At 39.5% G+C, this 288358-nt stretch overlaps 8 protein-coding genes and 1 non-coding gene across 19 annotated transcripts; 5 read left to right on the forward strand and 4 right to left on the reverse strand.

Annotated features, from left to right (window-relative positions):
- Positions 1-8811: 8811 nt before the first annotated feature.
- trnat-cgu (transfer RNA threonine (anticodon CGU)) lies at positions 8812-8883 on the reverse strand. Its single transcript has one exon. It is a non-coding gene; the product is annotated as a tRNA-Thr (tRNA).
- A 4399-nt stretch (positions 8884-13282) lies between these two features.
- Positions 13283-29767, forward strand: suz12a (SUZ12 polycomb repressive complex 2 subunit a). 2 transcript variants are annotated; one of them, XM_058415196.1, is made up of 16 exons: positions 13283-13879; positions 16726-16772; positions 16877-16941; positions 18091-18159; positions 18261-18310; positions 18597-18679; positions 19493-19694; positions 20030-20132; positions 20248-20362; positions 20520-20700; positions 20914-21002; positions 21285-21428; positions 23232-23389; positions 23760-23958; positions 24985-25064; positions 25596-29767. In XM_058415196.1, exons 1-16 carry the CDS (start codon positions 13726-13728, stop codon positions 25822-25824), a joined length of 1968 nt encoding a protein of 655 aa, XP_058271179.1. In that variant the 5' UTR covers positions 13283-13725; the 3' UTR covers positions 25825-29767. The 2 variants fall into 2 exon arrangements, with proteins under 2 accessions (XP_058271179.1, XP_058271187.1); XM_058415204.1 differs by having other exon boundaries at positions 20257-20362.
- A 4155-nt stretch (positions 29768-33922) lies between these two features.
- Positions 33923-56156, reverse strand: crlf3 (cytokine receptor-like factor 3). Of its 2 annotated transcripts, none has more exons than XM_058416572.1 (9): positions 56039-56156; positions 49507-49624; positions 43004-43211; positions 39483-39570; positions 39137-39314; positions 38819-39041; positions 37720-37861; positions 37238-37350; positions 33923-35835 (listed from the first exon to the last, which is right to left on the reverse strand). In XM_058416572.1, the coding sequence occupies exons 2-9, from the start codon at positions 49621-49623 to the stop codon at positions 35570-35572; spliced, it is 1335 nt and encodes a 444-aa protein (XP_058272555.1). In that variant the 5' UTR covers position 49624; positions 56039-56156; the 3' UTR covers positions 33923-35569. The 2 variants fall into 2 exon arrangements, with proteins under 2 accessions (XP_058272555.1, XP_058272563.1); XM_058416580.1 differs by having other exon boundaries at positions 56047-56079.
- A 15673-nt stretch (positions 56157-71829) lies between these two features.
- On the forward strand, positions 71830-189484 carry caskin1 (CASK interacting protein 1). 7 transcript variants are annotated; one of them, XM_058411757.1, is made up of 22 exons: positions 71830-72430; positions 145429-145480; positions 157950-158047; positions 160094-160239; positions 162001-162096; positions 162321-162451; positions 162594-162702; positions 163020-163128; positions 164358-164452; positions 165321-165447; positions 170973-171149; positions 175529-175609; positions 178206-178306; positions 178495-178588; positions 179084-179166; positions 179970-180080; positions 182572-182673; positions 182850-182988; positions 183130-184166; positions 184393-185122; positions 188430-188850; positions 189240-189484. In XM_058411757.1, the coding sequence occupies exons 1-22, from the start codon at positions 72337-72339 to the stop codon at positions 189334-189336; spliced, it is 4230 nt and encodes a 1409-aa protein (XP_058267740.1). In that variant the 5' UTR covers positions 71830-72336; the 3' UTR covers positions 189337-189484. The 7 variants fall into 7 exon arrangements, with proteins under 7 accessions (XP_058267740.1, XP_058267768.1, XP_058267750.1 ...); XM_058411767.1 differs by having other exon boundaries at positions 71832-72430; positions 184393-185074; XM_058411776.1 differs by lacking the exon at positions 71830-72430 and adding an exon at positions 124958-125086.
- A 3873-nt stretch (positions 189485-193357) lies between these two features.
- On the reverse strand, positions 193358-206050 carry traf7 (TNF receptor-associated factor 7). 2 transcript variants are annotated; one of them, XM_058418403.1, is made up of 22 exons: positions 205944-206050; positions 204376-204512; positions 203213-203270; positions 202604-202695; positions 202023-202139; positions 200949-201041; positions 200687-200720; positions 199913-200096; positions 199632-199766; positions 199399-199510; positions 199206-199311; positions 199043-199116; positions 198758-198806; positions 198220-198347; positions 197922-198004; positions 197780-197819; positions 197550-197666; positions 196678-196800; positions 196398-196517; positions 196142-196273; positions 195923-196042; positions 193358-195161 (listed from the first exon to the last, which is right to left on the reverse strand). In XM_058418403.1, exons 3-22 carry the CDS (start codon positions 203262-203264, stop codon positions 195147-195149), a joined length of 1926 nt encoding a protein of 641 aa, XP_058274386.1. In that variant the 5' UTR covers positions 203265-203270; positions 204376-204512; positions 205944-206050; the 3' UTR covers positions 193358-195146. The 2 variants fall into 2 exon arrangements, with proteins under 2 accessions (XP_058274386.1, XP_058274394.1); XM_058418411.1 differs by lacking the exon at positions 205944-206050 and adding an exon at positions 205804-205937.
- Positions 206051-222588: 16538 nt separating this feature from the next.
- Positions 222589-234736, forward strand: gng13b (guanine nucleotide binding protein (G protein), gamma 13b). Its single transcript, XM_058405306.1, has 3 exons — positions 222589-222885; positions 228106-228234; positions 232749-234736. Exons 2-3 carry the CDS (start codon positions 228137-228139, stop codon positions 232852-232854), a joined length of 204 nt encoding a protein of 67 aa, XP_058261289.1. The 5' UTR covers positions 222589-222885; positions 228106-228136; the 3' UTR covers positions 232855-234736.
- Positions 234737-259089: 24353 nt separating this feature from the next.
- On the forward strand, positions 259090-263458 carry dctn5 (dynactin 5). The gene is made up of 6 exons (XM_058416935.1): positions 259090-259247; positions 260467-260535; positions 260631-260749; positions 261788-261899; positions 262666-262768; positions 263249-263458. Exons 1-6 carry the CDS (start codon positions 259200-259202, stop codon positions 263344-263346), a joined length of 549 nt encoding a protein of 182 aa, XP_058272918.1. The 5' UTR covers positions 259090-259199; the 3' UTR covers positions 263347-263458.
- Positions 263459-263985: 527 nt separating this feature from the next.
- Positions 263986-268134, reverse strand: rpusd1 (RNA pseudouridine synthase domain containing 1). Of its 2 annotated transcripts, none has more exons than XM_058416922.1 (6): positions 267934-268134; positions 267263-267458; positions 266164-266287; positions 265612-265714; positions 265141-265242; positions 263986-264971 (listed from the first exon to the last, which is right to left on the reverse strand). In XM_058416922.1, the coding sequence occupies exons 2-6, from the start codon at positions 267442-267444 to the stop codon at positions 264571-264573; spliced, it is 912 nt and encodes a 303-aa protein (XP_058272905.1). In that variant the 5' UTR covers positions 267445-267458; positions 267934-268134; the 3' UTR covers positions 263986-264570. The 2 variants fall into 2 exon arrangements, with proteins under 2 accessions (XP_058272905.1, XP_058272894.1); XM_058416911.1 differs by having other exon boundaries at positions 267929-268134.
- A 253-nt stretch (positions 268135-268387) lies between these two features.
- ndufab1b (NADH:ubiquinone oxidoreductase subunit AB1b) lies at positions 268388-273473 on the forward strand. Its single transcript, XM_058416948.1, has 5 exons — positions 268388-268563; positions 269654-269776; positions 271168-271255; positions 271624-271734; positions 273341-273473. The coding sequence occupies exons 1-4, from the start codon at positions 268426-268428 to the stop codon at positions 271710-271712; spliced, it is 438 nt and encodes a 145-aa protein (XP_058272931.1). The 5' UTR covers positions 268388-268425; the 3' UTR covers positions 271713-271734; positions 273341-273473.
- The last annotated feature ends 14885 nt before the right edge of the window (positions 273474-288358 follow it).

Raw genomic sequence — 288358 nt, forward strand, 5'->3', positions numbered from 1 at the left:
ACGCCCTTATCCAGAGTGACTTACATTTTATCTCATTTCATACAACTTTCCATTTCCATTTGAGGGTTAAGGGTCTTGCTTAAGGGCCCAGCAGTGGCAGCTTAGTGGACCTGGGATTTGACTACTAAGAAATAAAAGTTACATGATTTATAATCACACTATCTGGTAGGTAGGTAGGTAGGTAGGTAGGTAGGTAGGTAGGTAGATAGATAGATAGATAGATAGATAGATAGATAGATAGATAGATAGATAGATAGATAGATAGATAGATAGATATTACAAATTTAAAGGTAATAAAGATAATACAGTTTAAGGGTATGTGTGGTGTCACCCAGATGAAGATGGCTTCCCTTTTGAGTCTGGTTCCTCACAAGGTTTCTTCCTCACATCTTCTCAGGGAGTTTTACCTTATTGCCAACGTCACCTCTGGCTTGCACATTAGAGATAAATTTACCAATTCATATCCTGAATTGATATATTTGTGTAAATCTGTTTTTGAACTGAATTGAATAGAGACATTATGAACAGATATAACAAACTACAATCTCATTGTTTATCAAACCTTCTCCAAAACATATCACTGCATGTTTTAATAAATACAACTGTTTGTATCGATGTCATACGCTATTTTTAAACCAGTAAACAAAAATGCAGTGAACGAAACGAGTGCTTCACACTGCGTAAAAAACCGGCCGACCAGAGCCGACCAGTCACGATGTACCGAGTGCTGAAATTTAACTGCAGACTAAAAGAAAATAATAAGCGCTAAAAGAAAAAATGATGCCTGAGTATAATGTATGAACAGTGCTGTATATGTATTATCTCTTTTTTACACATCAAAATATTGCAAAAAGCGACAGTTTTTCTTCACCTAAATACTGGCACCTCGACTCGATAGTCACAGGGTTACCTCACCATTCACTTTCCAAAATAATGCAATTCAAATGCATTTCTGTTGTATTAATACAATTTTTTTATCTGATTTTTTTATGCATATTTCTTCTGCCAGCACTTCTCACCTCTTGCGTGTCTGGCTCCGACTCCCTAAAATTTTCTCACCCCTCTCCCTCTGTCCCTCTGGACTCCCTTAAATCAAATTAGAGCAACCTCTGAAAAACCCTTTGGCTGTTTCATCTGGCTGCTGTTGTAAACATATTCCATCGCTGCCTCTGCTAGCGTTCCTAGCCATGTTCGTCTCTTTATTATACACAACAGCTATCAAATGCCCAGAAGAACAAGGCAAGAATGAAACAGCTATCTATTTTTGGCTAAGCAGTTCTGCACACTGCTGTGCTAGTTAGATATTTTTTTTCTCTGTGTGCCACCTTTCCTTATAGCCACTCTCTCACTCTTGTTCTTTCTCACTCTCTTTCTTTTAGCTTTATAATGACAATGTGATAATTAATGAGAATATATATATATATATATATATATATATATATATATATATATATATATATATATATAAATAAAGGGAAGGAGAATAATTATAATAAGGCATCTGAACTTTTTTCTTTTGATTTTATTTATTTATTTATTTATTTTCATTTCTTTTGGAGGATGGTAAACACAAATAATTTTACTTAAATATTTTTCTCAGCATAAATATATATATTTTTTTATTCATTTTACTCACACTATCTACATTAAAAAAGAAAAAAAAAGAAAAATACAGTTTGTTGCAAATTGTTACCTCACTTTTATTGAGTAGATTCTAGGAGTTTGCTTGCACAGTATGAAAGGATTATTAATTTTTTATACATTCTTTTACTTTTTTTTTTAATTATTATATTTTTTATAAAAGAATATTATTTATATAAATTTAATATGCATTTTCCTTCTTCCATTTTTAACACAAGCTTAAGAAAACCTTAATATTTGTACACATGTTTATCATCCTGTAAAATTTCCAATATATCATAGCACCGCTAAGTGGAATTTTTGGATACCTGAACACAGTTACAGTTATTAGTAATCTGGCTTTTAAACAGATTACGTTCATATTGAGCAGGGACATTCGGTGTAGCTGCTCTGTTTCAGAAATCCACAGAAAACTGTATTATCATCCTAATAATTACATTACTTCACTGTAATATAACTATCTCCTCTGTATTAAACTCCATAATACTGAGCCAAGAGGACAGTTGAACTGTTTGGCTCCAGCTTTTGGCATGACAAAAAAAAACCCGTAATGAATCATGAGATCTTTCATGACACAATTGCAAAAAAAAACAAAAAAAAAAACAAGGCAGGACTGGCTAGAAGATCACGATCATGATCACGATGCCTTGTATCCCGTTCATTTTGCTCGTTCTGTGTACGTTAAACGTTCTTATTACAAAAAACACGAGTGGCCGAGAGACAAAGAAGAGGAAGAACAGTACTGTACTCACACACAGTAATTATAAAAACAGGCCATGTAGTACTTGGGTTGCGCACACGCCTCGAATAGCTGAGGCAGAATCGCTGACGCTGCCGTGCCTCTTCACTTCACACACCGGTGTTTAGTGTGTGTTAAATGCCTTTGAAAAACTTTTGGCACTCACAGCTGAGCCCTGTTCAGCATCATGGTTCTCTAAACCCTGCATTTTTTTTTTTTTTGGATCTTACATTTTTCTGCTCGTCCACACCAGGCTGCAAAACACTTAGTGACTTGGTACACTCTAGTACAGCACGCATGTGCCAAGAATCTGTCAGAGAGGATACAGTAATAATGTAAGCTATCACCCTTGTATTTATAGTCCTAAGTTGCACTTTACATTACTAAAAAAAAATATCTTTCTTGACTCGTCAAATTTATTTCTCAATTGCTCCAATTACTTAAAGCAGTTTATACTGTGTTTGTATTCATATTTGGACTCCTTCCCATAATGATTCAGATTCATATTCTTAGACGGTGAATAAGTTCTTGAATACTCCTCATCGATCAAGCGTTGATTAGTACCGAATGCACCACTCGCTTGAAATATAGTTTAATAGTTTAATTTATAGTTTGTGGTTTGTATATGTATCTACTGTGTGCTGTATCTCAGCATGATGTAGTGGTTTTTACTCATTAAAAAAAACATGGGAGTTTACCTTAGCGGCTGAAAATAAGCTTTTAATTATTTTGTTCAATATTCAAATTTTCAAACTATTTCCTAAGATTTTCCATAAACATTTTGTTTTCGTTCTTAAATGGATAAATCAGAATGATTTGTAGTGATTGAGTGGATTTTTTTAAATGCTAAAATATAAATCAAATTTGACTATAAATAACTTTGAAGCATCATACATTACTCAGAAAGTTATGTAAAAAAGGAGAAGGATAAGCACAGAAAAGTAGCAAATTTAAGCAACACAAATTTGTGAACACGCTTTAAAGCATAATAGCATAACAGACAGGGTTATTATGAAAGAGCTAATATTGGCAGAGAAACGCAACATGTGATATTCATAATGCTCAGGGTTTTCAACATGGATGCCTCAGAAATATTGTCACACTTTAATATTCCACCAAGATGAAGGCTGCATAGGTAGACATAGAGAAAGCGTCATTACGAGTCTTTCTTTCAAAAAAAACATGCAGCCCCATAACTCTGTTCCTTATTCCAAAACATGAACAATATCCGTCCGAAAATCCGTCTCTCTCTCTCTCTCTCTCTCTCTCTCCAATGTTTGATCCGCACAGGATTAAACAATGACTGTGATATGAAAATTCGACACAAACGACGTTTATGTGAATTATTTTCTTATTTAAGGACCTTAGGTAATCATTGTAAATCATTTTAGGAAGTAAAAGACTTGCATTGACATTTCATTGTGCTGTGTGTACAGAGAAACTGCTCGGTTGATGAGTTGTAATAGTTTATCATCAGCAAACACACAGAAGGTCACATGAGCCAGAAACTGGGACTTTGTAGGCCAGTTGAGGGAGCGTGGTAAAGCACTCACCTTGCCTACAAAGACCCAACCTCTAACACACCTCACCGTTGTTTCTCTCTCTCTCTCTCACACACACACACACACACACACACACACACACACACTTCAATATGACTCAATTGTTACTCATAAATGTATTAAATTCTACTATCATTCACTTTTAAAGATTCATACACTCATATTTTCATATATATATATATATATATATATATATATATATATATAAGGAGTGTATGAATCTTTCAAAGCAACCAAAAATTTCTTGTATTTTTTTTTAACAAAAGTCATAGATCCAGTACAATATTCACTTAAACCATTGTTTTCCCCAAGATATCTTCAAAAAACCTTGAAATGTCCAAACACTGGACTTCTACTAAACTGCTAAATAGGAATATAAAAGACAGTGTAGATAGGATAGAAACTGTTGGTATTGTAGTTATTTGTATCAGTCAGTGTATATATAATTTAATGACAGTTTGCACATACTTTGCTTGACTTTTCTGTTTCTTTGGGACTTGTTACTTGTTCGCTCTCATATATTTCTTTTAAAAAAATCTAAATACTGCGTAAAAGTTCTGCTGTTAAGCATTTTATGATTACACACACTCATGATTTGCATTATGACTTGTGCAGATTCATTTTTGTGACATTATATCAATATGACTTTTTTTTCCCCTCTATTCTTTATGGCTTGTCCAGTTAGATCACGAGAGAGAGGCAACAGTGTACTGCGCACTGCTCTCCCAGTGACTGACTTAAACAAGTCACTATATAATACTGAATGTTCATGCATATGAATGTTTAAGCTAGCTTAATAGTGATATTCCAGTAATTATGCATTATCTACAGAGTTAAGGTGTTGCTTAAGAAGAATGCTAAGTGATTTTTTTAAAAGTGCGTCGTATTGCATTTGAACCTCGCACAGAGACATTTTACTCACATATGCGAGTGTGCACACTGCGGATCTGGTCCTACCTGTGCTGGCTTTTTCCACACCTCTTATCCCACATTGTTCAGTTTGGTACCAAAGAAAAAAGTCTTATATATAAAAATAAAAAATGGTGTATATCTCCGGGTCCGGTGGTATTAGTGTGAAAGCGCGCGAGCGTCTCTCACTTCCGAAATCCGTTCAGTGATGTGTGCTTTAGGCTCTGACTCCGCTTTGTGTGTGTGTGTGTTTGTGTGTGTGTGTGTGTGTGTGTTTGTGTGTTTCCCGCTAATTGCTCGGTGACGCGCCTGGACCGTGCGCGCGCTGTCATATGTGCAACTTTAAAGGGAAACTGTACAACAGAGTAACGAGTCATTAAAGATTCGAATCTCCAGTAAGAATGAATCGGGTGAGTTCGGTTCTTTATGAACGACTCTTTTAGTGTAGAGCATTCGCATTTTGTAATACATCAGATTTTTTTTTCCAGCTGGTTGCATAGTGGTTAAGTGCGTTCGCCTCGCCCCTGCAGGATTTAGGGGGTGGTTTGATTCCCACCTCTGCCGTGTGTTTTGTGTCATGTCTCTTCTAGGTGCTCCAGTTTCCGAAGACATGTGTTGTAGGTGTAGTGATTGGGAGCTGTCTTTATTGCGTGGGTTTGTGCCAAGGAAATTGCTTACACTGCATTCGATTCAGTTTCTGTGTGCAGTGTGAATGCAAACTGGACATACTACAACCACCATGTTGGGATTGTCACGTGACCTACAGTATCATTATAACAACATATTAACTGTTTTTTCTGTCTTTCCCCAAGTTAACAGTTTACTCAGGTGATGCTAAACAAGTGCAATTTAACCACAGGGAACAACATATAGCACCCACTCTTAAAAAGAGCTGATGTGTTGTCTTCTGGTATTTTTGAAGCTCACATCTCGTCCATAGCAGTCCTGTTGCGTTGTTGGCTCCATACTGCAGAATCTCAGCAGAAGCAGTAAGTCATCCAGGTCATTTCTCACCTACTGTTTTATGAATACTGAGAATCAGGACATGCTACGCCTTTGGCATACTGCTTTTCACCTACTGTATAGCAGGGTAGTTGGGATATTTGGATACAGCTAGAGTGTGTGTGTGTGTGTGGCTCCAGACTCCCTGTGACCCTGTATAGGACAAGCGGTTCAGAAAATGGATGGATGGCTGTACAAATCGTATGTTGCAGGGCACCATACACTTGCACACACACACATGCACACACAGTCGATTTATTGTCCGGCATGGTTTTGGACAGTGGGAGGAAAAGAGAGAACCCAAAAGAAACCCACACAGACACAGGGAGAACATCCTGGAGCTGTGAGGTGGCAACACTAAATGCTCCATCACTGTGCTGCCTTAATTTAACATGAACATTTTAATTCTACTTCCTTTTAAAAGACTAGATTAAGCTATATGCATAGTAATGTAACATACACTGTATGACTAAAAGTATATGCATACCTGACCATTATGCCCATATTTGAGCCTTCCCCATGTAAATGATGTCTTCCCTTCACTGGATTGAAAAGGCCCAATCCTTTCCCAACATGATAATGCCTCTGGGCACAAAGCGAGCGCCATGAACACATGGTTTGCCAGTTAATGCATACAGCCCTGACCACAACCCCACCTTGAGATCTCTGTGTCTTGCATTGGAATGCTGACTGCACCCCAGACTTCTTCACCCGATCTTGTGGCTGAATTTTCACGTTTCCTCACTCCAAAATCTAGTGGAAACCCTTCCTGGAATAGTGTAGCATAATATAACTGGAAAAGATAGATTAAATCAGGAATGGAATGTTCAAAAAGCACATTTGAATGATATTGTCAGGTGTCCACAAGTATATGATGGTTCCTCTCACGGTTTCCTCCTTGTAGTGTCTCAGGGAGGTTTTCTTTGCCAATCACACTACACTAATTCACTACACAGTGAACTGATATGTTACATGTTAAACTGTCACTGCTATGAACATCCAATGAGCCATCCATTTTCTGAACCACTTTTCCTATGCAGGATTGCAGGGATCCTGAAGCCCATCCCAGGGCACAAGGTGGGGGATACCCTGGACAGGGGGTAAGCCAAGTGCAGGGCACAATCAGACACACTCACAGCCCCAATATGGATGGATGCATTTAGAGACAATACACATGCCTTTGGACTGGGAGAAAACTAGAGTACCCAGAGGAGAACATTTATGCCTGGCAGAGATGGAAATCAAACACATAATCCATAACTAATAAACCTCTGTGCCCCACTGGTATTGAGATTTAAATATAAAATAATCACTATGAAGAAGAAGGGTTGGCACTGTGGCTCAGATAACTCACTGCATCGGGTTCCCTGTTTTGACCCTGAGCTCAGTTTACTGTTTCTCTGGGTGTCCTCCGATTTCTTCCCACCTTCCAAGGAACATTCCAGTAGGTGGATAGTCTGCTCAAAATTGCTCTTAGGTGTGAAAGTGTAAATACATTTGCTGTAAGTGTCCCATTCAGGGTCTATTCCTGCTTCACACCTAAGGGATAAGATCCGGATCAGTCGTGACCCTGACCTAGTGCGTTGTGAGGTACTGATGGTCTCCTAAAGAAAATATATCAATCTGAGTGGTGAATCAAATACTACTGAATCAATGAGTGAACAGGCGTATGTATTAATACTGGCCTTCTCTGTATGCTGACATCACTGCTGCTGTAAATAACTTTAGCACATTCTTGATAAGAATGGGGTTATTAAAAGAAAAACAAAATATTTTGCACACCTCTGATGTTATTGTATGTGTGTGACATATTTTAATTTGGGATGGAGCTGTGAAAGACTTCAACTGTCACTGTTCTAATATTTCACAACCAGGTGTCATCTTTTGCTTTATTGCTGTTTACTGCAGATTACTTACTTTCTTTTAGGTTTAAAGCGCCACCTTGTGGTGGTCATAGTATTACTATTACTACTACTCCTTCGCTTACTACTACTACTACTACTTTTACTACCACTACTTATAATAATAATAATAATAATAATAATAATAATAATAATAATATCAGAATTATTTTATTAGTAGCCATTCACACTCTTAATCCATAAATAATCCAATAAATCTAAGAGATAAGAGTTGAGTTTGGATTGTAACAAACATGCCCATAAAAATATTGTGACAATATTAACTCACAGTATCTAGGTTGAATTATTAATAAGCAAAGCCGTGTTTCTCAGGAGTGAAAAAATTTATTACTCCTGAACATGTTAAACTGTAGATCAAACCTGCGACAACAGCATCTTTCTCTGGATATTATAAAGAACATGAACTTGCACTTCTTTTTGCTCTCGTAAGTGACTTTGCAACCCACTGTACTCTGCTAACTGGAAAGCAAGAAATTCTCCTGAACCTTAATCATCAGGCTTTTCAGAATGACTACTTACTATCTATTCTGCATTCAAATATAACTTGTAACTCATCTCCCTCAACTTTGAATTCTCAAAAAGAAGTAAAGTTGTCTTCAACCCTGAGTTCAACATTCAGAAAATGATATCATATCAGCATTATATCTCTGCTTTTAGATGAGATTTCAGTAGTATTTGCTGTAGATCAATCAAGACACAGCTTCTATGAATCCCAGATAATGGACCCATGACAAGTGATGGTTATGTGTCATGGCAATGTGTCAGTCCGCAATCAGATTCTAGGGAAAAAATAGCTGCATGGGTGTATGTATTTATTACAAATACACTGCATGACTGATACTATGTGACACACAAGAATGTATCTTGATGATTCATATGGAACCTTTCATCACTCAGGGTTCTGGATCAATTCCAAGTCACATGAAAAACTACGTGGCATTTTCCATCTCTTGTGATGTTAGCGAATGAATGATTTCAGACCATTCGATTTTTTAAAACCTGTAACTAAAATGGTAGTATACTTTTATTTTCCTAAAGGCACGGACGGGGTTCGAACCCGCGATCTTCGGTTTACGAGACCGACGCCTTACCACTTGGCCACCGCGCCACACGAGCAAAAAGGCAAAAATCACCCTATTTCAATCAACCCCCTTTTTAACATTCCGTGGAATACTTTCGGTCAAAATGTTGTACATTTGAAATAGGAGCTAAATCCGACAGCTTGTTATTTTAACTTGTTGATATTTAACAATTCACATATAATGGGGTAAAGTACACAGTAAAATGGATAGTTTCTTTCCATTTTTTTGCGCAAGACACATCGAAGCATGTCAAGTCTACACAAATCTGCGACCATTCGATTGACACTATATTTTTCTATCGTTTATTAAAAACGCGGAAGAGATCATTCAAATAAGGGGAAATATTTGCTTGAAATCATGTTGAACCACGTGACCTCTTCCAGCTCCCTCGAGCAATTTTAAAAAGACTGGATTTGTGGTTTAAGCTTGAATCAGAGTCATCAGATTATGATGTCCCAGTATTTATAGACCTGTTATATAATTAAGGTAACCAGATATTTTCTTTATTATAAGAAAAAACCCTTAGACACAAAAAGTATTAGTGAGACACACTCTTTCACACACCCATTAATGTTCATTTTACTCACATTCTTTCATTCTCCTTCTAAACACCTTCTTTCTTTTAAAATAAACGGCTCCAAGATGCACACAACATGGCAAAAAAAAGAGGCAGATTGCATTAAAAAAAAAGTTGCATAGAGATACATATGATACAATGCATATAATTGATATCGGGGCTTCTTTGCAAACTCGCATGCGCGGACTAAAAATACCCCGCGCCTCTTATATAGCTCCCAGCTGCTCGCTCATGAGCTCGCGCGAAGTGCGCGTGTAGAAATTGAGACAGGGCCAGAGCGGAGCGCGTGACACCGCGCATGCGCGCCGTAAAAATAGCACGTAGAGTAACAGCTGATGTGCGGTTTATTTGCGTTGTTTAGGTGAGTGGAGATAGTTTATTCTTTATTTATTTATGTTTTCAGCTCGTTTATAACTGGATAGATGTCAATAAAGATCGTTCACTAATGTGAGTGTGTGTGTGTGAATGCTAATTCATTAGCTTTGTGCTTAATTCGTGCCTATATCATTGGACATGGCTTTCTTGTTCATAGTACAATAAAAGCTATAATTCATTATTTGTTTGTTTTTCTTCCAACAGATGTCTTCAGCTTCATATGAGATGCCTGAACTCCTGAGATCCTCCTGTAACACTAGATAGGGTGGAGCTTCAGCAGTTCTCTGCAACACAGAGTGTGTGTGTGTGTGTGTGTGTGTAGGGAGAGAGTTAAAAAGACTGAACCATGAAGCTGATAGTGGATGTAGTGTGGATGGTGTGGGGCATTGGGGCATCTGTGTACGATTACTTCCACACCAGCGCCATGGAGGAGAGGATCCACACTCTGGAGAACGTCCTCACCATCCACCAGTTCCTCATCGTGTTCCTCACGGCAAGCCTCGCCCTGCTTATCGCATACATCATCTTTAAGAGAAAATGACGTGCCAGAAACAGGCTGTGAGCCTCGAAGAACCATGAGACAAACTCCACGTTCCTCTGTGTAGGAGGATGACTGTATAGATAGCTGTTTTTATCGAAATTTCATATAACATGTTTTTAAGGTTTACAATGTTGTACTTGAAGAAAAATGGAATTCTAACACGTTTCTACAGAGGTTGTTTTATCTACCTTGTTTTTCTTGTCATGTTCTGTGAAATTAGGGGATTGCCACATAACTGTGATCTCGAAATTGCACTAAACAGCTTGTTATCAGAGCTCTCAGAAACGGTTCGATTAGGGATGTATCACTACCTTATTTTCCTTTAAACTGAGTTCAAGTATGTGTGTGTTTTTTAGTACTCATCAATAAGTAACCTACTTAGAGCATTAATCATTACTATTAGAGGCAGGCCATCTTGAGGAAGCTGATGTTTCTTAGTGCTCAGTGCTCGCTGAAGTGAAGTGCTCTCATGTAGAAAAGTTTCATATTTTGTGCTAATTTTTAACGAAGACACCAGTTGATACTGATTTGTGAGCTCAGCTAGGCACTTTATGTAATAATAATAATTTGAAAAAATACAATTTAGTTGATTTTTTAGGATACTTGTCATGTAAGTATTTTTAGTTTTAATTGGTAGTATAAATTGTTAAATATATCCAGATTGCTGTCATTTTCTATTCGTGAATGCAGCAAAGGTTTATCATGTGATATCGGAAATAGGATGTCAAAGTTTTTCTTCTTTAATTTTAATGAGGAAATGATCATGGTACCTGAATACCATGTGTGAATTGTCCATCAAATATTATTATGTAACTCTTATTTGTTATTTTGTTTATTTAAACTGAATGAAACTGATTTGATTTGAATGGTAACTGGATTACACAAATATTAAACACATCCTTACACAGCTAAACAAAATCGGGTAGATTTTACTCAGTGGTTTTTGTTTTAGAATTATCCACTGTATGTTGCTCATATTTAATACGAATAATTAGAATATTTCAAAGTGTTCACTGATTTTGCATTACGGTAAGGAAGACCCTTAAGATTTTTTTTTTTTTTAATGTACAGGAAACCTTCAGGCCTTCTCTCAGACTTTATGCTGCCTGACAAGATTACCACAAGATAAAGACTAGCACAAAGTTAGAATACATATTTACAATTCACTACGGTAACACAATAACAATACAGCAGTGTTTATTTGAGAAGTCAGAGATAGTTGGCATTAGAATGTCACTGAGAAACTGGATAAAAGGAAGTGTGTTTGCAGGCAAGCTACGATACAGGAATCACAAGGGAAAAAAGATGCACTGAAACAAGTTGGATTGAAATGAATAAAATGGATACAGGGTGGTACGGTGCTGGAGAATGCTTCATGCTTTAAAGATGACTTGAGGTTTTATTTCCATATATTATATATAGAGTAAACTTTTACAAATGTTCATTTAAAATGAGCAAAATATTTCTCACATTTAGGTTTTTCTTTGAGAATATTGTCTCAGGTTTAACATTACATCCTTTTGTAACTTTTGCCATTTAGTGTTTTATTATTATTATTATTATTATTAGTTGGGGGCAGGGTGGCATTCAAATGTAATTTTTACTTTCTTGGATTTATTATTATTTATTTTTGTCTTGATATCTTGAACCGTACCACTAATTTCAAATATTTTTCATTCTCTCAGAAAGCAGTTAGACTTTGTTGTATAAGGCGGTGCACCTGGTACCAGTAAAACAAAGTCTCCTGTAGCAAGTACATTATGTTCTACGTACACTGATCAGGCATAACATTCTGACCACCTGCCTAATATTGTGTTGGTCCCCCTTTTGCTGCCTGACCCGTCATGCACTGTGCATTCTGACACCTTTCTGTCAGAACCAGCATTAACTTCTTCAGCAATTTGAGCAACAGTAGCTCGTCTCTGGATCACACGGGCCAGCCTTCTCTCCTCACGTGCATCAATGAGCCTTGATCATGAGATGTTGGTTCACCACTGTTCCTTCCTTGGACCACTTTTGATAGATACTGACCACTGCAGACCGGGAACACCCCACAAGAGCTGCAGGTTTGGAGATGCTCTGATCCAGTGGTCTAGCCATCACATTTTGGCCCTTGTCAAACTCGCTCAAATCCTTACACTTGCCCATTTTTCCTGCTTCTAACACATCAACTTTGAGGACAAAATGTTCACTTGCTGCCTAATATATCCCACCCACTAACAGGTGCCATGATGAGGAGATCATCAGTCTTATTCACTTCACCTCTCACTGCTCATAATGTTATGGCTGATCGGTGTATGTGCTCTGAATCTCTACACTGTAATTCTTTAAACACAGTTTGACATTTAACATTCTGTATGATTGTTATATTGTGATAATTACGTGTACCTCCATTTGTACATGAATTGAAGACTAATTACAACACATTTGTTCCATGTTGTATATATCAATTGTGTATAATAACATTTCAGATAGTAGATCAGAGATTATAGATTTATAGAAATGTATAGTATTTTGTCATTTTAAAATAAACAGAACATCATCCCTTTTTTACGGTCTACATTTTATATTTTTGTAGCTTTAGCTCCTTTGCCTGAATAAATCACAATAGACTACAACAGCAACGGAACCTCCCTTAAGATGGCGTCCAAGGGGACTTAACCAAGGGGTAGTTGACGACTTGTAGGCAGTATTAGAACGCGCTACGGGTTTCAACTAAAAACCGGAAGTGTGTGCGCCGAACCTCTCTACCAAACTTACACAAGTGCTTCGCGATTGGCTATGGTGACAGACTCGATACCAAACCCCTGCCTGCTCCCTGCACATGCTCACTTAATACACCGAGTATATAATAGTGACCTCTGGGTCCTACGTAGTGCACTGTGTGTATATTGGGACCAAACCATGTCTGGTTTGCTCGCGCTGAGCCGGGCTGGGCGGGATTCAGGACGCCTGTTTAAGCAGAGTTTTAGATTTGTATCTAAATGCTTGGAATGAGTAATTTATTATATTTATGTCCATTTTAAGAAAGAAAAAAAATATTTGAAATATCATGTTTCCGGATATTGTGGAATTGTTTTAAAATGTTCTCTCGGAACAAACCGAAACCAGACAATTTGTCATCTTAGAGCTGCATTTAATCCTGAATAAACACTAAACAAAGTAAACACGGTTTGTTTGTTCCGTTTCACTCAAATAACCATTTCCACTGCATCCTCCTCCTTTTTCATTCGAATCTCACGCGGCTGCCATGGAGACGAGCGCGCGCTGTTCCATCCGCTGGCGGAAACACTGTCGCCACTAGAGCGCTGCCTTTTGTTCAGCGGAGTTGTGTTGGATTCTGTCACAGTCTCGGTGGTTTTTTGAGCGGGGATCATGGCACCTCACAAGCCCGGCTCGGATCCGTACAGATCCGCAAAAACACACGCGCATCCAACACACGCCAGCAGCCTGGCCATGAGTGCTGCCAAGAGACCGAAAATGGAGCAGCTCCAAGCCGACCACGAGCTCTTCCTGCAGGCCTTCGAGAGTGAGTCTCGCGCGCTCTCTTCTTATCTACAGCTAAAGAGGCTAAACAATTCAACTCTGTTTTAGATCCTGAGAATCTGAGCTAATTAGCCGGTGGCTAACAATACTGTTCGTCTAGCCTCCACAAAATGTCTTTCTTTGCTCGTTGAACGCTTCTAATGATCGCCTTCCACCCACTTATACACCGCGTGCTTAACATTTCTCGGCTTTATTTGCTGGAAAATGTTTAAAATCGCTGGAGGTTTTTCTACTACAAAGTTGCTTTGCAAGCTAAGGCAAGGACTAGCTAGTAGAGAGTAAGCCAAAAATGCTGCAAGTCTGTTTAAATAAGATGCTTTTTAACTATTTGTTTGTGATAGGAACAGCTCTTTTACTTTTGCTTTAATAAACACATCAGGCAAATCAGGAGGGGGGCACGTGCATTAAAACAAGAAAAGAAGAAGAAAAGACATGGCACGTGCGTTCGGCGTGTTCTCCCTAATATTATCCTTTTATGTTAAAGTAAACTTCTTCAACTTAATCTTATTGATGGAAAAAGAACCAGGGAAATAAAGGACTAGGACGGTTGAGGCTAAAGTAGCACACTTTTTATTGCTCTTTTTACAATTTGTAACTTGCCTCAGGCGATGAACAGCAGAAACTTTCCCTAAACTCCAAGGGGTTCAGGAGTATTGACTTCTATTTAAGATTAAAAGAAATAGCATGTGACTTTCACCTGGAAACGTAGATATAGTGTCAAAGTACATACATGGACCGTGATTAGTTTTGAGTGAAGCTTTAATGGCACTTTTCCTGCTAAAAGACAGTCTAAATGTACAGAAAGTGAACCCTTTTTTCCCCCTGAAAGTTCTCATTGCAAGAAAGTCACATACATACACGTACAGGAAATGGCAGGACATCCCTTCATACTTTGCTGGTTGTGTTCTTAGTTAATTATATCAGATGTACACTCCTTTAGTGTTACACATAAACATCATCGATATAAACCGGTGACAGAATCAACTCTCATGTTTTGGGTTGTAAAATTGTCACCGTGTAATGAGTAGGAATAATATACTATACCGTCATAGCATTACGTTTATTATTAATTTCTCCAGTAAAAAACAAACTTACTTTTGAGTTTTATGGTTACAAAAGTACTAAAAGCGTACTTGCCGATAGTTAAATCAGAGTACTATTATAATTACCCCAGAGTACCACAGTCAAACCAAATGTAACCATACTATACCCATAGTAGTATTATGGTTATTGTGGCATACCACAAAGTACTGAAACCATACTTACCAATGTGGTACTAAACTAAACTGTAGTAGTACTGCAGAAAGCCCATAGTTACATACATAACATTATGACCACCCTTCTAATATTGTGTTGGTCCCCCTTTTGCTGCCAAAACAGCCCTGACTCATCATGCTCTGTGTATTCTGACACCTTTCTATCAGAATCAGCATTAACTACTTCAGCAGTCTGAGCAACAGTAGCTCGTCTGTTGGATCGGATCACACGGGCCAGCCTTCGCTCCCCACGTGCATCAATGAGCCTTGGCCGCCCATGACCATGGTTCACCACTGTTCCTTCCTTGTACCACTTTTGATGGATACTGACCACTGCAGACCGGGAACACCCCACAAGAGCTGCCATTTTGGATATACTCTGATCCATCACAATTTGGCCCCCCTGTCAAACTCGCTCAAATCCTTACGCTTGCCCATTTTTCCTGCTTCTAACACATCAACTTTGAGGACAAAATGTTCACTTGCTGCCTCTAATATATCCCACCCGCTAACAGGTGCCATGATGAGGAGACAATCAATGTTATTTACGTTAACTCTCAGCAGTCATAATGTTATTCCTGATCAGTGTATAGTATACAATCTTAACCATGGAGCTCTGTAGTGAAATGATAGCGGTATTAGGGTTAACGTTAAGTTCCACAGTAAAATTAATCTGGGACATATTGTACTAGAGAGAAATCATTTGTAGTAGTAGTAGTACCACGGTTAACAAGAGGTACGTATGTGTGTAGTAAAGCCATAGTTAAACCACGGTATTATGGTGTGCTGTAGTAAAGCACAAGTACGTATACCACATTTAAACCATTAGCAGTATTAGTTAACCAGGAAAAAAAGCCTCACCATACTATACCATAGGTAAATCATAGTAGTAGTATTGTTAACTGTTGTAAAGCAAAGGGTAACTGAAATAACGTTATGATAAACTATAGTAAGATTGCTCTACAACACCATGAGAATCAAGTAAACTTTTCAACCAGATAGTGTTAAAAAAAAATAGGCCTTCAGCATATGCACTACTGCTTGATTTTACAGCTAAAATTTTTAGTGATGGGACATTCCTCATAATGTCAGGAGATTGTATCCTGACAATACCACAACCATCCATGGTAAAGAGACCACGAGAACAATACTGGCCATGCCTTCTGGGTGGGAGGGATCCTATAACTTTATCCCATGTCCAACATGGCACTAGCCAATTACAGTCATCTCTGAGTTTATCTGTGCAGAAGAGGAAAGATGGAGACGTTATCTTGTATGAGTAAACATATTTTACTATAGTAAAGAATGTTGAGCAAGATCTGTCATGTCAATTCAGACTCCGATTCTCTGTATCAACTGATTCATCCCTGTGTCAAAAGTAGAGAAAGCAAGACTGTAGTCCAGAAATTTTCAGTGTAGTAGCAATTTATAGTAAAAGAACTGTTAGAGAAACAATAGACTGGTTAGGAGCTATGGATTTAAGGGGACCATTTTTGACTGAATGGTCACTTTAAGTGTCCATTACAATCTTATTGTTGCATGTTGGATGTTTAACTCTTCCCATCTCTTTCAGAACCAACTCAGATATACCGATTCCTTCGAACGCGGAACCTCATCGCTGTAAGTACATATGATCGTGCTTCGTCTGAAACTGTAAAAAGCTGAGCAGAGAAATCTAAGAGACATGACTGTATTTAATGTTTCTTTGTTTCCTTTCATTCCAGCCCATTTTTCTGCACAGGACCCTCACGTACATGTCCCACCGCAACTCACGAGCCAGTGGCAAAAGGTAACAGGACTTGATTAGTAGCTTGGAGCAGAGCTGGTAGATTGCAGCTGTAATGAGGAAACATGGTGGGAGATGGGGAGTATTATGACATGGAACAAGATACTGAAGTGAAAATGCATTTCTGGCATTTTTTATCTTGCTTTGGGTGGATAAATCTGGGAAGGGCGAGGTTGTTTGTGTGTGTGTGTTTAAGCTAATAGTTTCTTATTAGTAATTGCACAATGAACAAGATGTTTATCAACCAGAAAAGGAAAAAGAACAGTTCTTTTGCAAACTAAGGTTTTATTTGGAGCTTCACGGTGGTGCAGTGATGTAAGGGATTGCCACGCTCTCTGCCACCTGTAGTGTCAGCACTTCTGTTGCCATGTACAGGCAAAACCACTAACTGACAAACAAACCCCTCAGCAGTAGCAGACAAAAGAGTCGGAGTTTCTAGTAGCTCAAAATGATCAGACGGCTGCGAGATGAATTCAAGGCTGCGTTCATTCACGTTGCAGTGTGCAGTGACGTCATTGCGAGTTGATCGTAACTCTTCGTCCATGGTGATAACAGGAAATATCACCACCTGTTACCTCTTGGGAGAAAGATATCTTCTTAGGGTGTTTGGACAGCACAGATGTTTCTCAGCGCAAAAACAAGCCATTCAGAAATTAAAAAAAAAATTCCATTTGGTTTCCATTTCAGGTTATGACGAATTACATCATGTACCACAACGTTCAGTTCTGTTTAACATCCTGAAGACTTATAATGGCTACAAAAGCAGCCGGACATGCTAGTAAAGGAAAATTGTCGCTGACCGGGTGGCGTGATCTCATCACCTACCTCAGAGTTGAATATTTTTCCTCTAACAGCATGTCCCGAAGTGTTTTATTTCTCTTATAACCCCAGTAGTTATATGTAACTATATATAACCTGTCACTCCTTCACCAGCGGTTATGAACACTGTCATTTTGTTTGTCCCTTGTTTCATAACAGCACATTTTTATTTTGCTGTTTTAGTTTGTGTTTCTTTTTATCATACATAGATGATTGTGCAGCAATCAAACTCCTTGTGATTAAGTTGTTACTACAGAAAGGATAATGGATAAGAGCAAGCACGTGTAATGTTGAAGATAGGGCCTTTTGTGTATCTTCCTCTCTTTCTGTCAGGAAACATTTCACCGTGGACGATCTGCTCTTCAAGGTGGAGAGGATGAAAACCGAACAGGAGGCACACAAGTAAGCTGATCTCGGCTTACCCACAGTCGGTTTTATTTTTGTTTCTTAAAAATAATAAAGGTATGAAGTATATAATGCATGTTGGTTTACTTGTTCCTCAGTTTGGCTTCGCACCTGCAGCTCACGTTCACTGGCTTCTTCCATAAAGTTGGTAAGAGCAGCTCTCTACACTGATACTACATTCTCATATCATGATCGTCTCACATTTTCTCACCACTTAAGATAATTTTGTCGCATTCTGTAGACGGTGTGTTTGTTTACATGTCTGTCTGTTTGCATATGTGTCTAGTGAGCGACGCAACGAACATGTTTTAAGGATTCAGTGCAAAATGTTAACACATTCACAAGAGCTGTTGCCTCTCTTTCCGTCACTCTGACGATCTTTATCTTCCTTGTGCCGTTCACGTGTCTAATACTGGCGTAATTAATTGTTTCAGATAAGACCCAGAACTGTGAGAACGAGGAGAGTTCTGTGTCACTGGAGGTGTTGCTCATCAAAGTGTGTCATAAGAAGAGGAAGGTAAACGCTTCCACGCACTCACCCACACGTTACCACATTCCAGAGAAGACCACATTCAAATACCAGTGAAGTCAACATTAATGTTTGTGTGTGTGTGATATATATATATATATATATATATATATATATATATATATATATATATATATATATATATATATATATATATATATATATATACATATATATATATATATATACATACATACATACATACACACACACACTTTTGGGGAAACCTGCAGATGTTTTGAAGATTTATCCTTTAATATTCTCTCTACACACTCAGCCTGCTCTGCAGTTATAGCTCCACAGTTCTACAACAGCTCACTAACTCCTCAGTTTTAGTGTCCTGTTAACTAGCTAAGACATGCTGGCTGTTTATACCAGCCGTGTAGCAACAGTGGAGTCCAGACAGAGCAGATATTGAGGAATATCTGCATTTTCCCATGATTACAAATTACACTTAGACAAAACTGCCTTGGATTCAGCCATAACATCAATGTTGCTTCGTGAAGGTTGCGAGTACCACAGTGTAAAATCCAGTCATCACACAAAACTCAATTTGAACATAGCATTGCTTACGAGACGATGCTCACTTGCACAGTGTGAAATCCACCCATGTGTGCTACAGGCTGAGTCAGAGTGTGAATGTTCCAGTTTGAAAACCTACGTGATTCTGTAAAACCCTGGTGCATTCATGGTTCATCTTGCATCATCATGCTTTACTTCCTGAACAATTGATTTGTTCTGTGTTTGTCTCTGTCCTCATCAGGCCTGTCTGTTCTCTTTTTTTTTTTTTTCTTTCTGCAGGATGTGAGTTGCCCCATAAAACAGGTGCCTACTGGGAAGAAACAGGTGCCGCTGAACCCTCGAGTGAAGACGGGGACGTGGCCGACCATCACGGTGCCCAGTCAGGAGTTTGAGCCCAGTAACAGCCACATGGTCAAATCTTACTCACTGCTCTTCAGGGTCACGTGTCCTGCAGGGAGGGAGATCAGTACACGAGACAACAGTACGCCGTATACACACACACACGCACTACATGCAAACTTCACCTCTAAACAGACTAGAAGGCCAAATTTCATTCCCCCACAAATTTTCAGAGATCATCATTACAGTGCAGACCGTAAATGATTTCAGTTACAAACAGCAGTGTTTGTTAGAGTTAGTATTACACAGCTAACACAATGTCTGCGCCATGAGACAATGATTGTATTGATATTTATTCAAAATGTTCTTATAATGAAAGCCTAGGGTCCTGTTCCTTTAAATACACTGACTGTTAAAGACTGTTAGTTACATCAGAGTATGCTCATAGCAGGTGTGTGTGTGTGTGTGTTTGCACAGATGTTGCTGACGAGATACCCGGCAGAAAGAAGCGTTACTCTTCTCACAGAGATGACGGAGAGACAACGTTTGTAGCACAGATGACTGTGTTTGATAAGAACAGGTAGTGTGTGTGTGCATGTGAGTTTTGAGTGCGGGTTTGCATGAACGTGTGTATGCTGAATTTAATAAGTGCTGTTTCAGTGCTTGACCATTCGACATTAGTCTTCATTATTGAGTGTGTGCAGGCGTCTGCAGTTGCTGGACGGTGAATATGAAGTGTCCATGCAGGAGATGGAGGAGTGTCCCGTCGGCAAGAAACGAGCCACGTGGGAAACCATTGTGGACGGCAAGGTGTGATGATTATTATTCAAGGATCAGTATTCAAGTCAAAGAAAAGAAGTCAAAGAAAGAATGTGTCATGTTAGTTTAGTTCTAATTCTGACCAAATATGTTAACAATCATATAAAAACGTGGCGCTGTATATCAACCTGTGTGTTCTGTCTCTCAGTGGGTTCCTCCGTTCGACACGTTCTCTCATGGCCCGACTCTGCAGTTCACGCTCCGCTGGACAGGAGAGGAAAGTGACCTCACCACACCGCCGGTGACCCGACCACTCGCTACACGCAACACGCACACAAGTGGCAGCGAGAACCAGAGGACTAACACACCTAAACCGTCACAAACAGTAGGTATGGCGACGGTAAACTTTCCTATCATGATACTCACTAGAATCTTTGATTTTCATTTTATGACGTTTTGAGTAGGTATTAAATTTTAACACGTCAATACATAATGTGGCTACTAGCATTCACTCACAGTTAGTTTTAATAACAGTGGCCTCGTGGCATATGGATGCACTATGCTGATGTTTCCGCTGTGTTTTGTTTTCTTCTGTTATCCAGCTGTTAAAGATCCTGTAAGCTCAGATGCCCTCCTGCGGAAAGAGCAGCTTCATATTGAGCCTCGGCAGAAACTCCGCGTCTATTATCAGGTAAAGAATTTTTTTTTGCATACCTCTAGGATATCACAACTATCAGGAGAATTAATATACACACTCAGAAGCCCATCTTTCTCTCTTATCATTTGTTTTATATGCACATAATTTATCCCTGTGAGCAGAGTATAGCAATAACATGCTAACAGATGTTATGTTAGCGTCCCACAGAAAGAGTGAGGAGGAAAATAAGTAAAAGTGGTTTAGCAATAACTTTACTAACAGAGAAAGTGCTGCTGTTTGCTAAAAGTTGTTTTTTTCTCTCTCTTCTCCCTGTAGTTTTTGTATAACAATAACACGCGGCAGCAGACAGAGGCTCGAGACGACCTGCACTGTCCCTGGTGTACACTTAACTGCCGTAAACTTTACAGTCTCCTCAAACACCTCAAACTGTCTCACAGCCGCTTCATCTTCAACTATGTGGTGAGAAAAAGAAAACAAGCTCTTCTTTTATTCCTTTTATTTAGACAACATTATCAGAGTGAACAATATTTTGGATTTTTATCTTCCACTTAATTTAATTCAGTTTTATTTGTGTCATGCCTTTGACTCTGGGTGCTGAAACGAAGCAGCTTTACAGAAATATATACATTTATTCCCACTGAGTGCGCCAGAGATGACGGTGGAAAACCATCCTAATCTGTCTGGCTGACATGAGAGATTGCAATTATAAATAATTTCCCTTCTTTAACTGTGTACTATATCGGCCAAAAGTAATCAAGAAATTGTGGCAATTTATAGTCCTAAAGAGATCGTAAGCAATTGTAAACAACTGTAGCAAAACTGTTCATATCAGTTGCAGTCCAAAGACATCTACATATTTTAGTGGTACCATTTACAGTAGTCTGTATCTAGGCTGTTAATTTTGGGCCATCCTCCGCAGCAGCAGCGAGTGGTTTCCAAGTGATGAGATTCCATTCAGAAGTAGGGTATCGGGATGGATCAGGCAGGTCCAGAGAGCAGAATGAGTCAGGATCACTGGTATCTCAGGAACAGCATGTATAACTTGACAGAGAGAGAGAGAGGGAGAAATGCTTATGGTGGCGTAATGATTAATTACAAGTAAGTAGATTGGGTGTAGAAGGCAAGCAGTGACTCTAGCTACACTTGCTATAAATAAAGAGCGTAACTAAAGCGGAGTGGCAGAAAGTAACACATACATAAGAGACATAATGCAGGCAGCCAAACATCAGAGTTCACCAAAATGTACTGTCCCTCCAGATCTGCTCCTTTAACCCAAGAAAACTAGACTTAAACACTGAGACTGTTCTAGGTCCTGAACACTAATCGGAAGGCCGATTAACTGAAACTTGAAACCCTTGTTTCTGCATGCGCTCGCATGTTCTCTCGTAAGAAGTGCTTTTCTCAAGCATGTGTGTTTGTCAGTGGTGTTTCTGTAAGCTGTCTGTGTAACTGGATTTCAGCACTCTTTTGGGATGCTCTCTTGGTAGTTTAACCTCTTTGTCCTGTTTCTGCACATCAGCAAATCCTGCATTTGCATCTTTTACCAACAGTCATTGTGTGCATTGTCCATTGTGTAAAATCCATCCGGTTCTATGTAACTCATGGTTAACTTATTTAACTCCAAATGTAATCTACGGAAACGCCTACTCTGTTACTGGTTTCTACAATAAAAATGGTTTATAGTGTCAGAGAGGGAGTAGCTGAAAGAGTAACTTCTGTTGTAGTTGTAGCTCAGTGGTTAAGGCTTCTGTTTAGTGGTCAGGGTTTGGGGTTTGAGCTCCAAGCTTCCACTGTTGGGAACTTGAGCAAAGCCCTTAACCCTCTCTGATGCTGTGCTCTGACCCCAGCATCCTAACAAGCATGGATATGTGAAGAAAAGCTGTATATGGCGCAAAGAGTTCTTCTTAACTCAGGGTAATATGTCTGAGTATTTTTAATCGTTCACAATCTAAAATCCTCCAAATGTAACCAGGAAGTTATCAACTTCCCACATGCCCACCCCGAGAAGAAAGACCTTTGAACTCTCGAAAAATGTTTGCTCATCTGTAGCTAGGCCTGTCTGGTTGTATTACGTTACCTAGCTAATTTTAATTATGTGAATGATTTGTTTATTCATTCATTCACAAAACAATACATTTGAAAATTGTAATATATCAGCAAACTGATAGAAGCTCAGAGTGGCTATGTTTTTTGCAATGTGAAATGGCACATGATGGAGATTTTGTTTGTGTTTTAACCTTTAAACACCTGTGTGTTGAGCAGCCTCACCCTAAAGGAGCTCGGATAGACGTGTCGGTGAACGAGTGTTACGATGGATCCTATGTTGGAAATCCTCACGACCTGCACTGCCAGCCCGGCTTCGCCTTCAGTCGCAACGGCCCTGTTAAACGCACCTGCGTCACACACATCCTTGTCTGCAGGTCAGTTTTGTGTGTGTGTTTGTGAGAAAGATTAAGACTGTTCCTAGTCTTCTATTCTGTCTACAGATCTGTAATAAATGCTTGAGAATGTACCTTCTGGAAAGTAAAGGGCTATGTTCACTAACATGGGGAAGAGAAGGGCAGGATTGTGTGGGGTATTTTAACAAGGCCTATATAATAATCAGCAGGCTTTGTAATTGATTTTAATGAAATCGTATACATTTAAATATTCTGATATGTTCGAACATCATACTGCCACTTTAATTTCACTTTTATTTTTTCTTTGCTGTTAATCAGCTTCTTTCTCAAAGCGTTTCTGTAAAGCGTATACATGTATAGTGTCAGGCTGATCACGGTGGTGTGTTTACAGGCCGAGGCGCACTAAGCCGAGTCTCTCCGAGTTCCTGGAGTGTGACGAGGTTCCACTGGAGCAGAGGAGGCCGTTAGTGAGCGGCCATAACCGCCTATACTTCCACAGCGACAGCTGCATGCCGCTGCGTCCTCACGAGATGGAGGTGGACAGTGAGGACGAGAAAGACCCCGAGTGGCTGAGGGAGAAAACGGTCATGGTGAGAAAACCCTACCCTGCATTCACACAAGCAAAAGCAACAAGTGCATGACACAGATCTGTGATTTCAGCGACACACAGACATCAACATGAAGCATTTCTCTTCACTTTCTCAATTATATGGAAATTATGCAGTGTATGAAGAGCTAAAGCGACAAAACCAAACGATTCCTTGGATCAAGCTTTGTTTTGTTTTTTTTTTATTAGTCATAGTCATCATTTTAAAAAGCAGTCAACTATTCATCTTTTTCATAATTAAAACAAAACATTCAGGACATTATTTTATTATTTCAGTGCAGTTAAATTCTGCCAACATTAAAGAAGACATCATACATTTCCAGCTTCAGTGCTTTTCGCTGTTCGAATGAAAAATCATCCACTTCAAACTATAAAATAAATTTGTAATGTTAGACTATTTAAGGTCATACCATTTCTTGGACTTATTTGGACAAGACCTGCAGCTGATTGTGAAACGTGGAAGCTGATGTCCATCAACAGCGCTCGTCTTATACAAAGCTCAGTGAGCAGCATTCCATGGACAATGGATGCTATGTCTACGCCAGCGTCAGGGAGATGTTTTTCTAGGCTGATAATGATCAGTGGGACATGCAACTGATCTGATGATAAAGTAGCTGAGGCGTGTGTTTCCCAGCATACTCTTACATGATGTGCAGTTGGCTGTAGAATTGGCTTCATCTAGACGGGCTTAATCTTAATACTATCAAAATATTTTTAAGCTGCTTTCTGTTCCCGGCACCTCAAGTTAGGTTCACACATGCAGCAATTTTATGTATTTATTTAATAAGTACATGCCTATACTTGCATCTTATCAGAACTCATTCATGGTGTCACTTTATGGTGTGAAAGCAATTTAGACTCTCAATTGTGTTTTTTTTCAGTATGTGTTTTCCCCCCTGACTCTGTATGCAATAGCAGATGGAAGTAACATTAATGCTTAACTTTTACTTGCTAGTTAGCAATCTGAACTGACTCGGTTCTACACTGCACTTTTGTTGTCTCACTGTAGCAAATCGATGAGTTTACTGACGTCAACGAAGGAGAGAAGGAGGTGATGAAACTGTGGAACCTTCACGTTATGAAACATGGGTATGTCTTATTAAATTAGTATTTCCTGTTTTTGTTTTTCTTTTAAAAATCTAATTAACCGTCAAGTTTGGGTTCTAGCCCGTCAGGAAATGTTCAGCAAGCCAGCACTTGAAGTTAAAACCCTGATTTTAAACCTCATCCTGTCCTACATTCAGGAATGCCTTGTAATGTTCTGTAAGGCATCTCACTGATGATAATCTAATTACCATGAGCCCTTCAGAAAGGGATGAAGGCACTAAAGCCATTAAAACCTCTGAAAATCCAATTTTGAAAGCGGTTTTAAACATCATGGGCATTGGGAAATGTTATGAGCTGAATCCTAATACCTGACTGGCTGTGTTCCCAATCAAGTGGCTGTGTTTCAGATCTGGTCAAGTCCGCCTTTACTGAACACGCTGAGGCTTTTCTAAATGTCTGATTGGCTGTGTTTCCAAATCAAGTCGGGCATCGGCTTACTGAAGGTGACGCGGCCTCTCTGACTGACTGGTAATTGGAGCAGGAATCAAATTTTCTCCCTTTCTTCTTGATTAGATTTATAGCTGATAATCAGATGACTCAGGCCTGCATGCTGTTTGTGGAGAACTACGGCTCTGTGATCGTGGGGAAGAACCTGTGCCGGAACTTCCTGCTACATTTGGTCAGCATGCATGATTTCGGCCTGGTGAGCACACTGAACATCGACAGGGCCATGGCTCGTCTGCGCCAGTTTAAACCGGCCATGAATAATGACAACTCAGAACCGGCAAAGGAACACGCCTGAAACCCGTCTGGACAGAAACTTTCCTAGACGACAAGAGCTGCCAGACCTCTGGATGCCAGATCATTCATTTTAACCACACATCAGCTGTTTCGTTGGAGCTAATGAACGACATGGTGCGTTGAAATAATGGGTGCTATTTTTGTACCTTTTTTTTTTTTTTTTTTTGGCGCCAATTTTCGATGGAAATATTTTTAATATATTTTAAACAGCGTGACACATGGGGGCAAGACCTGGCCGACTTGGCGACTTTTATTATTATTTTTTTTTCGTTTTGCTTTTTTTGTATAATTATTTTGTCTGATGTTTTTGAAATGTGTACACATTGTGCGATATGACAAAAAAAATAGTCCTGGTAGTACATCAGGGGTCAACAAAGGATGGGCTTGGGTTAAATTCGCTCACCGGTCATCACACTGCCACTTTTTAGCTCAATGTCTTGATGAGCATCAAATCCTAAACTTTATTAATGGAGCATATTTGCTAAGCAAGCTGACTACCTAAACACAACACAACACTGCACAAACATTAGCAGCATGTTGAGTACCTAGCTAGAGACTTTGCACAGTAGCTAGCAATAGACAGAATGACTAGCATGCTCGCTAATGGGAAACTCTTTCTGCCTAGCTGGAGTTCGAGCCAAAGATGTAAACAGTGTTTGGTGAGGTCATATGATTGTGATTGGCTAATTTAATTCAAGCCTCATCCTTGATGTCCAGTCAATCATCACAATACAGAATTACATAATTTTTGGAAAATTGGAACACACCTTGTGTGTGGGGGGAGGGGTTATGTTTAACTGGTTAATAAATGAATAAATACAGTGTGAACAGGGGCATCATTTCCTCAAAGTCCATAGTTACATGTTTGCCAAGCATTGTGGCTTTTTTCATTTAAAAAGAATGTTGCTACTGGTCGTTAATATACTTTCTGATCGCTTTCTCCAAGTAGATGCTGATGAAATGAAGGAGAAGCTCGGCATGTTGCACCGTAGCGCAAAAACATGGTCGCCTCCCCCCTCCACCCCTGATGTATAACATAGATCGGTACGCCTAGCTCGGTTCTGCTATGTTTACAGCTCCGAACAAAGGCGAAGCTTAAGCAAAAAGATTTGACTCAATGTCACAATTCAAGTATGAATCTAAATGCATTACGCAATATAATTACACCGCTAATGTAACATCAGAACAACAAAACTACTTAGCTACTGTCAGTGCTGCCCTGTGGTAGCTGATGATCTGTTAAGGATGTGTTTAACAGTTTACTAACTTATGTCCTGTTTCACGTCAGGACTACTCATCTGCAGTAAATACTCATCTGCAGTAAAACATCTGCAGTAAACAGTAAGAGTTTTATGACAACATTGTGAAGGATATACTTTTCTCGCCGGTTGTATTTTAACCAGCATCCTGATCTGCAGCAGGCTGAAATAATGAGCTGTTAAACACGCCATGTGAGGTACTCGTTTTCCTGTAACTGTTATTCAGGGTGATTCAGATCTTAAAACCAGGCAGGTGTTGCACATCCGTAGTTCAAATCAAAGAAGTGGCATGGAAGGATTGGTTGTGTTTTTTTTATCATGTCGCCAGGAGTTGTTGAATCACTTACCCTTGACCTAGACATGTCTGTTATTCAGTCTGTGTTTAGGGGTAGAGGACAGTTTGCATTCGCGGTTTCGTGGTAAATAACTGACGGAACTCTTTAACTTGTTGATTAACACACACAACACACACACAACACACACACACACACGGAGTGAGAGAACGCTGTGGTTACAAGGTGCTGAAACTGAAGTGTGAATGTCTGTAACTGTTGCACTGAAACCAAGTGGTACACACTGGGCATGTGCCGGTAATCAATACACGATATATATATATATATATATATATATATATATATATATATATATATATATATATATATATATATATATATATCTATGATGATGCTGTGAAATATCTGCATTATCTCTTTCTCTTGCTTTCCGGTTTGGATCGGTTTTCCTCACAATATTACAATTGTCATTGGCCAGCTTCGTTCTAACGGACACACCTAGCTAGGATGTCAGCTTATGTGTTACAGGAGTTAGTTCTACTCAACTTTTCCTTTCTTCTCCACTCGTCAGTTCCTAGCCTGAATATCAAATTAGCGTTAGCGTTTGTTGCAAAACAAGACAAGGCTAGCTCGCTAACAAACACATGCTAGCATGAGTTAGCTCGCTGGGTCTCTGCTTCAAGTGATTAAATGTGAGCAATTTCTACACGTGCTGTTCTTAGCTTTAATGGTTTTGCCCTTTAAGCAGAGTTATCTGCTAGCGTAACGTTTAAACATGTTGGGCATGTCGTCTGACACAAACGTACATGGAAAGGTGAATTTTTTAAAGTTTCTCAGCTAATCTTGTCCCACTAGCACAAGGACAGCTTTCTGTTTAGATTTTAAGCTCGGTGTTTTGTCACGCTTCTGAAATAGTGAAAAATGAACAGAATGGCTAAAGCTAAATATTTCTTCGATACAGCGGTTAAATATCGGCACATGCCTAAAGCACACACACACACGTACACACACATACACACAGTACAGGGTAACACACACACACAAAGCCTTGTGAGCAGGGAGACACCTTGCAGAAATGTTTACACTTAGTTTATAAGTACTTCATGCAGGATACAGACTTTTAGTGTGGATATTTTAGTCATATGGGTGGGTTTTTTTGTTGAAATTAGGAATGCACTGATACATATTTTTCATTTTTCTGCACAATAAACATTGAGTTGCAATAGTGACGCGTAAAAACAGGACTTGCTTAAACTGTTATTTATGCTCTTATAGTTACATTCCAGTATGTGTGTGCAGAAGGAGGAGCACTGATTTGGTGGATCTTGGGGGAAGGGGGGGGAATAATCCAGGCCCAGGACAGCTAGAGGTAAAGCTCATGTCACCAAAAAAATGAAGAGTGGATCAGATCAGATCCTATCCAATGTCTTTGTTCCATGTCAGATCAGTGCATCTGTAGTGAGAAGTGCAGGCTTTCTTTTTCTTTCCCCCCATTTCCATTATTTTTAATAGCAATGTGTGTTTTTCTTTCCTGCTGATTATGTTTTGTTTTCTGTGTCTTTTTTGCTGTTTTACTTTGCTTTAACCAAAATGCAGTGACGGGCGATGTGCCGTTAATCAGGTCTATGATACAATCAGAATATTCTGTGATATAAACATGATCTAAATATTCTCTCCGTCTTGTAAAAATCTTTCATTTGGATCCATTTAAAGCCTCGTTTTTGGTAGAAAAGTAGGACTGTAATTTAGTTTATGTTGGAAAAACACAAATACACCTGATGGTATTTAATGTAGTATGTTCATTTCATAAACCATGGTATATTTGGAAATCTTGAACAAAGACAGAATTTTCCGAATATGTATACAAGCCAGGCAGCTTGGTGTTATGCAAGTGCATTTTCTTATCTTTACCCCTATCTGTGTTTTTAATTAGATTTTAAAATTGTCATGCCGTGTTCAGTAAAGGTGTAGACTGATTATCGGCACATAGCTGTACTGTACACATGGGGAATAGATGCAAAAAAAAAAAAAAAAGAGGGATTATATCTCATGAGAAGGATGAGTTTTTTTCCGATGGAGTCGACTTCACATACCAAAGGGAGCGAAGCTACTGCAGTTCGTTGAAACTCTTCGTATCCATTTTGGAGGTTCGGCTTTATTTTTTTTATTTTTTTTGCTGGATCTGTGCGAGAGTTCTTATTACATTCTGCAGACTTTACCAGCTTAAAAAAAAAAAAAACTTTTTCAGCACCTCTAACGGAGACCAGTGTCGTTTGCACAAGATACAGTTGGCTATGGAAGAGAAGAAAAATAAATCTATGAACTGAGAAGAGCCAGCTTGGTGCTTTCGCTCGATAAGAGTTGTTTTGTTTCCTATTTAAAAAAAAATAAAGGATTTTTTTCATTGCCATTAATCTATGTTGCTTGTTGTTTATTTTGATGGGAGGTATTCACAGAGTAAACTTCATAGCTTGGGACTACTCAAATCTGGTATTAAAGAATGACACACAACACAGAATAAACTATTGTAGCTGTTATATAGTTTTGGGAAAGTTTTGGGACACCCCTCCAACTCACTGAATTCAGATGATGTTTCTCAGGGGTTGGGGTTGGAAAGGAACTCTTAATGCTCCAGCATACCAAGACATTTTGGACAATTTCATACTCAGAATTTTGTGGGAACAGTTTTCAGGATGACCCCTTGTTCCAACAAGACTGCACACCAGTGCACAAAGCAAGGTCCATAAAGACATGGATGAGCGAGTTTGTGGATTATGGAGGAACTTGACTGGCCTGCACAGAGTCCTGACCTCAACCTGATAGAACACCTTTGGGATGAATTAGAGCGGAGACTGTGAGCCAGACCTTCTTGTCCAACATCAGTGCCTGACCTCACAAATGCGCTTCTAGAGGAATGGTCAAAAATTCCCATAAACACACTCCTAAACCTTGTGGAAAGCAGAAGAGTTGAAGCTGTTATAGCTGCAAAGGGCGGGACAACTCCATATTACATTCATGTACATGTACAAGCAGATGTTTCAGTTTTGGCCTGGCTCGTAGTCTCCGCTCTAATTCATCACTAAGGTGTTCTATCAGGTTGAGGTCAGGACTCTGTTCAGGCCAGTCAAGTTCCTCCATAATCCACAAACTCACTCATCCATGTCTTTATGGACCTTGTGCCCTGGTGTACAGTCATGTTGGAACAGGAAGGGGTCATCCCCAAACTGTTCCCACAAAGTTGGGAGCATGAAATTGTCCAAAATGTCTTGGTATGCTGAAGCATTAAGAGTTCCTTTCACTGGAACTAAGGGACCGAGTCCAACCCCTGAAACACAACACCTGAATTCAATGATTTGGAGGGATGTCCCAAAACTTTTGGCAATATAGTGTACCTTTGTTCAACTATGTTTGATCCAGAAGTTGTGTTTCCAGTTATCACAGTGTGCAAGACAGACAGAAGAGCATTATTCTGGGTTGCGACATTTCACTGAACACCTACATCTCAAAAATCAAACAAAAACCCCGATACAAAACCCACAAAATTTAGGCATTAGTAAAGTAAGACATTTTTCTTCTTCTCTTAGTACCTTTGTGGGATGCAAGGTCACTGTGGTGCAACAACTTTTCTGATGTAAAGATTAAAAATCTAATTTTAGTAGTGTAACAGGAAGCATTATACTGGCCACAGCCAATAGGAAATACTGTCACCATGAAGGGGTGTAATTAGACTGCAGTAATGTACAGGTATTATATTTCAGTGCAACATCCACATGAATGCTAGAGCATCACACTGCCTCCACTGGTATGACTTTTTCTCATGGTGCATCATGGTGCCATCTCTTCCCCAGGTAAGGCAACCCACACACAGCCATCCATATGATAGGCATGATAGCGTCATCAAACCAGGCCACTTTCTTCCACTGCTCATATTTGATACATGGAAATGGCTTGGTTTGACTGAAAGATGCTGGCTTAGGATTGTGAAATCTGTGCCCTACTATCCATAGCCTCCATGGGCCAAGTGAGAGGAAAGTTGCCACATATCATTTTCTGTGAAGTAGTGGCTCAAATGGTTAAGACACTGGGTTACTGTTTAGAAGGTCAGGGTTCAGGCTGCCACTCAGCCACTAACCCTGTCTTCTCAAGGGTGCTGTATCATGGGTGACCCTCCATTCTGACCCCAACTTCCTTCACTATGCATGTGACAAATAAAGTCTTCTTTCTTCTATATTAGCAATGGTCAACTCTAACCCTTCAGGCACACTACCATCCAGAGAAGATGAAGGTTATCAGGTGCATCCTCCAAGCTACATAAAGCCAGCCACATGCATGAGCTCACACACCCATGACTGGCTAGTTTTGCTATGATTGATAGGGAAGAGAGAATCTGCCACCTCTACCTTCCCAGATGGCTCGACTGACTGTTGCATCACTGTGAATGAAACCTGCAACCTTCGGATGATCACTGTTTTGTTGCGCCACTCTGGAGCACTGACACCAGATTTTAACATGGCAGTTTAACTGGACACATTTCCCAGATGCAACTGGATACCTAGCATCATTACATCACTAAAGAGGTCTCTGCTGAAAAGTACAAGCTTCTGTGTTACAGAAGTGTTTTAGCCTCTGAATATTTGATTTTGACTGATCCACATTCACCCTAAGCAGTTAATTGGTATTGAAACAGCAATTCCGAACCAACGACTCTGCCTCTGTCTGGAAAGGGCTTAGGGTGATCACCAACTACAAGCCTAGAGCCCCCCACTCTGTGAACGACTTGCACCTGGCCAACAACCTGAATGAGTATTACTGCCGCTTTGAAAGACAATGGGACAGACCTGACCTCCCCCATTCCTCCCCGCACCAGCCATTGATCAGCAGTAGCCCCCCCTCCTACACTTCCATACCTGGATCACCCACACATCTCCACACCTCACTGCCACCCTCCCTCACCCCTGACACCTCTCACTATCAAAGAGGAAGATGTGAATAGGCTGTTTAAACGTCTGAACACCCGCAAGGCTACAGGCCCAGACTCTGTCTCACCCTCCACCTTGAAGCACTGTGCCAATCAGCTGTCCCCAGTGTTCACAGACATTTTTAATACCTCACTGGAGACCTGCCATGTGCCAGCCTGCTTTAAGACCTCAGCCATCATCCCAGGCCCCAAAATGACAAGGATCATAGGACTTAATGATTACAGACCCATCGCCCTGACTTCTGTGGTCATGAAGTCTTTTGAGCGCCTTGTGCTGTCCTACCTCAAGGACATTACAGACCCTCTCCTGGATCCACTACAGTTTGCCTACAGAGCCAACAGATCTGTAGACGATGCTGTGAACATGGCCCTCCATTTCATCCTCCAACACCTAGATTCCCCAGGACCCTACACCAGGATACTGTTTGTGGACTTCAGCTCTGCGTTTAACACGATTGTCCCAGCTCTACTTAGAGACAGGCTCTCCCAGCTGAATGTGCCTGACTCCATGTGCAGTTGGATCATGGACTTCCTGACAGAGAGACGGCAGTTTGAGGAACTCAGGACCAGGACCTCACGTCACAAGAACAATTTCTGACCCAAACCCCCCCAAACAATCCGGACACTCACTTCCACATTCTAAATTGCACTACTGTTCATTCAAACTCTCACTTTTGTGCACAGTACTTATCTCATTCTAGATTGTGTACATACCTCACATCTGTATATATGTTTGGACAGTCACTTTCACTTTTTACATTCTATTGCACTACTTCTCATGCAAGTCACTTTATACAGTATTTATTTAACTTATTCTAGCTCTGTTCTAAAATTGTGTACATTTGTACAGACATTTCATACCTGTGTATATGTTTGCACCTGACACCAAGACAAATTCCTAGTACTGTAAAGTGCTCTTTGCTGACAATTTGCTGTACCTGGCTATAAAACGTTTTCTGATTCTGAAAGTAACTCTGCTTTCTGGGCTTGTTCTTATGCTAGTCAAGGCCAGACTATCCTTCTCACCAGGCTGTCAGTCAGGTTCTGCTGACTTTGGAGTGGCAGGAAGCTCATGCCTCGGGTTGCCATCATGTCTCGTGTTAGTTCGATGTCGCTAGACCTGCATGCACTCTAACCTTTATAAATTGCTTTTTTCCAAGCTGTGCACTTCCTGCTGCCGGGCACAATGCTTCTGCTGTGGCTCCTCTCACCATCCATGCATCCTGATACTCTACTTCTGCATGAAGCTTCCTGCTCACTGTGGACGGACATGCTAAAAGATTTCCACTTCCTGTAAACAATTTATTCCCAAGACTTGCCCTTGCTTCAGTGAATAGTCTCTGGATACTGACGATTTGTGCTATCTAAGAACTGCTGTGATCACTGCTTAGTGTGCTTAGTCCAGGCATCGTAGGTACAATGAACATCCTTTTAACTCAGTATTATCTTAACTCTTCAGTGGTTCCTCTTCAGGTCTCTTTCTCCTCAGGGAGCTTTTCTATGCAAGTTTCTAGAAAGCTGCTGTGTGGCAATGTACTATATGTACTTCAAAGCACTATACAGATCACATTGAATTGAATAGTTTTATTAATTATTTGCAAAATATTCTGCTTGCGCTGTAACGGGTGTTTTCAGAAGGCACACACACATGAGGTACAAAGAAGAAGATACAAATTCACTGAACCATCACAGTTTGATAAGTGGTGCTACTAGCCTGGTTACACGTTCAACAGCATTATAATATATATATAAGTACCTTCTAGAAGTTTTTAAATAACCAAATTCTGTCTTCTGACTCCTGGTTCTGTAAATGACAACTGCACAATCTTTTCTCAGCTAGCAGGTTAGCAAGCTTATCCTTTAGCGGTTCAGTTTCGGACAGTAGACAGTCAGGAATATTTTGTTATATTGTTTGTTTGTTTTTTTGTGCGCGTGTGAAATGTAAGAATTTACTGTAGCTATAGTCAGCAATATGTAAAAGTTTTTCAACTAAAATTTAAGGCAGGTAGCATCTCGTATTAAATTTTGACCTATGTTTGATGTCATAAGATATGGATTATGGCCCACAAGAACATCAGTCGAGGGAAACACAATAATTCACACTGGTTTTGCACCTGTTTCATTTCAGTCCATATCCCAAAGCATTAGCACGGGGAAAAATTCATTGTTACTGTGAAGAGAGAGAGGGGGGGGGTAAAAAAAAAAGGAAGCGACCTCAAATATGTGCAATTGAGCTTGTGCGGTAAACCAGCATGCTCTGCAACTCAAGTCTGCAGCATTTTGTGATCTATAAAAACCTCAAACACACCTGTTCTCGAGAGACGAGTGCAAATGTTTAAATGAATTACTTTTTTCAGGCACATCTTTAAAATATTAAGGTCCTTAAGATTCTTTGCATTAGTCGGACTGTTTCTTAACACGCATCTCTGATTATTTTCTTTCAGAGTTTTAAACAGATTTTTATTTTAAACAGTGTTCCTGTTCAAAATGAGCAAGCCGGGTACATCCTTGGATATGAATACGGCATCAGTGAAGCTGACTAGACTGCTAGATGTTTTTAGTTGTTTTTCTGATTCTGATCTCTGTTGATCAGGAAACACAAGTAGAAGAGCAGAGAACTAATGGACGTCAACCCTGGTCAGCTGCATGAATCCATGGGACCTTGGGAGTAAACAGTGTAGGTAACCATGAGAGTGATACAGTATTGTAACCAGCATGACAAGGGCAAGGTCATCACAGCACATTCTGGTCAGCTAGGATAGTTTGCGATCACATCTTTTTGCTCACTTGTGGTAGCGTTAGCTGTTGGCTCATTAAAAAGATGTTAGCATTTAAAGGTGAGTATGCAGCACATCTCTCGTTGTTATTGCGTTTGTTCTAACAAGTTAACCTGGGAAGAACTTTCTTAACATTCCTGGCATTGACAAATCATTCAATATTACAAGCTTCTCCTCTTCTTCCTCCTTCTATAGGTCACCCAGTAGCCCAAACAATAAATGGTTTAAAAAAAAAAAAAAATCATGTGCTTGGGGTTAAAATGAAATAACAGACAGTTCAACATTTAGCATGGTGGCTGGACAGCAAGATAAAAAAACAAAAAAACAACTCTACTGTGTGATTAATCGTATGTGTGCTGTGAGTAAACACTGTAAACAGCTTTGACATCAAGATACAAATCTAAGAAAAGCACATCAGCAAAACAAGGAATTGTGGCATCTAGAAAACCAGCACTTTCCAGCCGGGGTGTGTGAAGGAACAGCCGAAGAAGAGGCAGTCCACAACTTGGTCGAGCAGCCAATCGAAAACCACCTCCCTGTTCCCTGAACCGATCGTAACCCGCAGCTTGAAGCTGCTCGCATCACTTGGGTTGTTGTTGTTGCCGGGAAAAACGCTGACCACTTCCATGTCGAAGGTGATGGCTGAGCCGATGGTGACGGCGGGAAGCTGATTGGTCATTTCTTTCCCGTTAACGAATACAGCACCTGTGAAAGAAATGTAACAATCATTAGTATAGTGTTGGAATGTAGTATTTATATTTGTTATATTTAATAAAGCTGAGCACAGACTTTCACTTGCCAGGAAAACTTTTATAAATATTACAGCAATGAAAAGTCATATATGTTAACTCAGATATGTACCAGGCTTAATGAGAAGAAGAAGCTTTTATTTGATATACAGAAATGAATTTCTTCACACAACTTGCTGGGGTCGGAGTGCAGGGCAAGCCATGAGTACCATGGAGCAAAGAGCGTTAAGGATTAAGCTTGAGTCCTGGCCTTCTGATCAGTAACCCAAAAGTCTTGACCACCAAGTTGTTGTCAGAATTGAGAATAGAACCCATATCCTTAAGCGACCTTAGCAGCACCTTAGACTTCTTGACTGCAACACTCTGATGCATTATTTAGCTAAAGAAAGCTTCACACTGTCCTCCTGTCAGTCTGTTTCTAGACACTGCTTCACTTAAAGTGTTTGAATGTCTAATATTACTAACCGTCATCACCTGTATCACTCAGACAGCAATGTGGAGTACTGCTTTGGAAGAACCACCATTAGATTAAACTACATAAAGCTAGTGAACCATGACAGTCTCAGTACTTGATTCTGTGCCCACGATTTGAGCTCTTGGCTGACAGGAGTGGAACCCAGTGTGGTCTTCTGCTGTTGTAGCTCATCAGATGTTTTGAGATGCTTTTCCACTCACCACTGTTCACTGTTCACCAAGAATGATTATCCGAGTTATTATAGACTTCCTGGCAGCTTAAACTAGTCTCCTCACTTTCCACCCACCAACCTTTCATTCAGTGCACCATTCTGTGTAAACTCTAGAGACTGTGTGTGAAAATCCCAGGAGATCAACAGCTTCTGAAATACTCCAACCAGCCCAAATGACACCAACAAGAAGTCTGCTGCCACCTGGATGGCTGATTGGATAACTGCATAAATGAGCAGTGTTCCTATTAAATTGGACGGTGAGTATATATCATTTTTTCACTTAAACTCGCACTCATAACCTCGGTGTCATGGCTCACAGATTTGTTTCCATAACAAATCCAGCCACCAAGAAGCATGGCGACTATAAACATCTTTCAGTTGCTGGCAACAAGTTAGGTACGAGTTAGCCTCTTAGTGTCATGCTAAACACGTCAGTTTTAGCTTCAAACTATCATTTCAGATCCAAAAGACATGATATAGTGGAGCAGAATACTACACCAGCACATTGTAGTGAAAGTGCAGGAAAAATTAAATAGTGAGTTATGAGGTTCATGACGAAAATCATGACGATGTCCCTTATTTATAACTCATTTATACACCGGCAGCTTTGGTATAGGTTTGTAGATTAACTTGATGTTATTATCCATTACTGGTGGTGTGGATCAGACCTACCGTTAGTGGAGATACAGACAGCCTGGTCCCTCTGCAGAGATTCTGCATCACTGCGTTTATCCACACACACACCCACACTGTCACGCTTATCTATCTGTCCAGCTGCTGTAATCCTACAAACACAAAAACACAATATCAGTTTACAACAGTGCTGTATTTCAGGAGCAGGTATGGGCATGCTGAGGATTGTTTATAGTCAAGCAAACATAAAACAATGAGTAACCAGTTTAGCAGCACTGATTTGAACAGAAACATAACCGTTCTTGTTTTAGGCGTAATTTACTAGGAAGGTCATTAGAAACATTTAATACTAAACTCGGTTGTAAAAATCCTGCTGTGTGATCCAGAGCGTCGCACAGCCGTTAACTTCTCGCAGGATTAATGGAAATATTTTAGCAGTATCAGCTACTTGTGCTTGTGCAGTGGGTCAGTTTTTAAGAAGCGATGGAATAAAAGCGGCTCAGCAGTGCCGCAGGTCGTACTTGAAGGTGAGCGTTTGTCCGCAGAAGTAAGACGGCGAGTTGGAGTAAAGCACAGAAGTGCAGCTCGGTGAAGACGAGTCACTGCGCAGGGCCATGTTCCTCCTGCTGCTCAGAATGTAGCCGTCCACGCCTGCAGTCCACTCTAAACACACACACACAATAAATTACAATAATACAAAGTTACAATAAATTAGAAAAAAGGATTTTTATTATTTTCTCACTTTACACTTAAATTCTAAATCTAACACTGACCTATTTTAGTCGTCAACAAGTTAAAATTAAAAAAGTAAAATTATTTTCATGTCACGATAATTTATTAATTAATTAATGAAACATTTGGGTTTCTTTCTCATTGACCGGGATTTATTTAATGTGCTGCCTCTGCTAATTTATAATTAAATTAGGGATAAAATAGGGCTAAATTATTTGCGATAATAAAAAAGGATAAAATAGTAACTTAACTTTAAACTTTATAATTTTGAAAAAATATATTAAAAAGTATTTTAAAAAATATATACAAAAAAAAACCAAAATTATACTATTAAAAATATAAACTTAATTTTATATTAAGTTACAAAGTTGTTTTTCTCTGTTTCTGTACTTCTTTAAAGCTGCTTTGAGACAATGTGCATTGTTGAAAGTGCTATACAAGTAAATTTAACTGAATTGAAAAATTATAATTAGATTATAATTCATTCACTAATTAGAGCTGCTGTTCCAAACTGTTTTAAATCCACATCTGGATGAGTGAAAGATTCAGAATAAAGACGTCCAATAGAGCAAATAAATGTATAAGATGCTATACGGTGTATCGACTCTGTTTATGTTATAATTAAATGAGGTCATCGTATGAGGGTCCTTGGAAACTCTTTCACTCTGGACGGTGTCTGCAAAAAAAATTTGTAACCTCCGGTTTATACTAAACATATAAAAAGTTTACACAACCCTGATTAAAAAAACAAACAAACAAAAACTTGCACTTATGCAACCTAGTTCTAGGAAATTTCTTATTTATTTTATCAAGTTTCTATTTGTGGAATGATTTATCTTGGTTTCATTTTAACAGGAATGCGTACACTGTGTGTGTGTGTGTGTGTACCGTGCGCTGTGAGTGTTGTGTATCCGGTCTGTGGGACGCTCCATGGGCTCCACTCAGTGCGTCCCTCGCCCCGTGCACACACTCGGAACTGGTAATCCGTGTGAGGGTCCAGGTGCAGCAGCAGAAACTCACACTCACTCCCGATGTAGGCGTCTTCGTAGTGGGTGGAGCTACTGCGTCTGTACTGCAGTCTGTACTCCTGAGGGAAGAAGTCCTCATCCACCTAAACACACATTTTCATAAACTGTTTACACTCCAATCTCACTGGACTTACTAACACTGAATACTCACTCATATTATAGGTTGTGTGTGTGTTACCTTGCTCCAGCGCACCAGCACTCCACCCGCTCTCTCAACCAGCTCCTCTATCTGTACAGGTGGGTGTGATGACACACTCCCATGACGCACCACTCGCTCCTGCATCACACACAACAACGAGTCGTCCAACTGCGCCGACACACATGGCACGTCCACCAGCGCCGGCACCTCGGGGAGGCTGCACGCAAATTAAGCTAATTAGCTACTACTACAGTTAACAAGGTAAGTCCTTGTCTAATTAGGTGCACAGGCAAGTTAACCATCTCATTTTATTTCAACTGTTTATGTACAAACAGTGTAACTGAAAGCAAGCCGTGACTTTGAGGTGTATGTGTTTGGTTCCCACCTGTCCAGTTGGATGTTTAGAGCTTTTTTTGCAAAGCTGCACAGTTTGTCCTCTCGGTCACTGATCCCACAACGTATCGCAGCTTCACCTGCACAAACAGGATAATCCAGATTAATCAGACTAGCCTTTAGGAAATCGTCTCCTTTATGATATGACTTTATACTGTGATATGTAAATCCTACCATAACACATTAATATTACGCTACAGTATATTCATACACACACTATATTGCCAAAAATTTTGGGATGTCTGCCTTCACATGCACATGAATGTAATATGGAGTTGGCCCGCCATATAACAGCTATAACAGCTTTAACTCTTCTGGGAAGGCTTTCCACATTGTTTAGGAGTGTGTTTATGGGAATTTTTGACCATTCTTCTAGAATAACACTGATGTTGGACGAGAAAGTCTGGCTTGCAGTCTTCGCTCTAATTCATCCCAAAGGTGTTCTATAAGGTTCAGGTCAGGACTCTGTGCAGGCCAGTCAAGTTCCTCCACATGTCTTTATGGACCTTGCTTTGTGCACTGGTGTGCAGTCATGTTGGAACAGGAAGGGGTCATCCCCAAACTGTTCCCACAAAGTTGGGAAATTGTCCAAAATGTCTTGGTATGCTGAAGCATTAAGAGTTCCTTTCACTGGAACTAAGGGTCCGAGTCCAACCCCTGAAAACCAACACCTGAAGTCAATGATTTGAAAGGGTGTCCCAAAACTTTTGGCAATATAGTGCATCAACTCAATGTTTTTAGGAACGCCTGAACGCCTAAGCACCAGCTCATTTATGCCATCTCTGCTAAATTCTTGTATGTAAATGATATAATTGATCAAAATTTTCCATCAGGAAACCATTTATTGAGCAATTTTTGAAGGAGTCTCCAGTGTCAACACTGCTATAACAATCACAGTTAAGGATTCCTGTCTGTCATGTGACTTCAGACTAAAGCTTTTTGTACTTAGTTTTCTCGAACAATGACGAGTTTCATTTTTTCTCTTTCAAGAGATAGAAAAAAATAAGAGATTTATAAGAAGAAAGACTGTTGATAGCTGCTATAATGTAATTGGGAACAGGAACTAACCTATTTAAAGGATGTTTCTCAACATTAAATGTAATTATAAAGTAGAAGATGTAGTTTGTAAATAAACAGTGCTCGCAAATTGCTATAGTATATGAGAAATAAAAAACTTTATGTGGGGGATGTGCTGTTATTGGAAGATAATGAACTTTGGAGTGGTAATAATTTATGGTGCATCACAATACCACAATTTTTAACAAATTTTCTAGAACAGCTGTGTTTTATTGTTACTGCTGCTGTGCAGGAACACAACATGCTTATTAGCTATATAAACATTTATTAGTTTTCCCCTCTGAATAACTGCACCGTCACCCGGCTGCTGCACAGTTATGTGGTGTTTATAGTCTCTGAACATGAGACACTGGAAGTGGATCTGAAAGACAAGGCACCTGCTTCCATGTCTAAAGTATGTTAGTGTTATAAAACACAGCACTTTAACAGCTAAAGTTTTCTGTAAAGAGTTGCAGTTAGTTACTGAGATACAGACGTTGCAGAGATAAAGACGTGTACTAAATGTTCAGTATTCAGAATAGTCTGTCAGCCTACATGGAATAAAATAACACAAAGATGGTGAAGATGAAACAATAATATTCTGTAATTATTTCCACTATTTCACGACAGTCAAAGCAATTACTAATAACAAGATAGTTCCGAATTACTAATAACAAGATAGTTCCGAATTACTAATAACAAGATATTACAAGATACTAATAATATCAGGTAACATGTCAGGTAACAATATCAGCTCATATCAGGTAACATGGAAGGGATTGACATCTGCCCCACGCAGACTCTCTACTGGTGTCCCACAAGGCTCAGTACTTGGTCCTCTCCTTTTCTCCCTCTACACTCACACTCTTGGCAAAGTTATACCCTCACACGGCTTTTCATACCACTGCTATGCTGATGACACCCAAATTATCTTCTCCTTCCCTCCCTCAGATACCACAGCTTCTGCCCGAATCTCAGCGTGTCTGGCGGACATTTCATCTTGGATGACAGCTCATCAGCTGAAACTTAATCCCAGCAAAACTGAACTGCTGGTCATCCCAGGTGATTCATCCCCAGACAAGGATCTTGCATTTTCTCTGAACAACTCAATGATCTCCCCTTCAGCCACTGCTCGCAACCTTGGGGTAACCATGGACAATCAACTGTCCTTTTCCTCCCATGTTGCCAATGTGACACGCTCATATCAGTTTCTTCTGTACAACATCAGAAGGATCCGACCATTTCTATCCACACAGGCTACTCAAGTGCTTGTTCAGTCTCTGGTTATTTCGAGACTGGACTACTGCAACTCTTTACTGGCAGGTCTTCCTCTGAATGCAATTCATCCACTGCAAATGATCCAAAATGCAGCTGCACGGCTTGTTTTCAACCTGCCTAAGTTCTCCCACTCCACCCCCCTGCTGTGTTCCCTCCAATGGCTTCCAGTAGCTGCACGCATCAGATTCAAAACACTGATGCTTGCCTACAAAGTCAAGAATGGACCAGCACCATCTTACCTCAAAGACCTTATTACTCCTCGCACTGCACCTCGCTCCCTCCAATCCACTAGCACTGCCCGACTGGTCCCACCATCTCTCAGGGTAAAAGGTAGGTATTCATCTAGACTCTTCTCTGTTCTGGCACCGAGGTGGTGGAATGAACTTCCCCTAGATGTCCGTACAGCAGAGTCTCTGACTGTCTTCAAACCACATCTTAAGACCTACCTTTTCCTGAGGCACTTAAACTAGCTCTTATCTTTCCCTGTTTATGTATTGTTATATGGTTAGAAAAAAAAAAAATTCCAATTTTAGGCTAATGGTATCCTAAGTCTGTAATCTATTGAACCAGTGTTAATATTTTCAGTGATAGTGACTTAAAGCACTTTTGTATGTCGCTCTGGATAAGAGCGTCTGCCAAATGCCAGAAATGTAAATATAAACAAGATGGTTCCGAATTACTAATAAGAAGATCGTTATGAATTACTAATAATAAGATTGTTACGAATTACTAATAATAAGATAGTTACGAATTACTAATAACAAGATCGTTACAAATTACTAATAACTAGTTACTAATTATTAATAACAAGAAAAGCGTCACCATGCTTTTCTCCCAACACTATTCTCTCCATTCTGGCTCCTGTACCAGTGCAGAAGATACAAAAAAAACACGAAGAATAAAACTCTTGCTCTTCCATTCTTGAACCCCTAATCACTTTCTTTATTAAAGCGACGTTCACACGTACAGCGAGGTCTATGAAGCCTCGAGTAGATGCTCCTACCCATTTATCAATGGTAGTGCAATCGACTTTACACCAAATCAGTTTGCTTCCTACTGAAATGAAACATGCTGGAGGTTTGTGTATAAAATACAGTGGCGTATTTATCACGTGAGATGAAGGAGAAGCAGTGTGTGCTACTGTCCCTTTCGCATTTCCTCACAGACTTTCAGTCTCACCTTCACGCAAGAGCTCGTCCGCCATTTTGACGCCATGCTCGATGAGTTTCTGGCAGTCATCTAGTGGACTGATGCTGTCCTGCTCGATGGCATCCACTTCCTGTAGGAGCGCGTTCAGTCGTTCATTTAGCAAACGGCTCAGCGTGGTCTGGAGATCCTGAAAATGACGTTTCAAGACCTCGCGAGTGTGGGTGGAGCTTCCTCGCACCTTCATCACAAAAACAGAGCAGGGTTAGAAAGGAAATGATGATCCAGCATTAAGCTAATGTTGGTCACAGGTTTGGTTAAATCTACTTATCTACCTCACCGTAACTAATAAATAACTGTGTGTTGTAATATAGTATTGTTTGCTCTGGTATGATGGTTAACTTAGCAAGCCACATGTCCAACCATGACTATTAACCTCTTCTGGTTCTCTGGTTTCCTCCTCAGTCCAAATGCAGGCGTTGTAGGCTGACTGGCATGTCTAAAATTGTCCGTAATAGTGTGTGAACATGTGTGTGATTGTGCCCTGTGAAGAGTTGGCACCCTGTTCATGTGCCCTGAGACCCCTGGAATAGGATCCAGGTTCCCTGTGACCCTGTGTAGGATAAGTGGTACAGAAAATGGATGGATGTGTGTGCTTTAGTAGAATGATCAGCTATGTCTCTCAGTCACCTTCATCAGTGACTGCAGGCTGCACACTAAAAATATACAGTAGTTAAAATGTAGACGGTGTATATTTCTGGGCATAGAGAACTGAATCCCTTCAAGATGGTGTGTGGGTTTGAAAAAGAGGAAATGATCTAAGACAAGGCCCTCTCTTTACGTTTCAAATTCCGATTCACCAAGATGAAACCACCACACTTCCTGTCTCTCATGCTTTTAAACATGAAGAGAGAAACACACACACACACTTCCTCTTGTACCATATCAAAAAAGAACTACGACAAATGCCCACTGCTAATACCCAATACTGACCCTCTCGCTGTAATTCACTGGCCATGTTTATACACAGAATTTTTTGTTAAAAAATGCTTTTAATTATTTATATATTTGCATCCTGAATGAATCTGTTTAGATTCATAGTAGTAGATTCATATAGTAGCTCAGTGCGTTATCTGAGAGGTCAGATGCAGAGCTTTTGTTATTCCTGAGTATTACACAACATCAGTCCCAGGAGGTCTAAACGTCCTTCCTTACTGAGCACAAGGAAGCGATCCTGAGAGCAGTCACTGTAACAGCAATCTGGTTCAAAACTTAACAAGGCGATCTTTCAGCTATTTATGAATATTAATGTCATCTCAGTAACAGAAACAATCAGAACACACACTTTTCAGTCAGTATTTTATATCTGTGTATTAACTCCAGCTGTAACGGCTCACATGAGGACAGATCGCAAACTAGCATCAGCTACATTCCTGCCGTTAAACACAACTAGACTAATGACATAACTGTAATGCTAATTAGCTTAGCTAGCTAAGATGTTGTTGGTTGACTTTACTCCAGAACATACGAATACGAAAATAATTCGAAAAAATAAAAACATTACGTAGTTTTCAATGGTGCAATCATTTTCTTGTTGAAAAGCTGGCGAGTTGACGAATGAGTCAGCAGATCCTGCTAATTGGTTTATTTCACAATTACCAGTTCACTCAGAATCAGTAGGTCCAACACTCTGGTTCAGAATCAATTCATTCAATATGTTCCACCAATGACCTGCTCCTTCACAGATATAAAACTTACCACATTCTCTTCATAGCATGGCTCCGCCCCCTTCTCCTCTAGTTGAACCAGTAATACTCATGTCTGAACTGAATGAATGACGTGCCTTGTTTATTCAGTTCAAGACAAGACAAGTCTCAGATCAATCCTCCTTCACAAACTAGTTCCTTCAGTTTGTACTGAACCAGGCAAATTCCTTCATGAGGTCTAACCAATGACATGATTCTTCACAGCCTGCACTGTAATACAGTCAGGAAAAAAAAACGCCAAAGCAGTCACGTGTTTACACAGAGGACTTGGACAGAGTCGGTACATGGAAGTGAACACGTGTGATTCATTCACTTTGAGTACGATTCATTCACAGCGATTTGTTCAAACAGCACCTCATACAGTCCACACAAGCATGGCATAACTCCACCTCCTTCTCCTCTTGTTGAACCTGTATGTGGAAGTACATGAAAGTGATTCGTTCACTTAAAAGCTGATTCATTCACTTAAAAGCCAAATCGTTCACTTAAAAGCCGATTCATTCACTTAACAGCCGATTCGTTCAGTTAAAAGCCGATTTGTTCACTTAACAGCTAATTCGTTCACTTAAAAGGCGATTCGTTCACTTAAAAGCCGATTCACTCATTTAAAAGCTGATTCGTTCACCTAAAAGCTGATTCATTCACTTAAAATCTAATTTGTTCACTTAAAAGGCGATTCGTTCACTTAACAGCTGATTCGTTCACTTAAAAGCCGATTCGCTCACTTAACAGTTGATTCGTTCACTTAAAAGCCAATTTGTTCCCTTAAAAGTTGATTCGTTCACATAAATGCCAATTCGTTCACTTAACAGCTGATTCGTTCACATAAATGCCGATTCGTTCACTTAACAGCCGATTCGTTCACTTAACAGCCAATTCGTTCACTCAAACACTGATTCATTCACTTAAAAGTTGATTCATTCACTTAAAAGCTGATTTGTCCACTTAACAGCTGATTCATTCACTTAACAGCTGATTCGTTCACTTAAATGCCCATTCATTCACTTAAATGCCCATTCGTTCACTTAAATGCCCATTCGTTCACTTAACAGCCAATTTGTTCACTTAAACACTGATTCATTCACTTAAAAGCTGATTTGTTCACAAACTAAATTCCACTAATACACATAACGGACACACAATAATTGGGCCGCACCCTGTTTACTGAAACATTCATGTATCTGTAACAGAATTATAGGATTACTTTTACCAGAAGGGACATGAGGAATGCTGCCATTAACATTGTTTAAAAGTAAGAATAGCTACATTGTGAACGGGACAGCCCTCGGGTCAGTAGCACACTCTACAAGTCTCAGCAGTCGGTGCCTTCAGATGAATTCGAACATGCTTAGATACTCAATATCTTGACCTAAGTAACAAATATAAATCACCTTCAAGGCTAACACCGTGCAAATACAAGAACTGTGCGTAATTATGAATATTTCCAATAAATGTCTTACCAAGAAAGGTCTTCACGCTGTATTGAAACTAAGCACTGAATGCTAGCAGAACTTCCACAGGCTCTTGTTAATAAGAAATGTTACACAAACACGCAAACGTATTTTAACTCTGGATTTTGAAATGAAAATGCTAAAACAAGACTGTAGAGAAAATAAGCTCTGCTTCTTGTAGAGATTTGTTGGGTTTATGACACACATGATGGTGTTTTCTTGTGACATTTAGAATACAGGAAGGAAGTTGGCTAGCTGTCGGTCGAACATGTACTTAAAAGGTAACACAAAATTTGTGTACATTTTTTTAATCGGTGTAATATGTCTGGAATGAGGAATATCCAGCTCCTAAACACACACACACACACACACACACACACACACACTGAGACCCTGGAGCTCCATTGCAGATGCATTCTACTACAGGCTGTGTCTGTCTCTCTGTCTGTCTCTCTCTCTCTGTCTGTGTGTCTGAATGTGCATACGTGTATCTGAGCACAGAGGGACAGTGCTGTCTGTCTGTGTTGAGCAGGAAACGGAAACACAAAGCCTAAAATAACACTGATAACGTGGCAGGAGTTCAAACTGATTACACGCACATCCTCATTTGTGGGGTCAATATTTTTCACAGGCTTTTAAAAAAATAATAATTTTTTCTTATATTATGGTTGCTGATAATGTGGTGACCGCCTACACACACCCATTCGCATACACCTTACTAGCCATACTCAAGCCTGTTCTTTCTGCTGTGGTCATTATTATTACTGTTATTCACTGTATTTGTATTTATGTTATTGGCATCATTATTTATGAGTTTTGCTACTAGATACTATTATTAATGCTGTAATTAGTGTCATTATTTTTATTATTCCTGCTACTATTGCTAATATTACTGTCATTACTGGGATTTTACTGTTATTGTTAATGATTATTGACAGTAATTAATCTTATAGTCATCACTGTTACTCATGTCTTTTATTAGTTCTGTTTTCCAGTATTACTCTTTGTATGTGCAGAGAGCAGTACACCAGACCGCAGTCATTAAACATAAACACAAGGTAAAGTGAACTGTAGTACAGACCAGGAAGCTGGCATTCCTCTGTGCTCAGTGCCGCTACATTCTCACGAATACATTTAGGTCGTATCGTTCACTGCTCAGGTCAGCAGCCGAAATAGACTCTGCTCTAAACAGAGTAGAAACAGCGTGTGCTGTTATAAACTAGTAGCACAATCTGTTTGGATTGGCAGATTGCGGTCATTTCGTGTCGTCTATTCATCAGCATGATGATGTACACTAGACATACACCGATCAGCCATAACATTATGAGCAGTGAGAGGTGAAGTGAATAACACTGATTATCTCCTCATCATGATACCTGTTAGTGGGTGGAATATATTAGGCAGCAAGTGAACATTTTGTTCCTTTAACGTCCAAAGCAATGGAAAAATTCTTACTTTGCATTCTTTATTTAATTCGGTCAATAATAACAACAATATACAACTGTTTTTTTTAACAGACCCCATAATTATTTAAATATAGGTCTCTACCAAACGGTTGCCCAATCAGCTTGGATTAAGTTAAAAAAAAATTGTTAATGAAATATAGTGACTCTACCAAACGGTTGCACAGAACATTAAAGGGTTAAAGTTGATGTGTTAGAAGCAGGAAAGGATTTGAGCGAGTTTGACAAGAGCCAAATTGTGATGGCTAGACGACATGATCAGAATATCTCCAAAAATGCAGCTCTTGTGGGGTGTTCCCGGTCTGCAGTGGTCAGTATCTATCAAAAGTATCCTTTAAGTCCTGTAAATATCCTTTTGGTCCTGTAAGTTGCGAGGTGGGGCCTCCATGGGCCAACTTACAGGGCTTAAAAGATCTGCTGCTAACATCTTTGTGCCAGATACCACAGCACACCTTCAGGAATCTAGTGGAGTCCATGCCTCGAGGGGTCAGGGCTGTTTTGGCAGCAAAAGGGGAAGCAACACAATATTAGGCCGGTGGTCATAATGGTATGCCAGATCGGTGTACGTCACACAGTATGACAAGGTATTGTGTCTACTAGTTTTAGCAAATGAGCACGGTATCTCAGACATCCCTTCAGTCTTATTTGTATAGTGACTTTTACAATGTACACTGTCCTTTATAAATGCTGGACATACTTTTTTTAGTTAGCTATTTCTAATGAGCAAGCCAGAGGCGATGCTGGTGTGGAAAAGCTCCTTGAGACAATATGAGGAAGAAACGAAAAGACTCAAGGGAATCCATCCACATCTGGGCGACACCAGAGAGTGCCATTATAAAACATTTACCTACTATAACTGTCTACTGTATGGTCAAAAAAAGAGCAACTGCATAACCAGGAAATTCATTTAAGCTTTAACATGAACTCAGTTTTGTTGAGGCTGAAGTCAACTGGTCACTGATGGAGACTTGAGCACAAAACTGTTTGTGGCAATTGTAGTCCTAGGCCATCTTCATGGATTCTAAGTGGTTCCATCCACAGGAATCTCATGTATCTCTAGGCCATGTGTAGATATGGATGCATCCCTTATTATTATTATTTAACTGTATTTCAAGTCATAACCCTGTATTACATTTAATAGGTGATCTGTGAGAGATCTGAGAGAGAAGGTGAAAAAAAGAGAAAGCTAAGTGGTCCAGCCAGACAGATAGAAGGAGAAAGTGTATGTGTATGTATATAAAGTATGTGTATACGTGTGTGAGTGTGTGTGTATGGCAGTGTGTCTGTTGTCTCTACAGGAAATAACAGTGTTGTTTACGCTCAATAAGCACAGTGTTTCTGAGAGGAAGCTGCTGGTGACAACACACACACACACACCAAGCAGACATTGTGAGATTCTTCTGTGGCTCAGTCTGCCAAACCTTAACACACCATTTAGCCTCACATACACAGCTGACCGCTCTGGCTCATGCCTCTTTAAGCACACGTGGTGTGCATTAATCTGAACACTCTATACGCTGCATAGGGGCTGAAGAGGAGCTTTTTTTTTACTTAGCAGCCTGCTAAAATACCAGCCATGGAGGGTTTAGCACTGATGGAGGGTTGTACTTTTGGTTTTGAGAGCAAAATTTACCACCCAGTATCGAAAACACAGGACAGACACATGGCTAACGGTTGTATTTCAGCTGCATGCTTATCCTGTTTGTATTACCATTAGCAATATAGCTCCAATACAGCTTGCTGAAATTTTTTTCATTCCAAATGTCTCATTTTCATTCCTTAGGTTCTTAAAACATGTATGTAGGATCACACACAGAGGACTGTGAAACACTTGGTGTGTGTGTGTGTGTGTTTACCTGTTTGCGTGCCTGGCTCAGTCCCTGTATTCTCTGCTGCAGTTCAGTCCTGTAGTTCTGAGCTGCTTCAATACACTCCTTCACCTCCTGCAGCAATGACTCTGCCTCCACAGACATCCTACACACAAGAGACAAAAACACATTGAGGGTCCTCAGGTACTGCTCATACACAGAGATGCACATCTATTGCAATGTACACACTAGGGGCTGCACAGTGTAGTCGAGTAATACGTTCACAAGTCGCGGCTGTGGGGATGTCAACTAGTCCGGACAGTGGAAAAAACGATAAAGAAAGCAGCTGAATTCGTTTTCAAATGTTAGACTGATGAAGACTAGATGAAGTCAACTGCACAAGTTTATGCTGGGAAAACCGTTTTCCAGTTTTCGATGGAAAAAATGAACAAAAATAGGTACCACCACACCACCAGAGGGCAGCCTCCTGTGCGAGTTTTAAGCATTATTCCTTATTTGTAACATTCACTTACTGTCTCAAGAGTATATAACGCACATGCACACAAGGCCATTTGATGGTTACTTGTTCCTTGCATACTTTTTAAATCATTTGTTTCATTGTTAATACTCCTATATATGAACCTTGCTCTCTGTTCTGTTCCGTTTTTTTCTTCTGTATAAACTGAAATATTATCACTGCCCTAATTGGTTCTTGCTCGTCTTGAACCTCTCCTCTCCTCAAAATCCTGAGTGTTACAGAAGGTTTTTCCAGAAAAAAATGGCTCTAGCAGAGGTGCAAGATCTCTGGTCAGGCATAATGTCACAAGGCCAACTATTGGGTATTTCCATGCCCAGAACATGCACCAAATCTCCACCACTATGGAGAAGCTCATCCAAACATACAGAGGGGCGTCTTGTTTGCATAAACCCATTTACACCCATTCACTGGAACATCATGAACGATATCCAACAAGCCCAACAAGATGATCCATCTTACCCAAAGTGCCAATGGGTGCACACCTCCCTCAGCTCTGGTCATCAAAGGCATCCAACAAACCAAAATAGGTTCGGGTGGCCATCTTTACTCTCTGATTTTAAGACATTTGTAATAGACTGTACTCTTTGTGCTCATTCATGCACTCCATAAGTGTCCTTGAACCCCTACACATTCCTCAAACACCATGGTCTCACACAGCCCTAGATTTCACCTTTGACCTCCCCAACTCAGAAGATAATACCACACTTCTCACTATTATTGATTCTCACCATTATTTTTTCCCAGGTATGTCATTTAGCACCATTCCACAAATTGGTCATGGAAACCACCAATTTGTTCAAGGAGCTATTCAGTCACTATTGTCTTCCAGAAGACATTGTTTCAGCCTTTGGCAAGCCTTTTGTTGATTTAACATCAATGTTAGTCTCATTTCAGGTTGCACCCTCAAGCCAGGATGGTCAACTAAATCAAGACATCTGGAGATTCCTACCACTACCTCTGATGACCAGAACTCATTAACCCAACCCTCTACAAAGAAGGCTGACCAACTGACATTGTCATCCATATCCTTAACTACAACCGGGCCAGATGGAACAGATATCCACCCAGGTCGAGCTCTCACTTTTCCTGCATCACTACTCAATCCTGCAGGCTCTTCTGCCCAAATCCAGGTACCTGAAGCAGCTTCTTTCTTCATTGACTTATAATGTCCACATACCCCTTAATCTTAACCAATGGGGCAACACCTTATTCTACCTGGTAGATTATGTGGACAGAAGAAATCTTGTGATCGGTGATCTCAGACCCCAAGGCCTGGTCAAAGAGGTTGTGTGGCATTAACAGCTGCCCATCAGGAGGGAAACTATACAGAACATTTCACTACTATGCCACTAAAGGACCATCTTTCCATGTTTTAAGAATTCTTCCTGTCTTAACAGTATATAAAGCACTAAGCAGAGCACAGAGTCTTGTAAATAAACTGTAGTGAGCTGTTTGGTTGTGAATTTTTTAGTTGTAGTCCACAGCCTTAGCACTTACAGCAGCAGTCCAAGATGAAGCTATTCATATACATTCTCCATTAGAGGAAGGAATTCAGGAAGGTGAACTTTGTGGTATCTTTGCAACACAACAAGCTCCTTTTTTTTGTCCCATTAAATTTACAAGAAGAAGAAAAAAAAAGAGTGGCTGGCGAGGGAAGAACTATTTATAGGTGCAACAACTTAAGTTCTAACAGGAACTAACTTGTTTCATGATTCAACACTTCAGCATTTCACCACCTCAATTATTTTCCTATCACAGCACACTCTGTCATAGTTTATTCCCTACGTATTGTCTACTTGACATTCATTTTCCAAATTGCTCGATAGGGCCGGCTATACACATGCTCATTATTTCACCAAAAAAATTGGAACGCGGGCGTGTTTATGCTCTCATATCAGCAGAAAAAGGCAACAAAGAACCGTAGTGAAAGAGGACAGACTCACTCAGCAGTGACTTACAAACTATTCCATTCATCTATTCATTCATTTCTTCATTGTTATTGATGTGATCATGTGTATTTTCTTTACTTTCTTTATTTTATTGGATTTTTTCTCCATCTTGAATGATTAACTTCCTTTTTTTTTTTCTATAATCACAAATATTTTGGAATAATTCTTTAAAACCTACACACTCAGTAACTGAAGCTTTCCTGACATTCACACAGCTGTTTATCTTGCTAATAACACACACACACACACACACACACAGGAGAGGAATGAATTCTGTTGAATTGTTCACCAAGTTTGACAGACCGGTTCTAACACAGCACCTCTGATCTCTTTATCTCTGATTGTTTACGGAATTTGTTCTATTGTGTTTTAATGTGTGTTCAAAAGTTATATTAAAATAAAAATTTCCATGTATCTCATAAACGAGTATGTCTTTTATTTTCCGAATCGATAGACAGGAATCACAATTTATATTATTGCACAATAGCACAATTTGTACTTCATTTACATTTTATCAATATATATAATATTCTACATCGATCAGGCACAACATTATGACCATCTGGCTAATATTGTGTTAGTCCCCCTTTTTGCTGCCATAACAGCCCTGACCCGTCCTGCACTGTGTATTCGGACACCTTTCTATCAGAACCAGCATTAACTTCTTCAGCAATCTGAGCAACAGTAGCTCGTCTGTTGGATTGGATCACACCGGTTCACCACTGTTGCTTGCTTGGACCACTTTTGATAGATACTGACCACTACAGACCGGGAACACCCCACAAGAGCTGCAGTTTTGGAGATGCTCTGATCCAGTGGTCTAGCCATCACAATTTGGCCCTTGTCAAACTCGCTCAAATCCTTACACTTGTCCATTTTTCCTGCTTCTAACACATCAACTTTGAGGAAAAAAGGTTCACTTGCTGCCTAATATATCCCACCCACTAACAGGTGCCATGATGAGGAGATCATCAGTGTTACTCACTTCACCTGTCACGGCTCATAATGTTATGCCTGATCTGTGTATGTTCATATTCATCCGTATCACTGTACTATATTCAGATCACATCACTGTATTCAGATACTACCTTCTCAATTGTTTATACATTTATTTTTCGATCGCAATTGCATTTCCATTTTAGCGTGCACACTGTGATATGTCTTTGATATACCTTTGAGACATCTTGGAAAATATCATGCTGTAAAAATGTGGTTAGATCACCCAGTCGTTTATCTCTTCTTGTTCTTCTCTGTCAAATAAGGGACTGAAATTTATGCATCAAACTCTGACACATCTTTCAAAAGATGGACAGAAAAGTGTGTGTGTGTGTGTTTAGTCATAGCATAACTAAAAGAGGATAATGATGCAATAAGCTGCAGTTATGACTAAAGGAAGTGACCCAAGCCGCACTTGCATATGTTCTTACATTTACATTTACACACAGTTCTAAAACACAGACTAGATTCAGGCCCGGATCGTTCTAGAACAACTGACTGTGTTCTAAAACCGCTGCTCTGTGTGGTGCGCTACATTCTAAACGTTTTCTCCCTCGCTAGCCTCTATCTCTTTCTTTTTTTTTCCATCTCTCCCTTTCGAACTTAATAAGAAAAAGGAAAAATAAAGTAACTGGTCATGTAACCAGGAAACCATCTTTTGTCCTGATGACTTTCCCATGTCAGGAAACCTAAACCAACAGACAGATACAAAGCACTGACACTGAAGTCTCATTACACAGCACTTTACCACGTCAGCCATTATATGCTGCTGTCTAATAACTGACATCACATTTGTGGCATGGTCATCTTACAGGTTCCTGTGAGCTGACCAATCACAGAAACAATATGAATAAACACCTTCTGACCAATCAGCATCGAGAATTCAACTGCGTCGCGCTATTAATTCATAAAATCCAGAGAGGAACTACAGTGTGTAGTAAATGCCTTATACACATTGTGTACTACACTCTGTATTATGTAGATATGAACATATAGATAAAAAGTAAAGCTCTCTATGTACCATGGAAGTATTTGAATGTTAGAGGACCCATTGTCAATGGCGTGTTACACTGAGAACGCAGTTTTTGATTAGTATTTCAGGTCAATTAATACTTAATGTACCATTTCTTCCCCTTAGTTAGCAGAAGCTCAATTTCAGCTGTGCAATTTACTTTCCATTTTAACAGAAATCACCCATGACTAATTTCTTAACCTGCCACTTTGTGCCCCACCATATAAGGATACTTCAGGGTGTTTTTGAGGTTGAGATGTTTCATGCTGATCGTTGCAAGATAATGAATTTATTTTTCATTCTTAGAAACGTTCAGGAAAGTACCATTCATGGTCAGGAGTCTTTCCTTGTGTTTCTTTTCTTTTTTTAAAAAAAAAATCAGGTCTTCTCAAATGCGGTGCGTTTTAACCAGATGAGGTGGGACAATTTGTGAAAAATGAATGTGTGCGTGTGTCTTCTTCCATTCGGAGCATCTGTGATTTCAAATGCAGTGGAATTTTCTCTAGTCAGGGAAAAAAAAGGTGGATTCGTCCCCAGCGGTTTTGTATCTACAGGCTGTCATCTGTTTCATGAATTCCGCACACTTGTGGCCATCGAAAATCCAAATGCACCGCTCACACACACACACACACAATATCTTTTTTAGTAACACACTGTTGCATGCTTTTTCAAACGTGCATTTTATGCATTCATGTAGATTTACGATGACAATGTTTTGGCGAAAAAATTGTTGAATGGCTACTAAACTAGAAAAACCTCTGGGGCTTGTTAGTCAAAGTCCTGAGACTAAGACAACAAATATCTCATTCTGGACTCAATCAGACATGAGCTACACGAACCTGTGACACAAATCATCATGAAGGTGACAGCATCGAATAACATAACCAACGACCAAGCAGATCATTCATGTTATCTACAGAACATAAATAGAAGAAGAACTCTGTATTTAATGTCATGGTCCTGTTATCACAATTACCATTCCTGTACTATTACCACTGATTTGTATTTCCCCCAGATTTACCTACCTACACATTTATATTATATTTTTTATACATTTTATAAATGCAAGCTGCTACAAGTACCATGTTGGTCCATCATTTTTCAGTTATTGCATAAGTATTGATTGATTGATTGATTGATTGCATCTGCAACATCTGTAAACTACACTGATCAAATGTTTACTGGTTTTTTTCCCATGCTCATTATCTGAAACCTAATCAACTTTAAGGGTTGTAAGCTCCGCCCACTTCCCAATCACACCATGTCACAGAAACACTAATTTACACCTAAATAATTTATACCTAATCATCATAACAAAAAAAAACATTTCCTATAATGCTTACTGCAGGCTCTGTAGGCCTTTCTCTGGAGAATGTGAATAAAAATAATCAATATTTTTAATTCTCACATCAGCTCGAGCCTGGCGTTGTTTTAAAGGAGCGTGTCCACGTGCACATATATATATATATATATATTAAATTGGACGAAGCCTCATTTGAATAAAGAAATGCTAAAATAAAAGCTTATATCATGAAATAATATAATAAAAGTTCCGACACGAAAAATAAATTATCCATAAGATTATCAACAACCTAATTCCTCTAAGATTATGATATATATTATATATATTTTTTTAAGAAAAGGGCATGTTATGTCTTGCCTTGATCGAAGTTTTTCCAAAGAATTAATTAAATAAAAATATTTTCTAATAGCAGCCTGTGCTTATTTACTGTGCTGAGCTGTTTTGCCCAACCCTGAACATGTTCATACTCGCTTAAAACAGACAAAAAAATGAACTTCCCCAAAAAATATATATATAAAGAGAAGAGAGGAGCATGCTGCTTTAAGATGCTGCTTATCTCTTTAATCCGTTATATGATGTATATATGGTGATAAACGGCGCTCGTGCTTTAACATGGTTTACTGAAAGAAAACAAAAATTAATGCCTCACTCTGTCAGTTTCACCCCGCCTCATGCACTTATGATTTATCCTTTACATTAGGATCTTTGCTCAAGCAAAAGGTTAACACGTCACTACTATCAGAAAGAGAACGGTAAATGAGATGAGAAAGTGAGAAACTTACTCTCTTACTCTTAACTTCAGCCCTCCAAGTCCTCCATTGACGTTCACTACAAACAGCTTCAACAGCAACTCCGAGCAAAAGATATTTTCTCTTTAATGCAAAGATGAACAGCCAATCACCGGTCGGAATTCCTTCCTGTAAACCTCGCCCCGTTTTAATCCTGACCAATCAAATATCACCTGGTTGTTTTTTTCGTCCCGCCTCAATATAGCTATGACTGGAGGGGACCAGCTCTGTAGTGCGCGTGCGCAAAGTATTAAACAACACAAAAACAAACAAAAGAACTGATTAGTAAACATTCTGTCGAATAACGCGTTAAATACCTTAATTTTCTACTTAATGAAATCAGATTACGCCAACAAAAAATACTAGAGGCAGTCTAATCCTATGCTGTTATGCAGCAAAGATAACAGTTACCATATAGCCCTGCTAATGTAGCTAACTGTAGCAGCTAAAAAGAATGAGATAGATAGATAGATAGATAGATAGATAGATAGATAGATAGATAGATAGATAGATAGATAGATAGCCAATGATTCACTCTGAGACAGACAGACAGACAGACAGGTAGATAGATAGATAGATAGATAGATAGATAGATAGATAGATAGATAGATAGATAGATAGATAGATAGATAGATAGATATACTGAGTATATCAAATTTACTTTCATTTTTCTACAAATTTAATTTTTTAAACCCATGCGAATTAAATGCATTAAGTCTATCTGACCTTTAAGGATTTAATTTTAGGTTTCTATTTTCTGTCTTATGTTATTAAATGATAATTTTAGCACGTCGAGAGCAGAATCTCATGCTATATCATAAGGACAGTTGTATTTCTTTTCTAGCTTTCTCATGGCTTTCCAGTGTATTTTTTCTAAATCAGTATACTGTTAGTAGTCTGTTGAAATATACACTATATTTTTAAAAGTATTCATGTTGTTAAAAGAACTCATTTTAATAATGAGTAAAAACTCATTTTACTACAATTTTAATTGAGTTCAGATGCTTCAGCCACACCCATTGCTAACAGGTGCATCAAATCAAGCACATAAACCTGCACTCTCCATAGACAAACATTGGCAGTATAATGATTCATACTGGAGACCTCAGTGCTTATAAACCAGGAATTGTCATAGCTGGCCATCTTCACAAACTGACCACGTCATGCCACCACTGGACTTCTGAGCAGAGGACACGTGTTCTCTTGAGTGATGAATCACGCTTCACACTATCTACCAGTAAACATAATGGCATCAGTGTGGTGGGGTTTGATGGAAGAGGGATAATAGTTTTGTGGTCTTTTTCAAGGTTTGGGCTAGGCCCTTTTATTTCCAGTGAAGGATAATATAATGTAATGTAAATATATTTTGTGTAATTATCTGCTTTCAATTTTGTCACAACAATTCCAGTTCCAGCATGACAATGCCCCTGTACACAAAGCTAGGGTGTGATATGTGTAGTGGAGAGGAACTCTACTGGTCTGCACAGGGCCCTGACCTCAATCCTAATGAGTATGAAAGCCTTCCCAGAAGATTGGAGGCTTTTATAGCTGCACATAGAGGTCCAGCATACATAATAACCCATGGTTTTGGAATAGGATGGTCAGGTGTCCACATACTTTTGGCAATATAGTGTATATTGGGAAGTTCAATGATTCACTATAATTAACATGTCTCTTTTAAATAATTATGATCCCTTATCCAGTGTGACTTAAAGAAGTGCTTTGAAGTTTCCACCAATTAGTATATTTTCATGCTGGTTCACTACATCACAGATTTTGGGGTGTTAGGGTATGGGGGTGTTAGAATAGTATGAAAAAAACCCCACACAAGACATGGATTATTTTTAAGTAAATAAATGCTACTTTATGAAGAGGTCTTTATTCTTAATTGGAAGACCGTCAGTGACTCATTCTACCTCCTAGCCACCAGAACAGAGAAGACGCATACCTTCCTTGTACCCTGAGAGGTGGGGGGTCCAGTCAATCAGAGGACCTGTGGTGCACAGCAGGGGTAGGTGGTCTGTTTTTTGCTTTAAAATCTGATTCAGGCTGCTACAGGAAGCCAGAGGAGGGAACATAGCAGTGGAGTTGTGTGGGAAACGTTTTGAAAACAAGTCGGGTCGCTGCTTTGTGTATCAGTTGCAAAGAATAGGGCGCAGAGGCAGACCTGCCAAGATGTTAGTCTGGATATGATGAGGTAGTAAACAAGCATCTGAGTGGCCTCTGTGGATTGAAATGCAAATATCCCTCTGATGGTGTAAAGGAGAAACTGGCATGAGAATCTTAGTGCAGCAATGTAAAGCGAAAAGGACAGCGGATTGTCCACAGTTACCCCAAGGTTGTGTGCTGTGACAGAGGCTGAGATCTGAGAGTTCTCCAGGGAGATCACAAGATCCTGATGATGTGGGGAAGCATATCCAGCTCAGGGATTATGTATCGGCTGATCAGATGTCTGTTATACATGCTGCAGAAACCTGTCTGTAGGAGGAAAGGAGAGGATAAGTTGAATATCATCTGTATAGCAGTGGTACAAAGGCCTGTGTGTGGATATGAGCTTACTGAGAGCTTGACTATAGAGAGAGACATTATAGTAATCTTTCCTTCGACAGTTAATCCATAAAGAATGGTCTTGGATGGATAGAAAAGGAACCTTAGCAGTATAGCTAAGCTATTGATATTTCAGTTTAATGAGCACTAGTATGAACTGGTAAGTCTGTCTAGACTATATATTGGTGAGTCTTTGTTATAAAATAAGTGACACAAATAAAACATTTCTGCTGTTGAGAGAAGTTTGTCTTTCCCCTCCCCGGTTCCCCTCCTTGTTAGTAATTATGCCATGACTTAATCCTCTAATTTGACAACTATGTAGGAAACTAAATTATAGGTCTGTGTTCATCCAAGCTCTTGCCACAAGAATGATAAATATTTGAAGAAGCATTGTACATTGTATGCACGGGTAGACGCGGGGGTTTTTGTTTACACTGTTGATCTGATGATATAAATGGACCTACATCAACTATTTTAGGATCATTTTGCTTGAAACACAGTGAAATGTATAACTATTTTGTGACAACTAAATTATTTCAAATGTTTAGATAAAGCTCATGTTAAACCTACATTCGGAGTTAAATTTATATAAACTGAGCAGCTGTTTACATATAGTCCATAAGACACAATAATAATTCAATTTACACAAAGGAACCAGTTTAAATGTTTACAAACGCTTGATTCTTAATAATATGTCTTGTTACCTGGATGATTAACAACTGTTTTTATGTTCTGTAAGAGTTCTTCATGAGTCCCTCTGAGCATTTAAACCCAGAGTTCATCAGAAAAATCTTCCAGGTTCTGCACATTCTTTGCTTTTCTGGATATTTACATTGGCCGATCCTCAAGAAGGCGATACGCCGGGGGAGTGTAAACTTTTAAACAGGACGAAGGGCAGTACTAAATGAATACAATAAGATTAATAATACTGTGAATTAGGTTTAAAATGCTTATGATCTGATCTCACATCATTGCCAGATTCTGTGTAGCTTCACAAAGAGCAGCCTGCCAACATGACTGTAGAAGACTTCAGCGTCCAACCGTCAGCCTTCAGGGACCAGCAGCTATCAGGTTCATGTTCACCTTACTACTAATTACACACACCTGTACTCAGTTACACAATCGATGCCAACAGCACTTACAGACCCACTTCACCAGCACATTTTGGGAAAGTATACAAGCATTTCTGGTTACAGGTTCGAGTCGGTTAATAGGTTTATGTCTTTGTCTTTTGCACTGTTTTCTCTGACTTGTATTTTGACCTTGATATTGCCTCACATTTTGGATTCATTTCAACGTCTCCTCTCCCTGACATCTGGAGGGATTATTATAAACAAAAAACACACAATCAGGTCCATAAATAAATATTTGGACAGTGAGTTATTGTTTTTTTAGCTGTCTATTATGGTATATTTGAGTTAAAATTAAATCATAAATATCTCTAAATAATTGTCTTTCCACCTATTCAAGGAACCAAAAGGGATTGACCAATCTGACATAATCCTAAATTCATCAGTCATTACTAATAATTAGTAATTAGTTAATCTTTTTGACTGCCTGATGTCTGCAACCCATAAACATCACCAGTCAGGATGTTGTTCCTGAGCTGTTTTTGAGCCTACTTCAGAACTGCACTACACAATGCATCGACAAATACTGAAATAATCCCTGCATTGTTGTTGCTGTGCCCCGCTGTGTGAGCTGCATTAAGATTTAATTCCATTTAACCATGATAGCTCTTAGAACTCTTTTCCTCAGACACACAGAGGTTTCCAAGCAAGTAGATAAGTGGCTACCAAATATATATATATATATATATATGCCTAAATCTAAAAAGTACTGTATGAAAAAGAGAAAGACCAAAAAAAACCCACGAGTCAGCTCTCAAAGTTCACACAAAAGAGACGATTCAACATCCAAAGCTATTTCAAGCTCACACTGGAACACAGAAAATATTTTTGCTTTGAAATAATTGTGACATGCTCAGATCAAGTTTTACATTCCTTACATATATACACCGATCAGGCATAACATTATGAGCAGTGAGAGGTGAAGTGAATAACACTGATGATCTCCTCATCATGGCACCTGTTAGTGGGTGGGATATATTAGAGGCAGCAAGTGAACATTTTGTCCTCAAAGTTGATGTGTTAGAACCAAGAAAAATGGGCAAGTGTAAGGATTTGAGCGAGTTTGACGAAGGGCCAGATTGTGATGGCTAGACGACTGGATCAGAGCATCTCCAAAACTGCAGCTCTTGTGGGGTGTTCCCGGTCTGCAGTGGTCAGTATCTATCAAAAGTGGTCCATGAAAGGAACAGTGGTGAACCGGCAACAGGGCCATGGGCGGCCAAGGCTCATTGATGCACGTGGGGAGTGAAGGCTGGCCCGTGTGATTCAATCCAATAGACGAGCTACTGTTGCTCAAATTGGTGAAGAAGTTAATGCTGGTTCTGATAGAAAGGTGTCAGAATACACAGTCCATGACGGGTCAGGGTTGTTATGGCAGCAAAAATTTTATATATATATATATATATATATATATATATATATATATATATATATATATACACTATATTGCCAAAAGTATTCGCTCACCCATCCAAATAATCAGAATCAGGTGTTCCAATCACTTCCATGGCCACAGGTGTATAAAATCAAGCACCTAGGCATGCAGAGTGTTTTTACAAACATTTGTGAAAGAATGGGTCACTCTCAGGAGCTCAGTGAATTCCAGCGTGGAATTGTGATAGGATGCCACCTGTGCAACAAATCCAGTCGTGAAATTTCCTCGCTCCTAAATATTCCACAGTCAACTGTCAGCTGTATTATAAGAACGTGGAAGTGTTTGGGAACGACAGCAACTCAGCCACGAAGTGGTAGGCCACGTAAACTGACGGAGCGGGGTCAGCGGATGCTGAGGCGCATAGTGCGAAGAGGTCGCCAACTTTCTGCAGAGTCAATCGCTACAGACCTCCAAACTTCATGTGGCCTTCAGATTAGCTCAAGAACAGTGCGCAGAGAGCTTCATGGAATGGGTTTCCATGGCCGAGCAGCTGCATCCAAGCCAAACATCACCAAGTGCAATGCAAAGCGTCGGATGCAGTGGTGTAAAGCACGCTGCCACTGGACTCTAGAGCAGTGGAGACGCGTTCTCTGGAGTGACGAATCGCGCTTCTCCATCTGGCAATCTGATGGACGAATCTGGGTTTGGCGGTTGCCAGGAGAACGGTACTTGTCTGACTGCATTGTGCCAAGTGTAAAGTTTGGTGGAGGGGGGATTATGGTGTGGGGTTGTTTTTCAGGAGCTGGGCTGGGCCCCTTAGTTCCAGTGAAAGGAACTCTGAATGCTTCAGCATACCAAGACATTTTGGACAATTCCATGCTCCCAACTTGGTGGGAACAGTTTGGAGCTGGCCCCTTCCTCTTCCAACATGACTGTGCACCAGTGCACAAAGCAAGGTCCATAAAGACATGGATGACAGAGTCTGGTGTGGATGAACTTGACTGGCCTGCACAGAGTCCTGACCTCAACCCGATAGAACACCTTTGGGATGAATTAGAGCGGAGACTGAGAGCCAGGCCTTCTCGTCCAACATCAGTGTGTGACCTCACAAATGCGCTTCTGGAAGAATGGTCAAAAATTCCCATAAACACACTCCTAAACCTTGTGGACAGCCTTCCCAGAAGAGTTGAAGCTGTTATAGCTGCAAAGGATGGACCGATGTCATATTGAACCCTATGGATTAGGAAAGGGATGTCACTTAAGTTCATATGCGAGTCAAGGCAGGTGAGCGAATACTTTTGGCAATATAGTGTATATATATACACATATATACATATATATGTTTTATTTTAGTATGACCACTAGAGGTCGCTCTCTAGCTGTGTGACTGAAAATTGCAACATTTATTGTTTATCACAAGGGGGTCTCTGAACACCATCTCTCTCTCTCTCTCTCTCTCTCTCTCTCTCTCTCTCTTTCACCAGAACAAATCAGGGATTGATCCATTTCGTGTTTTTAGAGAACGGGGTAGTTGTTATCAGAAACTAACCCCAGGCTCTCAAAACATTTAAAACCTGTAGCCAAAGACTCGGATCAAGGGCAGAGGAACAGCAAACTTCAGACCAACAATTATAAGTCAGAATTATTGAATCAATACAATCTTGTCAAAACTAAATAAAGATATTCTGTCCTGGAGTTTTAATGTTCAAGTTCAACAGCAACTTTACAAGTTAAGCACCATCAATCCATGGATGGATGATTTCTCCTTTTTCTAGACCCTTCAACAGTAGTAAACTCTGTTCCCCGAAAGGACACCATGAATATTTCACACAATAACTGCATTGGCTTGGCATTGTGTTCCTCAATCCTTACATGCTACCCTGCTGCTGAAAAACTTTCCCATAATACAATACTGCCGTCACCATGCTTCACCAGGGCCTGTGCAAAATATTCCACTTGGCATTGCAATGTTCAATCTTGGTTTCAAAATATGCAAATATGTTTTCATATAGTAAGAATAAAAGTGCAGTGTGCAGACCATCACAATCTTGTGTCTTCTGGTCCTCAGAGTCAAGCAAATTTGTGAGTAGTGGCTTCCATCTCCCTGCTCTAATGTAAAGGTCAGAGATTGTTGTCCTTCTGGAAGATTCTGCCCAATTCTCCTCTAGTTCCTTGCAAATCCTTTTTCTGTTCATGTCTTAGATGGACAGAAAAAGGAATGTTAGCAGTCTAATCCAATATATAATGTGTACATACATCAAGACATGTCCTCAAAACTCTGCTTCAGTTCACTCTGGAGGAGAGGAAGAGGACTCCAGTGGCAACCAGTGAAGCTCTGGTGAACTCCATGCCCAAGAGGGTTAAGGCAGTGCTGGAAAATAATGGTGGCCACACAAAATATTGACACTTTGGGCACAATTTGGACTTTCCACTTTGGGGTATACTCACTTTTGTTGCCAACAATTTAGACATTAATGGCTGTGTGTTGAGTTATTTTGAGGGGACAGCAAATTTACACTGTTATACAGACTGTACACTCACTACTTTACATTGTAGCAGAGTGTCATTTCTTCAGTGTTGTCACATGAAAAGATATAATAAAATATTTACAAAAATGTGAGGGGTGTACTCACTTTTGTGAGATACTGTATATCCATTTTGTGTTTAGCTTTCCAAGCAGGCTGTCTCACAATGAATCAACTGCATTAAAGTGCTCTAATGCCCACTTGAAGCTGTTGAAGCTGCAACCTTGGAAAGAACATGTATAATGGCAGATGCATGGAAATTAAATCCTTCAGTGCAACAGTCTAAATAGTGGCACCAGGTGATGAAGCCCTGCATGTAATCCTACACAGCATGCAGCTGAATATAAAAGAAGCTGACTTGATGGTTTTCAAGCACTATGACGCAAAGCTTCTGTTATATGTACACAATGACTCCAAATCTCCAGCTCAGGCTGAAGGAACCTAAACTGGACTCACTGACCTCAGTGCAAGGCAGTAGTCAATACTGATCTATTCACTTTATAGACTTGCTCAAAAGGCAGATCTGTTGCCAAAAAACTAACAAACAAAAAACATATGCTGACATCATATTATTTCTGCAAGCTTCCAGAAACAACCAAATGGAGGAGTTAAGCGCTATACAGCTTAGGCCATATTGTTGCTGGTAATGAAACCCAAATCAATAAAAAACTATTTATATCGGATAAGAATATGATCATGCTTCTAAATAAATAGTGTACATTTTATATGAATGTAAATCATCACTACATAATGTTAAGAAACTACAGACTGCCTCAACCCAGATTCCACGCCACAGTACACATCTGAAAGAGCTCATTCCCAAAAAAGGCTTACATATCATATAGAAATGTTTAATTCAATTCACTTTATCTATTTGGTATTTTTACATTGGCTTAAAGCAGAAACATTTAGAACACTTAATCCAATCAATTATTAGTATGGGAGCGGCAGAAAGACATCAAGAACCATAACTGAACAAAGGGTATACGTGACTAGATCACCATTTAGTATTGCACGACCATTTGGGTGATAATACCTATAATAACACCTAGCCAAGGTGTACGTGACCATGATTACCATTTAAGGACATCCGGCTAGACGACAGTATCACCCGGCCACTTGGGGAATACTCTGTTCTTACAATAATTTACATTTAAAGTGAAACTCATTTAAATTACACACGGGATACACTGTATAAAATGTTTGAGCAGGATTTGTCCTGCGTTCTTTTTGACTCCGATGAACCCAAAGTACTTTATGTATTTTGTCCCTGCGATGCTGCAATAAACTTCATTAAGATCTTCGACGCCCTCATCGTTTTATTTTTCTTATATAATGTTATGTAAATTATAATGTACATAATTCATTATAGACAGCTTTTAGTTGACCTAATAGTTCCTTATGGGCCCTTTATTGCTGTTGTAGAAAGGACATTAGTTAGTTACAGTTACATTATTTACTGTCCAGTGTCACCCAAATGAGGATGGGTTCCCTTCTGAGCCTGGTTCCTCTCAAGGTTTCTTCCTCATATCATCACAGGGAGTTTTCCCTTGCCTCTGTCACTGCAGGCTTGCTAATTAGGGATAAAATAGGGATAAAATAGTTTAATCATTTAATTTAATACTTTTTTTCTTCTTTGTCTGTATCTGTACTTTTGTGAAGCTGCTTTGAGACAAGGTCAGTTGTAAAAAGCGCTATACAAATAAATTGAATTGAATTAATTTAAACTAATTACAGAAGTCAGAAGTCACTATTACATTTCTGATTAAAAAACAGTTTGCCCAATCACTTTTCCATTCTTTCCACTTTTCATGCTGGAGGTCGCAGTAGCTGAGAAGGTCAGTCCAGTCTTCTCTTTTTTTATCCCTTGCCATTAATTACAGCATCTCCTGGAGATCCTCAGACTTTCCCAAGCCAACTGTGAGATATCATCTCTCCAGTGTGGGTGTCGTCCATCTGAGACCGTCCATCTCAATCGTTCTCAGAGGAAAACGTCGTCTCTCAAATTAAATACCTCTCTTTAAGTTACAACATATAAAAGCACATTTATGTACTTTTCTTTATTTGATTAATTATACTATCATATCAAAAATGCAATAGTTGCCTGTCTTCAAATTTGCTTAGACATGGTGGATAAGAAAAGTAAGTAGCTAAACAAATATATTTGAATGGATTAAAATGAATGCTTAACTTGGCAGATCTGAGAACAGCATGAGAAAAGTTTCTACTGAAACTCAAAAAGAGAGAGACATTACAGGGTGTTTTGTCTTAGGAGAAGAAGTTATATTGAATTGGATTTATTAGAAATCACCTGATCTCTTTGTTTTCTAGGAGAGAAACTATAGAGATAATACGTAGATCTCTCTTTAGATATTTTTCCCTTATGGGTGCTGCCTTAATGTCATTGCATCTGACCCTCAACCTTCATCTTGCAGGTGGTGAACCTACAAGATGGCTCCATGTTGCCATGTCAGGCTAAATTATGTGGATGTGTGTTACGTGGATGACCGGTCACCAGATTCCGTTCCTGATTTAAGATACCTAAATGTCAATACAACTGAGGTTGAAGCCAATGTTATATGAATATGTGACACAGATCTTTTAATGGACATTGAAGTGACGAAGCATCTGTATAGAACACCGGACGTGGATTTAGATTCATAATGAGCAAATCAGTGGTGGGGAGGGAAAACATCCAGAGATGGCATGAGAAAGAAACCGTGAGCAGAACCAACTTCTGATTGGAATAGATTTCTCAACAGGAAATCTATTCTCTTCCTGTGTGACACCGGATAATGTCTCTGTAAGTCATCCATATAAAGATACACTATATTGCCAAAAGTATTCGCTCACCTGCCTTGACTCGCATATGAACTTAAGTGACATCCCTTTCCTAATCCATAGGGTTCAATATGACGTCGGTCCACCCTTTGCAGCTATAACAGCTTCAACTCTTCTGGGAAGGCTGTCCACAAGGTTTAAGAGTGTGTTTATGGGAATTTTTGACCATTCTTCCAGAAGCGCATTTGTGAGGTCACACACGGATGTTGGACGAGAAGGCCTGGCTCTCAGTCTCCACTCTAATTCATCCCAAAGGTGTTCTATCGGGTTGAGGTCAGGACTCTGTGCAGGCCAGTCAAGTTCATCCACACCAGACTCTGTCATCCATGTCTTTATGGACCTTGATTTGTGCACTGGTGCACAGTCATGTTGGAAGAGGAAGGGGCCAGCTCCAAACTGTTCCCACAAAGTTGGGAGCATGGAATTGTCCAAAATGTCTTGGTATGCTGAAGCATTCAGAGTTCCTTTCACTGGAACTAAGGGGCCAAGCCCAGCTCCTGAAAAACAACCCCACACCATAATCCCCCCTCCACCAAACTTTACACTTGGCACAATGCAGTCAGACAAGTACCGTTCTCCTGGCAACCGCCAAACCCAGACTCGTCCATCAGATTGCCAGATGGAGAAGCGCGATTCGTCACTCCAGAGAACGCGTCTCCACTGCTCTAGAGTCCAGTGGCGGCGTGCTTTACACCACTGCATCCGACGCTTTGCATTGCACTTGGTGATGTATGGCTTGGATGCAGCTGCTCGGCCATGGAAACCCATTCCATGAAGCTCTCTGCGCACTGTTCTTGAGCTAATCTGAAGGCCACATGAAGTTTGGAGGTCTGTAGCGATTGACTCTGCAGAAAGTTGGTGACCTCTTCGCACTATGCGCCTCAGCATCCGCTGATCCCGCTCCGTCAGTTTACGTGGCCTACCACTTCGTGGCTGAGTTGCTGTCGTTCCCAAACACTTCCACGTTCTTATAATACAGCTGACAGTTGACTGTGGAATATTTAGGAGCGAGGAAATTTCACGACTGGATTTGTTGCACAGGTGGCATCCTATCACAGTTCCACGCTGGAATTCACTGATCTCCTGAGAGCGACCCATTCTTTCACAAATGTTTGTAAAAACAGTCTGCATGCCTAGGTGCTTGATTTTATACACCTGTGGCCATGGAAGTGATTGGAACACCTGATTCTGATTATTTGGATGGGTGAGCGAATACTTTTGGCAATATAGTGTATATACATCTTCAAGATTTAGTTTCAGTGGAATACAAGCAATGCCTTTGCTTGAGCTGGGGTAGAGTGACATACTGGTCTGTTTGGGTTTTGCAAGTCACCTGCAACAGCTCCATAAAGGGGCTCCACTGTTTAAGTACAGGTAATCCTGTGGGATAAATGAAGTAATCCAAGGACAAGAGTTTGCCTTATAAGAGTTTACAAACTGATTGTCACTTCATTGTAAGTTGTATTGTCTGCAGTGGCTTTGAGCACTCTTGAGCCTCAATACATAAAACATAAATACAAAGTCACTATTTGAGTGCCGTTGGTTATAATCTGTTTAATAAACTTTAAATTGCATCCGTTTCATAATGACTTTGACAAACGGCTTTCACCAGTTCAGAAGGAAACTACTTCAGAATTCTGGGTCACTTGAGACTGACACTGACATTTTTACAGGCTACACCCATGACTTTGTGGTTTACAAGGTGACAGGTTTGCTATTATTTCTCAGTCAAAGCGATTGAGGGGAAAAAGGAAAAACTCCACTAGCTCTGTAGGAAATCACTCTGGCAGTCCTCCACATGTACATACCTCCAGGTTTGTTCTTGAAAGGATAATTACCATAATGTTTTGTGTTGATCTGTGAGTCTGTGTCAGCTTCCCACACTTGAATGGCATTCTAATGGCACTTCCTTTTTTGGCCTTTTTTACATTCTCTCTGTCCTGACATCTGTGATATTGTTCATGAGTACATTTTAGAAAAGTCTGAAGCAATGCCTTTCATACACTGCCTTTGGTATTGTTATAAGATGCTAACATGCTGAGCTAAAACAGCACAAGCCATTGGCAATATTTGAGGAGTCAAAAGCCTTGTTTATGATCTTCATCCTTACTAGTAGAGCCTAGAAAAAATCAAGACTGGTAGAACATACTTAGCTTTGTAGCAAGAAAGAATATCCTACTGCAGTGGATTAGTGATAAATGACCAACCGTGAAGCGATGACACAGAATTTGAAAAGAATTATTACCACTTGAATATTTAACTTGTGGTACTTAATGGAAGAACAGAGCAATTCTAAGAGGTATGGGAGGCTTCTATTAACTCACTAGAGTCAAGTCTATCTACTACTCTATTAATGGGTTTGCTCCAAAGGAGTACTGAGAAACTAATTAGAGTGTAGTACATCATGATGTTTCTGTCTGTATCAACGTTATGTATTAAATATTCACTCTATGACTTAACATAGAGAAATTGTACCCCATTCCAGGCTACATGCTTTTTTTTTTTTTACCGTGCTTTCTCTTTGTGCTTTGTTTACTGTCAAGTATGACCACACTGAAATTTATTTACTGCTAAAATTCAATAAACACTGTAAATAATAAAAAAATACTACTTGTGTGTGTGTGTGTTTTTAAATGCAAGTAGATGCTGTGTATGTTAAATCAAATATATGAGTGAAGACTGTGTTGTAGTATGAAAGAGATGCTGAGTTTTGGTATTAGACTGCTTTTGATGGCAAAAATGAAAGATGCCTTTCCTTTTCCTCATCAAATCTTTAAACATAAGTGTGGGAAGGATCCGCAAACCCAGTGTTAGCTTGGCCATAGGGTCAGAGCCTCATTCACAACCCCATGCATTTAAAATTCCATTGAAGTTGCCCTTAATTTGTGTGACTAACAGTTTAAGAATGTTGCCACTGTACAGATATATGCTGCTGTACTATGGATTTGGTTGCTTTTATAGATATACACAATTATATTGCAACAAGCACTAATAGTGGCTCATTGGGGCAGTATTCACAATGCCCCCTCATCTGGAGTGGACGCAATGTATAACGATTTTTCTTCGATCTTTTGTGTTCACCTCACACTCCGTAATAATGGCTACAGGAATCAGACCTGCTGTATCATAGTTTCAGGATATACTTCTGATTAGAAAAGATGTACCATGTTATCTAACAAGCTTTGTAAGTTTCAAGTTAGGTTGATTCAGCAACCAGAAATCATCAAATTGCACCCATTCTTTTTATGAATTTCTAATGCCAAAATTTTAATCTGTAATAATAAAATTGCTTATCTGAAAGATTGTAAGCTAAATTTTTTTTTACAAATCAGCCAAACAGTGAGGTAGAAGGTAGGGTCTTTCGCTATATCGCCAAATGTTTTGGGATACCCCCCCAAATCATTGAATACAGGTGTTGTTTTTCAGGGGTTGGGCTCGGCCTCTTAGTTCCACTGAAAGGAACTCTTAATGCTTCAGCATACCAAGACATTTTGGACAATTTAATGCTTCAAACTTTGTGGGAACAGTTTGGGGATGACCCCTTCCTGTTCCAACATGACTGGACACCAGGGCACAAAGCAAGGTCCAATAAGACATGGATGAGTGAGTTTGATGTGGAGGAACTTGACTGGCCTGCACAGAGTCCTGACCTCAACCTGTTAGAACACCTTTAGGATGAATTAGAGCAGATACTGCGAGCCAGGCCAAAACTGGGACGTCTGTCTTTACATACACATGAATTTAATATGGATTTGGCCCACTCTCTTTGCAGCTATAATATCTTAAACTATTCTGGGAAGGCTTTCCTAAAGATTTAAGGTGTGTGTTTATGGGAATTTAACACCTGAATTCAATCATTTGAAGTGGTGTCGCAAAACTTTTGTCAATATAAATGTTTTGTTGTTATCAACAAAATTAATTGCATTGTTTTGGCTTTTTATCATTTTGAAATTCCTTCTTTTCCCTCATCAGTAATCGGTTTACAAAGCTGGTTTGTTCATTTGTCCATTACAGGCTTACTCTAAAAACTCACTAGATAGTAGCATAAAGAAGAAGTTAACTGTGACAGTTGAGTTCAGGCTGTATTTTTATTCCCGATTGTTATACCCCAGCAAAATACGGTTATGGGCCTTTTCTATACAAACTTTAGTCAGCATGTGCCTGTAAAGGGTCTACACCGAGTGTTGGTAGCTCTGTTGTTAGCTTTGTGCTACAGGCTGGTGAGTTGTGAGCCAAATCCCAGTAATCTAATTTATAAGTCAGATAAACTAAGTAGTAAATAGTAATATAAATAGTCGGATTTATACGTTTGGCTAAACATGAGGCAAATGAGCAAATGTTAAGGTTACGACATGGTTTCTTCAACAAAAAAAAAAGGAAGCAAAACACGTTTAAAGCATTTTAAGAAGCTACGAACCCATGGTGTAATGTTCTAACTATACAGAGAACAAATGCTTTTTTGTGTATTACACTTGACATACCCTCACATGCAGTGCATTATGGGTAATGCATACTGCCCCTTAGCATGTGAGCCCAAGTGTTCTCAAGGGCTCTTCTCAGAACTGATTCAAGGTGTTGAAGTTTTTTAGACAGATCCCTAAAATGGCTGACATTCAAACTGGAACACTCACTAGATCTGAATGCTTGTGTTTAAGACAGAGCCATATATTTTCACCTTATCTCAATTCTGACCGGTCAGACACTGAATATAACTCTGTTTGATATTTATTGTTTAAAAGGTTATTAATCACTTCAGGATATTTTTAGCTACACAACTGTGTTGGCTCGACATATTTTTCGATAAAAAACAAAACAGTTCTTTATAAGTTGCTCAGTGGCCCAGGTCTTTCCTTTAATTCCCAGCCTCTGGTGAGAGTATCGCTGTTTACTACTGCAGTTTCCATTAGCGCGACGCCAGCCGACGTCCAGCTACGTCACTGACTCGATTTGTCGTTGTGAATCAACTGCACGCGGAGGAGGTTGATTCATTTGATTTGCCATTCACGTTGAGAGCTAAAAACCGCGATTAATCAACAATCTTCAATCCGTGTTACGGTTTTATATATATTATTTATGGTTACCTCCATGCCGGTCCCATTTAAATTCCAAGAGAGGACTCCCATTTGCGTGCTAACTGTGGAATCAATTTATCAATGAACACGGTACATTTTACAAATGGCACACGAGAGCATATGCCATAGAAAAGCGATTGGGTTTTACAGTCAGCAATTCAACAATTCAAAAATATCTGAAAAGATACACAATGCAAAATAAAAATAAAAAAAATCAACGATGCAAATATGTCAAGACACCGGATTCATTCTTGCAGGAGTGTCGATTCTTTTTGATAGAGTCGTTCGAAAGGATTCGATTCGTTCTCGAATAGCCCCGCTTTAATACAGCTGGGACATAACACACACAACACGGAGAGGAGCAGCGATGGCAGCACACACTGCTGCTACACACGGCGGGCATTGGGATTTCTGCTCAAATCTCGGAATGTAACTCCTCAGTGCAGCTGCTTTTTAAAATAATCGTATTCAATTTGTCGTCAAACGCCGGCGATGTGATTCATCCTCTGCGCGCAAACGGGTCGAGTGCACGAGAATATGCACGTCGTTTTCTCGACATTGTACTGATGTAGGCTGTCGATTGCACAGTGATTACCACTGAGGTTCTCGCGATTTCAGCTTAAAATCGTAATATCGCAACAGAAAAAGCACCGTGCACCAGCAGCAGCAGTAGTATTTTCTTCTTCGTTGCGCGATCTGAAGCATCCTTCCAGCACAGGGAGGATCCGCGCGGGGAAAACAGCACACGCACGCGCGCGCGCGCGCTCAGAGGATGCTCCGGGTGTAAAATCACAAATTAACCATGGGCAAAGATCAGGAACTGCTCCAGGCCGTGAAGACCGAGGATTTAATCACGGTACAGAAACTCCTGCAGAGGCCCAAACCCGGCAAAGCAAGTAGGTGCCCCATTTCTATATAAATCAGCTATGTGTGTTCGTGCTATATTGATGCGCTGCATCGATTGCCGATTAGAGCGCGTGCACTCGGTCTCTCGTGATTATTTTGGGAACAGATGTCACGGGATTCGACGTTGAAGTCTAACGATATTACTCAGGAAAGGGCTCATGTTATTGATGCATAATTGCAGGAAAATGCAATAAGTCTTCTTGACATTATAACATCTGGATACCAATGAATATTTTGCAGATGTTTACCTGAGCACATCTGCATCACCTGCTTCAGCCAATCTGTGTAATATCACCTGCTGTCAGCAGTGTCACTAACCGTGCATCGCAGCCTCATACATCTAACTAACAAATCACATCCTCTCATCCATTGTGACTAACACTACATCACAACTTCATACATCCAACACTGCATAACAGCCTGATACATCTAACTAACACATCAAATCCTCATCCGGATTACTAACTCTGTATCACAACCTCATCTAATTCATATAACATAACATTCTTATACCTATAATTAACAACTTGCTACAGCCTGACTATGTAGCTAACACTGCTAGAGTGTGACACTGCATCACATCACATCCGTCTACTACCACCTCTATATAACACCCTCATCAATGTAACTAACACTTCCTACAGCCGACTATGTAACTAACGCTGTTCTAGAACCTGATTTGCTACAGACCACTGTACCATAAACTCATACGTCTAATGTTACATAAGAGCTTCATACACATAATTAACAATATCTAAAGCCTAATATATATATAAAACTGACACTGTACTACATCCTGACACTGTTGCAAACTGTTCTAGAGCCTGATACTCCATCACTGCATCACAGCCTCATACATGTTACAACCTCGCTACAACCTGAAACTGTAACCAACACTGTGCTAGAGCCTGATATGCTAACTAACACTACATAACAACCTCATACACGTAACAGACACAGCATGAAACTGTACAGCCTGACATTGTAACTAATACAACATAGCTGGATCATACCAGTGCTACATCAGAGCCTCCTACTGTACCACTGCAGTTAAGCCTAATTTACTGATACTAGTAATTAACACTGTATTGCAGCTTCATTCCATAATTAAGACCGCATTATTGCCAGATTCTCTAACTCACACTGCATTACAGACTTGTATTTTACCCCAAACTGCATAACAGTGTTATGTTACACTGTAAGTAACACTGCGTTACAGCTTGATACTAGTATTAACACTACATAACAGCCGGATACTGTAACTGACAGTGTTACAGCTTTAATGATTAATAAGGGTAATACAATATGGCAGTTTGAATTAATTTAGCAATTTTAAAAGGCATCGATGAAAATGAATCAAAGCAATTATTATAAATGAATTATATTTGATTATGAATAAATTGGTTATCAATTGGGTATTATTGAAAAACGACAGCAAGGTGAGTTGTCCATAATGTGTTTAATTACGTCATTGTCATTCGTAAGTCTAACTAACATGACATCACAGCATTACACTGTAACTAACGACATCACAGTATTACACTGTAACTAACGACATCACAGTATTACACTGTAACTAACGACATCACAGTATTACACTGTAACTAACGACATCACAATATTACACTGTAACTAACGACATCACAGTATTACACTGTAAGTAACATGACATCACAGCATTACACTGTAACTAATGGCATCACAATATTACACTGTAAGTAACATGACATCACAGTATTACACTGTAACTAACGGCATCACAATATTACACTGTAAGTAACATGACATCACAGTATTACACTGTAACTAACATGACATCACAGCATTACACTGTAACTAACGACATCACAGTATTACACTGTAACTAACGACATCACAGTATTACACTGTAACTAACGACATCACAGTATTACACTGTAACTAACGACATCACAATATTACACTGTAACTAACGACATCACAGTATTACACTGTAAGTAACATGACATCACAGCATTACACTGTAACTAATGGCATCACAATATTACACTGTAAGTAACATGACATCACAGTATTACACTGTAACTAACGGCATCACAATATTACACTGTAAGTAACATGACATCACAGTATTACACTGTAACTAACATGACATCACAGCATTACACTGTAACTAACGGCATCACAATATTACACTGTAAGTAACATGACATCACAGTATTACACTGTAAGTAACATGACATCACAGTATTACACTGTAACTAACATGACATCACAGCATGGCACTGTAACTAACATGACATCATAGCATGGCAGTGTAAGTAACATGACATCACAGTATTACACTGTAAGTAACATGACATCACAGCATGGCACTGTAACTAACATGGCATCACAGTATTACACTGTAACTAACATGACATCATAGCATGGCAGTGTAAGTAACATGACATCACAGTATTACACTGTAAGTAACATGACATCACAGCATGGTACTGTAACTAACATGGCATCACAGTATTACACTGTAACTAACATGACATCATAGCATGGCAGTGTAAGTAACATGACATCACAGTATTGCACTGTAAGTAACATGACATTACAGCATTACACTGTAACTAACGGCATCACAATATTACACTGTAAGTAACATGACATCACAGTATTACACTGTAACTAACATGACATCACAGCATTACACTGTAACTAACGGCATCACAATATTACACTGTAAGTAACATGACATCACAGTATTACACTGTAACTAACATGACATCACAGCATTACACTGTAACTAACGGCATCACAATATTACACTGTAAGTAACAGGACATCACAGTATTACACTGTAACTAACATGACATCACAGCATTACACTGTAACTAATGGCATCACAATATTACACTGTAAGTAACATGACATCACAGTATTACACTGTAACTAACATGACATCACAGCATTACACTGTAACTAACGGCATCACAATATTACACTGTAAGTAACATGACATCACAGTATTACACTGTAACTAACATGACATCACAGCATGGCACTGTAACTAACATGACATCATAGCATGGCAGTGTAAGTAACATGACATCACAGTATTACACTGTAAGTAACATGACATCACAGCATGGCACTGTAACTAACATGGCATCACAGTATTACACTGTAACTAACATGACATCATAGCATGGCAGTGTAAGTAACATGACATCACAGTATTACACTGTAAGTAACATGACATCACAGCATGGCACTGTAACTAACATGGCATCACAGTATTACACTGTAACTAACATGACATCATAGCATGGCAGTGTAAGTAACATGACATCACAGTATTACACTGTAAGTAACATGACATCACAGCATTACAGTGTAACTAACATGACATCACAGCATGGCAGTGTAAGTAACATGACATCACAGCATGGCAGTGTAAGTAACATGACATCACAGCATTACAGTGTAACTAACATGACATCACAGTATTACACTGTAACTAACATGACATCACAGCATGGCAGTGTAAGTAACATGACATCACAGTATTACACTGTAAGTAACATGACATCACAGCATTACAGTGTAACTAACATGACATCACAGCATGGCAGTGTAAGTAACATGACATCACAGTATTACACTGTAAGTAACATGACATCACAGCATGGCACTGTAACTAACATGATATCACAGCATGGCAGTGTAACTAACATGACATTACAGCATGACACTGTAACTAACATGACATCACAGCATGGCACTGTAACTAACATGATATCACAGCATGGCAGTGTAACTAACATGACATTACAGCATGACACTGTAACTAACATGACATCACAGCATTACAGTGTAACTAACATGACATTACAGCATGACACTGTAACTAACATGACATCACAGCATGGCACTGTAACTAACATGATATCACAGCATGGCAGTGTAACTAACATGACATTACAGCATGGCACTGTAACTAACATGACATCACAGCATGGCACTGTAACTAACATGATATCACAGCATGGCAGTATAAGTAACATGACATCACAGCATGGCACTGTAACTAACATGACATCACAGCATGGCACTGTAACTAACATGACATCACAGCATGGCACTGTAACTAACATGACATCACAGCATTACAGTGTAACTAACATGGCATCACAGCATTACAGTGTAACTAACATGGCATCACAGCATTACAGTGTAACTAACATGACATCACAGCATTACAGTGTAACTAACATGGCATCACAGCATGGTACTGTAACTAACATGACATCACAGCATTACAGCGTAACTAACATGACATCACAGCATGGCACTGTAACTAACATGACATCACAGCATGGCACTGTAACTAACATGACATCACAGCATTACAGTGTAACTAACATGACATCACAGCATGGCACTGTAACTAACATGACATCACAGCATGGCACTGTAACTAACATGACATCACAGCATTACAGTGTAACTAACATGGCATCACAGCATGGTACTGTAACTAACATGACATCACAGCATGGCAGTGTAAGTAACATGACATCACAGCATGGCAGTATAAGTAACATGACATCACAGCATGGCACTGTAACTAACATGACATCACAGCATGGCACTGTAAGTAACATGACATCACAGCATGGCAGTATAAGTAACATGACATCACAGCATGGCACTGTGACTAACATGACATCACAGCATGGCAGTGTAACTAACATGACATAACAGCATTACAGTGTAACTAACATGATATCACAGCATTACAGTGTAACTAACATGACATCACAGCATTACAGTGTAAGTAACATTACATCACAGCATGGCAGTGTAACTAACATGACATAACAGCATTACAGTGTAACTAACATGACATCACAGCATTACAGTGTAAGTAACATGACATCACAGCATTACAGTGTAACTAACATAACATCACAGCATTACAGTGTAAGTAACATGACATCACAGCATGGCACTGTAACTAACATGACATCACAGCATTACAGTGTAACTAACATGACATCACAGCATGGCAGTGTAACTAACATGACATCACAGCATGGTACTGTAACTAACATGACATCACAGCATTACAGTGTAACTAACATGACATCACAGCATTACACTGTAACTAACATGACATCACAGCATGGTACTGTAACTAACATGACATCACAGCATTACAGTGTAACTAACATGACATCACAGCATGGCACTGTAACTAACATGACATCACAGCATGGCACTGTAACTAACATGACATCACAGCATTACAGTGTAACTAACATGGCATCACAGCATGGTACTGTAACTAACATGACATCACAGCATGGCAGTGTAAGTAACATGACATCACAGCATGGCAGTATAAGTAACATGACATCACAGCATGGCACTGTAACTAACATGACATCACAGCATGGCACTGTAAGTAACATGACATCACAGCATGGCAGTATAAGTAACATGACATCACAGCATGGCACTGTGACTAACATGACATCACAGCATGGCAGTGTAACTAACATGACATAACAGCATTACAGTGTAACTAACATGATATCACAGCATTACAGTGTAACTAACATGACATCACAGCATTACAGTGTAAGTAACATTACATCACAGCATGGCAGTGTAACTAACATGACATAACAGCATTACAGTGTAACTAACATGACATCACAGCATTACAGTGTAAGTAACATGACATCACAGCATTACAGTGTAACTAACATGACATCACAGCATTACAGTGTAAGTAACATGACATCACAGCATGGCACTGTAACTAACATGACATCACAGCATTACAGTGTAACTAACATGACATCACAGCATGGCAGTGTAACTAACATGACATCACAGCATGGTACTGTAACTAACATGACATCACAGCATTACAGTGTAACTAACATGACATCACAGCATTACAGTGTAACTAACTTGACATTACAGCATTACAGTGTAACTAACATGACATCACAGCATTACAGTGTAAGTAACTTGACATCACAGCATTACAGTGTAAGTAACTTGACATTACAGCATTACAGTGTAACTAACATGACATCACAGCATTACAGTGTAAGTAACTTGACATCACAGCATTACAGTGTAAGTAACATGTCATCACAGCATTACAGTGTAAGTAACATGACATCACAGCATGGCAGTGTCACTAACATGACATCACAGCATGGCAGTGTAACTAACATGACATTACAGCATTGCAGTGTAACTAACATGACATCACAGCATTACACTATAACTAACATGACATCACAGCGTGACAGTGCAAGTAACATGACATCACAGCATGGTACTGTAACTAGTATGACATCACAGCCTGACATGAAATAAGAGCTGGGCAGGGTAACTTACATGACATCACAGCATTACACTATAACTAACATGACATCACAGCATTACACTATAACTTACATGACATCACAGCATTACACTATAACTAACATGACATCACAGCATTACACTATAACTAACATGACATCACAGCATTACACTATAACTAACATGACATCACAGCATTACACTATAACTAACATGACATCACAGCATTGCAATATAACTAACATGGCATCACAGCATGGCATTGTAAATAACTTGACATCATAACATGGTACTGTAACTAGTATGGTATCACAGCATGCCTCTGTAACAAATGTGACATTACAGCATGCCACAAGACATAATAGCATCACACTATAACTAACACATCACAGCACTACACGTTAATTAAAATGACAGGACATGAACAGGAATGCCATCACAATGTAGCACTAGATCTACAATGACATCACAGCATGGCGCTGTAACTAACGTCATCACAATGTAATACTTTATCTAACATGTATTCACAGCATGGCAGTGTAAATAACACGGCATCATAGCATGGCTCTGTAACTAGTATGACATCACAACATGGTACTGTAACTAGTATGACATCACAGCATTGCACTTTAATTGAAATAACAGCACAGTATTACACTGTAACTAACATGCCATCTTAATATAGCACTGGAACTACAATGACATCACAGCATGGCGCTGTAACTAACATGACATCACAGTGTTACACTGTAACTATCATGTCATCACAGCATGGTTCTAGATCTACAATGACATCACAGCATGGCGCTGTAACTAACGTGTCATCACAATGTAATACTTTATCTAACATGTATTCACAGCATGGCAGTGTAAATAACACGGCATCATAGCATGGCTCTGTAACTAGCATGACATCACAACATGGTACTGTAACTAACATGACATAACAGCACTGCACTTTAATTGAAATAACAACACAGTATTACACTGTAACTAACATGTCATCTTAATATAGCACTGGAACTACAATGACATCACAGCATGGCGCTGTAACTAACATGACATCACAGTGTTACACTGTAACTATCATGTCATCACAGCATGGTTCTGGATCTACAGTGACATCACAGCATGGCGCTGTAACTAACATGACATCACAGTGTTACACTGTAACTATCATGTCATCACAGCATGGTTCTGGATCTACAATGACATCACAGCACTGCACTCTAAGCAATATGACATCACATTTTGCCATTGAGACTAATATCAAATCACAGCATGGCTCTGTAACTATGGTGACATTACAGCATGACACAAAACATAACAGCTTGACATTATAACTAACATGACATCACAGAATGGCACTGTGAGTAACACAGCAAAGCAGCATTACACTTTAATTATCATGACATCACAGAATTACACCGTTACTAATCTTACATCATATAATAACACTGTAAATATAATTGCATGACACCATGGTGCATGGTGCTATAACTAACACAGTGCCACTGCATGACTAACACAGCATCACAGCTTGATGGCCCCAGAGCCACCAAGGAGCCCATACGAATGTGAAGATATATATTTTTTTATTACCATGGTATATTCTGCTACAATTATTTTTACCGTGCTTCAGGCTTTCTCAGAGGCCCTGATTGTGTTCAGCAGCTGAAGGATATATGTGCATGGGGGTAGTGCAGGGTGACAAGATGTTACTCATGTTAGTTATGGCACATTTTTAGTAGTGATTTAATAGCAACCAAGTATGTTAGCTACTCTTGGCAAATAATTAGAGATGACGGTTCAAGTTAATATGGTGTTTGTGTTGTGGCCTCAGAAGTGTTGAACTTAACATACGTGCATATTGTAAGCTGTCACAACTTCACCTCAGCTTTAAGCTCTACTACCATTATTAATATTTGCATGACATTACAGATGATCAAGCCAGACAACACACTTAACTAACAAAGACTTGCTGCCGTTATTTTTTGTTGGTGTTGTTAGTGCAAACACAACAGGATTTATACATTTATTGTGAGATTCTGGCTGGATTATGGATTATTCAAAGCGCATTATTCAGCACGTCGGGTGATCCCTTTCCTCCTGAAAAGCCCAGCTTGGTCTGACTGACCAGCTGCCAAAATCTGGTAAAGTAGTTGGAAATAATTTATGAGTTACTGGTACTAATACAGCATGGCATCCAAGTTGTTTCTAGAAGATAGCAATAGCAAAGCAATTATGATATAAAAAAGTACATACGGTAAAATGGCAAGTTTTTGTTACGTCAAAAATAATGAAAGCAAGATAAATTATGTAATCAAATGTAATTATTATTAATATTTTTGAAGGTGTGGCTATGTTCAGAGTGAACATTCAATCTCATGTTCAAAAGCGGTTCTCATACAGCGGTTCTCATACAGCGATTCATCCGAATCATTAGTGAAATGATTCGGATTAACCCCAGCATAACATCGGCTGTCTCTGTATTATTTTCTCTGCATCATCGTACTTTCATCCAACTGCTGAAGCCACATAAAGCTTACAAAGCATCCATGCTGCCTCACTTGTTGAAAGGTATTGATCGGGAAAGGGGTATAAAAGAATTTCCAAAACATTAGATGTAACTTCATCAAAATGGAAAAAAATGGCCCATCACAGTGAGATCACTGAGAACAGAACCACCCTTCAAATTTTATGCAAGGACATCAGTAGGGCATCTAGATGGAAGCCCTTATTCATAAAAAACCCAAAATCACCCCAAATCCTGTAGCAAAATATAACAAGAACAATCCCAAAAGGTCTAATCATTCTATAATTTCATTCCAAAGACATGTTTGGTGTAAAAGAAAACAACACATGACCAAACCATGATGCAGCATGGTGGTGGTAGCATCATGTGTTAGAGCTGATATACGCTGACAGATATTCATAGTTCTCTTTTGAGTAGCTCAAAACTTACCAATTAAATCATTATGTTTAGTAAATGTATTTAACTATCACGTATTGCATGATGGCCTGCTACTAATTTCTATCACAGCCTAATGCTGTGTAACAGGCAATAAATGTCAGATATTAGTATCACTCTGTCTTACTGTAAGCAGGATGACAGCCTCAAACATTTACATATACAACATTTGGCAGACACCCTTATCTAGAGTGACACTCATCTCACATTTTTGTATACAACTGAGCAATTGAGGGTTAAAGGGCCTTGGTCAAGGGCCCAGCAGGTGGTCCTGGGATTCAAACTCACATCCTTCTGATCAGTAGTCCAACCACTGAGCTAGCAATCCCCTGCTAGCAAACTAGCGCCACATGTGATCAGTGCCATGTGTCCTTTGCATGCCTGTATTACTCAGTGTGACTTTTTCAATATTATCTGTGCATTTTTAAGGGAAAAACATGAGTGCAGCCGTTGGTCAGATGATTGAGGATGTCAGCTCAGGAAATAATCAGACTGTCAGCAAAGCCATGCTATTAGCAACTCCAAATAGAGAGCGATATTATAGTAGAATTGCAGTGCTTAAACCCCTCATTATAAAATAAGCGCACATTTGTGAGTTCAGTGGTGCAAACGCCACAGGCACTGGTCTTCAGAGATGTGGAAAAAAGTCAGATGGTCAGGTGAGTCATCCTTCACTGTATTCGCAACAACTGGGCAAGTGCATTGAGGCAAATACCAAGAAAATGGTGCAGGTCAGAATGCATAAACCTTACAGTGAAGGGGTTCAGTGATTGCTATACTGTGGGTGCATTGAGCATTTATATTTAGCCGATGCCAGAACAACAGAGGAAACTGCTTTGTAGTTTCAAATCAAAACATATCCTCAATATAGTTCACTAGGTCAGGGACTAAGAATACCATGGAACTGAAACCCTTTGGGGAGGTGATAAAGGAAGGCATGAAAAGAAAACACACAATTCAGGGTTTTTTTTAAGAGATTTAACTCTCAAGAGACTCAGATCACAATAAAGATTATTCATTTCACCACCATGCTGCCAGGACAGAGACGATCCTTAAAACAAACATTAATTCTACCATAATGTTACCATGTACCTTGCAAGCCTGATTGTGTTTGAGTTGGAGAAGTGAAATTCGGCTGATTTCATGAGTCTGGGAGGTTTAATTATACTACCTTTACACATAAGCTTACACAAAAATGGACCTCATGGACATTGAACTTTGGTTTGTATCCTAATAAATCCCCAAAAGACGATTGTAACCTTCTCGTTCTACTGAGTGTGTGTAAATGTACTCATAAGAAAGCTAGCATCATGTGTCTTGATTCTTCTCACCTGTTTTGAATTTGTGCATTTCTCCTGAGTGGAATTTTCTTTTTCTATTTATACCAAAAACGGTGTAGAATAGTGTGTAAGGATTCGATTTGGGACGCACCTCTAGTGCTTCACCGTTTCAGAGTCTCATTCGGTTAATGTCGATTTATGAGCTTTGTTTTTGTCTAACCAGGTTGCCTGCGGTAGTTTGTTTTTGGTTTCTTGGCTTTGAAGCATATTTCTCTTTCCGGTTCTGACTATAGATTATCCAGGTTTGTTTCTGCCCGCATGTGTTTTGACTCCTGCTATGGACTTTTCGGCTATAAATATTGTAACTTGGATATTGTAACTTTTGCAGTTGCTTCCTAAATCTTTACAGAGTTCATTTAAAGTGTGAGCTGATAGAAAATAATAAAGCTCACTTTTCTTGGGAAAAAAAGCTATCCATTAAGTAGCAGTTAACGCTATCGCTTTCTGTCTTAGTAATGCTATCTCGGTGCTGTCTGTACTCCTGACTGGCCAGTGAAAAATGTTCAGAAGTGAAAACAAGTGAAAAATGTTCAGTATGTTCAACTTTAAGTCACTGCAAGACATATTTCAAGGTAATATTGCCGTCAGTTTTCTTCAGGTATAAACATCTCTGCCAAATCCAGTCCGATCCTTCATTCGTCTTACTACTCTACAACAATGTACATTCTTTATCCTGTGTGACACTTCAGACTAGCACACACGTTTGTTCAGTACAAACATGACATAAAAACATGCACAAATATAATCTAGAAAGGCGTGTCATTGGTTTGGGTCAGTTTTCAGTGAAGCTTGCTTGTTCTGTGTATGGAGGCGTGGCATTTGCCAGGCAGTAAGAGGGAAGGAGGTGTGGCCTCTCTCCGTCAGTAACAGCGAAGGAAGTGTGGCCTCTCTCCCTTTCAGTAACAGTGTCAGTAACAGTGAAGGAGGTGTGGCCTCTGTCCCTGTCAGTAACAGTGAAGGAGGTGTGGCCTCTGTCCCTGTCAGTAACAGTGAAGGTGGTGTGGCCTCTGTCCCTGTCAGTAACAGTAAAGGAGGTGTGGCCTCTGTCCCTGTCAGTAACAGTAAAGGAGGTGTGGCCTCTGTCCCTGTCAGTAACAGTGAAGGAGGTGTGGCCTCTGTCCCTGTCAGTAACAGTAAAGGAGGTGTGGCCTCTGTCCCTGTCAGTAACAGTGAAGGAGGTGTGGCCTCTGTCCCTGTCAGTAACAGTGAAGGAGGTGTGGCCTCTGTCCCTGTCAGTAACAGTAAAGGAGGTGTGGCCTCTCTCCCTGTCAGTAACAGTGAAGGAGACATGGCCTGAGTCTCTTTCATTACACTTTCACACATAAAAAGCGACACGGCGACCAGAGCATTTATTTTCAATAAACTTCCACTGACACGAGTGACAAACTTTGAGGACTACAAGTGGGCGTGTCCAGTTACACAGCAACTTTTTTGCAAATATGGAGCGACTTGGTGCATCGACTATCAATCGGATTGAAGACATAACTGCAAGAAAATGGATTTATTGTCCAGTTGAATTCTAGTTGCGTCACCTGGTAATAAACATTTACATTACATTTACACCATTTGGCAGACGCCCTTATCCAGAGCGCCTTACAATTTATCTCATTTTATACAGCTGAGCAGTTGAGGGTTAAGGCCCAGGCTCAGGGGCCCAGCAGGGGAAGTTTGGTAGACCTTGGATTCACAACCTTCCGATGAGTAGTCGGTAGGCCAGTGCATTATAATAAACATTATTACTATAGCAACAAGTAGTAGGAACACCTGCTTGTAACTTTATAGTGTGGCCATAAAATCTGTGTAGCTTCAGTCCTCAGTGAAGTAGGCATGGCCGCTCTGCCTGATGAGAACAGTGATGGAGATGTGGTGTCTGTGTGTGTCAGTCCCAGAGACATAAGGCATTGTCTCATCTGTAGTTTTTAGAACACATAGCCAAGTGTGTGCACTTCCTTCCTGCATATGTTATTTGATGTGTGTGTGTGTGTGTGTGCTGACCATTATCTGTGAAACAACCTTGTCTCCTCTCTGTTCCTTTCTGTCTCCTCAGTTTTCCCTGATATGGCGTCTTTAGTGTTCAGTGTTGGTGCATTAGTGGAAGTGCTGAGATTTATCGATCCTATGTTGTTTGTAAAATTGCCATGATGTATTCGTATTTGACACACTTAACTGGATTGCTGGAGGTGTGTAAGCACATACTTTGTTTTTTCACCAAGCAGATGGAGCTCAGGCTTCGGAATTAGAAATCATCGATTCACCAAATAGGGAGAAAAGTGAGGAACATGTGGGAGTTACTACAGGGTGGACAGTGGGGTGGGGTGGGGTAGTGTGGGATGGATGGGTTAAAAGGAAGTATGGTGTATAATGAGTTTGGTGAAGGGTTAAGGAGATGAAGGGAGGCTAAAGTGGAGAGTCTGATTAATTGATTATCTTCTAGAAGGAGGGAATGGTGTATAATTAGAAAGATGAGTGAATGAAGAGAAGGATGAACGAGGGGAGGTTATAGGAAACTAATTCAGGAGAGTGTCATCAAACATGGCAAAGGGAGGGTATAAAGGAAGACAAGAGTGGAGTTAGTAGAAAGGAAGGGTATTGCGAGCAACAGAGCAGTCTGGGTAATAAAGGAAGCGAAGTGTGAAAAGGAATAAATTGTGGCTCAATAAAAGCAAAGTGAATCAGGTGTCCAGTGAATCTGGACTCTAGACTCAGCAATGGCAGCAGAGAACATTGAACCATCATATCATGATATTTATTTTCATGATTTTATCACCATTTGTTTTTTTAATGTTTGGTTTTAAGACTGATTTACAGAACTCAGCAACCAAATTACTTTCCATAAGGAAATAATAATAGTAAAAATATATGTAGATCTACAAGGAAACATAAACCGACGGAAAAACTCAATTTTTAAACAAATTTTTATTAAGTGTTCATAAACAATTATTTCTAAACTAAAAGCAATCCAGCATAGACAGCATATTTACAAAGTGTTAAGTACATCACCTCTACTACACTAAAAATGACTTACTCAAACATTAATACAGTTAGTTTTCATGCATTCATCAAGATTTGAAGGTGTATTTTCAGAGCTGAATTAAAATCCAACACCGAGCTTGAACCTGAGCTGAGAATCAAACCTCCCTTGAATTCAATCCCATAGTTATAATAGATTTCCCATGAGCACCAACATCCTCGTGAGATTTATTGATTTACGTCAGTACCACGTGAACTGATCACACTCGCTCTTCAATCATTCCATCCATCAATCAGAAACTGGTTTTAAATGAAGATTGCTATAAGCATTTCACCATTGAAAATTGTATTATTTGAATGTAAACTACACGTGAATGTTTTTAGATTTCAGAAGCTGATGTTTCACCTGGTGTGCATATGTTCTGACGTGTGGAAGTCTGCTTTTTATTGCAAACGCTGCTTCATACATCACATCCTGCCTGCTGACGGTTCAAGAAGGTCTCCAGGTGATCCTAGTCTCATCATCCGTCGTGGTTAGAAAGGGCAACAGACAAAAAACATGACAGTGTGACATCATAGTGTGACTGGATGAGGGTAAACGTTGTTAGATTGTTAGATGATCAGCTTGGCTGTGTTCTTTACTGTATACGTTCATCACATCAGAAGGGTTTCGTTCTGCCAAAAATATTAGATAACACACACACACACTCACACACACACACACACGGATGGCAAGCAGGTCAAACACACCAGATGATTCACTTTTGCCCGGTTTGAAATATAAAAATCCAGAGAAATATACAAACACCACCTGTTAGTCACAACTGGGTCATGATATAAATTCCACCACTCTTTATCTGTCTCCCTTATAGCATTTTATTTACACACACTGTGTGTTTATATACAAATTCTTGCATTTTGAAACATTTAAAATAATACATCTCTTATTTTCAATTCTGTCTAAACACACACACACACACACACACAGCTTCAAGAGGAGCTGTAGGCTTGACAGCATGTTAATGCTCCATTTCATCCGAATCAAATTTGTTTACATAAAGGAGATCAGCTGTGAGATAAAGAGAAGTCTGACTGAAGAAGCTGAAACATATATGTTTGCTAAAAAAGGATATGGCTAAATAACGAGCTCAGCAAGTCAGAGAGAAGGACGTTGAAGAATTGCTTTATAAAAAAGCACACAACACAACGTCTGGGACAAGTTAAAAAAGCTCCAGCTCTTACTCGCATTTTTTCCTAGGCAATATTCAGGAAATATTCAGACACTGGCATGGATCCCTGTACCCAATCCAGGCCTTGAGTTCTCCCAGTGCTGCATGTGATGATTGAGTTACAGCGCAGATGGCCTGGAGAGAGGGACACAGCAGAGAGACCCAGCGCAAAGACACATCCCTGAAAGACATGAGATCAATTTTTCTGCATCGGAGTCGGTAGCCGGATGTTTTTCCACCATTGGGAGATGTGATAACAGAAGAAGAAGCAGACAGGCATAGGTCTGGCTTATCTTGGCCCTGAAACAGCGCTCGCATTAAAAATACTTGTGAAAAAAAAAACGAGGGAAACATTAAATGACACACCTAGAAAAATAAAAGTGAAAGGAAGTGTTGTGAGAGTGTTATGTAACTCCTGCTTGGCTTGCGTTCCTTACTGCTTCCTTTCTCCTTGAACTTCCATTTATATCTTGGGATCTAAAAACAAAATGGCTTCTTGATTTGTACCTAAAGGCAGAAACGGAAAGGAATAGAGGGCTAGAGAGGGAGAAATTTCAAATGGAAGTGTGTAGAGGAAGTGGATGGGAAATGAGCAAATAATTGGGAGAGAATGAAACATGTACGATGAGTACAACATGCTGTAACGGTGTGTGTGTGTGTATGTAGGAGAAATTAGGAAGTGGGTTTAGAAAGAATGTAGGAAATAAACATAGGAGGGAGGATGTTCTAAGTAATGATGTTTCTAGGAAGTAAAAGAGGAAGTAGTAAGTTATGTAATGACCACAAGAGGGAAAACTACAGGAAGTTAAAGGATGTATGGAGTCCAGGAATGTAGATAGGAAGTAAAAATAGGTGTTTAGAGACTGCACAGGAAAGGCAGGGGGAAGAAATTATGGACAGGGAGTAGGGAATAACGGAAGGCGTTAGGAATAGGCGATGTATGAGATGTAAGGTGCTGGAAATGAAGAAAGGATATATCAAATAAATAGCGTAGTACAGGACAGAGTAAAAAAAATGGAGAGAGCGTAGCGAGGGTATATTGAGTAAAGGACAAGTGGGATTTACACCAGGCAAGAGCGGGCAAGCGCTCCTCTAGCACTCTATTAAAAATCGTGTAGCGGCAGCATGAGGTGTGTTGTTCTTTGCTTGATATATAACTTTGCTTGTATTTTCTCATTTGTAAGTGGATAAAAAGAAACCTACATGTTATAGGAGGGAAGATGGAGGTAGTAGATCATATAGGAAGCACCTGTCGCTCTCACTTTGGTGTCTTTTTTTTTTAAAAACAGCAGTAGCTGCATGAACATCTGGCTCTGCTATGCTCAATTTAGTGCAGCGTTGATTAGTAATCAGTCTTGTGATACCTAGAGGACGGCGCATTAGTCAGTGGATGAAGACACTTCCGCTCGAGGGCCCAGTGGGTGGACGGTGTGGGTGGTGTGGGTGGTGGTGATGGTGGGGAGACGGAGTCGAGGCAGGTTTTGAAAGAATTATTAGAAAAAAAGACCTCTAAAAGATAAGAGAGACGAGAACATCGTGCTAATTAACCTCCTCCTTTACACACCTTCGTCCCTGCAGGCAGAGTGCTGATGATTTAGAGGGAAATAAATTTGAGGGATGGATTTCACTTTACCGAAATGATGATGCTGCGGAAAGCGCGCAAGAAAGATGGAATGGTGTGTGTGTGTGCGTGTGTGCACTCACGTGTGTGTGTGCTGTATGCTGTATATGACCTTAATCAGGTTCCTGTCATATATAAACTAGACTTTACTATACAACCATACACTGCATAAGCACATTGTGTTTCATCCTGACACACACACACACACATACTGTATAAATACATACACACACATGATGTACAGCATTACCCAATTTTCTTATTTATATAATGTGAGCTATGGCATCATGCTGTTATTTGTGACATTTTGTTTACTCGCAATTGCTTACATGCGTCTCAGCTAATGGCATGTTAAAACTGTTGCTAGGCAACTGGGAAATATGCGGAGCGTAAACTAGCTATGACGGTGCAGGTATGTCATTATGTCTTTTAAAAGAGAAAAGTAGAGACGAAAGTATATGAAACCGGACAGACTTAGAAACAGATAGACTGGTAAATTTCTGAGAAACGACAATATGTCTAAAATGACTGCAAATAATTTTACTGGCTTCTTGCATATTGAGGATCGTCAACACTGAGTTACTGTCGCTAGCAAAGTTATGGGCTGATTATATGGAATCTTAGCTACAGTGAACACGTCATTCGACAGAGCGGCCGTCCTGCTTAAAGAGAAACTCTTGGTTTTCACATGATAAATAATTTCTCTTAGAATCGAAGAAACACAAAGGAAACAAGTGGCTGAAGGCCAGTTGTATGTTATGTAAGTTTTAGCACTAGAGCTGTGGAGGTGGTGGTGGGTGGATGCAGAGCCTAAGCCACTCGCTTTCTCCTTCTGGAGGACAATCTGTACATGACTACACACACACACACACACACACTGAGATAACACAGAACAAATCAAATCGTCTACTACAACTGGAGCAATATGATAAAATTCCCAATATTTTACACAGCCAGCTCAGTGTGGGTGAAGATTCAACACATCATACAGTTTCAAGACAACCATATCGACGTACAGTACACAAGATCCATGTGGTGGTGGATTTTGTATATATATATATATATATATATATATATATATATATATATATATATATATATATATATATATATATATACATATATATATATATTACTTTTTGTGTGATTTTTGCAGCCAAAAATCCTTTTGCTTTAAGGCTATTAAGGTGGATTTTTAAAATGATTTGGTGGACAATATTTATTTTCCAGTTATGTAGAATAAATAACTGGGGGTGGTGGTAGCTCAAGTAGTTAAAGTTCTGGGTCGTTGCCCAGAAGATCAGGGTTCAAGTGCCAGCAGCGCAGAAGGGCCCTTAAACAAGGCCCCCAACTCACCCTGCTCCAGAGGTGCTGTATCATGGCTGACCCTGCGCTCTGACCCCAACCTCCAAGGATGGGATATGTGAGGAAAGAATTTCACTGTGCAGTAATGTATATGTGACAAATAACTTAAATAGTGAGCAGCAGCTTCAGGGTTCTGTTTCTGACGAGGAGTAAAATCCTAAAATGTCCTGACAGATGTTTTGCCCCATTCACAAGTCAGATATATTCTCAGTTAACACTTACTAGATTGTCAAATCTCGCTCCTTCGGGAGGTGTGATTATCTGAAACCAAAATCACAGAGTGTTTTGTCTCGAATTGTATGTTTTGTCTCAGATTGCAGGATCCCAGAAAACCGTCCCAGTGCTGTCAGAGTTGTTCACTACCTTCGATTAATTGCTACGATTGGTAAAATGATGGATGTACTCGTATGCAGTTTGGGACACAGGCTTTAAATTGCTGGCTGTTGTATAGACAGACAAATGGACACTGCAGCATGTAATACAACAACAGGTCTCTATTTAAGCAGATATATAGAGGGTTATGTAATATAGGATATTCTGGCATACTGTGGGAGTGGGGGAGTGATGCAATGGCTAGTGTTGCTGTGTCACAGCTCCAGGATCCCTAGTGGGATGTTTTGCACAATTTGTATGTGCAGCATGTCCACAGTGATCTCCTCTGGGTTTCCTCCCACCTCCTTAAAAAAATACATGCCGATAGGTATGATCATCAAATGTGTGTGTGTGTGTGTTTGTGCTGCCTGAGACTGTCATCCCATCTGATATGTATTCTGCTTCACGCTCAGTCTCCATAGGATAAACTCTTAATGCATGGATTATGGAAGTAATTGCTTGGTGTTTGAGGTGATCTGATGATCACTTCTTTAAAATAACATTTTTACATTTTGGAAACCATTCAAAAAAAAAAACTTTGCCTGTAGTTTTTTTTTCGTAGGATTTCTACTATTAATCTGTTCAATCCATCAAAATCAAGTTAACTCTTCAGTATACCTGTGATAAACTGCAGTACAGCTATCGTGGAAATTCATTACACATGCGTCTTCACTGGTAGGAGTTTAAAAGAACAATCCTGCGCTTGCCAATTCAAGTAGTTTTCCAGACGCTGCCTTCCGAATTTTGTGTTCATTTTTGGTCACACAAAAAAACCCTCAAAACCCTAGAGGGACTGTATTATTATGTGTATCACAAAGTACTTAAAATATAACAGCTTGATTGGTCTGACTTGTGTCTCTACTAGACTCTGCTGTCTTTATTTACTACATAACATCATGACACTTCAAAGACAGGACACAGACACATCAAATGGACATCGGGGGGACTTTCCGTCCACCTGTCTTCATGCGAAAAAAGTCAGCGAGAGACAGGAACACACTGACTCTCCCTACTGACTTTTAAATAAGCTCTGTTTCTGCTGCTCAGAGAATGAGGCAGTGTGTCACGGCTCTGAATGGAAAATACGCAGAGGGATTTTTTTTTTCTTTTCCTTTTTTTCTTTCCATGAAGCACTTCTTCCCTTCTCTGACAGTCTTGAGTTACACTACTGAGACCTGTATTTATTTCCTCAGTTATCAAACACTAATCCTATAGTCTGCTTAACCCATCCACATTATTTGCAGTGCATTATTCCATCCCATCCATTAGTTTCAGCTATGAACATCCTGTTCACACACCGGTAAACGGATTACCAGTATGCACAATGTTGTTAGCGTGGACACTTTTAAAAATATATAGGCAGAAATATCAAGTCTGTTCCTTTTCAGAAAGCGGCACAAAGACTGCACATTCTAGGGGGGTCCTTACCGAGTGAATATTGCACTCCGCGAAAGTAGAATCTATACCATTTTCCAACCTACAAATATGGTGATAATACTGTATGATAAAAGTTTAGTCAGAGCACAGATCGAAAAGTAGGAGCATAACCCCCGAGATCTCGACTTATCTCTCCACTCCAAGTCTGTAAAGAGTGGAGATATTACGCTTTAGTCCTAGGCTGCGTTTCAGCTCTGATTTCCTGCCAACCACAATTGCTTGTGCCTGGCATAATTTGCAGTACATTAACCGTAAATTCACGGCTTATTATTCAGTTATTCATCAGAGCATATTATTCAGTAAATGCCGCGGAATTATGTAGGAACTGTAGTGAAATGAATAGGAAAGGTATGTAGTCATGAGAGTGACGGATCTCGGTCTGGATGGTGTTAATCAGTTAAACATTTTAGACATGGAAAGATGTTTTGTGATATCTACAGCAAATATTTTCTGTGTTAGTAATGTACTTTGCTCTATCAGTTGAAAGCTTGATCTTTAAGTATCAGGCTTCATACCGTAGAAATAGCCTGGTGATCGTCCTGACGAGTTTCTTTTTAAATTGTTTTGTACAGTCTTTTTTCTTCTTTCATTTTTGCTGCTGATTTGAGGAATGAAAGTACATGTGTGGAAGTGGAACAGTAAGATTACAGGGTGAAGAGGTGAAGAACGTACAGGAGTTTAAGTACTTGGGGTCAACAGTCCAGAGTAATGGACTGTAGCAGAACTGAAGATGTTGAGGTTCTCTTTGGGAGTGACGCGGTTGGACAGGATTAGGAACGAGTACATCAGAGGGACAGCTCATGTTGGACGTTTGGGGAACAAAGTTAGGGAGGACAGATTAATATGGTTTGGACATGTTCAGAGGAGGGAGAGTGAGAAAATTGGTAGGAGAATGTTGGACATGGAGCTGCCAGGCAGGAGGCAAAGAGGAAGGCCAAAGAGGAGGTATATTGGATGTAATAAATGAGGATATGTGGATATGGTTGATTTGCATCGAGAAAGAGATTTCACCCTGAATACAATCAACTGGAGGACTAGGATGCTTGTTGAACATCCAGTTCTAGAATTAGTGATGTTTGAATGGATTTGGTTCTTCCTTTTTTTGTTATAACAGCTTTTGCTCTTTTGGGAAGGCTTTAGATTACTAGATCTTGGAGCTTCGCTGTGCGGATTTGTACCCATTCAGACTCCATCCAACCAACATTACTGATCTTAGGTGAAAGGTTTTGGCTTCCAATTCATCCCAAAGGTGTTGAGTGGGGTTGAGGTCAGGGCTCTAAGCAGGCCACTTGTGTTTCACATTAACTTTGGCAACTCATGGAACAGGTTTAGGCTCCTTAATTCACATGAAGGAAAGGCATAAGACTTTGTAGACAGCTGTGCACTTCCAGCTTTGTGGCAAATGTTCGAGGAAGACCCAGAGATGGGTGGAATGGTCAGGTGTCCACATACTTTTGGTCACATTGTGTAGCTGAAGCATTGAACCAAAAAAAGAGTAATGTAACAAAACAAAAAGTAGTTATTTATTTAAGTATCTAATCATTTACTGAAGTTTGTATTCTTCATGCTTGAATGATTTTGGTGACTGTGAGTGAATGAACAAAGATTAAATACCTCTCTTTTTATTGATTGATTTTGGCCTCAGGAAACAGACTAATAAGTGTTCTTTCACAATTGTACAATTGTTAGTTTGTGCTGCTGTTACTGTTTATTGTGTATAATATCAGTAATCAAATTAGACTTACTAAACACAGCTTTTTATACTTGCATGTAAAATGCTGGTGTTGTTGAATTTGAGTCTGCATTAGGCCTCAGTGAAAAATGATGTTTCAGAAAATCGTTTAAGAATGTTTGTAATAACTGATGAAATATCCATGGCTCTTGGTAATGCCCTCAGCCTTCTGGACTCATCTGCTTGCAGCTTCTCCGTTTTTCACATATGGGCCACATGTGGCTTGGCAGGAGCGCTAAATGCTAGTCATAGAATTTTATGGCTATGCCAAACCGCCATGTTACACTGAGGGTAGACGTGTTGGCCATTTTTTTCCCTCCCTGATTTCTCCCCGCTCTCGGACTGGAAAGGAAATTCCCTTCCTGAGTTTAATACAGTGCCAGCACACAAGCAGAAAGCAGCTGGGTGCCTCAGGTGTTACTTCAGGGGGTTTCTGAATACATTTGGGTTCAGTAGGCTGAGTGTGCTTAGTACAGCCTGTTATTTTTGGCTAAATGCAGTAGGCATAATAAAATGTGTACTGAGCCAGTATCTGGCTTTGAGGGACGACAGTTAGTGCTTCCTTCAGGCAGGTTTCTGAAATCTTCAAAAGGTCAGAAAGACATTTCTGCAAGTTTGAAAAGTCCAAACTGGTCACCCACTTGGCCATTAGTGATGTGTGAAGGTGACAGGAAATGGCAGAAAAATTGGTCACTTGCGTCAGTTTAACTTTAGCATCATTATAATGCTACATTTGACATTTGGCAATGCACAGGCTATCATTTTCAACCTAGGTGGATTCAGCCATTTGAAAAAACAAAAACAAAACAAAACATGGACATCTATATGGTCATCTTTTGATAGTTTGATTTGGTAGCTGTGATGAGTGACAAACTGTATAGTCATGGATACAGATTTAACAAGCTCTGTAATGTATTTATGATGATTTAAGTATGAAGTGTTACTCTGCTACTGTGTGCAGCCATGTTGAATTAAAGTCGCTCTATAAACTGGGAAGGAACTCATAGGCTTTCCCAAGTTGATGAGTAGGAATTTCCAGTTGATGGTGTTTTCATTGGCTTGTCCTGGTTGGAGGTTGGGAGTTACAAGTTGAGAGTTGTGCCACTTATCCTATACAGGATCGCGAGGGCCCGGAGTCTATCCCAGGGCACTCTGGGCTACAAGGCTTGGAATACCTTGGGCATGGTGCCAACCCATTGCAGGGCACAAACACAAACTCACACACCCATTTATACACTATAGACAATTTAGAGAAGCCAATCAGCCTACAATGCACATCTTTGGACTGGGGGAGGAAACCCCTAAACCACGGGGGGAACAAGCATACAGAGCAGAGGCAGAAAATAGCATCAAGGTGAAGTTTCTTTTTCACAGCCACAACCAGCATTGAGGTCACACAGAGTCAAAAGCAAGTGAGACAAATTCTGCAGACCTTGTCAGATATCCTTGTTGGAATATCCAACTATCCATTTATTTCTGTATTGCTTATCCTACACAAGGTTGCAGGGATCCTGAAGCCTTTTCCAGGTGACTCTGGGCACAAGCCGGAGGAACACCCTGCCAACCCATTACAGGGCATGATCACACACACACTCACATACCCATTCACACACTATGGACAATTTAGAGATGCCATTCAGCCTACAACCCATATACACTTATATACCATATATACTTCAGGCATAACATTATAAACAGTGACAGGTGACGTGATTAACACTGACGATCTCCTCATCATGGCATCTGTTAGTGGGTGGGATATATTAGAGGCAGCAAGTGAACATTTTGTCCTCAAAGTTGATGTGTTAGAAGCGGGAAAAATAGACAAGCGTAAGGATTTGAGCGAGTTTGACGAAGGGCCAAATTGTGATGGGTAGACGACTGGATCAGAGCATCTCCAAAACTGCAGCTCTTGTGGTGTGTTCCTGGTCTGCAGTGGTCAGTATCTATCAAAAGTGGTCCAAGGAAGGAACAGTGGTGAACCGGCGGCATTGATGTATGTGAGGCGCGAAGGCTGGCCCGTGTGATCCGATCCAACAGACGAGCTGCTGTAGCACAAATTGTTGAAGAAGTTAATGCTGGTTCTGACAGAAAGGTGTCAGAATACAGTGCATGACGGGTCAGGGCTGTTTTCGCAGCAAAAGAGGAACCAACACAATATTAGGCAGGTGGTCATAATGTTATGCTTGATCAGTGTATTTGGGCTGGAGGAGGAAACTGGAGTACCCAGAGAAAACCATGGGGAGAATGGAATATCCAGCCAATTTGAAAGGCAAATAAAGGTTACACTATGTATTGGGTTGACTCAGTCTTTTTTACAGCTATTGAAACTTCATTTTAAAAGTATTTGGCTTCACAGATTTTTTTATATGTGCCTATATGACCTTTGCACAGTGCAAACAACAGAGCAGAACAAATAAACTGCTTTTTTCTAATATACTTTCTCATGCTCGCTCTCTCTCTCTCTCTCTCTCCAAGTAGTGCTCTCTCTTCTCCCAGAGATGGTTTCAGAACAGTATGTTAAGGATTGACCCTAGAATCTTGATCTTGATGAAGATCTCCAGTTTCTGATTGAAAGCATTGATGACCTTCCACACTAGGATCAGTCATCCTTTTGTAATTATTTCTACGAAATAGGATATTGGAGTCCTGAGCCACAATCAATCACAAATCTTGAAAAAAACATACTCTTTTACAGGTGATTGATGTATTCAACATTTGGTGTGCCATATTTGAAAAAACACAGGGGCATTATTTCATTAATGCTATCTAGCCTAGTTGTTTTGCCGCTCTGTTACAGTGATAGTTTAAACTCATTAGTAATACAAACAGGATCACGCTATTCCCTTCTAATCCGTTCAAATTCATTTTAACAATAGACATTGTCACAAAGCAGCTGTGCAGAATTCCGGATATAGACCCTAATGAGCAAGTCAGAGGTTGACAGTGGCAACTTCCTGAGATGACATAAGGAAGAAGCCTTGAGAGGAAACAGATGCGAAAGGGAAAAAGTGTTTTTCTCTGGTTAGTATAATGCAGCGTTTTTTGGTGTAACAGTAAAGTCAAACAGTACTGAGAGCAGTGTCCAGTATTAGCATTTTGTGAATAAGGGTCATGGAATAAGCATAGCTATAATCTTTATGATTACAGCAGCACCTCTTAGAATGTAAAGCTCAAATCATCCCATTTTACCAAACGTCTCCATGCCCATGAACCCAACCTTCTGCATCTTAGAGAAAAGCTATTTCACAAAATGCCTGAATAAACAAATACATTTCCAAGGTTGACATAAAGACTGATACTGTGTTTGAGTCATCAGCACTAATTGGACGGCTATTCCATAGCTGCAGGCTTTGTAGGAACAAAATCTGCCCCCTGTTGTTGTTATAATTATACTAGGTACTGATTGCTCAGGCTCTGTGGGGCAGGATCATTCAGTGCTTTGAAGGTCATTAGTTGTATTTTACAAACAGTGTGAAATTTCACTGGAAGCTGTTGTAGTGGGAATGAAATCTTTGTGTGGGACAACGGACAAACTTCCTGCTTCCAGTAAGAAGTCTAGCTGCTACAGTCTGGACTAACTGGAGGCTTGGGGTTCCCTGAAGTTCTGTCAAGGAATCATTATGATCTGGAGTATCAAAAGCTCAAGTAATACAAGCAAGAAGACAACCTGAAATGATTATTATTACTTTAACCAGTACCACTTCAGATCTGTAGTGAGACCTGATTGAATGTGTGTTATGTATGTCTTGCATCATGTGATTCCTTGCTTAACTACTGAACCATAACCTGAAGATGAAGCTGGCCTGTAGTTTGACAGCTCACAATGATCAATGTTTTTTTTTTTTTTAAACAACACTTGGTATCTATTCTTTAGCAGTGGCCATATTGCTAGGTAACTCAAGTGCCTTAATAACTAATAAATAAACTGCACTTAATAAGAATCTAGTATAAGTTTTTTTTGGTTTTCTTTTAGGGTTCAGATATCTACTGATCTAGCAGCAGTTGAACTTTTTGGAATTAATTGAAACTTTAATGGTGGTAGTTTAAGTGGTCAAGGCTCTGGGGTCGTTGACCAGAAGATCGGGGTTCAAGCCCCAGTAACTGCCCAGCTGCCACCGTTGGGCCCATGAGCCAAATGTGATGTAAATAAGGGTTATGGAAATATGGCATGGCATGCTTAAGAGATCATAGGTAACAGCAGACTATACCAAAAAGCATAGCAACTAACTTATATAGAGTCACTAATGAGAGGAAACACAAAACAGGTGAGAGTTATAAAAACAGCACGTGAAGGGTCATGTGATTAGTTGTAGCATGTTAGCACTGATGGGAAAGTTGAAGTTTCCCTCTCACACAGAGACAGAATCAAGTGAGACAAATTCTGCAGACCATGTCAGATATTCTTGTTGGAATATCCAACTATCCATTCATCTATTTCTGTATTGCTTATCCTACACAAGATTGCAGGGATCCTGGAGCCTTTCCCAGGGGATTCTGAGCACAAGCCGGAGGAAAACCCTGCCAACCGATTGCAGGGCACGATCACACACACTCACACACACACACACACACATACCCATTCACACACTATGGACAATTTAGAGATGCTATTCAGCCTACAACCCATATACACCAATCAGGCATAACATTATGAGCAGTGAGAGGTGAAGTGAATAACACTGATTATCTCCTCATCATGGCACCTGTCCTCAAAGTTGATGTGTTAAAAGCAGGAAAAATGGGCATAAGGATTTGAGCAAGTTTGCCAAATTGTGATGGGAAAACCCTCAAGGATGGGAAATGCAAAGAAAGAATTTCACAATGCAGTAATGTATATGTGACAAATAAAATCAACGTAACTTCAACAAGTTCTGTGGGGTTAAATGGTGAGCCAATCCAAGTTGAGAAACCTGGGAAAATTTGATTACAGCTGGGTTTTGCGGTGTTGTAAGGTACATTTACTCATTATATAGGATAGTGGACACTTGGCTATTGCACATAGACTAACAGACTCCGCTCTTCAGGAAAGGCTTTCCACTAGATGTTGAAACGTAGCTGTGGGGATTTGTGTTCATTCACCCACAAGAGCAATGGTAAAATCAGACAGTGATGTCGGATGAAGACGACTGGGGTGCAGTCGGTGTTCCATTTCACCCTGAAGGTGTTCTATGGGGTTAAGGTCAGATTTCTGTGCAGGACACTCCAGTGCTTCCATTTCAACCTTGGCAAACCATGTCTTCAACTTGAGCTTGATATGTGCACAGGAGCATTGTCATGCTGGTGACAACAGTGTTTGGACTTCTTGGTTCCAGTGAAAGAAAATTATAAACGCTACAGCGTACAGAGACATCCTATACAATTGTGTGCTTCTACCTAGCATAGGGGAGAAGCACATATAACTGTGATGGTCAGGTGTCCATAAACTTTTGGCCATATAGTGTAGATTATAACTAAAACACATTTTAAATGAAATGACTTTCTGATCTGAGATAATTTCATACTGGAGCTGTCTAATTGTGTTTTTGTGTTAATAAAATTCTGTAAAATATTAGTATTAAATCATCTGTGTCCTGTTAGAGGTCACTGAGGATAAATGGCTTCATCAATCTCTGCTATTTCTATTAAATCAGCTAGATTAAAGAGGAAGTCTCCAAATTCATATAGAAATTTCAAATCATTTTTGGACAAGATTAAGCAGCTTTTACGTAGCTTTTACGTAGCTCTGCCTATTACCTCGAATGAGTTAAATTCATATCCAGATTTCTGGAGCATTAGAAAGGACATTGGGATTTCGTTTCCATTGAGGTGGTTTGTACCGAACAAGAAGCCAGATTTCAAATGAATGTGAGACCTGCTAGGGCAACGGGCCAGAGTGGTGGAATAGTGCGTATAGCTGGGAGAGGTGGTGTATGTGTATGTGATGAGAAACAGAAGAAAAGATAAAAGGGAGCAAGATGAAAGACACACTGCTGTGAACTGTGTGTGACGTGGTGGCGCCGAGCCAGAGCTCAGAGACCAACTTGTCTATTTTGGGCTTTATGATATGAGGAGTACTCATACGGCTAAATGAAATGGATGTGTGTCAGTCTTAAATACATTGTTCTTGAATAACGTGGTCCAGCTAAGGAGAAAGTTTTTACCGATTTAATAAAAACACAACTTATAGGCAGCTAGCAGGGTTGTGTGTTTACTGTGCTACACGTCTTTGTTTAAACACTGATAAAGTTACAGATTTGAACAAAAGCTCCATTGTAATAGTGGGGATAAATGTAAGCGCCAGTGGCAACATCATACTCCCAATAATATGTGCGTGTGTGTGTGTGTGAGGTGGGATGGGGTGTGAGGAAAAGTAAAAATAGTGCATTATCATACTGTACAGTATTAGTCTATAGGTTTAATCATTTGCATACAAAAGTTATATATTATGTAATCCAAACTCTAATATAAAATTATCCTCATCTGATTATTATTCAGGTATCACACTGTGTACATGGCAAGCGTATTCTAAACTTCTTTTTCTTTTCTGTAAGAGGTGCTCTATATATTCTTTCCAAAATGGTCCAGATGATTCAGTTTCTTTATTGGAATTTATCGATGTATTTATAGATCTAGATTAAAGCTACACATTCACACGGGACACAACAGTTAGAATGAGAAGTATCCAGGTACTACTATTTTTGCTGGACTAGGCAGACTTTCTGTAAAAATTGCTTCTGTCTTCTTTTTTTTGCATCAGATGTGTGCTATTTGTGTCTTACTTGCACAGCAGTTCTAAAGGCTGCAGTGGTACTTTTTACTGTGGTTGGTCCAAAAGGTCATAACTAATATATATATATATATATATATATATATATATATATATATATATATATATATATATATATATATATATATGTATTTTTCTAATTAGGGTTTAAGTTGTGTAAAAAAATCTAATTCTCTCGCTGTAGGGGTACTATACATCTATTGGGTCATTTTCCATTTTCCTTTATTATTTAAATAAATGTAATTATGTGACGTAAAGCAGGCGGCCTAAATTTGGATGCTTGTCAAGTTTCATTTTGGGAAATCAAAGCAGAGGAGACTACAAACTGTGCTCTGTGAAAATACCAGCAGGAGGTTCTACAGAATCTTCCTACTAGTAGGCTGATAAACTGTCTAGAAGTTGAGCATGAGAAGTTTAGCAGCAGATGGCAGCCAGCGACACTGAAGTCAGACAGGCCTAGCTAACGAGGCGAGAAATAATGTCTAGGTGAGTGAAAAATAAACGTTCTTACCTAGGATATTGTTCTTGAATATCGTTCAGTATTGCTCTTTAACAACATGGTTTTTGGATGGATGAAGTGGAACAAAATGCGCTCTATTCGATCTAACGTAACTTGCTAATGCAGGTCATGTAAAAAATCATTTACTGTAGCTAACCTTATAAAAACACGCTTAGTATTGAATGATTTTGATAAGTATTGATTTGTATTGATAAATCCTGAGTGATACCAGTATCAGTGTCTGTATCAGTATCTATGGGAACTAAACATTTTCTAGAGATTGGGTTGTGAAAGCTATGCCTCAAGTACAGTTTAATCACGAACTAAGTGCTACAAAATGTGCTGCAAAAACAGGGTCAGGAGTCTACGGGCCTGTCAGATCATATAATGACTGCTAGTGGCTTTTCCCTGGGAACATAAACAACCAGGCAACAGTGGTGGAAAAAAAAACGTTCGGAAAGACAGCGTGTAACAGTTCTGCCTTGTTTTTGGGAGTTTGACTCAGGAACTTGGAAGAGGTGTGCTTTGTAGGAGCGCAGAACTTGAAGAAAATGATGGTTTGTGTGCGGTTCACTGTACTGCCACACCATTTTCTGCTAGCTGTATTGCTACATTGGTGTTTTAGCGTTAGCTAGCATTGCAAGAAGAAAACACTACTGAGTCAATGCTAAATCTACCTCAGAAGCTAAAAATGAAACAAAACAAAACAAGCTTACACGCTGATAGTCGCTGTAAGTGGACGCTTAGTAGCAAGTGTGAGGAGATACACTACAGCGTGTCAGGGTTGTGGAACCTCAGTTTTTCTGCTTTGTCAGCTCTGTGGCTGTCAGATGCCCCTGGGGGTCAATGTCCTGAAAATGGTATTTAATCAGGAGCTGCTGATGCAGCATTATAGTGGCTAATCACATGGTCGTTATGTCTTTCCGGCTCTCAAACCCTCATTACTGCAGGGCAGACATCCAGTGTCTCATTCTCTTTTTCTCTTGTTTTCTCTCTGTCTCCGTTTCTATTCATCTTTGTTCCAGTCCTCCCTAAGCTATGTCTCTCTTTTGTTGGAAAGTTTCAAAAACTTTTTTTTCCCTAACAAATGTTGAGTGTTTGTGGTTTTTGGTTGGTAATTGATGGAAAATGTTAGGGTTTTCTGACAGAGCTGTGTCTAATAAGTCATAGATATTGCTGTTTTTTGATAGGTATTGTTGATTATTTGTTTTTGATATATATATATATATATATATATATATATATATATATATATATATATATATATATATATATACACTATATTGCCAAAAGTATTCGCTCACCTGCCTTGACTCGCATATGAACTTAAGTGACATCCCATTCCTAATCCATAGGGTTCAATATGACGTCGGTCCACCCTTTGCAGCTATAACAGCTTCAACTCTTCTGGGAAGGCTGTCCACAAGGTTTAGGAGTGTGTTTATGGGAATTTTTGACCATTCTTCCAGAAGCGCATTTGTGAGGTCACACACTGATGTTGGACGAGAAGGCCTGGCTCTCAGTCTCCGCTCTAATTCATCCCAAAGGTGTTCTATCGGGTTGAGGTCAGGACTCTGTGCAGGCCAGTCAAGTTCATCCACACCAGACTCTGTCATCCATGTCTTTATGGACTTTGCTTTGTGCACTGGTGCACAGTCATGTTGGAAGAGGAAGGGGCCAGCTCCAAACTGTTCCCACAAAGTTGGGAGCATGGAATTGTCCAAAATGTCTTGGTATGCTGAAGCATTCAGAGTTCCTTTCACTGGAACTAAGGGGCCGAGCCCAGCTCCTGAAAAACAACCCCACACCATAATCCCCCCTCCACCAAACTTTACACTTGGCACAATGCAGTCAGACAAGTACCGTTCTCCTGGCAACTGCCAAACCCAGACTCGTCCATCAGATTGCCAGATGGAGAAGCGCGATTCGTCACTCCAGAGAACGTGTCTCCACTGCTCTAGAGTCCAGTGGCGGCGTGCTTTACACCACTGCATCTGACGCTTTGCATTGCACTTGGTGATGTATGGCTTGGATGCAGCTGCTCGGCCATGGAAACCCATTCCATGAAGCTCTCTGCGCACTATTCTTGAGCTAATCTGAAGGCCACATGAAGTTTGGAGGTCTGTAGCGATTGACTGCAGAAAGTTGGCGACCTCTTCGCACTATGTGCCTCAGCATCCGCTGACCCCGCTCCATCAGTTTACGTGGCCTACCACTTCGTGGCTGAGTTGCTGTCGTTCCCAAACACTTCCACGTTCTTATAATACAGCTCACAGTTGATTGCGGAATATTTAGGAGCGAGGAAATTTCACGACTGGATTTGTTGCACAGGTGGCATCCTATCACAGTTCCACGCTGGAATTCACTGAGCTCCTGAGAGCGACCCATTCTTTCACAAATGTTTATAAAAACAGTCTGCATGCCTAGGTGCTTGATTTTATACACCTGTGGCCATGGAAGTGATTGGAACACCTGATTCTGATTATTTGGATGGGTGAGCGAATACTTTTGGCAATATAGTGTATATATATATATATATATATATATATTAATATTTGTTGGGAAATGGGAAATTAATGTTTATTAATAAGTATCAGAATGCTGGAGAATGTACAGTAGGCTGTTGTTGTTTGATGCAAAATGTTGGTGTTTGGTGGAAAATGTTTGATGAAGAAGGTTTGTGTTTGGTGTTTTAGGGAGAGTGTTGGTGTTTGATGGAAAATTCTGATGTTTGATGCAAAATGTTGCTCTTTGATGGAGAATGTTATTTGATGGAGAATGTTGGTGTTTGGGGGAAATGTTGCTGTTGAGAGAATGTTTATGTTTGGAGAAAATGTTGGTGTTTAAAGAATGTTTATGTTTAGAGAAAATGTTGGTGGTTAGAGAATGTTTATGTTTGGAGACAATGTTGGTGTTTAAAGAATGTTTATGTTTGGAGAAAATGTTGGTGGTTAGAGAATGTTGGTGTTTGGAGAAAATGTTGGTGGTTAGAGAATGTTGGTGTTTGGAGAAAATGTTGGTGGTTAGAGAATGTTGGTGTTTGGAGAAAATGTTGGTGTTTGGAAAATGATTTGTGTTTGGAGAATGTTTAGGGAAAATGTTGGTGTTTCGGAGAATGTTTTGTGTTGAAGAAAGTTTGTGTTTTGGAGAATGTTATAAGTTTGGTGGAAATTGTTGGAGTTTTGTGTTTGGGGGGGACATACTGGTGTTTGGAGAATGGTGGTGTTTAAGGGCAAATATTGTAGTTTGATTGAGTATGTCAGTGTTTGATGGAAATGTTTGTGTTTGGGGGAAATGTTGGTGTTTGGAAGATTTTGGTATTTTTCGGGAAAATGTCTGATGGAGAATGTCGGATTTCGATGGAAAATATTGTCTGTTGGAGAATGTTTGTGTTTTGGGAAATGTTGGTGTTTGGAGAATATTGTAGAATGTTGTTTTTTGATGTTTAATGGAGAATGTTGGTGTTTGTGGAAAATATTTGGTGCTAGTTGGAGATGTTTGGGTTTTTATTGGAAAGTGCTTGATGGAAAATTTTGGGTGTTTGTTTGGAAAAGGTTGGTGAATGTTGGTGTTTAGGGAAATGTTATTGCTTAATGGAGAATGTTGGGGCCTGAAGGGAAAATGTTGGTGTTTGTTGAACATTGTAGGTTCATAAATGGAGAATGAAGCTGTTTGATGGAAAGTGTTTGTTGGAGAATGCTGGTGGTTAAAGGAAAATGTAGGTGTTTAATAGAGAAATGTTGGTGTTTAGGGAACTTTAGGATGTTACTGTTTGATTTGAAAATGTAGGTGTTTTTTAGAGAATGAGAGAAAATGTTGGTATTTGATAAAGAGCAGTGTTTAAGAAGAGTTGTTATATGGAGGATGGTAGTATTTGGGAAAAGCTGTTTGTTGAAAAATGTGTTGTGCTTTGGTGGTTTTTAAGGGGTAAGCAGCGGTGTTTGATGACCGATGTACACTAAACCTTAGTGTTATAATCAAATATATTATTGGAAGTCAGACATTTTGTAAAAGAATAGTGAGAGTGTGTCATAGATTGTACTGCAGTAGGTCAGTGTCCAATCAATATATAGTGGTGTCCGAATATGGAGCCTGGAGCACAGGGTAGGTGGTTTGATAAATGGCCACTGTGGACTGACGACGGAAAAGTGTTAGTGTGATGCAGTTTATATGACAGAATGACGAACAAATTTAAGTTAACTCAATCCGTTTACTGAACACTCCTTCTGTTTCCTAGAATAGAGTAGAGAGACATTTGGAACACAGCCGTGGAGCTGCTCTGCTTCCCTGCTGGAGATGATTAGCCTCTGGACGAGTGTCAAGAACAGACCACTTTCAGTGCCAGTAGTCAGATTTTATCCACCTGTTTCTATGTGAATGCTAAATTTGTGCACTCCTAAAGTCTGTTGGTGTGTGAGGTGTGAAAGTGAGGTTGTGATATGGAGAAAGAGAGGATGTGATAAAGGGGGTGGAAATAGAGTGTTTAGAATTTATTATAACACAGTGTGTGTGTTTCAGTCTCCCTGTCCCAAACCTCATATAAGCGCACTAAATAGTGCGTCAAATAAAATGCATTACATCACCTTTAGCAGTGGGGTTGACTGGTTAGTTAAATAAACGGCTACAAGACATCTTTTTGTGTTTGTGAGTGAAATGTGTGTGTGCATCTGTGTGTTCTCATGCAGTGAGAGACATATCAACATCACCCATCTTGTCTGATTTCTCATCTGCGCACACACACACACACACACACACACACACAAACACACACACACTTACTGGAACTTCCCAAAATAGCTCAGTAGCCCTGTTGAGGCCATGAGCTGGCTATGCTTCACACACAATACTGCCAGTGTGTGTGTTATTTTTTTCTGGTAAAAATGACCCATTTTACAGTTTTTCTAAAGGGTGGGACAATATTAAATGAGATTTTTTTAAACTTTATGTGCCACTCCATACAGCTCAGGTTAGACTCAGTAGCATGAAAGTGAGGAATTGTAAGTCTGGATCTGCTGACTGGACCCGGTTAGAAATAATCTCAGTTAAATCTCAATTTAATCTCCTTTAACACTCAGTTGAGCTCCATGCTGCACGGTTTCATTGCATTCTCTTCTCTAGAACTCTAGTATTATGTTCAGCTAGTCAAATCCATCCTCGCATCCTTCCATCTATTTGCATTCCTCTTTCATTTAAAACCTATAAACTCTACTCAGTTTTTTATACCATCATGATTGTAATCCACTGTATCATTAACATCCAAAGAAACAGTGTTCTATCACTGTTAACTCCTTCAGTAGAGTTATAAAATATGGTTTATTATTTATAGACTTGAACTACTAATTTTAAGCATAGATTCATTTTATAACCCCCCCCCACACCCACACACACACATATGGTTTTAATTAAGAGTTGTGATTAATAAGTGATTTATTTGTTCAGTCGCCATTATATAACTCACTGAATCGATATCAATTGCTCATAATTACCTATTATTTCTTAATAAATTCTTTATCTTTTATTCCATGCATTTTCTCTCCAATTTTCTCACATCACAGTTCCCACGCACCAGCCAGCTCTCTCCATCACACATCATCTTCCACCCAGAGTGCTAATGTGGGCTTCCTCCAAAACCACATAACACCAAATGACCACATCTTTTCACACTAATGCAGCAGTGTGAAGGCAGCATAACATACTTGAAGGAAAGCGCTATCTGCCCTCTTCAACATACATGACGTTGGTCCACCCTTTGCAGCTATAACAGCTTCAACTCTTCTGGGAAGGCTGTCCACAAGGTTTAGGAGTGTGTTTATGGGAATTTTTGACCATTCTTCCAGAAGCGCATTTGTGAGGTCACACACTGATGTTGGACGAGAAGGCCTGGCTCTCAGTCTCCGCTCTAATTCATCCCAAAGGTGTTCTATCGGGTTGAGGTCAGGACTCTGTGCAGGCCAGTCAAGTTCATCCACACCAGACTCTGTCATCCATGTCTTTATGGACCTTGCTTTGTGCACTGGTGCACAGTCATGTTGGAAGAGGAAGGGGCCAGCTCTAAACTGTTCCCACAAAGTTGGGAGCATGGAATTGTCCAAAATGTCTTGGTATGCTGAAGCATTCAGAGTTCCTTTCACTGGAACTAAGGGGCCCAGCCCAGCTCCTGAAAAACAACCCCACACCATAATCCCCCCTCCACCAAACTTTACACTTGGCACAATGCAGTCAGACAAGTACCGTTCTCCTGGCAACCGCCAAACCCAGACTCGTCCATCAGATTGCCAGATGGAGAAGCGCGATTCGTCACTCCAGAGAACGCGTCTCCACTGCTCTAGAGTCCAGTGGCGGCGTGCTTTACACCACTGCATCCGACGCTTTGCATTGCACTTGGTGATGTATGGCTTGGATGCAGCTGCTCGGCCATGGAAACCCATTCCATGAAGCTCTCTGCGCACTGTTCTTGAGCTAATCTGAAGGCCACATGAAGTTTGGAGGTCTGTAGCGATTGACTCTGCAGAAAGTTGGCGACCTCTTCGCACTATGTGCCTCAGCATCCGCTGACCCCGCTCCGTCAGTTTACGTGGCCTACCACTTCGTGGCTGAGTTGCTGTCGTTCCCAAACACTTCCACGTTCTTATAATACAGCTGACAGTTGACTGTGGAATATTTAGGAGCGAGGAAATTTCACGACTGGATTTGTTGCACAGGTGGCATCCTATCACAGTTCCACGCTGGAATTCACTGAGCTCCTGAGAGCGACCCATTCTTTCACAAATGTTGGTAAAAACAGTCTGCATGCCTAGGTGCTTGATTTTATACACCTGTGGCCATGGAAGTGATTGGAACACCTGATTCTGATTATTTGGATGGGTGAGCGAATACTTTTGGCAATATAGTGTGTGTTTTTAATGGTAGGAGCTTAAAAAAAGAATCCTGTGTTTGCAATTTCAACAATTCAAGTCGTTTTCTGCAGAAAGCATGAAAACCATGCAGCAAAGTCAAATTGGTGCAGCAAAGATTATTGGTGGCAATAATGAGAATCTATGAGAAAGATTCTAGGAGAAGTAGAAGGGAGCAGAGCTATAACATTTTTACAAAAATATCTCCTGCACTGTGACACAGAATTTACTGTAATATGATGCTATAGTAAGATGGTGTAGTAAGATGCTGTAGTATTATTATGTAGTTAGATGCTGTAGTATTATTATGTAGTTAGATGCTGTAGTATTATTATGTAGTTAGATGCTGTAGTATTATTATGTAGTGAGATGCTGTAGTATTATTATGTAGTGAGATGCTGTAGTATTATTATGTAGTTAGATGCTGTAGTATTATTATGTAGTGAGATGCTGTAGTATTATTATGTAGTGAGATGCTGTAGTATTATTATGTAGTGAGATGCTGTAGTATTATTATGTAGTGAGATGCTGTAGTATTATTATGTAGTTAGATGCTGTAGTATTATTATGTAGTGAGATGCTGTAGTATTATTATGTAGTTAGATGCTGTAGTATTATTATGTAGTGAGATGCTGTAGTATTATTATGTAGTGAGATGCTGTAGTATTATTATGTAGTGAGATGCTGTAGTATTATTATGTAGTGAGATGCTGTAGTATTATTATGTAGTTAGATGCTGTAGTATTATTATGTAGTGAGATGCTGTAGTATTATTATGTAGTTAGATGCTGTAGTGCAATGATGCATGATGATGTAGTATTATTATGTAATGAGATGGTATTTTATGATGCTGTAGTACAGTGATGTAGTATGATGATGTAGTATGATGGTGTAGTATAATGATGTAGTATGATGGTGTAGTATGATGATGTAGTATGATGGTGTAGTATGATGATGTAGTATGATGGTGTAGTATGATGGTGTAGTATGATGATGTAGTATGATGGTGTAGTATGATGATGTAGTATGATGGTGTAGTATGATGGTGTAGTATGATGATGTAGTATGATGATGTAGTATGATGGTGTAGTATGATGTAGTATGATGTAGTATGATGGTGTAGTATAATGGTGTAGTATGATGGTGTAGTATGATGATGTAGTATAATGATGTAGTATGATGTAGTATGATGATGTAGTATAATGATGTAGTATGATGGTGTAGTATGATGCTATAGTATGATGGTGTGGTATGATGCTATAGTATGATGGTGTAGTATGATGGTGTAGTATGATGGTGTAGTATGATGCTATAGTATGATGGTGTAGTATAATGATGTAGTATGATGGTGTAGTATGATGCTATAGTATGATGGTGTGGTATGATGCTATAGTATGATGGTGTAGTATGATGGTGTAGTATGATGGTGTAGTATGATGGTGTGGTATGATGCTATAGTATGATGGTGTAGTATGATGGTGTAGTATGATGTAGTATGATGTAGTATGATGATGTAGTATAATGATGTAGTATGATGGTGTAGTATGATGCTATAGTATGATGGTGTGGTATGATGCTATAGTATGATGGTGTGGTATGATGCTGTAGTATGATGGTGTAGTATGATGGTGTAGTATGATGTAGTATGATGTAGTATGATGTAGTATGATGGTGTAGTATAATGGTGTAGTATGATGGTGTAGTATGATGATGTAGTATAATGATGTAGTATGATGGTGTAGTATGATGCTATAGTATGATGGTGTGGTATGATGCTATAGTATGATGGTGTAGTATGATGTAGTATGATGTAGTATGATGTAGTATGATGATGTAGTATAATGGTGTAGTATGATGCTATAGTATGATGGTGTGGTATGATGCTGTAGTATGATGGTGTAGTATGATGTAGTATGATGTAGTATGATGGTGTAGTATAATGGTGTAGTATGATGGTGTAGTATGATGCTATAGTATGATGGTGTAGTATGATGCTATAGTATGATGGTGTGGTATGATGCTATAGTATGATGGTGTAGTATGATGCTATAGTATGATGGTGTGGTATGATGCTATATTATGATGATGTAGTATGATGCTGTAGTATGATGGTATGATGGTGCAGTATGATGCTATAGTATTATGGTGTAGTATGATGCTATGGTATGATGGTGTAGTATGATGCTATAGTATGATGGTGTGGTATGATGCTATAGTATGATGGTGTAGTATGATGCTATAGTATGATGGTGTAGTATGATGCTATAGTATGATGGTGTGGTATGATGCTATAGTATGATGGTGTAGTATGATGCTATAGTATGATGGTGTAGTATGATGCTATAGTATGATGGTGTGGTATGATGCTATAGTATGATGGTGTAGTATGATGCTATAGTATGATGGTGTAGTATGATGCTATAGTATGATGGTGTGGTATGATGCTATATTATGATGATGTAGTATGATGCTGTAGTATGATGGTGTAGTATGATGCTATAGTATGATGGTGTGGTATGATGCTATATTATGATGATGTAGTATGATGGTATGATGGTGCAGTATGATGCTATAGTATTATGGTGTAGTATGATGATGTAGTATGATGCTCTAGTATGATGATGTAGTATGATGATGTAGTATGATGCTCTAGTATGATGATGTAGTATGATGGTGTAGTATGATGATGTAGTACGATGGTGTAGTATGATGATGTAGTATGATGATGTAGTATGATGGAGTAGTATGGTGATGTAGTATGATGCTCTAGTATGATGCTCTAGTATGATGGTGTAGTATGATGATGTAGTATGATGTAGTATGATAATGTAGTAAGATGCTGTAGTATGATGGTGTAGTATTATTATGTAGTATGATGGTGTAGTATGATGCTGTTGTATTATTATGTAGTATGATGGTGTAGTATGATAGTGTAGTATGATGGGGTAGTATGATGCTGTTGTATTATCATGTAGTATGATGGTGTAGTATGATAGTGTAGTATGATGGTGTAGTATGATGCTGTTGTATTATCATGTAGTATGATGGTGTAGTATGATGCTATAGTATGATGGTGTAGTATGATGCTATAGTATGATGGTGTGGTATGATGCTATATTATGATGATGTAGTATGATGCTGTAGTATGATGGTGTAGTATGATGCTATAGTATGATGGTGTGGTATGATGCTATATTATGATGATGTAGTATGATGGTATGATGGTGCAGTATGATGCTATAGTATTATGGTGTAGTATGATGATGTAGTATGATGCTCTAGTATGATGATGTAGTATGATGATGTAGTATGATGCTCTAGTATGATGATGTAGTATGATGGTGTAGTATGATGGCGTAGTACGATGGTGTAGTATGATGATGTAGTATGATGATGTAGTATGATGATGTAGTATGATGGTGTAGTATGGTGATGTAGTATGATGCTCTAGTATGATGGTGTAGTATGATGATGTAGTATGATGTAGTATGATGGTGTAGTAAGATGCTGTAGTTTTATGTAGTATAATAATGTAGTATGATGGTGTAGTATTATTATGTAGTATGATGGTGTAGTATGATAGTGTAGTATGATGGTGTAGTATGATGCTGTTGTATTATTATGTAGTATGATGGTGTAGTATGATAGTGTAGTATGATGGTGTAGTATGATGCTGTTGTATTATTATGTAGTATGATGGTGTAGTATGATAGTGTAGCATGATGGGGTAGTATGATGCTGTTGTATTATCATGTAGTATGATGGTGTAGTATGATAGTGTAGTATGATGGGGTAGTATGATGCTGTTGTATTATCATGTAGTATGATGGTGTAGTATGATAGTGTAGTATGATGGGGTAGTATGATGCTGTTGTATTATCATGTAGTATGATGGTGTAGTACGATGCTGTAGTATGATGCTGTTGTATGATGCTGTAGTATGATGATGTAGTATGATGCTCTAGTATGATGATGTAGTATGATGATGTAGTATGATGCTCTAGTATGATGATGTAGTATAATGGTGTAGTATGATGGTGTAGTATGATGCTATAGTATGATGGTGTGGTATGATGCTATAGTATGATGGTGTAGTATGATGCTATAGTATGATGGTGTAGTATGATGCTATAGTATGATGGTGTAGTATGATGCTATAGTATGATGGTGTAGTATGATGCTATAGTATGATGGTGTAGTATGATGCTATAGTATGATGGTGTAGTATGATGCTATAGTATGATGGTGTGGTATGATGCTATAGTATGATGGTGTAGTATGATGCTATAGTATGATGGTGTAGTATGATGATGTAGTATGATGATGTAGTATGATGCTCTAGTATGATGATGTAGTATTATGGTGTAGTATGATGATGTAGTATGATGCTCTAGTATGATGATGTAGTATGATGATGTAGTATGATGCTCTAGTATGATGATGTAGTATGATGGTGTAGTATGATGATGTAGTATGATGGTGTAGTATGATGGTGTAGTACGATGATGTAGTACGATGGTGTAGTATGATGATGTAGTATGATGATGTAGTATGATGGTGTAGTATGATGATGTAGTATGATGATGTAGTATGATGGTGTAGTATGATGATGTAGTATGATGGTGTAGTATGATGATGTAGTATGATGGTGTAGTATGATGATGTAGTATGATGTAGTATGATGATGTAGTATGATGGTGTAGTATGATGATGTAGTATGATGATGTAGTATGATGGTGTAGTATGATGATGTAGTATGATGGTGTAGTATGATGGTGTAGTATGATGATGTAGTACGATGGTGTAGTACGATGATGTAGTATGATGATGTAGTATGATGGTGTAGTATGATGGCGTAGTACGATGGTGTAGTATGATGATGTAGTATGATGATGTAGTATGATGATGTAGTATGATGGTGTAGTATGGTGATGTAGTATGATGCTCTAGTATGATGGTGTAGTATGATGATGTAGTATGATGTAGTATGATGGTGTAGTAAGATGCTGTAGTTTTATGTAGTATAATAATGTAGTATGATGGTGTAGTATTATTATGTAGTATGATGGTGTAGTATGATAGTGTAGTATGATGGTGTAGTATGATGCTGTTGTATTATTATGTAGTATGATGGTGTAGTATGATAGTGTAGTATGATGGTGTAGTATGATGCTGTTGTATTATTATGTAGTATGATGGTGTAGTATGATAGTGTAGCATGATGGGGTAGTATGATGCTGTTGTATTATCATGTAGTATGATGGTGTAGTATGATAGTGTAGTATGATGGGGTAGTATGATGCTGTTGTATTATCATGTAGTATGATGGTGTAGTATGATAGTGTAGTATGATGGGGTAGTATGATGCTGTTGTATTATCATGTAGTATGATGGTGTAATATGATGCTGTAGTATGATGCTGTTGTATGATGCTGTAATATGATGGTGTAGTATGATGCTGAAGTATGATAATGTCCATTGTTAAAAGCGCTATACAAATAAATTGAACTGAATTTAATTGAATAGTATGATGCTGTAGTATGATGGTGTAGTATGATGCTGTAGTATGATGTAGTATGATGGTATAGTATGATGCTGTAGTATGATGTAGTATGATGCTGTAGTATGATGCTGTAGAATGACGTAGTATGATGCTGTAGAATGATGTAGTATGATGCTGTAGTATGATGCTGTAGAATGATGTAGTATGATGCTGTAGTATGATGCTGTAGAATGACGTAGTATGATGCTGTAGAATGATGTAGTATGATGCTGTAGTATGATGCTGTAGAATGACGTAGTATGATGCTGTAGTATGATGTAGTATGATGCTGTAGTATGATGTAGTATGATGCTGTAGTATGATGCTGTAGAATGATGTAGTATGATGCTGTAGAATGATGTAGTATGATGCTGTAGTATGATGCTGTAGTATGATGTAGTATGATGCTGTAGTATGATGCTGTAGAATGATGTAGTATGATGCTGTAGAATGATGTAGTATGATGCTGTAGTATGATGCTGTAGTATGATGTAGTATGATGCTGTAGTATGATGCTGTAGAATGACGTAGTATGATGCAGTAGAATGATGTAGTATGATGCTGTAGTATGATGGTATAGTATGATGCTGTAGTATGATGTAGTATGATGCTGTAGTATGATGCTGTAGAATGACGTAGTATGATGCTGTAGAATGATGTAGTATGATGCTGTAGAATGATGCTGTAGAATGATGTAGTATGATGATGTAGTATGATGCTGTAGTATGATGGTATGATGCTGTAGTATGATGCTGTAGAATGATGTAGTATGATGCTGTACTATGATGGTATGATCATATAGTATGATGCTGTCGTATGATGGTATGATGATGTAGTATGATGCTGTAGTATGATGCTGTAGAATGATGTAGTATGATGCTGTAGAATGATGCTGTAGAATGATGTAGTATGATGGTGTAGTATGATGATGTAGTATGATGATGTAGTATGATGGTGTAGTATGATGATGTAGTATGATGGTGTAGTATGATGGTGTAGTATGATGATGTAGTACGATGGTGTAGTATGATGATGTAGTATGATGATGTAGTATGATGGTGTAGTATGATGGTGTAGTACGATGGTGTAGTATGATGATGTAGTATGATGATGTAGTATGATGATGTAGTATGATGGTGTAGTATGGTGATGTAGTATGATGCTCTAGTATGATGGTGTAGTATGATGATGTAGTATGATGTAGTATGATAATGTAGTAAGATGCTGTAGTATTATGTAGTATAATAATGTAGTAAGATGCTGTAGTATGATGGTGTAGTATTATTATGTAGTATGATGGTGTAGTATGATAGTGTAGTATGATGGTGTAGTATGATGCTGTTGTATTATTATGTAGTATGATGGTGTAGTATGATAGTGTAGCATGATGGGGTAGTATGATGCTGTTGTATTATCATGTAGTATGATGGTGTAGTACGATGCTGTAGTATGATGCTGTTGTATGATGCTGTAATATGATGGTGTAGTATGATGCTGAAGTATGATAATGTCCATTGTTAAAAGCGCTATACAAATAAATTGAACTGAATTTAATTGAATAGTATGATGCTGTAGTATGATGGTGTAGTATGATGCTGTAGTATGATGTAGTATGATGGTATAGTATGATGCTGTAGTATGATGTAGTATGATGCTGTAGTATGATGCTGTAGAATGACGTAGTATGATGCTGTAGAATGATGTAGTATGATGCTGTAGTATGATGCTGTAGAATGATGTAGTATGATGCTGTAGTATGATGCTGTAGAATGACGTAGTATGATGCTGTAGAATGATGTAGTATGATGCTGTAGTATGATGCTGTAGAATGACGTAGTATGATGCTGTAGTATGATGTAGTATGATGCTGTAGTATGATGTAGTATGATGCTGTAGTATGATGCTGTAGAATGATGTAGTATGATGCTGTAGAATGATGTAGTATGATGCTGTAGTATGATGCTGTAGTATGATGTAGTATGATGCTGTAGTATGATGCTGTAGAATGATGTAGTATGATGCTGTAGAATGATGTAGTATGATGCTGTAGTATGATGCTGTAGAATGATGTAGTATGATGCTGTAGTATGATGCTGTAGAATGACGTAGTATGATGCTGTAGAATGATGTAGTATGATGCTGTAGTATGATGGTATGATGATGTAGTATGATGCTGTAGTATGCTGTAGTATGATGCTGTAGAATGACGTAGTATGATGCTGTAGAATGATGTAGTATGATGCTGTAGTATGATGGTATGATGATGTAGTATGATGCTGTAGTATGCTGTAGTATGATGCTGTAGAATGATGTAGTATGATGCTGTAGTATGGTGGTATGATGATGTAGTATGATGGTATGATGCTGTAGTATGGTGCTGTAGAATGATGTAGTATGATGCTGTAGTATGGTGGTATGATGATGTAGTATGATGCTGTAGTATGCTGTAGTATGATGCTGTAGAATGATGTAGTATGATGCTGTAGTATGGTGGTATGATGATGTAGTATGATGGTATGATGCTGTAGTATGGTGCTGTAGAATGATGTAGTATGATGCTGTAGTATGGTGCTGTAGAATGATGTAGTATGATGCTGTAGTATGATGCTGTAGAATGATGTAGTATGATGCTGTAGTATGATGCTGTAGAATGACGTAGTATGATGCTGTAGAATGATGTAGTATGATGCTGTAGTATGATGGTATGATGATGTAGTATGATGCTGTAGTATGCTGTAGTATGATGCTGTAGAATGATGTAGTATGATGCTGTAGTATGGTGGTATGATGATGTAGTATGATGGTATGATGCTGTAGTATGGTGCTGTAGAATGATGTAGTATGATGCTGTAGTATGGTGGTATGATGATGTAGTATGATGCTGTAGTATGCTGTAGTATGATGCTGTAGAATGATGTATGATGCTGTAGTATGGTGGTATGATGATGTAGTATGATGGTATGATGCTGTAGTATGGTGCTGTAGAATGATGTAGTATGATGATGTAGTATGATGGTATGATGCTGTAGTATGGTGCTGTAGAATGATGTAGTATGATGCTGTAGTATGATGGTATGATGATGTAGTATGATGCTGTAGTATGCTGTAGTATGATGCTGTAGAATGATGTAGTATGATGCTGTAGTATGGTGGTATGATGATGTAGTATGATGGTATGATGCTGTAGTATGGTGCTGTAGAATGATGTAGTATGATGATGTAGTATGATGGTATGATGCTGTAGTATGGTGCTGTAGAATGATGTAGTATGATGCTGTAGTATGGTGGTATGATGATGTAGTATGATGCTGTAGTATGATGTAGTATGATGCTGTAGAATGATGTAGTATGATGCTGTAGTATGGTGGTATGATGATGTAGTATGATGGTATGATGATGTAGTATGATGCTGTAGTATGGTGCTGTAGAATGATGTAGTATGATGCTGTAGAATGATGGTATGATGATGTAGTATGATGGTATGATGCTGTAGTATAATGCTATAGTATGATGTAGTATGATGATGTAGTATGATGCTGTAGTATGATGCTGTAGAATGATGTAGTATGATGCTGTAGAATGATGGTATGATGATGTAGTATGATGCTGTAGAATGATGTAGTATGATGCTGTAGTATGATGCTGTAGAATGATGTAGTATGATGCTGTCGTATGATGGTATGATGCTGTAGTATGGTGCTGTAGAATGATGTAGTATGATGCTGTCGTATGATGGTATGATGCTGTAGTATGGTGCTGTAGAATGATGTAGTATGATGCTGTAGTATGGTGGTATGATGATGTAGTATGATGCTATAGTATGATGGTATGATGCTGTAGTATGGTGCTGTAGAATGATGTAGTATGATGCTGTAGAATGATGGTATGATGTAGTATGATGGTATGATGCTGTAGTATAATGCTATAGTATGATGTAGTATGATGATGTAGTATGATGCTGTAGTATGATGCTGTAGAATGATGTAGTATGATGCTGTAGAATGATGTAGTATGATGCTGTAGAATGATGGTATGATGTAGTATGATGGTATGATGCTGTAGTATAATGCTATAGTATGATGTAGTATGATGATGTAGTATGATGCTGTAGTATGATGCTGTAGAATGATGTAGTATGATGCTGTAGAATGATGGTATGATGATGTAGTATGATGCTGTAGTATGATGGTATGATGCTGTAGTATAATGCTATAGTATGATGTAGTATGATGCTGTATTATGGAGATACTGGATTTTTGGGCCATTACAGCAGGACACAAAAGATGAGGAGATCCATTGGAGTAAGAAATTTACCCTGAAATGCACCTTGACACTATAACCCCCGCATCAACTAAACACAGTGTGGTATTTATAACCTGGACCATGAGTACCGTGTAGCTTCTTCTGTTTGCATGTGCAGCTGCTGAACACAGTATGTGTGTAGATCCGGTATGACAGGAAGTTTTCTGTCTGCCTCTGTCTGCTGTGTATCACAGAGGAGCCAGGATGTAATTACATCCTTGTTTTATTGAAGCTAGGCTGAGAATGGAGCTGGCTATCTTAACGTCACATAGCACTACATCTGTACATGTGGGTTTGCCTTGTGTTAACGCATCACAGCTGTGAAATGTTGAATGCAGCATGAATAACCAGACGTAGGAGTCATTCCCATGTAGTCATGTGACCTCGTGTGAAGCCAGCAGGATGTGCAGTATATCTAACCTAACATGATGCACTTATTAATCTTTGGCCAGATATCCTGTCAACATATAAGAAAAGTCTTTTTGAGCCTTAAGGGCAAGACAAATGATGAAGGAAAACACAAAGTACCGTGTTTTTTTCCCCTTTTTCCTACCACTTCCTGAAAACATGCAGGTGGCTAGGTCTCTAAAACAAAATCGTCTCAGAATGCGAATGAAAAATGGCGGACGAACTCGCAGCCAACATTAACAAGCTTTTTATCATTGTTGAAGATCTCAAATTGTTACTTACATTAGCGATGTTTAACTTTATCCGATGATCTGTATGCGGTTTGTTTAGTCTCATGACTGTTTTAAATTCCACTAGCTAGCCTACAGTCTTGAAGCTTGAAGCACAGTGAGAAATTTTTTTCCTCAGTATCAGTCCTGTCTGTCGATGATAAATGGCAGTGGTGATGTTTCAAAATGTAGATAATAAACAGTTTGTTTTAAGTTAGGATAAGAGTGATCAGGATCTGTCGAGGTTTTGGGTGCGTCTCAGTCAGCTTTCTAGCTCCCTAGCTGGTCAGTCAGTTTTCGTGAGTTGGGGTCCGGGTTAAAGACCCCAAGACATTGGGACAATTTTCAGCGATGTGAGTACATACAGCTTGTCAACAGGCAGGATATTTGTTTATGTTGTTTTAAAAAATTTCAGTCATGGTGCTTCACGCAGGATCGTAGGCTAGCTGGTGGGCTTGACTGAGAGTTCAGGTCCGCCCGAGACACTACAAAAATATGACATCATTTCCAGTAAAGGAAAATAGTGAGCACTGAGGCTCGGCATTAAAATGGCTGACTCTCTGATCAGCACTCTGAGTACTGAACTCGGGAGCTGATTAATTAGGGAGACACATGCTGTTAGTGAGCTCTGTAGGCTAATAAGGATCAGTGTGGGATTAAAACGATCAGCAGAGGTTAATAACGACAGGCTGATGACGTTCTTTTGGGTTCGCTAATACGTTGCTCACAAAGCACAGATACATAGCTAAGGCATTGCTAGGTACAAGAATTGTTGATGTATTCATTGGAAATATGGTGTAAGTCCAGTGTGAGCTCACAGCAAGAGGCTTACAAGCAGCTACTGTACACGGAAACACGCGGTTCGAGGCACAAAGAGCCGGAGTGTGTTCGTTCCAGCCGAGCTGGAGCCACACCTCATTCAACTGGTAGAATGAATTAGTCCTGGTCTTCAAGCAGCTAGTAGATGTGTCTCCTGTTCGGCTGGAATTAATCCTGCCTTCATATGATTTCAGAATTCTCAGACTTCCGACTTCTGAAGCGGTAATTACGAGTTTGCCATGTTCACCTGCTCTAGTCTTTTTATTTTTATTTATTTATTTATTTTTCTCACAAATTAGTCAGTCAGACTTCGGTCAAATACAAGAGAACAGTAATTAGCTGCAGTTAGAGAAATTAGCAAAACAGAACCAAAATTCTATTCCTCTGCCATGTTGTACAGATTTTAAGACTCTTTCCCGTACTCCGAGTCGTAATTACGACTTGAGGTGTCATTCATGTGCAACTTCCTAGTGGGAAACTCGTATTTATGATAATTCAGAGAGCATGTGAAGGCAGCATTAAACCTGAAGCTACACTGTATGTAAAAGTAAGTGTGTGTGTGTGTGTGCGTGTGTGTGTGTGTGTGTGTGTGACGTGAGACAGAAGGCGTTTGTCATTTTTTGATGAAACCCAGTTTATTTACTTATTTATTTATTCTGTGAAATGCATGAAAACACAGATTCATGAGCATCTGGCCACAATTACAGTGTGTATGTATTTGTGTGTGTGTGTGTGTGTGTATACTGTACACTAGCCTGTCATTATCAGTTCCATCTGAGCACACATGAAGTTTGTAGGTTGTTTACAAACTTGGATTCTTTGTGGTTTTTCTTTTCTTTGTGCCATTTTCCTTTCATGAGTTTATTTCTCCAACTTCACCCCTTTTCTCTTCCTCTTTCCTTCTTCTTCTTCTTCTTCTTCTTCTTCTTCTTCTTCTTCTCTCTCTCTCTCTCTCTGTCTCTCTCTCTCTCTCTCTCTGTGGAGTGCTTTGTTTGTCTTCCCTGTTTGTGTCCTCCATTCCTCTCTCAGTAATCATGCTGGTGTTAGTTGAGTGTGATTGCGAGTTGTTTGTTTAGATGCGTGTGTGTGTGTGTGTGTGTGTTTAGGCATTTATTTAAGTTCTTAAAGCTGCAGAGGAATTCCTCACCTCACCATTTCAAAACACTTTACCCTATAAATAAATCCTCATGGAGTCAACCCGAGCTGTTAATTTATTTATTTTTTCTCACTGCAATAGTGTGAACACAGGCTTAATCTACACCAGTACTCGTCGTCATGGTAACATTCTACACCTAGTGCCGTGGTATCAAATACACTGAGTAAAAGCTGCATCCCAAATGATGTACTACACGCTACGCACTTACACTGTGCACTATGCACTCTAGCGTCTATTGTACGATGTTAGCAGGTTAGCATAGTCTCAAATGGAACACAAGCGTTTTTTTTACTAACAGGAAGTAGAAGCTGTTTTCCATTCGATGGCAAATGACGTGAAATGTAAACGTCGCTAGCTTTAGCAGAATACAGTGAAATTTGTAAATGATAATTTATTTGTAAGATGCCTTGTGAGTTTCGTCGGCCATTTTGAAATATTTTTCACATCCAGCGTGAGTGCCTGGTAGCCCCGCCCCCTTCTGCTATTATGTAAGTGTTGAGTGCATAAAAATGTTCAGCATTCCACACTTCATTTTTTTTTTCCCAGTGAAATAACTTCATCATCCAGGTATTTGGAGTGCACTTTATCTTCTTATTGGAATTCAGCATGAACACACAACACTATTTATACTACACAGTGGCATAGAACAGAGCCTGAGTATGCGATCTGCTTTAGAATTTTGGACCGTATGCTAATGCTAGAAAATTTATCACTGGTTCAATCAGTCACTTCCTATCCGACAGCTAAATGACTTGCTATGATCGTCTTTTTACTTTAATTGTATCCGAGAGTTTGTTTCGATGATGATAAAGTGTGGAATGTTGGACACTTCATGTACTCAACACTTCCACATTTGTAATTGAAATTGATTATGTATGGGGAAAGGGGCGGGGCTAGCAGGAACTGGATGAGAAAAATTTTCAAGATGGCAGACGACACTTCAGTGGACAAGATGTCTTGCAAATGTTTTGTAAATCAGCTGTAATATGCAGACAGGGACTGGAGAGAATCATAATAAGTGTGAAGTCATTGCCCATTGTAAACTAATTATTCTTTCAATTATTGTTAATTCTTTCAATTATTGTTAATGTTGGAGGTATTGTGTTTTCACATATAAAGTACAGTATAGTAGATTATGATGAATCATCTAGTGTATATCACTTTGGTTGAAGTGTGTATGGGTGTAGGCCCAGTGTCATTTTTACACTTTGAGGTGTTTTTATACTGAAGCAGCAGCAGCACGTTAGAACTACTGAACATCCTGAACATCTGAAACTGTGCAACTTGACAACAGCATAATTGAAGATACTCAACATCATTCAGTGCTTTTCAGAGAGGTTCAGCTTCTCATAATGCTCTTCTCTCTTTAAAAAAAACACTTACAGCAAGCAGTGCTTATTTTGAACCGATTCTTATGACCTTGTGAATGCTTCCCATTGAGTTTCAGGCAAAATATGTAGGACTAAAGAAAAAAAAAGGCTTGTGTCAAGTGTGTAAATGTTTGTAAATGTGTAAATTGGTACTTTCTGAATTTAAAGCTGGAGCAAATACAGGAAATGAAATTCATCATTATCAAAGCTGAGTGTAATTAACTTACAGGGTTTAAACTGCAGGTGGGTTTTTTTTGTGTGTGTGAGTGTAATGCAGAAGAGAAAGACTTGGATGGATGGGTGAATGGATGGATGGATGGATGGATGGATGGACAGAGAAAGGGCAAAGAGATTAGATAGTTAAAAGGGTTAGTAATAGATGACTGGATGGTGATAGATGACTAGATTACTGGATGGCTGCACATACAGATAGATCACTAGATGGCTGGAGGGACATTGTGACGGAACGGGTGGGTTGAGTGGGATGAATGGGATGAACAGAGAATGATTAGATGTATAAATGGGTTGAACAGTGAATATATAAATGGCTGCGAGGATAAATGGATTGAAAGACTGGAGAAATGGTGCATAGGTGATTTGGTGAATGGATAGATAATTAGATGGACAGATAGATTGTTGGTTAATTCATGGGTAAATGGATGGATGGATGGACAAAGAAAGGGCAAAGAGATTAGATAGTTGAAAGGGTTAGTGATAGTTTTAGAATTACTGGATGGCTGCATATGCAGGTCACTAGATGGCTGGAGGGACATGGTGATGGACAGATGGGTTGAGTGGAATGAATAGGGAATGATTGGATGTATAAATGGGTTGAACAGTGAATATGTGAATGGCTGCATGGATAAATGGATTGAAAGTTTAATGGACAGATGGTGCATAGATAACTCAGTGAATGGATAGATAATTAGATGGATAGATAGATTGTTGGTTAATTCATGAATGAATGGATGGATGGATGGATAGATGGATGGGTGAATGGATGAATGGATGGATAGATGGATGGATGTTGGACAGAAAAAGGGCGAAGAGATTAGATAGTTGAAAGGGTTAGTAATAGTTTTAGAATTACTGGATGGCTGGAGGGACATGGTAGTGGACAGATGGGTTGAGTGGGATGAATAGGGAATGATTGGATGGAAAAATGGGTTGAACGGTATATATATGAATGGCTGCATGGATAAATGGATTCAAAGACAGTTTAATGGACAGATGGTGCATAGATGACTTGGTGAATGAACAGGTAATTAGATGGATAGATGGATTGTTGGTTAATTTGTGGATGGATGGATGGATGGACAGAGAAAGGGCAAAGAGATCAGATAGCTGATAGTGTTGGTGATAGATGAATTACTGGATGGTTGCAAATGCAGATAGGTCACTAGATAGATGGAGGGACATGGTTATGGACAGATGGGTTGACTGGGATAAGTGGGATGGATATGTAATGAGTGGATGGATAAATGGGTTAAAACTATGAGTATATGAATGGCTGCATGGATAAATGGATTGAGCCAGTTTACTAAACAGAAGGTCCATAGATGACTTGGTGAATGGATAGATAATTGGATAGATGGATTGATAGTTAATTCATGGATGAATGGATGGACAGTGATGATAGATGGATTACTGGGTGGCTGCATATGCATATAGGTCACTAGATGGCTGGAGGGACATGATAATGGACAGATGGGTTGAGTGGGATGGATAGGTAATTAGATGGATAGATAGATTGTTGGTTAATTCATGGATGGATGGATGAATGGATGGTCAGTGAAAGGACAAAGAGATTAGATAGCTAAAAGGGTTGATGATAGATGGATTGCTGGATGGCTACATATGCAGATAGGTCACTAGATGGACCAGCAGTTGGATTTGCTGGAGGGAAATGGAGACAGACAGATGGGTTGAGTGGTTTGATGTGTGGATGGATAGAGAATGATTGCCTGGATGAATGATAAATGGATGAATAGAGGGATAGATTTGATAGTTTGATGAATGGATGAAAAGATGTATGCTCAAATGGATAGATTGATTGCTTATTGATTGATGGATGGAATGGTTGATGAAAAATTTGAAATAGATGGATGAATAAATGAAGGGATGAATAGCATGAATAGCCGAATGGTGCACAGTGGGTGAATAAATGAAATGTGAAAGGATTGATGAATATTTGGACAGACAGATGAATGGATGGATGGACCAATAAATGAATGGGTGGTAAATTTAGATGATGGTGTGATAAGTAAAAGTACATTGATGGATGAATGAAAGACTTGACTGATGGATAGATAGATTGATGGATGAATGAATGGATAGATGCTCAGATGGATAGATGGATTGTTGGTTGATGGATGGAATGGATGATGAAACATTGATGAATGGGTGAATAGCTGAATGGTGGACACTGGGTGAATAAATAAAATGTGAAAGAATTGATGGATCTTCCGACTGACTGATGAGTGGATGGATGGACCAATAAATAGACATGGAAATAAAAACTAGAATCCTGCACATCTTGACTTTTACACATTTGCCAATTAATACTCCTACTAATCTTTAATCAGTGCTTTAGGTCACATGATCATATATTTGGGATCCCAAATGGCTGGTAAGGGTTGAATGGACAGGGTGTGATAATAATAATAGTAATAATGTGATTCCCTATGTAGTGCACTTGCATAGAAAGTAGGGAAGTAAAGAAGAAGCTAATCTACTGTTTACTCTTTACTCTTACAGGCAGTAGACTGAGAGCTTTGGCACTGGGATGTTACCTTGTGTGTGTGTGTGTGTGTGTGTGTCAGTCTGTCTGTCTGTATTTCTTTAAAACTGTTTAACAAATATAGCACTTCAGGACAGTGACATTAAACACACACACATGATGTCAAAGTGATGCCCAGCCTGCCAGCAGATCCATCTAAGCCGTCTGCAGCTCAAGTTACATAACAGAGAGAGAGAGAGAGAGAGAGAGAGAGAGAGAGAGAAAGACACCCTTTGTGTCTTGTCAGGCGTTTAGAGTAGTACTCATTACACCATTTGATGAAGTGCAGCCTTATGATTGACTGTATCTCTCAAACACGGACTAGTAATCTATGAATAAACCTCGAGAAGAGTAGCAAGGAAATCCCTCACCGCGTCTTTTTTCTTCACAAACATCTTCCTATAATTCTACTATGATTATTCCCAACTCATGTGCCAGGACTGGTAAGTAGTTCTTACTGAAAATTATCATCTCATGACATTTTGTGTTGCTTTTGATGCATCGTGTCCTTAAAGCAGGCATCAAATCCATCTCTATTATCTAGTAAGGGACCGTTGACAAAGTGCACACCATTAGTGGCAGAGAATATTTTCTTACTTGTATTGTGTACATGCCGTTTTGTAGGCTCTTACAGTTTTGTATGTAAGTACAAACATAATTCATGCATTAATTAAGGGTTAGTTTTAAAGTTGGCTCTTTGAACGTATCATACATTGAGTACTGACAATCCATAATTTGAGGATGGTCCCTAAATTCATTTATGTAAAGGGGTGCTTTTGGACATCGCTCTGAGACACTCTGGGAAACAAATGATAAATGTACTAAACTTTCTCATTATTATGAGACAGAATGTAATGATTTGGAGATACTGAGTCTTAATTTCTTCAATATAACCGAGTAAATTAACCTCTTTTCTTCTTTAAATAGTGGATATGGACTTTTGGATAATTGAGAAGACAGATTGGCAATTTTGGGTTGTAAAATCCCCCAATGGTCGTTGTTCTGGCTGTTCAATGACGTGAGATGCCGTGATTGTTCATTTAGTGAGAAGCATTAAGTCCATAGTGTGTAGTGCATGTTATTGGATTTGAGACAGAGTCTAAATTTATCTTCTAGTAAATGTGAGGAGAAGTAGGGGTTTTTTTTAGAATCAGCAAGTGTGTGTGTGTGTGTGTGTTGGCACACTCTAAGTGCCTTAATGAATCCCTTACAGTGAAATGAGCAACTGCTCAGCAGAACACAGATATTAAATATTCATCTAGCTATGTGTGTGTGTGTGTGTGTGATTTATGTAATGAATAATGGGTGTGGTTTGGGACACATCTATAGTAGTTTGATGACTGAAGTAGGTATGATGTTACACTTGAGGAAGCGATTTTCATTTATTTATTCATTCATCTTAAGTAGCCACTTTATCCTGGTCAGAGGTACAGTAGATCTGGAAGTTATCTTGGTGACATCGGGTGCAAGGCGGAGGAAATTCACTCCTGACAGCACAGCAGGGAACTCGGCATTGACACATGCGCTGGCGCTGAGATTTTTAATTTTATTACAGGCTGCTGATAAGCTAATCACACCCACACGTCCAGATTTTGCTGAATAACAGACATACTATGTCACTATGGTAATATATTGTACTTTAGCCAGTTAGTCCTTAATACAAAATAGCTACTGAAGTAGAGCTTGTATTGTTAGCTAAGAAAACTAGTTAATGTTAGTGCACTGTTGTGCTCATGAGCTGGTTAAAAAGGAGATAAAAATGATATTGTGTAGTTAAAACTGTTCTGTGGAAAGCAGCAGCAGAACCTGAAGTTTATACACGTGTATTAATGAGCTACTAATCGGGTTGCCAAATCTTGTACCAAACCAAGTTTTTTTGTACACCATGGAAACCATGGATTGTATTTTGCAATGGTTTTGAAAGCAGATTATAATCCAACACTATATGGAAATTTACATTTCTACTGATCATCATTTATACCAAATACCTGGCAACCCTGAAGAGCCAGTCACGCAATATAAATGCAAGCAAAATAAATACTAAACTGGTCAAGTAGTTGTTATTGTACATTTGACATAGAAAAACATCTTTAACACTGTTCATTGTTTCATTTGCATGTTTAGCAGATTTGTGTTTGTGGCTGATTCCTGCACCCACTTTGCAGTCCATAATAGTAGCCAAAGGATGGATGGATGGATGGATGGATGGATGGATGGATGGATGGATGGATGGATGGATGGATGGGTGGATGGATGGATGGATGGATGGATAGATTGATTTACAACTTCCAGCAGTATCCATAAGCATAGGTAGTAAGGTAAAAAATAAAATAGGAATATAATGAAAAATACTAAATAAATTTAAGGGTACAAAATATAACAAATATAATAAAATAAAATATAACAAAAAATACTAAAAACTAGAAATTTAAAGGAATAGGAAAAGGATCGGATTGCTTGCCTTAGTTATGTAAAATTATATATTTTTTAAAAACAATAACACGAATGTCTTCTTTATTCTAGTTAGAAACAACCCTATGATTGAATATTATAAATGATATATAATTAATTTTTCAATTCATTTTCAATCATTTTTGTTGTTGTTGCTGTATGTCTGAAAATTATTTCTGGTGTAATTACATGAATATCATGTGTAGTGTAGGAACAGTAGCACCCTATTCAATAATAAACTGGAGTGCACTACAGCTCGTGCAATAATAACACGTGTTACGAATGATTAAAAGAAAAAAAAGTGCATTGATTTATAGATGTGGTTGTTTAGGGCATGACAGGGGTCAAACTGCCACTGATAAATACTGATTCAGCTTCTAATTTCTCTAGCAAGGATAATTTAACTCACAAACTGGCCTAATATCCTTGATACTAGGTACACAGTTGCTAGGAGACAAAATATGTGCTGGTTTTGGCAGGGTTGCTGGAATCAGCCTAGACTAAAGGGAAAAATAGTTCAGGAAGTTTCAGTGTAGTCATACAGATGGTGTTCACTTTCTGACCTCCTGTGTAGAGGAGCACTAATGAACTCTTTGCTGATTGGACAGAAATAAATGGGGGTGGAGGTAGGGGAGGGTTCCTTCATGCTGAAAATGATTAAGTTTACCACCAAGTTTAAAAGCATGAGATGAGGGGTCTGGGTTGCCAGGTACCGCTAACAGACTCTAAACTAGCAATGGAAGGCATTCTAAAGAAGCTAAGTAGGGTTGGATGGAGCAATGCAACACGCAAGACCTAATACACAAAGGCATTATTTATTGACAGCCTTCAAGAAGCATGTAAATAACATTGATTATCCCATTACAATGGCAGCAACTGAACAGTCAAACTCAAATAAGTCATCTTTGACAAGAGGTTAGATGACTCGAACAGACCATCTCCAAAATGGCAGGTCTTGTGTGGTGTTCCCAGTATGTGATGGTTAATTCCTTCCAAAAGTGGGCCAAGGAGGGACAACCAGTGAACCGGCGACAGCGGAATATGCATCCAAGGCTCGTTGATTGGAAGAAACCAAATCGGCACAGGGAGTGTGATGCTCTGGGAAATGTTCTACCGGGAAACTCTGGGTCCTGGCATTCATGTAGAGGTTACTTTGACTTGTACAACCTGTTGCAGACCAAGTACACCGGTATTCCCTAATGTCCTCTTTTAACAGGATAATGCTTCTGGTCACACTGCAAAAATAATGCAGCACAGCACCCCTTCAGAGGTCTTGACGGGTCAGAGCTGTTTTGGTGGCACATGGGGAACCAACACAATTTCAGACAGGTGGTTTTAATGTTATGACTGATCAGTGTGTGTTTGAATATGTTTATTATGTAATGTTAATTCAATTTTCCACTAGTTATTCAGTCAGATGTAGAAAATGGAACGCGATCTGATTAGCCGTAAACATGAGTAACCTGATTACTGGGCAAAAATCCAGACGGCTTTATTGGATTTCCTGAAATGGAAACAGTTTTAATCAGATGTCAGATCTAAGAGTATGCTAGTTACATGATCACTTGAATTACCGGATAAAAATCAGCATCAGAAATTATTTTGATTATAAGAATGATTACGGCGCATGTAAACACACTTGGTTGTAACACACTTATGGACCAAATAAGGACCAATGTCTCCTTTCGGTTCTTCGGGACTGCAAGGCTTTTTATATAACGGCAGATATTTACAAACATTCCACTAGTGATAGATACTTCATTAAGCAACCGTCTCAGGAATTGATTAGATTTAGCTAACTGACAGAAGCACACATATTACATTTGCTAATATTAAATTACTGATTCATCTCAAACTTTGGCAAAAGCTTATCTAATTATGAAACAGAATTCATGCCTACTTCAGCAGCAGTTAATTTAACAGTGAGCCAGGAGAGAGTTAAGTCCCTCTTCTTTGTCATTATTTAAGAGAAGAAACAGTATACTCCCTACGCTGCTATCGACAAGGCCGCTTCAGTACAGAAAGGTCAATGAGACGCCAATCTCTCCAGACTGACAGAGACAGGAGTGTAGCTTGGCTCTGACCTTATCTGTGGTCACATCTCTGCATTTAAAACCTGTTTAAAATGTAAAACGATTACAATCAGCCATCAAAGACCTTGGTTTGATTTCGCATTTACAGATTGGATCAAAAAAAAGAAAAGAAAAGAAAAAAAAGACTTAGAGCTTTATAGTCCAACACATATGTACTATATTGTACAGTATTGTATTTCCAGCGCATTATTTTTTACTTTAAAACCAGCAAAAGAATTTAAAAAAAGATTACGTTTAGAATTCTGCCTTTCTTTGAAATGATATACACAAATCAGGCATAACATTATGACCACCTGCTTAATATTGTGTCTGTCCCCATTTTGCTGCTAAAACAGCCCTGACCTGTCGAGGCATGAACTCTGAAGGTGTGCTGTGGTATCTGGCACCAAGATCTTAGCAGTAGATCCTTTAAGTCCTCTAAGTTGCGAGGTGGGGCCTCCATGAATTGGACTTGTTTGTCCAGCACATCCCACAGATTCTCAACTGGATTGAGATCTGGGGAATTTGGAGGTCAAGTCAACACCTCAAACTCGTTGTTGTGTTCATCAAACCATTCCTGAACCATTTTTGCTTCGTGGCACAGTGCATTATCCTGCTGTTAGAGGCCACAGCCATCAGGGAATACCGTTTCCATGAAAGGGTGTACATGGTCTGCAACAATGCTCAGGTAGGTGGTACGTATCAAAGTAACATCCACATGGATGGCTGGACCCAAGGTTTCCCAGCAGAACATTGCCCAAAGCATGACACTGCCTCCGCCGGCTCGCCTTCTTCCCATAGTGCATCCATGTGTTCCCCTGGTAAGCAACGCACACACACCTGCCAATCCACGTGATGTAAAAGAAAACGTGATTTATCAGACCAGTTCACCTTCTTCCACTGCTCCTGGTCCAGTTCTGATGCTCATGTGCCCATTGTTGGCACTTTCGGTGGTGCACAGGGGTCAGCATGGTCACCCTGACTGGTCTGCGGCTATGCAGCCCCATATGCAGCAAACTGCGATGCACTAACGATATAGACAACTCCTTCCTATCATAGATAATGTTATGAGAGCCCAAAGGACACACAACAGGTACTCAACTAGGGTACAGATAGTTCTTTATTCAATGTAGTAACCAAATCATGCCATACTGCACTGTCTAGTGGAAATAAAAGTGTTGCAGTGCGGTAGCTGCCTGCGGTTACATCCCAAACCTCATCGCACAATATGTACCTAGTGCAATTTGGGACATAGCCATGGATGGCAGCTAGTGCAAAGACTGTAGACTCATTACCTCAGTGATCTGGGACGATTTGTCATCACATACTAATTGTTTATTCCAAGACAATTCCCTCACCATTTGCATTATCGCAGAGGAGAACAGATATTAGTGTGTGTGTGTGTTTCTGAGTTTCTGCTTTCCATTCAGGTTTTTGGATCCACAGTTTGAACCGTGCACACACTCCCTTAGCCAAGACATTCGTGAAGACATTCGCAAAAAGTTCCCCTCTTCATCTGAGTCAAGTTTTCCTTTCGCATATTCTCCGTACCTCTTCCTGTTTTCACAGACTGACATCTTATCCAAAGTCTTATCTCCAAGTAATCTTTCCACGTTGGGATCATCGGAAACATTTTCTTTTTTAGTATTTTAACCGTTCTGTATTGTTCACTACTTATTAATGTTGTGTCTCGTCACTATGGTAACACAACTTTGATTTAAAACTTTCAATCAAACTTCTCTTCATCTCAGTAACTGAATCCTACATCACAGGCCTCTTTTAATGGACCGATTGGCCAGGTTTTAATTCTTTTTCCACCCACATTTTGAATATGGTGTGTATTTGGTGTCTCCAGTTTAGCATCATGCAGCTACATTCCTAAGCCATCACGCATATTTTGGTTACCCATTGAGTATCTTAGTCATTTTTATGTGGTTTCTGACACCATGTGACATTTTGTTCTCTATAAAAAATGAACAGAAGTTGATAAGAAGACTGGTTTGTGCTGTCTGCCGCTGGCAGTGGTTGATATATCAGGGAAAGGTTGTGCCAAAAGAAGTCGGGGTTCGAGTAGCAATGCCTTTCAGAGTTTATTGAGACAGACAGGGAGTATTTAGTATTTAATGTATGTGCATTATCCATGGGTAACAAAAGGCATCAAAGGTGTCAATAGAGGTCACTACAGGTGGGCTAACGACAAAAGGCGTTGTCCATGGATAACAAAAGGCATTAACGATGGACATCAAAGGTGTCAGCAGAGGTGGTGGTAGATATCTCTACAGGTGGGCTGATGACCGAGTGCCTCTGCTTGACACATTGTTTATTCAATCGAAACAAAGAATTCCTTAGTCGTAAACAAGATAAGGTCACATCACAAAGTCAGCACAGAGCCTGCCATATCACAGAGCTACAAATGTCATTTAAGACCAAATCGTGTAGTTTGGTATCACTCAGACAGGAAATGTAGCTTTCAAATTTTCAACCTTTCAAAAAAGTGGTAATAGATGATACGAGAGTTCCAGTTTGAATTTCTTTGTTTTTGGAAACATTTCAAGAAAGTACGTTCTGCTTAGTTTACAATTAGTAGACATTAGTGAGTTAAAGGTGCAACAGGCATTTGCTTTTTTTCTCTCTTTTTTTTAAGAAACAAAACCCCAAATAATCAGGAAAATGTGTAGTACATGATAAGAAAGCATTAGTTTTAGTACATTGCCTCATGGTATTATATGGTTGAATTTAAAACCCCTCCCAACACCCCTTTACTCCGCCTCTTTTCAGTCAGCAAAACAAAGAAACCAACAGAAAACATGCCATGCTCCCAAAAATAAAACAAACTGAAATATACTTAATTAGTATAACCATTGGCAGTGTTGTATGGTAGTAGAGAAATGTATTACTGGTAAATGTGATCAAGCTGTATATGGAATTAGTGACTACACTGTATATTGTTTAAACCAGCTTCATAGAAATGTATGTAATTCTAATTGACTGTGTTAAACTCACATGCAGCTAACAGCGTGCACTAGTTAACACTGGTACTACAGCAAATTTATATTCGTTTATAATGTTATAACTCGCTGTCAGGTAGTTGAAGGGCCCAGTGCGTTAAAATGCTGATCTTTCTCTGGATGTTGTTGTACTTTATCTACTTCATCACTAGAGCTGCAGTCTTGAATAATCTTGACTAATGCATCTTTAAAAGAAGGTAAGCGTGCATTACTTGTTGCTTACGTTAACCTAATTATACATGCAAGACAAGATATAAGTGCACGTTTACATCGATCAGGCATAACATTATGACCACCTGCCTAATTTTGTGTTGGTCCCCCTTTTGCAGCCAAAACAGCCCTGACCCGTCATGCACTGTGTATCCTGACACCTTTCTGTCAGAACCAGGATTAACTTCTTCAGCAATTTGAGCAACAGTAGCTCGTCTGTTGGATCGGATCACACGGACCAGCCTTCAATCCATCAATGAGCCTTGGCTACCCATGACCCTGTCTCCAGTTCAGCACTGTTCCTTCCTTGGACTACTTTTGATAGATACTGACCACTGCAGACTGGGAACACCCCACAAGAGCTGTTGTTTTGGAGATGCTCTGAGCCAGTCATCTATCCTTCACAATTTGGCCCTTCATCAAACTCAAATCCTTATGCTTGTCCATTTTTCCTGCTTCTAACACATCAACTTTGAAGACAAAATGTTCACTTGCTGCCTAATATATCCCACCCACTAACAGGTGCCATGATGAGGAGATCATCAGTGTTATTCACGTCAACTCTCAGTTGTCATGTTATCATGTTATGCCTGATCGGTGTAAGTGTACACTAAAATTCTTTGACCAAACTGTTGTTTAAGCACAGACTTTTATTTTAAGCTTCGACTCTTTGAGCTCAAAATAGCCTGAAATTCATCATCGTAATCAAAACCATCCGAGTGCCTTTTTCCGAATACCTTTTCCGAGTATCCTGTGTCATGTGTCCAAAAAAGATGGCAATAAATGCAGTAAGGAGACACTAGTGTGGCATATTATAACTATTCTGAGTGTAATTATCATGGTATATTCACCATACTCATATACTGTATCATCACACCAATAATCCACTCCGTGATCAATAAATATCATGTTTTACCACACACACACACACACACACATACTGACAGCTATATTAAAGAAGGCTAAACACACATGCCCGTGACTGTTATCTGTACTTTAGCTGTTAAAGCTGACACACACTGCTAACAATCATATTGAATGTGCTACATCGCTATAAAGCAGCTGCCAATCATTCAGACAGCTTGTTTCCTTCAGCAACAACACACACACACACACACACACACACAGAGAGGGAGAGAGAGCGACAGGGAGAAGAGTGAGAGACAGAGACGGAGAGAGAGACAGAAAGAGAGAGAGAGACAGAGGAGAGAGAGAGACAGAGAGTGAGATAGAGACAGAAAGAGAGAAAGAGAGAGAGAGAGAGACATTTTGAGCAAACTGTGAACATGCTGCTATAATTCAGCAGTTACAACGCTTACCGGCTTGCTAGTCAGTTTGCTAAATAGCAGGCAGTTAATTAGCTTTCTAGTACCTGCTGAATTACAGTAGCTTGTTTCCTTAAGCAACACACACACACACACACACATACACACACACACAGATAGAGAGAGAGTTTACCTGTGAACAAGCTGCAGTAATTCAGAAGCAATGTGGTTAGCAAGCAGGAAAGATCACTGAGCATTTAATATTTCCTTCATTAACATTTGTATTATTTTCAAAAGACGTCATCTCCATTCATTTTAGCTCCCTGAATGACTTCTGTTTATTACCTTGCCTATAACACAGGTCATATTTAGTTCAGTTAATATTTACATGTGTTAGCATGTGAAGGTAATATTTACATGCTTTAGCTAGCACACATCAATATTTTCAGTGTCTAGCATGTGCATGTCTTGCCTTAGTAAGGCTCTGTTAAGAAATCATAAGCTAGCATAAGCTAATTTAGCTGAGTAGTTTATTTCTGGCAACATTAGTTAAATATTTGCAACTTCTTACGTGAAAAAGATCAGATTTGTGAAGTCATTCAGTAATGGATTAACTTGTGAAGCATTTTAATGAGCCGCATAGTGTTGAAAAAAAAACCCCAAATAATAAGACTTTCGAGTCTGTTTCTTTTTAGCAAACATTGTATTATATTAAGTATCCATATTAGAATACGTCTAGCTGCAAGTGCCGGAGATACATACAAGCATGTGTGTGTTATTTTTAATATTTCCACTGGATTAACCTACACACTGATCTGCCTTTGCCTCCGCGGCTATCCCACACACTGTCATTCTGCATGTGTGTGTGTGTGTGCTGGGTTGGGTTTGGCGTGCAGCAATGTGTGTGTGTGTGTGTGTTTGCGTACACTAATGTGTAGGAAGAGGTGAAAGCTTGTTGCCTAGCAACTTCAGTAAAGTTTCACACTTGTTCACACACTTTGCTCTCCGAACGATGTGTGTGTGTCTGTGTGTGTGTGTGTATACCTAACAAGCAGCTTCACCTGGACAGAGTGCAGTTGCGTTGGTTTTATGTGCATACACGGCTAACATCAACCTGTACAGAAAGTTTGTTAAAACGTTTTAAATCAATATAGAACGTGTACTCTATTAGCTTGTATTATGAAAAGGGATGATCATTTTTTAAAAATTTATGGTCTTATTTTTTTTTAAGTATTTTTTCTCTTCAGTACACTGGTTTCGAAGGTGTCAGCACCCACACGGTTACAATTTAGTGAAGCCTCGGACGGTGAGAAAAACAGCCCTGAACATCTTCCAGTAACTAACAAGGCAGGAGACACTAGTAAAGGAATCTTGGAACATTCCTCTATGCAGAACATTTCAAACGCATAAACAGCTGTGCCACGTGTGGACTGTCATTTCATTCATACCAGAGGTTTTCAGCATGCTTCACATCTAGAGACAGAGACAATTCATTCATTTTGGGTCAGCCATTTCTGAGGTTGTGATCTTGTTTGTTAAGAGTCAGGTATTAACGTCCTGGTAAAGACAGAACAAAACTGGGATTAAATATCAGAATACTTCAGAATAAGTAATGTTTGTGTAGAAGTCAGTTGTCAAATTATATGCATACATTGCCCATGCTGACCCCTGTGCACCACTGAAAGTGCCAACAATGGGCACGTGAGCATCTGAACTGGACCATGGAACAATAGAAGAAGGTGGCCTGGTGAGATGAATCATGTTTATTTTATATCACGCGGATGAACGGCTACGTGTGTCGCTTACCAGGGGGAGCACATTGCACCAGGATGCACTATGCTTTGGGCAATGTTCTGCTGGGAAATCTTTGGTTCTGCCATCCATGTGGATGTTACTTTGACATGTACCACCTACCTAAGCATTGTCACAGACCATGTACATTATTTCATGAAAACGTTATTCCCGGATGGCTGTAGCATCTTTCAGCAGGATAATGCGCCGTGCCACAAAGCAAAAATGGTTCAGGAATGGTGTGATGAGTACATCAACATGTTTGAGGTGTTGACTTGGCCTCCAAATTCCCCAGATCTCAATCTAATCGAGCATCTGTGGGATGTGCTGGACAAACAAGTCCGATCCATGGAGGCCCCACCTCGCAACTTACAGGATTTAAAGGATCTGCTGCTAACATCTCGGTGCCAGATCCCACAGCACACCTTCAGGGATCTAGTGGAGTTCATGCCTCGATGGTTCAGGGCTGTTTTGGCAGCAAAAGGGGGACTAACACAATATTAGGCAGGTGGTCATAATGTTATGTCAGATCGGTGTAAGTGGAAATGTTATGCAGTATTTTTTTTGTCCAGTTGGGGTGCCAATAATTCTGGAGTTGGTTATCCATAGATTTTTTTCAGTGTTCCTGTTTACCATGAAGCTGGCAAAAACAAAAGAAGCAAATATAATCAGAATGATTTGATTTACATAACAGATATTCTATATGTCCAAAAATATGTGTACACCTGAGCATGACACGCAGGATCCTGTTTCAAAAGCATTGCATTAATATAAGGTTCATCCCACACTTCCTGCTATAACAGTCTCCGGTCTTCTGGGAAGTCTTTCCACTAGATTATTGAATGTTGCTGGAGGGATTTGTGTCTGTTCAGCTACAAAAATCATTAGTGGGGTCTGTGCAGTGAGCAGGCCATTCATGTTCTTCCACTTCTACTATGGCAAATTGTGTTCTTTATAGACTTTGCTTTGTGCACAGGGGTATTGCCATGCTGGTATACGCTGGGGTCTTTTAGTTCCAGTCAAAAGAAGTACAGCATAGAAAGACTTTGGGGAAGAGTGATATACAGGGTCAGTGGTCAAGCCAAAGCTATGTTTTACAGTGTGTATCAGTGTAGATGCTTTTTCTCTATATACATTCCCCATTTCATTTTATTTTGCCAAACACACATATTTTCTGCTAAATGTACCTCCTGCATGGCCACAAAGCTAATATTTTAGTCTCTGACCAAAACAAATGATTCCATTTAAGCCTCAGAAGATTTGTTTATCTCTGGAAGAGCTTTTGTGCAACACTTTGAAGCTGGTGTATGATAGTTAACCTCCCACACCATACACGATTTTGTGCATAAATATTTTCAACTTCATGATTATACCCTGTGGAAGCAGGACATGGTCAAAGGCAACAGTACAGGCAGAATGAGAGCAATTAAAAATATCGCTGCAGTCGATGAGAGAAGAAAGATAACAGTTAAGGCTAATTATACTCCGCTTATCATGCCTCTAATCAACAATAAGAAAATGAATTACATGCAATTATGTAGAAAACTGTGATTTCTGAGCGGCAGGGAGTGGTATGGCGTAGACTGCAGGCCTGTGGATGTGAAGCTTAGGAGTGAGAGGACTGTGTTCATCCTGCAGAAAGTCAATGTTCCCAGCAGCCCGAGTTCTGATGGTTTGAAGATAGGAAACAGAAAGAGAAATGAAGAAGAGGCTGAGATTGACAGTTAGAAAAGGCATGATAGGAGACAGGAGATGAAAAGAAGGAGAAGAAAAGAGAAAGATGAGAGAGAGAGAGCAATGGAGAGGAAGTAGAGGTGAACGTAGAGAAAAGGGTGAAGAAATGTGAAGAAGAGATGGAGAGAAGGAAGAGAAGAATTAGACGATTGGATTAGATGTTATGGAAAGAGCAGTGGAGAGAAAATGACTAGAGGAGAAGAAGAAGGTGTGGAGAAAATGGTGAAGAAATGTGAAGAAGAATAGAGGAGAAGGTCACTGTTGTCAATCACAGCGACACTGTAGCCAATCCTAAGCATTTGTGAAGCCATGTGCACCGATCAGGCATAACATTATGACCACCTGCCTAATATTGTGTTGGTTCCCCTTTTCCTGCCAAAACAGCCCTGACCCGTCCTGCACAGTGTATTCCGACACCTTTATATCAGAACCAGCATTAACTTCTTCAGCAGTTTGAACAACAGTAGCTTGTCTATTGGATCGGATCACACGGGCCAGCCTTCGGTCCCCATGTGCATCGATGAGCCTTGGCCACCCATGACCCTTTCACCGGTTCACCACAGTTCCTTCCTTGGTTCACGTTTGATAGATACTGACCACTGCAGACTGGGAACACCCCACAAGAGCTGCAGTTTTGGAGATGCTCTGATCCAGTCGTCTAGCCATCACAATTTGGCCCTTCATCAAACTCACTCAAATCCTTACGCTTGTCCATTTTTCCTGCTTCTAACACATCAAAAACATGCATCTTCACATGTTCTGGAGGAAGTCTTCCCTGTTGGTGGTCATATGTTAGGGATGAGATAAGAGGCTGGTGATGGTAACAGGGAGTTGACCAATTAGGAGAGAGATTTGAGAACCCATTCCCCCAAACCACCAAAGGCAAAAGCCTCCATTTTCCAGTTCCAAAAAGCAGCAGAATGGACGCATGAATGTGGATTGACCAGGTCTCCAACATTAACTGACCCGCTACTAATATGTGCCAAAAGCAGCCTTATTTCTCACTCTCCTTCACTCGAATTTCCTGCCCTCGCTTTCTGTCATCGTGAACACAGAAGGGCTCATTAATGTGGAATAAAATCGAACAGTGTATGCTTGACCTAGCAAGTTCTGTGCATACACAGACTTATCTATATTTATTATAAGCATTTTGACAGAAAAAAGAGATTATTATTAAAGGACAGCGATTTATAAAGCCACGTGAAAGCTTTTCATGTTTACGATGAGACATTTGTAAAAGGATTATAAGGGTAATGTTACGTTTATTGCTGTTCACTGTGTTGTTATTACTGCATCATCCAGCATTAATCACCGCCCACATGCCGAGACTCCCCCCCTCTTTGGGGGTGACTGGTCTGGAGATATATTTGGAGATGTTGTTCCAGCTGTTCGGTGTTCCACTCCTTTTATGAAGATATAAGGACAGAGGATAACAGAGAGAGAGAGAGAGAGAGACAGAGGGAGATGAACTCATCGCTTTAGTTTGATCTAATCGCTAACAAGCTCTATGTGGAGAACATCACAGTTGTGTGTGCGTTGTGGTGCATTCTGGGAAATCAGTCTGGACTCTCCTCACAGCCAAGTGTTAATAGTTTTTGGTGCAGTGATCCAGACACACTGTTCATTAACCACCTGAGGGTCACAAACACACACACACACACACACAGATGAGGACATATTTGGGGTATTTATCACTCAACGTAAAAGTGTAAACATTTTAGATGCAGCTTTTGATGGCATTTCACTTGTCTGTGTGCGTCCAGGCTGATTTATACTTCTCGTCTCTGTGCTGACCAGTCCCTCCAGGATTCCACAAGTTTGCAGTCACAGAAATGAGTCACAGAAAGTATTTTCATATGTCTTCACTGGTAGGAGTTTAAAAGAAGAATCCTATGCTTGCAATTTCACTGACTGACTCTTACACAGAGGGAAGTATTCATACTTTCACGCAAGGTGAGCAACATGATGAACAGCATGTCCTCTAGGAGGCGCTGTCACATGAACCAACCCTGGAATTTACTGATCTCGAGCAGCGAGTGTTTCACTGTAGGAATAATAAATAAAAGAGAGCAGAGGCACAACACTGCTTTCTGAAGTACTGGGGAAACGAAAGCACGCATGATTAAATTCTCAACCGAGCGAATCCTAGCTGCAAGCATTTCTGAAGTGTTTTTACTCGTCTTTATTCGGCAGTATGAGCAGCTTTTGTGGGGAAGAACTTCAATTTATATCTTCAGTTCTAGTCTGTCAGTCACTGAAAGATGCATTAGTTTTTTTTATGTTTACCTCATACCTTCAGGGTTGGGGGTTTGATTGCCACCTGTGCTTCGGGGATTTCCTCGGGGTACACTGGTTTCCTCCAGCAGTTCATAGTCATTGTAGGCTGATTGGCATCTATAAATTGTCTGTAGTGTGTAAATGTGTGTGTGACTGTGACCTGTGATGGGTTGGTACCTTGTCAAGGGTGTCCCCTATCTTCCACTGGGACAGAATTCAGGTTCACTGTGACCCTGTGTAGGAAAAGCAGTAGAGAAAATGGATGGATATGTGGATGGATGGATGGGTTGATGAATGGATGCTGTGGTTTAAAACACGTTCATGGTATGTTTATATCCTGCTGGATTAATCCAAGGTAAAGATGTTTTAACTGTGAGTATTTTGTCAGTTGTGCTCTAAAGAAGACAGAAACTCCTGGGTGCGACGAGGGACGTTTTTTATTGTTTAACACTTTAGTTGGTTTGGTTACATTTGAGTTGTGCTTTAAACAGCTCTCGGGATCGCTCTGGTGTAAACAGCATTAATCTCAATTCGATTAGACCCGTGGAAGAAAAAGCGTGTCATAGCGTCATTAAACCATTTCACAATCAGACAGCCAACCAATCAGCGTTTGACCACTCTTCGTTAGTTCGTATGAGGACTGCGAGCTAGCACATCACTGCGTCTGTAATAATCCACATTAATGCAGAAGTAGAAATCGGGTGATCTGGTTCTGATTTAATGTGTGGCTGTTTAGGGTGGGATGCGATCTCCCTTTCTGATATTGAGTGGGTGGGGCTAGTATAAGGAAAAGCCTGCATTAGAAAGCACACATCCACCATCTATATCACATAGATAAACATTCCACACATTTTCCTGATGTCAGATCTGCCCTTTAGTAACAGTTACGCTACGTTCACATGTACAGCGACTCGCTCATTTACAACAGGGATCCTCAAATCTGGCCCATGAGATCCATTTTCCTGCAGAGTTTAGCACTAACCTTAATCAAACACGGCTGAGCATGCTAATCACTGTCTTTAAGATCACTTGGAAACCACAGGTAGAGGAGTTTGATCAGGGTTAGAGCTAAACTCTGCAGTGCATTGGCCTTCCAGGGCAATATTTGAGAAAACCTGGTTTACAATAAGAGCTTGTGACTTCCAGCGAGTTGGAAAAGTGGGCGTGGCCAGCAAAGCGACAAGTTGAACCATATGCAAATATGAAGCGACTACCAATAGGAGTAAAGACAGTAGAGTGCACATAATCCTTGCTAAAGTGTACACGCTGCTTCTCCTTCATCTCGTATGATATAATGCAGATAAACACTGCTGGATTTTATACACAAACCAAATCTTTCCTCCAGAATGATTTATTTTAGAGACAAGGAAACTGATTCGGAATGCAGCAACCAGCTGATAAACATTATTTCAATAGCGACCAGTTGTAGGAACGCCTACTGACGACTTCGTAGTACAGCGACGGATGACTTGCAGCGATAAAATCAGTGTATGTGTGAACGCAGCTTTTTTTTTTTCCCTGTGTGGATTCCCTGCTGAATCAATATCCCTTCATCACAACAAGATTAGGTTATTACACACAGAAAAGTCTCATTTTATGTAATCATGTTAATTAAAACCATGTTACACAAGCACAGTGTGTGTGCCAATTTAGGCCCTGCATGCTAGTGTATTAAGGCTGAGAGCAGAGTAATTATTTCAACAGTCATCTAAAATTAAAGAGTAATGTTATTGATAAGAGGTTCCTGTCGCTGTGTAGGTTCTCCTCGTGATTGATACAAATTCTCAGATTTCCTCCTACGTCTCAGAAACTCAGGTGTGGGAATGATGCTTGACAATTAGCTAGCGTCATATACAGTGCGTATTCTCTGCCTCATAGCTCAGGGATTCTGGGATTTGCTCCAAATCCACCCTGATCGTGATGAAGGATGAATGAATATTGACAGAAAGACAAAAACATATTCAGGGTGGATATTTATACAGTATTTATTTTGCTAAACTGCTACTCCAGCAAGACCCTTAGCCTACATTTATAAATGTCTGCCTAAGGATAATGTTTTGGATGCTGCTTCTCATGTCCACACCATTTTATCGAACCTATTGTATCCACTGTCTCTTTAGTAGTCTCTTAGAGTCTGAGTGATTAGCTAACAAGCAAGCAAGATGGCGCGAGTCAAAGACAGGGTGAGAGTTTATTTAGTTTATTTAGGAGTATTTACCAAAAAACAGCAAAAGAACAAACATGGTCACGAAAAAATATGATAGCCAAACAGGCAAACAGGAAAAAGGTCAATCAGGAACAAAACAGCAGTATCCAACACCACGTAGGGTCAAAAACATAAATAATAAGTGAAGTCCAAAAACTGTAAACACCAATAGAATAAACCCAACTTTCTAATGCCACCAACTTGGAATACAACACAGTACTGATCAGCCATAACATTATGACCAGTGAGAGGTGAAGTGAATAACACTGATGATCTCCTCATCATGGCACCTGTTAGTGGGTGGGATATATTAGAGGCAGCAAGTGAACATTTTGTCCTCAAAGTTGATGTGTTAGAAGCAGGAAAAATGGACAAGCGTAAGGATTTGTGCGAGTTTGATGAAGGGCCAAATTGTGATGGCGAGAAGCATCTCCAAAACTGCAGCTCTTGTGGGGTGTTCCCGGTCTGCAGTGGTCAGTATCTATCAAAAGTGGTCCAAGGAAGGAACAGTGGTGAACCGGCGACAGGGTCATGGGCAGCAAAAGCTCGTTGATGCACGTGGGGAGCAAAGGCTGGTCCGTGTGATCCGATCCAACAGACGAGCTACTGTTGCTCAAATTGCTGAAGAAGTTAATGCTGGTTCTGATAGAAACGTGTCAGAATACACAGTGCATGAAGGGTCAGGGCTGTTTTGGCAGCAAAAGGGGGACCAACACAATATTAGGCAGGTGGTCAAAATGTTATGCCTGGTCAGTGTATAAGAGAACTAGAACTCTACGACTGGTTGAATGTTGGTTTAAAGCAAAAGGGGGACCAACACAATATTAGGCAGGTGGTCAAAATGTTATGCCTGGTCAGTGTATAAGAGAACTAGAACTCTACGACTGGTTGAATGTTGGTTTAAAGAATTGTCACTCTGTGCAGCAGAACTTTGCAATTGATCCAAACAGGGTCCAAGTCACAGCAAGGACAAATATCTAAAATAATTTTTCTTCAGTAGCTTCCTACATGTCAGATGGTGGAAGAACTAGACTTCTTGCTTGAGGAGGCATCCACGTCAACATCACTGGCGACTTGTTTAGTAATATCTTTCACTTTTCATTTTATTCAGTTTTGTTGTTTATGGATTTTCAAAGACCGTAGCTATAGATGACAGCACTGATACGCATATGCATTTTCCGTCTCTCATCAGCTTTAAAGACTGAGCCAAATGTGCTGTCTAGTGCTGTGTTCCTCCCATAGAGGAGTCCTTGTGCATTGTACCAGCTCTTGATACATGTCATAACCAATGATTGCAAATCACTTGTTTAATGTCCCTTTTAGAAAGCGTAAAATCCTGCTATCACGCTGCTGATGTTAAATATTGTATTATTACAACCCCTCCATGCCCCCATGAAAACTACACTCCTGTATCATTATGTTTTGTGTAGATTATTGTTATTACCAACAGACAACACTCGTCTGCTTCCTAAATAAACACCCCCCCCCAGAAAAGTAGGTTAAAATCGATTCATCGCAGGAGAAAAGTTTTGCATGAAGAGATCCTGAGCTGAGGATACTTATCCCAAGGCAAGAATGTAGAGATTAAACCTCATTAAGCTCATACGTTGCTATCCGACAAACCGCTGACAGGTTTAGATCACATGCCTGTCTGGAGGCAGCAGATAAAAAACAAACAAAAAAAACCCTTAATGGTGTAATGACATCTTGCTAATTAGCGAAAGAGACGATTGTGTGCTATCTGGGTGTATATGGGGTTGAACAATATTTATTCTCACCTTGTGTTTGGTGACATGGCAGGCTGGGTGATCAATCAGAGAGCTGTCAATCAGCCATCAAGGAGGTTCAGGAAGTTTATTTGTTACCATTCAAACTTTTGTAAGGGAAATACATGCTGTGGCCCGACGTGAAGCTGAGCTCCTCCTGCATGATATGTTAGAATATTTTTCAGTTAATTAGAGAACATTCTGTAGCGCTTATCCTACGCAGGGGGCCTGGAGCCTGTCTCAGGGAAGTCTGTGCGCAAGGCAGGGATGCCAACTCATTACAGGTCACACACACACACACACACACAATTCAGACAGTTTAGAGATTCCAATCAGTCTACAACACATGTCGTGGGACTTGGGGAAGAAACCAGAGTACTTCAAGGAAACCCCTGAAGCACAAGGAGACCATGCAAGCTATGAATCAAACCCTCATCCCTGAAGGTGCGAGGCAAAAGGGCTAACCTCTAAGCCATTACCTCTAAATTAGAGACTAACACCATATTTTTTTTTAATCAAGTTAAAGTTGCATTTAACATCTGCAAAACATTTCATGTTTACATTTGTTTTATTGCAGCTATAAACAAATATACACCGATCAGCCATAACATTATGACCATTGACAGGTGAAGTGAATAACACTGATGATCTCCTCATCATGGCACCTGTTAGTGGGTGGGATATATTAGGCAGCAAGTGAACATTTTGTCCTCAAAGTTGATGTGTTAGAAGCAGGAAAAATCGGCAAGCATAGATCAAAAGTGGTCCAAGGAAGGAACAGTGATGAACCGGTGACAAGGTCATGGGAGGCCAAGGCTTGTTGAGGCATGTGGGGAATGAAGGCTGGTCCGTGTGATCCGATCCAACAGACCAGCTACTGTTGTTCAAATTGCTGAGGAAGTTAATGCTGGTTCTGATAGAAAGGTGTCAGAATACACAGCGCAGGACAGGTCAGGGCTGTTTTAGCAGCAAAAGGGAGGTGTTCATAATGTTATGCCTGATCAGTGTAAAAGAACAATAATAAAACTCTTTGTTAAGCACTAACACTGGAGACTCCTTCCATAAACCTTTACCAGATCAGTTTATTTGCCTATATGTTAAAAATAACAAACCTTTTTCTTATTCATTAACAATCGCCCGAACAAGTCCCTGTGAAAAAGCGGTTACTATAGAAACCGTAAAGAATTTGACACCTCCTGACCAATCAGACTTGAGAATTCACAAACACTGTGACAAAACATGAGACAAAGCAAACACTGTGATATTCATTGGTTTTAGTATTTATTATTATATCATGAAAATGATTAGCTTGTTCTAACCCTAGTGACAATAGAGGCCAGCGGTGTTTCCTCTCGCACATCCTCTCGCTGCGAGGAGCAGATAGGCGGCCTTCTGTTCTACTCTGGTGACTGTGTGTTTTTAGTCCTGAGGGACAGGGAGGCACTTCATCCTGTTCCTTCCTGTCTTTGGCTTCAGTGTTTCGTGTGCAGAATACTCCACACTGCTCACGTACTGCCGAACGTTTAAGAGTTCTGACAATACAAAATGCTCTTGTATTCATGCACGTTATTATATCTAGATTATCAGCTTACTATCACAGAATGGGAGTGGAAGATGCAGATGCCGGTGCAGTTAAAGGTGTTTTATTTTACAAGGCAGGCTGACAAATGTAATTCAGAATCAGAAAAAGGAAACACACCGAGGTCACAGTAACGGATATAATCTGAAACACAGAGAACCAGAAACCAGAGCGGGATCAAAGCCAGGGTGAAGTACCACAGAACAAAAATACTCAGCAAAGTCATGCAGCAGAACAATGAACACCCTGAACATCACGTAGAACCATGAAGAAGATGTATTTATTTTTATAGATTTAAAGCATTCCTATATCTGAATGTCTGAACATCTCTGGCTGCTTCAAGATCCAGTGCTGCCAGATTAAAGGTGGGAGTGTTACAGTTTCTGATGATGTCTGATCACTTTCCTCTCTCTTTTTTTTCACCAGAGTTGCTGGGTTCTGCCAAAAAGGTGAACGTGAACTTCCAGGACACAGATGGGTAAGTGTGTGACACGTAAGGCCTTTTAGGGATCTGAGAGGCTGTTTTGTAAACATCACTGAGGGTTTGTGTGAGGCTGCCAAATATTTCGGGGCTTGTTAGTGTGTGTGTGTGTGTGTGTGTTGATTTATTGATGTCTGAGAAGCATCTCTCTCTCTCTCTCTCTCTCTCCTTCTGTTTCTTCTGTTTCTGCGCTCTACTTTTGCAGCGTTCTATCTGATTGTCTGTAACCTTTCTGTCTAAAGCCCCCAATCTGTCGTCTCTTCATTTTTCACCAATTTCAGAGGGAGGCCCGAGAATGGCACAGAATTCATCAGAATTCAACAATCGATGAATACTAAAATATGGCATTTGCGCAAGGTATTCTTGAATCTGATTTCTAAAACCGGCAGATTCAAGCGTTTACATTGCTCATTTATTTTCTATTTACTGGATTATTTCAGAGCCACACCATCCATTTTAATCCAATCGAAATGTCATTGAGCTCAGTTGGATAGATTGAGGTGCTTACATGAAGGATTTTCAATCCAGTGGAGCCATCAATCCTGTTACTAACTGATTAGTCGGTTACATGTAAATGTACCTAGTGATGTGATTCAAGCTTTTAAGTTTCAATACACCACTTGGAAGCTGACTACTCATTATTTTGAATTATGCTGAATAATTATTTCTGTTTGCATGAGGTGAAGCCTTTCTGGCATCTGGACTCAACTTAGAGCAACTAATTCTTAAGTAATCAAGTTTGTCTACAAATCTGTTTTGTAAAGAAAAAAGTGGACACTTAAAGATGTCACATATACACTGACCAGGCATAACATTATGACCACCTGCCTCATATTGTGTTGGTTCCCCTTTTGGTGTCAAAACAGCCCTGACCCATCATGTACTGTGTATTCTGACACCTTTCTATCAGAACCAGCATTAATTTCTTTAGCAGTTTGAGCAACAGTAGCTCGTCTGTTGGATCGGATCACACGTTCCAGCCTTCGCTCCCCCACATGCATCAACGAGCTTTTGCTGCCCATGACCCTGTCGCCGGTTCACCACTGTTCCTTCCTTGGACCACTTTTGATAGATACTGACCACTGCAGACCGGGAACACCCCACAAGAGCTGCAGTTTTGGAGATGCTCTGATCCAGTCGTCTAGCCATCACAATTTGGCCCTTCGTCAAACTCGCTCAAATCCTTACGCTTGCCCATTTTTCCTGCTTCTCACACATCAACTTTGAAAATGTTCACTTGCTGCCTCTAATATATCCCACCCACTAACAGGTGCCATGATGAGGAGATCATCAGTCTTATTCACTTCTATGTGCTTATAATGTTATGCCTGATCGGTGTATATTACAGCACAGTGAAATTCAATTCTTCGCTGAGGTCAGAGAACAGGGTCAGCTAAGATAAAAGGTTAAGGACCTTGCTCAAGGACCCAACAGTGGCAGCTTGACCATGCTGGGGCTTGAACCTTCAACCTTCTAAACCTTCTGCAACCTAAAGGCCTTCACTGGCCTACTGCCTGATTTCTGGCTTTGGTTTAAAACTTCAGGTCTGATTATGAAAAAAAGTTTTTCCTGAAGTGTGTCAGCCTACACCATATATACACTTGCAAGTTTGCACTGCCACTTCCTGTTTATCAAGGAGCACTGTGCTGGATCGATATAGCGAAGTCCATCCTCATGCATATGAGCGTGATAGCCATTTTATGTTTATCTCTCTGATTTACAAAGGGAAAGACTTTGTGACAAGCAACACTATATAACCTGTCGCATAAACGCACACTAGCGACAGCAACAAAATGCACAAGTGGAAGCGTTGCGTCAGTACTATTACTGACAGGCTAATAGGATTTTCACTGCCAGATTCATTCCAGAGGAGTCTGTAGTGGCTAATAAAATTTTAGTGAGTTCCAGTGGCACCTGAGGCCTCCCATTTAGCATTTCTGTGATGATCAATATAAAGAATGCTGATGGAAATGGAGTTGCTCTTGCTGTGTACTTGAAAGGACCTGATTCCCAATTCCCATAAGCATTGTATAGTAAAATATCCTTTTATATGAGAGAGAGAGAGAGAGAGAGAGAGAGAGAGAATGATTATTATTATTATTTAATAATAATCATTGTGCTCCAATGTTTTTCAGAAACATGGCCCTGAATGTCACCTCTGTAACATGACTCTAATAAATTATTATTAAAGTAGTTAAGCCTGGGTCATAGAGGGAGCTCATTTTAGCTAGATTTATGCCGAGTTCACACTGCACGATTTTCAGAGTGGTCGGATCACAGTTGTTTTCACACTACACTACCATCTTGGGGAGCATTCAGTTGCTGCTGTGTTCACACTGCACGATGGATCGGCGACAGGAGCTTTCACGCTGCACAACTTCACAATAGGAAGAAACGCCGACAACTCTGTCTGGTCCGCAGACTGTGTTTCACAACCAAACGTACGCGAGAAATAATAAGGAAATAACACAAGATCACACGTGAGTTCTCTCCTGGAAAAGGGACCCTGCAAAAAGTTTGCGAGCCAAATGGTCAGTGTGTGGAACAAGGATAGCGCATTCTGTAGAATTGACCAAATGAATAATTTTGCAATATGCTGCCTGCTGGTCAAGCAAATATTTCTGCTTTATTTGTTTAATGTAATTGTAAAGCTTATTTATTCTGATATAACTATATTTAATACATTTTTTCCTGATAAAAAACTATAAACTCTATTAAACTATTATATTCTGCTCCAATTGAAGCCATGCTTGCTGATATTGTGGTCTATAACTCCTCCCCAAACTGGCCGCTGCCCTGTATCTCTCTCTCTCATTGGCTGTAGGTCATCGCTGAGGTATTTTTCAGTCAGAACTCCTTTCACACTGCAGGATTTTGAGTGGGTGACAGGTCCAGATATTAAGCATGCCAAATATTTCACGGGCATCGGCGACTCTTCTGCGATTCTCTCAGATGGTAATTCACACTGCGTGATTGTCACTCGCGTGCACGAGCTCCGATTTGCCTCTGATTTCAGGCATTTGTCAGCGATCTCGCAAAACTACTTGGCGAGTGAAAAACAGGGTTAAAATCGTGCAGTGTGAACTCGGCATTACCGATGTCTGGAAAAACCCGTGGCTTCTTCACATGCGGGGGTGAGGTGCAGACGGAAGTGGCAATTTCTTTTAATAAAATACATATAATTTTAAGTTATGTAAATAAAATTATAAGTTTATTATTTCTTTGCGGCCCGGTACCAAATGGTCCATGGCCCGGTACCGGTCTGTGGCCTAGTGGTTGGGGAACTCCAGCATTAGAGGGTATGAGTGGGATTAGTCAAACTGACTTTACTCTGTTTATGAGAGGCAGTGAGGCAGTGGCGACTCAACAGTTAAGGTCCTAGGTTACTGATTAGGAGCTCAGGCCCCAGCACTGCCAAGCTGCCACTGTTGGGCCTTTAAGCAAGGCTCTTAATCCTCTCTGCTCCAGGGGTGTTGTATGTTGTATGATGAACCCAGCTTCCTATCAAGGGCTGGAATGTAGCTCTGTAATGTACATGTGACAAAAAAGGAATCATCTTCAAAAGTACTTAAGTGTACTATGAAGCTGGTTTGAGTCCATATCTCACATTGAGCTGAGTGTATGTTTGGGATTGTCTGTTTTGCTTGTTCCACTGCTGAGTCAAAGTTAAAAGTGAGCCCACTGTACACACCTGAACTGGAGGTTAGTTTATATTTTTACACTAATTGGTGTATCACTGTGGCATTGCAGATGTTCTTGCTTCACACAGCTCAGGACTTGACAGCGTTCATAGTCATGTTGTTTCTGCTGTTATTAAAAGAGCTACACAAACTCCACATACCTTAACTACACACTATCTATCTACGTTAACCATCTAAGTTTTTTTTTTCCCAAAATAAGTGATTGTGAATGAATTATTAATACAGCGCATTGATGTGATTCAGAATAATTGAAAAAGCTAGTTAAGTTTCCAACCGACAAGAGGCTGGTTACACTAACCGATAAAGGCCCGCCCAGCTGATTAAATATTCATGAGGCTGTGTGCTAAATAAAGTTGACTCAAGGTTATGATGTCATTCAGACATTCAGGAAGGACGTGGATCAGAAAGTGGCATTAATGAGGGACAAAGGCTTCTATGTCTGAGCCTCACTTCCTCTCCCTCTCCTCTCCTCTTTATTCATCTTCTCCCCCTCTCTCTGTCCTTTTGTTAATTCCATTATGTTTTCTTCATTCGGGGGAATGCAGTAAAATGCAATTCAAGGCCTCTCTTTCTCCCTGTTTTCCCATCGTATTCTCTGTAGTGTTAGAGCATGGGCCAAAACGACAAAAATTGTTTCTATTTACAGACTACACACACACACGCACACACACACACACACCAGCCTTGTGGTGATTAGAGCCCCACAGATCAAAGTCTCTTTCTTTGGCCTTTGAGAAGCAGGAACAATAAAACCCTGGTGATCTGTGATAAAACCCCTGTTCATGCTGACACCTCAGACGGATTCGAACACTGTGACTGTACATGAGGTGGTTTGGTTTCGAATTGTTTACAGTGCACTACATCTTACACTACCTTCACTATACACTGACTAGCCAGTACCTGAGCAGTAAGTTCACACTAATGGTCAGCACACACAACAAACAGCAACGGTAAAGTCTCCACAGAAACATTTACACACCGTATCCTGGTTTTTCTGCAGCACAAAAACTACAGGATATACAGCATTTATTTTTGGCCATTACTTAATTCATCATTTTGTAGCACAACTACAATTACGAAAGAAAAAAATCGAAACATGTAAGGAAGTTTGAGTTAGGAAACAGCTAGCTTAAGCTAACTTCAATAAGCGTTAGCTAACCGCTAACAAGGAAACTGCCTCTTTTAATTTGGCTCATAAATACAACGTTGTAAATCAAATCATTTTTTTATTATAGGTAGAGTGATTATAGGTAGAGCGAAAGCAAAGTACAGTGCTGCATAAGGAAGTGATTCAGCTTCAAAATAGCCGCCATTTTGACAGTTTTTACCTCAGAGATGCCTTCTTTTCAGTTGGTATGGATAACTGAAGAACATAGACTGTTTAAAACAACAACCACTGGCTGATTCACGGTGTTTGTGGTACGAAGTAAATTGTGTGAACTGTCATTTTTGGCTGAAAAAGGCTTTGGTGTGGCTGTAGATTTATCACCACTTCCACTGAGTGCAAATACAGTAACGATTTCTTTGACTTTTAATTATGACTTTTCATCAATGCTGCAGTCAGCAATTCTGTTATTTCTTTTTTTTATGGAGTATAATTTGTCTCTGTCAAGTAGAACACGTAGATAATAAAACACGCACGATGAAATTCCTAACTGCTCAGCAGCATGACAGTCAGAGGTCTGGAATGTAATGAGAGATGTGGTGTTTGTAATTAATAACACTATCATCCAGCATTATTTCAGTGCTGGACCTGATTCTGAGTGACAAGATCACAGCTACAGTAACAGCATATGGACAACAGACCATCCCGGCCATATATGTCCCATGGATTTTTCCTTAAACTATAGCCAAAAATTTAGAAGGATGCGTATATATGCTGTAACATTACAGTTCAATGCTCAAACACTATTCCAGCATGGCAGTTCCCCTGTGCACAAAGCAAACTCCCTGAAGACAAGGTTGGAGTGGATCTCAAGAGTCCTGCACAGATCCCTGACTCTGACTCAACCCCACTGAACACATCTGGGATGAACTGGAATATCAACTGCACCCCAGACCTCCTCAACCAACATCAGTGCCTGATCTCACTCAATGCTCTTGTAGCTGAATAAACACAAGCCTCCACAGCCATGCTCCAACATCTAGTGGAAGTCTTCTCAGAAGAGTGAAGCTTATTATAAAAGCAACGGGGAATGCTATGTTCAACAGGCACATATGGGTGTGATGGTCAGGTGTCCAGACTTTTTTTTTTTTTTTCCGCTCAAGAATGTATGACTGGTGTTATATTTCCCCCGGCAAGGACAGCAGAAACATCTGGATAACATATGTCATCAACATCAGGAAATATATATGTAACCAGAATAAGGGAGGAGTGATGTTAAGAACCTTGTAGAATAAGAATTCTACTAGATTTTGACTTTGTCTTGATCATATTTGTCTTGTTTTCATTTTTAAATAGTTTCTTGCTTTTGTATTATACTGTATTACATTTGGCATGCAGGTAAAGTCTGCGTTTTCTATCAGGGATTTAAATGTTTGTTTTTAAAGACAAAAAAAATCTGTTTCTAATGGTTCTATTCAAGAAAAATCTGGCAACCCCAGAAGCATACATTGGTAACACACTGGCAATTATTATAATCTCAGTGAGGCACCAAAAAATAAATAAATTTAAACTGCCTGAATATGAAAAGTTTCTTGTGTAAATATTGAGGTAACCTTTTAAAGCATGTTGTAACTCAATGTTCTACATTAATTCATCCCAAAGGTGTTCTATCAGTTTGAGGTCAGGACTCTGTGTAGGCCAGTCAAGTTCCTCCACACCAAACTCGCTCATCCATGCCTTTATGGACCTTGCTTTGTGCAGTCATGTTGGAACAGGAAGGGGTCATCCCACAAAGTTGGGAGCATGAAATTGTCCAAAATGTCTTGGTATGCTGAAGCATTAAGAATTCCTTTCACTGGAGCTAAGAGGCCGAGCCCAAGCCCTGAAAAACAACACCTGAATTCAATGATTTGGAGGGGTGTCCTAATGCTAGCTAGCATATTTCATATTGACATCGTAGCTAGATGAATGTAGCAATGGATCACTTGTATTCCTTAGTCACAGATTTAAAACAAATTGCCTTCTTCTAGAACTAGTCTTTTTAATATGCAAGACAATTGTTGTCTACTTAGGCATCCTCCTTCCAAATGAAACATGGGGCAGATGCGACATTAACTGTCATGACCTGTTTTATACGTATCTACATGGCTTATTAAAAAGCGTGTAGGCCGGGTCACTAGGCCCAGTGAGTAAGGTAATAAAGCTGATTAATGATCGGACATGACTGATTTAGATGATCGTAGCACATCCGTCATGATAAACGGATGTTTATTTAAAGCTATTGCTGGGACATTAAGAGATGAAGCTGTCTCTATATCTCAGCGTTTTAGCACTATTTCATTGTAAGTCCTTGCCGACAGGGTGAGCTATGATTCTGCATAATTAACGCTCCCCAGACAGATGAGAACAATCTGGGAACATGTTCATGAATTATTAACATTTGCTCAGAGGAGACACCTGTTCTCTCCTTGCAGGATTCTGGTGCTAAGCGGCCTTATCACATATCACTTTGGGATGTAGAATCAGAAAGATTTAAGACTCTAACTCCAATAAATAGGCGATATTTTCTCATTTTCACCACCGGTTTGATTTTATCTCTTGTTCCCTTTTAAATGATCTCTTTTTGAAAAGCAATATTTTTTTAATTGCCATTTTGTTAGTGTGCTGTCTTTTTCAATTTTCTATGTAATATCTTGATTTATTGCATTGCTAGTTCTCTTCTAATTCATTCCTGCTCTGTAAAACATACAAGCCGACTGTGTAGTAACTTGTGTTCACTCAGAGTAGGAGAGCTTCAACACCAGACACAAACACACTGAAGTTTTTAATGATGAGTCCAGTTTTGTCCAATCGATTGCAAATGAATGAAATAGGCTGATGTTGATGATGATCATGGAGATGATGTAATGAAGGAGATGATGGTTGTGAGGATGTGAGGAAGATGCTGGCGGTCATTATGATAATAGTGATTATGCTACTACTGCTGCTGCTGATAATGATGATGATTATAAATATAATTGTATTATGTTTATGGTGTATGATGGTAGTCGTGGTGATGATGGTGGTGGTGATGGTGGTACTTCCAATGGTGATGATGGTATGGATGATGATGATGATGATGATGGTGATGATGATGATGATTGTGGTGTTAGCAGTGGTGCTGGTGGTCAAAGTTCTAATGGTGATAATGGTGCTATTATGCTTATGATAATGGCATTGGTGGTATTGGAATAACCATTATGATGATGGTAGTGTTGGTAATTCCAGTAGGGATGATGGCAAGGATGATGATGATGGTGGTGTTGGTCGTGGTGGTCAGAGCTCTACTGGTGATAATGGTGGTATTATGATTATGATGGTCATTCTAATGGCAGTGGTGGTATTATGATAATTGTTATGATAGTCGAATAGGTTAAAATTTTAATGACGATATTATAATGAGAATTCTGATGATGAGGAGGAGGACACCTATTTTCATATTTTTATTTTTTATTTATATTATATTTTTATTTACACCTATATTTTCATATTTTTATTTCATTTTTATTTATCTATATTATATTTTATTTTACTTTATTTTTTATTTTCTATTTTTATACTTTTAAGATACTCTAGTTTTATTTTTATCTTTATTTTTTATGGATCTCTTTCTCACATACTTTTTATAAATGTTTACATGCCGGACAGTCGTGAAAAAACATTTCACTGCATGTCGTACTGTGTATGTATATGTATGTGACAAATAAAATTTGAATTAGTAGTGGTGGTTGTGATAATTTTAGTGTTGATGGTATTATGATGATGATGGTAGCAGTGGTCAGAATTCTAATGGTGATTATGGTGATGAGTGTGATGATGATAATGATGATGTTGTTGATGAAGATGATGATGATTGTAATTCTAATTGTGATGGTTTTGTAATGGTGAGGCTGATGAAAGGGTGGTAATTGTGATGGTTATAGTGATGAAGATGATGGAGGTGGTGGTAATTCTGATGGTTATAATGAGGTGGTGGTAATTCTTATGTTTATATGATGGTTCTAATGATGAAGATGATGGATATGGTGGTAATTGTGATATTTATAATGATGAAGATGATGGATATGGTGGTAATTGTGATATTTATAATGATGAAGATGATGGAGGTGGTAGTAATTCTGATGGATATAATGAGGTGGTGGTAATTCTGATGGATATAATAATGAAGATGATGGAGGTGGTGGTAATTCTGATGGTTATAATGATGAAGATGATGGAGGTGGTGGTAATTCTGACGGTTATAATGATGAAGATGATGGAGGTGGTGGTAATTCTGACGGTTATAATGATGAAGATGATGGAGGTGGTGGTAATTCTGACGGTTATAATGATGAAGATGATGGAGGTGGTGGTAATTCTGACGGTTATAATGATGAAGATGATGGAGGTGGTGGTAATTCTGATGGTTATAATGATGAAGATGATGGAGGTGGTGGTAATTCTGACGGTTATAATGATGAAGATGATGGAGGTGGTGGTAATTCTGACGGTTATAATGATGAAGATGATGGAGGTGGTGGTAATTCTGATGGTTATAATAATGAAGATGATGGAGGTGGTGGTAATTCTGATGGTTATAATGATGAAGATGATGGAGGTGGTGGTAATTCTGACGGTTATAATGATGAAGATGATGGAGGTGGTGGTAATTCTGACGGTTATAATGATGAAGATGATGGAGGTGGTAGTAATTCTGATGGATATAATGAGGTGGTGGTAATTCTGATGGTGGTAATGATGAAGATGATGGAGGTGGTGGTAATTCTGATGGTTGTAATGATGAAGATGATGGAGGTGGTAGTAATTCTGATGGATATAATGAGGTGGTGGTAATTCTGATGGTTGTAATGATGAAGATGATGGAGGTGGTGGTAATTCTGACGGTTATAATGATGAAGATGATGGAGGTGGTGGTAATTCTGACGGTTATAATGATGAAGATGATGGAGGTGGTGGTAATTCTGACGGTTATAATGATGAAGATGATGGAGGTGGTGGTAATTCTGACGGTTATAATGATGAAGATGATGGAGGTGGTGGTAATTCTGACGGTTATAATGATGAAGATGATGGAGGTGGTGGTAATTCTGACGGTTATAATGATGAAGATGATGGAGGTGGTGGTAATTCTGACGGTTATAATGATGAAGATGATGGAGGTGGTGGTAATTCTGACGGTTATAATGATGAAGATGATGGAGGTGGTGGTAATTCTGATGGCTACAATGATGAGGCTGATGGAGGTGTAGGTGTTGATGGCCATGATCATGATCGAGTATGGTGTTGATGAGGGTAATGGTGATGATCATTATAGCCTAAGGGTTTCGTGTGTGTGTGTGTGTGTATTGGATATTTCACCTCTAGTTTTGTATTAACACATATTGGGATTTGTGGATAAAAGCAGGCATTGTTGAGCTCTTGAAAATTGCATGCTGTGTGCTTTTTACTACTGAGAAGAAGGAAAGGGGAGTTCCTTACCAGGTAGAGAAAGTGAAAGAGATCAAGCGAGAGCAAGAAGGCTGACTCACTTGTGTGTGTGTGTGTGTTTAGTATTCTGCTCTGAGCGTGCTCACTTCACTCTCTCGTACTCACCTCAGCCCTCATGGCCGTCTCTATGGTTACAGCACATTCCACACACCGATTCTGAAGCAGGGAAACTTGTCCAATCAGATCTCTTCATTTGTTGTGTTTAAGCAAAACAACCCCCAAGATGCAAGAGAGCACTGTATAAATAATCATTAGTAATAATACTCACATTGACACTTCTTTCCAGAGTATAACTCTTTTTTTCTTGGAAAATGAAGAATTGATTTGCAGTAGCAGTGAGTCGCCACTGTGTGTGTGTGTGTGTGTGTTGTTTCAGCTGCGTAAGCAATGCACTTGCAGTGCATTTCTAAACATTTTATATTATGCATAGGGCTATACACTGATCAGGCATAACATTATGACCACCTGCCTAATATTTTGTTGATCCCCCTTTTGCTGACCCATCATGCACTGTGTATTTGACACCTTTCTATCAAAACCAGCATTAACTTCTTCAGCAATCTGAGCAACAGTAGCTCGTGTGTTGGATCAGATCACACGGACCAGCTTTCGCTCTCCACGTGCATCAGTGAGCCTTGGCCTTGACCCATGACTCTGTCACCGGTTCACCACTGTTCCTTCCTTGGACCACTTTTGATAGATACTGACCACTGCAGACCGGGAACACCCCACAGGAGCTGCAGTTTTGGAGATGCTCTGATCCAGTCATCTAGCCATCACAATTTGGCCCTTGTCAAACTCGCTCAAATCCTTACACTTGTCCATTTTTCCTGCTTCTAACACATCAACTTTGAGGACAAAATGTTCACTTGCTGCCTGATATATCCCACCCACTAACAGGTGCCATGATGAGGAGATCATCAGTGTTATTCACTTCACCTCTCACTGGTCATAATGTTATGCCAGATCAGTGCTAATGTGTAATTAGATTATACCTATGCTTTAGCATGTGGCAACTAAATGCTTCTTGAGTAAAATTGTAACAAAACGTTATCTAATGTGTAAATAGCTAAAGCCATTTGGCTAAAAGGTCTTAGGTAACTTGTGTACCAGCTTTTTTGTAGCTAATAGTAGCTAATTTCTGCTACCTGGGGTGCACATGCTAATATTTAACAGCTAATTTGTACTACCTGATGTGTACCAGCTGTTTATCTGAGGTGTTTTATGCACTATTAGAGTTTCTTAGATATTGTGTATTAAATAAATTTAAACATTTGTTTATCTAATGTGTAACTAGCTAAAGCCTCTCAGCTAAACGGTTGCATGTCCATCAGCTGTGTAACCTACATAACTTGTGTTCAGGCTAATATGTAGCATTTACTATGTCCTAAGGTGTTCAGGCTAATTTGTAGCATTTACTGTGTACTGAGGTGTTTAAGCTAATATTTAGCATTAACTACTATCCGAGGTGTTCAGGCTAATATGTAGCATCTACTGTGTACTATCTGAGGTGCTTAGGCTAATATGTAGCATAAACACTGTCCTATCTGCGGTGCTTATGCTAATATGTAGCATAAACACTGTCCTATCTGAGGTGCTTATGCTAATATGTAGCATTTACTGTGTAATATCTGAGGTGTTATTGCAGCAGTTGTTAGGTTACACTCACTTAGGTCACTTATCTATTCAGCATTGAGGCTGTGTGTGTGTGTGTGTGTGTGTGTTAAAAGACAATTAAGATGCAGTACACACAATACAGACACAATAAGGTTTGTGTGTGAACACTTTGTGTCCTAGCTATAGTGTACTACCTTTCAAACACTAGCTAATCTGTGCTAACATGGTTTGACAGCCTCGCTGACCCTTATTGACCTGCATATGGATTTTTTTTTAACTAGCCTTAGCCAGGAAATTAATAGTCAGTGTGTGTGTGTGTGTGTGTGTGTGTTATTCTACCAGGATGATTTCAGTACCAATTGCTTTTTTTAATCATCTTCTTTCTCTCCCTTTCATCCTCACTTTCCATTGCACAAATCAAAGCTCTTTAAAAACACCTCTCATATAAACGCTGCACTCCACATGTTCGGTTGTAATCTCATCTTCTTTAATATATTTGTGTGTGTGTGTGTTGCAGATTCTCTGCGCTCCACCATGCTGCCCTCAACGGGAACCTGGAGCTCATCTCTCTGCTGCTGGACTCTCAGGCAATGGTGGACATCAGGGACCAGAAAGGTTGGTGCTATATTGAGAACTGGGTTAGCTGAGGTTGTGTGGAGCAAACAGCTACTGAAGCAAAAAAATAAAAAAAATAAATTAAAATATGAAGCTAATTAGTGCTGCATGAGCGTAGAGGACTGTACTGAAATGATAAATAAGGTCAAAAGTATTAGAATGCAAATGAAATAATGCATTTATTCAGTAAATTCCAATTACAAATCTGAATTGTTTTAAAATATTTAAAATATTTTATAATAAATTAGGTTATAATTGTAAAGGTTAACAGGAGTTAATAGAGTTTAAAATGTTATTTAAAGAGTTTGTATATTTATTTATTTGATTGCGTTCTAAAAAGCAATAAATGAAAATCATGATAAAATAAATAAAAAGAAAAATACAAAAAGAAAAAAAAAGAAACTAAATTATCTTGATCAACAATAATAATTGATTCAGTATATTTTAGACATTTTTTAAAAATTAAAAATTATTATTTTGTTAAACTTTATTTCCATTTTTACTTATATATTAATTGTTTTTCTTTTCTCTTTTGCTTTAACTGTCACTTTTCTTTTACCTTAGGAAAGTGATATTCGTTAGATTCTCTGGTCAGCTAAGTGGCTAAGCTAGTTCACAGTGACAGTGAAACATTTCCACATAAGTGTCCGGAGATCATGAGTTTAAATCCCAACAACGACACAGCCATCCATCTCTGGCTAGGGGAGCAAATTGGTAGTGGCAGGAAAATCATTCTCTCTCTCTCTCTCTCTCTCCTCTGTCAGTCACAGAAACATTATTTAATGTGGGCTCATGTATGCAGAAGAGTGCAGTAGATGGCGTTACACTGCCATGTGATGCAGCATGAACAGCAGTTTGAAGGGAAGCCTTTCAAAGTTTCAGAGGAAGCATGTACTCGTCTTCCCCTTTCCCAGTCTGTAGGTGTCGTACGATTGGGGAGAGCTGGATGATGAGATGATGGATGGGAATTGGCAGGTAACCAGTTTGGGGAGAATTGCCATCCTGCCTGTTGTCAGGTTGCTCTGGTATGAGCGGTCTCTCTTTCTGATTGCACCGGGAGTCATCACTGACAAGTACAAAGACAATGAGTGCGTTAAATAAGGTAAAATAAATAAAGTGCAGTGTTATGGAAATCTGTAGCAGTTAAGCTGTGCACATTATGCTGTGCATTATAAGTGTGGATGCGGATGTGTGAGGAATGTCTTGGAGGTGGGTGAGTTAGCACATTAGCTCAGAGCTCAGAAGTGTGACAGCTGTAGGAGGGAAGCGAGTCCTAAGCCGGGTGTTGTGACAGCACAGGCTCCTGTAACACTTTTCTGAACAGAGGAGGGTGAACAGTTCATGACTGAGATGAGGAATGTCCTTGGTGATGCTTTGCACTCTCCAGTGGAGGTGTTTATTGTAGATTTCTGTAATTGTTGGGAGCTGGATGCTGATGATGTATTGAGCAATAGAACTAGATTTGTGACGATGGTAGCATCATGGTTTTTCTTTCTTTCTTTTACTTCAAGGCCATTATAGCCTGCAGACTGACAGGCTTCTTGGAGTAGGCAGTGGTTTAGTCTATGGGTTGTTGGTTGGAAAATTGGGGTTCAAGTCCCAGCACTGGCAACCTGCCACTGTTGGGCCTTGATCAAGGCCCTGAACCCTCTGTGCTCCTGGGGTGGTGTATCACAACTGACCCAGTGCTCCTCAACCTCCTAAAAAGCTGGGATTCAAAAAAGAATTTTACTGTGCTGTAATATATATGTGATAAATAAAGCCTTCTTCACTTAAAGGCTTTAAAAAAACAATAGGATAGCTTACAATAATGGGTTGTTTTATGCCTCAGAGCTCGTCCCATGCCTCGTTTTCACTTCAAGTCTCTTCTGGATCCAGACGTGATACTGACTCTGTTACTACACTGTGTTTCTTTTCACAACCAACCACAATTAAATGTACTTGATTCGTATTATGAAAGGATGACGGAGTCCTGTTGGAGATTTGGAGTACAGTTTAGACGTGTTACAGCTCTCTGTGTGTGTGCTTTCTTCGTGTGTGTTTCAGGCATGCGTCCTCTACACTACGCCGCATGGCAGGGGAAATCTGAGCCAATGAAGATGTTATTAAAATCAGGCTCTTCGGTTAACGCACAGTCAGATGAGGGACAGATTCCTCTTCATCTGGCTGCACAGCACGGACATTACGATGTGGTAAGTCTCCAATCAACCAAGCAAACATCCAACCGATAAGCCAGTTATGCTTAATTGTTGGTTATGAATCATTTATCCATCACACAGGCTGCACCACAGTGAAATAAATCAACAAATTCATTCATTCATTCATTCATTCATTCATTCATTCATTCATCAATCCACTGGACATTCAGTTGTCAATGAACTGAGCAGTAAATCACTCAGCAGGACATCAGGCAGCAAATCAATGAATCTGTTGATTTACTTAAAGTCGTTCAGCCAATCAGTGACTAATGACAAAGACTGATCAAGTCATTATTTCATCAATCGATCAGTGTTCTGAATAAACGACTTTTCTAAAAAATATGCCTGTTAAAAATGTGTGTGCCTCATGCATTTGGAGTCTATATCATTTGTGGAATAAATATTTTGTCTAATATGCCAAAAGTGCTACACTAATACAGTGAAGTGTCACGCAGACTTGTATGTTCAACAATCCATGTCATCTAAGACTAATAATAAACCCATTTGCTGATATTTATATTAGAAAAACATCATTGATGTGGTGATGTTTTCTGCAAGAAGGTGTTACTACAGTCAACATTTATCGATGTCAAAACTATCAAATATTCATATCTCTCTCTCTCTTTCACAGACACACACACACACACACACATTAGCCTCTTCAATGACTTATCCTGGCATGGGCTCTGCAAACAGCAAGTCATCTGCTCTATGCCATCTGCACCCTCTGTAAAAGCCATTACCAAAAAAAAACCCCTCATAATAATAAAATATAAGCACTCTGTATTAGTCTAAACCCTCAAACAGTTATGTTACAACTGACACGGTTTATATAAGATACATATTTCTAAGACATATTGCTACTCTTTTTGTGCTGGGGGAACTTAAATCTTGACAAAAATTGTCAACATGTTTTATGCAATATTGTAAAAATGCATGTTTTGGTGCACCAGATCACTTCATCATCTCATCATCTCCAACTGCAAACTGCACAAAAATGCTTACATTCACTGACTGAGGGAAACGCTGCTGCTGTCATTTCTGTGTTGCACAATATTTATGTGTGTGTGTGTGTGTTTTATTACAGAGGTTGATTCTGCAAATTGTATTACCATATTATGTATAACTGTTAGTTTATGTTATAACTTAGTTATAGAGTTGAAGCAATTGTTGTGTTGGAAGTATTTATGTCCGGCTTCTTGTTATTAGGAGTAGTAATATTTGACAGTACCTTTCATAGTGGAGTTGATGTGAGAGTGGATTTAAAAAAAAAAGACTGTAGAGAACAGTGCAATCTCATATAAATATATTTTATTCACATGAATATTCTCATCCTGAAGAAAATCCATTACTGAAGCAAAACCTCAAGACGCTGAGCGGAAAGTTGCGACTCGGACCGTGATCACTTCAGCATGTAACAAACTAGTTTAAAGTATTAGAGTTGGCCATCACAATGCCTCGACCTGAATACTACAAAAAAAAATTATAGACTAAACTGAAAAAGACCTGTCTGAGTTTCACCAGTTCAGTTCTGTCAGGAGGAAAATGGGCAAAAACTCCAGCACTGTTCAGTAAAGAGCAGTCCAAGAATCGGATTCAAGTTCCTGCAGTAAAAAAACAAAGAGGTCAGAGCTGCACTAAATCATCCACCAGTGAGCATCTAAGCCCATGCAGTGAAGCAGTGAAAGACGGCTTGTGCGGTGTGTGTTATTTGTGTCCATGGTGTGTAAGCAACTTTTTTTCATCTGTTTCCAGTCCGAAATGTTGCTGCAGCACCAGTCAAACCCGTGCATAGTGGACAACGCGGGAAAGACGCCGCTGGACCTGGCATGCGAATTTGGACGAGTTGGAGTGAGTTACAGTTAACGTACAAAACAATAGACTTAATGTTAACATAACACTCGCAATAAAGAGTGTGTCAGGATGATGGACGTCATCTTAAGCTATGTGTCAAATCAATTGTTTTTAAATTTGGTTAATTACATTAAAGCTTTTAATGTCTAGATTTATCGCTGCATGTCGAGCCTCAATATACACAGTACTCTCTTTCTGTGTGTGTGTGTGTGTGTGTGTAGGTGGTTCAACTCCTACTGAGCAGTAATATGTGTGCCGCTCTTCTGGAGCCAAAACCAGGAGACTCGACTGATCCGAACGGCACCAGTCCACTCCACCTCGCCGCTAAAAACGGACACATCGACATCATTAGGTCAGAGACAGACAGACAGACAGACAGACAGACAGAGACAGACAGACATACTGATATGTACTTTATTGATCTCACATGGAAATTGCATTGTAATCAGCTTCCTTTTTTCTTTCTTTTACTCTCTCTCTCTCTCTCACTGTAGGTTATTGATCCAGGCTGGCATAGACATTAACAGGCAGACTAAAGCGGGCACGGCCCTACACGAAGCGGCTCTGTGTGGGAAGACCGACGTGGTGCGCCTCCTGCTGGATGTGAGTGTCGCCACAGCATGCTGAGTGCACTGCAAAGACAACTGACTAGCTAGCTACTCTAGTGACTGACACAGATAAAAAACCTAGCGACAGGCTAATGCTGGCGACCTTTGTTACTTTTACAGCGATGACAAAACCTTTCCACAGTTAAAGGTATTAATTATAGGTAGTGGTTTTTACAGTGGAGCTGTGGTGTACCTAAACCTAAATAGATAGCTACCTAGACAATTTATTCCGTAGTTAATTGTTAGACAGCTAGCTTAGCACTAGCTAGTATTGCTTGTTTTTGTTTTTAATCTATTTTGTTGCTGTTGCAGAGTGGCATTAATGCGACGGTGAGGAACACATACAGCCAGACAGCGCTGGACATCGTCTACCAGTTTACCGCCACTCAAGCTAGCCGAGAGATCAAACAGATGCTGCGAGGTACGGATGAAGTACTCGAGTCATAAAACCTTTTCCTCTACTAATCCTTTTAATTCAAGAATTCACTCTTTAAGACCAAGGCACATCCAGTGTTATGTGATATATGCTTCTAAAACACATCGACAGAAGTATTGGCACCCTTGGTTAAGATGGTTATGAAAGATTTTTTTGAGTAATTTAGAATCTCCTGGGATTATCATGTGAAAACATTCTCTAGAGTTTACACTGAATACTGCAACAAACAGGATGACGTTAATAAGAAAGGTCAGGGAGAATAACCAGACTGCTTCGAGCGGGCAGGAAGTCTACTGTATCTTCATAAAAACTACCCTTCCTGCAAACATGGTGAACAGAAAAGAGACTCGGAACACAAAACATCTTGAACCTTGCGGCTGAAACTGAAGAAATGTAGATCGTGAATATGACCTGCCGACTTTTTTCTCCTCATATCTACACTCATTTTGTTTTTTTATAGAAAAGACAGGTGGCAATTATTGGCAGCCATTATCAATGGACTCCCCTGTCTTTCAAAGCAAAAGTCAGTGTACGGTTTTATTTTTAGCATCCACATTAGAATATTTGCTGTAAGCAAATGTTTAAAGTGGATTATTTTGGACATTTGTGGAACTGAGCTTATTACAGACCCAGTCATGGATGTAATCACCATAAAGGAGGTCGATTACTTCATCTGGTTGCTCTATCATCCGTTTTTTCCCCTAAAATACACTTAGAGGAGAAAGTAAATGCTTATAGACAGAGCACACATTGGCCAAGGTAGAAATGACACAAAAGAACAGATGACAGAATCATATATTTACTGGTTTTCTTTTCTTTTTGCTTTTTTGGTCAGGATATTTTGTACAAGCAGGAAACTCAGCATGAACCCAGGAGAGCGTTAAGGATCTGAAACAGTGCTAAAATTTGAAATGACGAAAGCAGCTAAATATGAGGTGACAATGAGGGACAGATGCATGGGGGCGAGTAGAGAACACATCAACAGAAATGAGTGTTGACCTTGAGAGAACGAGAGAATCTGGAGGGATTTTGTAGTGAGAAGTAATTAAAATGAAAAATACTCAAATTATTGTTATATTGTTTGCTTTAAGCTACTTTCATGGTTTTGACTCAGTTTTAGTCTGTTGAAAGGAACACTTTTTTTCCCCCTTTACCGCAAGGAGGCAGATTATAAGTATTTGTGTGTGTGTGTGTGTGTGTGTGTGTGTGTGTAGATGCATCTGCGGCTCTGCAGGTCAGGGCTCTTAAAGATTACTGCAACAACTATGACCTGACGAGCCTCAACATTAAAGCTGGAGACGTCATCACGGTAAGACTGATTACTGTCTGTCTATCTATCTATCTATCTATCTATCTATCTATCTATCTATCTATCTATCTATCTATCTATCTATCTATCTATCTATCTGTCTGTCTGTCTGTCTGTCTGTCTGTCTGTCTGTCTGTCTGTCTGTCTGTTTTTCTCTGTCTGTCTGTCTATCTATCTATCTATCTATCTATCTATCTATCTATCTGTCTGTCTGTCTGTCTGTCTGTCTGTCTGTCTCTATATCTGTCTGTTTCTCTCTGTCTGTCTGTCTATCTATCTATCTATCTATCTATCTATCTATCTATCTATCTATCTATCTATCTATCTATCTATCTATCTATCTATCTGTCTGTCTGTCTGTCTGTCTCTATATCTGTCTATTTATCTCTGTCTGTCTGTCTATCTATCTATCTATCTATCTATCTATCTATCTATCTATCTATCTATCTATCTATCTATCTGTCTGTCTGTCTGTCTGTCTGTCTGTCTATCTATCTATCTATCTATCTATCTATCTATGCAGTTACACTGCATGTTTTTTTCTTCAGTGAGACAGGGTTGAGTTGGATTAAATGTATTTGTGTAGAGTCTTTTTAAGGTCAGTCTACAGAGGGCGCTGTTGCTCTGCTACTGATGTGTTCATTCATAATAATCCTGAACACACCCCTGCTGTGTAGAGGTCATTTGTTGTAACAATAATCATCATATTTACATGCATATCTTACACTGGAAAGAACTGTTCCATTCAGAACAAACCTATACTATAACTTCTTACGTAACTCAAGTCTTCTTTGAAAAGCAGGTTGAATAACATCTGTATGTTAAACAATTAGAGGTAAATTAATTATTGAAAACTTTTGTCTTCCAGGTGTTGGAGCAGCACTCTGATGGACGGTGGAAAGGATGCATCCATGACAACCGAACAGGAAATGACAGAGTCGGCTACTTCCCTTCTAGCATAGTGGAGGTGATTAGCAAGAGGCCGGGTGCTACAGGTAGGAGAGCGAAGAGAATTTTTTAGATCTGCTCAGTGCTACACACATGCACACACACACACACACACACACACACACATGCACACACACACACACACACACACACATGCACACACACACACACACAATCTTTACACACGGCCCATGACCCTGTAGAAATAAGTACTATTTTTTTATTGCTATATTATATTTTATTGCTGTACTTTGAAACACTTTATATTAATTTTATACACTTAGAAAATCGAGTGTAACTTGCTATTATTAATATCATTTCTTAGCACAGGAGTTCAGTTTTGAAGTCAGTGTTTGCAACACTTGACTTATTGAGCAGTAGTTTTATCTCTAAACTCTTGATGCTCTCATGTGCGTTTACTGAAGCTGTTTGCACAGTGTAAGATATTCAAGAGTGAATAAAGTGATAGGAGAGCTTGGCAAAACAAAGTGGTGTTAGATAAGTGGTTTGGATAAAAATAGGGAAGCTATGTAAGACGAGGTCTGGTAACAAAACAACCACAGAAGAACAATATCAGCCAGAAAAGTGCAACCTCAGAAGCATAAGTGCAGAACAAATTAAGATGAAGAGCCACAGAAAAACAGCTGCAGATGAAGAGCCACAGAAGAACAGCTGCAGATAAACAGCCACAGAAATACAGCTGTAGATAAACCACCACAAAAGTACAGCTGTAGATGAAGCGCCACAGAAGAACAGCTACAGATAAAGTGCCATAGAAGAACAGCTGCAGATAAACAGCCACAGAAATACAGCTGTAGATAAACCACCACAAAAGTACAGCTGTAGATGATAAGCCACAGAAGAACAGCTACAGATAAAGTGCCATAGAAGAACAGCTGCAGATAAACAGCCACAGAAATACAGCTGTAGATAAACCGCTACAAAAGTACAGCTGTAGATGAAGCGCCACAGAACGGTACAGCTGCAGATAAACAGCCACTAAAGAACAGCTGTAAATGAAGAGCCACAGAAGAACAGCTACAGAAAAAGTGCCACTGATGAACAGCTGCAGATAAACTGCCACAAAAGAACAGCTGCAGAAAAAGTCCCCAAAGATGAGCAACTGCAGATGAACAATCACAGAAGAACAGCTACAGATAAAGTGCCATAGAAGAACAACTGCAGGTAAACAGCCACAGAAAAACAGCTGTAGATAAACCGCCACAAAGCAACAGCTGCAGATGAAGAGCCACAGAAGAACAGCTGCAGATAAAGTGCCATAGAAGAACAGCTACAGATAAAGTGCCATAGAAGAACGAGTTCAGCTAAACAGCCACAGAAATATAGCTGTAGATAAACCGCCACAAAGCAACAGCTGCAGATGAAGAGCCCCAGAAGAACAGCTGCAGATCAAAAGCCATAGAACAACAGCTTTAGATAAACAGCCACAGAAGAACAGCTGTAGATGAAGAGCCACAGAAGTACAGCTACAGAAAAAGTGCCAAAGAAGAACAGCTGTAGATAAACAGCCACAAAAGAACAGCTACAGAAAAAAGTGCCCTAGAAGAGAACAGCTGCAGATAAACAGCCACAAAAGAACAGCTACAGAAAAAAGTGCCCTAGAAGAGAACAGCTGCAGATAAACAGCCACAAAAGAACAGCTACAGAAAAAAAGTGCCCTAGAAGAGAACAGCTGCAGATAAACAGCCACAAAAGAACAGCTGCAGAAAAAGTCCCCAAAGATGAACAACTGCAGGTGAACAATCACAGAAGAAGAGCTGCAGATGAACAGTCACAGAAGAAGAGCTGCAGATGAACAGTGATCTTCTCACTAGGAGGAGATGCATCATTGTGTTTGGTTGTCTAAAGCTGTTTGCCCCATCGAATGTGGCCAGTAAATAGATAAGAGCATGTAAGATGAGGTCTGTAACACACAACAAACAAAAACAGCTGCAAAAGAACTGAACCGTTGCTGAAGAACTGCAGCAAAGGAACAACCATAGAGTAACAGACACATAAAAATGACATGGGAAAGCTAACTGCAAACACAGAACAGCTGCAGAGGGCATACAGAAGAACAGCTGAAGAAGAACAAACACAGATGAACAAATGCAGAAGAACAGCTGAGGAACAACAAACACAGAAGAACAACTGACAAAGAACAAACACAGAGAAACAGCAGAAGAACCAACACAGACGAACAGCAGCAGATGTTAACCTGCAGTAAGCAGATGTGCTGCGTCGCAAATTTCACTGTGCAGCCGCTGTTCTTCAACAACATGCTGTTTGAATCCCAGACAGAATTTAGCGGTTTCATTTATTTGTGTTTTGTTCATGTGCTGCTTGTGGAATCTGTTCAACCTCTTTTCACTGCGTTTCCTACAAGGAATCTGTGTCACCACCAGAGCATTTTTGGTTCGGCTTCAGGTTCTGATTCTTGGTTGTTTTATTACTGTGATTCAGGTTCTTGCTTTAGATTTGGTTCTGGCTTTGGTCCATGCTCTGGATCCTGTATTAGTTCTGGTTCTTGTTCTCTTCTTATTTTTATTTCGTGTTTTGTTTCTGTATTTAGTTTTGATTCTGTCTGTTGACCCGGCTCTGTTATCACTTTCTTGTGTGCTGGTTTGAGTTCTTATTCTGGTTCTGGCTCTGATTCCAGTTATATTGTTTCTATTTGGCTTCTGATTCCCTCTAGTTCTGTTTTCAGTTCTGGTTCTGTATGGATTGCACTGACATATGGAATCTATTTTGGTTGCGGTTCCAATTTGTATCCTGGTATTAGTTCTGGTTTTAGTTTCTGGATCCGTTGTTTTATCTGGAATAGTCTCATTGTGGTTCTGATTTCATAGACAGGTTGTGGGTTCTAGTTTGGATTCGACTGATTCTTATTGCAGTTGTGTTTCTAATGTAATAAATCTGCAGTAATAGTGTCATACAGTTCTACGGTCTCAGCTGTGTGTCATCTGTTCTTTTCATGTTCAGTGTGATTCACGCTTCACTGCCATACCACCGGATCTGACGGTCTGTGTGCACCACGAAAAGCCGTGCTTATTTCATCTGCCATCAAACACTAACACAGAATTTGTAATAACATTTGTCTCAGTTAATACTTATTGTTTAAACAGCGCCGGCGCAACCATGTAGGGGAACCCGAGAGAATTTTCTCCAGCGGCTTTTACGAAGCGAAACAGGGCCATGTCTACTTTACAGCCATCGTGGTTTCCCTGTACACACTGTCCATTTTTTTTCTGGTGTGACAGAATGGTGTGCACCGGCCCTGTGTCTGAGAATCCATCACCAAATTCATATACATTTACTTCTTCAATATTTCATCAATAACAGCTGTCTGTACATATATCACTGTCTTATATGAATAATATTTTGCATTCTCATTTCCAGTAAATCTACACATCCATGTGTGTATGTGATGCACTATATGTGTAGTGGTTGTGCTTATTTAATCTGTCCTAAGGTTCACAAACATTGACTAGTTTAAAATTATTCTTTATGGTTTTGCTGTTTTTAACCCTTCTGTTCTGTATTTAGGCTTAAATTCTATAGCAGTACTGCAGTAAGATATATTAGTTATACACAGGTTAGAGTGAGGTGGGAGTTACAGGGTTCAGGGGTGGGAGTAGGGTTTACGAGCAGGAAGATTTCAGGGTTTAAAGCAGGAGATCGTTGGTGACTAGAGAAATGTGGGCGTGTCCAGCAACGTGACAAAGTCGAGAGAAGTAGAACTTTAGCAAATGTGTTGCGACTCCCAATGGGAGTAGAGACAGCAGAGCGCACGTGATCCCTAGCAAAGAGCAAATGCTGTTTCTCCTTCACCTCCTATGATATGATGATGGTGACTTTGTAGTACAGCAACTAGTGATGTGGAAATTCATTTAAGCTTTAAGGGTACGGTTTTGAGTTGTGGTTGCGGAAACGTGGTTTTAGTGATAACCCTACCTTCACACTAGCAAGTGACAAGTCGCTCACGAGTTTGTGAGCGTGCACATTTTTTGCGTTTAGCTCTTATGAGGAAAGATAACAGCTTCACATACTAGGCTTCATCCTAGCTTCATAGGTAGATTAGTAAAGCTAACCAATCGTTAATAGGTATGTTAACTAATGTACGGTATTAACTAAAGCATTAACCAATGTAAAATATATTCACAGGAGCAAGCCACATTAAAAACTTACACTAGCTAACTATTACCAGTAATAATAAGATGAAATGAAAATGAATTTGAACCACCAGATCTGTTTGTCTTTAGTTATCATAAATTCACTCATCATTATCTTCGTCACTTACCGCTGTCCTGTTACCTCTTTTCTTCCTCTTCTTCGCTGCCTGATAGGAGGTTCTGCTTTCAGCAATTAAAGCTTCCCACATGGTGCACACGCTACACTCGCACAGCGCAAATCGACGCAGCTTCATAAAAGAGTCTTCAAACGAGACACTGCCCCTCAGATCGGAGTGTTAACATGACGCTGGGCATTATTTTCAGACGGGAAATTTGTTAATCAGCCTTCAGGGGCTTTTCTCAGACTCAGAAAGCCCCATCACTTGCTTTGTCTGCCTTGTAGCTTCGCATCTGTTCTCCGGTCACTTTGTCACTTGCTGTAGTGTGAATAGAAGGGCAGAAGTTGCAACTTGTCTCTACAAATCCCACAGAAAATACCCTCAGCATGAAATTTCAAATCATTAACATGTAGTTGTCTTCTCAACAACTGTTTCCTTCCCTGTTTACAAGAATGATTTTAACAGTCTCTACTTTTCAATTAGTTCTATCAGTTAAAATATAGATGTAGAACTAGGTTAAATCTGTAACAGTGATCAGGAAGGTAATCATTAACGATATCGCTAAATAAAAATGTTGCTAACCGCGGCTTGTTAAGCGACGTGCTGTTGTTACTGTAGTGCAGTTTCAGTCCAAAATGTTGCATGGGCGTTTGAAGTAAAACAGAACTAATAATCATTCGGGTAAATGTGCAAGTGTAAGAGTGAGGTTAATGTAGATTATTATAAGCTTTCCTTGTGCTTGGCACGTGGTGAGAAGTGATGTTATGACAATTTGGTAAATGACCTTTTACGAAGCACCACAAAGGCAGCATTCTGTTAATGTTTTCTTCCTTCATTCAGAGAAGCAGTCCCTGCTTTGTATCTGTCTCTCTACTTTTCCTGTGGGTGCACCAGAGGGTTAACCCTGAAAATGTATGGAAGAAGGTCTCTTAGCTAATAGTGTCACACATCCAGCATAACCAGGGTTTGAATAATATACTCCAGAGCAGAGCAGGTGTGTGTGTGTGTGTGTGTGTGTTTGTTAAGCCGGGAAGAAGAAAAGGGACACTTTTATAGTTTTTCCTCTCAGCTTTAGCTAATTGAAACGTTCACATGAAATTAGATTTCTTATTATAATGAAACATTTTTGCACAGAGCAGAAGGGTTCAGTGTTGCTGATATTTTGGTTGTATTGTGTTTTTGTTTATTTTTTCTTTTGCATTTTTGATTTTCTTAATTTGTATACATATTTTATTATTATTATTATTATTATTATTATTATCATTTTTTTTGCTGGTTTAGTCATTTGTACTGAACAGTATCACACCATCGCGCCGGCGAGTGTGTGTGTGTCTCCCGCCGTCGCCATGGTGAACGGAGAATCGTGTCATTTCCTGCCACTATCCCATCAGCCACTTTTCACTTCCTTTGGCTATAAAAGTTCACAAAACAACTCGGCCGAGCCGATCAGCCAAACAGGTACAGGACACTGACTCTCCACTTTTACTATTATTATTATTACTATAACTATTATTATTATTATTATTATTATTATTATTATTATTATTATTATTACTACTACTACAGTCAGGTCCAAAAGTCTGGAATCATCATCTTTGTCTGCTATTCATCCAAAACTGTATGAACTGGAAACTGACACTGAAGGAAAATTTGCAGGAAGGATTTTAATGATAAATTTAAAATTTAAATCTAAGTAAAGCTTTAAGATCATTATGTATAAGTATATTACGATTATGGAGTCTTCCAGGCCTGACTGAAAATAATGGAACAGAACTGGAACAATTCAGTGCTAGTCTGCTGTAACACTAATGGGACAAACACTAAACTAAACTCTACGACTCTGCCGTAAGGGGCTGCTAAAGTTCTGGTTTAGAAGAAATATAAACATGATGGTAATTAAAGGCATTTCGTCAGATAGTGATTTTTTTTTTTTCTGTAAGCGAACAAGAAGACATTTTACATGAAAAATTCTGTAGTGTTAATAACCAAAGGAAGATTAGTTTCTTTTAGTGCGCTCAGATTTTTGTACCTGACTGTATTATTATTATTATTATTATTATTATTATTATTTTTATTATTAATAATAATCCATTACTGCGTTCTTAAAACATTAAGGAATGTTTAAAAATGTATTTTACTTACTTATTTTCCTCAAACCTCAATTTCCTTGATGTTTTCTGAAACGTGTTTTATTTTTATTTATTTATTTTTTTTCAATTTGATCTTTTAGCTGCTTGAAGCAGGACATTTGTTCCATTCGTTTGTCTGTGCCGTGACCTCACAGCCTTTCATAGTCTCCTCTGTCATGCTTGTGTATGTCCCTTTCTTACTCCTTCTCCTCTGTGTATATGTGTGTGTGTGTGTGTTTTCATCTGTCTCAGTCATGTCTTCTGCATCTGATCCTTATAGATAAAAATAATAAGGACAAATTCAACTGTTTTATATCGCATCCTTGTCCACTTCCCCTTGGTTGAGTCCCCTATTCAAAAGCTGTTCATTAGCCAAAAAAAAAAAAAAGTTTAATGTGTGTACACTATGGGGTGTACTGGTTTGTGTTCAGGTTGGGTTTTATTCCTCTGACTCTTCCATTTGTACAGTAAAGCTGTTGAGCTACACTTGCAGTCATTCCCACAATACACTCATTGTTTTTAATGAGACAAAAACTGCAGCTTGTCATGTTACTAATAACGTCCTCAGTCCTGCAGACATAAAGGTGAAGAAAACTAGACATTTCTAATCAGATATTAAATTTTTTTTTTAACCATTTTATTCCTTCATTACTGGGTGGTTCATCCAACCATCCATGTATGTGTCTTAAATTAGTGTTAGCACCTGAATGTCTGAAGAACGTGTCTTTGGATGGTTGTGGGATTTATCACTGTAACCAGCAGATGCAAGTTAGATTATGGAAATGATTGAAACAGGGTTGGTGGAGGCACAGGCTTAGTGGTTAGAACCTTCACTCCTCCAGCATTGGGGAGTTTGCATGTTCTTCCCATGCTTGGGGGTTTCCTCCAGGTGTTCTAGTTTCCTCCCCCAGTCCAATGACATGCATTTAGGCTGATTGGCATCTCTAAATTGTTTGTAACGTGTGAGTGTGACTGTCTCTCTGTCCAGTGTCCTCTGCATTGTGCGCTGAGTCCCCTCCAGGTTCCTCCTGGAGGCCCTGTGTAGGATCAGTGCTAAAGAAAATGGATAAATGGAAATATCTGAAACAGGCTTAAGCTTCCTTTCTGTTTGAAGTACATTTGAGGGGTAATAAGAAGGACTACACGTGTTGGCTGTAGAGGCATCCTGTGGAGTTCTGCATGTTAGACACTGACTTCCTGCTTTTTCAGTGTTAATCCTGTCCGCTGTGCATTTAAGTCTGAACGCCAGTTACGCCAGTTACCTCTATTTATTAGTCTCTTCCAGGATGATCCCACCCCCATCTGTGAGGGCTCACTGAAGGATGATGAGGATGAAAATGATGTAAATCTTGTGCTATAGTCTTGACACGCATTTAAATAAAATCTGTTCATGAGTTCATTACAGTCCCAGCGACTTGAAGCTGTTCTAGAGGATTTTGGTAGCCCAGCACCTTACTAAGACACTTTATCTTTGTTATTTCCTTTAATATGTCTGATGTAAGGTGTTATTTATGCAGTAATAAAAGACAAATTTCTAATATCTTAATGTTGAACTTGTTGCTTTGCTTATTTGGGGTCCGTTGCTGTTTCTAATGGATGGTAGAAAACTGATCAACACTTAGACTCATCACACTTCTGACATCATGAGAGTCTTTCCTTTTAATCTGAAAGTGATTTGCATCACCTTCAACTGTTCGGACTTGGTAGCAGCGCCCGGCTCATGATCTTAAGCCGAGATGGAACACCACACTCGCCTCATGCTTTCTTAAGTCTTGAACGCATCTTCAGTCCCCGCTTGTGATCACATTTTGCCACTTAAAAATGCTGCCAAATCTAGTAAAAGCAACCCAGTATCATGTCCAAATCAACCCCGAAACACAACATCAGCATAAGAGTTCAATGAAATCCTGAATCTTGTTTATGTTCTGTTGTATTTGCTTTGAATGAATCTTTCAGAAAATTACATGATATTTCATAAATTGTTGTATAGCTAGTCTGGTCTGTTTTAATCTGGTTCAAGTATATAGATATCAGTGTTCCTGTATTGCAGTTGTCCAGTTTGTGTTTTCTAGAACTTTCCTGACAGACCAGGAGTTTAATGTAGCAGCACTGGTGACTGTGTATACCGGTTTTTGATGTTGTTAGAGACACACTTTTATACCACAAATGTAATACAGCTGCAGTTTCTGAGTTGAGAGCTGCATTTTCTCATGGCATCCATCTTGATCAGACCATGTGAGACGGATGTTTATAATACGTCTGAATGTCACAGGCAGGTCGGGTCAAGCCAAGTGGACTGTCTTTATTCTACTCGTAGATAACAGAGTGAGATGTTTTTACAGGTCCATGGTGCAGTAAGTAACAGTTCATTAGCATGGGCTGTATAAAATATAAATACGCAACAGTACAATCTGTAGTATTTTAACCCCCCCCCCATCTGTTCAGGAATGGTATGTGCCAGGTTAGATAGATATGCAAGGTTCTTCTCAGTAGATGACTTCTTGACATCTTAACCCATAGCAAGGACATTTTATCTGGCTTTTCCTTTTATACCTTCCATGCATTCTAAGAAGTGAGGGACCAAGGCACAAGAAAGGGAAGGAAATGAGAAGGTGCAGTTAAAGAATTAAGAAAAAAGCATGGAGTACTAGACCCTTGTCTAGGAGTGGTTTGTTCCATCTTAAAATAGATGCATAGATACAGTATATAGATAAACTTGGATTTCTTCCCTTCTGTTCAGGAATGATTTTAAGATAGATACATCTACATAGAGGAATGGTTTGTTCAGATTTCAGATTATTAAGATAAATTATTTCATAAACACAGGTTTACATGGAATGTCCTGCCATTCAACTGTTGAAGAGCTTCAGATGAGCAGAAAAACATCTTCAGCATTCCAAAATACCTAAAGTTACCTGGACACACTAATACACTAATACACACATTAACTTTTCTGCTATTCCCTAATCACTACTAACAAGCTAATAACAAGCTAATGAAAGCTATTAAGTCTTATGTTCCAGGTAATTACAGTGGGGTCTGACAGTCTGAGATACTCTCCTCAGAGATGCTTACATAGGTGCTCTTCATTATTCACATGGGATTACTAGCATCAGCACAATGCCTGAACACATAAAAAAGTGTGTCACACTCAGAGCCCATTTGCTCCACAGTTACGTCATGTTTGTTTGCGGAAGCGTCGTCTCTGCACTGCGTATTCCTTTAATGGGAACACACAGTGCTGGATGGTGTTTCGCTCTCAGACTTTTGGACCCTGCTGTGTTTTGGTCTACAATGCTGTCATTATTCTAATAATTCCCTAAGGACCTTGTGATGCACTGCAGTTGTTCATGTTTCTAACCTTTCCACATATATAATTATATCGTTGTATATATTATATATGTATTGACTTTTGTGTGTATGTGTTTGTACCTTGTGACATTTATATATGTATATACACAGATATATATGTTATTGATATATTTATGTACTAATGTATGTATATAAATGTGCACTTTGAGTATGTAAGTGTAGATGTGTGAAAGAGAGAGAGAGAAAGAGAGAGAGAGAGAGAAGCCAGCTCATCAAAAAATAATGCATAAAAAGGTTTAAAACCAGGAGTTGACATAAATTCAGCGTTATTCCGCGGCACCACCAACGGGAGTGTATCATGGTGGCGCGTTTGTAACGCTGCTCTCTGTGTTGAAGGTTCCCGGGGTTCAGATTCCTCCGGAGGGCCACAGGGGGGCAGCACTGAGGAAATCTGGGTCCTGCGCAAACCTGCAGCAGGTAACAGCAGGGCCTTCACACTCGCTCCTCTTCCTCCTTTCCTACTAGTCCTCCGCTTGCTCATCCCTCGCTCCCACGTCCTGCTTGACCTCAGATGCTCCTCGGTGTTCCTGGAGCCTCCACATCCATCACGCGCTAGGCATGTGCCGATAAACGGTTTTCTGCGATGTACGCTGATGTGGATATTGTTAGCAAGGATGCTGTGTCACTATAGCGTTAATAGCCAGTGTGTTTTATTCATGAGGTTGCCGAGCTCTGTCTCTTTAGTCCTAGTTCGAACATGCTTTTATTATATGATACACAACGTTACATCTGGGAATGTAATATCGGTACATGCCTACTGCACACACAGATGTGTAGAAGTCAGAACGGGGTTTTTTTGTAGCTATGAGAGACTATGGACTTGCTGCGTCTCTAAAGGTTTTCACTCATCCAGGGCATGTTCATCTGTAGCCGTATGCCAACTCATTCACATTTAAGGTTTGAATTCAACAGCTGGTATCTAATTACAAACTGAAATGATTAGGTTTTGGCTACTGGATGTGACTATCCAACAACTTGATCAAAGACTGACATGAAGTGCCAGAAGACACGTAAATAAAGCGACACATTGACTGAAATATCTTTAAGTCGAGGTGTCAAAGTATGTTATATTCAGACAAAAAAAAATACTTCAGCCAGTATCACATATTTTCATCTTTCTTGTTTGACAGAATTTAACCCCAGCGACAGATGGTTTGTTCTTCTAGGTCACCAGACATTTACAGTGGCAAAGATATTAAGTCTGACAGCTCCAGCTGCTCTGGATACACATCTGTAATGCAAGTGCAGTTTGAGACAGTCACTTTTATAGCGCTTTAGACAGCAGGTTTGGAATATGCTGCGTAACAGTCGGATGTTGTTCAACAAGGGGTAGTGCTATGTTACGGTAAAGTTCATCCTAGAGTATATGGTGATAGTAAAAGTAGCATCATATACATCAACTTTCAAACACACTACAGACAAATAGCATTTGCACAAGAGTAATACGGTGGATTTGGAAAGTTTTCAGATCCCTAAACATTTGTGCATCAATTAAAATAAGTTCAATTCACTTTTTGGCCATTAATCTACCTAATAATTCATCATGACGAAGCAAATAGTGTTTTCACTTTTCAATTTAGATAAGCATTCAAAGCCTTGACTCAAGTGTGTCGTGTTTGCTGAATGAATTCAAAAGGAACTCTCTGTAGACATCTGCAATCAAACTGTGTTAAAACACAGATCTGGTAAAGTGTATAAAATAATTTCTACAACTTTGGATGTTACCAGGAGCAAGTGGCCTCCAAAATTGTGACATGGAACCCATCTTAAATCCACTGACCAGCCAAACAATAACTTAACTAAAGAGAGGACAGGCAGGTGACCAAGAACCAGGTGGTCTGTCTAAAGTTTCAGAAGTCTTCCACAGAACCTTCTGGAAAGACAACCATCTGAGAAATACTCCATCAATCAGGCCTTCACGGCTACTACCATCTCCATACTGAAGCACAGTATTGGGAGCACTGTGCTGTAGGGGTGCTTCTCAGTGCAGGGACTGGGAAACTGGTCAGAATTGAGGGAAGAAATACAGCCAAATCCTTGGACAAAACATCAGGCTGTAGCACATCTATGACATGAAGCATGCAGCCAAGACATCACTGGAGTGGCTTTGGGACATGTTTTTGAATGTCCTTGAGTGGCCCAGGTCCAGCACATAACAAATCCCATTGAGCGTCTGTGGAGAGAGCTGAAGATGGCAGGTCACAGGTCCTCCCTATTCAAACGGATTCAGAGTGTACTGAGAGGATCTGCCAGGAAGAATGGAGACACGGTTCTGCTGTCTATTTACCCAAGAAGCCTTGGCTTTGTCATTATGGGTTACTGAGTGTAGATTAATGGCCAAAAAATAAAATGTAACCCAACAAAGTGTAGATACAAAAAAACTGAAGGGGTTTGAATACCAAAGCCTCTTTATTCATTTCACCATCCATCGCTAACCATCCACCATTGACATGAACAGAAAACACTACACTGGCTTGGAGCAACGATTTTCTACATTTCTGCTGAGCCAGAATGAAAGTCACAGCATCGTACTAACTATATTTCCTTTTCTGGCAAGACTCAGACTCAGACTAAGCCGGAGGGTTACCCTAATACACAGATGTTTATGGTAGACTTTTAGAACGGAGTTGGCTGTGATGTTTCAGTGGTTCAAGTTTCAGGTGGTTGCTGTTTTCTGTATTGGAGAAAAAAAATCCCTGGACAGTTCTTTTTGGTTGTTTTGTTTTAAAATTTCACATACAGGTATGTATATAAGGTTCATTCAGATAGCTGGCTCTCAGTGCGTGTGAGTGTGTGTGTTTACGTGTGTGTGTGTGTGTAAGATAAATCTCATGAAAAATTTTCATTTCAACAGTTTATCACCTTGCATCTGCCTTATCATGCATGTGTGTGTCTGAGTGTCTGTACTCACATTGTACCAGCAGTGCATCAACCGTCTGTTCGTTCCGCTACAGTCTGTATTGAGTGTGTGTGTGTGCGTGTGTGTGTGTGTGTGTATCTGTGCTTGTGCTAGGTGGGGACCGCAGCAGTGTAAGCAGTGCGAGCAGTACTCGCTCGTCAGGCAGCGGACAAAGCAACACACACATCCTCCATGCACAGGCAGAGGGAGTAAAGGTGAGACAGACAGACAGACAGACAGGTGGATGGAGAATTGTAATGTATATGTGCAGTGGTTTGCAGAATTCCTACCAGCTGCCAAAATGTCCAGTTAATGTTGATGACTAAATCACTTTAATGCTGTGATATTGATGAGTAACATTGCTCTGTGTGTGTGTGTGTGTGTGTGTCTTGTCTTGTTGCAGCTTCTCGCCACAGTTCTCTCTCAGTCAGCGAAAGCTAAAGAGCATCTCTTGGAACAGTCCAGATCTGTGGATTCACCCGTAACTACTAATAAAGGTGAATTACAGCTAGAGTTCAGTAGATTGATAGGTAGATAGATCGGATCAATAGATAGACATGCAGATGTATAGACATAGAGATATACGGACATACAGAGAGACAGACAGCGAGACAGGTATGTTTTGAATAGGCAGGCAGACAGACAGGGAAACAGACAGTATGTAGAGAGAGACAGACAGATGTAGAGAGAGACAGATCTACAGATAGGAGTAGAGACAATTGTAAAGATAAACAGATGTACTAATAGACAGAGACAGATGTGCCGATAGATACATCAGACAGTCTGTGGTAGTGATATATAGATGGATGAGGCAGACAGACAGGGTTGGAGCCTCTGTTTCTACCTGCTGCTTAATGCATCAGTTGGGTTACATAAATCATAGCTGAAAAAATCACACTGTTCCAGCAGTTCTGGTTTTGTTTTGGTGTTTATTGTAAGCGGATAATTCGTGTCTCCTGATCCTGAACCTGACACAGCCCTTATATCTCCAGCTCCCACCTCCCGCAGTCAGAGCGTGTCGAGCTGTCCTGTCCACGAGCCCCAGTACACAGAGAGGAAAGGAGATGAGGGGAAGGTGAGAACACACACACACACACACCTCTCTCTGCTTTTTTCCTATTTCTCTTAGATTTCTTTCTCCTCTTTTCTGTCTTCTTTTCTCTTGTCTATATGTTATGTCTCACTCTGTTCTTATCACATTTCTTCCTTCTTTCATATCTTTTATATTTTGTCCTCCCTCACCAGTGTGCTCAAATGCTCCTCCGTCATTCCTCCCATCCTTATTTTTATTTGCTGCTTTAGGAAACCCATTCCAGAGGTTTTTTTTTTTAATTACACAGATTTCAGGAGGTACCCTGGTATAAAGAGTTTGTTTGTGGCTTCTATAAACCAGATGTCGGGGAGAAACGGACTAATATTTCTGTCCACTTCTATTAATAGACAGACTGCTTAGCATAAAATACTGGTTTTAATAGTGTAATAAAAGAGTCTAATGTAAGCTAGTGAGTAAGCAAGCACATTTAACATGCTATTTAGTGGAAACATTAATTGGTGTTAATACCAGTTAAAGATTTTATGTTGATTTGCAATACACTATTGTTTATTTAAAGGCAGTATTTTATGTTAAGGAGTCTGTTAAGCCTACGATGTGGAAAGAAAAGCCAGCGGTAATGTCCATGATCAGGTTTGTGATTAAACATAAATAAAAACAGCACAAGGCTGATCAAGTGAAAAGCGTAAACGGGTCCATTTATCAGAACGCTGGCTCCTCAGCAGCGCACTCAGAGCCGATACAGCCAGCACGTAGCCGTACCCCATAATTCCCAGGGGCGGGTGGGACTGAGACAGTGACCCACTGCCTCATATCTTCTCTCCTAGACCTCAGAGGCTGTTATTGAATGGCTGAGCGAATTTCAGCTGCAACTCTACGCACCATACTTCATCAGCGCTGGCTATGACATTTACACCATTAGCAGAATGACCCCGGAGGTAAGAGGAAAAAGAAATAAATTAAAAATTAAATTAAAAAGAAGAGACTAATTTATATTCATCTCTTTGCACAATTAAGCTAGAGACAAATAATAATCTAATAATTTTTTATTAGAGTCTAAAAGTCTAAATAGTGTCATACTACTACTACTGCTACTATTACTACTACTACTAATAATAATAATAATCGTTTAACACGATGATCCGAGGTAAGAGTAAAAAGAAATAAAAAAGAAATTCAGTAAATCATAAAGGATTGACCATTAAATATATATATATATATATATATTAGCAGAATCACCACAAGATAAATAAAATTTACATTTTAAAAATCATCCATTCTTTTTGAATACAGAAAGCAAATAATTCGATTTTGTAGGAATAAAGTTACTGCTAGCGCACTGATGGATACAGTAACCAGAGGACTAAATAACAAGATTTAATCAATGAGAATATTTAAAGGGTACGTCTCTCATTTACGCTCGCTCATTTATCTTACATACTGCTGAAATTCTTTTGCTTTTCTCATTACATTAACTTCAGTCATTTAAAAAAACAGCACAGTGTGCAGTGCCTTGCATAAATATTCACACCCCTTGGAGTTTTCCATTATTTTTTGTCTTGTATACTCTCTCGCTTTCTGTAACCACTTTATCCTGATATGGGTTTACTGTGGATCCGGATACTATCCCAGGATCAGTGGGCATGAGGTGGGAATACACACTGGATGGAACAGCAGTCCATTGCAGGGCACACACACACACACACACACACACTCCTCACAGACAGTCACCTGAGCTCAGCATCAAGCCTGGTACCTGTGCTGTGAGGGAGCAGCACTTCCCACTTAAGGTCCACATTTATGTAGTTAGTATAAAGCAGAAATATCTTGATTGCGTAGGTATTCACCTCTTCAGCCTGTACTTAACTCATCTTTGGCAATAATTACAGCTGTGTGAAAAGATTTTCCTCTTTATTTGCCATTCATCCAATCCAGACCAGTTTTTTTTTTCAGTTCCCGCTAACGAAAAACATTTCTACAACATAATGCTCCCACCACCATGCTTCTCAGTGCTTCTCATCAGACCAGAGAACCTTTTCCACATGCTTGCTGTGTTGCCTTTTTAGCAAACTCCAAACAGGATCATACGTTTGTTTGTTTTTTTCCAAGTAATGGTTTTCTATACAGCTCATCGTTATGAAGCTTTAAGGTTATTTTTGGCCTACTAACGCCTTGTAATTTTCTCTGAGCTGTGGATCTCTCCATCTAATTAAAAGACTCTTGGTTGCTTCTCTATGATCTTCTTACACAGGTGGACAGCTTCATAGTGGTTTTAATGGCGTTCCAGGATATGTTGAGAGTTTTGTTATTCACGTTTTTTAATAACCCGCTCAGATTCTTACTTCTGCAGAACTTTAAGCAGTACTTAATAATGTTACTGGTTAGATGTTCTCTACCAAACTCCAGAAACAGGAGTATTTATTTTTGAAATCAGACAACACTTTAATTGCACCGAGCTAGATTTCATTTAAATTGTGTTTATTTTGTATTTTTGGGAAGGAGTCTCCAGTGTCAGCACTCTGTAACAGTCAGCAGTAAAGCTGTTACTGTTTTCTGTGGTGGGAAAGTGTTCAGAACTGCAGAATTTGTGATTTCTTTGGTAAAATGATATGCGTCAAGTGGGGAAAAAAGAGAGGCAAGTTATTAGTCATTTTGGACTTTCCACAAGATTAAAAGTAGATATAAGTCAGGATGTGCTTTTATAGAAAACACATCACCCAGTCAATGAATATATTCTTATAACAGTATGCTTCAATGTGTTATTCCTTGTGTTATTGTAACAGCTACTACTTGTATTTTAATTAATTTATTTATTTATTTATTGTATATTCATTTATTTATTAATTACATATCAGTGACATAAAAACAAAATTAAATCCACATTTATTTTCTAAAATGTGGAAAGATTTAATGGAGGTGAATACTTATGTAAGGCACTGTATATTTCATATATTTCTGACACAAGTATCTTTCTAATAAACAATACAATACGCAATAATGTAGAACATTAAAACCCAAATACTTGCACTTCCTCTGGGCTCTCTTGAGTCTTTCTCATTTTAAAGACAGAGTAAGAGCAAATATCTTTAAGAGGGTATAGCATATGTGTCTACTGTCACTCTCAGTTACAGTAGCAACACCTTTGTGTACCTTTTGAATCTGGTTTCTTATTCTGCCTCATAGAACATTCTTAGGTCTCATAGCTGCTGTTTGCTTTTGGCTCACTCTTTAGGGATCCAAATTTAGACCCGAAGTATTAAAATTGCTGTACAAAGAATCGAATTGTACATGAAAACGTCATATTGGCATGCTTTAGAATTGCCGTCTGCATCGACTTGGCAGTGCTCTCAGACTGTTGGACCTGACTGTAATAAAGTCTTTGTGTTTGTTTGATGGGTGTGTGTGGATGATTTATGATTTGGTTCTTAGGATTTGACAGCGATCGGTGTGACTAAACCGGGTCACCGCAAGAAAATGCTCTCAGAGATCAATAAGCTCAGTGTCACAGAGTGGACGCTCGACCAGAAACCTGTAAGTGCCACTTCTGATCATAAGACCAGATATCGTTTATGCCTTTGGACATTTTAACATGGCCTTGATGACAGGAAGAACATTTTCAAAATACAGTATATAGTATTTACTGCATAAAACAGCAAGGAACAGGGAAGGGCTAATGAGATGCATGTGTGTGTTTGATTAATTCTCAGGCTAATCTCTGCGAGTGGTTAAACATGATCGGACTGAGTCAGTATCACCAGATTTTGGTTCAAAACGGCTACGAAAACATCGACTTTATCACAGACATCACATGGGAGGATCTGCAGGAAATCGGCATTACCAAACTCGGTAACATATGTTACAGTATACGTACTTTTATGTAATATTTGTACTTTGCTACCGGTTTTTATTACCGGTGCACCATTCACCATCGAAGTAAATAATAAAAACTAAACAATTTGGGGAATTTTCATTGCTTCATTTGTCTAGGCCATCAGAAGAAGCTCATGCTTGCTGTAAAGAAGCTAGCTGAAATCCAGAAAGGCTCAGAAAAGCGAAACATGAGTCGTAAAAAAACTCAGGAGCAGACATCAATTGAGTGCCCTCCCCCTGAGTGCACTTCTCCCAAACTGAGCTCCTTCCAGGAGAATGAGCCGAACACTGAGATACCAGACGGATCTGAAAAGGAGACGCGTACAGTTCGGCAGAACAGTGGGGGTGGACAGAGAGGAAACGTTACATCTGTGCACCCGAAACCTCGCCAGGCTTACCCTCAAGGTCCACCATATACACCGCCACAGACTCCAACCAAAACAAAACCCCCTTCATCACCCAAAAACGGAACTCAGATGATGGACAAACCCACTTCCTCTCCCACACACAGAGCGTATCAGGAAGCAGGAAGGAAGGAGGAAGTTCAAAAGGATGCGGCATCACATTCTGCACAACCCATATCCGTGCCTCAGATTCTCCTACCACCAGAAGGCAACGAGTCTGGTAAACAGGAACAGGAATTAAAAAAGCGTGCTCACAGCCTAAATCGTTACGATGGAGAGCAGGAGCGTAATGAGGCTGACATGGCAAACGCAAACACTACTGTGCAGCCCCGCCGCGTCAGCCGGAGCAACTCTGTCCGCAACCAGAGTGACAAAAATAATGACAAAAATGTCAAAAATGAGAAAAACGTGAACCGGGGCAGCCAATCCATTGCTCTGAGGCAGAAGAAGAAAGGCCCTCCTCCTCCACCGCCAAAACGTTCTAGCTCAGCTATCTCAAGTTCCAGCACCAACCTAAATGACATACCCAAAGACACAGGTACTGGAAACCTTCTGGACATCAACTATAACCCACAGAGACGAGCCAGCGCTGTGGAAACAGGGGTCAGTGTGGAGACTGGGAGCGGAGGTGCTGTGGAGATGGGCAGTGTGGGGAGCGTCAGGAGTATCGCTGCCATGTTGGAGATGTCATCTATTGGCGGAGGAGCAAAAGGACTTGCCATGCAGAGATCTACAGCACATTATCTACAGGTAGGAAGTTACTTGCTCATCCCATTTTCCCCTTTCCCTCCCTTTTTCTGCTTTCTTGCACTTTTCCAGTGTGTTTTTTTTTATATTGAAATCGCAGCATGCTTTTCAAGATTCATATTTTGTCTAATTTAAATGTGATATAGTTTGTTGGTAAGCAAGTTACTTTGACTTTAATTCTAATTTGGATGGCCCAACTGCAATCTGAACTAGTCTCTTGTCTCCTCAGGTGTCTCAATCAGGAGGTAGGCAATATGATGCAATAGGCTTAGATGGAGAAGTGGTGAATCGCCGCAGGACCATCAGCGGCCCGGTGACAGACCTTGTAGCAGCTGCTAAGAAAAAATCTCAACAATCCGAGCCAGTACCAATCCAAACTACAGCACAGAATGAAATTCAGGCCAAACCACAGGCTGAGAACTTGCCTGCTGCGGACAGAAACGTGACTGTTAAAACAAAGCCGAATCAAAGTGAGGACAACACCGGTGCCATCCACCTCCCACCACAGGAGGATTCTTCAAACATCGATGGCTCTAAAAAGAGGACCTGGAGCTCCAAGCCGCCTCAGGATGAAGCTAGATTTTACCTCACAGAGTCGAACACTGTTAAACGGAGGCCCAAGATCAGAGAGAAGGAGCATGAGGATGAGACAGTTTATCAGAATGGAACCGGCACCATTAAGAGACGTCCGGTTTCTGAGGTTACTGTCTCGGAACAGCCTAGATCGGTCGAGAAGCCAATGGAGAATGCACCTCGGAGAGAGAAATCAGACTTGGATGGCCAAACTGCACCTGGTAAAACTGCTAAACCTCCAGTGTCTCCTAAACCCATCATCCATAACGTGAAGAGACAGGACACTCCAGCTGCAGTGACCAAAAAAGGCACCTTTCCTGGAGCTCCTGGCAGCCCAGGTACTACACAGTGTGGCCCTTTCTCTTGCCCTGTCTTTACCCAATTATGTGAGTATTCCTCTTAAAAAAACAGCTCCAAGCCTTTTTTATTTTGTGTCGGATCAGAAGTTTTGGTTTGCTTTCTTCCCATCTTTGTTCTTATTGCGTGAAGCATGCTAATTATTCCACCCTGGCTTTTTTTCCAAATTTAGTTTAAACATATTTACACTTATTGGATACTTCCCAGATAATACACAGCCATCTAGCCAGCAATTTACATCTCAATAATACAACATGCCACTCATTTGCTATAATTTATGCGACATGGCATAATGGTGGTAGGCTTTAAGGCTTGTGCTAAGTCCTCATTGCAATAAACAATGTAACACACATTTGTGACGTTAAAAGGCATTAGAGTATTCTATCCCTATTGGGTGGAACGCATGTTTGTAGATAAACATTTATGTGAGACAGATTTCCATTATATTAACCTTGTAGCACTAGTGTAGTACAAAAGAACCAAGACTGTCTTGGCTTGATCTGTGACTACACAACATACCTGGCCAGCACCAGAGTACATTCTTTAACCAATTCCTCTGACCACACAAGACGAACAGCAAAGACCGAGGGAGTTTTTAATCTACCATTCAAAGTAAGGACAGCAGTCCTGTCATTCAAACCACCTGTATTTAAGATAGGGACATAGATTGACCAGAAAACAGAAAGTTTTGTCCAAAAACTAGTCTCCTGCTTCACCAGCACAGACTTCAGTGACGTTAAGACTGCAGCCGCTGACTCAATCCTTTTGTCAATCTTATGCTCTCTTTTTTTGTCACTTGTGAATAAGATGCCATAGTAGTTATACTCCTCCATCAAGGTCTCTCAGCATGTATTCCAACATGCCCTCCACTTTTCACTCAGCAGTAAAGTGCTCGAGTGTTTGTCCGTGTTCCAATATCATACCAAGATATTATCAACCGCAAATAAAGGATGTTACTCCTAGCCTTTTATATTGGACACCAAAACTTATCTGCAACATGATATCCTGTCCATGAAAACCACAAACAGTAGTGGAGGCAAAACACACCTTTGATGGGGTCCTTAAACTGTTTCAAATCTCCAGACACAGGTCCACCATTTCATTTTGCAAGACCATGGTCAGAGCCCCAGATTTCCTTGCAACATAAAAACAGGCACACAACACCAACCTGTCCAGTGCCTGCAGCATCTCCGGCTGAATCTCATCAAACACTGAAGCCTTGTCTCTATGAAGGTTTCTCACTGCCATAATTATATTCACCATTTAGAGACTCAAAAAAATTGATTTCTGGAACTAGCTCCTGAAGGGATTGCATGTCCATCATTGCCCCACATGGGCATTGTCCCAAAGAGGCATTAGGGTGTTGTAGGAGGTACCCACTGAAATACCTTCTCCAAGACATCTAAATAAACCAGACTGTTTGTTAGGTGCAAATGTACATAGTTTCCCATTGAAGTACCCTCTTGTCCACTGGAAACATGCAAGCCCCCAGACTAGAACTGGTGAGTATCCCCACGCCCATCTGATCTCTTGTTAGATCTCCAGAGTAGGAGAAATATCCTTCTCAATCATGATGTTTAGTTCCTGGAGTGTGTGGATGTAACGTCGACTATAGTCCATACCTTACCATCCAGCCGCACGAACAGCATCTTTGACAGCAGTGGATGGCCAGGCCTTCTGTAGTGCCCTGACCTGCCCGATGCAATCCACAGTACATTGCTGCACTGCCATCCTGGCTGTTGGATCTTTTCATTTGTTTCATTTGCCCATTGCGGCAGTTCAGATTTTGCACGATGGATGAATATGCCTACAGGTAGTACTGGCTTAACAGCTTACCAGTGGCAGGAGTGACCTGACCTAACCTACAACCGTCTTACACACTAAACCAGCCTTTTTCCCTGCTAGTGATTTGATATTCTATGCTTGCAACACCTCAGAATTTCCATTATATGCATGCTGCCCTGCTGGTATTGCACCTGACCCTTATCTTCAACTTAGCTTAGATAGCTCCATGTTACTATTAAGCCTATAGACACCATGCCCAGGCCTGGCTTCAGAGGCCTATCACAGTAACCTTAATCCATGTAACCTTTTTGTATTATTCTTGGGGGTCTTCAGGATTACTCTTTGACCCCGAGATCCTTTATGAAGGGTGGCCTTACTGGGAGCATTAAGCACCTGGTGACATACAATGTTTCAGCAGCAGTTTGTGGATACCTGACCATCATACCTCTTAGCTCCAATGAAGAGAACTTCATTTCCCCAACACTTTGGGGAAGGCCAAACACCACATATGGGTGTGAAGCTCAGGTGATACATACTGTTGGCCATATAGAGCTGAGGTTCACTGCAGTACACAAGGTCTTTCATGACAAACTCTGAATTTAATAACAGGATTATTTGTTAGTTTTAATATAATCACTGAGATGTTTAATAGTCTGATATGTTGCTGTTGCTGTCCCAGTTTCTGAACTGTTGCGATAATAGTTAACCAATAATACTGGCCAGTATATTTGTATAGAACAGTTGTTCTGTGAGGTTTTAGTAGGCCTGTAAATAGAGAAACTGAGTAATTCTTCATTTTGTCATTCTCCACTGAATGTGAGCCATCAGTTGGTGGTAGAAAAACAGAACTTGACTCTGGCAGTGAGATTAAATGTGGTGAAGTTCAGCTGTAGAAGTGTCTTTCAAAGTTGCCTGTGGTCACCTTATCTCCCCCACTGGTCGGTTAAAAGATGCATAATACATTATAATTTCTGCTACCGTACTGACGTGAATATTACTTTCCAAATATTAACTTCTATTCCAAAATGTGTTCATATGTTTGGAGCGCCAGTGGCCAAATACTCGCAGTCAGATTCCATTGTTTGTTCTTTTTCTAAGCCATTCTGCCTTCTCCACATTGTTTCCACATTTTCACAGTCTTACACGGCTTATGTAGTCAATGTCTTAGATCAGATCCAATAGGCCATTTGTTCTATTCTCCGAACCTCATTTTGCTAATTGATCCTCATTGTTTTTGATGTTCTTATTCAAAACATCCATGTTTCCATCCATTCGACTCTCCTACAATAAATCTAGTAGCTAAACGTATTTTTATAGGAACAGCTTAACTAAAAAATAAATGCACACAATGTTCCTCTTACCCCAAATCTAGCTGATCAGCCAATACATGACTGGTGTTTGCCACTTTAGTTAATTACAAAGCTAACGAATGAAGTCTTCAAAATTAGTCTTGATTTGGCTGATTGACTTAATCTGAGGTACGTGAAACTTTGTGTTTTCCTCATTTTGGTTAAACTATTGCTTTAATCTCTTTCTGTCTGTTTGCTGCAGTTGAAGGGAAGAAAGTTCCTCCACCGGTTTCGCCGAAACCCACTCCCCCACCCACAGCTCCCAAACCTAATAAAAATATCATTCAGAAAGTTGCTGTGACTTCGCTGGTGTCACCCAATCAGACCGTCACCATAACAACCGCCACACCCCCTATCACGCCCCCTAATGCAGCAAAAACACCAACATCACCAGCTCAAAGTCCACAAACTCCACAAACTCCCATCACTCCACCCATTAAACCACCTCGCTCCTCCATCGGAGGAGTGTCTATGGACGCCGGGGGTGGAGCTCCACCGACGTCAGAGGTCAGTAGCGTGACGAGTGTGGAGGCGGTGCATCAGAAGATTGAGGAGACCAGTGCATCGCTCGCTGCAGCACTTCAGGCTGTGGAGGAGAAAATCAAAGAGGACAGGAATAAAGAGTAAGATGCATTTGCACAACTAATCATCGTCCAAACTCTGTAGTGTCTGCGTCATTTATATACACCTCCACTAAACACTGCTGAGACCCCCGAAAGTTTAATGTTTATGTATAGTGCCTCTAGGGTTTGTGCTTTCTAATAGCCAGAGGTAAAGGAGTAACTGCAAGATTTCTGCCACAGGAAATCTGTATTGAGATATGATTAGATAATAATAAGATTTATTCTTAGTTTAGTTTTATGCCACAGTGGCTGTAACTTGTTAGGTGTGAGACGCAGTGTGAGAAGATGCACTTAACGTTTCACGTCTTTACTGTAGTTGGAGTATGCGGTAGCAATACTTTCTGATATTTTCAAACGTGTGTGTGTGTGTGTGTGCGTGTGTGTTTTAGCTTGATGGCTGAGAACAAGAGCACAGTGAGCATCCTGGACGACATCGGCAGCATGTTCGACGACTTGGCCGATCAGCTGGACGCCATGCTGGAGTGAAGAGCACAATAGTCGAAGAGTAACAAGGGCACAAATGAACAAACAACCTCCTCCTTACTTATTCACCCTACACTTCCTTCTATCCATTCCTCATTCCAATAATCCTGTCTTTCTGTCCGTCTGCCTCTGGTGCACAGCCTTTAAGCGGAGGCCCAATCTTTTAGTCTTTCGAACGACCGGCGAGGGGACGATGACTTGTCGTGCGTCTCTCGCCTGGCGACCCGCTAGTGTATATGAAAAAAATTATTATGGTATGTGTACATTGTGTAAGCATGAGAAAAGTTTTTAATCTCTAAAGAACAAAAATCTCACAGTGAGAGACCTGCATCAATCAGTACAGTAATATATATATAAATATAATTATATATATAAAGAAATCTATATATAAATATTTTATTTTGTTTTTATTCCATGGTAAATGCAGTGTTATGTTCAGAACCTCTATAATGACAGTTTGTGTTGGATGTGTGCTGGTTTTCAGTGATCCCAGTTAACATTTTGCTTCGTGTGCCGTTTCATTTCGCCTTGTTCGGCTCTCACCTGCAGCAGAATGGATGCCCCGAATCTGGCTGTGTCCCGAACGCTAGTATTTTGATCGAACCATTCCTACTAGAATTTGTTAGACTAGACATCGTTGCACTGTCATGGCCTTATTTCAGGGCTACACTGCAGTTAGCATACATGATTAGTGCTCTTCATGCATCCTGATAGAGGACACAGGGACTCGCTGAACAAATGACCTCCAGAGCTATGCTACACAGAAGGTAGCTAACGCCGATTCATCACACCCTCATTCTCAGTGTTAAACTTGACACACGTAGTGCATTACCACCACCGCCGCAAAGAATCGCCTAACTAAGGAGGTCTAGTACTCCGACGATTGGCCCACATCGGCCCCTTTAACACCCCCTCATCCTACAGTGTCTCGTTGATTCGTGTGCCTTAACACGACCGGTGACCTCACATACGCACACACACACACACACACACACACACCAAATCACATATAATAACCAGTCCTCCAGCTCAAGATACTAAACATTTCATTACAAGTTAAATATTCGATTATTACGTAGTTCACATTGTTATATTATTATAGATGTTTTCCAGAAAAACTTTATTATAATGATGTGTGTGCACCATAACGAGGGCTTTTAGGTATATATATATATATATATATATATATAAACAAATTTAAATGAATTGTATTGTAGTTGAATGAATTACGTTGTACAGGCATGTGCCAGTAATCAGTTAGAGTATCATGAATATTTAACACTACAGAAACTGAGGCTTGTCCTGAAAGGACACAACTTCCTACATTTCGGATAAACACCCCAAGCAGCCATAGGAGCGTCCCGCAATGCCGTTATTCCCGTACTAGTAATAGAAATGTCAGGATCGATATTGCGCTGTGATTCCACTAATCATCGTGATACTGAAACCGAGTACCGGCACGTGCCTAACGTGTGTAACGTTCCTTTTTTTAATGTATGTGCCTTGTCCAGATTTTGTTCTTTTTTTAGTGTAATTGTGTAGAAACAGTGTACAGAGACATGAGGAATTTTTTTTTCCCCAGCTTTGTGAATAGCAAAACCGCATCGCTTAATTCTTTATTAACATTTTAAAATGCCTGTGCTTTTATTTTTATTGCATTTTATTCATCTTTCAGATTCTAAAAAACAAATAACGTGCAAAATATTATATATATTGGTTCGAAAATGTTTTATTTTCACTGTTTGCCAGAGATGTTTATTTAAAAAGAAGACAACGTGAGATTCCCTGCACGGCTCACTTTCGTGTGTGTGTGTGTGTGTGTGTGTAAGAGAGAGAGCGAAAGAGAGAGAGAGAGAGTGCAGGCTGTATATTTGTGTTCATGTTCCTGCTGTTGGTTCGTATTGAGCTGTGTTCATATCGCCATTGGGAAACGTGGTGTGCTTGCAGTGATGCACCAAAAAACCACCTGCTCTAAATAAATGTTCAACACAAAGCAAAATTCTACTCTTGTTTTTTTTTTCTTTTTCTTTGTTACTGACCTCTGCAGCGTCCAGACGTCGTGCTCGACAGGATGTGCGTATGAATAAATAAAGAGATAACAAGATAGGAGAAAGATCTGCGCCTCACACACTCACTTACTGTTATTCATTGCTTATCCTATCCTGGGAACCTTTCCTTTGCGGGGAATCGTCTACACACACACACAAACACACACACACACACAAACACACACAGCTAGGAGCAATTTAATATAGCCAATCCACCGACTGACATGTTTTTTTTAGAAGAAACCAGAGAACCTAAAAGAAACCAGTGCAGTGATACCAGTGTAGGGTGATGTGTCCTCTTTTTCCCGGATACGGATTTCACCTGCACTTTGAAATTGGATGAAATTTCTACCATTTGTCTTTATTTCCATCCAACTATATCCTTTGGCACCCGTCTGCGACATGGCACCATCTTGCCACACTATCCTCTTTTGTCATCCTACGTGAGAAGATCATGCACAGGACACTTACCTGAGCTCAGGATCAAACCCAGGACTCCAGAGCAGAGGTGTTTGAAACCCAGCCCCCTGCAGAGTGGATGATATGCGACCCGCTGGCTAAGACGGTGCAGTTTTTCTTCCACTTGAGGGAGACAGTGGACTGGGTTACCACAAATGTGAGACCCTTTTTTTTTTCCTGTGACTAGACCTGCAAATGAATTCACTGGATGAAATATTCAGTCATGGATACAGACAAAAAATAACCAAAGGGATGATTCCAAAAGAGCTGGAAACCATTAAGCACTGGACAATTTTATTGAACGCTTGAAAGAGAATGGAGAATGTATTTAAAATGTTAAGCTTTATAATTATCTGAGCTCGTCTGATTACTTTTGGTCCCTGTAATTGGATGGAACCCCTAGGTGTTTTAATGAGAGGTCTAATCTAAGCAGTTTTACTCGCTGTGCTGCTGTTCCCTCTTACACCACACAGTACATATGAATTTAGATAAACTATATTACCAAAAGTTTTGGGACAAATCATTACATTCAGGTGTTGTTTTTCAGGGGTTGGGCTCGGCCCCCAAGACATTTTGGAAAATTTCATGCTCCCAACTTTGTGGGAACAGATTGGGGATGACCCCTTCCTGTTCCAACATGACTGTACACCAGTGCACAAAGCAAGGTCCATAAAGACATGAGTGAGTGAGTTTGGTGAGGAGCTTCACAGAGTCCTGACCTCGACCTGATAGAACACCTATGGGATGAATTAGAGCGCAGACTGTGAGCCAGGCCAAAACTGGGTTTACATGCACATGAATGTAATATGGAGTTGCCCCGCCCTTTGCAGCTATAACAGCTTCAACTCTTCTGAGAAGGCTTTCCCCGAGGTTTAGGAGTGTGTTTATGGGAATTTTTGACCATTCCCCTAGAAGCGCACTTGTGAGGTCAGGCACTGATGTTGGACGAGATGTTGGTCTCTGCTACACCTGACATGAAGGTCACTGATAGGCTGCGTAAATCTACAGTCTTGGCTAGAAAGAAATCAGCCCCAGCCTCATCTCCTTTTACTATAATGTGTTTTTACTTATGACCAACAGAGCTGTGCTGGGTTCCACCTTCAGAAGAATCAGAAAGTGTTCTCTCTTCATGGACATGTCAGTAATTACTTATATAACTTATCTCAAGTGGTTAAGCCTGTGGGTCGTTGATCGGGGTTCAAGCCCCAGCATCGCCAATGTGCCACCCTGCTCCAGGGGTGCTGCATCATGGCTGACCCTGTGCTCTGACCCCAAACCCCAAAGAATGGGAAATGTGAAGAAAGAATTTCACTGTACAGTAATGTATGTGACAAATAAGGACCTTAACAAGACAACGTAACCATATTAACATCTACACTTCTAAATAACATCAAAAGAGCTTGTGTAATTTTAGACTTGAAGAACTGCTGCTCTGTTCATCCCTCTATTCACACACATTCATTTATAGATCTTTAAAAGAAAAGAAAACAGTTCAATGTTAATAACAGACAAAAAAAGACATTCATCAGAACAATTTATTCAATATCGTGATAATATCATGATCCATAATAAAAATGTAGGCAATTATCAGTAACAATGGAAATGAATTAACGGCACTTGTCTACTGTTAACTCCAGTACAGTGCCTTCTGATTGGCCGAGAGCGGTAGCTACAATAACACAAAGGAGTGGAATAACGGAATCGACAATGATTAACACTATATGTTAGGAGTGCATGTGAGACTGAATAAAACACCAGCGCAGTTCTTTGAGACGCCCAGACAGTTGTGGTGTGTGTTCTGTATTACACACACACACACACACACACAACCCGAGGCTGCTCAGAGCACTATCAGCTGTAATACAGTCATCATTTGTGTTACAATACTGTTTCACACACAGTCACTGACTTCCCCTGACAAAATTTTACATCATGAGTGTGCGCTAGCAACACAAGCAGACCACGTGTTAATCGCTCACTCGCTTCTCTGCTAGCGACACAGAAGTATTTTTAGCCAGCTATACAAGTGTAACCGCAGTGAATGCAGGACTGGAGTGATGGAGATAAATCGTGTTTGGAGTGCGTTATTGCCACGTGTATAAACAGCATCGTTAGCCATTTCAGTAAGAAACAGCCGTTTAAGAGTGATATTCATTCAATCCTTCTTTTACTTCATTCGGTGGTCAAGTGGACCCGGTTAGTAGGAATGGGACAATGACGCACTGAAAGCCATAAATATTTCCATCAACATGGCGTGCTGTTGATTAGTAAGATGATTAAGTATATACAGTAGAAAAACAAGCAAAGAAAAAAAATCTCACTTGGCAATATCAAATGTTAGTCATAAAGCTGCTCAAATGGACCAAAAAAAAAAACCCTGTGCATCACATAAACGTGTTTTTTTTCCCGCTACCACTTGATAAACCGTTTGGCTCTCAGGACTAGACCTGAAAACTGCTCTGTGAATACTGATCAGCTGTTTCTAACTTGATCATGTGACTTTGCCAAAATAGCATAGCTCTGTTTCCTGTTCTATGCAGGCCTCAGTGTCCTTCACGATCATCGCTGTCCTCTTGCTCGCCTGTCTCGCACGTGCCGAGATTTATTACCAACTGTTTCCGACATGCTGGAAAATGTCATGGCATCTCTGGCCGTCTTCATCCACCGAACCCCACCCCCACCCCCCTCTTCCTTGTGCCTTGCGCCTGCTTTGTTGCGTCACGTGGCTGGCCGTGTAAACACATGGTTAATGATGATGAGCACAAAAATCAAAGCTAATCTCATGTAGTGAGCACTTTGCGTAACATAATTCAATCAAGGAGAAACTGAATTATCATTGAAGCTCGGTTCCCAGACCTGTGCAGGATGCTTCGTAAACAGTTTAAAAATGTGACTGAAGGAAAAGTTAAGGTGGTCAGTTCAGATGATCTAATTGCTGAGTCCCAGTAGAGAAGGCATCTCAGACATGATTCATCACATCGTGGCTTGTTGCTCAGAGCAGCCACCGAGTCAAACAGCTATATACACAACCGTATATATATACTCAGTCCGGTCGCTGCGGACTCTTACGCGCTGGTCATTTGGAGTGGTTTAAGGCGATGCCGCAGTCAGGGTCCAAGGCTGTGTGAGCCGAGAGATAAACCGTGTCCACATCACAAGAAACAGATCAAAAACAGCGGGGAAAAGGTCACTCCTGCTCAGGCTGGTATCTTTAGAAGTGATGCAACATCACCATGTAATCAGTTTCTACACACTGCTGGAAAGGAACTAAAGGCCCACTGTGTGATTTTAGGAGTTGTTCATCATTTAGCAGGTCCACACCTGAGGAGGGAGAAAAGAAAACAAAGTTAAAAATGACACTACTTAAAAAAAAAAAAGGGGGAATGTTGAAAAATAGTTTTACACTACCACTCATTTTTCTAAGCAATATAAACTTTTTCTTTCCAATTTGATCATCATCAGCCTCTCACTATCCAGCTCTCCCCTTTTAAATAATAGCTACCAACCAGAGTGAAGGAGCAACCGCCTGTTACGTTTACATTACATACATACGCCCTTATCCAGAGTGACTTACAATATTATCTCATTTCTTACAGCTGAGCAATTGAGTGTTAGGGGCTTGCTCTGTGGCAGCTTGGTGGACCTGAGATTCACAATCTTCCAGTCAGTAGTCCAACACCTTAACCACTGAGCTACCAGACCCCCTGTTGTCAAACAGCTGTTTAAGCTTCTAACACACTTACAGGAACGTGCTATCTGCCCTACATCAGCTCACACAGTCCTACAACTAGCTAGCGTCACTGAGACTGACAGGTGAGAAAGCATACGCTAATCCCTCCCACCCTCAAAGCATGACCAAATTTCTGATGTTTAGCAAACACAAGAAATCTACACCCTTAGATTATCCCTAATCCCTCCCACCCTCAAAGCATGACCAAATTTCTGATGTTTAGCAAACACAAGAAATCTACACCAATCTACACTTAGATTAAAAAATAAAGAATAAACCAAGAGAAGTGCTAAAAACAGAAATGAAGTTCAGGAACAAAAAGTGATGATAAAAAGAACAGAGTGAATCTAACCTTTACAGTGCTGTCCACGGCTCCAGAAAACAGACGCCCTCGAGAGACGGCCAGTGCAGTGACACTGCCTTGATGACGCAGCAGAGTCTGCGTGCAGATCATGTTGTCCATGCTCCACACCTGGATAGTCATACAACCGAGACACGTCAAAATAAATCAGTTTTACTCTTGACACTTGACTAACATTCAAGTGAGCACACTAGTGGAACTATGATTTACCCTAAGTGAGCGATCGTAGGAGGCACTGAACACTTTGGTCTGGTCCGGCGTGGAAATGACCGCCAGAGCGTACACCGTCCCTACATGTCCAGTTAGTGTGCGCACCTGCTCTTTAGACTCAATATCCCACACCTGTGGAGGACAGAGAAGAGAATCAAACATCGAGAAGAAAACATGTATACACATAAAAAAGGATGGCTGTTTACACTTTGTAGACATGAGCTATAGCATTAAGAGCAAAAGAAAAATGACTCACATGGATGAGGTTCTCATACGTGCCACAAACTATGTGGTGGTTGGTGACCGCAATGGAGTAAACACTGCCCCCAGAGGTCTGGAGGACATGTACGCACTCAAGAGAACGAATGTCCCAAATCTAGGGGAGAGATAGACAGGGAGAAAACAATAGCAAAGTGTGTGTGTAAGTTTTAAGTGGATGTAATGCGCTGGAAGTATTTTTCTATTCATACACTTTGCAGGACTGAATAAAGTATAGGGGTTTAGTTAGACTGTGATAACCGGTTATATTTCTTTACCTTAATGGTTTGGTACGATCCGCTGTACAGGTGATTCTGAGATGCGACCAGAGCTCGAACCCAGTGATTTAGACCAGTGAGCTCTTTCTTCAGCTTCAGTTCTGTGCCCACAATGTCCCACACCTAGACACAAACACAAACAAATGATCCACGATGTAGGGAAGACTGTACTGAGTCTCAATGAAGTTTTTTTTGTCCACCTAAATACACCGATCAGCCATAACATTATGACCAGTGACAGGTGAAGTGAATAACACTGACGATCTCCTCATCATGGCACCTGTTAGTGGGTGAGATATATTAGAGGCAGCAAGTGAACATTTTGTCCTCAAAGTTGATGTGTTAGAAGCAGGAAAAATGGACAAGCGTAAGGATTTGAGCGAGTTTGACAAGGGCCAAATTGCGATGGCTAGATGACTGGATCAGAGCATCTCCAAAACTGCAGCTCTTGTGGGGTGTTCCTGGTCTGCAGTGGTCAGTATCTATCAAAAGTGTTCCAAGAAAGGAACAGTGGTGAACTGGTGACAGGGTCATGGGTGGCCAAGGCATGTGGGGGGTGAAGGCTGGCCCGTGTGATCCGATCCAACAGACCAGCTACTGTTGCTCAAATTGCTGAAGAAGTTAATGCTGGTTCTGATAGAAAGAGGTGAAAATAATCAGTGCATGACGGGTCAGGGCTGTTTTGACAGCAAAACGGGGACCAACACAAAACTAGGCCAGTGGTCATAATGTTATGTCTGATCAGTATTATAGAGAAGCTTCCTGTAAGGAGACATTTATTTAAAATAATATATATTCATGAAAATGACATGTAACAGTCACGGTAGTAATACAAAATGATGTATTCTATAGTGTGTTGCAGTGTGAGTCACCTTAATTGCTTTGAGCGATCCGCTGAAAAGCATGTTGTGTGAGGAGACGAGTGTGCACACTGGATTATCATGTGCACGGATTGTGTTCACTTTCTGCAAGTTCTGGATGTCCCAAACCTGCGTGAGCACACACACACACACACACACACACACACAGGCAACGTGAGCTGGTGCTATTAGTATGAGAATAAATATATCCCAAAAGATGTACTCGCTTTAGGCTCACTTACAATGATGGTGCAATCTGCAGAGCCACTGTACAGCTTATTACTGCATGAGAGAGAGAAAGAGAGAGAACATTCACTGTGAAATCCCCTGCAAATAGTTACTATAAAGATAAAGACAGAGTACTTGTGGGTCACACACACTCACCCCTGAATACACAGCGCTAATACAATGCCATCATGGCCCTCCAGAGTTTTCTGGCACTTGTATGTGGTGCAGGTGTCCCAGACCTTAAAGGTAAAACACATTAACATAGCTGGAACTGTTATCATCATCAGTCTTGATATCAGTGCTGATCCTTAGAAACGACTATAAAAGAAAACAAAAGCTATAGAAAATGGAAGTGTGCTCACATGACCTCTGACATGAACACCATATCTGTCACAAATCAGATTATCAGCAGTGTTGCTATCAATGTAAAGTGGGCGTGTTAAGCGTGACATACCTTGATGGTTTTGTCTGATGAGCCGCTGAAGAGCAGGTCACCGGTGGAATAAACACATAAACACCACACCGGACCCTGATGACCCACAAATGTCCCCTTACACTTGAAGATCTGCTGAGGGTCATAGGCTAGAAAAAATACAGAAATTAAGTTATTACATGTTAATATTTGAATTACTAATCATACTGCTTTTTAATATGTGATCACTGAACAATAACAGGACACGGGGATGAACGAGAGAAACGAGGCTCCTATTTGTGATAGTGCGTGTGCAAAACGATGACAGGTTTCCTACATTTACACAAAGCGAGTTTAGTTTAATCAGAGTTCTGATGCAAGTTGTGTACAATGTGTTAACATGCTGTTTCCACTCAGGTATGTGTGATGATGTACAACTAATGAGATCATCTCCTGAAAACCTGTCACAACAAAACTGCAACTCTTCAATCTAATCTGATTCCTGACTCTAATCAAAACAAAGCACCTGTCATCCGGTCCAAAACCAAAAATAAACCAAACAAACAGAGACAATACTCACAGCCGAGGATGCCCATGTTAAGCCTGGCATTAATATGTGAAAGCTCATCCTATAAAGAGAGATGTATGATTAACTTTCATAGTTCATTAAAGGAAGCAAACTCAGGAGTCAACTACATCCAGAAAAACAAGAGTGCACTAAAAAAAGAGTGACAGAATAAAAGGGATGTTTTGTCTAAAAATGAATGCTTGCTCTAGTGCTAGCATGATCAAATCTCTCTATCCTAAATGAGCAACAGAAAATTAACTAAGGAACTAGAGGATCAAGAATAATGTTTCTCCTTACGTTAAGCATCGAGGCGTCTCTACGAAACTCCATCAGATCTTCGCTTAGTTTACTTTGGTTCTCATCCAGCACATCTGCAATCAGAAACAAATCAGAACAAAGACCAGAAATATATCTCTATTAAAAATAATAATAATAATAATAAAGGTGTTATTATTATTACCAAATTTAAGCTCCAGGTTTTTCTCAAGCTGGTCGAGTTTTTCGGACAATTTTCCCAGCATAGAGCGTAGGAAGGAAATGTCCTGATCTTTCTGAGCTAAAGTCACCTACAGTCAAGTGGACACAGAGTGAGTGGATTAGATGGAGAAACAGGAAGACGACACAGGAATGAGCTCTGTCACTCATCAGTTTACCTGCATCTCATGGAAGCGATCATCTGTCTGCTGCAGGAACTCCTTCAGACCCTCGAACTTACATGCTTCCAGGTGCGTCTCATACGTGTCCTGATTCCCAATGAACGTGCATCTGATAGAAAGGCAAGACCCCAACACGCCCGAGATATGCCAAGATTAGTTAAAAAAAAAAAAAAGACAAACTAAGACATGCAACCATATTTAACCACGTGCAAGCACACACTCCTACACACCCGTATTTTGAATGTGGGCACTTGATGTGTTCACATTCCTTCAGATGAGCCTCCAGGTTCATAGTGAGCAGTGGAGGACAGCTGGGATTATTCGGGCAGCGCACCGGCCGGTAATCACAGCTCACCTCGTGATCTCTGAACACACACAAACACACCAAAGTTAATTCTATGCTGTTAGGTTGCATCACTAATACCCAGATATTATTTGCTGTTTAACATCAGCAGCTAGAACAAAATGGTTAACTCAATTTCCTCAGAGAGACGTAGTAATTTCTTCTCACTTCCTGGTGCTGAGTTTGATGGTGAAAGGGCAGCCGAGTGGATCCACTTCAAAGGCAGCTGGTTTTCCTGAAGCGGTGGGACGTACACCATATTTACAGTGGATGAAGAGTTCACCGATCTGCTCGGCCACAGCAATGTTATTCACCACCACGGTGAGCTTCAAATTATCCACTGGGCATTTCTCTAAAAACACATACACACACAATGAGTTACCTAAAACTGCAATGTCTCACAAGCTCTGGTCTGCTGTCCAAATCCCGCAGTTTCCAAGCTTATCAAAGTTGTTGTTTTAAATGAGGGCAAAGTGAATAAGAATAGGAAAACACGGCCATTTTTTCAGACCCTACGGTCTCATGTGTTAGATTTTATTTCAAAATCACCACCAGGGAGCACCAAAGCTCCATCCACAGACCTTGACTTCAGGCAGAAACAAATTCTGTCATTCTTCTATATGTGAACCAAAACAAGCTATGGTTGCTGTTACATTCTTACTCTACACATTGCTTTTAACTATTTATTAATAGTTTCAACAAAGCAGGAAAAAGGGGAAGATGGAGAAATTATTAAGCAGATTTAAAAACCAGTTTGTTTAACGTTCAGTCAAATTAGTGTTTTAATCAGTTCTCTATCTGCTCTTGACAATATACCCTCTGACTTTTCTAGTACATCTTGCTAATGATGATGCATGATAGACCAAGCATGTCCAGACAGGATCATTTTTAGAGAAATTTTAACCATCTGAAATGTGTGAAAAAATAAAAGTGTTCTCCTACCAGAGGTTAAGGCACATCGCCTGCAGAAGGTATGCTGTACAGGAAACAAGATATTTAAAACATTAGTTTCATACTGCTGCAAATATGCAAATACAATACAGAAAATATAAAAGACCCTTTCTAGACTCCATCATTACTATAACTGTGATTCATTTTGTGTGCATCATAATATAAATACAGTTCCAAAGTAAATACGGTTTAGTAAAGCTCTACTGGGCCATAATTAAATATCTGAAGCTTGGGTTCATACAGTGAGACTCACCCCACATGTGGTGATGACAGGGTCTTTAAACACGTTACAGCACAGCTGACAGCACAGTTTCACCGAAGGCTGTTCAGCAAAAACCTGTGGATCCTGAAAGAGAGGGATATAGAGAGAGAGAGAGAGAGAGAGTTATCATTTATTTATATATTGAACATACAGGTCTTTAAAAGCCTAAACAGCTGCTGCATCTAATACTCTCATGTCATCGCCATCCCTTTACACTGTAGCATGTGCGGGTGTTGGTGTGCAGAGCAACAGAGGCTTCAGTGAGTAATTACAAACCTATAAAACGAAAATAGACAGTGCTTGAACTATCAACTCAGTGCTTTACTTAAGGAATAAAACCTAAAGAGGATGATGTTCCTAATTAGTGTCCTAAAATGAAATATTTTTCTGTAATAGCATTTTATTAATCTTATACCATATCAATTACAGTTTCAAATGCATTAATGAATGTCGCATCATACGCCAATTTTATCTCTAAATTAAGCTTAATAGAAAAACAAACACAGCTTGTCATCTTGCAGAGAAACTGGAAATTGTCCTGAAGACTTTCCTGTTGTGGAAAACATTAGTTACAGCTTAAATGCTAAACATCTACTTACAGAATGCCTAATCATACTGATGACTACACATTATTCTCTGATTAATAAAATTTTTTTTTAGTTTATTATGAGTCAGTGACTGCCCTAAGGATGCTTGTTTATAATCTGTTGCTATAGAAATGATAACATATTAAAAAGTGTGTAGAAATATAAACATGTGATTTGAAGTACAGGCCAGAATTACAATGAAGGCTGTGCCATCAAACAAAATTAATAGATTCAAAGAATTCAGCAGCGCTGTGGTAGACGTTTCTGTTGTCATCTCGGGAGCGCGTGAAGCTGGCAACACTCTGTGTGGAAGACGGTACTGACAATAAAGCATGTTACTGTTGCATTTGACAGGGAGCAAGAGAGCAAGACGGCAGTGTATACCTCCTGCCAAACTCAGCTGGACTGTCAAAGGCAGGTGAGCTAACAGGAACGTAAAACAGCAGAAGACTGTGTGAACATGGAGCTGTGTGCTTACCGTATCCTCCTCTTCTTCATGCAGGGAGAAAGTTGAGCGCAGGGACATGTTGGACTCCGAGTGAAGAGAACGAACGGAGATGGCCGAGTCCGAACCACGTGATGTACCGATGGGTGGCTACACACACAGATACACACACATACGTATCCAGTCATTTGAGAATCACTGAGCTGAAATGAGTAATGTGTTTTCAACTGGTAATACACGACTGATCAGGCGTTTCAGCTGATGAGAATGTGATTCATCAAACCTAGGTCAATCCATATTACACTGTCTCATAGAAAATAGCTTTTTGCTTAAAATGTACTGCGAATATAAAACATTTTATTGCTCTTGAGTATGCTGAAAAATTTATATTTTTTCTTACACAATTCAAACACGAAGCATTGAGTACTGATTTCTAAAGTTATCGTTAAGCACTCGAGCTGGTTAAGTAATGGAACGGATTTTAAGACGGATGAATCATCTCAACCAAGAAAATTGATGGATCAATAGAATAGCTGTTGAAAATATTTATTTCTGCTGCCCATTTTTTGTGATATGCAAATACATCATCGAGTTTTTATCGCTTTTTTAATTACCATGCCGTCGTCGTCATCTCGAGCGGAGAAAGCCAGTGTGCTGGAGGTAGAAGGTGTTCGACGGTGCTGTTTATAATTACTGGATGTCTCAGCTAAAAATAATCACACCGTGTAAATCGTTAGTGAAAAATTCTCATGACAGCAAATCTATTTCAGACACAGGAACATCGGAGCAATCGGTGCTACAAATCAATTCAATTTTTCCACGATATTATCATTATTTTTCTATTTCTGAAAAGAAAAAGTAATACACATGCATGCGTGTTTACACCACAACACTGCAGAATTCTGAAACTGTGATTTTAAAAAGCATTAACGTGTTGTTGTTGTTGTTGTTGTTGTTGTTGTGTACTCCTCTGAATGTATAAATTCAAAATCATGGTACGGTTTAGTTTAATTTCATCAGCTCATATATTGCAACTACACTACACTGTAAATGAAGAACAATATATGAAAATGCCAAAAAATAAAACACAGCACATCGACTACATGACCATCCTCACTCTTATGGACGCATAGTGATGCAAAATTGTTAATTCAAAACCATTGAATTCCTAGTTATTATATAAAGTACTTTCCCCTGAAGGTATATAACTGTGTTGAACTCACCTTTGCTAACTGGGGCAACTCCTGAAAAGGACGGCCCAAACTGGTTCTCCATTCTGGCCTGCAGAGACAGACATAAAACTAAGATGTTAAACATAAACAGATGGTTGAAATGTGTACTTGATAATGTATAAATAGCTATAATGTTCATTAAAATTTGGTAAGGAGTAACGTGACGGTCCATTAAGTTATATGAAAATGATGCCAACCCCCTTCACTGCATTACATTTATATTATAGAGGATCTGGAGTGTGTAACTCCACTTATACTACAGCGAACAGAGAATGATTACAGTGTTTAATTTATTAATGAATAACACAACACACATTATAAAGGTTTATAGTCAGATTTAATGTGTAGAGACATGCTAGTTGCAATAGACACAATAAACAGATATTAGTCTCTCACAAGCCTCTCTCTTTCCCCCTCTTATAAAAAATGCAGTCAGTCATTTTAGTGAGAACTGCATAAACTGCTCTGTCCTGAAGTAAACCACAGTCCCTGTGTGGTTTTTGTGTTGGTTTTTCTTTCACTGCAGCAAGGGAAAAAAATAACAGACCCTAGTAAAGGAACAAAGCTGTTTATAGCAGCTATGAGGTAACACACATGTTTCCTGGACACTCCATGACATTAAACTGACTATAAATGCCTAAAGAGCAGAATACGCCATTCATCACAGCACCTCAATTGTTGATTAGTTTCATGCTGCAGCTCATCCTGATATGTTTTATTCCTTGGGTAATAAACAGGAAGCAGGAACTATGCTATGAGTGGTCACAGTGACATAGGACTTTGGATATGTTATCTGATTTATTACAGAGCATTTGCAAGGCAAGAACTGAGCCATGTGAGTGAGTATGGAGGTATAAAGAAGCAATTTCTGGGTGAAAACAATAAACATTTCTACCCATTTCTACCCCATTATCCATTGCACTTGCTGTACATACAGCAGAGTCCATGTCTGTAGCATATACCTGCTCAGCAGGAGTTGGTCAGCTTTTTTGCTAGCGAGTCTGTCTGACTAGGTAAAAGTTTCAGGTTACTCAGGAAGTCCTGGCATTATTTTATTGTGGAGAGAGGTTATTGTGTAACAGGTAGGAGTGGCTCTCTTTGTAAAGCTGGAAATACCGTCACTCGCTGCCAATAAAGAAATTAAAAACAATTACCTTGTGTTTGAGATCCGACGACAGGTGTTGATGCTCGCAGTGGATAGAACACCTCCTGAGAAAGGGTTGTAGTGCGACTACGATTTATGGGAGCTTACAATCCATCAAGCACAACGAGGAAGGAAAGCTTTCAGAGCCTGCAAGGAACAGAGTAAAATATAAAGCCACAGTATGTAGGGCAGTCCTTTTTCTACAAGCCGTACACCAGCTGTGTCTTCCTGTCTGACAGCAGTATGGCCAAAGAGTCTGCCTCAGAATCCGGTATGGCTTAACGCTGAGCCACATGCGTCATCCGAGTTACATTATTCGGTTGACAGTTTTATTAGCGTTTTTTTAACACACTCAGTTTGCAAAAACAAATAAAACAGGATAGTCCATCTAAAACCAATGGAAACATGCGGACGAACCCCTAGCATTATTAAACTGTGGCTTTTTCATTATTGTGAAACTGTTTGTCCATGTTCCTCAATTCCTTACTCTCTCACTCTCTCTGTCTCTCTCTGGCACAAATAACACTAAATACAATTAACGAAATGATAAGTGGTTGCGGTATTTATATATCAGACAACACACAGTAAATCACACCGCAGATCTGATTGGTCAGTAGGTGTTCATTCATTTTCTATACCATCAGCAGTGACTGTAGTTCCAGCTGTAAGGTTTATACTAGTACAAGTATGTTGAGGGGGAGTTGTCTCCAGTGTCTGCACTTTGTTAACTGTCCAAGTGACAAACTGCTGTGGTGTAAGAAAAATAAAACTCTTTGGGCCTTTAATCAGCAACTCTCGGCTCCTTCGCTTTAGGCCGGTCGTTGATTATTTTCCTTTAACATCCTGCCCTTGAGTCTTTATTTACCCTGTCAGATGTACTGTAGTTGCTATCAACAAAATCAAACTGATGGCTGATTCTCTTCATCAGTGTCTCTGAATATCTTTACAAAATAAAAGACACACAATTAGGCCAAAATGTGTATTTAGTGTAATTAAATAGAAATACTGGGCATTTCATTAGGTTCCTGTTACTACTGATTTTATTATCAACTTTAGGCTGTATTAAAACGTACTTACTTATTTTTTTATTTACTTGTGAAATAAATTCCCGACTGACTCGAAACACAACTTTAGTTTTTTTTTTTTTTTTTAAAAAAAGGAAATTAAAAATACGATATATCGTTAGCAGGCATGGCTAACAAGCCGAATCAAAACAGGCCAAACAGAGGATGTAACTCGCGCACAGCAAACGCGTGGTAGGAAACAGTGGCGTTATAACGCGGTTATGAGCAGGTAATAAAGGCGTAAGCATTTTAAACGCCATTCCTGCTTCCAAAAACAAACAGATTAGCTTCTTGACTGACAGCCTGCGCGAGCCAGTTAGCTTAGCACAGCTGTCAATGTTATTTCCCAACCATCGTCAGCTAAGCTAACTTACCAACTTGGTTTCGGAAACATTTAGCCCCAAAATCCTTCGCCGTTCAAACACGACAACGGAAATGATTTATACAACTCCAATCTACTCCTTTTGTCCACCATTTAAGCTCGGACCGTGAACATTTTTCTAAGGATTCTTACCATTGCGTGAAAAGTCTGCTGCGAAAATTTTTCATCGTCTCCCATAACGCTCACGGCACGCCCTCGTATAACACGCAGAGGCTTCTGGGAAATGGTGTACTCTAACGGCTGGGGCGGAATAACACGTGACTGCTACGAGGCCCATAAATGACTACAAATCTCAGAGTTCATATGGGGTGTGTATCGTGAATATTCAAACACCTAGATGGCGTGATCATGAATATTAATATGACAGGCGACGTGTTCATGAATATTAATATGATAGGCGACGTGTTCATGAATATTAATATGATAGGCGACGTGTTCATGAATATTCATAAAATAGATGACGTGTCAAGAATAGTCATCAATGGAAATTCCATGGTTGTGATGTAATACAGCAGCATTAGCGCATGTCTCAGTTCCCTTTTTTGTTCATGGGGTTTTTTTTGTAACCTCAATAAATAGTATTTATAATAAGGTTTGTCAGATTTTATAAATGTCACAATAATTACTTACACCAAGCCTATGAAGTGGTGCAAACAGATGAGGGTGCTGTTTGATCATATCACTGGTGTAACATTACAATCTTTTTATTTCGAATAAAACTTCATGGTTTTTCTCAAATCCCAATGTGATCTATCATGGAATACTTTATTCTGATCCAGGCTACCCGATGAAATGTTCTGTCTTGCTGTCTAGATTGTTTTCTTTGTTCAGGTTTTACATTCACCAAAGACCTTCACACTCAAATTTTCACAACTCTAAACATTTCATTTTGCTTTTCGGTGTGTGTGAAAAGTTTCCATACACTTTGTTAGTAAACTTCGTTGGTGGTATTACCTTCTAATTGCTTAAACATTAATCTGAACTCTGACAGAACTGTGTCACTCAGTTTGTTTGTTAGCCTCCTCGCTTAGACTCGCTTTTTCAGCTTTTCATTTTGTAGACTTTTAGCCACTTTGTTAAAGCTTTGAAAGACCTAATCTTGAGTTAAGTTTTAACTTGGAGCTGTATTAAATTGAATTTTCTGAATTGAACCAGTCCCTTTTCCAACAAAAGACCCCACAACATGATGCTCCCGCCACCACGCTTCACAGTTTCAATGACGTTCCTTGGATTAAACACCACAGTACGTTGTGTTGATAATTGCAGCCATACAGTGAATTTTTCGCTGTGTCCAACCAGAGAACACACCTTCAAAAGTCTTGTGATCACCTAGAAACCTTAGTCCAGCTTTTTTACGCTGGTCATGGAGTAGAGGCTTCTTCTCTGCTTGGCAGCCTTTCATGGTATGCTATGTAGGTCTTTCTTAATGATGGATACCTATCGGATACCTATCCATTGATATATGATGCCTCCAACTCCTTCATCACTTCCTTTTTTGTTGTCTTGGGGATTAGTTGATTAGTCCATGAATGACAGTGTTTTAGTGTGGTTCCAAGATTTTTTGTATACAATTGCTTGTACAAATGCTCATGGCATAATTTTGGTTATCTGAGTTCTTGGCTGAGTTGCTCGGATTTTCCCATGGTAATAAGGGCAAAATGCTATGGTCTCAAAATTAGCTGCTCTCTAGGTGTGCTTCAATTATCTTCTAATTAAAACAAATGACCAATCAGACGTTTTTTGAAGTCAATACATCAATTTCTGGACTGTTTATAGAGGCAGTCAGCTTGGTGTATGTTAACTTCAGATATAGATAGTGAATTAAAGCTGAAATAAACCTGTCATGACATCTAATGTGAACAAAGCCGAAGCCCTAATTGTGCCTTTGTTGTTTTTTTGTGTCTTGAATAACTGGCTGAAAAAATAAGTAAATAAATCTCAAGCCAAAATATTGGACACCAACCTCACTATATCCAAATGTAGCCAATCAACCAATACTAAGTATCTGGGTTAGACCTGAGGCGTGCATCTGGACTGGCATCCTGATGGAAGCAACAAAGGAGTCCAGTGAGAACAAAAGGTTTCTACAAAGACCATGTTTATTATAACAAGCATACAGTTATTCATTTATTTATCCTTAGCAACTGTGTACTCAGGGTTGAGGTGCTTTAAATAAGGCTATGAAGGGAACCAAAAAAATTTGGGTCATTAGGCAAGTACAGAAAAATGTAAATGCATCAGAGGGCTTTAAAAAAGTCTCTAGTTGAGGCCAATTATGAACTCGTGTGATGTAGCTGAGGTTGAGGAACCCTCAGAGCCAGAATTCACACACCATGCTGACAGTACTGGCATTTCTATTTGTGTTTTCTACAGTGTTTCCTGATTTATAGTGGTAAGAAAAAGAAAAAAAAAGGAAGTTGAATCTGATAGAGATATGGAAATCTGGAGCACGATACAGATATAGATACAGATACTGATACTGTTAGTGTTACTGCATTACATCTTTACTACATATACATATACACTACCGGTCAAAAGTTTTAGAACACCCCAATTTTTCCAGTTATTTATTGCAATTCAAGTCGTTCAACTCCAATGAATAGCTTGAAATGGTACAAAGGTAAGTGGTGAACTGCCAGAGGTTAAAAAAAAGGTAAGGTTACCCAAAACTGAAAAATAATGTACATTTCAGAATTATACAAAAAGGTCTTTTTCAGGGAACACAAAATGGGTTAACAATTTAAAGCTGTTCTGCAGCAATGGAGGTTGATCAAGCCTTGAAAGCTGGTGCTGCTAATTCCTACAGGTGTTCCAACTTTTCTGGATTACTTACAACCCCCTCTGTCTGCATAAAAGCAGTGTTGGAACACACTGTGGTACCATACCCTCGTGAGCATCAGTTGAACAGTATTGTACTGCAGAAAGTAGTGTGTTGCTACAAAAATGGCGAGAAAAAGGCAATAAACAATGGAAGAGAGACAGACCATCATAACACTTAAAAATGTAGGTCTTTCCTACAGTGAAATTGCAAAGAAAGTCAAGGTGTCAGTGAGTACAGTTTCCTTCACCATCAAAAGACACTCAGAAACTGGGGCAAACTCTGACAGGAAGAGGTCTGGCAGACACAAAGCCACAACTGAATCAGAGGACTGAGAGTTAACAGCTTGCGTGATAGGCAGCTCACAGGACAACAGCTTCAAGTACAGTTTAATAGTGGTCGTAGTAAGCAAGTCTCAGTTTCAACTGTGAAGAGAAGACTTTGAGCTGCAGGTTTGACAGGACGAGTTGCAGCAAGAAAGCCATTGCTAAGACGTCAGAATAAGACAGAGAGGCTTGCCTGGGCCATGAAACACCGCCATTGGACTACTGAAGACTGGAAGAAGGTATTATGGACTGATGAATCAAAATTTGAAATCTTCCGTTCATCACGCAGGATCTTTGTACGCCGTCGAGTAGGCGAAAGGATGGTTCCACAGTGTGTGGCATCAACTGTCAAACATGGAGGAGGAAGTGTGATGGTCTGGGGCTGTTTTGCTAGATCCATGGTCGGTGACTTGTACAGAGTGAGAGGCACCCTGAACCAAAATGGCTACCACATCATTCTGCAGCGCCATGCAATACCCTCTGGTATGCGCCTAGTTGGCCAGGGGTTCATCCTACAGCAAGATAATGACCCAAAACATAAGTCCAAGCTATGCCAGAACTACCTCAGGAAAAAAAGAACAAGATGGTAAGCTTGAAAACATGGAGTAGCCAGCACAGTCTCCAGACTTAAACCCCATCGAGCTGGTTTGGGATGAACTGGACAGAAGAGTGGAAGCAAAGCAACCTACAAGTGCCAAACATTTATGGGAACTTCTGCAGCAGATTTGGGAAGAACTTTCTGAAGAATATTTGATTTCTATTGTAGAAAGAATGCCACAAGTGTGTTCAGCTGTTATATCTGCCAAAGGTGGCTACTTTGATGATTCAAAAGTTTAGAATAAATCTTTTTTAACTCCAATTGCTTATTTGTACTATGCTTTCATTTCAGAGTGCAATGAGACATTAAACTGAATAATTTTCAATAAAAAACTGGAGAAATTGGCATGTTCTAAAGCTTTTGACTGGTAGTGTATCTTATACTCCATTTTATTTGTATCCTTAATAATTCTGTTTCTGAACTTTTCCACTACTTTGTTTTGATTTAGTCATTATTCCTTGTAAGTGATATCTTAAAAAATCTGATTCCTCAAGATAGTAGTTTGATTTCACACCACACTAGTCTCAGACTCAGAAGCTGGAATTTCCTTTTCAAGAAATTTAGTTGATAATGTAATTGTCATTTTTTTATTAATATATTTCATTTGAGCAGACTCAATATAGTATGTACAGTATGTATAAATTTGTACTACAGATGTATAACAAAACAATTCATACAAGACCCCAAATTTTGACTGTATTTTCGTCAAAGGACATGAAACATTGTGCATTTTTTCTGAGCTGCTCCTTTAATGCTCTGTGTCGAGGTTGTGATCCGGTCACATGGCATGTTTCTTTTCACTCTGCAGAATTGCTTTCACCCCTTCACATAGGAGTACCCCTACGAGCACTAAAGGGCACTTAATGCCACGGATGAAAAAATATTTCAGACTTCCATACAGTTCGAGGTTCCATTAGCGTAGCGCCAGGCCCTCTCTGCCTTTGTGTTAAGTAGGTGAAGCGTTAATCCTGGCTTCCATAACTTCCTGACACAATGAAAAACATTTTTTTTTCTTCGGGGTAAAATGTATTTATAGGCATTAGAGAGTCACTGAAATGTCTTGGAGAGGCATTAAAGGCCCAAACCCTAGAGCAATCAGTTCTCTAGTATCTCTCCATTAAAGACATTCAGACAGTATAGTAAAGCCATTATACTGTATGTACATATATAACAAATATATATATATATATATATATATATATATATATATATATATATATATATATATATGTGTGTGTGTGTGTGTATAACAAAATGTCTCCAACATTCTATAAACCACAAAGCATAACTGAATTAAATTTTTATTTTTATTTTTTGGGCCAGTGGTGATGCAGGTCATAAAGGTTGATCATTTTAGAGCAAAAGTATTTGGATGTGCCAAGTGCATCACCAGGACTGAACTGCCTGATCTACAGAATATTTACATCAGGCGGTGTAGGTCCAGGGGTGAGCGCATTATTAAAGACACTCATCACAAACTGTTTCAGTGCCTGCCATCTGGCAAGAAACTCCGATCACTCAGGGCATGAACTGAAAGACTGAACAGTAGCTTTTTTTTATCAGGCTATACAGACATTAAATACACAACCTTAGTAATTACTGATAAAAATTAGCACACAGTCACTTACTATAGATTGTTAAGTTAATACTTGCTGTTGTTTGCATATTTGTACATTCTTATTTTTACAGTCCACATATTTGCACAGCATAACTTATATTCTCCAGACCAGTCTTATTGCACATTTGTACATATTTTTTAAATTTAATTAATTAATTAATTTATTTATTTTCTTCTATCTTATTAGAGTGTTTATCTATTTATCCTTTTAAATCTTTTATGTTTTTATTCTGAACAGTCTGGAGTTGTTGCAACTGCATTTCACTACTGGTGTACTTCGTACAACCACGAATGTGACAAATAAAATCTTGAATCTTGATTTTTTTTTTTTTTTAGTAAAGGGGGATTTTTCACAAGATGAACAATCTTGTCACCTAAAACAACACAAAAAAGAAAGAGGAATCAATGTTTTAAAATGACTTAGGCAGGTGGTTTATTCAGAGCTAATAGCAGAAATAGGAACTGTTCATAAAATTAGGAAACTCAAAAAATACGGAATAGAAATAGTGATCTATATAGAAATAGTGAATCCAATATGCATTAGGTAAAAAGCAGGGTCATAAACTGGCACAATTCAATCAGGTTGTAAACTGGTCCCAAACACGCTAGACAGAAAATATATTAATTCCACAAAACTGGGTACACAGGAGCATAACGTCAGGCTTGGTAAACATCATGGATGTGAGAGAGCTGAATTTATACTTCACAAATAATAAACTGAAAGAAAGGAGCCTTTAAAACGGGAGTAACAGAATTTCCTAACTAAACACAGAAGGACATGGTCAGAAGGATGCTGATTTGGGAGTGTAGGTGGTTGCTGGGAATGTGAGTCCATGTCCATGTTTTTAGTCCACAGTGAATTGAATCTCATCTAAAAAAGGACATTCACATGAACAAACTGTACAAAAGAAAAGAACGAGAAATGCTTTAAATTAAGGAGTCTCCAACTTTACAGGAAGTGACATCACTGCTAATTAAAAAAAGTTTCCACAGAAAGCTATTGGGATAGTCAATGTCTATTCAAGGCATACAGTCAAATTCTATAATAGAAGCTAACACACACACACAAAGAAAAATGTCTAATCCATGCAGGATTACAGGATTAAAAGCCTCATAACCCAGAATCTGGAGTGCCATTAATCTGAATACTAAGTATTTTCAGACAACACACAGGGCTGAAATAAACGTAGCACTTGATCATTTCTCAGTATCATTACTGTCCATCCAGAAATCCTGGCTCTCTGTATATCTGTTTTGGTTTCGATCCAGATATCAACCCGAAGCCTTTAATTAGCGACGACTGTGTAAAGTGACAATTTATGCGCAGCTAAATGTAGCGAGTTTTCCACAGATGTCAATTGTTGAGGCTCTTTCAAAACAAAACAAAACAAAAAAAAAAACATATCCATAAGAATCGTTTTTTATTATACAAAAAATGCGACAAAATATACTGCATGAATAGCCGACAATAAATGAAATAAACGCAAGGATCTTGCAAAAATATTAGCACTCTTTAAGAAAAGAATAGCAATATAATCCTTCTTCTTCTTCTTCGTATTATTATTGTTATTGTTATTATACATAAGCAATACTAATGGTTTCAGAAATCAGGCTTAACCAGACACATCAGTGATGCCTCCAATAAGAATTAAGTACAAGCCATCATACATTAAATCTACTGTTCCACATACAGTATTTATTGTACTGCCATGTGTGTTTATGCCGCCCAGCATCCCATACTCATCCCGCAATAACTTGTCCCTCTATATTCCCCTGTATATGGACTGGATTATCATCATAAAACCTTGATTTGTCTTGATTCTCAATATATTCTCACATCTTATAATAAAAGGTCGATGTAAAAATGTTTAATCTGTGCAGGATTACAGGCATCATAACCTAGAATGTGGAGCCTGCTAAGCCTTTTTAGAGAGCATCACGTCATGTATATATATACGATTGCCTGCCATTTTGTGGATCACACAAAGTAAAAGTTAAATGTGTCTCTGATGAGCAAGCCAGAGGTGATGGTGGTGTGGATGATATGAGAAAGAAACCTTGAGAGAAACCAGACTCAAAAGGGAACCCCGTCCTCATCTGACACCGGATAGTGCGATTATAAATCATTTCCCTTCTAAAACGGCGTACAGTAAGGTCGCAAAGTTCATTTGTGTATCCAGGAAAATTATTCTAGTTTTAACATGAAGTCTGTTTTGTTGAAGTTATCAACTGGTCACTGATGGAAACTTGAGCGCAAAACTGTTGCTATTGATTGCCATCATTATGGTTTCTAAGTGGGATATCCACAGCAATCCCATATATCTCTAGGCTGTCTGTGTAACACAGGATGTCACAGTAATATAGAGGTTTGTGTGGAATCTGATAATAAGGTGTGAAATCGTTGAGTGTAGTTAAATCAGTCTAAAATAAAAAGAGTCATGACACTTTCAAGCATTAAACAACCAAACAATAACCCAAAGATTAATCAGAGTTGGAATATACATATACAGACTATAGATACACACTGCTTAGTTGATGTTACAGTCCACTGTCCTGTTGTGCATTTAATTGAAGCTCTATTCTATTTTCCTCCCAAAGACAAGGAACATTATCTTTAAGTCATTCCAAGCTTATTTTAAAAATTTGTTTTAATGTGTTGAAGAATCAACTGTTTGATGTGACGTTTCCAATGCACATAAAAATGGTAACTTTTACACCTTTTGCACCATTCAGGCATAACATTATAAACAGTGACAGGTGAAGTGAATAAGACTGATGATCTCCTCATCATGGCACCTGTTAGTGGGCGGGATATATTAGAGGCAGCAAGTGAACATTTTGTCCTCAAAGTTGATGTGTTAGAAGCAGGAAAAATAGACAAGCGTAAGGATTTGAGCGAGTTTGACGAAGGGCCAGATTGTGATGGCTAGTTCCTGCAGCTCTTGTGGGGTGTTCCAGGTCTGCAGTGGTCAGTATCTATCAAAAGTGGTCCAAGGAAGGAACAGTGGTGAACCAGTGACAGGGTCATGGGCGGCCAAGGCTCATTGATGCACGTGGGGAGCGAAGGCTGGACCGTGTGATCCGATCCAACAGATGAGCTACCGTTGCTCAAATTGCTGGTTAATGCTGGTTCTGACAGAAAGGTGTCAGAATACACAGTGCAGGACGGGTCAGGGCTGTTTTGGCAGCAAAATGGGGATCAACACAGTATTAGGCAGGTGGTCATAATGTTATGCCTGTTCAGTGTAATGTGATAATGAAGAGTGGCAAGGCTGCAAGGTAAGGTAAGGTAAGGTAACAGTTCCAAAAGTGTCAGAAAAACATAATTTCAGGAATCAAGGGATGGGCAAACAGTGGCAACAAAGGCTCGGTGAAACACGAAGTCAAATCCAGAGTCAAGCAGAGACAAAACCAGATAATCATAAAAAAATCTAAGGCTTGGTAATGTCAAGAAGAATGGCTGAACTGAGTCCTTTTGTGCAGTAGCTGTGAGAGTAGCTGATTTGGAACAGGTGTGTGTGTGTGTTTGTGAGAGAGATCAGAATGAAGGTGGAAATGATGTGTTTGTAGGTCACATTGCATTTTGGGAAATGGAGTTTACAGAGTTGGCAGACCTGACAGCAATACTGTATGTGAATTCCTATAAACAAATAAATCGGAATCTTCTCTGGATTAAAAACAGCGTTGCATTTTCAAGCCAGAGAGACTGATATTTATGTAAAGAATAAACCCCCCCCAAAAAACAGCAAATGCAAGGTGGTGTAATGGATTTCCACAGCAAAGTAAATTATTTTCTAACAGCACATCCTGATGTGTTTTATTCCTTTTATACTACACCAACAGCTAAACGGTCATTCTTATTTAAAAAACAAAACCACTATTCATCATCCCCTTCTCAAGAGTCCACAGGTGATCTGCCTCCATCCTTAAGGACCCCACCCATCCCTAACATGGACTGTTCACACTCCTACCCTCAGGATGGAGGTACAGGAGTGTGAAATGAAGGACTTCCAGATTAAAGGACTCCTTCTTTCCCTTAGCCATTAGCCTTTTAAACAGGTAGCCAGAGGACATAGACTAGTTTCATAGATCAGTTGAACTAAATTGCTCTTTCTCATATTGCACATTTGTTAATGTTACTGCTATTACTATCTATGGTTGTATTCCATTTTTGCACACATTACAGTAATACTGTTTTGCACACACAATTAAATGTTTTTGCAACATAAGCCAACATTGTACACTTGCACATACAGATAACATAGTCTATATTTCTATATTTCCATAGTCTATATCTCTAATTCTGCTGCATAGTTTTATTTTTTTTTTGTTATGTTTGTGTGTGTATTTATGTGTGTGGGTTTTTTTTGACTTTTTTTTTGTACTTGTCTGGCATTCACTGTGAACAGCAAAGAAAGAATATCACTGTACTGTGCACATGACAACAAGCGCTTTGCATCTTGAATCTTCTGTAATCCGTTCATTAATAGTCTTTGATTACGTAGAACGTCTTGCCTGACACTGAATGATACTGTACCTTAATCACACATTAACACATTAATCTGTGTCGATGAATCTAAAGACACAGCGATTTTTGCAGCTGCAGTATCGTCAGAGTGACTGTTGCTACATGAAATAAATCGACACCTTCCGATCGCTCCGATTTGTGAATAAGACAAAACGAACACTTCCTTATCAGACTAAATCAGATTTTCTGATGAGATGAGTTCAGCTCTGTCGCTTTCCTAAAATAACACAGCAAAACGGTGCAGCAATCATTTTCACACTTTGACAGTCTGGGTGCTCAAATTAATTCCACTGAAAGGATTTGCTCATTAATAAATCATGTTTTATAAAGTTTAGGGTGACTTGAAGAAGTCTGCTTAAAAGCTATATTTCAGCTGAATAACTGTAACACTATATGGCATTGAATTCCACAGGGAGTTGATGATATCGCTGATTTATTATCATGAGTAAATGTATTGTACAGTTCCATGCTTAATTCCTGAAAAAGGATAGAAGTGGCATTGAGGTAAAGAGCTCTGAAGTACATTAAGAACCTAAACATGCTGGTGGACAAGTGTCCCTGTAATCAGTGCCAGATAGCATGTCCATGTTATCGTCTAATGGCCTCATGTTGTTGCTTCCTCTTTAATGACCCACTGTCAGATCATAACATACAGCCTGTATGTCATCAGTGCTTCATACGGTCTAATAATAACAACATGTGTATTTTTAGTGGCTTTTAGATTTTAACCCCTAGGGTTATGTTCACTCTTTGAACCCTTCGTTAATGTTCGGGTCAAACTGACCTGGGACTTTACTGGAGTTTTAAAAGCACTACAGAAATAAACAAAAGTCATTTAGGCGTATTGACTTTAAAACATTGTGATTAATGTTTGCAACCACTAGATCTTATTTAACAATGAGAGTGTCATTCGTTTTTGTGATAATATTATAATTTGTGTAACACAACATACTATAATTAAGACTTTGGTGGAATAAATCTAGAAAAAAATTGAAATGGAATAATTAATGTTTATTATTTTGAACTGATTTATGTACAAGACAGTGGTGAGACCGGCCATGCTGTATGGTTTAGAGGCAGTGTCACTGAGGAAGAGACAGGAGTCAGAGCTGGAGGTAGCAGAGCTGAAGGTGTTGAGGTTCTCTTTGGGAGTAACAAGGTTGGACAGGATTAGGAATGAGTACATCAGAGGGACAGCTCATGTTGGATGTTTGGGGGACAAAGTTAGGGAGGACAGATTAAGATGGTTTGGACATGTTCAGAGGAGGGAGAGTGAAGATATTGGTAGGAGAATGTTGGACATGGAGCTGCCAGGCAGGAGGCAAAGAGGAAGGCCAAAGAGAAGGTGTATGGATGTAATAAATGAGGTTATGAAGCTAGTGGGTGCAAGTGTTGAGGATGCAGAAGATAGGGATAAGTGGAGAGAGATGATTCGCTGTGGCGACTTCTGAAGGGAAAAGCTGAAAGAAGAGGAAGAGGAAGAAGAAGAAGAAGACGAAGAAGAAGAAGAAGATTTTGAAATAATTTATCAAATACAGGTGAGAAACAACAGAGAAACAAAAGATTATTGCAGTCACTGACTGTGGAATACAGCTCTTAAAAAATGCAATAAATGCAAAGAATTGAAAAACATTTGAAGCCGTTATCATCAAGCACCAAAGACTCATTCTGTAAACATTAAATAAGCTTTTTCTTACCAAAAACCTCAAGATACTGTATCACACACTCAAACACTCATATTCATCCATGTCTATAGCACCACCCATATTATAATTATTTACATGCAGTTTTTTGTGCAGTTACTCAATTGCCCTTGTTGCTGTTTTGAACACATTTCAAACTGCCACCAACTGCTGCTATTACAGAAGTGTACACTGATCAGGCATAACATTATGACCACCTTCCTAATATATCGTTGGTCCCCCTTTTGCTGCCAAAACAGCCCTGACCCATCATGCACTGTGTATTATGACCAGCTACCAAACAAATTTCATTGTATCACTACAATTACAATAAAGACTCTTTATCATTATCTGTAACTTCTTCAGCAATTTGAGCAACAGTAGATTGTCTGTTGGATTGGATCACACAGGCCAGCTTTCACTCCTCACGTGCATCAGTGAGCCTTAGCCACCCATGACTGTGTCGCCGGTTCACCACAATTCCTTTCTTGGACCACTTTTGATAGATACTGACCACTGCAGACCGGGAACACCCCACAAGGACTGCAGTTTGGCAGACGCTCTGATCCAGTCGTCTAGCCATCACAATCTGGCCCTTGTCAAACTCGCTCAAATCCTTACGCTTGTCTATTTTTCCTGCTTCTAACACATCAACTTTGAGCCATGATGAGGAGATAATCAGTGTTATTCACTTCACCTGTCACTGCTCATAATGTTATGCCTGATCGGGGTATATGTTTAAAGAACCCTATTTGTTTACAGTTCTCCTATTTTTGCTAATTGCACTGTATAACATATACAGAATGTTGGCGCTATTTTGTGTATCTGTCCTGTACTGTAGTGTTTTGTATTGCCTGTTTGCACTAGGCTGCACACGATGCACTTTATGTGGCCAGGACAACTTACTTTTAGTCCTTAGCTCTGTCTTGTTTTGTAGCTCTGCGTTGTTTTATGTAGTACCAGGGACTTTGTGAAACGTTGCTTCATTTCAGTGTGCACTGCGTCAGCTATTTATGGTTTGAAATGACAATAAAAGCTTCTGGAATTGACTTAACTTGACTTGAGATAACATCGTGGCAGTGGAGGCAGGATGGAGCACTGGCTATAAAGTGAATTTCTAGATTTGAATTTATTAGAATTTATTCAACGTCCATTTTCCTCATTTCTCTATAAATTAATAAGTAAATGCACTTTCTCATTATTAGTCTTACACTCACATTATATAAGCTTCAACCATACAAGTCACTGTGATTTAGCGGTTACTATAGAAACAGTAATATATGACATCAACCACTTAAACACAAACCTGTGATTTTCCTCGCAGCTCATCATGTTTGTGAGGAAATTAAATATTCATACGCCTGATTGCATGTTAGAAGAAGTGTTTGGTTTTCATGCACATTGAAGTGCGAGCTGTAAGGACTGTGGCCTGGGTGTGAGAAGTGGGTTTTTTTTTCCAGCTTGGCCTGAGCTCTGGACAAGAACAGGTTTCCTCCTTTTAGCTTACTGGTTGCAGAGTCAAACTACTCTGAGGTGGTGAGAAATGGCTCACTGCCTGGTAGCTGTGCTAGAACTAGTCCAACAGCTTCTGTGGTGGAAACTGGGACTTTTCAGCTGTCACAGGAAGTAGAGCCTCTGCTGGGCATTTTTGGCAATGGAGTCAGTGTTGGATTCCCACTTCAATTCCTGAGAGATCGTGGTTCCCAGGAACTCCACAGCCATCACAGTCTTGTTCTTTATGGTAAGGGAGGGCGGTGGTGGGGGGTACCTCCAAAAGTCTATTGGTTTGTTGGTTTTCAGGTCCAGAGTGTTAGGACTTTGTCAGAGGAGCAGCTGTTCACCATCTCAGATGAGACAGATGACTGTTGTGTTGTCTGCACTGGTCAGGAGGTCCTTGAAGATATTTATTTATCTGGGGATTCGAGGTGCTCTTTCAGGCCTCTGTCATGTCCCTCTCAGCAGTCTCTCATACGCAAAGAGGTCAGGGAAATAGGCCTGTAGTCATGGAGTCACGATTTTTTGGGAAAAGGACGATTGTAGAAAGTTTTACACAGAATTTTTTACACCGGATTTTTATGATTTACATTAAGAAATCAAAAATATGCAGTTTTCACTTGATGTTTATGGAGTTTATATTCATCTAACTAATTATTTTTGCTTGTTATATGTTTTGGATAATTTGTACAATTTCGGGGTGATTTCTTTTTTTTCTAACATTGGCCTAGTGGAGTGTGTGAATCTGCACAGTGTCATGCTGGAGAGGAATTTCACCATATTAGGGCAGAAATAGTGTGTGTGAAACCTAAGGCAAAAAAAAAAAAAAAAAACAGGGAACTGTGTGTATATGTAGAATCTAAACATAGCAAGGATGGTCAGATTGAGGTTTGAACCCTCCTTCTCTCTCGCTCCACCCCCTCCACCCCCTCCACCCCCACTCCTTCCTTTGTGGACATCATTACAGATAGTGAAGATATAATGCAACATGGTATTCAGTGCTATTCAATTCAAACTATGTGGCCAAAGGGCACGGTTGTAGTGGAATAAGCAAAATTTGTGTGTTTTTATTGAACACTTTAGATCACAAATTGTAATGACTGAAGTATTAATACACGCAATCCACCACTGTTCTTTTTGAGTAATGGGAAAGAAGAAGTAGTAGAAGAAGAAGAAGAAGAAGAAGAAAAAGAAGAAGCTTTGTTGTTATTGTAGGATGCACAATGAAATATAATTTGGTAACACTTCTTTCTAGAGAAGCTTTCAACAATAATAGGCACAATGGTAACTGATAATACATCCCTATGCTTTAACTATAAAAACACAGTAAACAAGATGGTCTAAAGGGACTGTGTGAAAAAGAACGGGAGGAAATCAATTATAAGACACCATATAAAGGAACAAAAATAAGACAATTTAGAAGATAAAAATTGATGAAAATTGAAACAATTCAGTTTCGGTTCGGTGCAAATCTGGATTTGGACCAATTTAGCAGATTATCCTGCATTGCACTGTTTGTAAGGTGATGTCTTACATTAACAGTAATTAGCATCCAGCCTTGAGTATGCAGGGTCTGTATGTGTGTGTGTGAGTGTGTGTGTTAAGCAACTGTCCGGAGACTTGTCTGCTGCAGAACGAGCTAGAAGCCCTTGGAAAGAAGCTCTTCTGTAGCCTGTCAGTCTTTGCATACCTGTTGCTAGGTGGTAGAAGGACAAGCAGGTGGTGAGTGCTCATGTATGAGATGATGCTGCAAGCTTTCCTTAGTAGTCGGCTAGAGTAGATGGAGTCTAGGCTTAGGAGATCAGTCCCAATGACTCACTAAGCTTCTTTGTAGGTCTTTCCGGTTTGCAGTGTTGAAGTTAGTACAGCACACCACTGAACAGTAGAAGACTATACTGTTTATGGTGCTGCAGTAAAAGAGGTAGGTGGACTTTCTTGAGGCTAGTTTCACTAGGTAGGAGACCATGTCGGATCTTCTGTGATGTGGACACCCTGGATCTTCCCACCTCATCTCTATAAAGGGAAAGTGTGTGGATCTCCTGGTTGTCTTGAGATCTATAACGATCTCTTTGGTTTTAGTCATGTTAAGGACTAGATTGTTCTCTGAGCACCAATTCACCAGGTTTACCCCTCGATCCTGTAGGCGATTTCAACCCACAACAGTGGTGTCAGCTTCAAACTTGACTACGGTTTTAGAACAGTGCACACAACAGCTGTGTGAAGTACAGAAGAGACTGCGTCCTATGTAAATCTGTTTGCTCTGTCTAGGGTTAGCATTGCACTGCTGATTTCTTGGGCACGGGGATGTATGGTGATAGATTTGAGGCAGGTAGAGACAGCAGCTTGCTGCAGTGAGAGGTTCAATATATTGGTAACGACATCCACTAGTTGGTCCACGCACATTTCAGTATGTTGTATATTACCCCTTATGGGCTAGGTGGTATAAATTTTTGTGCAAAGTGGACCTCACCCAGCAATGGTGAAGAACAAGTGGTTGCATGTTTTCAGGTGGGCAGCATGGGTGGCAGCTTCACCGTGTTGCTTGTCAAAGTGGTGAAGAACTGTTTTAGCATATTGGGGAAGAAGCATCAATGTTGGAATGTAGCGTGGTGCTACTTCTTAAGTATAGTCTGTATTTGACTAATCAGCAATGGCATTACATTACATTACATGATTACATTGTTTACCCCTGCCTTTCACCCAATGTGTGCTGGGATAGGCTCCAGCAGATCCCCGTGACCCTAATTAGGAATTAAGTGGGTATAGAAAATGGATGCATGGATTACATTACATCACGCTGCAATTAGCTTTTAATGGTAGACATTGAGACAGGAAAATATTACTTATATGTAGCATGCTAATACTTTTACAGGACAAGTGGAAAATATTTTAAATCCAATCCAATCCATTAAAACATTTGAAAATGAAAAGATTTATTGGGTGGTTTTCTTTGTTTAAAAAGAACATAAGACTAAGGACATAAGATTAATGATGCAAAGGGCTGCTGCTGAAGATGGCAGATTAGGGATCCATGAAATTTCTCTGAATAGTACCACTTAGAGACCATGAAGATGGCTTCAGACTGCAATTGCTACAAAAAGTGTCCTTCACTGAACAGATGAGACCTTAATAGACTGCGTGTTAAAAGTGGAATGAATTTCCTCAAGACTCTGTAAAGTTCCTCCACACCAAACTCACTCATCCGTGTCTTTATGGACCTTGCTTTGTGCACTGATGTACAGTCATGTTGGAACAGGAAGGGGTCATCCCCAAACTGTTCCCACAAAGTTGAGAGCAGGAAATTGTCCAAAATGTCTTGGTATGCTGAAGCATTAAGGGTTCCTTTCACTGGAACTAAGGGGCCGAGTCCAAGCCCTGAAATACAACACCTGAATTCAATGATTTGGAGAGGTGTCCCAACATTGTTTGGCAATATTTGGCAATATACGTTTGGCAATATTGTCTATCTATCTATCTATCTATCTATCTATCTATCTATCTATCTATCTATCTATCTATCTTTTTTTTTTCTTTAAAGCAGCTTTGAGACAATGTCCATTGCTGAATTGAAATGAATTTTGTCTTATTGGCATTTAGCTATACAGAGGGAAAAAAAGAGAAAAGATTCTTCCGTGTTGTGAACCGGATCTTTCAAAAGAGTCGTTCACAAACGAGCCGATTCAATACTCGTTTGCGATTCAGCAGCCTGTAAGCTCTTTTTTCCTCTCTGTGCTCATCTCCACTTCCAGCATCCTTTCTGTTCCCCTGCAGCTCCACATCACTGGGGATTAGCGAGTCCAGACTGCAGCCTGCTCCCCTTTATTCTGCGCTTTTAGTGTCTTAAAGGATCTACAGGATTTGGAGCATTCAAATTTTATGCACTTGGATTTACAGCTACCTCGCGTCCTTTACTGAAAATATATATATATATATATACACACATATATATATATATATATAAAAAAAAAATAATAATAAAAAAAACCCACCAGCCACAGTTTCAGCCTAAGGTAAGATCTAGCTTATATACGGGAATAAAATCAGATGTGATCCTCGGGGCATTGTTGTTATTTTACAGCTCTGTGGTATATTTAGATATGACTCATGACTTTACCGCACAATGCGGATGAGTTTATTGCCTTATAATCAATTTCCTCACCATCCTGGACACTGCACATGGAACAGACACTGTTATGTAAAAAAAAAATTGGGATTTTTCATGCGGATCTCGGATAGATCTGATAATTTTACTATTTGCTTTGCTGACATAATAACTGCAGAGTCTTCCGGTAGTCCTGTACACACACACACACACACACACACACACAGAGAGAGAGAGAGAGAGACTCCAAACGCATTTATGCAGAAATGTAATTTCTGTTCATGTGTACAGTGTGGTTGTATATTATGTCATAATATCCTAAAATGGCTCAAAGATGATTTCTGTCTTCTGATCATGTAATCAACTTTAAGTCAGCTTGATCCCAGAAAGCTTTGTGTCAATCACACAGTAAATGAAAGTAGTACAGCTTTACCTATCCTCAGTATGATGTGATGTGCACAGGATGGAGCTGCATGCCCTGAGTTAGATTAGAGGGTTTTTTTCTATCACCTAAATATAAACACGCTGACTGAGGATTTTTTGAATTACAGTGCTGAATTAACACCTACAGTGCTGCATTAACACTTAAAGTGCTGAATGAACAAGTAACTTGTACAGTTTAATCAATGCACATCTTTGCCGAACTTTGAGAGATGTGTCTATTCAACCGCATAGAACCGTTTCCATTCATTCGGTTTAATTCTCTGTTCAGTTAAAGCTAAATGTAAAAGTACAAATTGATGTGCTTGCGTTCACACCTATAATTCGGACCAGACCCAGCGGTTCAAAAGGTCAGTTCAAAAATCTACATTTTAAGAAACTTTAATGTTTTTTTTTTTGTTTTGAAAGAGTTATTTATATCTAGCTTTTCTTTCAGTCGTGGAGATTGTGATTAGTACATTATCACTAATCCCCAAAGCATTGTGTGTGGGGGTGGGGGGGTTGTACAGTATAAAGTAAGGAGTGGAGGGTACGGATGGAGGTTCCCTGGTGGCGACGTGTTGTTAGATAGCAAGCACTGCTGTCACCATCACTAAGGAAGAGCTGTCATTTTCCCCAAAGAGTCATTTCAGTGAGGTTCAGTCTCCGTCTGTCTGCCTCTCTCTCTCTCTCTCTCTCTCTCTCTCTGTCTCTCTTTCTCTCTCTCTCTCTGTCTCTCTCTCTCCTTCTCTTTTTCTCAGCAAACAAATGTGCTGGTGAAATTTCCCAGTTAAAAATTTTTCATTGCATCTGTGTGCCAACCACACCTATCCTGTGGCAAGAGAACACTCAGTGTCTCTACTGAGATGCACTTGATCAGATCATCTAGTATCTGTGCCTGTGAGGTGACAACCCATGTCCTCTGTTTAGGGCCAGAAAACATTCGGTTCTTCTGCCAGATTGCCAGAAAAGAAAGAAGTGCTGGTTCGAGCGGTGTCTGTGTTAGTGCCAGAGATTCAACCAGTCAGAATAAGCCTGAGAAGAGAACCAGTTTTTATTAAATAGTCACAGAAATAAAGAAGAGGACGGCTTTAACACACCTTCACTTCTGGTTTAACACAATCTGTCTATTCAGACATCTTGTTTTGTACTAAATATATTTGCTTTAGCCTTTATTCTTCCCACCAGGACAGATTTGCTGCTTATAACACACCTTTTTTTTTTTTTGCTGCTTTTTTAATAAAGCACAAAATTCAATCGGATGTACTTGCTATTTGAGAGGAGGTAAGCAAGCAGTTCTGTTAAACAGCATAAGACCTTTAAGACATGACTGCCTTAGAAGCAGGATATCACAAATAAGAGTGGCAAAATGACATATACAGACACTAGCCACTATAATAGGAACACCTGAACCTCTGCTCATTCATGCACTTATTCAATCAGCCAGTTGTGTTGCAGCAGCCAAATGCACAAGATTCATGCAGACACACGTCAAGAGCTTCAGTGAATATCAAACATCCTATTGAGAAATCATGGAGTTTGATCATGGCATGGATGGAGGGTTACGGAAAACCGCTGACTTTCTGAGATATTCACACACAGCAGTTCACACACTGAACTTCGGTGAGTCTGTACCCATTATAGCCTCAGATTCCTGTTATCCGTTGCTCTTGTAGCCGAAGTTTTGACATGCAGGCTATTGTTCTCTGGTTTATCCCATTGACAAGGTGGATGCTTTTTTCTTTTTCTCACTATTCCGTCTGAGAGATTGTTGCGCATGAAAATACCAGGAGATCAACCCATCTGGCGCACGACAGCCATGTGACAGTCAGAGTCACTGAGATCACATTTTCCCCAATCTGCTATTTGGTATGAAGATTAATTGAAGCTCTTGACATGTAAATTTATGCCTTGCATCTCTGCCACATGATTGGCTGAAGCATTAACTTGCATGAATGTAAAAGTGTCAAGTACGTGTGGAGATTTGTTTAGCAGAAATTGTGATTACTTGGCAGTTATTGCAGTCTGGGAGTTCTGTATCAGCACACAGCTTTTTATTGCGGCTGTGTTGCTGGCTATATAACTGATCAGAGTTTTCAAAGTGAGATTGAGTCACAGTACACTGTGTTTTCGAGGACTCATCGATCTCAGTGTGTTCACTCATCTGTGCTTTGGCTTTAGGCAAAAGCCAGACTGCGTCCTGTTCTGTTACACAAGACACGCTAATGGCACGTTGAGTCAGTGTAGGCCGTTATAGATTACAGACACTCTCTTTGATAAATGTACAGGTTTGTAAAAGTTTTGAATGTTTTTGCTTTTTTAGCTTCTCTTTCATTTGAAACTGAAAACGAATGTATCCGGATAAAATGATATGCTGGTCATGTAAATATGAATGATTATTTTTTTTAAAGTATTTAAATGAACAGCTGAGACAAGGTTCTGCAACAGTAATTACACTGTATTAGTGATCCCACAAAATCCTACTACTGAGAAATACCACATTCTACTTCCTCTTCTTTTTCTTCTTATTCTCATTATTATTATTATTATTATTTTTAATTGTGCATGGGCTTCTCTTATTTTCATTAGGATTCTTCTTCTTCTTCTATTTCTACTACTTCTTCTTCTTCTTCTTCCTCCTCCTCCTCTGCATGTTCTTGTTCTACCAGACTGTAGGTCATACAGATATGTTATATGGTCAATAGGCAGTAGTCCATCCTGCTACTCAGGCTAGAGAGATAAGCTTGATCGACCTGATGGTCGCGCTATAATGCAGCGTTTTAAGTTTTAGCATACCTCAAAAGACGGAAATTCTGTTTTCCACTGATTCTGTAGCATAGTGGGAACACAGTTGCATCTGGATTGTATTGATTTCATTGGACTGTATTGAAATTTCCCCACTATTGGACGAATAAAGGTTTATCTTAACTGAATTGAGCTCCACCCACTACAACATACATTTGTGAACAAAAAACTTTAGCATGTCTTCACAAATCCACTAAGCAGAGATCGTTTCTCAATAAAGATCAAAAACATGCTGGACATCCTTGTGCGGGCGGAGCTTAGTGTTTATCAAATACTTGAACCCCATGAAATTTGAAAGCAGAACAAAATTTACGTAAATGTTTTGCAGGAATCATATGTGTCGGGATTTTTAAGGGTTAGAATATTAGGGGTCTTCAATCTTATCCACAAAGGGCAGCCAAGTAGGAGACAAACCTGTTACTGATTGGCGTCCAAGATGAACTGATGAAACAAATGGAATCAGGTGTGGCTCCTGATTGGTCAGAATGAAAACCTACAGCCATGCTGGATCCTCATCTTGGAGTGTGGTCTCTTTCCTGTTTTATGTAACTTGGAAAGAACTGGCTCCTGGGGGTTTAGGGGCCATGGTATTTGTGAAGCATGCTTAGACTCCAGAGATCGCCACTCCAGCTACATTTATAGTAGTAATTGCAGTAGTAATCATAATTATTGAAAATAACTGAAAATATTTTTTTCGAAAACTTTTGGAAGAAAAATACAAAAAAAATTATGACGAGAGATTTATACCTGAAATCGTGATATATTGTGTTATCATTACTTTTATTTATTGCCTGCTTTCTTTGTTGTAGTAACGTGACAGACTATTTAAGATTTATACTTTTTACTTTATTAACTTAAAGTCTTTCAGTTAGTGAACACTTTTAAATTAGTGTCTTTTAATTTTCACAAGTATATAAAAGTAAACAAGGGGTGCAGTGGTGGTTAATGGTCAGCGCTTTGCATGTCCACAGGGTCCTCCTCAAGTCTAAAGCTACGTGTTGTAGGCTGATTGGCATCTCGAAATTATCTGTAGTGTGTGAGTGTGTGTGTTTGTGCCCTGTGATGGACTGACATCCCATCCAAGTCCCATGGGATAGACTCCAGGCTCCAGGCTCCCTGCAACCATGTATAGGATAAGCAGTAGAGAAAACAGATGGATGTGTAAAGGCAAAATCAATCATTTAAATTCTATGCATCTGTAAAAATAAATCTATTGCTGAAGTTTTTCATTTTCATTTGGAGGCAATTTAGTAAATTGTAACTTCAGTAGAATTTCGTTCCAGTCAATGCAAAGCAACAAGACACAGTTTTAAACGTTGGTTTATATCACAGGAACATAACATTCAAAAATGTTAATAATGGCTAAAATGGCAAAAAAAAAAAAAAAGAAAACAGATTGTAGCATCTTTTTTCCTGATATCTCTTTCTTTCCTCTTACATAAATATCCACCCGCAGGAGTATCCCAATGCAGGAAGTGAATTGGACAAAAGACAAATTGAGAATTTTACAGTAACAGTTGTAATGCAATCAAATTTAAAGCGTCTAGGACAACAGGAGTGAACTCTTAGTGTGCGCTACAGACTGAGTGAAATCAGATCAGAGACGTCGGTGACTGAGCGGCTGGAAAAATGCTTTTAAAGCAATGGAACACCTGCATGATGGATGCTTTTAAAGCACACACACACACACACACACACACACAGAAACACTTTAACACTGTCCTGGCTCATTCCTTTATCAGTGTGTGGGAGGAACAGGTTTTCAGATTGCAGTTTGCTGTATTTAGATCACATATCATCCGTCTTAAATAGCTCAAGACAGTTCTCGGTTTTTTTTTGTTTGTTTGTTTGTTTTATCATTTTTTTGAACCCTTTTCTTTATTTCTTAATTTTCCCCCTCTAGGTTTGGTGTGATTGAACTTAAATCCACAGTCATGGATGAAATGGATGTGCCACAGCTGAAGAAAGAGGTAGAGAGCCTGAAGTACCAGCTGGCGTTTAAGAGAGAGAAATCATCCAAGACAGTCACAGAGTAAGAAGCCACACCCATCATTCCTATAACATCCTGACCGCAGGCTGATGATAAGCGCTGATATCAAACTGTCATTGAGGTATACACAGAAATCCACAGAGGAAATTTACAATGCACTGAAATAATATAAATATTATAATGAAACACACACCGACTGATTCACGAGTCATTAGCAGCGACTTCACGATTCGGTTTAACACTTTAAAGAGAACTTATCCCTAATTCCACCAAAGGGAATTGTTTCTACAGAGCATTGTCAAAAATTGCACGATTTTCATATTAATATCACAGTGAATGTGATCTAGTTTTAATGTTTATAATCAGAATGGTCTATTTTGGTCTACTTTGTTTACCCTCAGTGACATTTGACTTCCTGCTGAATTGGCACTAGTGGGATTTAGGCCTCGTTTACTTTTTAGTAATGCAGCAACACTTTAGTCGTGTAGTCTGTTCAGCTCTCGCACCTCCTTATCTGTCCACTCCGCTCAAACAGATCAGCTTCCTAAGCCGAGCCGAGCCGAGCCGAGCCAAGTTCCTGTCGTAACTCAGTACCACTGCGTCATATAACTGCACTGCTTTCTGCAACTTTGAGTTCCTCGACATACGTCAAAAAATACAAATCCTCTAACAAATTAGTAGCAGAAGTGCTCAGCATTTTGATGTAATGTGTTTCATGCTCTTATGCTCCACCTTATATAATAAAAATATTCTAGAATATTCTTACTCAAGAACTAAACCAAAGATGAATGTTGTAGTCAGATCTTCAGGATCGGTTAATGGTCATGATATAAGCTTTGTGTCAGACTTTCATCACCAGCTTCTAAAGAGCCTCTATTCTTTAACACATTAACAAACTGTTTACTTCAATACTACCAACACTTAATCAGCTGCCAGCAGCCAGCTCTCTCCACTTCTCACAGCATCACTCTGTAATTGCTGATTCACACTGAAATACCTCGCACTCACGCACTTCATATCATAGCTGACCACAAACTTTTAGCCATAGAGTCCATTTACCAGTCCAGTTACCATGAAGCACCACAGTGAAGTGAATGGTATTTATAAGGTACTTAAAAAATACCAATCATCAAAATCCGAGGAGCTTCAATATCATCCCTATTTCAGTCAGCGTCCCAGATCTTTGCTCAGAAATACCAGTCGTTATGAATCAGCGTGAAACTCCTCCCACACGCAACATGCTGGACGTCTGTCATTTTTATCGACTGCAAAACTCTTCGACAGTTCGAGTTTAGCAGGATTTAACACTCTAGAACCAGAGATCGATCAAGAACTTCCATTTTTTAATTCAATTGTGTTATAATTACGTGAATAAGTAAAGTTAATGAGCAGATAGCATTATGAGATATCACCAAAATAGTGTATAGAAAAAATAAAACAATAGAATAAGTGGGATACATTCTGTTTTTGAGGTAAGTAAATGCTTACAGATTCACGTTCATTATTGTTTATATTAAAATACGTGTTCAATTTTCCTATGTTAAGTCTTAAACAAAAAGCTAGTTCTGTATATTTTTTTGCCGATTTTTCCCCATTCTCCAAGTAAGATGATGTCCTGCTTATACCAAAGTCTAGTAATGCTCTATTTGCATTCTATACTTCATATATTGACAAGAAATAAAAAGATTCTCCTCAACACAGCGTGTGTTCGATCCTCAGAAATCCCTTAAATTTATTTCAAATCAATTCAATTTTATTTGTGTAGCGCTTTTAACAATGGACGTTGTCACAAAACAGCTTTACAGAATATATAAAGAAATATAGTACAAAAAGTTCAAGATTAATATTAGACTTATTATATATTTAAATTGATTTTGTATACTAAAATCTTTTTTAGTCACTAACAGAAGAGAAGAATTTTTGGGTAACTCAATTTCAGATTATATAAAATTGGTCCACATTTATATATATATATATATATAATTAAATATATATTATATATATATATAAAAACAAAGAACATCCACTGAGTGGGTGAAAAAAATAACACCTTGTTAGTGAGGAAAATGGCTAGGTTATATTATATTATATTATAATGGTTGTAGGTTAAAGTTGGAAGCATATAATTGTTTAGAATGCCTCCAGTTGTTGTAAAATTCCAATTTCCCATCACTAGAACATTTTTGTGATGAATTGGAACTTGCCCCATGTCTTCCTGCCCAACATCAGTACCCAGATTCACTAACTGCAGCTGAATGGGAATAAAATCCATATATATATATATATATATATATATATATATATATATATATATATATATATATATATATGTATATACACTAATCACAAAAAGTTAAGGATATTCGGCTTTCGGGTGAAATTTCAGGATGCACCTAAAATGCACTATAACCTTTCCAGGTGAACTTAATTTGACCTTCTCTACACTTTTGAATGCTCATGTCCAACTGTTCAGTGTTTCAGTACTTTTTGCATAACTTGCTGTTCTCTAACAAGGTGCTTAACGGTAAAATTCACAACTGGTATTTGATCAATAAATCGACCAATGAATTTTCTGGTTCAATTAGAATTGGTATTTAAACAGTCCTCTTCATCATGCTGTTCACATTTTGACATCATGAGACCAAGACCACACCTAACAATTGATCAACAGTACCTTGCCAATGCGAGGCTTCAAACAGGATGGAAGTGGCCACTGAGCTTAGAGTGTCACAGAGTGTCATCAGCAGGTTGCGACAGAGATACAGAGAGACTGGAAGAGTCACAGAAAGGCATAGAAGTGGACGTCCTTTGGCCACATCCCATGTTGATGACGGCTTCATTGTGAACAGTGCCCTGAGGAACCGGATGATGAATGCCACTCAACTCCAGGCACATTTAAGGGAGGTGAAAGGCACCCAAGTGTCACGTCAGACCATTCAAAACCGTTTACATCAGAGTGGTCTGCGTACTAGATGACCTGCAAGGGTACCTGACCACACCACCAGGCCAGGGAGCATTTACACTGGACGAGGGACCAGTGGGCCTCAGTGCTGTTCTCTGATGAAAGTTGATTCACGTTGAGCAGAAATGATGGCCGCCAACGATGTTGGAGACGTCAAGGAGAGTGCTATGCATCAGCCACTGTTGTGGTGGTGTTACAGTCTGGGCAGGTGTGTCTACTCAATACAGAACTGCCCTATATCTTGTGAATGGTACAGTGACAAGCCTGAATAACATCATTAATCCAGTCATTCTGCATGAACAACAGGCCTAATTTCATCTTCATGGACGACAATTCTCCAGCTCATCATTAGGGAACGGCTGCTGGAGGCTGGGGTACCTCAAATGAAGTGGCCTGCACTTTCTCCAGACCTGAATCTCATAGAAAACCTATGGGATCAGCTGAGTCGCCGTGTAGAGGCTTGTAACCCTGCACCCCAGAACCTCAATGACCTGAGGACCGCCCTTCAAGAAGAGTGGAATGCCATGTCTCAGCAGACAATAAGTCGACTCGTGAACAGCATGAGACGTCGTTGTCAAGCTGTAATTGATGGTCAAGGGCACATGACAAACTATTGAGACGTTGACATTTTTTGTTGTGGTATACCCCCCACTGTTGTTGGCTTTTGTTTCAATAAATTGTTTGAGATGAGGAAAACACCATTGCATGCTTTTACTTAAATGCCCTACTTTCATAATATAATATCACTGTAGCGTGAACTTTTCCATAAATTTCACCCAAAAGCCAAATATCCTTAACTTTTTGTGAGTAGTGTATATATATATATATATATATATATATATATATATATATATATATATATATATATATATATATATATATATGCATAGTTGAAAGGACACAAAATCTATTGCTGATTAACGCCATTGGTTTTTGCAATGGGATGTTCCCCAAACCATCAATCGAAGAAGATCAGGTGTCTGCATACTTTTGGCCAGTTAGTGTTGTTTGTTGTTCCATTGTCTGCTGATGAAGCTGATCTGATGACGCACAGACATTTTGACAGCTGGTATCAGATTACAAACAGAATTAATCAGGCATATGTCTGCTTTGTGTCTGGGTCTGGTTTTATTGGAAAACTCGCCGGCTTTGTGAGAAAAGCACACGATCAAGCACGATATTTTGACATCTTCAGGCAAGAGTGAATCCATATCTCGCTGCTAGAAACAAGCCAGAAAAGTTCGAAAGCAGCCTAAATCAGAACATCTCTACGTTATTTTTCTATGGAAAATATCATTCCTAAAAATATTTCATTCCCCATTTTTCATTTTCTATTTTTAAAAATGCAGCAACATCTGAGAAGTTTCCACACCCCACACTTGTGCTCAATTTTACCGTGCGTTCGATGTGTAATACACAGAATAACGCTCTATAATCAAATTACATACAAAATACACTTTCAAGCCGCACAGTAGAACAGATTCTGTGTAATCTGGTGTCTGGTGTTGAGCCTTAATATGAGTGATGTTAAAAAAAGACATTACTCATCTAATCAGTATATTTGTCTGACGTTCACTTCCTGTTCCTGTTCCAGCTTGGTGAAGTGGATCGAGGATGGTGTGCCCACTGACCCGTTTTTGAACCCTGAGCTGATGAAGAATAATCCATGGGTGGAAAAGGGCAAGTGCGTGATCATTTAGGACGGAAACAACAGAACAGCACAGATCTGAATGTCCACACACACACACACACACACACAGAGGCATTAGCACCGTACAGTCACTACTTGCAAGATCTGAAACTATGCCACGCATTACTATATAATATTCATAAAGGTCAATATGTTATTAAAAATTCACTATTAATATGATATTCCTAGAAAAAGAACTCTTTATATGCACTTAGTTCTTTCAATCTGTTCCATTAGTTTTGCTTGAGCTTTTTTTCCCTTCTTCTTCTTCTTCTTCTTTTTAAAAAATAAAAACTCAACTTTTAGAGTCTCACTGCCAGAAAACGAGCGGCAGATTAACGCCTGCAAATAATCCGGAGGAGAAGATTTCTCACTCGGAAGTGTAGAGATCTGTCTTCTTTTTCTCTTTGCAGCGTGTTAATCTGTCCATCACGACAGTGCACCATTTAGACAGCAACCACATCTTAAAATTCAGCACCGTTTTGTTAAGTCTGTTCGATTCATTAATTTATGATCTATTTATTTATTTATGTCTCTTTTTTTTTTAATTAACTGTTGATGCTCTGATGGACTTGATGCTTTTTTAATATTCAGGTCTGAGGTTCTGAGTTGCACTACCGAGAAAGTTTTCATATTCTTTCACCGCTTCATATGTTCTCGTAGCCGAAAATCTTAAAAAAGTGTAATAGACTCCATTGATATATTTCTGCAATCTATTATTTAAACACTGAAATAAATCCAGTGTTTAGCTGCTTCTTCATTTAATACGATATTGTATTGCATATGACTCTACGGCTTTTTAAAAACCCATTGTCACATTCTGGCAAAAAAACAAAAAATCGTGGGCCTTCTTATTACATACTTTGACACAAAGAAAAAAATATTTCACAAAAACTATGTAGAAATGTTTTATTAATATTGTAGATATTGGTTGAGCTTTCTGCAAATCATGTTGTTGTAAATGAGTTTAAAAAATAAAAGACTGTAGGTTATGTGTAAAGATCGACATAGTTGTCATGGTCATGTTGATTATTTTTAAATTTGATTTCATTTTTTTTATGCAAATAAATGTCAATAAATAGTAGTTGTTTTAAGACAAGTGTACTGCTGTCTGTTCAGTGGAATTCTTGAAAACATCACGTGAAGAGTTTTTCCAGAAATTTCCTGGCGATATTTAAACAGAAATATCTAATCGAAACAAAAATATCTTCTATTTGGTTTATCAATTAAACTAATGATCTAAACTATTTATATTTGTTACCTAGCTGGAAAAATACCAGTGTTTTAATGTCACTAAGTCATCAAAAATTGCGTACAATGTAGGCATGACAAGCTGTGTTTAATTCAACTGACTGAAAAAACCCAAAACAGTCCAGTAACTGAACCTCCTTAATGTTTACCGGACCCACATTAATAGAGAATAATATCCACTTGTTTTATTTTTTTCAATAGATATGAAATATATGAAGCTCTTGGTGGTAAAACTCAGACTCTCAGACCTGACTGTGTGACGAGCGGAAGAAGAAATAACACACATTATGCCAGTTCTCACCATCTGATACTGCCTTGGTCACACTTTCCTTAAAGAGAATGAATGTGTTTTTGTAAGTGAACCGGCTCCGATGCACAAACTATTTTATTTTTCCCAAAGGCAAGGCAAGGTGTGTGTTCATATTTTTTTGACTTCTGATTTTGTTCTGTTTTTATATATTTATCGATTTAAAAATAATAAAAACAAAAAACAAAAAACCTGCGGCGTCTTTAGTTAGATATTATGCATAAGTTCATAGGTACTAGGTTAATGACTAAGCAATAAGTAATGGCATTTTTTTATTGAATGTTTTACAAAAAAAAACAAAACACTTATCTTGAAATAAAGTAGAGGAATTTTAGACAGCTTGGGTGTTGTTTTCTTCGTGTGTGTGTGTGTGTGTGCATGATGAGCTAAGTAAAAAGCAGACACCTGAATATCACAGTAAAGTGTGTGTGTGTGTGTGTGTGATAAAGGTGTAATGCTGTCAGGAATCATGAAGGCAGCTTAGAAGCTTAAAAATGAACTATAAGGCAAATACACACACCAGAGGTGGCACACAACAACACAAGACAAAAACTAGACAATGGAACATACAAAATAAAAAACAGCCAGGGCTTCAATGCCGTATTCATTAAACATAAACCTGAATCAAGTCCACCTGACAGTGAGTCTTGTGGTCAGGTGATGTGCAGGGGCTGATGGGTGACGTGATCCTGTGTGGATTCAGCATAAAAATATTATATGCTGAATATTAAATATTAGATCAAAACAATGTTAGTCATCTAGCTAAATGGTAGTCCGGGCCACAAACAATATCTTCCCATTGTGTCAAAAATGAATAATATTATGACAATAAATGATTTTGTTTTGGTCCTTGTATGGACCGATATCTCATCCAGGGTGTTTTCCTTCCTCATCCCTATCTCACTGTTGCCAGGATTGGCTCCAGATCCAAAGTGACCCTGACTAAGATAAAGTAGTTACTGAAGATGTATGAAAGAATATTCTTTTTTTTTTTTAAAGAAAAAAAGAAAAAAAGACACTATATTTACTTGGCACTGAACAAGACTCTTTTTCTGTTCCCTCCTCCAGTTTCATTAAATTTGAGAGGTACAGCCAAAGAAAGGAGACTCAGTGTAATCAACATGACTCAGTCAGTAGAATAGCTTAGATGTGCTATTAAGGCTTTAGGCTGGTGATATAACAGTCAATCTGGATTTGACATTCAAAATGGTAATAATAATAATTATAATAATAATAAAAGATACAATTATAAAAATTGCAGGCTAAATCAGCTATTTCACATGACAGATGTGAAGAGACACAAAAAATAACTGAATTTACACAAATAAACCAGTTTACACACGATTAAATCTTAATACTGCACTTGTTACCTGGATCATCAGCAACAGTTTTTCTTCATGAGTCTCCTGTCCTGAACAGTTCTTCAGAAAAATCCTCCAGCTCCTGCACATTCCATCTTCTGCATATTTCACCGGAACAGCGAATATATGATTTTGAGATCCATGTTTTAACACTGAATACACCTGAGGGACTCGTACATGCCTATTAAAAAAAAGCTGCAAACATTCACTGATGCCCAAAAAAGCAACAGGATACATTAAGCTTCATAAGCACTAATGAATATTTGCACCTTTTGTAATGTGCGAGTTCCTCAGTAGTACTTTGTGTGAAAAGATTTATCTCAAATCGTATAGTCATTGTTAGAAAACGTGTTAAACATTCAACTGGATTCATCCATCCATCCATCCATTGGAGCCTATCCCAGTGCACATAGGGCAAAAGGCAGGGGTACATCCTGGATAGGTCGCCAGTCCATCGCAGGGCCACACATATAGACAGACAACCACACACAATTTTAGAATTACCTCAGTTGGATTCAATTCAATTCAGTTTAGATGTACTTTCAACATTGGACATTGTCTCAAAGCAGCTTTACAGAAGTATAGAAACAGAGAATAAAAATTATACTCTCTAAGGAAGACACCTCAGAAGCTCAGACTCAGAAGAGAACCTCATCCTCATTTGGGTGACACTGGACAGGAAATAATGTAAATGTTAATAGTGTCCTTTCTTCAACAGTTTATGATCAATGGAATTGTGCAACCAAGCGCTCCTGAGCAACTAATAGATCAGCGTACTTTCTGAGTCCATAAAGACACTTAACACTAATTGTGTTCAAATGTTCACTGGTGAAGACCCGAGCACAAAGCTGACCGATACAACAGGAATTCAAAGACGAAACATGTGGAAGATGCTGGAAAAGCAAAGAAAGTTCAAGATCTAGAGGATTTCTTTGAAGAACTGTGGGCAGTTTAACCGGACAGACAAAGGACTCCTGAGGAACTCAAAAGAAAAAAACAGTCGTTGATGATCCACTTATGGTTCCTGGCATAATATCAATGCTTAGGCATAGACTATAACTCATAGACTATGAGAACCTTGAATGCACATTCTCTTCCTCTGACTGTGTAATCAAAAAAAAACTTCTAGAAATAGTGCTCAAGTGGTTAAAGCTCTGGGTTGTTGATCTGAGGGTCAGGTTTCAAGCCCCAGCACTGCCAAGCTACCACAGTTGGGCAACTGAGCAAAGCTCCAGGGGTGCTCCATCATAGCTGCACTCTGACCCCTACTTCCCCAGCTGGTACATGCGAAGAAAACAATTCCATTTGCTGTAATGTATGTGTGGCGATAATAAAGGCTTCTTCTTCTTTGCTGCATGGTTGCAACAGGCTCAGGCACCTAGAAAGAAACCGGATGAAACCATTGTTTCCAAAGCAGTCCAGTTGCTCCAAACAGTAATAACACAAGACAGAAAGCTTGGATGACGAGAAAGAGTGAATACTTTCACTGCATTAGAGTAGAAATAGAAGCAGGCATGAGAACCATTCAGAATTAGTAGAAGAGCCGGGAGAAACTATGCACAGCTACCTCACATACAGAGACAGATCCATAAATGACCTCTAATGACATGCTGCAACCACTTGGGTGAATGCCATTTCTGGAAGTATCTCTGCACCACCTGCCACTAAAAAAGCTGCAGGTTTTTGGTGCAGATACCAGGAGGCACTGGATATCTGGATCAGATCCTACTGTCTACTGTGTCCATTGAGGACTCTCAAGAGCCATGGCAAAGTGACCACCAGCTTATGCTTTAAGGGAACCATGGGGTTTGCTGTCTAAAGACAGGTTAGCGCATTACAGAAATCAGGTGATTGTTCTGGCAGAACTCAAACTCTAGCCAAAAGGATATTCATTGACGTCTTTTGATGCATACACTGGCTGCATTTCTGGGGAACTATGAAGAGTATCACAATCAGGAAATTAACGAAGCAGCAGTGTAGAGCTCAGGATCTACCATTAACAGATTCTACTGACTGAATCTGGCTTCAATGGACCCTATAAACTCTGCAGTGAGACTGAGTGAGTCACATGTTCAACAGACGGCAATAGAAAATACAGAGAGCAGAGAAAGGAGTAGCCCATAACTATTCACATTTAGAGGTGTCACATGCATTCAAACACTTAATTACACCTAGTGGCAGGGTGGTGTAGCCAAGCCAATGACTGGCAACCAGAGCTCAGGATCAAACCCTAAAACTCACTCACAACACCATTACATATACACCTTATCTTTACTTCTGATATCTGCCTAGAGCTTTGGTTTTGCAAAGACAGAGAGGCGTAGAACATTTTGTATTCAGGGAACCATTTGCATGGAAGTGTAGCTATATATACACACACACACAGAAACACTCTACATACTTGCTGTCATCTTTCCAGCTTTCTCAGCTTCCGCTCTCTTACCCAGTGCTAGAGCAGCATTATTCTCCTTTAAATAATAGAAGACCAAAAAGCCTTATCAGGACTTTCCACTAAAGCAAGTTCATATACAGTTGGGTTCAGAAACTGCCAAGAGTCCACTGCCAAGAACTGTTTATTAAATTAATCATTAATATATAATACATAACTAATGACATCTTGGACATAGTCTTGATTTCGGAACCCGAGTGTACATCAGAGTACTGATGGTTCTGTGTTTCACTTCAAATTGTGTTCTCGAATCAGTCAGCTTGGCTGTCTTGAGGACTGTTCCAGTATTTTATCAGCTGGCGTGATGTCGGTTGGATCAGGATCCAGGGAGTCACAGATCAGGACCTTCCGGAGCACATATTTGGCTTTAATTCTAACAGATGGAGGTAAAAGAAAATCTGCAAAGGGGGAACAGAGAGTTTTGGTTCATTTTCCTCATCTAAGCTCCAATGCAGCATATAAAATACGCAGAGATTTCAGGATTACACACCAAGTATAAAGTACACATGAGTCCTCTCACACTTGTACTTTTTTTTGCTATTCTCTACGGACGACAGCATCCTTCGGGTTCGGCTACAAGTCAGAACCTGCTGCTGAATCTTCGCACCATGCAAATGTGTCGCTTTTTTTAAAAATGCAAAACACATCATAATCGAGTGCTAAATTTATCCCTGCATCACAAATGACCCATTTTTTTTACTTTATCAAAAGCTAAAACAAAATTAAAGATGTTTTCCAAGCATAGAAGGATCCAGACAATGCAGTTACAAGAATAACATTAATTTATGAACTGCTTAATAAAAAAAGGAATGAACAATGCAAAATAATAAGATGTGTTGGTTCAGTGAGCTGCTGAATAATGAGGATGGAAGCCATGTTGTTTGCAGAGATTGAGTTACAACTAGGACTATACATGCAGCCAGACTCCTCTTAAATGTTTACTCCTGTCACTGTAATAGTCATTTAATTTAGTTTTTAGAGTTTAAAAGCAAGCAGTTTTGTTGAAATGGTCTAGTCAATGGTCTAGACTCGATTGAAATATCCTGTTTTCTACCTAAGAAAGATATAACCACCTTAAAACTATTAACTTCATGCATCCACTAATTGAATTGAACCAGAAAGTAACTACGTCTCTAACTGGATTCTCAGTTAAAGCAACTTTCCGATTAACATCTTTTGGACTGAAGTGACCGAATCTCTTGAACCTCCTGCAGGGTGTATGAAAAAATAAAGAAGTCCACATGCAGTTGAAATAGTTTAATGATCAAGGTCGACAGTTCCAAAGTGTGAAACTGGATTTTAAAAAAAATCCAGGCAAATACCAGCAAATACTAAAACAAAAGTAAATAAAAACAGGAAACAAAAACAAGAACAAGAAAAGGCTTCAGTGAACGTCACTACACACTGATTGTCCAATGTGCATGAATGCACAATGTCCAATGTCTGTTTTTATACAGTGTGAGTGACATAACAAGCAGCTGTGTGATTAAAACTCGGGAGCCCAGTTGAGTGTTGTGCTAGGGATTGTAGAGGTCAAAGCACCTGTGTTTGTCTACTGCAGTGTGTTCTGGGAAGTTGAGTTCGAGGAAGGAGTCGACGTCTGTCCAGAGAGAAAGAAAGGGAGAGAAGTAGAGCGCTGATGAGGAGAGAGAGTACCACAGTAAAGCATATTCCCTGCTAATGATTATATAATCTGTGTATATGGTTATATTTTACTTCATTTGAAATATTAAATTACACAAACATGCCTCCTAACATCCCTTAAAGTGTTACTCCGTATAGAGCATATAGAGTCCGCTTCACCCTCACTATAGTGGGCCAGTACACAAATACAACATATATCAGAACACATTATGCTGTTTGTAGGGAATCTAGTGAAAGCTAACTTTCATTTCAGATAAAACTTTGTATGAATGTTGAATTTTTTTATGAAGGTAGATTTGGAGTAGCAGTTTGAGAGAGTGGATTATATTGGGCAGATTAAAGATTAAACCTGCACTCAGGCTGCAGAGAGTGCAATCACACACACACACACACACATACACACATGCATAGATCAGCAGATTACTAATCTTGATCTTAATCTGAGAGAGTGAATAGAGCAACATCAGACCCAGAAATGTCCTTACACTGCTTCAGTAAAAAAAAGTGACTGATTTTATCTTGCTTCCCTCAAAAATGTTAGGCAGCCAGCTTCCTGCTGACGGTATTCTAAAGGGCAACGTATATGACAGTACATGCTATAAGTCATTATGAACACATGGTTGAAACGACACAGTGGGACTATGACATGACCTGGCATCTCTGGAAGAAATAAACAGTTCACGATAGTGTACTCATACTACGTTCCGGTAATTAGGACGCAGCCATTTCACAAAGCAAACAAAGACAAAAAGCCCCATGTGAGTTCCGGTTTATTCCGCCGGGTGATCATTATGTGACAGAGTTAAACCACAGAGATGTGTGTGTTTGCACAGCTTCCATTCTGCCTGGATCCACAGGGACAAACACACACATACACATGAACGCTCTCCTCTGTCGCTCAGAGTCGAGGGTGTGTGTGTGTGTTTGTGTGTAGGTCTGTTTGTGGCAACGTGCTATATGGTAAATGTATTATATAAAAAAAGTCTCAAATTTGATTTTAATAACTTAATAACGTTATGAGACTAACACACTGCTTTAGTCGAAAGAATCACGGTGTTAAAGGTGTTTTAAATGATTTTACCTGCTGAAGTAAAACACTACACTAGCCTCCAGTCACAGACTCTGTGTCCAAAACACTATAGAAGACACAGACACAGGAAGTGGATGAGAATAGAAACAGATTTAGTGATGACATCATTTCCATATTGTAAAGGATCAGTAGTTTATTCGCTCATTTTTTTCCAGGACGTGATTAGTCTTCGAGCCGGTTGAGTCATTTTTTACTTTTTAATTCTCTGAAATGTCTATGGAAGTGATAAAAGAGAGAGAGAGAGAGAGAGAGAGAGAGAGAGAGGGAGAGAGAAAGAGAGAGAGAGATCTCTAGAATCACAGCTATTGAAAAGGTAATTTTGTTTTGAAGAATCTCCTGTTCACACACTGCTCGAGTCATTTTATTTTCTGAAGCGCTGTAAGACTGTTTTCTATATCGTTTAAGTCAAGTTGTTAATTCCTCTGTGTGATCATCATGTGAGTTCAGCTTCAGCAGAGCTGGGTGTGTTTGCACAGGCCCTGTTCTGCCTGACTCTGCAGGGACACACACACACATTATTTCCCCAGCAACGAAAATGTAAACTTAAAGACCGGAGTGTGTGAATTTTGTGTGATGCAGAGCCTTTTTCCACAAAACCTCCAGCTACTTGCCCCTTACTCATATCTCTTTCAAATTTTATTTTTCTCATACACAACCATACACAGTACGACATATACTGGAATGCTTTTTATGAGTGTACAGAAAATAGAATCCGATTAAAAATAGTCAGCACTTGTAGACAAACACGGTATATATTCTGACCAATTTATTTCTTCATTCAGACGCCTATGCGTCCTTTTTTATTTGTATATTTTATATATAGAGGTACTTAGCTAACTATTTGTTGTTATTTTAAAACCCTAAGCTATTATATGCTGCTGTATTGCTGACTAGCTAACATCAGCTAGCATGCACCACATCACTGGATGTTCATACTCAGTTTGACTAACAACATCTGAGCGACTACGAGGTAAATATTGGATGCTATGCAAACCTTTTCAGTGGCAACCTCGTGTGTGTGCCTGATGTCCAGGTTGAGCCCCACCTTGAGCCCCTTGAGAACCCTCTGTAGGTTAAGTGGTACAGAAAATGGATGGATGGATGTCGGCCATTTTAGATGATCCTTATACGCACAAATGAACTATTTAACTGAATGTAGATCACGTGGCTTCAATCTAGTTCCACTTGATTCCACAGTTCATCTTATTCTTCATTTGAATATCAAATGTTCTTCATCTTTGGCTGGAAGGAAAGCCTGAAGCCACACCGGGCCTCTCTGCAGATAAGATCGGAGGCTCCTGATGTAGATTATAGATCGGGGTTAAATCTATAATTACACAGTCTATTCACAATGCTTTTATTATTTTTATTTCAAGTGACACATTTGTATTTGTCCTTGTTCTGCTCAGATTTTGAACCTCACATGTTTAATAGAAATCTGAAACAAAATTTTTAAAGAAATTTTCAGTGCAAGGCTTGTACACTCTCACACACACTCACACACACACTCACAAAGTAATCATGGTTGCCTTCTGACACTCCACGCATGTGTGTGTGTGTGTGTGAGTGTGTGGTCTTAAGGTGATTAAAATCCCTACTGTCAGCTCTCTAATCTCTGGTGTTTTATTAGCAGAGCATGTGGAGGAGAAACCTGGTTAGTGTGTTTCGTATGTGTGTGTGTGTGTGTGTGTTCATCTATGCGTGTGTATGTGTGTATGTACAGGTATAAAGCCCTATGTGAGGACCGAACAGCCTCACAATCACCTGGTTCTTAGAAAAATTGTGTATTTTATTTTATTTATTTATATATATATATTTTTTGAAAAGTCACTGATAAAGGTTAGGATAAGAAGTTTAAAGTAGGCATATGAACGCCATTAACTGTATATATATATATATACAGTGTGTTTGTGTGTGTGTGTGTGTGTGTGTGGTGCTGAAGATCTCCAGGGAGAATGAGTGATGTACAATATTTCCTAGTTCAGCAAACAAGGGACTAAATATTCCATGATCCACAAGAAAGCGTGTGTATGTGTTTCTGCTGTAATGATACATCATTATGACAGTATACTGAAATAACAATACGCAGAATACTTATAGCTGATTTAAGATAAATAAAAAGTGAAAAACCTGAGAAAAGTGCTTCTTACGTCCTAATTAGAATATATGCTTATAAAGTAATATTCAGATTCTATTCTTTTAACTCTCATACAGATGATACAACAACATCCCAACATTTCCAACAGCAAGTCCCAGAGGTCATCTCAGGATTGCAGATTAAGCCCTTTTTTTCCACCACATGCAAGGCAAGGCAAGGCAAGTCTCCATCGCTTTGTATCCCGCTTCATTTTACACCAGGTGCTGCTCTCATGTGGAGTATTCATTTCTTGTTTTGTTTTGTTTTTTTTACTCACTGGTTTAGTAAACATAAGACATTCTGTAATATAGAGACGTTTCGAGGAAACAGGGAAAGTAAGAACTGAGAATAGAGATTAAGTTACATAGAAGTATAATGGACGAGAAACAAGAGGAGGGAAAGTTCTCTCTCTCTCTCTCTGTCTCTCTGTCTGTCTCTGTCTCTCTCTCTGTTTGTCTCTCTCTCTCTCTGTCTCTCTCTCATGGAGACAAAGAGTCTTAAGTGAAATTCAAGGTACAGTAATTGTCATTGACCATGCTTTAAGTATAAGAAAGCCAGACAAAGTTCTATAAGCTGCTTATCTGTCTAAGTGGACCAGTTTTATTTTATTATCTGCTACACACTCATAATGTGTTTATTTTACATTAGAGTCCTTCATTTGTTCTTGCAATGGTTTGCTTTTACTAAAAATGTAAAGAAATGTAAAGCAAACATATCAAGCCTTATCGAGAGTCACTTACACTACCAGTCAAAAGTTTGGACACACCTTTTAATTCAATGTTTTTTGTTTAGGGATTTATTTTCTACATTCTAGAACAATACTGGAGATTTCAAAACTATGAAATAACACACATGGACTTAAGTAATCCATATGTAATGACAAAAAACAACAGTCAGTTGTTATTTTAAGACACGAAGGTCAGGTGTTCTGGAATAGTTCTTGCAAGAACAGTATTGTCAAGTGCATTTGCAAAACCCATCAAGCACCATGATGAAACTGGCTCACATGAAGACCATCCCAGTAAAGCAAGACCAAAACTTACCTCTGCTGCAGAGGAGAAGTTCATTTAGAGTTACCAGCCTCAGAAATCACCAATTAACAGCACCTCAGATTAGAGCCGTTATGAAGGCTTTACAGAGCATCAGTAGCAGACATATCTCAATATCAACTGTTCAAAGGACATTATTGTGTATTTCGGCCGCCTTCAGCATTGTTTTACAATGTAGAAAGAAATAAACATCAGGAAAGACCATGGAATTAGAAGATGTGTCCAAACTTTTGACTGGTAGTGTATATTTAACTCCCTTCACTGGAACTAAAGAGGCCCAAATACTGGTCCAGCATGACAAGGCTCCTGTGCACTAAGCAAACTCTATAAACACATGGTATGTCAAGGTAGGAGTGGAAAAACTCATGCACATTTACATTTCTGGCATTTGGCAGATGCCCTTATCCAGAGCGACTTACATTTTATCTCATTTTGTACAGCTGAGGGTTAAGGGCCTTGTTCAGGGCCCCAGCAGTGGCAGCTTGGTGAACCTGGGGTTTAAACTCACATCCTTCTGATCCAACATCCTAACCACTAAGCTACCACACCCCTGATTCTACCCAGTCTGATATCACTAATGCCCTTGTAGCTGAATGAATACAAATCCCAACAGCCACACTTCAGCATCTACTGGAAAGCCTTCTCAGGTGAGTGGAGCTTATTATAACAGCAAAAGAGGAGCAAATCTGGACACTCACGCGTGTTATGCTCAGGTATCCGCAAACTTTTTACGATATAGTGCATGTACTGAAGTGTGTGAGAGCAGTCAGTAAATTGTCTTCCTGAAGCACAGTGATGGAGCCAGTCTTTTGTTCTCAAAATAGGGGATATTTTACAAAGAATCAGAAGGATAAGCATGAAATTAAAACACACATGTTCATGACTAATAAGCATCACAATTGTGTGTGTGAGAGTGAGCATTAATAGTGCACTATAGGCAGTTTGGCGTTCAGCCCTTGTTTGATGGGTCACTGTGGTCATTTTTTTTGCTGGAGTTCAATTCATCAGCTCATAAACAGACACTGAAACACTACACCTAAAAGCACAGGGAGTCTGGACATCAGGGTGCTAAAGCTAGACACACAGAGTAACAATGATGTAAATGAATCTTTAAAACCACCTAAATCCATTTAAAACAATGGATCAGGAATAAAAACTATTTGGGCCACTGGAAAGAGGAATAAGACATATATTTTTTGATACATTTCTGTCTGTCTGCTTTTGCTCAGCACAATCTTAGTCAATAAAACATGGCTGCCATGGTAAATATTTAATGACTCCGGCTTGGAGCATTAGCCCACATGAGCACACATTTAGGGCATTTTCTGTCCACCGAGGCTAGAAACACTAGCGTTGATTGATCCATTTAACATATAGCATCAACCTCTTTACCAGGATTTGCCTGAAAGAAAAACACACACACATATGCAAAACTGTTCCAAATAAAATTTCTTTGACTTCCTGCTTTTATCAGCTACTGATCTGTTAAATATTTTGTACAAAACACCTAAAGGACGCTAGTTAGCATGCTAGGTGATTAGCTTGTTCAAATGCAGGAAACAAAGAGTGTAACTGTCCCGTTATTCCTCAATGTTCTATTGCTAATAAATTTTCGAAATGTGTACATATGTGTGAAATCTTATCCACAATTACTTCCTATAATAAATTCTAGTCCCATACTATTTTACTTGAGTTTTCTGAGGGAATTCTGTAGTAATGTCAGCAAGACAGAAGGGCTATTCTATGAAAATCATGCATTTAACTATTTACAAAAACGTGTTGAACTAACTCAGGTGACAATATCTCCTTTCTACCATGTTTCTTTGCTGCCAATGACTGCATTTTGCTCAGAAACCCACATAGCAGACGGGTCTGGGACAGATCTGGCATTAAGCCGGCACTGCTGGCTGAGTTCTGGCATTGCAAGTGGTATATCAACCAGATGTGGATCAAGTCTTGCAGTGATGGCACTGTTTATATGATGGCATGCCAGATGTGGCCCGGTTATGGTTTGGTTTATGTGGTGTGGCCCAGTGCTGGTCCATGTCTGGCCCACCTCTGTCAAACCAGACATATGCCACCAAAGGGCCGTCACTCTTTGTGGTATGTGGGCCGAGTGTAAGTGTATTGTGTGGGCCAGATCTGGGCCAGACCTATTTTGGTATCTGGGAATTTGTAACATGGTCAAGGTTTTAGCTTAGAATTAGCACATCCACACTGGTTAACTAGCATCCCTGCTAATGGCATGGGGACCTTAAGAACCTTCTAAGGATTTAAAATAAATCATTTCTTATGAATAAATCATTTGCTTCAAATATAATGTATTGAAATTCCAAATGGACTCATTTTCAATCTGTAAAAACGAATGAATTATTTTATCACCACGTGAACTCTTAGATTTCCCAGGATACTGTTGGGTTTCTGTGTATAGAGTATCACTGTATCAAAAACGAAACAACAGTAAAACACTGTATACAACAATAAATAAATAAATAAATAATACAGTTATAACATTTAAACCTAGCAGGATCACTAAATAAAATAAACACTTATGAATAACTGTGGATTCTTGAAGCATCTTTACTTTCGTATAAATGTTATCATTTTTATTCTGAATTTTTATATTCCTCTGAAGAGTGTGACATTACATATTCAATGCTGGTCACAGGGTCCCACAAACTAGGCGCAAATTCTTATAAAAAACTGACACAAAAGACTGAATAAACCTTCCTTGCCTTCTCAGCCTCAAAAAATGGAGCTTAAGGTAACTAGTAGAGCTTACACCCTTCTTGTCACTCATGTGGCTAGTTTTCTACATTTCAAATACTGTACTTCTAAAAATGACTTTTCACCTTTACACGAGGAAAGTAAGCATGTTTGTAATAGACCTATTTATGGTTTATATGCTTTTTTTTGCCAGAGAAGCCCTTTAATACTTTGAGACAGCTAGAGGGATTACAAACCTTAATCCAGCTACATGGCCCTCAATGAAAACACATTACAAAGGAACAGATCTCCTTTTTGTTTTTAGCTTGGCCTTTTTATTAAATCAGCTTAACATAAGCATAGAGCATTGAGATCCCAGAAATCCTCTCAACGCTGTCTGCTATAATGTGTTCATAAGACTTAATAAACAAGCACTTAAATGGTTAGTAGCACATTGCATGGCCATGGGGTGTGTAAGAGTTACAAATGAGTGACGCAGGAACAGAATAAAGTTGTTCTTGTTGAGTTTATTAAATTAAACAGGTCCAAGTAGATTTTTACTTAAGTAAATTTCAAAAATTAATAACAATACACATTACAATACAATACAAAAAAATACACATTAATACTAGAAGTGCAGGTTGAATAAATAAATAAATAAATAAATAAATAAATAAAGTATTTGAAAAGTGTGATTACAATGCTAAATGAAATATTTATTTATTTATTCATTTATTTGAAATTCATTTTAATCAATATAGTATAAACTTAGATCGCAGACTAGCGCTCATTTCTTCCAGGCTCAAGACTACAGATGACATAACGATATATATAACTTATGCTGAAATATAAATGGACGTCATTATTAATTACATCTGGATTTATTAATATCCTGATATGTTAATATTAATAGGATCTTCCTAATGCAGGGACTGTGAAAGTTAAATCTGCCCCATCAGCCGTGTATTCCTCTCTGTAGATACGGAGCCGTAATAATAGCTTCAGTGTGACACAGTGACATCTCATTTACAATGGTGGGTCACTCTCTCACACACACATGTGGTTTACAGAGAGACTGTAAAGATATGGAGACAGTCAGACAGACAGACAGACAGACAGACAGACAGACAGACAGACAGACAGACAGACAGACAGACAGACAGACAGACAGACAGATAGATAGATAGATAGATAGATAGATAGATAGATAGATAGATAGATAGATAGATAGATAGATAGATAGATAGATAGATAAAACATGTCCATGTTAATCGACTACTTCAGTTTCATGTTAAATGGTCATTGTGTACATTTCAATTTTGCCAGATCTGTTCCTTTAAGGTATTATTAAACATAAAATATCAGCTTTCTTTCTTGTCAAACATGCATCGATTTCTTCAGAGCAGTGCTTTACTTGTCCAGTGCTTTGTCCTGAGCTCATGCAAAATTCATAACAAGTTTCCGGGATTAAATCTATAGACACTGAGGCGGTTTCGAGGTAGAGAACAGCAGCAGAGGTTTTCCATTCCATTACAGAATCATGAACAGTCTAGAAACCATAGAAAATGTGGTCGTCCTGCAAGTTCTGCCGATTGAAGATGAACATGGTGAGGGTTACGGTAGAGCTTTAGAGCAGGGAGAGGTGTACGTAAACCTCAGTTCACCTCACCTGATTAATGGCTGGCTATTTTCGGACAAGCGCGAACCACCTCGGTTTGAACTTTGACCGTATACATGTAAATGAGCAGAAATGCAGAGGAACTGGAAGAAGCTATATCAGCAGGAAGGACAGAAAAACCTGCAGGCTGGACTTGGATAGGTCATCTTAACCTAAATGGAGAAAGGTGTCTCCCTAAGAGACAGGTGAAATCAGGACATCATGATGAAAGGGTGAAAGAAAGGACAAAGCATACACACTGTGGCCTACACATGAATATATATATAGAACTTCGAACCCAGTGACACAATGTTCCCAGTAGCAAGTAATCAGTTTTTGTTTTGCTTGAAGTTTGTATTATGTGGGTGTATAGCAGCCATTACTGCTTTTGCGTGTAGGCATGCTCTAGCCATAGCAGCTATATATACACTATATTTGTATACTATAATAATCAGGGTGAAAATTGGTTTATTTGCATGTTGACTTTATACAAGCTAACTCTACTACCTACATACACTGATCAGCCATAACATTATGATCATCTGCTTAATATTGTCTGCCTTTTGCTGCCAAAACAGCCCTGACCCGTCGAGGCATGGATTCCACTAGATCCCTGAAGGTGTGCTGTGGTATCTGGCACCAAGATGTTAGCAGTAGATCCTTTAAGTCCTGTAAGTTGCGAGGTGGGGTCTCCATAATTTGGACTTGCTTGTGCAGCACATCCCACAGATGCTTGATTGGATTGAGATCTGGAGAATTTGGAGGCCAAGTCAACACCTCAAACTCGTTGTTGTGCTCATCAAACCATTCCTGAACCATTTTTGCTTTGTGGCACGGTGCATTATCCTGCTGGAAGAGACCACAGCCATCAGGGAATACCGTTTCTATGAAAGGGTGTACATGGTCTACAACAATGCTTAGGTAGGTGGTACGTGTCAAAGTAACATCCACATGGATGGCAGCACCCAGGGTTTCCCAGCAGAACATTGCCCAAAGCATGACACTGCCTCCACCGACTTGCCTTCTTCCCACAGTGCATCCTGGTGCCATGTGTTCCACAGGTAAACGACTCACACGCAGCCGGCCATACACGTGATGTAAAAGAAAATGTGATTCATCAGACTGGGCCACCTTCTTCCATTGCTCCATGGTCCAGTTCTGATGCTCACGTGCCAATTGTTGCCACTTTTGGCAGTGCACAGGGGTCAGCATAAGCACCCTGCCTGGTCTGCCGGCTATGCAGCCCCATATGCAACAAACTGCAATGCACTGTGTATTCTGACACCTTTCTGTCAGAACCAGCATTAACTTCTTCAGTAATTTGAGCAATAGTAGCTCATCTGTTGGCTCGGACCACAAGGGCCAGCCTTCGCTCCCCATGTGCATCATTGAGCCTTGGCCGCCTATGACCCTGTCGCCGGTTCACCACTGTTCCTTCCACTGCAGGCCACTTCAGACTGGGAACACCCCACAAGAGCTGCAGTTTTGGAGATGCTCTGATCCAGTCGTTTAGCTATCCCAATTTGGCCCTTGTCAAACTCGCTTCCTTTCTTGCTTACACTTGCCCATTTTTCCTGCAACTTTGAGGACAAAATGTTCACTTGCTGCCTAATATATCCCACCCACTAACAGGTGCCATGATGAGGAGATAATCAGTCTTTCACCTCCCAGTGCTCGGAATGTTATGCCTGATTGGTGTATACCCAACAGAGGCACCAAAGATCTTTGCTACTTCCTTCTGAACTTTATTTTTCTTCATAATGTCTCCATACATATTTAATGAGAGGTCATGAAAAGCAGGATGAAATACAGCTGAACCCACAGGATTATATTTTTTTCCATTTTTGTGCACCAAACTATAAATGGGTTCTAACTGGAACAGACTGACAAATCATCAAGCCAATAGTATGGATTGGTCTATTTATTGCTGAATATAGTGCTGAGAAAATCCCATTGTTTCTTTGTGCTGTTGCTTTGTTGCTTGCCTACATTGCTGAAATCGCAGCTTTGTGACAATGCATGGCCACCTGTCGCTTTGCTGCTCACTGCTATAGTGTGAACCTTGTGTAAGAGAGAAGCGTATTAACGGTTAATGTATAAAATCTTTGTTAAGAGACAAAATACAACCAGCTTTAACTATTAAAAACACTATCATCCTGCTAGCTAGCTAGCTCCTGCTATTATTATTTCAATTCACGACTGCTTCAACAAAACCAAAACAACATCATTAATGTATATTGAGAATGATGGGTTAGAGCTAATTGGCTAAGCACAATTTTTTTTTTTTTAGACATTTTGAATTTTCACACATCTTATTCGAGGAATGAATAATGTGTGTCACCCACAGAAGTGGAGGCTGTATGAATTATATAAAGTCTTCCAAAAAAATGCAGGGAACATAATGATTTCTCTACTCAAAAATATTTTCCCAGATGGCAAGGGGGTGTAGATGGCATTGGCAGGAGTTATGAAGTAATTGGACCATCAGGGGATTTTTTTAAATAGCTGAATTATTCCGTTTCACCTACCTGTATACGACCAGGAGTGGTGAATATCACCTGGATTACCTTCTTGTCTGCATACAAGATTAGTGGAGGTACCCTGGCTTACAAACCTGGCAAAAGAATGCTGCTTCCTCTCAGTCATCTTCTATCATTTCTTTAATTGTAGTGATTGTAAGTCCATAAGTTATAAGATTTCATAAGTCCAGAGTCTTTTTAGAAGTCCTTTTAGAAGTCTAGTTTGAGTATGTTTATCATGTTAACTTTCTAGTCTTATATGCTATCATCTGTCCCTTGGGCTTTTTCACATCACACCCCTGGACTAGGATGCTGGTGCATGCTGGTGTCTTTGACAGCTTCTCCCTCACCATACTATGGCCTGTGGTTAATGCAGCTGGTGTGTTGAGCTGGAAAATCTGCAAAATCTGCCCTATGTCTTAGGGTCACTGTTTGGGCCTGCTGCCAAAGAAGCTCTGGAGAGGAGAATGTAGGTTACAGAAAGTAGAACCCAGCAGAGGCAGATAGCCTGGCCACATGGCACCCTTGAGATGCCATAGACAAATTCTATGTTTCAGCACCCACATCATCCAGGGTACTTCAAGGTGTCTTCCAGTGGGAAACGTTACAGCCAAAAATATTGCTCATTGGGTAGCAACTACATTGGACCAGTGGGATTACAAACCAACCTATTCAGAGCTCAGGGCCTCATGAAAATTAAACCCCATCAAGTGTCCTGGTCTGACCCCAGAAGCTCATTCCATCTGGGACAGAGACATAATTAACTGGGTAGACCTCTTGTTTCAAAACAGTTGCTTCTATTCAACAGAGTTCTTTAATCCAGAAGACTGGTTTCTATCTGATCCTTAAATCCAGAGGGTTTCCTAAACTTTTTCACATCTGATTTCATTCTTGTTATGCAACCACAGGACTGGATAACCTCAGTAGATCTGCTTGGTGCACGTTCCTTTGTCACCATCATACCAGAACACAGATGCTTACAAAGTCCTACTCTTATGGCTCTCTTCAGCAACAATTTTTTTAGATGTATGCAGGCAGTGTTGTAACCTCTATTGGCCAGATTCTGACTTGTTTGGTTGGCCTGTGCCCATACCAGGGAACAAGCCATCTGGTACATGTCTCCTTCTGCTATATTACAGTGCTGACTCAGATAAGCTCTCCAAAAACACTGAAACAGGCCACAGAATTCACTGGTGTGAAGCTAGATTTATTGAGAATACTAGCCACACTGTCTGAAACAACACACTTGCAGTGACTCTTTTTGGAGATTGCTGACTGTAGCCACAGCAAGAAAAAGCATAATCTCTAGCTCTCTGAATTCCCATTATCATTCAAGTGAGTCTACCAAGTACATCATATGATTGTGTACTTACAGCACAACACAAGGGGTGTGTATCCTAGAGTGTATACACTCAAGCTTAAATAGCGGGAGCAATGCAGCTGAAGTGATTATCTCTGAGATTGCATGATGTAATTCCTTTGAACTGTGTGGTCATGTTGCATTGATAATAAGCTTTAAGTAGTTGGTTTGCAAACAAAGATTGGTTCAGCTGAACTAGCTCTCACACTATGCTCTATGCAGTATACAGTATTTACGAAATATTTACTTTATATAATGTTTGTTATATAATTTTAGGTGCTAATATGATGCACTAAATGGAAATTCACAAACTGATGATGAGTTGTCACCCTGTCCAGCGTCTCCCCCACCTTATGCCCAGAGTTCCCACCAGGAATTCCCTGCAACCCTGTGTAGGATAAATGCTATAGTGGATGGACTGATTTAGAAATATTCAGATCTTGCAGCCCTTGTTACATAAACTAGAGTGTTCCACATATTCCAATACATTATCCAGGTATTGTTACAACTGCACTGATTTACACCACTTTGAGACAATACTATAGCTATAACAGCTTGTTATGTGGCCAAGCCTTTCCTCCTTGGGGGTAGTGGTAGCTCAAGTGGTTAAGGCTCTGGGCCCAGCACCGCCAGTCTACCACTGTTGGGCCCTTGAGCAAGGCCCCCAACCCACCATGCTCCAGGAGCACTGGATCATGGCTGACCCTGTGCTCTGACCCCAACCCACAAGAATGGGATATGAAAGATGAAAGAATTTCACTGTGCAGTAATGTATATATGACAAATAAAAACAACTAGCATGCTAACTTACATGCTTGTAAGGTAGCTACAGATAGGATAGTTATAAGTTGTAATCAAGCCCATTCTGTTCTAGAAGAGACTTTAAGTAACGTTTTATATCATAAACAACTTTGTACGCCATTTTGAAATAGAAACTTCTAAGAAGGTCACATTGATGTCGCATGAGTAAGCTCTGCTCCAGAACTCTGTAAAGTAATGGAACAGTCATAAAGGTGGCTAGGCCTCGGAAAGAATGAACAGAAACGCAGAGCTGCTGCGTGTTAGAAACAGGACTGGACTGCATCCTAGGACAGTTTCTAATGAGAACCCCGCACAGCCCACATGTATCTCCAATACAAACCCGGTGTATAGAACACACCTCCTGAGCACTGCCTCTGTGTTAATCGTGTAGGACGGCTGAGAGAATAGAGTCGAGATTGCGCATGATTCAGCCTGAGAAATGTGAAAATAGCCATGCTGATCTTTCACACAGTGTGGAGGAAGACACTCGGCAACCAGCCAAAGTAGGAATTATGCAATTACACAGCATGATGATACACAGAGATATAACTTTGGTGTCTTATCCCAGGGCAGAAATGATTTTAGATAAGGATACCTATTGAATGCAGACAATAATGCACCGTAATTCAGAAGTAAAAATAGATAAAGAACTGACGTTTATCCTTTATGTGACTTTGTATAATATGCTGAACTTTTGCTGACTTTGTACTAACAGGGAATTTCCTACACTAGGACATCCAGCATCGATCTTTTTTCTGTATGTGGGTTAGCTCGCGTTCTGTACAAGCGTGAAACAGAGGTCAGGAGAACACTCTATTGTACAAAGGGCAAAGTGACAGAAATCTAATTATTCTCTCCGTCACATATTACATGTGTGTAGGGGATAGAGGGGTGACACATGCTTTAATTTAGTTCATTGTCCATTTATAGCCACAGGCTCAGGCTCTCTTGGCTTTAGATGCCATACTGTCAGGTGTGAGGAATTTAACTCATAATGTTAAATTGTCATCCTATTAAAATATCTCAATCTTATTTTAAGAGCATAATAATTAGCCAACATTTGGTTAGTCATAGTTTAAGGTATTATTACATTCTGTATTCTCCATTATATTATACGCTGCTAACATGGCTAGCTATAGACTCCTGAGTGATGCACGTTAGCCACGCTTCCTGGTGGAATACAGGGTTTAGAAAAACTCAGGGCAAATCCACAAAAATATAATAAATGCAAAGTTCGTAAGGATGAACATAAAGATCATATATTGTCTAAAACAAATACAAGTCATGTTGGGTTTCAGTATCAGAAAAGTGTTTACATTCTTACACAACGCTGTTGAGTTCAACTAAGTAGCTAACAGTGTAGTTAGCTTGCTAACTAAAGACGGAACAGACTCGCTAGCTAAATAACATTTCTCATTTCTGTTGCTTTAACAAGCCTACAAAGCTCACATAAAGTCTACTTCAAGTAGATTCTTCCACTGTTAGTGCTGCATTCAGTTCTCCATAATAGGGAATACAAAATATAATGTGCTGTTCATATTGCGTATTTATTTTTGCTCAGTTCATTAGCACATGTCTTTATAAAGCTAAAAATAAAAGCTGTCTCATTGCACACACTTTACAATCACTACACTCCTTCACAGCTTCCCTTTTGTCACGATGCTTTGTGAAAATGGTGTAACAAATATATTTCATACTCAAATTGCTTGACTGTCATATGAGAAAAAACTGTTAACATAATGTCAGCATTATCTTTATTTTTCATAAAAGTTTCCTCTCTGCCTAAAAGCATCTCTCCTAGAGCTTATTAACCAGCTCATCTGCTAATATTAGCATACCCATTTCGTTAAAAACAAATAAAATAAATAAAATTAATCCTGATCACAGTGCGCAAATGAATGGTCAATTTCTTAGCCTTGTAAACAGATTACCAAAAATCCCTCAATATCCATCAAGTGTTTATGGCGAATACAGCCAGCTAGCTAACATTCTGTCGCAGGTTGTTAAGAGAAGGTGGCTCGAGATCGAGATTTATTGTATAAATTGCACACAAAAAAACATTTGAACCAAGAAACAAAAGCATTCATTAAAATAAAGCAAAAACATACAGACTGTAAGCTCTGATGTAGCGCACACAAACAAATGACAACTACAGTGATCTGTCACTAGAGCCGTACCAGAAACACGATTGGTGTACTGCACATGTGCAGAGATGAAGTATGATGAAATGATTCATGGCAGTTTTGTGTATGAAGCCCTGTAAAAGAGGGCATGAAGCCTTTATTATCACCACACATACATTACAGCACAGTGCAATTCTTTTCTTCGCATATCCCTGCTAAGAAACTTAGGGTCAGAGCACAGGGGCAGCTAGGGTTAAGAGCATTGGTCAATTTCTCAACAATGGAGCTTAGTGGTACTGGGGCTTGAACCCTGATCAACAACCCAGAGCCTTAACCACTTGAGCCACCACTGTCCCCTGCCTATAATGGTATTGACAATAATACTGTTGTCATAATGCTACTAATAATGTTATAATGTTTGTTGGCAGCAATTTTGCGCAAGCGCAGAATGAAACAAACCAAAAACATACCGACTATAAGCACTGATGTAGCACGCACAAACAAACGACAACTACAGCGAAAAGCTAACAATTACACGATCTGTCACTACTCGATCCGTACGCGTCTACTTCTTGTCTGAAGTATGATGAAACGACTATTTATACAGGAAACAGGTGTGCGTGATTAGTGACTTTGACGTGCTGGGGCTGATGGGTAGTGTAGTTCTGCCCCCTATTGGCGCTACCATAACACATACAAGATAACTTATGATAAATCTTTGTGCTTGATCTATTTGTAATGTTAGCCATGCGTGTGTATAGAATAAAAGCAATGATTTCTATTTTTTGAAGCATTGTATTCGTCTGGCATCATAGTGTGAAGCGAGCATGTGTACTCTGGAGTATTACTGAGCTGAAAGTCTGCTATACAGTGTGTAAATGAAATGCCGGAGGTTGTGCAGAAGTGCAGAATCCTTTGCCTTCATAAAATGTATTGTTTATTTCGAACTTCATTTCCTGCCATGTATTCCTGATAACAGTTTCTGTATGCAAATAAACCACACAAGCACAGCTGCTCCAATTCTCACAGGTATAATTAAAAAACAGAAATGACTTCCTCTGTGTCCATTTGGTTCATTTTTTTATCATCACACTAAGCGGAAGTGGCAGTGCAGTGGAACAGACGTGATATTGAATATAATTAGTCTACAAAACTGTGAAACAAACAAACAACAACAAATACCTAAAAAATGCCCCCTTGTGGATTAACCATCAGTCTGGGTTGTAAAATTTTGATGATTTTTAGCACATTTTTGCACCACTGTTAAAATGAAGACATTCCTTAATATTATACGATACTAGATTTTATTCACAAATGTAAGGTATTAAAAGTCACCCCCCCTTTCTCTCACTTTTATAAAGATATTAGAATTTATATGAACTCTTTGTCCACTTCCTGTAACAGAAAAGCTGCCAAAACAAAAAATATATGCTAGCAATTTAATGTTTTATGTGAATTTTTTTTTATTTATTTATTTAATTAATTATTCGTTTTCTTCTGTTTCTTTCTATTTTGAATTCGTATTCATCTATTTATTTTTTATGTATTTATTTATGTACTTTCTTTGATTTATTTACTTGATTTCTTGATTTCTTGTTCTTTATTATTTATTTTTGGTTTATGTAATTGTTTTTTCTTTGTTTGTTTTGTTTATTGTCACAGAATGCTGTGCAGTTTTTGTCTATATCTGTACCCCTGGCTTTTTTTTATGTCATGTTAAAAATAAATAAAAAAAATTAATTAAAAAAAAGTTTTAAATAAATAAATAAATAAATAAACAATTACTATTATCATAATAATACTGTATGATACTATTTTCTAAATATAAAGAAATTCTGAAATTTACGTGAATATATTTTATGGTTCTAGTTTACATTTTGCTGCTGATAAAAAAAAAGAATTTAAACCTTAGAAAGTTGAAAAAGAAGGCCAAACTGAAGCGTTTCCTCTAGTGGATCCTACTGGATGTGTAGTAAAATGTTTGTATTTGGTCACAGCGCCACCTTGTGGTCACGTGTCAAACTTTTCTTAGTTATTAAGTGCGTGCATTAACCCAAGCTGAAGATTTACTGGTAAGTTCCCTTTAATTGCTAGTTGAGCATATATATTATCAGAGCAATACAACAACAAGATTTACAACAGTATCCTACCATCATTCACCAGAGAGGTGAAATTAAAAAAACATTCAGATTTCCCAATAATCACAATAAGACACACAAGGAATTTGTTGTGGTTTTTTAAGGCGCTCTTGGTACATACATATCTGGCATGAGAACATCCATCCATTTTCTATACCCACTTTATTCCTAATTAGGGTCACAGGGATCTGCTGGAGCCTATCCCAGCACACATTGGGCGAAAGGCAGGGGTACACCCTGGACAGGTCGCCAGTCCATCACAGGGCCACATATAGACAGACAACCACACACACTCACTCCTATGGGCAATTAAGAGTCACCAATCAACCTAATGTACATGTTTTTGGACTGTGGGAGGAAACCAGAGTACCCGGAGTAAACCCGTGCGGAGAACATGCGAACCCCACCCAGAAAGGTCACTGCCTGTTCGAACCCGGGATTTAAACCCAGGACCTTTTTGCTGTGAGGCAACAATGCTAACCACTAAGCCACCGCGCTGCCTGGCATGAACAGTAAACATTTAAATAGTAAGACTTAATAAATAATAATAATAATGTGTATGAATATGGAACAGAGGATTTATGTGCAGGTGAGTGCATTATTTACTCTATATACAGCTATGTATATAGATATATGCATATATATAAATAAAGATATATGCATATATATAAACATAGTACTTGAGAAAGAGGCAGTAATTTGAGATGGAGAATGAATTACAGAAGTGAATTACAGAACACAGGTAATAATTCCTGTGTTAGCTGTTCAAGCTGGAGATGGCATGGGGGGAAAAAACTGTTTTTGTGCCTAGATGTTCTAGTAAGATGTACTGTATATTGTTTATGCAATAATGAGTAATAATCAGTGTGATAATGTGTAACATGAATGCAGGTCATAGGTCTCAGGTAGCTCACATTTTCTGCCTCATCATCTGCCTCATTGTCCCTTATCCTCTGTTTCTTCTGTAAAATGGACTAAAATGGCAGTAATGTTGGTGTTGTGGTCCCACAGATGGGAAGAACTTACAATCTTGAGCATCTGGCAGCTGAAGGTTGTTGTGTAGATGACATTCATCAATGTAACCATCTCCAGAAACTGAATGGCCCTGAATCCCTTAACCCACCACCACCACCACCACCCGCCCATCTTCCATCACAGAGGGGAAGGTTCTCCCCTTGTCTGTGTAGGACTGCTCTATGGTTTACTTTACTCCATCTCTTTAAAACATGCTGCACCGAGATGTGAATGAGTGTGTGAATGTGTGTGTACATGGTGTCCTGGGTGTACTTCTACTTCACACCTTCACATGATGGATCACACGGTGGATCCACTTCAGAACTGTGGATTCTATGGATCCCCTGTGACCCTGCCAAGGAAAAAGCTTGAATGAACATATTATTTAAGTGATCATTTTTTTCGTTTCATTTCTTCTTTTCATTTTGTTTCATTGCTGATTATGAAATTATTACGCAGTAATATGACTCGAGACATTGATGCTCACTTAGTAATGACTGTTTGTATTTAGTGCAGTGAACGGAGCTCTGTTAATAATGCCTTAATGTAGAGTGCATGCGGAAGCGCATGCGGAAGTGACAAGGTAGCGTCACGTTCCTGGTCTATGATTGGCTTGGGAGAAATCCGCCAATAGGAACGCACCAATCTCTGGATGTAGGCGGGATTTGTTCTAATACAGGCGTGAAAGAATAGCTAACGCCCTGACTGAACAAAACAGTCACCGCTGTGAGCTTTACCATTTTGCAGCGATGGAGCTGAGTGAAATTTTATACAACAAGGCGGAATATATCGAGACAGTACGTGAATGCTTGATGATTTTATTACGCGTTATTTGTAGTGCAAACGTTGATGTATTGTGGACCGTATGCTAACTCGGCTAGTAGGCTAACTGATCACTAAGCGTTTTTGTAATGGTAGATGTCTGTGATCGGTAATGATTCATTTATTCATAAGTAGATAATAACATTTCTGCGAAGGTGAAGTATCTAAGATATTCTTAAAGGGAGAACTGACCCGAAACATTTAAATGAAAAACCACAACAACCCCTTCATAACAATGTGTTAAAGTGTGATCATGAAGGAGGACAGACATGAATATAACAGCAGTATGGTGTTATATTTAACACAATAAAATGCAAATATATCAAAAAATGGAGATATTCTTGTGTTAATTGTGTAGATTGTCAGAAAAAGGATTTAAAAGTTTTTTGATAACTGGTCTAATTCCTAAGCGTGTGCTTGTCCAATGAAATGCTCTGTAAAGCATATATGTCCCGCCCATGTGGGCGTTGGCTTGCTCTACAGTACCATTGGGTTATGTATGCTGTTTCATGCTGGCTTGTACATGATGCTGATTAATATTTAACACTGAATAAATAAATATTTAACATATTACACCTGTGGTAGCCTTTATAATTATAGCGATCTGATGTGGTTTAAAACTTTTTTTTCTTTTTATTTATGTTGTTTTGACAAAGACAGCATTCTGTTCTGCTGTTTGAGACTATTATTAATATTATTATCATTATTATTATCGTTATTATTATTATTATTGTTGTTATGAGCTTTCATGCACTTATTTTATTGTTTTTTTCCCTTTGTTTGTTTGTTTTTTTTAACTCTGTTTTCCAGTCAAATTCACCCTTCCTTCCCTCCTTCCTTCCTTCTTTCCCGACCTATGTCCCTCCCTTCCTCCCTTCCTTCCCTCCTTCCTTCCTTCTTTCCCGACCTATGTCCCTCCCTTCCTCCCTTCCTTCCCTCCTTCCTTCCTTCTTTCCCAACCTATGTCCCTCCCTTCCTCCCTCCCTTCCTTCCTCCCTTCCTTCCTCCCTCCCTTCCTTCCTCCCTCCCTTCCTTCCTCCCTCCCTTCCTTCCTCCCTTCCTTCCTTCCTTCCTTCCTTCCTTCCTTCCTTCCTTCCTTCCTTCCTTCAAGATTACCAAAGCTTTCTTGTCATCACACTTTGTTGTGCTGAACTTTACCCCTGTAGTAATTGCTGTATTTCGTCTTCCCTTCAGGCATCAGGCAATAAAGTGAGCAGGCAGTCGGTTCTGTGTGGGAGCCAGAACATCGTTCTAAATGGAAAAGTGAGCTAATTACCGATATCGCCATGGGTTTAAAAGTATAATATGACCTGTTTGTTAGTCTGCCACTGTGACCATGGCTTTCTGTCACTTATCAGACCATAGTGATGAACGACTGCATCATCAGAGGAGATCTGGCTAACGTCAGGGTTGGCAGGCACTGTGTCATCAAGAGCAGGAGTGTAATCCGGCCGCCATTTAAAAAGTTCAGCAAAGGGTAAGGACTTGTTTTTTATTCTATCGAGATGGGAAAAAAGTCAAATCAGTAATTTATTTGAATTGGTTCTGCTTGTATAGTTTTTTTGGTATGTTTTCTAGCTTTTAAAGGTATTCTATTAAAATTATATATAAATAAAAATCATCTTTTCATGTTTCCAATAAACCACAAAATCCTTCCTGAAGATTATCTGTTATAAAACAAAGACACTGGAGAATGTGTTCTTACTGAAACCTTCACCGTGTCGATGATTAGATGCTTCTTTAAGTAACATCTTCACTGTGTTTGTGTGAAATATGGGGGTTGTGGGAGTTTAGTAGTTAAGGCATTGGACTAATGATCAGAAGGTCATGAGTTTGAATCCCAGGTCCACCAAGCTGACACTGCTGGGCCCCTGATCAAGGCTCTTAACCCTTAATTGCTCAGTTGTATAAAAATGTAAGTCGCTCTAAATACCAGAAATGTAAATGTCTGACAAAAGAAATCCCTCTTTTTGCGATAAAAAATGTAGTGTGTAACATCAGATTATGGATACTCAGGATTAATCATTAATCCCATATGCTCTTATGTGGGGTCTGTGATGGAGTTTATTACAGTGATGTAAATCTCAACGCCTGTGTGCACAAGGCCTGAAGCCACCCTTCTCTTCCTCTAGCTCTGTAGCTGTAACGCAGCCTCGCAATTCATTTCTCTCTTAGTGCCACACAATTTCTACTCTCTCTTATTATTTTAGGGGTCCAGGCACCAAAGTTGACTCAGAAACAGAAATAATAGAAAGCTCTATGGTTCCAAAAAATGTTATGTGAAATAATGTTCATGAAGTAAATCCATACTGAAGGGGTCAGTGGAATTTGTTTTACAGTTAAAAACAGTTACTGGCTACAGAAAGCTTTAGAACTGAGAACTGTACTAGGAAATACACATTTTAGACAAGTCGCGTTAAAGTCGTAGACGTAATCCAATCTGATACAGAATCAGACTTTCAGATATTATTGTCTTTGGAACAAATGCTTAGCTTATTTGTCTTGTTTTCAACAGGGTGGCTTTCTTCCCCTTGCACATCGGAGATCACGTGTTCATAGAGGAGGACTGTGTCGTGAATGCGGCTCAGATCGGCTCCTACGTCCACATCGGGAAAAACTGCGTCATCGTACGTCATTTATCTGACTCTTTACAGTTTTATTCATGGATGGATAGATAGATAGATAGATAGATAGATAGATAGATAGATAGATAGATAGATAGATAGATAGATAGATAGATAGATAGATAGATAGATAGATAGATAGATAGATAGATGACTAATGATTCACTCTGAGACAGATGGATGGATGGAGGATTTTATTCTGCCACATCCTCTCTCATATTTTTTTTGTATATGCTTGCACTTTTCCAAGATTACCGTAGATCATGTGACATCATCAAAACACGCGTTAATCCAAAACTCTCCAATTCACGTCCTTAATACATGACTACAGCTAACATAGAAAGTCATTACGTATGCCTTCCTTGGTAGGAGAATGATGTGCTTGCAATCGCACCAATTTGAATAGTTTTCCAAAATCAAGCACAACTCTACATGTTATGTCCCAGGCTTCATAAGCAAATTAGCCAAGTAACTGTTCTCAGTACATACACTTAGCACAGGCTTCGGCAATTTCTGCTGCTTCCTTCCTGCTGTCCCGCTTCATTAGAAAATGAATATGGATAACCACCTGTCACTTCCTGGTGTGAACATAGGGTTAAAAAGCAAACTGCAGATATCAAACATATCTTAGCTCATCATCACAGCCTATTCAGTGTGTACAGTGGATTGAAGGTGTGTGTGTGAGACTTACACAATTTTGAATCCAGTGCATCACAATGACAGATCCAGCTGAATTGTTATTAAAGAGAAGTGTGTGTGTGTGGTGCAGGGTCGGCGGTGTGTACTGAAGGACTGCTGTAAAATCCTGGATAACACGGTCCTGCCTCCTGAGACGGTCGTTCCTCCATTTACAGTGTTCTCTGGATGTCCAGGTCAATGCCCTTGCATTTCAACATAGCTCTTCTTTCCCCTCCTTTTTTCTTTTCTCTCCCACACCCTGCTAAGAACGTTCCTACAGTTGTGTTGCAGTGTGAGAAAGCAGAAACGGTGAAAAGAAATAAGGATAATAAAAAAAAAAGGAAGCATGCTGTTATAGCAAATCAGTCAACGACAGGGTGATGAGTTACAGTTCCCTATCTAGCGTAATAGACCACAGTATTTTACCGATAGGTAATTAAAATATTAATTAATATATAATAAACAACACATTATAATTTTGTTTATTTAATATTATGGCGCATCCGCAGATCAGGTTACTTCCTGTTACCGCATCTTAGTCGCATCTAAGTTAGCTAATATTAATGATTATAAATTATTCATTGTTAAATAACATACCCATTACACAAAAATGCAGAAGAAGATCTAAGAGTCTAATTTAGTTTTATTTCTGTGGGTTCTTCTTTCTTTTTCAGGATTATTTACCAGTGAGCTCCCCGAATGCACACAGGAGCTGATGATCGACGTGACCAAGAGCTATTATCAGAAATTCCTCCCTCTAAGCCAAATCTAACCACAGACTCTCTATCCGTCATCATTTCCTTGTTTGCTCCCTTCCGCTGAAACATGAAGGATGATTCCAACGATGTCCTCTGATACAGATCTGTAGATTTGTCTGCGTTTTATATTTAAATTTAAGCACTCTATATGGGTGTGTGTGTGTGTGTGTGTAGAAGGAACATGCAGGGAAATCATTTCTCTGAGAAGAGTGTGTGTGTGTGTGTATGTGGAAGGAACATGCCCTGTGCAGGAAGATCATTTCTCTGAGGTGTGTGTGTGTTCATCAGATCACCAGACTAAAGTCATGAGGTGCAGATGTTGAGATGTGGTTTTTATGAAAGCTTGTATTTATTGTGTAGATTCTGCAGCACAATGTGTCTCTCTGTGCAAACACACCCTCACTGCATAGAACCCACATCAAATAGAGAAATGGAGCCTATTGTAAAAGAAGGATTATTTCTGAGTGACCAGTTCAAGTCCTGGATAACCCTGGATGGAAAATTAGTGATCAATTTATTAGCTAAGCAGTAAAAGCTCTAGTGATACCCAGGTCCTGTTTTGGTTGTCCAGTAACCTAAGAGACTATGGTAAAAATTTAATTTACACTAACACTGTATTCAAAGTCTGAGCTTGGAACGGTGTCGTTTCTGCCCTCTGTCACTCGAGCTCAAATATCAAGAGAGGTTTGTCTGTTGTTGGCACAAATCTATCCAGATAACTGATACTGGTGTATATTTCCTCTTCAAACAGTTCAGTTAAAATGTGTGTGTAAAATGTTGAATTGACGTCCTTCCCTGAATTCAGAGTGGAGAAAAGGAGGAATTCCAAGTTTATTATGGTTTTTCCCCTCATAGGAGGTCGGAAATTACGAGTTTCAAGCTTTAGTCGAATACAGCTAGTGGAGTGGATTAATAGAGACTAAAGGAAACAAAAAAGTATTTCATCATGTAGAGCATTGTGTTTGCAAAATGAATGTTTCAGCTTCACACATAAAAGATTTGACTGGAACCTGACCTGCGTCTTTATTTTGTTTTGATCCGTATAACCGTGTCCTCAGCCTGGATGACCTGAGCACGTGAACATGAAATGTTGCTCTGACTAATGATCCATTACAGCTCAATAATACAGAGACTCTGATGATTCTTAAACATACAGTAACATGATAACACGAGGAACCACAATGAACGTCTTGGCAATTCATTTTTAAAAATCATAAATAAATAAATAGATAAAAAGATTAGTCGCTGAGCGTCCATTCAGAGAGCCACTGCTGACACTGCGCTCGTTCCTCCTCGCTCTCTTCCACACTCTTCCTCCTCCTATTCTTCTTCTCTTCTTCATTCGCTAGCTTCTCCTCCTCCCTTTGTTGCTCCTCAGCTTTGGTTCTCGTTACAATTTCAGTCATTAAGCTCTGGAGGTTCTGAACGTGTGTTTCTGGCGTCCATTTGGGGTCCAGTTCAGAGACGAAGGGATCGGAAGACGTGACCTCGATGACCTCCTGCTCCAGAGGGATTCTGAGGAAGTAGGCGTGAAGCATCATGCGATACGGAGCGCTGTCTGTGCCGAGGCTGTACGTGACGTCGCCTACGATGGCGTGACCGACGGAGCTGCAGTGGACTCGGAGCTGATGGGTGCGTCCTGAAACAGACGAGAGAGTAAGGACGTCTGTGCGAAACTTCCTGACCAACTCCAGCACACTATAAACTTTTCCTTTCACTTCGTTGGTTTGTAATGATTACTGATTTCTGTGTAGCACTGAGGGATATGTTCTTTCTATGAGATGTGTAAAAGAAAGTCGAATATTTACCTGTAAGAGGCTGCAGAAGAACTTTAGTAACCGGCTCTCCATCATATGATCCATATTCCAATACAGTTAATAATGTTTGGCTGGGTTTGGGATTCTCGCATCCTATCACCAGAATAAAAGAAGGGAAAACTTTTTGAATACACTGAAATGCAGCTATTTTCATCCAACAACCTCCTTTTTTATTCTTTTTTTCCCTATAATAAATGACCTTCCTGTTTAGACAGGATATGATGGAGTGTGCAGATACCAAAACACTGTATTAAGAGTACCTTTGATTAAACTGTTACTACGTATTATTTATTAGGGCGAGCATTTTAGGGTAAAGCTGTGTCTATTTATCTTAAAGCCAGCAGGAATGTCAGCGCTGCTGTTATAGAAAATGAATCAGCACGTAGCGACCAATCAGATTTGAGTTTGAGAATGCATCATCACGGTGTTTGAACATGTATGTGAGGTCCACGTGATTCTGACCATCTGTTCCTGCCACACACATCATGTGTGTTTTTCCTTCTGTGGTGTTTTTCCCGATGGCGGCGTCCAGCATCGTTCTGCTCTCAGCCACAGTGCCTCGAACCTGCACACATGTTAATGAAGATGTTTGACCACGTGTCGATTTAGGAAAACGCTTTTCGAAACCAAATCAAAACCGAATACAAATGATATAAAAAGCCCTAGCTGACATGTCCTTCATTTATGTGTGATATGTTTACAGCATAAGTTACCCTAATATACATCTAATTTACATTTAAACGCACTGTATTTTATGCAGGACCTGCGGCCGTGAGCCAACACAAAGGTGACACTCAGAAAATTGCCAAAAGAACAGTAAGAGGAACAAACAGGTTTCATTGAAGCTGCTTTAAAGATACTTTGACTTAAGTGGCGGCAAATAAATGTACTTTAAATTCTGATATCCTCAAAAAAATAGATAAAATAATGCAAAAAATGACGATGAAAAGTCAAAGAATTTAATGAATTAAGGCTGTTGTGTTGCAGGTGAGAGATGCGTGTGTGTGTGTGTACCAGAGCGAGGTAAGCCTTGGTCACTGTTCTGTCTTTGAAACAGCGATACGCTCGTCCAGCTGCAGCTTTATTCAGCGCCACACACAGCGCACCGCTGGTGGAAAAGTCCAGCTGATGGCAGAACCTTCACCCAGAACACAAACACACACAGACATAGAGAGAACTCAACTCGGCTACTTGAAGACACACACATACCCAACACTGCACAGGACACTATACCATCATACTCATTGCATGAGTCTATGTTTTTGTGCAGGTTGGTGGTTACTATGTGTATACTAATTATATTATGAAATACACTATATTGCCAAACGTTTTGGGACACCCCTTCAAATCATTGAATTCAGGTGTTGTTTTTCAGGGGTTGGACTCGGCCCCTTAGTTCCAGTAAAAGGAACTCTTAATGCTTCAGCGTACCAAGACATTTTGGACAATTTCATGCTCAACTTTGTGGGAACAGTTTGGGGATGACCCCTTCCTGTTCCAACATGACCGTACACCAGTGCACAAAGCAAGGTCCATAAAGACACGGATGAGTGAGTCTGGTGTGGAGGAACTTGCCTGCACAGAGTCCTGACCTCAACCCTCGACAGAACACTTATGGAATGAATTAGAGCGAAGACGGTGAGCCAAACATTCCCATAAACACGCTCCTAAACCTTGTGGAAAGCCTTCCCAGAAGAGTTGAAGCTGTTATAGCTGCAAAGGGCGGGACAACTCCATATTACATTCATGTGCATGTGAAGACAGACGTCCCAGTTTTGGCCTGGCTCGCAGTCTCCGCTCTAATTCATCCCAAAGGTGTTCTAATGGGTTGAGGTCAGGACTCTGCAGGCAAGTTCCTCCACACCAAACTCTCTCATCCATGTCTTTATGGACCTTGCTTTGTGCACTGATGTGGAACAGGAAGAGGTCATCCCCAAACTGTTCCCACACTGTTGGGAGCATGAAATTGTCCCAAAATGTCTTGGTATGCTGAAACATTAAAAGTTCATTTCACTGGAACTCCAAGCCCAACCGCTGGAAAACAACACCTGAATTCAATGATTTAGAGGGATGTCCCAAAAAATTTGGCAATATAGTGTAGGTGTGTGTTTACCTGAAGCCGTAGTGTGTCTGAGGGTCAGCAAGCTGAGGGAATCGGTGCTTCAGTTGTTTCTGCACTGTGTGGGTTTCACTCCACAGTTTGCTGTCAATGCGAATGTCCCAGTGTTTATTGAGCACCAGGTAATCAGCACTGTGGTACAACACGCACAGGTTCTCCACACTCGCCGGCTCCATGCTTCCTGATTCTTCTATTAAAGATAATAAAACAGCAGAAAGGTTTATTTTGTTAGGTTCATCTTACAGCTTGGGTGGGTCACTTCACACAAATAACAGACTGTCAATACAAGCAGAGTGGCAATGACGTGTGGACTGGAAATAATTTACATCCTTGTAGATATGGAATACAGATAACATCCTTAATAATGACATAAAATGCATTTTTGACGTGGTGTTTAATTAAATTCTTTGTACTGTCACACTATCATGAAGTCTCTTCTCACTTATGCCGCCATTTTAGATTCAAATGAAATGTCACTACAAATGTAGCTTGATGTTTTGTAATAAAACTTTCCCAAACTCGCTCTCTACCCACGAATAGGTTAACTTTTCCAAAAATATATTGTAATAAAATCTTATACTTATATCTCAGCTGTATCCAAATAACAGCTTCATTCATAAAATTAAACTGTTATTTGGATACAGCTGCACGAGCACTGACCTCACATTTAGGTTCACGTGCGCTTATTGCTCTTATCCCAGCGGAATATTCTGGAAAATAAAAAGTGGAAAATAATAGTGGACACAAAATGTGTGAACCTAATGAAATTAAAGATAAAAATGAATAAAAGATAAAATTAATAGAATGAGCACTTCAACATCTGTGTGAGAGCCTTGAGTTGTTATTAGTACTGTAGAGAGAGAGAGGGGGGGAGCATGCTACTTCCGGTCATTTTCAAAGTAAGAGTTTTTACTTTTGTATGTTTTCGCTTTAAACATAAACATTAACATATTCAAGAAAATCTGTTGCGTCATTTGTTTGCTTAAATTAACATATAATAATAATAATGTAATTAAACACAAGGAAAACCTGTATTAAAGAAAACACTGTATAAAGAATGTGAGCTGGAGGAGGCTCTTAGCGCATGCGCACGCCCTTCCCGACTCTTCGGTTATATTTTGCTGCTATGCATTTTGGGTAAAAGAGTTTCAACAGACATGGCGTCCCGGGTACTCGTGCACTGCGTCCGCTCTGTAAGGTTATTACAGCACAGCGGAGTTATAAAATCCGCCAGCCAAAGATCACTGACTCTGGTTCCGTTTAAACAGCCAGCGAAATGGACCGAGCTTTTACGGGTGAGGTTTGAAAAACATGCATCATTTCCGCCGTAACGGCCTTGTGCTGGATGATTGCAGTGACCCTGTAGTGTCTTTGCTGGACTGTACAGTGTGTAGGACATCAATGCTCAGCTCATAGTCATGCTGTTATAGGTGTGTTTGTGTGTATATGAAACAAAGGTGCACACGGTGACTTCTTACTGTTCAGAAAAAAAATGATTTGCTTGATTTAACACACGCTACTCTCTTTACCTGCTCATTATCTAATTAGTTGAATCTGGTGTATACATGATCATCCATCCATCCATTTTCAGATCCGTTCATCCTGGAGTCCTTGGGGCACACTCTGGACAGGGTGCCAACCCATCTCAGGGTCTCACACACTATGGACAATTTCTTTGGTCTCACCTCATCCTCTGGTCACAGTGATCAGCTTAACAAAGCTTTCAGACTGACACCTCAGTGGCATTTGGCAGACGCTCTTATCCAAAGCGACGTACAATTTATCTCGTTTTATACAACTGAGCAATTAATGGTTAAGGGCCTTGCTCAGGGGCCTAGCAGTGGCAGCTTGGTGGACCTGGGATTTGAACTCACAACCTTCTGAGCACTAGTCCAACACCTTAAGCACATCACCGCCACGTTCGCCTTGTTGTACGTCGCCAGCTAGCTTCAGCTTCACTACACGCTGTAGCTGCATTGCATTCTTTGAGTCTAAGGTCCGCTGCCTCCACTATATCTACCCATGATTAATCTGTCAATGAAGAAAGATGATCTTTCCTTTTTGTTTTTAGGCGCTGACAATCATCTTTTAGGTTTGAGACACACACACACACACACACAGAGCTGGTTACTTCTCTCAGAAATATGGAAAATATAGCACCACCTGAAAATTCAGCACCAGAATCACCTTTGCGACACGTCACAAATCTTTCAGTCTAAACATTGTTAGTGTGTTCTGAGGGCCATGTAACAACCAAGGGAAGTTAGATGCTTCTCATTATTCCTTGGGTCTTCAGTACATCGACTACATCCAGTACAAGGAAAGGATTTTGTGCTCACTCATGATTGATGATGAGCATATTTGTTTTCTGCTTTATGTCTGTAGGTCCCCACTCCTGCTCTGCAGCTGTGTCGGCAGTATTGCGATTCGCAGCCACTAACCCTGCACAGCATCGAAGAGCGTGTCATGAACGTCCTTAAACTGTACGACAAGATCAAACCAGAGACGGTACGAGCTCATATCTTCACACTTGTTAGAAGAAACACGAAGGGATAAGGGATATGGATGCAATACACATGTATCAAATAGACAAACATGAAGATAGATTGATAGATTTTGCTAGACAGATAAGCAGAAAGCCAAGCCGACACATCACTCCAACATCTCCGATTTGAATTGAGATCCTTTGCCTGTGAAGGCCATGGAATATGATTTACTTTAATTTCCTTAACAAACCATTTCAGTGAGCCCTTCTACAATACACTGTGGAAGTGGGTGTGGCCAACCTGCGAGAGACCACACCCTTTAGGATAGAAATGTTTCTTTAGAGGATAAAAGGTGATTTGAAAGACAAATACATAGACAAGCAGACAGATAACCAAACCAGTAATCCTGCTACTTTCTGTGGCTTGGTGATCCAGTTTATATTCAGTTTACTGTGTACTTCCTGTGGATGTGTTTTCCTGTTTATTTATTGTTGTACTGATGCTGTTTGGTGCACTGGATGATGCTACCTTTAAACATGCAATTTTTTTTCCTGTGTAAATCACCAGTTGCTGTACTATGAAGCCGTCAGTAAGTTTTCCTTCTAGTGGTTGTCATAGTAATAACATTTTAGCAGTGGGTGGCACCACCAGCATTCCAGATCTGTTTTCTTGTTGCTAAAATGAAACGTTCTGGAGGGAGATTTGGTTTGTGTGTAAAATGCAGCAGTGTTTATCAGCATACGAGATGAAGAAGAAGCAGCATGTACTCTTTAGCAAGGATCACGTGCCCTCTACTGTCCTCACTGTCATTGGTAGTCAATGCACCGAGTCGCATCATATTTGCATAAGGTTAAATATTTTTTCAAATCGCTGGACACACCCACATCTAGTCACTTATGTCGCTGGAAGTCGTCACCTCTCATTGAACATGAATGATCTCTGGTTGCTTTTAAGACCACAATAATTTATTAGTATGGTGTAGATCCTCATTTTGCGGCGGCCAATGCAGCATCAGTTCGTCCCATGAATCTGTAATCTGATCGCCGAGTCTGGACCGAGTAGCGAGCCCTGAGGAATTCCTTGTAGTGACCCGATAAAACTCTACATCTCTAGGCTACATGATATTAAAGGTTTGTTTTAAAAAATGCTCAAAGCCTCAGCATGAGAGCAGGAGAGGATTCAAAACATTAAGTTGTTGAGTAGGATGAATATTGAGGGTCATCTGACCCTCCAAAATTAGGTGGCTAGAGAAGTTGGCTGAGATCAGGTCTGTTCTCAGCTCAACGTGAACCTCAACACGACCTCTGGAACCGAAGTAACGAATTTTCCGCACAGTTCTTCCTGTTCTTCACTAGATCCTAGTAAATGATCCATGCTAATTATGTCTCTATTTTTTTCCCCTCCACATCACAGCTTCAGACATCATCTCACTTTATGAAGGACTTGGGACTGGACAGTTTGGACCAGGTGGAAATTATCATGGCGATGGAAGACGAGTTTGGTCAGTGCAGCAGAATATCTGCTTACAGCTTCCTGTTTTTATAGAGGAAGATACTAATATGCCAAATGATATGTGAGAATAAATGTCATGTCACACCAAAACAAATGATAATTTGGTGTGGTGTTTGGGGGAAAATACCAATTACCACCACCAATTTTCTTACAGTATAGTTTCTTCATCTTGTATGTTAATTAATTGCCAACAATTTTTTTATTAATTGAAGAACTGCTTTTGTCCCTTTTTAGTAATAGTTAATGTTGTGGACATCAACAATCATTCCCTCATTTCTTCTTGAAATTAATAAGACTAAAGAATGCTCTTAACAATTAAGTCCTAAATGTCTTCTATTGGAACTGCGTTTCTTACAGGATTTGAGATTCCAGATGCAGAGGCAGAGAAACTGATGACTCCTGCAGAAGTTGTACAGTACATCGCCAGTAAAAAAGACGTCAAGTAATAACCAAGTCTCGCTTTTCCATGTAAGTTTTCCTCTTTTACTGTGTTTCCATTAACACTTCTCTAACACACAGCCTCGATGAGCAAACTCCTAACGACTGAAAGCAGTCGATATTCCTTAGAAGATATTCCTCAGAAGATATTCCTCATCCAGGAAGCAGAAGATGTTCCTCAGCCAGGAGTTTCAGTTTAACAGAAAAGAAAAGATGGCTGAAATGTAGCATAATATATTCTGTGAGAAACATTATTAACACTCTTCGTACTCGCCTGTGTTTGTTAATGAAAGCCAAATAAAATTACTATGTAAATTACCAGATGTGTGTAAGACACATCTGATTTGCATTTGGTAACGCCCACAAAACTCCATAAAAGGCAAGCCTTGTACAGCTGAAATGACAAATAAACAGCAAGAGGAAGAAGTGAACGTGTGTGTGATAAATCTACACATTATTTAACAGCCCCTAAAAAAGGCCAAAATCTGGAGCTGAATTATAGTAAAGGTGACCTAGGTGAGGTGTAAAGAAAATGGTTTGACAGGAAAAAAAAAACAGTTGATCATGGACACCAAGGAAATCACACAGCTTCTTCTTCTTCTTCTTCTTGTAGGATTTTTCTTTCTTAAATTTAAAGCAGAATGTCACTGATCAAGAATGCAGCAATGTTCCCTTCTGATGCCATGTTGACAAACCAGGAAGGCATTCAAGTGTCATAAGAAGCCAGAAAGTGGCACACTAGGGAGAATACAGCACATTGAGACATACCAGATCAGTCATTTATTGGACACTTAGTGCTGGCTCAAATAAAGTGTAGCACAAAAGTGGAAAGAAAAGTGAGTCATTACAAGCTGTCCTTGTTTAGTTAATTCTTTAAATATGGGTTTTACAGAAGAATAAATAAATTGGAGTCAGGAATTAAAATGCATAATGCTATACACCGACCAGGCATAACATTATGAACACCTTCCTAATATGTCAGGTTAACTCTGAACTGTCCTGCACTGTGTATTCTGACACCTTTCTATCAGAACCAGTATTAACTTCTTCAGCAATTTGAGCAACAGTAGCTCGTCTGTTGGATCGGATCACATGGCCCAGCCTTCACTCCCCACATGCATCAATGAGCATTGCTTGGACCACTTTTGATAGATACTGACCACTGCAGACTGGGAACACCCCACAAGAGCTGCAGTTTTGGAGATGCTCTGATCCAGTCGTCTCGCCATCACAATTTGGCCCTTGTCAAACTCGCTCAAATCCTTACGCTTGCCCACTTTTCCTGCTTCTAACACATCAACTTTGAGGACAAAATGTTCACTTGCTGCCTCTAATATTTCCCACCCACTAACAGGTGCCATGATGAGGAGATCATCAGTGTTATTCACTTCACCTGTCACTGTTTGTTTATAATGTTATTCCTGATCGGTGTATATTTAAAATTGAATATCAGTTTCTTGTTTAATTGCTTCTATGTACAATTTACAAATAAATCCACTGGATAAATGTATATCTGTGCAGCAGTCTACAAGAAGCTGTCTAATTTGGGCAAATGAAAAATGATTTATTTTTTTTGTCTTCTTGTTGTAGTTACTTCAGCAGTTGGTTACACATTTCTGTCTCACTCTCTTTACAGGCATCAAGATTTTGAAGCTACACCATTTCTGTCCTGAACATCTTTCCGTCTCTGTCACTTGTTTTGTGTAATGTTTAATAAAAATAAAAACTGTCATGCACATTTGAACAATAAACAAAAATCTGAAATATCAGCTTTCTCTGTGTCAGAGATCTGTGATCACTTTCCAGTTGAAAATGGGAGATACATGCTAGATGTTTGTTTATACATGTAAACACAGGGGCTATACAGTATGACAATATAATATCAACATTGTAATCAAGTATTTCACTGCGCTTTTGTAATATCTTCCTAATTTTTTTTTTTATTAAATAGTAGTAGATTTTTTTTAAAGATTTTATAAGGGAAATATATTAAAAAAAATATAGATTTTGTAAAGATATAACTTCTTATTTTTTATCCTTTTCTGTTAATAAAATAATATTTTTTCTTTCAATTAAAATGTGTGAAAAGGGATCAACTCAGAATCCATTCATGGATACTGAAGAACAGACACAATTTTAAAGATTAATGTGCAAGTCACTCAGGAGAGAGAGAGAGAGAGAGAGAGACTGACTGAGACTAAGCGTTTTGTAACATGCAGCAGTGAACAGTGCCAGCAGAGGGCACCTTGATTTCCTCGCCTCGGGGTGTGTGTGTGTGTGTGTGTGTGTGTGTGTGTGTGTGTGTGTGTGTTTGGCACGGCCCTGTCTCTTTCTGAGTTCGAGGTGTGCACTGAATTTAAATGAGCTCTGTGGAAAAGCAAAGTGTGTGTGTGGTTTCCAGGCTCTGATGCTGAGAGATTTCTGCAGAGGACGTTTTATTTGAAAATTAGGAAATAGAAAGAGAGAGAAAGGAAGAAAGAAAGAAACGAGAGGCATACGGAGAGTAAGAGAAAGGGTACGAGAGACAGGAAGAGACACAACGCCAGGAGTCAGAAAGTCAAGGTGACAGAAGACACAGGAAGACGCGAGAGAAACAGATAGCCCGGACTGTCAGGGGTAATGAATATACATGAGGTGGGTGTGTCTGGGTTAACCCCGCCCCTCCGGAACGACGCCGAGTTTGTTTGAATACTTGTCTTTGTTGAAGACGAAAGCGCGCGCGCGCACACACACACACACACATTTGGGACACCTTACGAGCCGTCACACTTGTTCCTTTGCTCAGCCCCACACCACGAGAGCCAGACAAAACGCTCATTGTGCTGAAGCCGAGTGAACACACACACACACACACCTCTGCCTCTCTCTCTCTCTCTCTCTCTCTCTCTCTCTCTCTCTCTGCCTTTCTCTCCCTGGTTCCCTTCAGCACTATCTTGTGCAGATGGGTGTGTTTACTGGGGTGTGTGTGAGAGAGAGAGAGATGAGGGATTTGAGAAATCTTTCTTTCTCTGTCTCACGCCCTGTGTTTTTATCCTCACAGCAGAATCTCTTAAAGCCTCAACTACACTTTTACTACCAAACAAGATCAGGGCATCTGTAATATTTATCATCGCCATTATCTTAGGCACTACAACAACACTCTTGATGGTCATTTTGCTTCCTGCCTTCTGATTGCATCTATTCCTTCATCCATTCATGCTTAATTTACCCTAAGGCTATTGTTATAGCCCAATTTAATATACTAACATGCCATGGAGGTGTTTAAATGGTAGCTCAGTGGTCAAATCTTAGAAACACCACGATGCCACTGCTGGGCTCCTGAGCAAAGCCCTTAATCTTCAGCTGCTCACTTGTGCACATTTTTTAACTATGAAAACGTTTTCAGGCAACAATATATCATTTGTCTGAAGTTACTTTGCTGGCATTTGAGTGTGAATGGAGTTCTAGTGCACATAATTAGAAAAAATAATGTTAACCACCATCCATTCTAATGGCTTAAAGACATTAAGGAGAATGTAATGATTTACTTAAAATGGCACCATTTTTTCATTAATAATTTACTTTCAACTCAATGATTTTGTTAACAGGTTTATGCTTTCAAAGTGACCTCATTAGCCATCAGTCAGCGAAAGAAAAGAAAGAAAAAACTTACTTTTTTTTTTTCCTCCCATGATCTACAGGAAGCACGATTTTTAGACGTTTTTAGCAAACTGGAATCTGGTCTTCCTGAAGTTGAGGCTAACCAATGGTTTGCACCTTGAGGTAAACCCTCTGTATTTACTCTGGCAAAGTCTTCTGTGGTTTTTGACTTTGGCACAGATCCGTCTCCTTCATGGAGGGTGCTCTTGATCTGGCCAGCGCTTGTGAAGGGGTTATTCTTTGCCAGGAAAAGAATTTTTCTGCCCTCCACAACAGTATGTTTTCCTCTTGGAGTTCCTAAATTAATTCATATGGTCTTTCTTTTTCAAGAATGTACCAAATAGTTTGATTTGGCCACACCTCATGTTTTTGCTTTGTTTTGACAAAGCCTAATGATGGCTTGCTTTATCGGTAGTTACAACTCTTTGGATTTCAAGTTGAGAGATAACAGCAATGCAAGGGAAAATTCAATCGATGAAATCAATTCAAGAATTTTTATCTCCGTATTTGTAAGTGAAATAACAAGGGAATGACACACAGCTGGCCATGCAACAGCTGAACAGTGAATCCTCCAATTGGGGTTGTGGGGTAGTTGTAAATTTAGCATCGTTACAATGAAGATGCATTCACAATGCGTGACATGTCACAAAAAAGAAAGAAATCTTTATTAATTTGACCTTCTTGGCTAGTTACATGCTTGTACCACACTCACTGTCCACGTTAATAGGAACACATATGTTCACCTGCAAGTTTATGTAGTTATCCAATCAGCCAATCAGTTGGAAGCAGCGCAGTACATAGAATCATTCAGAAACAAATCCAGAGCTTCAGTTAACCTTCACATCAAACATCAGAATGAAGAAATAACCATGACGTGGTTGTTGCTGCCAAATGGGCTGGTTTGAGTAGTTCAGAAACTGCTGATCTCCTGAGATTTTCACACACTCTAAAGTTTACACAGCATGGTGCGGAAAACAAAAAACATCCTGTGAGAGGAGGGTCTTGTTGATGAGAGGAGAATGACCAGGTGAGATTAAGCTGTAACTCATATAGCTTGTGGTTAAGGTGTTTAAATCCAAGGTCCACTATACTGCCACTGCTGGGCCCCTAAGCCAGGCTCTTAACCCTCAGCTGCATTAAAATATGAGATAAAAATAAAAAGTCGCTCTGGATAATGGCGTATCCAAATGCCAGAAATGTACATGTCTCCTATTGGTCCATTAAAAAGTGAGAGGAGCCACATTCATTTCCCAATTTCTCCTGTTTAAAGGTGACAGTAAACATGCCAATGATTAGCTTCAAAATGTCTTCAAACTACAGTTTCCGGCTTGTTATTTTAACTATCAAGCTCTGATATACACCATATCTCATTATCTTGACGTACAACAACTATTTAATCACCTAATTATACACTGAACTACCATTTTATTAGGAATATCAGTACACCTGCCATTCATTCATCCATTTGCTTATTCAATTAGCCAATCATATGGCAGCTGCACAACACATACAGTCATGTAGATAACTGCCAAGAGCTGCAGTTACTGTTCACATCAAACATCAGAATGATAAAGAGAAGTCTCTTTAACTGTGGTATTGTTGTTAGCGTTTACAAATGAAGGAGAGAAAAAACAAAAGGCATCCTGTGAGTGGAGGGTCTGCGAGCTGATGAAAGAGATCAGAGGAAAATAAGCAGACTGGTCTGAGCTGACAGGAAGTCTATAGTAAGTCAAATAAGCATTCTTTACAACCATGAGCAGGAAATCATCTCAGATCTCACAATGCTTCAATCAAACTTTGAGGTGGATGAGGTACAGCAGCAGAAGTCTACATCAGGTTCTACTCCTGTCAGCCAAGAACAAGAATCTGAAGCAGACTCACAGAAGCTAGACAACTGAAGACTGGAATAAGACTTTTATTTGTCCAGATTTGCCTCAGAAAGGAGTGGAACTAAATTTGGTCTTTATTCTGTGGTTGTAGCTCATCCCCCCCAAGGTTTGATGTGTGTTCTGAGATGCTTTTCACCACACCATGGTTGTAGAGAGTGATTATATGAGTTACTTTGTCCTTCCTGGCAGCTTAATCTCACCTGGTCAATCTCCTCTCACCAACAAGACCCTCCTCTTACAGGATGTTTTTTGTTTTCCACACCATTCTGTGTAAACTAGTGTGAAAATCCCAGGTGATCAGCAGTTTATCAACTCTTTAAACCAGCCCATTTGGGACCAACAACCATGCCATGGTAATTTCTTCATTCTGATGTTCGATGTAAACATTAACTGAAGCCCTGGACTTGTTTCTGCATGATTCTCTGCCAGTTCATTGGCTGATTAGATAACTACAACTAACAGTATAATTATCTTACTTTATCACAGAATATCATCACACCAATATTTTTACTAGTAGAAACCTTCTGGTTTCGAGCCCCTAGTGGAAAATAGATACAACAACAACATCAACAAGCCTCAGTATTTTCCACTCAGTGAAGCACTGAGGAGTCTGGAGCATTTATTCACTTGTTTACTTATACATGAGGGAGTAAAGTTACTCTTGTACTTGCCGTTTCCCTCACAACGTGTTCTGTCACAAGCACGGATACAATTACAGAAGCTGTGTGTGTGTGTGTGTGTGTGTGTGTGTGTGTGTGTGGGTTCGATGCACTGAGTTACTGCAGTGTGTCAACAAACATCTTCTATCACACCAATTAGCACACACTAGACTTGACTGTTAAGTAAGAAAGTAAGAAAAGGAGTGAGGTTTGCACAGCATAAAAGTGTTCAGAGAAGAGATAGATAGATAGATAATAGATAGACAGACAGACAGACAGACAGACAGATAGATAGATAGATAGATAGATAGATAGATAGATAGATAGATAGATAGATAGATAGATAGATAGATAGATAGATAGATAGATAGATAGATGTGTGTGTGTGTGTGTGAGAGAGAGAGAGAGAGAGAGAGAGAGAAATGATGGTCTACTCTTAACTATAGGGCTCTCTGTCTCTCTTTAATCTCCCATAGTGCCCTGATGTCTCTTTAGATTTTACTGCAATAGATTTCAGCTGGTGGTGTGTGAGTTCAAATCCGATTAAAGTCAGATTTTATAATATAATATATGGTTACAGCCATGTCCTTTTTGCTAGCATTAACTATAGGTCTTAGCCAGTGAGACTGATTTAACGGTGGCTTAATTTGCAACCTTCTGCTTCGTGACACACACACACTCAAACACACACCTCCTTGTGTTGATTATAAGTGGAGATGGTTGACAGGGTTAACGTGCACTTCTGGGTGAAGAAGGAGAGGAAAACGAGAAGCTAAACATTAACAGGTTTAAGACACCAGCTAGGAGACACTGTAGAAAGAAACAGTTGGGTTACTTTTTACCTTAAGGGTGTGGAATATCTGCAAAACAAACTAGTTTCTATTCCACTGTCCTGTCCAGTTTATTAGGAATGTTTTTAAAAATATATTTTTTAATTTATTTTTTTGTAATTAATTTATATTTATTTATTTTTTATTTATTTATTTTTTGTGGTTAGGTACTATAACCTTCCTGGAAGCTCGATCAACAAATCCTTTACACTCAGTTTTCTTTGTTTTGGGTTTGTTTTGTTTTTTTTGCACCATTCTGTATAAGCTCTATAAATTATTGTATATAAAAATCCCAGGAGTAAAAATACCAACAGTTTCTGAATACTCAAACCAGCATATCTGGTACCAGAATCAATGCCACAGTTAAAGTCACAGAGATCACACTCTTTCTTCATTCTGAAGCTCTTGACCCGTATCTTTATGTTTTTATGCATTACGTTGCTACCACATGATAGGATAACTTGCATAAATTCACAGGTGTTTCTATTAAACTGACCGGTGAATGAAAACCGATGTAAACTAAAGACTCCTTCCAAAAGTAAATCTCTCAAATCTCAAGTTTAATTGTTTGATGTATCTGCCATACATGTCTCTGTGAATGAGCTGTTACTATGGAAACAATGCCGTATTTCATGCAGTATAAAGCAGGGGTCTCCAACCTTATTTCCTCTGAGAGCTACTTGGACTAAATTAATGACCAAGAGCTACTTATGTTATATTATTAGAAACATTTATTTACATAGCTTATTGCCATAAACCAAACCAGCTCAGTGAGCTATTTTTGTGTGTACTTTTGTGTGAAAAAAAATCAGTTATTATATCAGTTATTATTAAGATTTTATTCATTGACATGGATTCTGTTATTTATCAGCAAATTGTTACACACAAGTCCCATGGCACATACTGTACCCTCATGTCCTCAGCAAGACTGAAAAAGACATTTTTCATAAAATAAGAGAACATCTTTGATATTGAAGTTAATATTAACTTTAAAAAACAGAGACATTGTATTGGACTTTATGTGATTAAATAATAGTATTTTTATGGCATTCATATGCATGTGCAAAGGACATGATTGAACAATACTTTACTACGAAACACCAGCTGCACTAATGTCTACAGCTCACTCGTCCTGCATCTTCATGCAGCAGGATAGATTCATTCACCGGTTTTGCTTTGGCAGCATCATAACTTTATTCCTAATGCTGTTGAATCGGAAAGGGTAGCAGTTAGTGGTTAGCCTCACAGCAAGAAGGTCCTGGGTTGGAATCCCGGGTTCGAACAGGCAGGGGCCTTTCTGTGTGGAGTTTGCATGTTCTCCCCGTGTCTGCGTGGGTTTACTCCCACAGTCCAAAAACATGTACATTAGGTTGATTGGTGATTCTAAATTGCCTGTAGGAGTGAATGTGAGTGTGTGTGGCCCTGTGATGGACTGGCGACCTGTCCAGGGTGTACCCCTGCTTTTCGCCCAGTGTATGCTGGGATAGGCAGTAGACCCCTGTGACCCTAATTAGGAATAAAGCGGGTATAGACAATGGATGGATGGATTTGTACATATTCTATGAATCGTTAAGCGAGATACTCAGAAGTAGCGAGTGACGTGTTAGAGACCCTTGATATAAACTGTACTATGTCTACAATTCTCATATTTGTTATTGTTAAAAAAACAAGATCTTCTGAGCAGTCAAAAACAACAGCGCTGTAATCATGAAACTGAAGCTCACTGTTATAAAAACAAGGTATGCATCAGAAGTCTGTTAATCTTCTGCATGAGAAATTACAGTCGTGGTCAACCAGCTGTCTGAGGTAGGTAGTGTTATTTATTTTAGAATGGATGGCTGTAGGCTTTGGTTGTGCTTTTCACAAATCACATTTTTGTATTGTGTTTAATACTGTCATACCCAGCTTATCAGGTGTTTTGGTTTGTATATGTCTGGAGTAAAGGTGAAAGTGAAAGCCTCTCCCGTGGGACTCGGGACACAAGGCAGTGGGAACACCCTGCACGGAGGGGGGAACCCCCAGCCCTGGAAGTGTGAGGCAAACATGCATTCCTCCAAGTCAAAACAGTGTATCAGAGAACGGTTTCCCGGGCAGGTTTCATATTCTATCTTGTCCATAGTAGATTACTATACAGCTTACTGGCAGCTTGTGTTGCTTAAAAAACTAAATTTGTTTTCTTAAACGTCTGAGGTAAATCTATTCCTTTTCCAGTTTTTGCAGTTTCCTGGTAAAACAACAAACTATAGTGTTGTCTTAATTAAATATTGAGACATTTAATACTCCTATGCTAAATAATATGTTATGTTAGAAATAGCACACCACTGTTTATAACATATTTGGCATAAAAAACTGTGGACTGTGAGCGTTTCAGAGCCGGATCCGTGACTCTTGGTTTCAGGGTGGAACTGGGAATCAGGTGCTTGTACAGTCATGTAGTGTTTAAGTGTCTGCCTCCGGTATGCGTAGCAGGTAAACCGGTGCATAAAGTGTAAAGAGGTCGCACATTTTTCCAACGGTTTAACCTCGTCTAGACTCGTGCTGCAGAGCCCCGCCTTTAGGTGCTGTATTTGTGTAGGTGTGATCACATTACAGTGTACTGTAAGGCTCTGTGTTTCAAAACATGATTTCCCGTACGCTTTAATTAGAGCCTGAAAGTTTTAATTGAGCACAAAATAGCAACACAACCGCACCCAAGACAATGGCACTCGTGTGAGGTAATGACACACACGTGGGTTACATTTCAGCCAATAGAAGTGAGGGTGGATAAATAGCAAAAAGATAAAAATATGAAGGATTTGAGGAAAAGTAGTAAACAAAAGAAATACAGTAGAGAATGCACCAACTGAATAGCTCCACAGTGAAAGCATTTAATTTATTTTAACAAAGCTTTTATTATACTGAAGGCTGATTTATACCGTTAGCTGTGTGTATGTGTGCATGAAATGGCCCCCATTTTGTAGATTAGTAAATCTTTTAGAATATAGTGTGAGGGTTTTCGATTTGAGACACGGATCATGACACTAATCACGCAGACGGCGGAACGTTTTTAAAGAAAAACTGAGCTCTTCAGTCTGTTTAATGGTGCTGAGCTTGAAACCGCTAAACGTTACACCTTAGCTTGTGGACAGGGATGTTTTAACTGACGTATCATTTACTGGACCCTGCTTTTAATCTTCTGCACATCAAGTGAGTATGTGAAGAGCGTCACTCACGCAGCAGCTGCATGAGGTCATGTGTATGTGGTGAATATGAAGGATATTTTCACCTTTACACACACTTAAAGCCAGATAAAAATCACGATTTCTATATTTTGTAGCATTTCAAGTCTGTAATGTTCCTCCTCAAGAGCGAAAAACACCAAACTGTCTATCCAAGACCAAACTATCTGTTCTTTTATGTGATTAGTACTTTTATTGAAGAAAGCGTGCTTAGTTTATCTACTATAAATTTCTCCTAATGTGGTCGAGTGAATAATCCTTGTCCATCCACTACACATTCTCTGTTAATGATTCATGACTCTACAGTCTGGGCTTGAAAGAATTCAACCCTCAGGTTCACTTATTTAACCACTTGTTTGGTTGGTTGCGGTTATTTTTAACAAAAATCCAAAATGATCCACTTGTAGACATATGTTAACAGCAAATAATCTGATGTGGGGGGATAAAACAAAACCCTACATCGATGTTATATCCTATTCCCTCCAGTCATTCAGGGATATTTGATATTTCGAGCAAATTTATACTTTCATCACTGCCATCGTTTGCACTATAGCACTGGAAGAAAATCTGGAAGAAATGGAACCATTGGACAACTGATTTATACATATATATATATATATATAATTTATTTACTACTATTAATAAAGAGAGCAGGAGCGAATGCTTGGTGTTAGATGAACTGGTGAGGAGTGAAGAATTTTTTTTGCCTCACAGTAATAGTTTTTAGGCTAATAATGTATAGAACTAATTAGCTAGCTTCAATTTGTCATATATAAATTTCATTCATTTATTTCTTATTTTATTTATATTAATAGTCTTTTTCTGTATATCAGTATTAATCTGCATTTTTTACCGTATCATCTCACACACACACACACACACACACACATTGCCATACTGAACTATGACGCAGTGTGTTACCAGCCTGGGTTGCTGTTGCCAAGGCAACATTTGTGACACCAGCTGGAATGGCTGCACACACCTTTCTCAGCATCAAGGAAAAATAGTACAGCAGCGTATGAGCAGCCAAATCACAATAAAACATCCACACACATACACACACACACACACAAAACCCATAACAAATCTATTGTTTAATGATGTTTGTTTGTGAGCATAAGCATGTTGCATCCTGAGTGGTGCAGTTTCTGTTTCCTGTGTCTGTTCAGTCTAGCATGTGTGTGTGTGTGTGTGTGTGTGTGTGTGTGTGTTTGTAGGTTTCTTCTGGTTTCTGTGTTTGAGCTGATGTCAGTTATCTCGGAACATATCTGCCATTTGTGTCCCACTGATTTATGTACAAATATTTGGAAATTTCCCCACTGTGGGATGAATAAAGGTTTATCTTATCTTATCTTATCTTATATCGATGTGAAGTAAAAGTTAAAGAGATTTTCAACATCTGTCACAACAACCTGTGCATGATTTGGAAGAATAGCTACTATACACATTCTCGCAAATGAGATACATCCTTGAAACATCCTTTTCCCAGATTCAACTTTCATTCATCCCACTTACCTGAACAGACACCAATCAGCCATAACATAAACACAGGGACAGGTGAAGTGAATGGCATTGATTATCTCATTACAGTGGCACCTGTGAGATAGAGGGGTGGGATATAGTAACAGTCAATTCTTGAAGGTGATGTAAAAATGGGCAAGTGTAAGGATCTGAGCAATATTAACAAGGGATAAATTGTGGCTAGATGACATGCTTGTTGATGCATGTGGGGAGTGAAAGCTAGCTCATCTGGTCTGATCCCACAAAAGAGCTAGTATAGCACAAATTGTGAAAAGGTTAATGCTGGCTATGGCAGAAAGGTGTCAGAACACACAGCTGGCTGTGTATGAGGCTGCGTATCCAGAGACCGTGTATCAGAGTACTGCACCATGGAGCAATGGAAGAAGGTGGTCTGGTCTGATGAATCGCATTTTCTTTTACATCATATGGACAGCCAGGTGTGTGTGCATCACGATGGGAAGAAAGCAAGACGCAGTGTGAGGCAGTATCTGACTCAGAACCTCAGTTGGAATCAGGATTTAGAATGTGCTGGTTCGGAAGTAAATAAATCAGAATTAGAATCTTAATGAGAAACCAAGCTTGATCCTACATTGCTAATCAGAATCGAAATTTTAATCTGACTTGGACTTGAAACTGATTAGAATTTGAATTAGAACCTTAATCACAAACTGAATTAGAATCTAAATCTGGATTTTGGCCTGGATCTACATTTAATCTTGAAATCCAAAACTGAATATACAGCTTATTGTAATTAAGAATTAGAATTAGAATCCAGATCAGAAATCTGAATTATCATCTGAAGCTATATCAAAATCTGGATCTGAATCAGAATCTTTATTAGAACCCAAATCTGAATCTAAATCTGAATTAGCACCTGAATCGAATTTTGATCCTGAAATCTAAATAGGACATTATTTCCGTTTACATTATTTCCTGTCCAGTGTCACGCAAATGAGGATGAGGTTCCCTTTCTGAGCCTGGTTCCTCTCAAGGTTTCTTCCTCATATCATCTCAGGGAGTTTTTCCTTGACACCGGCACCTCGGGTTTGCTCATTAGGGATAAATAGTAACTTAACTTTAAACTTTATCATTTTTTTCCCTCTATGTTTCTATACTTCTGTAAAGCTGCATTGAGACAATGTTAATTGTTAAAAGCACTACACAAATAAATTGAATTGAATTAAATCTTTAACCAGAAGATTAAAGATTAAAGATTGGGTATCTGTTTCGGATGCCTCCTGGACGTCTCCCAGGGGAGGTGTTCCGGGCATGCCCCACCGGGAAGAGACCCCGGGGAAGACCCAGGACACACTGGAGGGACTATGTCTCTCGGCTGACCTGAGAACGCCTTGGAATTCCCCCGGAAGAGCTGGAGGAAGTGGCTAGGGAGAGGGAAGTCTGGGCATCCGTGCTTAGACTGCTGCCCCCGCGACCCGGCTACAGATAAGTGGGAGACAATGAATGAATGAATGAATGAATGAATGAATGAATGAATGAATGAATGAAATCTGATTGTAAATTTTATTGTAAACAATAATCTGTAAAAGAATCTAAATTTAAAAATCTGAATTATCATCAGAAAAGAAGGCACTAGGATTCACTATGGGAAGAAGGCATGACTGCAGTGCAGTGCTTTGGGCAATGTTCTTCTGGGAAACCATGAGTGACACGTATCACCTGCCTAAACAATGATTCACCCCAAGTACATCCATTCATGGCAACAATATTCCCTAACAGCAGTGGCCTCTTTCAGCAGCATGATGCTCCCTGATACACATAACAAAGAGTTCAAGGTGTGGACTTGTCCTTCAGATTCCCCAATATCAAGCCAAATGAACATTTGTGGGATGTCCTGCACAAAGCAAGTCGGATCCACTGAGACCCCACCTCACACCTTACAGGATTTAAAGGCTCAGCTGCTAACGTCTTGGTGCCAGATACCACAGCACACCTTCAGAGATCTTGTGGCCTCAATGGGTCAGACCTGTTTCCTAGAACAAGAGAACCTACATAATATAAGACAGGTGTTTTTATATAGTTATGACTATTTAAAGTCACACTCAGTGTTACTAACTGTGTATAAGCTTTAAACAAGCCTGCTGATTGGTCAGCTGATATAATGCCCATTATGACATCATCAGCTAACAGCTGGAATTTTACATTTCCAGTATTACGTCAGGGTATTTCAGTGAAAAAGGACGTCAGCTGTAAAACGTTACTGTTTCTATAACAACAGATGCTTTACAAAAAAAACATGTGTAATCATCCAGATGCTGAGGCTTTCGTTAAGGAGACATTTACTTACCTTTTATGGAGTCTCAAGCGTCAGCAACTGCGACACGTGAGAGTTTTCTGGACATTGTGTTTTGCTGTTTCTCTTTCGTATGTCTGTGTTGTTAACTTGAAGAAAGAGAGAAAAAAGAGGCTGATGAGGGAACAACTATTTATAGTCGCTTATACCTCAGCATGGCTTTAACTATGCTTAGATGTAATATTTTAATAAAGGCTAGGTTAATAGTAGCTGAGGTATAAGAGGAATAAAATGCTGTTGTATAAAATATAAGCAACGTCAGGCATCATGCCATACAGGCATTAATTCTTTTCATAAAACAGAATTATTCCTTGCTCAATCTTATTATATTTATTATTGCATCTTTCTTTCTGGTATAATTATAATGGATAATAGAATGATTTTGTATATTAATGTACTAATCTAATACAAACACTAATCACACAAAAACAGCAATAGAAAGAGCTGAAATGGGTGAAATGGCCTTGAGTATTTTTAGACTTGATGGAGTGTTGTATTAGGCCTGTGCGTGTGTGTGTGTGTGTGTGTGGATGGTCAGACTGGGTAATTGAGTGAATGCTGCGTGTAGTTCAGCTTCAACAAATCCATTTCACAGCTGGCAGTCTGATGGAGAGAGAGAGAGGGGGTTGAAAGAGCGAGGGAGAGTGACTATAATGATAGGGGATGTGAGGAACGAATAAAGCAAAGGACAGACGTAGAAAAATGTGAATGGTCCACTATGCTGACAGTGAGACGCAAAAGGTGACACACGTTATTTAGAAAGTGTCATTTATTTGTATGAATAATAATTTCAGCAAGGAGCTTAATATAATCAAATATATCTAGGTCAATGATCAAATTAGAATGAAGGTCTTTAACAGATAAAATGAAAGAAATCATCAGTAACGAAAAAGTAAATACTCCTGAATGTTTTGAAAATGACAAATTGAACACCTCTGTTAGTGTTGCACTTCAGATGAGAGAGAAACACCAGACCGAACGCTATCGAAGTCAGAATTAATTTTGCATGAGACCTGAATATTGATGCCATGTGTGTGTGTGTGTGTTAGTGTGTGTGTGTGTTAGTGTGTTAGAGGGACAGAGGTCAGTTTGGTGAGTGTAGAGAGAGGGACAGGGTCCTGGGAACGTGCAAGAATCCTTTGTATGTCTGCAGACTGAGAACAAACGACTTTGCATGACAAATGAACGTCTGGTTTCTCTCTCTCTCTCTCTCTCTCTCTCTCTCTCTCTGTCTCTCTCTCTCTCACACAGACACACACACACATTTGAACCTTTCTGATCTAGAATGATACTAAAAATGATTTTTAGTAAATGTTTGTTTTCTAAATTTTCAATAGTGCGCATTATTGCAAATTATTATAATAAAATAATAAGCAAATATATATTTTGAAAAATTAATATGTATTTTAGCATTTATGTAACTTCCCATTAATAAATATTTATGTATGCTTTTAGTGAAGCCTATTTTAGCACATATTACATATTTACATATCACCACAGTCCATTCCCATTTTAATTATTTTCATATATGCAATTAAATTTGATCCATCCCACATGGCTAATGTCAATCAGAATCTGTATCTTCTGAGTGTACAGTTTATAGTAAATAAGAATTGGAATTAGAATTAGAATCTAAATCAGAAATCTCATTTATCATCTGAAGTTGTATCAGAATCTGAATCAGAATCTTTATTAGAACTCGAATCTGAATCATAATCAGAATTAAGACTGGAATCTAAATTTGATCCTAAAATCTGAATCTGAATTTAAATTTTATATTATTGTAAAAAAGAATCTGCATTAGCATCTAAATAAAAAAATCTGAATTATCATCTGAAGCTGTATCAGAATCTGAATTAGAACCTGGATCTGAATCAGAATCTTTATTAGAACTCCAATCTGAATCTCAGTCTGAATTAGGATCTAAATCATAATCAGAATTAAGACTTGAATCTAAATTTGATCCTAAAATCTGAATCTGAATGTAAATTTTATTTTATTTGTAAATAAGAATCTGCATTAGCATCTACATAAAAAAAAATCTGAATTATTATCTGAATCTGTATCAGAATCTGGATTAGAACCTGGATCTTAATCAGAATATTTACTAGAACTCGAATCTGAATCAAAATCTGAATTTAAATATAAATCTAAATTAGAGCCTGAATCTGAATTCACACCTGAGTCTGAATTAGAATCTGAATTAATGCCTGGATCTGAATCAGAGTCTGAAATGAAACATTTCCAATTAAATCCATTATTAATGGAGATGGTTATTAATCTCTTTATAGAATATAAAATATTTACATTGAGGAGTTCAGTCTCTAAAGGCATTTAAAACCTGTGTGTGGCTGCATTGTGGCAGAATGACCTGCAGTTAACAGTACAGTGCTATATTTTTTTTCCACTGCGTGTGTTCTTTGTGTGAAAACCGAACACGTAGGCAGATTCCTGTATGCACTCTCTACTTTGTTGCTAATGCATTTCTGTTTTTGTCTGGTGTTTTTGTACTTGGCTCTCACTGAGAAAAATAAACGACAAATGCAGACACACTTCTGTGCATGTGCAGCTGAACGGAAGATAATAT

This window comes from Hemibagrus wyckioides, linkage group LG02 (genome assembly GCF_019097595.1).
Source record: "Hemibagrus wyckioides isolate EC202008001 linkage group LG02, SWU_Hwy_1.0, whole genome shotgun sequence".
NCBI lineage: Eukaryota > Metazoa > Chordata > Actinopteri > Siluriformes > Bagridae > Hemibagrus > Hemibagrus wyckioides.

Coding starts and splice junctions, on each gene's coding strand:
- suz12a (XM_058415196.1), top strand. CDS start 13,726: ATGGCACCTCACAAGCCCGGCTCGGATCCGTACAGATCCGCAAAAACA. Junction 16,942..18,090: donor TCACGAGCCAGTGGCAAAAG/GTAACAGGACTT, acceptor TCTTTCTGTCAG/GAAACATTTCACCGTGGACG. Junction 20,133..20,247: donor ACTGTGTTTGATAAGAACAG/GTAGTGTGTGTG, acceptor TTCATTATTGAG/TGTGTGCAGGCGTCTGCAGT.
- dctn5 (XM_058416935.1), top strand. CDS start 259,200: ATGGAGCTGAGTGAAATTTTATACAACAAGGCGGAATATATCGAGACA. Junction 259,248..260,466: donor AGGCGGAATATATCGAGACA/GTACGTGAATGC, acceptor TCTTCCCTTCAG/GCATCAGGCAATAAAGTGAG. Junction 262,769..263,248: donor AGTGTTCTCTGGATGTCCAG/GTCAATGCCCTT, acceptor TTTCTTTTTCAG/GATTATTTACCAGTGAGCTC.
- rpusd1 (XM_058416922.1), bottom strand. CDS start 267,444: ATGGAGCCGGCGAGTGTGGAGAACCTGTGCGTGTTGTACCACAGTGCT. Junction 266,288..267,262: donor CAGACACACTACGGCTTCAG/GTAAACACACAC, acceptor TTCTGGGTGAAG/GTTCTGCCATCAGCTGGACT. Junction 265,715..266,163: donor CCAAGGCTTACCTCGCTCTG/GTACACACACAC, acceptor ACATGTGTGCAG/GTTCGAGGCACTGTGGCTGA.
- ndufab1b (XM_058416948.1), top strand. CDS start 268,426: ATGGCGTCCCGGGTACTCGTGCACTGCGTCCGCTCTGTAAGGTTATTA. Junction 269,777..271,167: donor ACAAGATCAAACCAGAGACG/GTACGAGCTCAT, acceptor TCCACATCACAG/CTTCAGACATCATCTCACTT. Junction 271,256..271,623: donor GGCGATGGAAGACGAGTTTG/GTCAGTGCAGCA, acceptor CGTTTCTTACAG/GATTTGAGATTCCAGATGCA.
- caskin1 (XM_058411757.1), top strand. CDS start 72,337: ATGGGCAAAGATCAGGAACTGCTCCAGGCCGTGAAGACCGAGGATTTA. Junction 158,048..160,093: donor GGACATCAGGGACCAGAAAG/GTTGGTGCTATA, acceptor TGTGTGTTTCAG/GCATGCGTCCTCTACACTAC. Junction 179,167..179,969: donor GGAAAGGAGATGAGGGGAAG/GTGAGAACACAC, acceptor CTTCTCTCCTAG/ACCTCAGAGGCTGTTATTGA.
- traf7 (XM_058418403.1), bottom strand. CDS start 203,264: ATGGAGAACCAGTTTGGGCCGTCCTTTTCAGGAGTTGCCCCAGTTAGC. Junction 202,140..202,603: donor GAGATGACGACGACGGCATG/GTAATTAAAAAA, acceptor CTGTGTGTGTAG/CCACCCATCGGTACATCACG. Junction 199,312..199,398: donor ATCGCTTCCATGAGATGCAG/GTAAACTGATGA, acceptor ACTTGACTGTAG/GTGACTTTAGCTCAGAAAGA.
- crlf3 (XM_058416572.1), bottom strand. CDS start 49,623: ATGTCTGTGGAGGCAGAGTCATTGCTGCAGGAGGTGAAGGAGTGTATT. Junction 43,212..49,506: donor TGAGCCAGGCACGCAAACAG/GTAAACACACAC, acceptor TTTGTGATGAAG/GTGCGAGGAAGCTCCACCCA. Junction 39,571..43,003: donor GGACGAGCTCTTGCGTGAAG/GTGAGACTGAAA, acceptor CTGTTTGTGCAG/GTGAAGCTGCGATACGTTGT.
- gng13b (XM_058405306.1), top strand. CDS start 228,137: ATGGATGAAATGGATGTGCCACAGCTGAAGAAAGAGGTAGAGAGCCTG. Junction 228,235..232,748: donor TCATCCAAGACAGTCACAGA/GTAAGAAGCCAC, acceptor TTCCTGTTCCAG/CTTGGTGAAGTGGATCGAGG.